The sequence below is a fragment of the Prinia subflava genome, unplaced genomic scaffold (genome assembly GCF_021018805.1).
Source record: "Prinia subflava isolate CZ2003 ecotype Zambia unplaced genomic scaffold, Cam_Psub_1.2 scaffold_47_NEW, whole genome shotgun sequence".
Lineage (NCBI taxonomy): Eukaryota > Metazoa > Chordata > Aves > Passeriformes > Cisticolidae > Prinia > Prinia subflava.
Window position 1 is genome coordinate 103629 of NW_026961001.1, and position 238423 is coordinate 342051.

Genomic DNA, 238423 nt, shown 5'->3' on the forward strand with positions numbered 1-238423 from the left:
CAGCTCCGAACTCTGTGTTTGCTCTGATTTCTCCAGGGGAAGCAGCTGCTCAGACCTGCATATTTGAGCTTCTGTTCTCCTCAGGTAAACCCACTTTGAGGGCAGTAATGGTTAAAAGAACAATTAAAAATACTTTCTGATTACAAGCACAAAGTGATTGCAGATAAAACAATCTCTTCAAAAGCTTTTTGAGGTGAGATTCCCAGGGCACAAGTGAACTGCCATGAAACTCAGGTTTGAAAAAAAAGTCTTAATCATGTGAATTTGTCATGGTTTACAGAAAGGAAACTGTAGAAGCCTTGCTTAAATGAGGGTTCATCTATAGCATGGTTTGAAGCATTCTCCTTTTCCTTTAAAGGAAATTTCTTTGTGGGCATGGTAAGTGATACATTTAATGAAATTACTTAATTGTATAGAATTAGCAATAAATGTTGGCATGACAGTTGATTACATTTCATTTCAATAATTCAGAAAGTCAGTAAATGTCAATTTGTTGCTACTCCCCACCCAATTCCCCTGTCATTCACAGCAAGCAGTGATAAGCATTCAACAGAAATTTGATGAGGTGATGTTTGATCTGGCAGCTGGAAGTGCAGTGATCTGTAATCCCAGTGCAGTTGGGTTGGCCCATCCATGTCAGATGAGGTTCTACAGGGATCAGAGCTCCCTGGGACTAGCCATGTTCCTTCAACATTCATTTCACTTTACAGTGTGTGGTGCAGCTTCTATCCACACACCAACATGTTTTCTAATGTCAGAGCTGGCTTGTCAGAGCTCCCTAACCTGTCTGTGTTAGTACAAATTCCCAGCTTCAGGGGAAGTTGAGGAATGTGCTGTTCCAGAAGGAATTGTCTTAAGTGGACATACCACACTTGTTGTTCTTTGCAAAGCAAAGATAAGGAGCCTGTCACATTTTGCTGTTTAGATTGTCTGATTCCATTTCCACTGTCTTGGAAACAGTTTAGTGATGCTTTGTGAGGGTTTTCTTTCTTGTGCACTTCAGTTCTATGTTTGAGGAACTATTTCATGTGTTTTCCTGTAGAAAGCAAGCATTCTTTATTTGACTAGATGTGTGGGGCATAACTCCACCAAACACACACTGATTATAGAAAATGCTTCTGTATATTTTATATACATATTCATTGATTTTGCTGGAATAAACATACATATGATAATAATTTCCCCCAAAATCATTAACATATTTTTTCTTCTTCTGTCCTGGGGGGTCTCTTTGGTGGTTGGCAACCCCAAAGTCATACCTTTACTAGTAAAAGTTGGCACAGCTGACCTGGTTGCTTTCCAGTTTTTCTTCCTCAAGAATAAGCATTGTGCAGTTTCATAGGCCTATGGTTTTTAAAAATCAGCATTGTATTAACCTGATTCCTTTTTGGGACTACCTAAAAACAGAGACCAGACAAAATTAAGAGAACAAAAAGCAGTTATATTTATTGAAGGACTTTCAGGTACATTTCAGGCAGATGAAGCCACCCCAGGGGCTACACCCATAAATGGATGGCGGATCATTTTTTTTCATACTTTTATAAGTTTGGTTCATTTGCATATTGGGGGTAAATCTTTCAATTACAGCTTCAGATAATGAAGTCACTTACCCTAAATTTGCTCCCCCTGCAACTCACTTTTGCCTACATTTCTCGGGGCCTGACACAATGAGGTGTCCTTGATTCCCAGGCTTAGAGAGGAATTGTTTTGTCTGACCAAAATGGGAAAGCAATAGTGAACACTCTATATGGAGTTTAGAGTTATAGACTAAAGAATTGCAGGTTCACAAATACATGAAAAATATAAAAGCTAAAATCTTAAGGCATCAAACCCACCATGATGCCTTGGGAATGCTGATCTGGAACAGAGACCAGACAGTGCTAGACAATAAAATAGATATGTATTAAAAGGTCTTAAAGGATTCACCTTGAGCAGTACAAGAGCCTGGCCAGGGCTACAATCAAGGTGGACCCAAAATGGATGACAAGTCACAGGGTCTCACACTTTTATAAGTTTTGGTCTATTTACATACTGGGGTTGAATTGCCCAATTACAGCTTCAGGTTATGAAGTCCAATCCTTCTTGTTTTCTCTCCTCAGCCCACTGTTGTTTATGCTTTTGTTTTATGCTTCACTCTGTGAAGGGAACTTAATAGCACTTCATATGAGGCTCAGAACTACATCCCTAGGCAGCACAGAATGTGAAAAACATGAAAGCTAAAACTTACGGCATCAACCAGGCGCTGATGATTCTTCATCTGGCAGCCATACTATGACCTTTTGGGTGTTACTGGGAACACTGGTGTGAAGTCCAAGGGTTTTGATAAGAACTTTCTCCTCAGCCTGAACTTGCTGCTGCTCTAGCTCCAGAATGACCCCAAGCTGCCTTGTTTAACAGAGCAGGAGATGCTTCCTGGGGAAGGCCGAGTGTCGCCTTGTCCCTGACACAAATCCTGGGCAGCAGGTGCTGGGACTTTGCTTTCTCTGACAGCTTGGGAAAGAGATTTCGTTGTGAATCCTGGGACAACACAGGTCTGTGGGTGAGCAGCCTGGGGCCACTGTGACACACCACGAGCCACCACAGCACTGAGCTGTTTAGAATGGGAGCCTTGCACAGTCTCACTTGCCAGCTGAGCTGTGGTCACCTACCATGGGCACAGGGCTCTGGGTGCTATCCTAAAGCTTTTGACAACAGTGAGGGAATAACTTGGGGACACATCTGGGAGCTTGTGTTGAGTTCTTCCTGCAGGGATCTTTTGTGTCCTGAAATCAATGGGTTTGCTCCTTTTTGAAGGCTGTCATGGAGGCACAGGAAAGAACTGTCCATCTGAATCTTTTAAAAAAGTTTTTTAAAAGTTTTAAGCATCCATCAGGCTGCTGCTCCTGCTCCTGAAGAAATGCTGCTACTCAGGCTGTAGTCCCAGGACTGCTCTTGGAACAGTGGAAGTCACCACTGCAGTACCACTGACACATCATTGACTGGGCACTTTGTCCCTTCCTTGGGACATTTGTGGGGATTTAGGTGACTCTGGCGACCTGCTTCAGGGCTAAGCCAGCTGAAAATTAAAGCTGAAAATTTCCTGTTAGTTTTGAGCCTCATGAAATGGACTGCAGGCACTTCAGCCCATCAGGGTGGGACTGGCAGAGCTGACTGAGAACAGCCTAAACCAGGGTGGGACTAGGAGCTTCAGGCAGAGAGCAGGAATTGGTCTGGGATTAGTGGAGTGGGGTGAATGTCACTTCTTGGTCTTGGTGTGCTGTGGAGATGAAGTTTTTTACATCTTCAGATGATAAATGCAATGCAGTGTCTAAACATCCAGATATCAACAGCTTTTTAGAACAAAGTATGGAACACATAGGCTGGAAATGCTGTCTCCAGCATTCCAAACTTTTGCCTCGTCAAGCTTTCTCATTTAAAGCTGCAGCCATTGAAAAGATCAAGATTTTCTAACAATGGCCAATACTGAATAGTGTAGGAGACTGGAGAAATGGTTAAATGGGTCAAAACTACTAAACTGTGTTTAGGGTGGGCAGAGCAAGTCCTTCGAAGGTGAGAGGATCTCTACTACACACCTGAGCCTCTGCTACACCCCAAAGTGGCTGCAGAGCCCCTGGCAGAAACCAAAATCCTCCCTACGGGGACGGACCAGAGCAGGTAAAAGATAGCATCTTTTTCCTATTTGAAAGAAGTGGAGGTCATTTGTCACAAATCTGGATGAATTCTTAAGTCATAAAAGAGGGATGGGAGAAAGGTGGGTTATTAATCACCCTGGAGAAACCTTTCCTGGAAACAATGGAAAACTAGGAAAAACCCAATAAATAAACACTGGTCAGGGGGAGCCATGAGGGGATTTGAACTCGGGGGGATCCGAACAGAGTTGAGGGGCCACTGCAGGCACCTCTTCAAACACCTCCAGGCCTGGGGTGTCTTGGTGTCTGTACCCCCCACCTCCCCCTACAGGGGGTATGAGAGTCTTGGGGTGTCTTCCTGCCCCATCCCTGTGCTCCAGGTAATCTCCGGGTGTTCTTCAGGTTGGGAATGGCCAAAGCAGCCACACGATTTGGGGCTTGGGCTCTGCAGGAAGTTTTGCGTCTCACAATTTGGTGTCGTGTCCAGGATTTCAGGTCCTTGGCACACGTGATTTCCCAGAGTCAGTGGTGGGAACAGCTGGGTTTAGGTGTTGCCTTGGGACAGTAAGTGAAACACTGGGAATTTCAGTGCTGACAGGGGTTCTGCAGCTTCCATAGAAATTCCCCTTCGCTCTGCCCTTGATGAATCTGAAAGAGCTAGAGTCAGTTCGACGCAAGCCTGAGACAGAAGAGAGATTGAAAAGATGTGGAGCGAGAAGGGGGGTGACCCTGGGAGCACTGGGAGCGAACTGGGAGCACTGAGGAGAGTCTGGGAGTGACACAGGGATGGCACTGGAAGCACTGGGGTGAGATAAGGGGTGAGACTGGGATGGCACTGCAGGAAGCAACACTGAGTCCACCAGGATTGAACTGAGAGTCAGCTGGGAGCACTGGTTGGAAGTGGGAGCAGGGAGAGGAACCAGGGAGTCCTATGGGAAGCTTTGAAGAGAACTGGGACCACTTAGGTGAGGCACTGGGAACACTGGGAGCAGCGGTGAGGCAAAAAGACAGAAAAGGCAGATGGCCCATGAGTCCATGGTATTTTTACAAATCCAGAATGGGATGCAGAGACCTGGGATGGAAACATTTGGAGTGCTAATGAATCAGATTCCTTTATTGGGGATGAATAAGAAAAAGAAAAGGAAAGTACCCATGAAGCTTCTGTCTTCAAGTGGAAGCTGGTGACTGGGGGGAAAGGACCAGCTGTCCGGACAGATGAATTAACTGATTATAGCTCTAAAGAAGTTAAAAATTTACTGGACAAATACAAGCAGAGGCCATGGGAGAAACCTCAGTAATGGCTAGTGTGTCTTATGAAGGAAGGTGCTCACATTTGTGTTACTAGATGATGCAGATGCTAAAAAGTTTATGGGACTTACCGCTAATAAGTATGTGCAGTCAGTGTTATGTGGTATTTGGGCAAATAGTGTTACTATGGTTACAGTTGTTGCAGAAGGCTTTTCAGGTCAGTATACCAGTGATGCTGTTGGGCCTTCTGTGGCCACAGAATGAACAACTTTAAGACAAGTTTGCAATCTGCTTAAAACAGAAAGAATGATAATTAGTGTCATGATCCGGCTTCCTGAATTTTATATGGCCCAGCCCTTAACCCCAGGATATGGAACACTCTCCTAGAGGGCTGCCGAAAGAGATGGAAAGCTTACCTTATCCCCTTAATCTTATCAGGGCAAGGGAACCTGATTGAACAGGTGATTGAGAAATTAAATCAGGGGATTTACCAGGATTAGAATCAGAGAAACCAGCCCGGGATCAGGGGAAAGCAGAAAAGCTGGAGAATCAAGGGAATAATAATAGGGAGAGCTGAATGAATGGATCCCCTTCTTTTGTTTACTCCTGGACCAAGAGTGGACAAAAAAGATACAGATGGACAACAATTACAAGCCTTATGTTGTATGGTATAGAATTCCCAGAACAAGAAAGTACAGAAGGTGGAGTACCTGGGGTTGGGGAAGATAGAAGATCATAATTTGATTTGTCTGCACTGGTTGTCATGGACAGACATGAAGGAAGCTGTAGCTGAGGAAAAGGGACAAGCAACGAAGGAATAGGGAATAGACCAAATCCTCATTCTGGACTGCCGTGTGTTGTGACAGGACCCTTGTCCCTTTACCCTATGTATTATTTGGTGGTCAAATACAAATAAACAAGGAGTCCATGTTTTCGTTGATATGGCGGCAGAGGTCACTATCATTCAAGGCAACCCAGAAAGAACACCAGGAACTACTGTTCCCGTGTGGGGATTAGGTGAGCAAACTGTAGTGGGGAGAGTTACTAAATTGGAATTGCTAATTGGAGATTGGGACCCTCATATATAATATGTTGTGGTTGCTTCAATTGGTCAATACATTTTAGGAATGGATATTTTGTGGGGTGCTACATTAGAAATTAATGGTACATATTGGGCTTTTGGCACCACGCAGTGCCTACATGCCAGGGTTATCACTGTGGGACTTGTATGACAAGAAACAGAAATCCCTAGAGCCACAGAAATTGTAGATATAAAGCACTATAAATTTCCACAAGGAGATGCTGAAATTTAAGCAACTGTTAATGATTTGCTACAAGCAGGTGGTTTTTTTTGTTACACACATTTTCCTTTTAATAGTCCTATTTGGCCTGTAAAAAAGCCAGATGGCAGCTGGCAAATGACTATAGATTACAGGGCAGTGAACAAGAAAACACTCCCCATAACTGCTGCTGTTCCTGAATGCTACACTGGTACACCGAATTCAGGCACATCCAGGAACATGGTATGCTGTACATGATGTATCTAAAGTGTTTTTCACGTTTCCTGTTCCCCGTATTGCTCAAGATCAGTTTGCATTTACTCGGCAAGGAAACAGATACACTTTTACATGTCTTCCCCCAGGGCTATAAAATACTCCTACTTTTTGTCACCAAGCAGTACACCACACTTTAGCACAACATACTGCAGCTGAAGTACAGACTGTAGAACACATTATTGATCTCATACAGGTACTGTTATGGAACAGGTGCAACAAGAACTGGATGCCATTATTGAATTACCATGGCACTGTGGATGGACAGTCAATTCTAAGAAAATTTAGGGTCCATATAAGGAAGTTAAATATTTAGGCATTAGCTGGACTTGGAGTGTTCAAAAAATTCCAGGAAAAGCTTTAGCCAGTATCGTGTTTCAAAAGTCTGCTGCTACCTTGCTTGATGTATTAACTGTTTACCGCTCTCCCACCTGCTGCATCCACAGTCTGATATTAGCAAGCTTAGTGTATCAACTACAACCTCTAGTAATAATTTTCAACAGGTTGCCTCATTTTGTAAAATAAAGCACTTTTAAACTTTTTTTTTAGAGGCAATTTAAAACTTTTTTTGAAGAGGCAGTGGGGAAAGATTCTTCTCTTTCCACTCATTCACTACAGAGCCATGGCTGGGAGCATTCCAGTTTAGATTCAGACTGCAGGAGTGCCCAACGGCCACAGTACCTAGAGCTGAGAAGTATATAGCACCAGTCTATTCTAGGACCGGTGGTGTCAGTTAAGTTGATCTTCCTTGCTTAGAGTCTAGTTGCACCTAGTGAACTGAGTCACACACACTGGAAATGTGTGCTTCCCCTCAAGCTCTAGGTACCAGCCGAATCTTTCACAGATCCTGAAAAGCTTAAAACATCCAGCAGCTGCTTCCTTGTAACAAGTCCCACAGCTAAAAGCCAGGCTTGGCCTTCACCTTCCCCTTGCACCCTACAAACTCTGACAGATATACAGGTGATTCTCACTTCTCAGCTACATGGAAGAGCACATCCTCTCAGTGTCACAGAGTCCTTAGTGAAACTGAACAGCAGCTCCGCACTCAATGTGCCAGGACAGAAAGCTTTTGCTGACCTGCCCGCTTGCCTTGTCCTTGCAGCTTTTCATTTTCAGAGCACACACTGAAGTTAGGCACTTTGTTTCTCAGCTGAGTGTAGTGTCATATTGCTGGAGTCCCATATGTCCATCTCTGTCACACAGACAAACTGCCTCTTTTGAAACATGCCAATGCTACGTGCTTTCCTGCTCAGCTATTCACACCATCATGTTCTGTGTCCTGCTTGCAGTCTGAATCCAAACAGAAAAGTTTCTGGCTACATCTTGCACACACAGATGTGCCAGGAGAAAAAGGTGGCTTGGACCTTGCCGCTTATGTTTGAAAACATCTGTTCACTCCACAAGTGACAGCTTTCCTTGCTTTACATCTGCAAACTTCACACACACACACACACACTGGAGCCATGCACTTTCCTTCTTTCTCAGCTGCACTCACCCATCGCCCACCTTGACTTCTCTACCACTTTTCTCTTGGCCTTGCCATGCATGGACTTTTCCACTTAAGACACCCATTGTGTTGCCTACTCCTCTCTTACATTGCCTTGCATTTCCTACCCAACCTTGCATTAACTTGTCATTGCTGACCATTAGTTTCTTTTTACTTCCTGAACCCATCCATGTCCTTCCCTTGCCTTTCCCACCAATCCAGTGTCTTACATTGACTTGCTCACCCATCATTTGTCCAGGTCAAACTTTAAATCTCCTTCTAGGACTCTCATTGCTTTGCCTGCCTCTCCTTTGTCTTGTCTTGCAAAACCACCGTTCTCTTGCCTTACCCCTGAACCTTTCCCTTGCCTTGCACTACCTTGCTCACCGCTCTCCCACCTGGAATTCAACACCTCTCTTTTTGTGGATTTCTTCAACTTGCTGTGCCCTGCCTGATCCCCCTGATTCTCAAGGTCTTCGCGTACCTCTAGTGTTTTGGGAGCACAAGAGAAAGCACAGAGGACATCATGTGCAAACACATCCAGCTGTCCCGGCAGCTTTGTTCTAGCACATATCCTTGCATGTCTTGAATTTTGGACATGAAATTCACTTTTCACCCTTGGGTTCTGGGACCAGAATGACAGTTCTTTTGCATACAAAGGAAAGCAGGTAGCCCAAGTGGTTTAGGTGCAGATTAGAGATGCCCCTGCAAGATCAAGACTGGATAGAGCAGTCTGTCCTAGCTACTTTTGGGTACCAGCAGTCCTTGAATGTACCTGACACTTGCCTTGCCTTAGCAACCCAACAGTTCCTATGCTTTACCTTGCCGACCCTCCCTAGCCTTGCATTCCCTGTCATGCCCATGCCCCACCCTTGACCTGCCTACTGCTTTCCTCCAAGGCCTAGCCTTGCCTGGCCCTTCCTGTTTCCGCCTGGCCTAGCTGTCACTGGGCTTACCTTCCTATGCCCAGCCTTTGCCTAGAACTTCTAGGCCTTCTCTCACCTAACACTCCATTTTCTTTCCCCTGTCTTCTCTGGCCTTACCTTCCTCTCCCCTGAGGTGGCTTGGTTTGCATTGCATTGCCAGCATGGAGGGCAAGGCAAAGAGTGGCGGGCAAGGCAAAGAGTGGCGGGCAAGGCAAAGCAAAGCAAGATGTTGTAGGTAGGGCCAGGCAAGGCAGGCATAGGAAAAGGCAAGTAAAGCAAGGGTAGGTCAGGAAAAACTAGGCAAGGTACTGAAGGCAAGGCCAAGTGACTTGGAGTGCCTTTCCTCAGGAAACAAAGGACATTGTGCGAGTGTTCATGGAGCAGATGCTAAGGTACTGTGGGGAGGTAAAGTCCAGAAAGACGTTTCTGTCCTGGCCCCTTCTGAGTAGAAGCAATTGTTGGATATTCAATACTTTCACTTGGAAAGATCCTGAAGAATGGCAATCCTTATCAAGAGAAAGAGAGCATGTAACAGCCTCAGTGTTGGAAGTGCAGATAAGAAGCTGCCTTTTTGGAGGTCAAGGGTGGCAGCAACTTTCTGTCGTGGCTTAGTATTTGGTTTTGAAGCACTGCCTCAATGTGTACAATTGTGGAGTCAGTATCCATCTTTGGAAGGTGGTGTCCTGAAAGATTCAATTTGGCAGGTGCTTTCCACTTCTCAGAGGTGGCCTTTTGAAATTCTGGCAGCACATATCTTTTGGAGAAGGCAAGCAGCTATGCTGAGTCTTGGTGTGCGGCACATCTAGTGCCCTGGACAGGTAACGCCCAGGAACAGTGCTCTGGCATCTTTGTATGGGAACAGTCTCTGGATGTTTTGTATTTTGGAGGAGGCGTGGCCATTTCTTTTGAGATGGGCTTCTAGTTCCTCTCTTTGGCAAAGAAGACAAGTTTCGATGCACACTTTGGGTGATCTTGGTGAGTTTAAAGGGTTTTCCCAATAGGCAGTTCTCTGGGTTAGAGCTGTTGAACTGTCAGTGGGAATGCACACCCCAAGCTGTTGAGCTTTTTGTCCTGATAGCTTTAGTGTGTGAGCAGTTGCTGGTGCCATTCTGTTTGGATCCTGACTCTGTGAAACTGAAGGCTTAGGATGTTACCCACAGCTGAGAAGGAAAGTGCCCATAGCAGGATGTGTGCTCGTAGTTTGATGGGTGCAGTTGAAGTTGTAGGCAGCAAGAGTTTTCTCAGATGGCACTTTTGTGAGCTCTCTGCAATTTATAGGCTGAAAAACAAAAGGCAATTGCAGCACGGCCTCTTTTTTTGGGGACTTTTTCTGTGCAATCAGCCACTCAACATGTAACTTGCACCTGCCAAACTGCGTTCTACTCCCTGGAGATAAGCACTTGCCCTCAAGCTCTATATGCCATCTATGTACCTCACTGTTGCAGAACCTACACAACTTCAAATGTCCAGCAGCTACTTGCAAAATAAAAGTTCATCAACAAAAAGCCAGCACTGCCCTTCATAGTCCCCCTGCAGTCTCAAAACTAGAAAAAACACACTAATGATTTGCACTTTCCTTCTCAACTATATAATATATAGCATCAGCACATTCTCCCAAGGTGGCAGAGTCCATGGCTAAAGGAAAGCATTTCCAACTGCAGTTCAGATTGAGTGATGTGCCAGGACAGAAGGCATTTCCTAACTTTCTCTCTTCCCTGGGAAACCTGATATACACAGCACAATCACATTCACACACCTTCAGTGTTGTCTAGTGCAAGCAGCTAGAGCTCACAGAGAAGGAAGTGTCAGCATAGAACACGTTCCTAAAGAAGCCATTTCTCCCAGCAGCATTTCAGCTGCGCACAACAAACTGCGGCTATGTCCCCTTCTTCTCACGTATATGTGTGGGATTGCATTTTATTGAAATGGTATGTTCTAGCTCACTCCTGGAAAATGTATGGTTTATCCCAAGCCTGTACCCTCCCTGCAGTATCGTGTATCTGTAACTCTGTTAGCTGTAGAATCTTACCGCGCCCACCTTGAACTTCTGTGTTAAGAATGCAAAGGCAGAAGGCTCGGCCTCTTTGCCCCTCTTCCCCCTAGAGGTCTCCGGAGGCTCCCCTTCCCTCTCCCCCCTTCCCCCTCTCCCCTTCCCTTCCCCCTCTCCCACAGTGACTATGCTCCCTTCCTGGAGTGAGACTCTGAATAAACGCTCATCTCATCAGCATCTCAGCAGCCGTCTGAAGTCTCTTTGCCTGCCAGCACGCGAACACCTGCGACCCTAGGACCTGGGGGTCTCCCGGGGGACCCTCCCCGAGATCCCCCCCAAAAATTTAAACTACAACATATATGGACCTCGTCTTTTTCATTCTTGTAGCTCTGTTGCAAACATCCAGAAGCTGCTACCGTCAAACAGGCTCCAGAAGAAAAAAGCCATTGCTGAGCTGCAGCTTCCCCTTGCTGCTAGTAAGCCACATCAAACTCACCAGTGCACTCTGTCCTTCCCTTCTCTGCCGCATCTACCATTGTATTCTCTGCATCTCAGCATCAAAAGCTAAGCTCTCCAGAGGGCTGGAAGAGGAATAGGTAGCAGCACAAGTAGCCTTTGAAATTCCCCCTTACGACTGCTAATGTGAACTTGACAGGCAAGCAAGTGGCACCCATGCTCCTCTGGCAGCCAGTATGCTGTGCACACCAGCACGGTGCTCTGTGGCTTTGTTTTCCACCTTTTGTAACCTGTCGCACTTTCATTCTCCTGGAGGTGAATCGTCATCTACTTCTCACACAGAACACTCTGCCAGCAGCGAAGTGCTCCAAAGCATTGCTTCTGCCCAAACCCACCTGGGCTGAGCACTTTCCTTCTAAGAGCTACGTGCCACCACATTTGCCTCTCTTGTAGTCTGAATCTAAATGGAAAGCTTCTCGGTTTCATCTCATAGGGAGAACTGTGCCAGGACAACAAGCTTGCATGGAGCTTGCCCCTGAAACTTGTGGAAACTTCTATTTGCACCACATTCAATGGACAGTGCTCTTTCCTTCACAATGTGCAAAGTGCCACCACATTGCCGTGCTCTTTGTGTGGTCCTTCTCAGCTCCAAGTATGACTGCGCACATAACAGTCTCACAAGGACTTAAAGATCCAGAGAGACATCTCACACAGCAAAAAGTGCCAAGACAAAAATATGTTCTTCATGTCCTCTTCTTGCCACCCAGATTGTGGTGCTGTGCCTTTATCCTTAACCAATATTCACCTGCCTCAGTTTTCCCAGTCATCCTGCCCCTCCCAGGCTCCAGCTCCCTCTTTTCCTTGACTTTGGAATCTCAATGGACACCCATTCCTACCTTTCCCATGTTGGAATTCCTTTCCTGCAGGCTCTTTCCAGCTCCAAGGCCAGGAGAAAGATACACAGGGAACACAGATGTTTAGTTTGGTCCTGGATTGTTTATTATTTCTTATCTAAGTTACAGTTTCACAAGATGTGAGCCCTGTCTAAGAAGGCAAGAACATGACCACTTTGAACTTTTTTCAGGGACTTTTAAACCATAAGCAAAACCAATTCAAACCTGACAGCTAAGTTATTTTTATTTATAATCCAATTAAAAATCATTCAATGTCTGCAATGTGGGCTTTCACTAACCAGCAACCCAAACCTGACAAGAAGGAGGGAGAAGAAAGTGAAGAAGGAAAAAGACAACACCCAAAATCCTCCATCTTAACTTATATGTATTACTATACACTAAAAACCCAAATCCTAAGTTTCCAGGACTCCAACATTCCCAGACCCCATTTTCTTCACACCAGGGACCCCCTGCACTACCCTTCCCAGCCATTCCAGGTGTCTCCACCCCGTGACCCTCCTTTTCCAGACACTGGGGACCCCTGGACTCTCCTTCCCACCTCTCTGAATCACTGCACCCCTTTTCCTTGACTCTGGGACCTTGCAGGTCTTTATCCTGGACCAATACCCACCTGCATCCCCTTTCCCTACTATCCCTACCCCTATTCTCCCTTTTCCTTGACTCTGAGACTCTTCAGACCCCTAAAAGCTCCCGAGTTTCCCACTCCTGTTTCCTGTTTGTGGCACTATCAGAGCCTGGCCCAGGGCTCCCCTACTTCATGGTTTTGGGGTATCTAGACAGGACTTTATTTGAGTAGGGCCAGAGTCAAGCCAGAACTTTGGGATTCCCACACCCAGATGGGATGAGTGCCCCCAGCAAAGCCACCCTGTGACCTGAAGACACTGCAGATCCAACACAACCAGAGCAGGGAGAGTGGGGGGAGCAGGGGGCTGGGGGCATCCATGGGAATGGGGGGACTTACAATTCAGTTTAAACCCAGAAGGGCAAAGATAATTAACTCTTACTGTATAAAACAGTGGAAATTTGAAGGTTCAAAATACATCCAAAAAATGTGAATAAAACCAAACCAGGTTAGATGTAGGGAAGGGAAGGGAAGGGAAGGGAAGGGAAGGGAAGGGAAGGGAAGGGAAGGGAAGGGAAGGGAAGGGAAGGGAAGGGAAGGGAAGGGAAGGGAAGGGAAGGGAAGGGAAGGGAAGGGAAGGGAAGGGAAGGGAAGGGAAGGGAAGGGAAGGGAAGGGAAGGGAAGGGAAGGGAAGGGAAGGGAAGGGAAGGGAAGGGAAGGGAAGGGAAGGGAAGGGAAGGGAAGGGAAGGGAAGGGAAGGGAAGGGAAGGGAAGGGAAGGGAAGGGAAGGGAAGGGAAGGGAAGGGAAGGGAAGGGAAGGGAAGGGAAGGGAAGGGAAGGGAAGGGAAGGGAAGGGAAGGGAAGGGAAGGGAAGGGAAGGGAAGGGAAGGGAAGGGAAGGGAAGGGAAGGGAAGGGAAGGGAAGGGAAGGGAAGGGAAGGGAAGGGAAGGGAAGGGAAGGGAAGGGAAGGGAAGGGAAGGGAAGGGAAGGGAAGGGAAGGGAAGGGAAGGGAAGGGAAGGGAAGGGAAGGGAAGGGAAGGGAAGGGAAGGGAAGGGAAGGGAAGGGAAGGGAAGGGAGACAGAAAGAAAGAAAGAAAGAAAGAAAGAAAGAAAGAAAGAAAGAAAGAAAGAAAGAAAGAAAGAAAGAAAGAAAGAAAGAAAGAAAGAAAGAAAGAAAGAAAGAAAGAAAGAAAGAAAGAAAGAAAGAAAGAAAGAAAGAAAGAAAGAAAGAAAGAAAGAAAGAAAGAAAGAAAGAAAGAAAGAAAGAAAGAAAGAAAGAAAGAAAGAAAGAAAGAAAGAAAGAAAGAAAGAAAGAAAGAAAGAAAGAAAGAGAGAGAAAGAGTGGGGGGGTTAGGGAGACAAGGGGAATGACAGGGATTAGATGGAAGCATATTAGCCATCTGAAGGTCCCAATGACGTCTCATTGCTCCCTTCCATCTGGTCTTCTCCGTGGTGAGGGTCTCCCAGTGCTGCCACCACACTGAACCACACCAAAGAGTATAGAATCCCGTGGATTAGTATACGCTTTGGGCAGGTGGGAATGCCCACATGCTTCCTGTGCAAGGGGCCACTTTGACACTGTCTCTTGCAGCACTGAGGGTCTGTTGCATCATGACACAGTGCTCTCGTGCAGGGTCTGGAGACCCCTTTGGGAGGGCTTTAATGGGCCATGACACCCCCTCTGCTGTCCTTCACCTGGATGTGACTTTTTTTCCTGGTGAAGAGGCCCCTCAGCTGGGCTCCTCTGAACAGTGGAGGATGGGGGTGCATGGGAGTGGGTCCCAGTGCACAGGAATGAGGATTCAGAGCAGTCCCAAGGTCAAGGAAATAGGGTGTACAGGGAGTGAGAGAGGTAGGATGGGAGGTTTGAGGGATCTCCAGTGTCGAGCACAGGTGAGTCATGGGTTAGGGAGAGCCAGGACTTCTGGGGAGGGGGGCTAAAGGGATCTCCAGTGTTAAGGAAAGGGGAAAGGCAGGAATGGGTGTGCAGGGGGTCCCAGGACAAAGGAAAAGGAGGATCTGGAGGATGGAGAGGCAGGGTGGCCAGGAAAGGGGGTTCGGGGTCATTCTGTGCCGGGAATGGTGGATCAGGCAGTGCCGGTACTCTTGAATTGCGGTTCAGGGTTCCCAGTGCTGGGAATTGCAGTGCAGGGGGTTCCTAGGGTAAGGAAAGGCGGGGATAAGGGTAGGGAGAGGTGAGATCTCTGGCAAGGAGATTTCAGGGCATCGCTGGTGTTGAGGAAGGGAGGATTCGGGGACTGGAAGAAGCAGAGATGGGTTTGGTTACTGGGAAAGGCAGGAATGGGCAGGAGGTGCCATGTTCAAGGGAAAGGGAGAGGCTGGGGGCTGGGAGAGGCGGCATGGCCGGGAAAGAGGATGGAGGGTTGTGCTAGGGCCAGGGAATGGGCTGCAGGGGGGTCTCAGCACACAGGAATGTGGGGTTTGGGGGGGGGGGGGTCATGGTTCCGGACAATGGCGGTTCCTAGGTTCCGGTTCCCGGGAATGGCAGTTCAGGAGTGTCCCAGTGGTCCTGCTCACCCCTTGCCGCCCCCAGCCCCAGCACCAGAGCCATTCACGGCTCTGGTCCGCTTTGGCCCCACACACAGAGGTGCTCTGGGCCCGCAATTGGTGCCACTCTCTTTTGCCAGCCAATGGCACCTGGGGATGTTCATGATGGACAGACCCTGGGTGGGGCCACGTGGAGCTCCTGGCCAGTGGTGAATGCCCCTCCTTTGGCCATGACCATGCCTGGGGCCATGGCTTGGGCAACGTCCCCAAGGCCACCCCCCGAGGCCATGGCTTGCGTAATGTCCCCACAGCCACTTCCGGGGCCATCACTTGGGTAATGTCCCCACAGACACCTCCAGGGCCATGGCTTGGGTAATGTCCCCACAGCCACCTCTGAGGCCATCGCTTGGGTAATGTCCCCATGGCCACCTCCGGAGCCATCGCTTGGGTAATGTCCTCATGGCCACCTCCGGAGCCATGGCTTGGGTAATGTCCCCACGGCCACCCTGAGGCCATGGCTTGGGTAATGTCCCGACAGCCACCTCCAGGGCCATGGCTTGGGTAATGTCCCCAGGGCCACCTCCGGGACCATGGCTTGGGTAATGTCCCCACGGCCACGTCCGGGGCCATGGCTTGGGTAATGTCCCCACGGCCACCTCCAGAGCCATCGCTTGGGTAATGTCCCCAGGGCCACCCCGAGGCCATGGCTTGGGTAATGTCCCGACAGCCACCTCCGGGGCCATGGCTTGGGTAATGTCCCCAGGGCCACCTCTGGGGCCATCGCTTGGGTAATGTCCCCAAGGCCACCCCGAGGCCATGGCTTGTGTAACGTCCCCACAGCCACATCAGTTGCGATCAGATGTACTGGATGTTGGCCAGTAGTGGTGATCTGATAACACCTCCTTGAGGAGGAAGGACTCATCACCCACCCACGAACGGCCATGGGGGTTGCAACACCCAAATCCCCCAAAACAGCAGGTTTGCACTCCACAGCCCCTCACTCTTCTCTGAAGGCATCTCCAGGATATCACTGCAGCTTGTCATGGCCGTCTACAAGGTGACAGTAGCAACAGGTGACATGGTGGAAGCTGGGACCAACAACTCCATCTCCATCACCTTGGTGGGCAGCTATGGCGAGAGCCGCAAGACCACCGTCTCCTTCTTGTTCCTGCCAGGGAAGGTGGGGATGGGGATAGGGGCACAAGGGTTGGTAGAGCTGTCCTGGGGACATGAGAGATGGCACAGGCTGCCCCAGGGATGTGAGGGGCTGCATGGACTGTCCTGGGGATACAAGAGGATGGTGGAAGGGATTTGAGAGAGATGGAGTAAAGGGGTACCAGGGTCTGGAGGAAAAAATTTGGGGAGGATGGTGGGTAGTGGTCCTGGAAGGATTGGAGGAATGGTGTTCTGGGGGGATGGATGAAAAGGACCTTGAGGGGACTGTGGATAATAAGGATCCTGGAGGCAATGGAAGTAAGTGGGGATGCTTTGAGCCCCTTATCTGTTGGTGTCCCCAGTGCCACTACAGGGCATCTGCCCATCCCCTTAGAAGCCATTTCCTCCTCTCCAGGAGAGGACCCTGTCTGTGCACTGCGGGCAGGACTTGGGCCCCATTGTCCTCATCCGCCTGCATAAGTGGCGGCTCTTCCTGGAGGACGCCTGGTTCTGCAAGGACGTCCGGGTGACAGCCCCCAATGGCACCCTGTATCGCTTCCCCTGCTACCAGTGGCTGGAGGGGGTCACCACGGTGGAGGTGCGGGAGGGCTCAGGTAGGACCCACCCTGACCCCATCCTCTTCTGGTGGACAGAGATCCTACTTTTGACACTCCCCTTCTTTCTAGGGAAGAAGCTGGTGGATGAGAAGCTGCAGATCCTCAAGGAACACCGTCGTCAGGAGCTGGCAGCACGGCAGGAGGCTTACCGGTGACAGCAGGGACATAGGGACAAGGCCTACCTTGGCTAAGTGGGCTGGTCAGCAGTGATGCTGATGTCTGCTCCCATTTTGCCCCCTGCTCAGGTGGAAGAACTTCGCCCAGGGTTGGCCTCGTTGCCTCAACGTGGACTCTATCTTTGAGCTGGACTCCAACATCCAGTTCTCCCGCATCAGGGCCAACAACTTCACTGGTTTCCTCATCTTCCAGTAAGCAGTGCCCTGAGACCATGGAGGACGTGGGTGATGGCAGGGAAAGGGGCCAGAGAAGGCAAGGGGCATGCTGAGGTCCCTCCTCTGCCCTGTAGAGGGGCCTCCCACTTTCTTTCAGGGTTCCTACTGAGACGCACCTCCTGGAACAGCCTGGATGAGATGCGCACCATCTTCTCCCGGACACAGGGCAGGGACATTGGTGAGTGCCTTGTGTGTTGTCCCCTGCCCTTCCCCCTGCATCACTCAGGGCTTCACATGATGTGCCTGGAGGGCAGGTATGTGGGTGCTGAATTCTGACCATCCCCTTAGTCCCCGAGTATGTGGCCAAGCACTGGCAAGAAGACGACTTCTTCGGTTATCAGTTCCTCAATGGCAACAACCCCATCATCATCCATCGCTGCACCACACTGCCACCCAAATTCCCAGTGACACCAGAGATGGTCGCTGGCTCATTGGGAGGTGGCACTGACCTGGGCAAGGAGCTGCAAGAAGGTCGGATTTTCATTGTGGACTACAAGGTGCTGGAGGACATCCCGACCGACACCATCTATGGACGCCAGCAGTACGCAGCAGCCCCACTCTGCCTGCTTCACCAGGGCACCGATGGGCTCCTGCGCCCCATTGCCATCCAGGTAGAGATGTCCCACCCCAAACCCTGCCTTCAGGAGGGTGGCAATGGTCCTAGACCACAGGGTGGTGTCCCACAGCTCAGCCAAACGCCAGGACCCTGCAGCCCCATCTTCCTGCCGAGTGATGACGAATGGGACTGGCTGTTGGCCAAGACCTGGGTGCGCAATGCCGACTTCTACAGCCACCAGCTCCTCACCCACCTGCTGAGGACCCACCTGTTTGGGGAGGTCTTCGCCATCGCCACCCTGCGCCACCTGCCCACCTGTCACCCCCTCTTCAAGGTAAGGTCCCCCTTCAGGGCCACCCACTGCTCCTCGCCCCTGGATCTGAGGGCAGCTATGCCCCACCTGACAAGCCCCTCAGCTCCATGAGGGGGCCCCTGGTCACCTGCCAGGTGTTTGTTCCCCTCTCAGCTCCTCATGCCCCATTTCCACTTCACACTGCACATCAACACCTTGGCTCGCAGTGTCCTCATCAACCCTGGTGGTCTCATTGACAAGGTAAGCCCTGGGGACAGAGCACTGGGCTCTGCTGGGGCACTGTTGAGAACACTGAGGAGGACTGAATGCTCTGGGGTATTGGGAGGCATGGGGGTGACTGGGGACACTGGGGTTTTACTGGAGTCCATTGAAACACTGGAGGGCACTGGAGTCTTGGCAGTGCTGGGGTCTACTAGGAGCACTGGATGTACTGCATTCTGCTGTGGTCACTGGGGTCTCCTGGGAGCCTTGGGGTCAACTGGAAAGACTTGGGGGTACTGGGGTGCTACTGGGACCAATGTGGTCCCAGTACTGGCATGTACTGGGAACACTGGGTATACTGGAATTGCTGGGGAGCACTGTAGTGTACTGGGGCACTAGGGGGCACTGGGAAGCATGAGAGACCTGGGAGATACTAGGGAACATGGGATAGAGGAGAGTGGAGAGCACTGGGGTATATAGGAGTACCGGGTGTGTACTTGGAGGACTCATACCCTGGGAGCAGTGCAGAGTACTGGGGTATACTGGGAGCACTGGGGGACACTGAAGTCTGGCACCTCCTGCCCTCCTCAACCATGGGTGGCCCTCCTCCCAGGGCTCCGGGGTGACCTATGAGGGGTTGCTGCTGGTGGTGCAGCGAGGCCTGGAGCAGGTGACCTACACATCCCTGTGCCTCCCCGATGACATCCGCCACCGTGGCATGTCCCATGTCCCCAACTACTACTACCGAGATGATGGGATGAGCCTCTGGAAGCCATTGAGAGGTGAGACTGGTTTTGGGGGGTGGAGGGTGGTCCTGGCATGCCCCAGGATCTCACAATCACCTCGTCCCTACGGCAGCTTTGTCACCGGCATTGTGACATTCTACTATGGTGGGGATGCAGCGGTGAGCGGGGACACCGAGCTGCAGGCCTGGGTGATGGACATCTTCACTAATGGCTTCCTGGGCAGGACATCCTCAGGTAGCACACCCGTGGCTGCTACAGGATGTCCCCAGGGGAGGCAGGGGACAGGCAGGTCCCTGAGGTTCTTGGCTGTTCCCATGCCCACCCAGGTGTTCCCTCCTCGCTGCAGACAGTGGCGGAGCTCATCAAGTTCCTCACCATGGTGATGTTCACCTGCTCAGCGCAGCACGCGGCCGTCAACAATGGGCAGGTAGGACATGGGCCAGTGACCCAGCTGTCCTTGAGCCATGCTGGGGACATGTCCCCCTCCCACTCCTCTGTGTGCAGGAAAGATGCCCCCATGCTGAACCAATGTCTATGTCACACCTCTCTACATGCCAGAAGGATGTCCCTATCCATCTTATCTCCATGTTGGAAAGATGTCCTCACCCTACATCCCCATCCAATGGGTCCCCATGCCAGAAGGATGTCCCCATCTCCATTCCCTCTTCATACTGGAGGAGGTGTCCCCATCCATCTCCCTTGCCATGCTGAGATGTTGCCATCTACCCCTCTCTGCCAAAGAATGTCCCCACCTGTGTCCTTGCTGTTTCAGGGGGGTGTCCCCACCCATCCCATCACTGTTTTGGGGGGGATGTTCTCTGCAGTGACCTATCCCCCTGCAGTATGATCTGGGGGCCTTTGTCCCCAACGCCCCGTCCTCCATGCGCCACCCACCACCCTGCGAGAAGGGCCGGGCCTTCCTCCAGCACTTCCTCGACACCATCCCTGAGGTGGCCACCACTGCCAACATCCTAGTGGCTCTCATTCTCCTCAGCTCCCAACTCAAGGACAGGGTGAGTCTGGCCCCACAGTCCCCATGTGCCTCCCCAAACAGCTCTGTGGGTCTGGGAAACTGCAAGAGGTGTCCACAAGGGTGGATGTCACCACCTTTGGTGTCACCAATCTTGGGGGACAGCCACCATTGCTCCACACCTACCAGGGTGTCAGAGAACCCCTGAATGGCACCAAGCATTGAAGCTGAAGGGTTCATGTCCCTGTCCCCCCCAGAGGCTCCTGGGACAATACCCGGAGGAGTGGTTCACGGAAGCGGAACCCCGGCGGCTCATCCGGGCCTTCCAAGGGCGGCTGGAGGAGATCCGGGACCGCATTGAGGAGAGGAACTACGGGGCTGAGCTGAGATATAACTACCTGAACCCGCTGGAGACGGAGAACAGTATCTCCATCTGAGCACAGGAGCTGCACCCACTCAGCACCCCCAGCACTCCCAGCACCCTGCATCTGGGCATCCCCAGCACCCAGCACACTCAGAACCCCACATATGGTCACCCTCAGCACCCAACAACCCCAGTATCTGGACACCCAGTGTACCCAGCACCTCCAAAACATCCAGCATCCTGCATCTGGGCATCCCCAACACACAACCACCAGCATCTGGTTATCCAGTACACCTAGCACTCCCAGCACCCCTTACATGGCCATCCCCAACACCCTTGTCAACCAGCACCCTGCACTTGGACAACCCCAGCAACCCCACACCTGGAGATCCTCAGCATCTGTGGAATTGCATTTTATGGAAATGGTATACTCTGGTTCACCCGTGGAAAATGTATTGTTTATCCCAAGTCTGTACCCTCCCTGCAGTATCATGTATCTGTAACTCTATTGGCTGTAGAATCTTACCCGCGCCTACTTTGAACCTCTGTGTTAAGGGTGCAATCGGGGAGGGCTCTCCCCTCTTTTGCCCTGGTGGTCTCCAGAGAGTGCTCTCTCCCCTTCCCTCTCCCCTTCTCCCTCTCCCCCCTTCCCTTCCCTTCCCTTCCCTTCCCTTCCCTTCCCTTCCCTTCCCTTCCCTTCCCTTCCCTTCCCTTCCTTCCCTTCCCTTCCCTTCCCTTCCCTTCCCTTCCCTTCCCTTCCCTTCCCTTCCCTTCCCTTCCCTTCCCTTCCCTTCCCTTCCCTTCCCTCCTTCCCTTCCCTTCCCTTCCCTTCCCTTCCCTTCCCTTCCCTTCCCTTCCCTTCCCTTCCCTTCCCTTCCCTTCCCTTCCCTTCCCTTCCCTTCCCTTCCCTTCCCTTCCCTTCCCTTCCCCTCTCCCTCAGTGAATAAACCCTCATCTCAGCACCTCAGCAGCTGTCTGAAGTCTCTTTGCCTGCCAGCACGCGAACACCTGCGACCCTAGAGCCCGGGGGCTCTCGGGGAACCCTCCCCGAGATCCCCCCCAAAATTTAAACTACAACAAGCATCTATCCCCCAGCACCCTCAGCACCCCCTGCTCCATTTTCCTCTCCCCAGTAAATGCCATCTGTCAATCAAATCCTTGCTGCTTGTAGGCGTACTCTAAAACCACTGGGATCCACACAGCCCCCACTCAAAGTGGGAGGCTGGACTGAGGCAACTGGGAGACATGACGGAGGTCCTAGTGCTCCCAGTGCTCACAGTGTTCATCACTGGTCCCCAGTGACCCCGGTGCCCCTCTGCAGTGCTCCCCTTGTTGCGGGCAGAGTGGGAGCTTCAAACAAAGTTTATTAGAGAAGTTCCTTTTGAGATACAAGATACAGAAAGGACTCCCAACACCCCCAAAACCTATCCATGACCCTCTGGCTTTCTGAACTTCTTCTCAGATGGGAATCTGGAACATCTGGATCTAATCCAAGTCCAGCTTCCTTGGCCTCCTCACAGGCAAGGTGTTCCAGCCCCACTTTGGAGGCCCTTCACTAAATCTGCTCAGGTTTCCAGACATCTTTCCTGTGCTGAGGAACCAAAACCAAGGCACAGTAAGCTGGATAATCCATATCCTTAATCTCCTGGTCACACAGCCCAGGGTGCTCCTGGCCTTCTGCTGCCAGGGCACATGGCTGCCTGCTGCTCAGCTCCCTGTCCACCAAGATCTTTCCCACAGAGCTAATCCAGATACAGGCAGCTCCAGCAGGTGCCACTGCAGGGGCCGACACAGGCATTTGTCCCTCTGGGATTTCATGAGTGTGTGAACTGAATATACACAGGTAACCAAAACAGCCAAAATCCACAGCTGAAATGTAAAGGGCAGATTTATTCTATTGCCATGCTAGCAAAATGGGGACACGTACAATTCTAAGCTTATTCCATTTTAACAGGGGCAAAAAGCACACACGCCAAGCCTGTTCCCCTCCCATAACATACCACAGGGCCTATTACAGGCAGATTTCTTCACAATGCTCTGCGTTGGCAATCTCCAAGCTTCTTATCTCTCTTCGCTCTCACCAAGAGACCTAGGCTTGTGAAAAATGCTGTTTAGGACATTTTTTCAACATCCTGTTATCTTCTGCAGAAATTCCATTTCTCAAAGCAGGCAGAAAACAACCCAAAGCAACCACAATATGTGAAATTTCCCCCACTGAATATTAGCATCTTTCAGCTGCAAGGTCATCTTTGAGTGAAAATATTACTTTTTCTTATTTTTTTTCTTCCTTGCCAAATCTTCTGCTTTTAACCCCTTCCTCCCCTCAGTGAGGTTCCTGCCAATACATGCTTTACTCCTCCTTGCACGCCTTCACCTGAATGCAGAGACCTGAGAGACCTTCCCAGTAAAGACTCAGGCAAAGAATTCCTCAACAGGGATTCCTCAGGCCATTGCATTCCTCAACATCAATATCAGTGCCTGCTGGTATTAAATCCACCTCCCTGTTCTGAAGCAGCCCTGCACAGCACAAATAATGCACAGAAATTCCCTGTCTGTTGCTGGCTTTGCTGTTACCTCCTGTCAGCGTCTTCATGGCTCCTGCTTGTAACCTGTCCTGTGACATCCCAGCCCTGCTCCCTTCACATGTCCCCACAGCCCCTGTGCAGGCCCAGGGCAGGACAAGAGCCCTGCGGGTGGGAACGGCCCCTGTGCCGGGGTGCCACAGCAGCCCTGGGGCTCTGTGCCCCACGGCCTCCCTGCTGGGCAGCCTCTGCCAGCTCCTGCACAGCCCGGGGCACCTGTGGGCCTGCACACACAGCCCTGCCCCGGGCTCTGCCGGGCTCTGGGCCAGCAGAGAGGCTGGGCAGGGCCGGCCATGGCCAGGAACAGGCCCTGAGCCCTGCAGGACGATGGAGCTGGGCCACAGCCAAAGTGCGCCACAAACCTGGGCTCAGCAGCCAGGGCTGCCAACGCCTGGGGACACAGGCTGGCCATGACAAATGTCCTGGGCCCCTCCCTGCTCTGTCCATGCCTCCAAGGGCACAGAGCAGCGTCCTCTCTCTGGAACTTTCAAATCTTTGATCCCTTCTATAAACCTTGGCTCTGCACCCCAAGCCCTGGGCTGAGTGCTGCCCCTGCACTCTCACACAGAGATGGACACTGATGGTTTCTCTGCCAGGCTCTCTCAGGCCAGCCCAGCTCCCTGCAAGCTCTGCCAGCTGCCCTGAGCTCTCAGCAGCATCAAGGGCCTCTTCCCAGCACAGCCCAGCCGGCTCTGGCCCCACAGCTCAGCTCAGGCCAGGCTGCTCTGGGCAGGGACCCCACAGCCTCAGCCCCTCGCAAGGGCACAGCAGCAGCTGCAGCTCAGACAGGACTCAGCCCCAGCCATGGGCACGGGGCTGGGCCAAGGCAAAAGGCGGCTTCTTGTGTGCCCTGCTCTCACCCTAGGAAGTATGCACACGACACTAAATTGGGAGGAGCTATCAACTCCTGCAAAGGCAGAGAGGCCTTGCAAAAAGCCTCAACAAATCAGACATGCAGGCAATCACCAACCGTGTGAAGTTTAACAAGGGCAAGTGCAGGATTCTGCACCTGAGACAAGATGCCCCTGGTTGTGGGTATGGACTGGGGAATGAGATGCTGGAGAGCAGCTGTGGGAAGCAACCTGGAGGTCCTGGTCAATGTCAAGTTGGATCTAAATCAGCAGTGCTCTGGCAGCCAGGACAGTCATCCATGTCCAGGGTCACGTCCATGTCCCTGGCCTGGCCAGGGAGGGGATTGTCCTCTGCTTTGCACTGCGGCAGCCTTCACCTCAAGTCCTGGGGGCAGTTTTGGGCACCAAAACATAGAAAAGACATTTAGCCATTGAAGAGCATCCAAAAGGAGACCACAAGGATGGGAAGGGCCTGGAGGGGAAGATTTATGAGGAGTGGCTGAGGTAATTTTATCTGTTCAGCTGGAGGAGACTGAGGGAAGACCGAGGGGAGACCTAATTGAGCTCTTCAGCATTCTCCCAAGGGGAAGCACAGAAGCAGGTACCAACCTCTTCACTCTTGTGACCAGCAGCAGGACTCGAGGAAACAGCGGGAACTGAGTCAGGGAGGTTTAGGTGAGATATCAGGAAAAGGTTTTTACCCCAGAGGTTGGTCAGGCACTGGAACAGGCTGCCAGGGAGTGGTCACAGCTCCAAACCTGTCTGAGCTCAAGGAGCATTTGGACAATGCTCTCAGCCCATGGTGGCATCGTTGGAGTATCCTGTACAAGGCCCAAAGTTGGACTTGATGATCCTGATGGGTCCCTTCCGACTCAGACCACTCTGTGATTCTATGAACTCTCTGCACTGTCCCAAGACTTGTGCTCGACCCCCCTGTCTCATTCACTGCAGGAGGACAGCTCTGCCCGCTGGAACAAAATCCACCAAAAGTCTGGTTTACACAAGAGGCTGCACCAGGTGAACTGGAAAAGGGGGCAGATCAGGCCCACTCACTCTTTTTTCTCTCTGTTTTCCCTGCCTGTTTATTCTGCCTCTCTCCTCTCTCTCTCTGTTTTTTCTCTGCCCAGCTCCAGCCCATCCACACAGCAGCACCAACACACAACTGAAGCACTGGAAATATTCTTTGTTTCCTTCCCTGGCTGTGCCTGGGTAAAGCACACCTCTCCTGTTCCATCCCATTCTCCACACGAACTGTGTGGTGGGGCTGGGGACATTGTGGAGCTGTGCTGAGCCTTGTAAGCCAGCGCCTTGGAGTTTGTGGTTGCAGCATAGAACTCATGGAAGTGTTGGGTACAGCAAAATGTAAGAGTTCCTCAGATGTGTCTGGGTCTTTGTTCATCTTGACAGGAATTTATAACAAATATCACTCCCCTACTGGTGGGTCATGACAGGGGTCCCGGGGCTCCCCACTTTCCATACTCCTCCCCCTTTCCAGGCTGCTGGGGGTTCCCCCCTCTATAGGCCTGCTGTTTCAGAATCCCAGGGCTCCCTGCTCTCTGGGCAGATGGGGATCCCAGGGGTTCCTCCTCTCCAAGGTTTCCCCTCTCTGAGCTGTTAGTGGTTCTGAGGGTCTCCTCGTGAGAGACTGGAATGTTCTGTGTTAATGGCTCAATCAATCAGCCATTTGTAAAAGCAGAGGGGACTTTGCTGATGATGTGCAAGAGAACAGTCCAGGTGCAGAGGGTGTGAGCCCCAGTGGATGATCATGACAAATCAACCTTTGCTTAGCAAAAAGTTGGACTTTGAGCCAGTTAAGGGAAGAGACCCATAAGCAGCTGATCCAGCCAGGTGGGACAGTGCTTTTGATCAGGGCAATTTCATCCTTTATACAACTGGCTCTGTTGCAAAAACAACCCCCTGCCTGAGTGTGAGAGTCGGGATCCGAGGGTCCCTGGTTTTACCTCACGATCTTTCGTCAAGGATCCCCCCCTCAAGGAAGGGACTGTGTACAAGGGGCTTGGGCCTAAGCCATGGTGCATGTTTGCCAAGCGTTAAACTGCAGGTGTGTCCACTGGATTGGAGCTGGCTCCCATGGGAACTTGCACAAAGACAATGGACAGCTGGACAGCCTGTGCTCACCAGCAGCCGGGCCCAGACCTGCCTGGCCCAAACCTGCCCTGAGCGGCTGCACCAGGTTCCCAGAGCCACGGGCCTCACCCCAATGACTCTCGGGTGCTCCCCCCATGTTGGCCGGGTGCCCCCCCACTTCTGAAATGACTATAAAAGCTACTCCTCTGTGACTCACACTTCCAGATCTCCCCAGGGGGAAGATGATGGTTCCATTGGCCAGACACCACGCCATGAGGACGTCGCTCTGCCATATGTAGCTATATCCCCCTGCCCCCCCTTTCCTCACTCTGTATCCTATTTTTCCTTTCTCATTCCCTCTATCGCAAGTGTTGTTGGCAACTCAAAGGAGTGATCTGCAGTGTGATTAAACCCATGTCCCCTCGAGAACTTTTTGTACTCTGAGATCACACGAACCTATCACGATTCCTGCTTGGATCATGACACTGAGGGACATACTGGGACATTCAGACAGAGGGCTGAAGGTTTTTGTCCCTTCTGGTGGGGCATAATTAGCCCAACTACTGTGACTGAGAGACAGATGTCATGTCTTAGCAGATGTCATAAACCATCAAGATCCTTGAAGGGGCCCAGACTAATTTCTGGGGCCTTCCGCCAGAGGATTGCATATGATCCACAGTGTTGCAATAAATCCACACTGTTGTAACCGACAGTGCAAACTCCCCCTTCCAGGGGAAGTACATGGATCTTCCTACATAAACCCAAGTGTATATTAACCCATTGAAGTTTGTGTTTCATGGGCTTCACCCACACCCAACAAATCAAGACTGTGACCATCACTTCAACCAACTGACATCAAAATTGCAACAATCAAGTCCCATGTCTGGATCTACAGATGGTTACACCTTTCAACTCTTATCCTTTCTTTCTCTTTCTTTTCCTTACATGTTTTCTAATGTGTTATTTTTATGTGTTTATATTGTTGCATTTCTATAGATAATAATAACCAAAATGGTTGCCTACCTCCTTTCCATTGCATCCAAATTGGGGGGTTGTAAAAAAACCCTGTATAAAGATAGGTAGGTAGGTAGGTAGGTAGGTAGGTAGGTAGGTAGATAGATAGATAGATAGATAGATAGATAGATAGATAGATAGATAGATAGATAGATAAATAGACAGATAAACACCAGTATAATCTTCAGAGGCTGGTCATAACCACCTCTCTCCAGGGTGCCCACTCTCTAGGGCCCTGGGGGTGCCCTGTCTTAAGCGTTCCCTTTTCAGCATCTCAGAGATCCAATGGCTCCCCACCTCTCCAGGCTCCTTCTTTCCCCGGGGTCCACTCTCAGGGCTACAAGGTGATCCCCCTTTCAGGCTCCTCCCTCCCCTCCAGACTTCCAGGGGTTTCCCCTCTCCAGCTTCCCTACTTCAGGGTCCCGGGTGGTCCCGAGACTACCCCCCTTTTCGAGATCCCTCCTCTCGAGGCCCCCTCCTCTCCATTCTTCCTCTGCCTCCAGGCTGCTATGGGTCCTCAAGTTTCCGTACAGCCCCTCTCCACTGTCCCCATTCTGAGGGTCCCAGAGCTCCTACACCCCATCTGGCTCTCCCGGGAGGGTCCCCAAAACCGGTGTCATACCTCCCCCCCATCCCTCCACAGGTAAGCGGCGACCGCCACGCAGTTCTGGCAGCGGAGCCGGGTGCCCGACGCGAGAAGACGCAGCCCCACCACGTGGATGATCCCCACCGCGCACTTCTGCCACTGGGACCATTCGCCCAAAGAAACATCTCCTGCGGCCCCCGCAATATCCCTCCCAGAGGGCATCTGCGGTTCAGCTTTGGAATCCTGCAAGGATGAAACATTCTCCTACTCCCGAAAAGAAAAACCAAAACAGAGACCCACCCCATGATATTGGGGGTGAACTTGAAATATCTCCTCCCTCCCCTCCCTCACCAAAGTCTCAGGAACACCTCCCTTCCCCCCCCCCCACCCCCCACCAAGATATTTGGGCCGAGCTCCCCATCCCCGGTCACCTGCGGGATGTAGGGGTGGAGGCGATGCTACCGAGGGAAGGGGCCAGTGGGGCTGCAGCTATACCGAGCTGTGGCTCAGTGAGCTTCTTTCTTTACCGCTTCCAGCTCCTCCTTCTACCCCCGCTTCTCCTCCTCCTTGTCCTCTGTAATCCCACCTCCTTGTCCTCTTCCCTCTATACCTTCTCTCGCTCCTTCTTCATTCTTCCTCCTTCATTCCTTCTTCTCCTCCTCCCACAACCAGCGCCCACCCTTCCCCCAAGAAACCCCTCTATCCCGCAGGAGGAGCAGGAATGGAGCCGGGGAAGGTCAGAATGGGCAGCGCTGGGCTCTTGGCTGAGCACACCCGCTGTGACGCAACACGGAAAGGGGAAAAGTAGAGGAGAAGAGAAAATTGGTGAATGCAGATAAAAGTTGGGGGGTTGTGGCCACCCTGGTCAGGGACTTCCACTCCTTTGGGCTTATCTCAGGAGCCTGGAGATCTTGGAGGAGGGAATGCAGAGATGAATGAGAGATCCCAAGGGATTTTAGAGGTAGGATGAGGGGCTGTGTGAGCCCCTTCCTGGGGCTCAGCAGAGTCTAGCTGGAAACCCCCAGGTGCTTCTGGGGCCCTGGGCTTAAGACTTGTCACCACCCTCTTCTTCAGGCAGTAGTTCTGGCAGGACCTTGACTCCTTCTGGCTTTTCCTGCAGCCAGAGAACTTGTAGAAACCTCCTCCAAATGAGTTCTAGAGATGTTCCAGGAACTTTGGGCTCACAGTGAAGCCCTTGCCATAGTTTTGGCATCCAGAAGGTCTCCTCAGTATGGATCAACTGGTGCTTGATGAGCTTCTTCCAAATCTTTTCCTGCAGTCCTGGACCATATAGGATCTGGTGGTGGGTTGGCCCTGGCTGGATGCTGGGTGCCACCAAAACCACTCTGTCCTTGCTCTCCACATCTGGACACATTCTGGAGAGAATATATAAGGAAAGGCCCAGGATTTGAGATAAAGACCAAAAGGGATACCTCACTGACCACAGTCACAGACTCAGCCTGGAACTAGGAACTGAATTTATTACTAACCAAATCAGAGCAAGATAATGAGAAATAAAATGAATCCTAAAAACACCTTCTCCCTATCCCACTCTCCTTCCTAGGCTCTACCTCCTCCCTCCAGCAGTGTACAGAGATGGGACTGAGAGTCATGGTCAGTTCATCACACTTTGTTCCTGCTGCTGTTTAGGGAAAGGTCAGAGTCCTTCCCCTGCCCCAGCATGCGTCCCCTATAGGACCTCAAGTCCTTCCAGCAAAACTGCCCCAGCATGGCCTCTTCTCTCTGCAGGTTTGCAGGTCCTTACAAGGTGTCTGCTCTAGCACGGTCTACCCAAATCATCACATCCTTTTTAAATATCCAGCTGCTCCAGTATGGACTTCCCACAGGTTCACAGCCCTCTGTTGGGCATCCCATCTCAAGGAAATCTCTGTTCCAGCACCCAGAGCACCTCCTGACCCTCCTTCTCCAATGACCTTGGTGTCTGCAGAGCTGTTCCTCTCACATACTTTCCTTCTGCTCTTCTCCACACCCAATTCCATCTGTACAAGAAGGTTTTTCCTTCTTAAATATATGAACACTACCATATCTGATGGGCTCAGCCTTGACCAGCAGCAGGTCCATCCTGGAGCTGGGTGGCATTAGCTCTACTGGACATGGGAGAAGATTCTGGCAGCTTCTCACATTAGCCACTCCTGTAGCCCCCCACCCCCACTACCAAAAGCTGGCCATGAAAACCCAATACAGTCTCCTTGTTTCCAGGAGGCCCTGCAGGGGCACCTGTGAAGTGAGGACTGGCCTGATGAATAGTTCCCAAAGAGAAAGCAAGAGGCTTCCAGAGTTCTTTCATTAGTGCCTGTGTCAGGTTTGTGTGGCCAGGTTTTGGTGGTGGAGGGGTGCCTCAGTTTGAAAGACAGGTGTCTGCAAGGGAAGCCAGGAGCTTCCCTTGGAATGGAAAATGTAAACCCCCTCCCTCCAAATTATTATAATTTTGGAATTAAGGGGCCCTCAGACAAAATATGAGAGTACGACTAACAGTTCTTTACTAGTATGTATAACAAGGCAAACAATAATAACTATGGCATTAACAACAAACAGAACTAGGAACCACGTTAGCGCCTTCTTGTCCAAGATGGAAAGGGATGGAGGAGAGGGTTTGCTTCACAAACCCTGGGACAGTCTGATCCTGGTGCCCCTGCAGGACTCTGAGGAGCACCAAGCTGGAACAGCAGGAATGAGCAGAAATCCCAGGCTGATGGACGAGATGTATCAGAAGCTCCATGGTGGTAGCCGGAACTGCAGGATGTCCTGGCAGGGCTGGGGGTGCAGAGCTACAGCACAGAAAGACCCAGAGCAGTGCCAAAGACGTGGCAGGGGCAGGACAGCAGCAGCCGGGCTCCTAGCTGGGAGAAGGGCAGGAGAAGGCAGCTCAGGATTCACAGGCACACAAGAGATGGTGATAGGGATAGGTCCCTAGTACTGGACTCCAGGAGTGACAGTGAATTTTCCCCACAGTAAGCAACAGCTTGACCATCCTCCTTCGATAAGCTGAAAGCAAGTGAGAACCCCCAACTGCCCCCATCCTTTACATGCCTCTCCTCCCGCAGTATCTCTGTCCCTCCCAGAGAAGCTCCCAAAACCCAGAGGAGTGCCGTCAGACAACCTCCTTCCCTGAGGCCTGGTGGTGGGGCTGTTTTCACCCCTGGGGCAGTCAGTTCCAGGTGTACTGCACACCCCTCCAGGTGAAAGCAAACTGAGGCCTGCATTCTGCAGCCAGAGGAATGGAGAAAAACACGTTAACAATATCAATTGTGGTGTACCACTTTGCTGCCTTGGACTCCAGCTCGTACTGGAGTTCCAGCATGTCTGGCACAGCAGCACTCAGTGGTGGAGTCACGTCATTCAAGCCACAATAGTCCACAGTCAGTCTCCATTCTCCGTCAGACTTGTGCACAGGCCAAATGAGGCTGTTGAAGGGTGAGTGGGTTCTGCTGACCCTTGGCTCTCCAGCTCTCAGATCATCTTGTGGATGGGGATCACAGCATCTCAATTCGTCTGATACTGCCGGCGATGCACCATCGAGGTGGCAACAGGTACCCATTGCTCTTCTACCTTCAGGAGTCCTACTGCAGATGGATTTTCTGATAGTCCAAGCAAGGTGTTCAATTGCTCAACGCCCTCTGCCTCCATGGCAGCTATTCCAAAAGCCCACCTGAGTCCCTTAGGGTCTTTGTAATAGCCATTCCTGAGAAAGTCTGTGCCCAGAATACACGGAGCCTTTGGGCCAGTCACAGTCGGATGTTTCTGCCACTCCTTCTTAAGCAGGGTTACCTCAGCTTCCAATAGAGTCAATTCTTGTGATCCCGCTGTTAGCCCATCAATGGAAACAGGTTCTGTCCCCACATGCCCTGATGGCATGAGGATACACTAAACACTAGTATCTACTAACGATTCATATTTCTGTGGCACTGATGTGCCAGGCCACGAGATGCACACCAAAAGACCCAGTTTTCCCGTGCCTCTTCCTGGCTAGAGGCAGAGCCCTTCTAGCCCTGGTTATCATTTTCTTCATGGGCACACATACTAGAGGTTCCTTTGAGGGGGTCATCCTCCCTTCTATAATACCCAGCAGCTCGGTCATGGGAGGCTGAGGCTACCTTCATTTTAGTAGAACTCCCTCGGTGAATGTTTCTCTCCTTGAGCTCACGCACCTGTGCTTCCAGGACAGTAGTGTGTTTCCCATGCCTCACTTTCCCATGTCTTTCCATGGTCACGCAGAAAAAAACACAGGTCAGCTCATGGGGTGTACCCTCTCTCACTAGCTGGGGGATTTTGGGCTCTGACTTTGGGGCCTGTGACTCACACTGGTGCCAATGGGAACTGTTCCTCCTCATCTCCTCCTTCATCTCCCTCATCTCCTCTTGGTAGCTCTAAATCACAGCAGAGACATGAGCCTGCATCGGGCCATTGATTGTAATGGCCATCACCATTACTCTTGTAATTTCTGAGCTTGTTGGCAACAGAACCCGCTGTCTCTCAGTTGTTATCGACATTAATGGTTGCAATGAATGTGGTGTACTGAGATGGTCCTAGAGTCGCCAGATTCCACAACATTTGCCCTGTGCACCTGACTTTTTCAGGGTCATTGTCATGCTGTCCACCCTTCCCAAAGAGTACCTCCAGTATTGCCACTTCTCTCAGCTGTTGGATCCCTTCCTCAAGAGTTTTCCAGCACATTCTATGGTGGCGTTCCTGCATTCTGTCTATGTGGACAAACTTCTCCCTTACACTCATCAAAAGCTACTCCCAAAGGGAAAGGGGCCCTTGCTCCCTTAGGAATACCTGATTCAAACCTGAGTCCTGAGTCAAGGATCCCAAATTCCTTGCCTCACCACCATCCAGTTGCACACCTGTATCCATAGGGTCCCAGACCCGAAGTAACCAGGCTGTATAAGGCTCACGTCCCCGTCGTGCAATATTTTTTGCAGATTACGGAGACTTTCATACAACAGGGACTCAGTGATGATCTCAACCTGAGGTTCCCCTGTGGGTTGTGAGGGCCCTGTGTTCTTATCCCTATCACCTGGGTGCTCTGATTTCATCTTATATTTCTTTGCTTCCACAGGGGCAACTGCTGCTGGCTGTGACTGCCCCTGTGGTTCAGCTGGAACCTGAATGGTTGTAACGTCTGTGGGTTCCACTTGTTGCACCTTCAGATTCACCCTCTGAGGCAGGGGGAGGGTTTCCACCAACTGGGGAAGTGTATTCCTTTAGCACCTGGCACATCTCCTCTATTACCCTCATCCAGTCCAGGTGGTTTATCTCTGAGGTGAGCTGTGGGGCAGGGTCAGGCTCTGGGGCAGGTATCAAGGTGGTGATCCAGGTCAATTTCCCCTTATCTCGGAATGCTAAATAAAACAGGCATATCAACACCAGCCACTGTATGATGTCATTAGCATTTAGAGAAGATTTCAACCCTTCAAAAACTGGTGGGGTAGACACAAAGAACTGGGTGAAAGGTTGGGAGAAAATTTCCCCTGGTGTCATTTCCTCACATTAGTTACCATTATTAAAGTAACCCCAAAAACACACAGTTAGTGTGTGATAGCTCTGAATCCATGTGCCTGCCTTTCAGAGGAAGTTAAAAATCCATTAATTCCTCATCTTATTAACCCATAAAGCAAACTGGATAACAGCCACAGTAGCCTTACTTAAAGGACCCATGTTTAGATAAGGGCCTGCAAATGGGAGGAATATAGCCACAACCACATGCCACCCAAACAGGGTAAGCTAGACCACATGGTGTCACTTAATGAGGTTTCTATATTCAGCACAAACACACAAAAAAATAGGTTACTCAAGAGCCATTATTCCTTTCTTTCACTCTTTTTTTCTCAATGCCCCAGGCCTCACACTTGGGCGCCAAAATCTGTCTTGAATTCTCCCCACAGTAAGCAACAGCTTGACCCTCCTCCTGATAAGCCGAGAGTGAGTGAGAGCCCCAGCTGCCCCAGCCCTCGTCCTTTACTTGCCTTTCCTCTCACGGTATCTCTGCCCTCCAAGAGAAACTCCCAAAAACCAGAGGAGTGCCATCAGACACCCTCCTTCCCTGAGGCCTGGCCACTCCCCACCCACCCCCCCACCTCAAGCACCCAGCCATCAGTGCTTCTTAGCAACTCAGTGGGAAAAAAATCCACAAGTAAAAAGGAAAGAACAAGGAAAGGAAACGATAGAAAAGAAAAGAAAATTCAGCCCCCAACAGGGGGCTACAGGGGTGGCTTCTGCCAGAAGCTTCCCCGTGTCCATCAGAGTCAACATCAGCTGGCTTCATGATGGACACAACACTGCCAAGGGTGGGTCAAACAGAAATGGTAGTGACACCTTAGGGATAATGGATTCAAGAAGGGAAAAGTTCTTGGGCAGATGGAATCGGGTCCAGAAAGGAGCAGGGTGAGAATATGTGAGAGGAACGGCTCTGCAGACACCCAGGGCAGTGCAGAAGGAGGGCCAGGAGCCGCTTCAGGTGCCAGGGCTGAGATTCCCCTGCAGCCCGTAGAGGAGCCCACTCTGGAGCAGGGGATGCCTGAAAAGAAGGATGTGAGCCCGTGGGAAGCCCATGCTGGGATCCCTATGGATCCCTGGAGAGGAGCCCACACTGGGAGCAGCTTTGCTGGAAGGACTTAAGGCCCTGTGGGGACGCACACTGAGGCAGAGGAAGGACTCCCTAAATTCTCTCCAAGCAGCAGCAGGAAAAAGGTGCGATGAACTGACCGTGACCCCCGTTCCTATCTCTCCGTGCCACTGGAAGGAGGAGGGAGAGCCTGGGAAGAAAGCAGGGGGTCAGGGTGTTTATGGAATCTATTTTACTTTTCAATATCCTGCTATTATTTTGATAATTAATTCAATTCCTATCCCCAGCAGTACGTTTGGTCTGTGAATGCCGTCCCTGGCCCCGCTGACGATGCTGGGCCTGATGCACCTGGCACACGGATGGCGCTCCTGGCTGCGAGGGCACTCCCGACTCAGATCCACATGGGCATCGATCAGGACACCCAGGGCACTTCCCGCAGCTGTTCTCCAGCCTCTCCTTTCCCAGTCTATATACACAGCCAGGGTGCCTAGAAGAGGAGGGAGAAGAGGAGAAGAAGGGATGAAAAAGGAGAAGCAGGGGGAGGACGGATGAAGGACGACAAGAAGGACTAAGGATTAAACAGAAAAAGAAGAAGCCACAGGTGGAGGAGGGGAAGATGAGAGAGAGGAGCAGAAGCAGGAGCAGGGGCAGGAAAAGGAGGAGCCACAAGTCCACAGCTCATTGTAACAGCAGCACCGCCGCCCTGGGAGCATCGGTCCTCTCCTCCGCATCCCGCAGGTGACGGGGGAGGGGGAGCTGGCCGCAAATATCATGGGGGGTTCCTAGTACAGCTTTTCTGGGAGTGGGATCTTTGGATCTTCCGGGACTCTAAAGCTGAGCCGGAAATGCCCCTTGCGAGCATACTGGAGGGTCTCCGGGAGGTGGGGTTTTTTGGAGGTGGTCCCGGTGGCGGCTGGCCGCAGAGCCCCGGCGGTGGGCGAGGGATGCCGGGCTCCCAGAGCCGCGGTCCGGGTTGGTCTTCCTGGTAAGGCCCCGCCGCCTCTATTGTTAGCGGGCCCTCGTGGCGATTGCCCGGTGCTGGCGGGGGGATGGGACGCCGGTTCGGAGAGGCCCTTCGGAAAAGCAGAGGCGGGGGGAGGGGAGACCGGAGAGAGGCGGTACCGGAGCTAGGGGATCCCCAGCAGCCTGGAGGGGGATAGAGCACGGAGAGGGAGAAGCCTGGAGAGGGGGCACCCTCGGGACCCAGAGAGGGGGAACCATCGGCAGCCAGGGGAAGGGATAGGTTGGAGAGGGCTCCCGCAAGGAACGCTAGAGTGGGAAACCCAGGTGGGACGGGGGCGGGTTGTGGGAACTCTGGAACGCCCAGCATCTTGAAGCAGAGTCAGGGGAGGAAAACACCCACAGGACTTCCTTCCAAAATCGTCGGTATCCCTAAGCAGGGGGTCCACGGAGGAGGCGGGGGACACGACCCACTGGACTCGCAGCAGCCCAGAGAAAAGTGACCACCAGAACCTCAAAGTGGGGAGACCTCTGGGATTCTCGGGACCCCTGCCATCCCAGAGAGGGAGGATACCCTATACAAAGAGGAACCCCAGCAGCCTGGACAAGGGGGGTCATTTGGGGAATAAACACCAAAATGGAGAGACCAGAGAAGGAAACTCCTGGGAGATTTTTCTTTGGCAGAATCTTGATCTTTTGATGTTTTGGGGGGTGAATTGGGGGGCGGGGGGGGTATTTTATTGGGTTTTGGGCTAAACCTTGGCCGTTTGCTTTTGGCCTCCAGTTTTTGGGGCTGAATTTCCTATTCTGGAGGGACTTTTGGGTGAATCTTGGGGTTTGGGGGGCATCTTGTATTAGTGCTGTGGAGGCTTTTATAGAGACAAGATGCCCAGTAATTTCTAGAGATGGACTTGGGCAGGAGGATTCTCCAATCCAGCACACATCTTGTTTTTTCCACCAAAACTAGGATTTCTCATTCCCAAACTTTGGTCAGATGGAGGAGGAGACCGCAAGGAAGAGGAAGATGCGCTGGGACACTCAGGCAGGTGAGGAGGAAATCACTGCCCCTTTCACCCTCTTTTCTGCCTCATCTCCCAGCCTAGCATTGCCCCCGGCTGCAGGACAATCCTGCTGCCAGCACCGTCCTGCTGGATGTGAATTTGGGGGGGATGTCCTTCCCCTTCCCTCTGGCGCAGAGTCAAATCTCCTTCCTCTCCTTGTTTCTTCCTCCTTCCTTCTCCCTTCTCTTTATTTCTCCCTGCCTTCTGCTTTTTCTTTCCTCCCCTTGTTCCTTCTTCTTCCTTCTCCTTGTTCCTTCTCTTTCCTGTCTCTCCTTCCTCCTTTTTCTTCAAGCTCCTTCCTCTTACTTCCTTTCATTCTTTCCTCTCCTTTCTCCTTCTTCCCCTTCTTCTTTCTTTGTTCCTTCTTCTCCTTCCTCCTCCTTTTTCGTTGCTCCCCTTCTTCTTCTGCCCTCCTCACTTCCTTCTTCTCCCTGTTCCTGCTCCTTCTTCCTTCCTCTCTCTCCTCAATCCCTCCTCTCCTTCCTTTAACTCACTCATTCCTTCTTCTTCTGTCTCCTTCTTTCTTCCTCTTCTTCTTCCTTCCTCTTTTCTCTTCATCTCCTTTATCCCTCCTCCCCCAGGGAATGAGCTGCACACAGAGACCAGGGAAGACAAATCCCCACATCAGAACCTCATGGAAGAGGCTGTTTTAAGCAGCTCCAAGGCACAGGAACTCAACAAAGAGGAAAAGCCCTGGAGATCCCCCATCAGGCACAGCTGCAAACCCAGCCCAGGGAGCTGTGAAGAGGAAAGACCCACCCTGTGCCAGGAAGACAGCCAGAGCTTCAGCCAGAGCTCTGACCTGGTCATCCATGAGCAGCTTCAAGACAGGGAGAAGCCCTACAAATGCTTGGAATGTGGGAAAAGCTTCAGCTGGAGCTCCCACCTGATCCGCCACCAGAAGATCCACACTGGGGAACGGCCCTACACATGTGGGGAATGTGGGAAGAGCTTCAGCCAGAGCTCCGATCTGGTCGTCCACCAGCGCCTTCACACAGGGGAACGCCCCTACAAGTGCTTGGAATGTGGAAAGACCTTCAGCAAGAGGTCCAGCCTCACATATCACCAGCGCTTCCACACTGGGGAACGGCCGCACATTTGCTTGGAATGTGGGAAGGGCTTTATCCAGAGCTCCCACCTCATCTGCCACCGCCGGCTGCACACAGGGGAACAGCCCTACAAGTGCTTGGAATGTGGGAAGAGCTTCAACCGCAGCTTCAGCCTTGTCATCCACCAGCGTGTCCACACTGGGGAACGGCCCTATGAGTGTCCCGAGTGTGGGAAGAGGTTCCAGACCAGCTCTGAGCTCCTCGTACATCAGCGGATGCACGTGGAGGAGAAGCCTTTCCACTGCACTGATTGTGGGAAGGGCTTCATCCGGAGCCCTGACCTAGTCAAGCATTGGCGTGTCCACACTGGGGAGAGGCCCTACAGGTGCTTTGAATGTGGGAAGAGCTTCACCCAGAGTTCTGCCTTGACCTCACACCAACGGACCCACTGGTAAGAAAAGCCCTACAAGTGCCTGAACTGCAGGAAGAGCATTGGAGGATCTGTGTTGGGCAGAGGCCTGGTGGCCCATTTTCCTGATGATCCACATTGGAAGACACCTGGCTTATCTCCACATCCTCCTGGTTCTCCATAGGCACTTCGATGAACACATGGCAGGAACATCCATTGGGACACAGACTGATGCTGGAAATTCATTGGGAAGAGCGGATTTGTTGACTTTAGACCCCAAAACATCTCACCTGCTCCATCCAATCATTTCTTCCTCTGGCATCAAGCAACACTGGATGATCTTTAGGGTCTTTTCCAGCCTAAATAATGTAACGATTCTAACTCTCTCTGGCCCACGGGTGTCTTGCACAGCCAAATGGTGATGGACTTGGGCAAAGACCAAAATTTTGAACACAATGGGGTGGAGACCCCTCTAAAAAAGGCTCTTCTACCCTCCCAAGCCAACCCCATGGACACTCACATAATACTGACATGTAAATCTTATTATTTTGGCCTTGATTTTCTTTTGATTCCTGTTTATCTCTTAAAAACACCTGAATTTGGGGTAAAGAAATGGAATAAAACCTCTAAACTTCCACCATTTTACTGGGATTTTGAGGTTCAGGGGGATATTTGGAGAAATGTGGGCGAGTTTTCTCTGTTGCTTTGCAGCCAAATCCAAGAGGGATTAATCTGTCACATCAAAATGACTCAATCCCACTGAAAATAGCTCAATGCCAACCTAAAATAGCTCAATCCTACCCCATAATTGTATGATTTCGCCTCAAAATGGCTCAATTGCACCCCAAAAATTACATGATCCCACAGCACCCTCAAAAGCCCCAGGAGGGGTGTGACGGGGTGTGATGCGGGTTGGGAAAGGTGGGATGTGAATTGGGAGGGTTGGAATGGGATTTGGAAGAGAGGAATGGGGTTTGAGAGGGGTGGAGTGAGATGGGATGGAGGAAATAGGGCTTGGAAAGGGGATCTTCATATCCAGGAGGGGTGAGATTGGGATTGGGAATGGTGGGATGCAGGTTAGGGGCTGGAATGAATTTTGGGAGGGATGGGAATGGATCTGGAATAAGCTAACAAAAGATAGGTGATGGGGAGGACCATGTCCCTGAGGGTGTTTCAGAGTATCCCCCAAATCTCTAGAGGTTTTGGGCTATCTGCCATTCCTGAAAGATTTTGGGATATTCCTCATTCCTGAGGGGATTTTTGGATGCGTCCCCATCCTGACTGAGTTTTTGGGGTACCCAGAATCCTGAGTGGGGGGGTAGTGGGAGAAGGGGGAGAAATGTGACTCTGGCACAGGGCAGGCTCCATAGGAAACAATACAGGGAGCCCATTTTGGGGAGTCCTCCGCTGATTTCTGCTGCTTTATAAACGGCTTTTGGGAATATACTGATCATTTTCAGAGGCTAAGGGGACTCTTGCCTGTTCTCGGGGGCTCCGGGGATGCCCCCTCATGGGAGGATGAGGTGACCTCATTTTGGAGAGGATCCTGCTACTTTCCGCCGATTTTCAGGGTTGTAAATAGCTTGTGGAGACCCCCTGCCCTCATTGGGGGGGTTGGGGTGACCCCATAGTTCCTTTGATGGTTGAGGGGTTATATCTGGCTCATGTGCCTCCCCACTGTGGGGCCCTGCAGCGGGGCATGTGCACGTCCTGGAGCCGCAGCCCCGAGGCAGCGCTCAGCCGAGCAGAGGGCACAGCGCCGATGGCTCACCAGCGTCCGGGCACATCCGCAGCGCCCAGCGCACCCCGCCAGGGGAATTTGGGGAGGGAGGAGGTGGGCAGCGCCCAGGCCGGGCACGGCTGATGCCGCCCGCCCACGCTTTGAACTGGTCCGGAGATGACAGGTGTGGTCTGGGAACCATAAACGGAGTGGGAGGGATATGGAATCCACAAAACTCAGTGAAAGGGGCAAATCAGACCCCCACGGTTAGTGGGAGGTGGGTGGCAGCCCCAAACCAAGTTCTGGGTAAACCTGGAGATTAGCGATATTATGGGGAGGGGGTGAGAAGGTGGAGAAGAGGGTCTTTTGACTTCCAAACTGAATGTGAAGGGGCTGAGTTCCCAATACCAAGCAGGAGGGGTTGAGAACACCCTGAAACTAAGCTGTAGGGGAAGGTGGAGATTGCAGGGATTATAGGAAATGAATGAGAGAATGAGGAAAAATGGGGGTGCGTAAGTGGGCAGGGACATCCCGCAGGAGTGCTGTACCCGGATGCTCTGACTGGAATGGGGTCAGATAACACGAACAATGCCCTGTTTGCAAACAAGCCAGCTGTAAATTAAGAAGGGGATTTTCACTGCTTTTGGCGTTGAATGACAGTGAGATAAGATACAGGAGATCTTTTTAAATACCAGGATAAAGGAACAACCAAGTGATTCTGCTGGTAATTGATACAATGCTGGCACAGCTGCCTGGGCACATCTGACTGACAGTGCAGGCCTTCAGACTATTGATGCCTTGGGAAGGCTGACTTGAAACAGAGACCAGAGAGAGCTAGACAATAAAGCAGATATTTATTGAAAGGCCTTTCTTGAGCAGCACAAGAGCCTGACTAGGGCTACTCCCAAGGTGGACTTAAAATGGTCACAAAATGGACAACTGGTCACGAGGTTTTACACTTTTATAAGTTTTATTCCATTTGCATATTGGGGGTTAATTATCCAATTACAGCTTCAGGTTATGAAGTCCCATTCTTGTTTTCTCTCCTCAGCCCACTGTTGTTTATGCTTTTGGGCCTGAAACTTGTACTCATTGTCCTTGGTCTTCAGCAGGAAAAGGATTTGTTTTGTCTACCTACTCTGTGAAGGGAACTTACTAACACTTAATGTGAGGCTCAGAATTACATCCCTAGGCAGCACAGAATGGGAAAAATATGAAAGCTAAAACTTACGGCATCACTATAACAGCCCCATCCCAAATTTTAGCTGCAGAGTCTCCTGACATCCATTCTTAGCGGGGGAGGGATGTGGATATTCTTTCCTGGAATGAGGATACTCTTCAAGAACTGGAACTCCCAGGGCTGTACAAGGCAGGGACAGAGGGACCCCCCCCCACAGCACAGCCCTGCTGCTTTTAGAGAGTCAGCACCTGTTTGGCACAGGGAATTTTGTGGGGGTGGGGCTGGGCAACAAGAAAAAGTCACTGAAAACAGGAACTAAACTCTTTAACTCTGTAATTTCACTATCAGAAAGCAGCTTTACTTTATTTTGGTGCTGGGTGTATGCAGGGTATGTGTCCTGGGGTAACAGGACATTTTCATGCTTTGTATCCCAAATCGTGTGTTTCTGTTCCCATGTTCTCAGTTTGTTTTGTCTATAGCTGAGCCCCTCCCCCGGCTGCTTGCTTTTGGCTTGCTTGCTGCTAGCTTTAGGCTGCTTTGCTGGCTTTGCTCTCTTGCTTGCTTTTTGCCATTCTTCTGCTTTTGTTTTTCCCCTTCTTTCCTTCTTCCCTTCCCTGAAGACATCGGACCTGCTTCAGGCCCTGATTTGGGAACGTCAAGGGAAAACCCCCCGGAGTCTGCACCTAAGAAGCTTTGGCACCCTCCCCAGCAGAGACTGCTCACCCTCTCTTGGACTGGTGAAAACATTTGTTGTCATCTCAGACTGTTTTTCTTGTGTTGGGGAGTGGTTTTTTTGTTGTTTCTTAATAAACAAGTTTTTTCTACTTTTCCTCTGAGGAAATTCCTCCCGAACCCAGTGGTGGGGGAGGGAGTTGTGGAGATTTGCCCCTAATTTTGTCCTAAACCAGGACAGTATGTCTCCCCCTATCACACATACTCAGCTCTCTCTCACATTTCTACATATTTATATAACTAATACATATTAATACATTTCCCAAACTCATACATATATGTTAAACATTCCCCTCAAATTCTTACATATTTCAATCACTTCTTGGAACTCATTTACATTAGAGTAGGGGTCATTTAAGGGTCTCTAGTGGTCACTTGGGGAACATCTCATTCCTCAAATTATCTCTGTTTATCACAGGCTTCAAAAAACCAGCTTCTTCTTGAATGCATCCCAGCTCTGCCTATGGATCACCAGGTCTCTGCACAATGTAGGTCACTGTGCGTCATCCAATGTGGGTCCTCCAATGAGTGAAGAAGTTGGAGCAATAAACAAACCTCTTCCCCCAGCTGGGGAACTCCCAGGGCTTCCTTTATTGATGAGTGCATCTGTGTGAGGTCAAGGCAGAGCTGCAGAAGCTCCTCCCACACTCCCAACACTGAAAGTTTCTCCCAAGTATACATGTCTTGGTGGGTGACGAGATTGGAGCTACAGCTGAAGCTCTTCCTACAGCTGGTATAGAGGAAGGGCCTCTACTCTGTCTGCGTCCCGATGCCTAATGGGATCTGAGCTATTCTGAAAACCTCTTCCCACACTCAGGACACTTGTAATGCTGCTCCCCAGTGTGGATCTTCTGGTGGCGGATCAGGTAGTAGCTGATGCTAAGGCTCTTCCCACATTCCTGACACTTGTAGGGCTATTCCCCAGTGTGCAGGCACTGGTGGGTGATGAGATTGGAGACATCAGTGAAACTCTTCCCACATTCCCCACACTGGTAGGGTGATTCTCCTGTGTGGATCATCTGATATCAAATCAAGCAGGAGCTCCATCTAAAGCTCTTCCTGCATTCCCCACAGCTGTGTAGGGCTGTTCCCAAGGGTGCAGATGCTGGTGGGTAATAAGACTGGAACTCCTCCAGCTGAAGCTCTTCCCACATTCCAAGCACTTGTATGGCTTCCCCCAGTGTGCAGGTGCTGGGCTCAGAGGTGGGTGAGTTGAAACTCTGATGGGCTCAGAGTTTCGACTCAAGCTCTTCCTGCAGTCATGGCACTTTTAGGGCTTCCCTTACTGGTGGGTCTGGTCAAGGCAAAGCTCTGGTTGAATCTCTTCCCACATTCAGGACACTCATATGGCCTCTCCCCGGTGTGTGTCCCTTGATGCCTGATGAGATGTGAGCTATTCCGAAATGTCTTGCCACAGTCAGGACACCCATAAGGTCTCTCCTCTGTGTGTCTGCTGTTGCTTGATGAGAATTGAGCTGCTCCAAAACCTCTTCCCATACTCAGGACACTCACACGGTTTCTTCCCGCTGTGGATGTGCCAGTGGATGACAAGGTCAGGCCGCGGGCAAAGCTCCTTCCGCAGTCAGGGCACTCAAAGGGCCATTCCCCAGTATGCAGGTGCTGGTGGAGGAGGGGGTTGGAGCTCTGCTGAAACTCTCCCCACATTGCCCACACTTGTAGGGACATTCCCCAGTGTGCAGCCACTGGTGGGCGGCGAAGGTGGAGACATCATTGAAGTTCTTCCCACATTCCCTACACATGTAGGGCCCTTCCCCAGTGTGAATGTTCTGGTGGCAGATGAGGTGGGAGCTCTGGCTGAAGTTCTTCCTACATTCCAAGCACTTGTAGGGCTTCTCTCTATCGTGAAGCCACTGCTGGACCACCAGGTCAGAGCTCTGGCTGAAGCTCCAGCTGGCTTCCTGACACAGGGAAGGTATTTCCTCCTCAGAGCACCCTGGGCTGGGTTTGCAGCCCCTCCTTGTGTGGGATCTCCAGGGCTTTTCCTTCCCATTGGATTCCTGAGCCATGAGTTTCTCCTGGGGGAATTTGTTCTCTTTGGACTCTGTCCACAGCTAATTGTCTGGGGAAGGAAGGAAGGAGGAGAAGAAAGGACAAAAAGAAGGAAGAAAGAGAGGATAGAATAAAAGAAAAAGAGAAAGAGAGAAAGAGAAAGAGAAAGAGAAAGAGAAAGAGAAAGAGAAAGAGAAAGAGAAAGAGAAAGAGAAAGAGAAAGAGAAAGAGAAAGAGAAAGAGAAAGAGAAAGAGAAAGAGAAAGAGAAAGAGAAAGAGAAAGAGAAAGAGAAAGAGAAAGAGAAAAAGAGAAAGAGAAAGAGAAAGAGAAAGAGAAAGAAAGAGAGAGAAAGAGAAAGGAGAAAAATGAGTAAGGAGAAGAAGGAAGGAGGAATGAGAGGAAGGAACATGTAAAAAAAGTAGTGAGAAGAGGAAGTAAAGGAAGAAGGGAAGGAAGAAAAAAGGAGAAGGGAGGAGGAGAAAAAGGAACAAAGAAAAGGAAGAAACAAAGGAACAGGAGGAAGAAGAGGAAGGAGAGGAAAAAGAAGAAGAAAACAAGAAGGAAAAAGCACAAGGAAGGGGAGGGAGGAACAAGGAGAAGAAAGGAGAGGAAAAGGATCAAGGAGAGGAAGAAAAGAAGGAGAACAAGGAGAGGATGGGATTTGATTCCATGCCAGAGGGAAGGTGATCCCCCAAATCCATCCCCAGCAGGACAGCATCGACTGCGGGGTTGTCCTGCAGCCAGGGGCCATGCTGGGCTGGGAGATGGAGCAGGAGAGAGGGGGAAAGGGGCAGAGACTTCCTCCTCACCTGCCTGAGTGTTCTGGGACATCTTCCCCTTCCTTGCAGCTTCCTCTTCCATCCAGCTAAGGGTAGGGAATGAGAAATCCTGTTTTGGGGGATAAACAAGATGTGGGGGGTTCCTTCTGCCCAAGTCCATCTCTAGAAGTCACCGGGCATCCTATGTTTGTAAAAATCTCTGAACCACCAAGATTCAACCCAAAAAAAACCAAACTGCAAAGATTAGGCCCCTAAAATCCCCAAGACAGCCCCCAAAAATCATGTTTCAACCAAGAAAACCCCTCCAAAATATAAAGATTCAGCCCTCAAAACCTGATCCACCAAGATTCAGCCCAAAAATGCTCTCTTAGGAGTTCCCTCTATCTAGGTTCCTGGGAGTCCTGCTTCTCTGTGCTGCTGGGGGTCCTGTGGGTCACCCTCTCCAGAGTGCCCCACTTATGAGTGTCTGGGGTTTGGAGAGTCCTAGGAGGTCTCTTCTCCCCCAGCTTTCTGTTACAGAGTGACAAAGTTCCCAGGGGTCGCCTTACCTCTAGGTTCCCTTCATCCTCCAAGCTCTCATGGGTCCCCCTTCTGTAGCCAGGTATCTACCTGGAATGGGGTCAAACAACTCCAGCAAGGCCCTGTTTGCCAAGTCCCCTGTGAGAAATGAAGGGGGGAGTGTCATGTTGATTTTGGGTGAATAATGCTGAAATCAGCCTGATTCTTCCATACCAAAGTTCAACATCCTGAGAGGGAGCTGAAGCTGTGGCAGAGCTGGAAATGTCCCCAGAGAAAGAAACAACCAAGGGACACCACTGAGAGCTTCTGCAGAGCTGCTGAGCTGGCACAGCCTGGGCATATCTGACTGACAGGGTAGCACTGCAGACTAGAAAAGTCCCATCCCAAATTTGAACAGCAGCGTCTCCTGACATTTCTCTTCTTGAAGGGGTGTGGAGGTTCCTCCCTGGAGTAGGGATGCCCTTCAAGACACATGTGAAGACTGAGAGAAATTTGCCTCTAGTTGTTGGTATGGGGGAGCAACATCAATCTCTACTTAGTGACTGGTTTTGCTTTAATACAATTGCTTCAGTATTGCACTAAGAATAGTGCACTGCATTATAACAGTTGTTACAGCTCCTGTGATGTGTAGTAAATAATTCTGATTAAGATCTTTTGTCTAATGGTTATCATAATAATGTATCTGGTCTGCTATCCTTAATCTTGCAGCACAAAGTTATATAAAGGTTCAGCTACACATATGTAATTCTTTACATATAAACCATTGACAAAGTCTGGTGCTGAGATTGATTTTAGTGACTCCTATGCTCCTCTCTGTGAGAAAGGCTTTAAAAAGCATGGGGAAGGGGCTTGTGAGTTTATGTGGGGTGTTGGAGGTACTTTCTGCACCTAGTTACTCAAAGGGAGCTTCTCTAATGAACTCTGAATGAAGCTGCCTCTCTGCCCATGACACTCTCTCCGGGCCCTCCATTTCAGCCTCCAAGGCCTCCCTCTCAATGCTTCCTGTCCTCTCCAAGCGGGAAGTCCCCAGCTCCTGTATCAACCCTCTTCACCCCCCCACTTCGGGGGTCCCAGAGCTCCCCCCCCTTGCTCTCTCCTGTACCTAGTCAAGAATCCCAAACCCCATCCCATGATGGGGGGAACCTGCATCCTTCCCCCCACCACCAGACACTAATTTTGAAGTGAGACACTAATTTTGAAGATTTCAGAAAATAGATATTGCAAATTTAGCTGAAATGAATAGACAAGCTTTGCTGAAATCAGTTAAAAGTTAGAGGATGGTTAAAAGAAACCGGATTTAAGATAAGCTACCCTGGATCTAATAACTCATTGTTTGTCAACTTTATGAAAAACAGAGAAACTAATCAATACAACACAAGACCTCCTGTTTCCAGAACCCCACTGAAATAGTCCTGGAAAACAGGAAACAGGGAGTTCTATTATCCATTAATCACATCTGCATTGACAAGGCTGAAAGTTAAGAATGAGGAAGACTTGTTTTACTTCCTCCTTTTGGTGACCACTCCTCACAAAAGGACCACCGACCCATTTCAGGGAACAAACTCCACATGCTTAATAGCCTTTTTGTCAATTAGCACACAAAGCGGAGAACAGGAAATGACAGGGGAATGAATATGCATTTGTATTTTGTGTATTCAACATTTTTGTAAATAAAAGGCTTTGTAATTACTTGTGATCTTTGTAGTGCACATTAGGGAGCTATCCCACGAGCTGCCCTGCGTCGCAATAAACATACACTTTCTAACTTTAACTGTTAAAGAGTTTTTGTCCGTCACAGTTGGATATTGATATTAGATCGATATTCATATTTTAATAAATCAAGGGCTCTTTGGGCAGCCGCCACAGGGGACCCTGCCCCAAAAACCTCACTTCCCAGGAACCTCCCAGTGCCCTCCAAGAGGCATTTGCGACTCAGCTTTGGATCGAGCATCCCCTGCAAGAAAACCCCAAACAACAGACCCCTCAAGATATCTGCTCCCCTTCTCCCGCCACCTGCAGGATGGGGGCTGAGGGGCGATACTCCCGCGGGCTAAGGGGCTGTGGATACAGGAAGAGATGGACCAGAGTGCTTCTTCCTCTGTCTCCCTTTCCTGTTCCTCCTCCTGCTTCATCCCTCCTGTTCCTCCCGCTTCTTCTCCTCCTCCTGCTGTGTCCCTCGTCTTCCCTCTCATCTTCTTCCTCTTCTCCCTCTCCTGTTTATCCTCCTCCTCCTGCTCTTCCTGCATCTCTTATTTCCCTTTGTCCTCCATTGCTCTTCCTCTTCCCTAATCCCATCCCTGTTCCCTTCTGCTTCCAGCCCTTCTCCTACTCCTTCCTCATCCCTTCTCTGCCTGTACCCCTTCTCTTCCTCCACCCAGGACCAGTGCCCACCTTTTTTCAGCCTTCCTTCCAAACTCATCACCAGGTCTCTGCTCAACAGGGTGAGTCTCCAGGTCTCTATCCATGTTGATCACCAGAAATATGTTTCTAGGTCTCTATGTGTCTGTCTGATTTAACCCCAGCCAGCCCACAAGTCCTTCACTGCTGATCACTCACTCTCCCACCAACGAGAATGAGAAGCGGACTGAAGGGACAAAAGCTGGAAAACTGATGGGTTGAGATAAAGACAGTTAAATAGGCATAGCTATGCACAAAAGCAATGTTAACAAGGTGCTCAGCACCTCCAGGAGAGCAGTGCCCCAATCCTGCGGAACAGTGACTTGGGAAGACAAACGGCACCACTGCAAAAGTCCCCCCTTTCCTCTCTCTTCCCTCCACTTTCTATACTGAGCATGATGCCATAAGGTCTGGAATATCCCTGGAGTCAGTCGGGGTCACCTGTCCCAGCCGTGTGCCCTGCCAGCCTCCCTGGCACCCCAGCCCATCCACAGCGTGGATGCACAGGGGCAGGAAAGTCCTCGGCTGTGGCCCAGCTCAGCAACAAAATACCCATGCCTGTGTTCTCAGCCCCATGCTCAGCACAACCCCAAACACGGCCCCAGAGCCGACCCTGCACAGACAATGAACTCCAGCCCTGCCAGAACCAGCACAGTCACAGGACTTCTCCCCCATGTGGGTCTTGCAGTGGGAGATCAAATCCATGCTCTGGCCAAAGCTCTTCCCACAGGAGATTAGTCTCTTGCCATGATGAATCCTCGGGTGGGAGCTGAGGTTGGAGCTGTCACTGAAGCTCCTCCACAACTCAGGGCAGGTGTGAGGTCACTCGTGGGTGAGTAACGGATCAGACTGTGTAAGAACTCCAGGAGCAGAGTTGCGCATCTCAGACATTGTCAAGGCCACAGAAGGACTTTGCCATCAGATAAGCACAGAAGGGAGTAACGCAAAGGTGCTGACTCCAGGCCTGGCAGAGGTGAGATCTGGGTGGCACATGCTGGGAAATGCATGCCCACAAAAATTCCCACTGTGGCAAAGTGTGTAAAGAAGCAACTGCTCATATGCACATCACCGGTCAAACAAAGCTCACCCCAAGTTGTGGGCACACTGGCAGCTGCCACCACCAATGACCACTGAATCCTCCCTCCCCTGCTGCCCTCCCCCTCCTCTGATATTGCGATATTCCTCAGTGGACACCTGGCACTCAGACTGTACATAAGATCAGGGTGGGACAATTGTCCAGGTGTTATCTCAGGCCTGGGGAAGGTTACCAAAGCTTGGGGAGGAGAATGGATTGCTGAGAAAGAACACAAAGCATGCAGGATTTGTGGGCCACAAGGAAAGGCAACCCAGCAACTGTGTGATATCAGCTCTGACTGGGTCAAAGGGAATTCTGGCAGGGGCAGACAAGGACCACTGACTCATGGCCACCGACCCCAGAAGCCACACACTCCAAAGAAACAAAACTCTGAGCATGCACACTAACAAAGGCACTCTTGCTAATGAATTTCTGTTCTACCAGTTGATGGGGTCAGCACAAAAGACTCTACTTTAAGAAATAAGAATACTGTAATTTTCTATAGTTCAAAAGAGCAAAGAATTAAAAAAGGATAAGTAATGCACCAAATCATTACTACAAAAGATTGCCTAGAGTGATTAATAAAGATCTTGAAGGACTGAAGCTGTGGAAAGGTGACTCACATTGCAGCAGTTTGGGGAGGACTGTCGCCCCTGGGATGGACTCATGTTGCAGCGCTCTGCAGACAGCTGCTGCCCATGGGATGGACTCACTGTGGAGAAGTTTGTGGAGAACTGTTTCCTGTGGTAGGGACCCCACAGAGCAGCAGAGGAACAATTCCTCTTCCTGAGCAGTGGGAGAAACCACAGATGATGACCTGACCATAATTCCATTCCCTGTCTCCTTATGCTGCTGAGATAGCGCTGGGAAGGAGGGAGGGTTGAGGGGAGGTGGTTTTAAGGGCTCATTTTATTTACTATCCTGCTCTGATTTTGTTAGTTCATTTCATAGCTCAAAGCTGAGCCTCTTTAGCCTGTGATGGTGTTTGGTGAGGGATGTCTCTCCCAGTCCTTATCTCAACCCATGAACCCTTTTTGACGTATTTTCTCTCCCCTGCCCAGCTGTGGAGGGGAGTGAGTAAGTGGCTTTTGCAGGTGTGTGGCATCCAGCCAGCATGAACCCACAACATTTGCGTTCTACCCAAAGCCTGGTCAGGGCTCAAGAAGGAACTAAGGGAGCTGGCTTTGACAATGTACCTCCAAACAAGGCCAGATATCTGATTTCATTGCCTTGGCCGTCCCTTAAACACTGAAAAGAAATAAATTTGTATCACATTACATATTTCACTCATGATCATTGATAGTTCACTAATCAGCAGATACAACTATCATATAATGTTTGGTTGGAAGGTTCATCTAGAGATCAACTTTGGTGCAGGGCCTGTTGTTCAGGCCTCAGTACTTCAATTTCCAACGTCAGTCTGCCTTCTGGTAGATGTTCTTTCCCCTGCCTTTATCCAAGTGCCTCCAGGAACCAGGAGGAGGTGAATACCACCAGCCAGGTGTCTTGCCAATGCGGATCGTGAGGAACATAGGTCACCGGGTCTTCACCCAACGTGGATCACCAGCAATGTGGATCACCATGTTTTTGCACAATATGGGTCACTGCAGATAATGCAACACGGGTCCTCTAGTGGGCGATGAAGTTGGAGCAGGAAACAAAACTCTTCCTGAAGTCAGGGCACTTGTAGGGCTTCTCCTACTCATGGGTCTGTTGGTGTGAAATGAAGTTAGAGCTGCAGGAGAAGCTCTTCCCACACTCCAAGCATTTGTAGGGCTTCTCCCTGGTGTGGACTCGCTGATGGCTGACGAGGTGGGAGTTGCGTTTGAAGCCCTTCCCGCAGTCGCGGCAGCGGAAGGGCCTCTCCTCCCTGTGAATCCGCTGATGCAGGAGGAGATGGGAGCTGGTCCGAAACCTCTTTGCACACTCGAGGCACTCATAGGGCCGTTCTCCGCTGTGGATCTTCTGGTGCTGGATCAGGTCAGAGATGATGCTGAAGCTCTTTCCACACTCCTCACAGTGGTAGGGCCGTTCCCTGGAGTGCAGGCGCTGGTGGGTGAGGAGGTTGGAGCGGTCACTGAAGCTTTTCCCACATTCCTTGCAGTTGTAGGGCCGTTCCCCTGTGTGAATTACCTGATGGCGGATCAGACAGGAACTCCTGCTGAAGCTCTTCCCACACTCCCCACACTCAAAGGGACGTTCCCCTGTGTGGATCATCTGGTGCCGGAGGAGGTGGAAGCTCCGGCTGAAGCTCTTCCCACATTCCAAGCACTTGTGGGGCTTCTCCCCAGTGTGAGGCTTCTCCTCTAGCTCTGAGCTCCAGCTGGATCCCAAGCTGCCTTCCCAGGACAGGGAGGGTCTTTCCTCCTTGCAGCTCTCTGGGCTGGGTTTGCAGCCCCTCCTTGTGCAGGATCTTGGGGGCTTTTCCTCCCCATTGGATTCCTGCACTGTGGAGCTGCCCAAAATGGCCTCTTCCACAATGTTCTGCCAGGGGGACTTGTCCCCCATCATCTCTGTCTTCAGCTCATTGCCTGGGGGAGGAAGCACAAGGAGAGGATGGGATTTGCCTCCATGCCAGGGAGAAGGGGAAGTAGATGCCCCCAGCCCATCCCTGCCAGGACGGTGTCGGCTGCGGGGTTGTTCCACAGCGGGGGACGATGCTGGGCTGGGAGATGGAGCAGAGGAGAGGGAGAAAGGGGCAGTGACTTCCTCCTCACCTGCCTCAGTGTCCTGGGACATCCTCTTCCTCGCAGCTTCCTCCTCCATTCAGCCAAGGTTTAGGAATGACAAATCCTGGTTTTGGGGGAAAACAACAAGTGAGCATGCTGGGTTGGAGGTTTCTCCTGCCCAAGTCCATTTCTAGAAGTCACTAGGCATCTTGTGTCCATGAAAACCTCCAAAACACCACGATGACAAGAAAAAACCCCTCCAAAATATTAAGATTCAGCTAAAGAGCTCTCCAAGATTCCCCTCTCTCTGGTCTCTCCTTTTTCTGGTCCTGGATGTCTTTCATCTCCTGGGTCCCGCTGAGGGAAACTGGAAGTTTTAGAAGTCCTAGGAGTCCCTTCTCTACTGAGTCTCTGTTTCGGCTGCTGGGGGTCCACGGGTTCTGCCTCTTCAGGCTCGTCCCTCTCCGCTGAGCATGTCCCGCCTCCGAGCCCCCCGTTTCAGGGTCGAGGGGATCCCGCCCTCCCCGTTAACTCTGTGCTTCCCTCTTTCCAGTCCGCCGGGGCTATTTCAAACCCGTACCGCCCCTCTCCGGTCTCCCACGCCAGGGGTAGCCAAAGCCGGTTTCCCCTGTCCCCGCCGGGCGATCTCCACGTGGCCTCCGGGACCCCGCGTCCTCCTCGCCGTAGCCTGAACTCTGTCAACAGGCACGGCCGGGACTCCCCGACAAAAACACCTCCCGCGGACGCCCAAGATATCTGGGACAAGTTCCTCCTTCCCAGTCACCTGTGGGATGCGGCGCGGCAGATGCTCCACGGGCCGGGAGGGCTGCGCACACAGGCCGCGGTGGACCCGCGGATTTTCTCTTCTTCCTCCTTCTTCTTCCTCTCCTCCTCTGTGGAAGATCAGACAGCTGCAGAAGCTGAGCTGGGTAGCCCCGCAGACCTCCTGGCTCTGGTGCAGTGGAAGCCCTGCGAGAGATAAACGCAAGGCAAGGACAAAAATAAAGACTCCACTTCCTCTTCCTCTTCGTGCTTCTCCTCCTTTTCCGGATACCGCTCCTCCTCTTCCTCTGCCCTTCTGCTGCCTCCCGCTCTCCCCTGCCGCCGCTCCGTTCGTCCGGCTGTGGGCAAGGGGCTGCGCCGTGAGACGGGAGAGGACACGATGTGAGCGGGGGGAGACCGGAGAGAACGGGGGGAGAGCCTCAAACAGAGCGGTATCCGGAAAAGGAGGAGAAGCACGAAGAGGAAGAGGAAGTGGAGTCACCGCGGCCTGTGTGCGCAGCCCTCCCGGCCCGTGGAGCATCTGCCGCGCCGCATCCCACAGGTGACTGGGAAGGAGGAACTTGCCCCAGATATCTTGGGCGTCCGCGGGAGGTGTTTTTGTCGGGGAGTCCCGGCCGTGCCTGTTGACAGAGTTCAGGCTACGGCGAGGAGGACGCGGGGGTCCCGGAGGCCACGTGGAGATCGCCCGGCGGGGACAGGGGAAACCGGCTTTGGCTACCCCTGGCGTGGGAGACCGGAGAGGGGCGGTACGGGTTTGAAATAGCCCCGGCGGACTGGAAAGAGGGAAGCACAGAGTTAACGGGGAGGGCGGGATCCCCTCGACCCTGAAACGGGGGGCTCGGAGGCGGGACATGCTCAGCGGAGAGGGACGAGCCTGAAGAGGCAGAACCCGTGGACCCCCAGCAGCCGAAACAGAGACTCAGTAGAGAAGGGACTCCTAGGACTTCTAAAACTTCCAGTTTCCCTCAGCGGGACCCAGGAGATGAAAGACATCCAGGACCAGAAAAAGGAGAGACCAGAGAGAGGGGAATCTTGGAGAGCTCTTTAGCTGAATCTTAATATTTTGGAGGGGTTTTTTCTTGTCATCGTGGTGTTTTGGAGGTTTTCATGGACACAAGATGCCTAGTGACTTCTAGAAATGGACTTGGGCAGGAGAAACCTCCAACCCAGCATGCTCACTTGTTGTTTTCCCCCAAAACCAGGATTTGTCATTCCTAAACCTTGGCTGAATGGAGGAGGAAGCTGCGAGGAAGAGGATGTCCCAGGACACTGAGGCAGGTGAGGAGGAAGTCACTGCCCCTTTCTCCCTCTCCTCTGCTCCATCTCCCAGCCCAGCATCGTCCCCCGCTGTGGAACAACCCCGCAGCCGACACCGTCCTGGCAGGGATGGGCTGGGGGCATCTACTTCCCCTTCTCCCTGGCATGGAGGCAAATCCCATCCTCTCCTTGTGCTTCCTCCCCCAGGCAATGAGCTGAAGACAGAGATGATGGGGGACAAGTCCCCCTGGCAGAACATTGTGGAAGAGGCCATTTTGGGCAGCTCCACAGTGCAGGAATCCAATGGGGAGGAAAAGCCCCCAAGATCCTGCACAAGGAGGGGCTGCAAACCCAGCCCAGAGAGCTGCAAGGAGGAAAGACCCTCCCTGTCCTGGGAAGGCAGCTTGGGATCCAGCTGGAGCTCAGAGCTAGAGGAGAAGCCTCACACTGGGGAGAAGCCCCACAAGTGCTTGGAATGTGGGAAGAGCTTCAGCCGGAGCTTCCACCTCCTCCGGCACCAGATGATCCACACAGGGGAACGTCCCTTTGAGTGTGGGGAGTGTGGGAAGAGCTTCAGCAGGAGTTCCTGTCTGATCCGCCATCAGGTAATTCACACAGGGGAACGGCCCTACAACTGCAAGGAATGTGGGAAAAGCTTCAGTGACCGCTCCAACCTCCTCACCCACCAGCGCCTGCACTCCAGGGAATGGCCCTACCACTGTGAGGAGTGTGGAAAGAGCTTCAGCATCATCTCTGACCTGATCCAGCACCAGAAGATCCACAGCGGAGAACGGCCCTATGAGTGCCTCGAGTGTGCAAAGAGGTTTCGGACCAGCTCCCATCTCCTCCTGCATCAGCGGATTCACAGGGAGGAGAGGCCCTTCCGCTGCCGCGACTGCGGGAAGGGCTTCAAACGCAACTCCCACCTCGTCAGCCATCAGCGAGTCCACACCAGGGAGAAGCCCTACAAATGCTTGGAGTGTGGGAAGAGCTTCTCCTGCAGCTCTAACTTCATTTCACACCAACAGACCCATGAGTAGGAGAAGCCCTACAAGTGCCCTGACTTCAGGAAGAGTTTTGTTTCCTGCTCCAACTTCATCGCCCACTAGAGGACCCGTGTTGCATTATCTGCAGTGACCCATATTGTGCAAAAACATGGTGATCCACATTGCTGGTGATCCACGTTGGGTGAAGACCCGGTGACCTATGTTCCTCACGATCCGCATTGGCAAGACACCTGGCTGGTGGTATTCACCTCCTCCTGGTTCCTGGAGGCACTTGGATAAAGGCAGGGGAAAGAACATCTACCAGAAGGCAGACTGACGTTGGAAATTGAAGTACTGAGGCCTGAACAACAGGCCCTGCACCAAAGTTGATCTCTAGATGAACCTTCCAACCAAACATTATATGATAGTTGTATCTGCTGATTAGTGAACTATCAATGATCATGAGTGAAATATGTAATGTGATACAAATTTATTTCTTTTCAGTGTTTAAGGGACGGCCAAGGCAATGAAATCAGATATCTGGCCTTGTTTGGAGGTACATTGTCAAAGCCAGCTCCCTTAGTTCCTTCTTGAGCCCTGACCAGGCTTTGGGTAGAACGCAAATGTTGTGGGTTCATGCTGGCTGGATGCCACACACCTGCAAAAGCCACTTACTCACTCCCCTCCACAGCTGGGCAGGGGAGAGAAAATACGTCAAAAAGGGTTCATGGGTTGAGATAAGGACTGGGAGAGACATCCCTCACCAAACACCATCACAGGCTAAAGAGGCTCAGCTTTGAGCTATGAAATGAACTAACAAAATCAGAGCAGGATAGTAAATAAAATGAGCCCTTAAAACCACCTCCCCTCAACCCTCCCTCCTTCCCAGCGCTATCTCAGCAGCATAAGGAGACAGGGAATGGAATTATGGTCAGGTCATCATCTGTGGTTTCTCCCACTGCTCAGGAAGAGGAATTGTTCCTCTGCTGCTCTGTGGGGTCCCTACCACAGGAAACAGTTCTCCACAAACTTCTCCACAGTGAGTCCATCCCATGGGCAGCAGCTGTCTGCAGAGCGCTGCAACATGAGTCCATCCCAGGGGCGACAGTCCTCCCCAAACTGCTGCAATGTGAGTCACCTTTCCACAGCTTCAGTCCTTCAAGATCTTTATTAATCACTCTAGGCAATCTTTTGTAGTAATGATTTGGTGCATTACTTATCCTTTTTTAATTCTTTGCTCTTTTGAACTATAGAAAATTACAGTATTCTTATTTCTTAAAGTAGAGTCTTTTGTGCTGACCCCATCAACTGGTAGAACAGAAATTCATTAGCAAGAGTGCCTTTGTTAGTGTGCATGCTCAGAGTTTTGTTTCTTTGGAGTGTGTGGCTTCTGGGGTCGGTGGCCATGAGTCAGTGGTCCTTGTCTGCCCCTGCCAGAATTCCCTTTGACCCAGTCAGAGCTGATATCACACAGTTGCTGGGTTGCCTTTCCTTGTGGCCCACAAATCCTGCATGCTTTGTGTTCTTTCTCAGCAATCCATTCTCCTCCCCAAGCTTTGGTAACCTTCCCCAGGCCTGAGATAGCACCTGGACAATTGTCCCACCCTGATCTTATGTACAGTCTGAGTGCCAGGTGTCCACTGAGGAATATCGCAATATCAGAGGAGGGGGAGGGCAGCAGGGGAGGGAGGATTCAGTGGTCATTGGTGGTGGCAGCTGCCAGTGTGCCCACAACTTGGGGTGAGCTTTGTTTGACCGGTGATGTGCATATGAGCAGTTGCTTCTTTACACACTTTGCCACAGTGGGAATTTTTGTGGGCATGCATTTCCCAGCATGTGCCACCCAGATCTCACCTCTGCCAGGCCTGGAGTCAGCACCTTTGCGTTACTCCCTTCTGTGCTTATCTGATGGCAAAGTCCTTCTGTGGCCTTGACAATGTCTGAGATGCGCAACTCTGCTCCTGGAGTTCTTACACAGTCTGATCCGTTACTCACCCACGAGTGACCTCACACCTGCCCTGAGTTGTGGAGGAGCTTCAGTGACAGCTCCAACCTCAGCTCCCACCCGAGGATTCATCATGGCAAGAGACTGATCTCCTGTGGGAAGAGCTTTGGCCAGAGCATGGATTTGATCTCCCACTGCAGGACCCACGTGGGGGAGAAGTCCTGGCCAAGCTTTGCCCAGCCGCCTCATTCAAAAAAGGCATTTTTAAAGTGGAATTAAACCATTCTGGGTTTGTATCAAGACATTTTTGGGGTTGGGACTGCCTTTTGAGATAATTGGTCAATACTGCTTGGCTTTTGCTGTGCAATGATGGAGAAGACTCCCCGACATCCCCACGGAATACCAAAATCCTCCGGAATTACCCCCTGAACTCCAGATTCTCCCCCAAATAGCAGTAAAATGGGAATGTTTCACATGTGTTTTTTCAACTTTTTTCAACTTCTACCCCATGTGAGAGTTGGGGTCCGAGGGTCCCTGGTTTTACCTCACAACCCTTCGTCAAGGCCCCCCGTCAAGGAAGGGACTGTGTGCAAGGGTCTCGGGCCTAAGCCACGGTGCATGTTTGCCAAGCACTGAACTGCAGGTGTGTCCACTGGACTGGCGCTGGCTCCCATGGGAACTTGCTCAAAGACAGTGGACAGCTGGACAGCCTGTGCTCACCAGCAACCAGGCCCAGACCTGCCTGGCCCAAACCTGCCTGCTCTGAGCAGCTGCACCAGGTTCCCAGAGCAATGGACCTCACCACAGTGACTCTCAGGTGCTCCCCCCATGTTGGCCGGGTGCCCCCCGCTTCTGAAATGACTATAAAAGGTACTCTACTGTGACTCACACTTTGAGATCTCCACAGGGGGAAGACGACGGTTCCATTGACCAGACGCCACGCCACGAGGACGTCGCTCTGCCGTATGTAGCTATATCCCCCTGCCCCCCCTTTTCTCGCTCTGTATCCTATTTTTCATTTCTTATTCCCTCTGTTGCAAGTGTTGTTGGCAGTCAATAAAGGTGCATTTGTTGTGTGATTGAACTATTGTCCCCTCGAGTACTTTTTGCACTCTGAGATCACACGAACCTATCACAACTCCTGCTTGGGTAGTGACACCCCACTTCCAGGTGTTTTAAGGGGATGAAGGGGAATCAAAAGAAAATGAAGGCATGTTGGTGTTGTGTGACTATCCATGGGTTGGGTTGGGTGCATGGAAGGGACTTCTTTCAAGGAGTTTCCACCCCATTGTCTCTGCAATCTTGGATTTTGCTCCAATCCATCACTGCGGAAGACACCCATGGGCCATGGAGAAGTAGAATTGTATTATTGAGTTGTAGCTAATTGAAATAGGCAGAAAAGGAGAAGGGATTAGGCAGGAGGAGTAAGGGGAGCAGGAATAGCAGGAAGCTCATGAATCCACTGCTCCCTGTATCTGCAGCCCTCCCCAGCCTGGAAGCATCATCCCCCCTTGCCAAGGTCATCTCTACAGGTTAATAGACCTTAAAAGTCCAAGAACATTTTAAAGTCTTATGCAAAGTTGTTTATTACATAAAAGCATATATCTGAAGGTGAAAGAGTCCTAAATGAGCGAGCTTACAATGGGTTGCGAGCATAAAGTCTTAAGAAAAAATACCAGAATAAACAACAGTTTTGACACAGAATTTAACACAGCATCCCAGCCTCAGGGTAAAACAACCTCCAACTCCTGACCCCAAGCAGGGTTCCTGGCCACAGGGTTGCAATGACAGGAAGGGGGTCCCAAGATCACGAATCCCAAGCAGAGTTCCCAGCTGCGGGGTCGCAGAGGCAGGCAGATGTAGCAGCATGACATGTTACGGAATGAAGTTTGAGCTATCCCAAACTAGGACTAGCATTTGGGCCTGCTGGGCCTCAGTCTTGGGCCTGTGTGAAAGTAGATAAGCTTGTGGCACAGTTAGAATTTAAGTTAAGGTGTGTGCATGGATTAGATAGGATAGTTAGAGCAGAAGTATGGTAGCTACCTTAAACTAAGATTGTTTACATTTTTGTTCACACTGAATGCCAATTAGAATGCACCTGCAATTGTAAATTATTTAACACTGTATATAACCAGGCATTTCAGGAATAAAGAGGAGAATGTATCATCTGACCATATTGGTTGTACTCTGTGTTGCTCGGTCCAGCCTCCATTAATAGAACCCTGGCAATAAGAAGGGGTCCCAGGATCACTAATCCCAAACAGGGTTCCCCGGCTGCGGGGTCGCAATGACAGGAAGGGATCCCGGGGTCCTGAACCCACACAGAGTCCCCAGCAGCCCCGAACAGAGTTCCAGCGGCAAGTGCCGCAAGGGGGAAAGGTAAGGGGACCCCAGGGCCCTGATCCGAGCGACAAAGACTACAGTAGATGGTACCTTTAGAATCCCATTTCGACTCCCTGGCAGGGCTCCTTCCTCAGGCTGCAGAAGGTGGAGGTTGGATCGATAGATTGGTGTTGGGGGTTAGATTTGGGGGTTTTTTTCACTTACAGAATTTTTTTCCCATAAGTTTCCAAGAAGCCTTAATGACTACTTAATCAGAACAAAAAGGAGTACTTGAAGGACATGGCAACACAAGGCTACACCTATTGTTTTTAAGTCCCTGGGAGTGTGTCTCAGAGGGGAGAGATGACAAGCTTTGGGAAAGGCAAAAAGACAGAGCTGGGGGAGGGGAATTCACTCTTGCTCTCAGCATCAAGGACAGTCAAGCTGCCCCTCGCTGAAGGAAGAGCTCACGGCCATCACTCTGCCTCATCCTGGGAAATCTACCGTCATCTGCTCATGTACCCAGGAATCCTGAGCTCACTTTCTCCAGCCTTCCCCCCACCGCCTCTGCTTCTTCAGAGCTTTGAGGCTCTCCTGCTACTCTGTAGCCCTGCACTGCCCAGCCCTGCCGGGACACCCCTGCTGCTCCAGCTACCAGCACAGAGCTCCTCATCTCATCCACCAGCCTGGGACATTCCACTGTTTCAGCTCAGCCTCTCGGAGTCCTGCAGGGGCACCGAGATCAAACTGCACCAGGTTTGGGTTTTTTTGTTTTGTTTTGTGAAAAAAAAAACCCTCAAGGTTCTTGGTTGTGTTTATTATTAATGCTGTACTTGTTGTTTGTTTGTTGTTTTGTCATATATACCAGTAAAGAACTGTTATTCCTATCCCCATACCTCTGTCTGAAAGCTCCTTTATTTTTTTTAAATTAGAATAATTTGGAGGGAGGGGATTTGAATTCTCTGTCTCTAGGGAGCTCCTGCCCCCTTCCTAGCAGATATGTGTCTTTCAAACCAAAACAATTGGGTTGATCGATTGATACCTCCACTTCCAACCCAGAGGCTTTTTATCTATATGTTACAAATGCATATTCATGCCATTATCTACACACTACACAATCTAGGTTCAATTCTCCAAGTTCGTAAAACTACAAAAAACTGTGAAAAGCAGTATCAAAAGCCTATGCATATAGCATATCTATTAGTGCAAAAACTCTATCTTGCTAGCGTAAAAATTCTATCTTGTTATGCATAAAAACTCTTAGTATACGTGAAAAACTTTATCTTATTCGTGTAAAATTTATACCAAAAATTATAAACAGTACTCTGTTTTTGTTATGTCTAAACTATATCACTAAGTCTGAAACTCTGAACTTTTATGCTAACAATTAGGCACTTAGCGCATGTTTTCTTAAAGCTAAAGCTTAAATCTCTGGTTTATGTGTGTGTGGCTTTATATATTCTAATTTTTCTAAAGGTTTTAATTCGACCCCTGCACTTCTCACTCTCTGCGGAAGATCCATGGAAACATGGACTCCAACATCTCCCCCTCCTTGTTAACCTATGTAGACTTTCTCAACAGCCTGATTAATCATCTGTATTGTTTTAGGTTTGGCTGCTAAATCTCTGCTACTAAATGCAAGCAAAGCAAAAGGCAAAAGGATAACATGCAGTTGTTCCCCACATCTACAAACAGAAATTCTACATTACTACAGATTCCCACATTAAAATCCCCAAAGTCCAAAGTCTTTTGTGACTGAAGCACACGATAGCAGGTGCAAATTTTAATCTCTGCGCAGTTCACGTCTGCATGCTTGTTCCTCTGTTCTTAGAGTGGTCAGCGTGTTTCTGTGCTCGATGTCTCCTTCACATTCTTTGTTAGAATTCACCTGGGTTCCAAATCTACAGAAACACAAACAAGCACTTCGCCCCAGGTTAATAGAGAAAGTGTACCTTCAGTTTGTCCTGTTTCTGGATTTCTAAACTAAAAAAAACCTTTTCCCTGTGTGTACCGGTGTGAAATTGCACTTAAAAATATATCCACTGACAGATGGATATTTTATACTTTTCAATTCTCATGAGTTGACTGCCCCAGTAGATACAGGGGGTTGCACCAGCTGGTAGACTGGGCAATATTTATGATTGATGCAAATATTACATAAGTGCACAGGTACTCTGAACAAATACATAACTCTGTTAAGAACTGACAGAAATCAGGAAAATTCCGGTACAACAATTAAGAATATTTCAGATGATGGGCATAATTGATGACTTATCAATGATGTGTGTGAAATCAAATTGTTATTAATTACTAAAATATTGTGCCATCATCTCAGAGTCTGCAAACTGTATTTGGAACCTTTTTTCAGTGAGAACTCAGACCTTCTTTCCCAGGCAAGGTGCTCAGATGCACTCCGAAAACTGGTTCAGCTGTCATTTTATAGAGTCAAATTGTCAAATCAAAATTACTTGAATTTTTTTTTTTTGTAGCAGAAACCATCTGAGCTTCTGGCAGAACATCCATCCATATAGAGTCAGGGCTTGGCCAGGGCTCAGGCTCTAAACTGTAGTGAGGACCCTTAGTACATTTCTAAAACAAAGATCTTAACAGTAGCAGTTATGACATACTTAAACAAATAAAAAATAAAGGAAAGGTCTTGAAATGATGTGTGTCTTTGGATAATTAAAAGAAGGATATGAAAGCACATTAAAAATCAACTGCAAATAAGGAAAATTAACAAATTCACATTAAATAATTAATATATCAACATTAATCATCTTAGAAAGTTGAAATAACACCTTCCTAAACTACCATATACTTATGAATTACAAAAAACCCAGAAAAAACCCACATGCAATAAAACCTTAAATTAATAGATATAGACTTAATATTATCTAAATTTTATAGAACTTGAACTTACCAAAACTTAAAAGTAACTTAAACTTAACAGAGCCCAAACTCAACCGAACTTAACATAATTTAACTGAGCAATACTTAACCTATACTTAAACTAAGCCACACAAAATTTAATCCTAATATTGACAGATTACTAAAATATAACTTAACTCAGACATATATATAATAAATTACTCTAATTAAAAATCCATTTCTATTTTTACTGCCCATTGTGATAGTGCTCCATATTGTAATGTGCTTCTGTATGGATCAGACTGCAAGTTAGGTGTTGTTCTCTTTGGTGCTGACTGCTTTCCCTGCAGCTGGACTGAAGAAGCCCAGAAGAGATGCTGGACAGAGGTTTTGCATTTACATCTAGCTTGGAACGACACTGATTTACATAATGTCTCCCCTTTTTACATCTTGGGCAGTGATAAGGTGGTTGAAATGTGCTGGCTCTGCGCAATACTTTGATATGTGTCCAGGCTTCCCATATCGGAAGCACAGTCTTTTGTCATTCTTGTTGCCCTGTGATGTCTTGTTTTGCTGAAATGCTGAGCTGAGGACTTCAAAGGTTTTTACAAATGTATCATCTCTTGCTTCTGCTTGAAGTGTGACCTTAAAAGAAGCAATAGTTTTTGTAATATACTGTGAAATTTCTTTTTCTCTGCAAGCCTTAATCATTTGATGTATAGAAAACTGTGGATCAAGCAAAGCTCTAATTATCAGTTTACATTTTTCGTTGGCAATTAACAAAGGCAAGATACTCAAGCAGATAGAGATGTGCCAGGTCATCCTTACATTGTCCCTATGGCATCTATCAGGTGATCTACAAATGTAAGAAATTACTCTGATGTTGCTTGCTTTATTTCTGTGTAAGTCTCTTCAGGAGTTTCTATTGACTGAGTCAACACTAGAGCTTTACAAGCAGCATTTTTAGTGTCCCCACTGTAATAAAATGCCAATCACTCACTTTGTGATTTTTCAAAATTTAATAAAAATAAAAATGGTTACATAAAAAATTAGTAATACACATACAATAATAAACGTTAAACAATTTAGAGTAGGACAATTTATGAGACAATAAGAGCAAAGAAGGTAGCCCGGGACTACCGTCCCCCCTCCCTTCCAGACAAAGGCTAGGAAGGAGAAGGGCCCAGAACAAAGAGAAGTCTTCCTTTTTAAGCCTTCGGTTTATGACTATTCATATCTTACGTAAAACAAGTAATTTTCAGCCGTTTCTTGTCACAAAAGCTTTCTGTTAATTAAAAAAAACGCATGAGAGTATACGTCCTTGAGAAAGTTAGGTTCTGTGGATAAGAGGCCATAAATTCTTCTTCACTAGAAGGTTTAGGGGCCCCTGTGAATGTTATCTCTGTGCTGAGGAATTTTTCTTCTTGAGCAAAAAATAATCACACACATATACAGCTTCTATTGTACTACAACTTATTGTTAATTACAAAACTACATTCACTATATTATTCAAATGTTAATACAGCATAACTTTTCTACCTAGCATATTATATATAGTAAATATCTGCGTAGAGCCACACAATATGACTTTTTCACACCCATGATTTCGTGGTTCCAGTGAGTTGACACCCTCCCTGCCATCCCTGACTGGCAAAGCTAAAAGCGCTCTTCAGGCAAGTTAAAGTCCTTGTACCTAATTGTTTGGCATCTGACTGCTGCCCAATCTGTCAGGGGTTCATGCTGAATTCCTCTTGGAGGACGCCTTGATTCAGGCAGAGATGAGGGGTGTTCCGTGTCACAAGTGGATAAGTCTCCTTCCCGGTCTGAGTCTGCTGCGTCTGATATTGATGAAACTGAGTCATTGTCTGAGGAAATATCATTTGTGTCTCTGTTTTGATGCATTATAGTCTTGTGGTGTCTCCCACTGATCTCCTGTGGAGTTGCTTCGCTTTGGTGCCTGCCCACCCTGTTCCCCCCTCTTGTTGAAGCGTTGGTATTGTCCGAGTCCTGTGTAGGATCGGGGTTTTGGAGAGTGGTGTTAGCAGGCACCGGCACAGGCGCAGGAGGCAGGACACTGTGGGCTGGCGCGGGCATGGCATCATTCCACAGCGCGGGTTCTTTTCCGCGGGTAATACAAACCGCGTGGTCATGCAATAGCGGCACAGGTGCTGGCAGAGGCTTTGTCGGTCGCACTCCAGGGTGGCAGTCCCCGATAGGTAGTTGCAGGTTAGGTGCAGAGTCTCTCGCGTTGTGGTTTGCGGGCGGCAGCAGCGGTGGCTCCGGTAAAATGGGAACCACGGCTGCCACCAGACTGTGCAGTGTTTGCTGCATGTATTCACTGGTTCGCCCTGAGAGCTGTAAATTTTCGCATAGCAGCAGAGTCGGCTCCGCTGTGTTTGGCTGAGGCAGCGGTGCAAAAGGCGGCAGGAATTCCGCTTGTGAGCGAGCCACGATCTGTGCAGTGCTGGGCTGCGGTGGGACCCCCGCCGAGTCCTGATTCTCCAGCAATGGATTCCTCTGTGCCGGCAGAGGTTCCTCCGCAGCCCCGGTCCGCGGCTGGAGCTGGCAGGGAGGGTCTGGCCATGCTGCGGTTTGTGTTTCGGGTCCCGAGCTGGCGGCTGTGTGTGGTGGAGCCGCAGAAGCTGCGGGCTGCCGCGGAAGCGGTGACGGTGCTGTACTGTCCGCCGTCCCACGGCTCCCGGGCTGCGGCATGGCTTCGTCAGCTGGGAGAACAAACCCCTGTGCCTGACTGGCAGATACAGATTCATCTTTGCCCCCCACTGCCCCCAAAAATGAATCGTGATTTCCCCGACGGTTTGCGACACAGCGGTACCAAATAAAGTAAGTTCTGAATTTACCGTTCTTATTGGTGATTTGTTAAAAACTTCTACGATTAGTCTCCAAGTTGGTAATATCAGTGGTGCTATTTTGTCCCTCTAGTAACTTCATCAAACAATTTAATTCTCACTTCGTACCAAAGTGATTTAGTTAGTACAAATACTGGTTCTGTTTCTGGAAAATATTTTTGGACATATATTAAAAGATCTTTTAAGTCTTTTCCTGAAACGTCATAGCCATTATTCAAAAGTAGCAATTTTAGACTGTCATAAATACGTTTTTGTTCTTTGGACAAATTATTTCCCATAATTAGGATTACTCCAGACCCTTTTTTCGCTAGTAGGTGCTGCACTTTGTTCTAGATGACTGGCGTCCTGGAAAAAGCTTTTTTGAATGCTGCCCATATCCTTCCTTTCAGGATTTGATTCTTTTTGTTCCCGGGAATGCTGTTTTCATCCTAACAGCCAAATCAAGCAGTCGTCTGGAGAGGCGACTTATGATTATGCAGAGCAACGTAAGCCGCTTTTAAAACGAGGGGCACCATTTGCCAAGGCCGTCTCTACAGGTTAATAGATCTTAAAGGTCCAAGAACATTTTAAAATCATATACAAAGTTGTTTATTACATAAAAGCATATATCTGAAGGTGAAAGAGTCCTAAATGAGCGATCTTACAATGGGTTGTGAGCAAAATACCAGAATAAACAGTAGCCTTAACATGGAATTTAACATAACATTAGGAAAACAACCTCCAACTCCTGACCCCAAGCAGAGTTCCCGGCCACAGGGTCGCAATGAAAGGAAGGGGGTCTCGAGGTCACGAATCCCAAGCAGGGTTCCCAGCCGCAGGTTCACAGCGGCAGGAAGGGGTCCCAGGGTCCTGAACCCACGCAGAGTCCCCAGCAGCCCCGAACAGAGTTCCGGGGCAAGCACTGCAAGGGGGAAAGGGAAGGGGACCTCAGGGCTCTGATCACGAGCAACAAAGACTACAATAGATGGTACCTTTAGAATCCCATTCGGCTCTGTGAAATACAAAGTTATGTTTCGTGTCAGGGAAATGAAGAAAATCTGTGTAATTGTAGTTGTGGAACATGGCCATGGGACAGTTATAAAGATGAGTTCTAATAAACAACTGAAGAAAGCATGAAAGGAAATTTTTGAATAAATCTTTTGCTTGCAATTACCTATTATAAGTCTCAAGCTATTCTGTAATAAGTGTCTTTTAATTATAACCTTAGAAGCTTGCTTTGTATTAAATAATTTTTAACTGTAGTTTTAGATTGTAAAAAGGCTTTGAGATAAAAGAAGGAAGTAAGAAGGGGGCCCAGGCCTTTCACAGAAGGTGGGAAAACATCCTGGACACGCAAAAGATTTCAGCTGACTGATTTATGGCTTCTGAAGAGGGAAACTGGACATCACTATCAAAGATTGATGGACCTGGAAAATAGAAATGAGACCCCCACATCTGGAAGCCGGACCCCACCATCTGGAAAAGCATATCCTGGATGTACATCCTGGAATATTGAAATATCGAAATAGATCACAATAGCCTATAGAATTATACAGGACAAACTATAGATTTATGGCTGTTAAGTATTGAATTGTGACGTTAAAAATAGAAATGGAAACTGCTGAGAAAGCTTATGAATATGTATGAATATAGCAAATAAAATACCAGCAAATGCAGCAATCAGTGTGCAGTTGAAAGGGAAAACCCCTACCACTGTACCCAGCACTGCCTTTGCTCACACTTTACCATGCTAATTAATTAATTATTAAATTGAATTGCTGCTTGATATATTGGCCGTGTCAAGCATCTCATTTCTAACAGCTCCCTGGCAGGGCTCCTTCCTCAGGCTGCAGAAGGTGGAGGTTGGATCGATAGATTGGGTTGATCGATTGATATCTCCACTTCCAACCCAGAGGCTTTTTATCTATATGTTACAAATGCATATTCATGCCATTATCTACACACTACCCAATCTAGGTTCAATTCTCTAAGTTTGTAAAACTGCAAAAAGCAGCATCAAAAGCCTATGCATATAGCATATCTATTAGTGCAAAAACTCTATCTTGCTAGCGTAAAAATTCTATCTTGTTATGCATAAAAACTCTTAGTATACGTGAAAAACTTTATCTTATTCGTGTAAAATTTATACCAAAAAATTATAAACAGTACTCTATTCTATTTTTGTTATGCCTAAGCTCTATCACTAGGCCTGAAGCTCTGTATTTCTACACTAACAATTAGGCACTTAGGGTATGTGAAGCTTAAAGCTGAAGTTTAAATCTCTACTTTATGTGTGTGTGGCTTTATATATTCTAATTTTTCTAAAGGTTTTAATTCAATCCCTGCACTTCTCACTCTCTGTGGAGGATCCATGGAAACATGGACTCCAACAGATTCCCAGGACTCCCAGCAGTCTTGAAAGTGAGGAATCCTGGAGATATGGAATCCCCAATACACCTGAGACCCAAAACAGGCCAGAGAGGGGGAAACCAAAGTGGAGACACCAGAGAGGAGCATGTAGGCAGGTGAGGAGAAAGTCACTGTCCCTTTGTCCCTTTCATCTGCTCCATCTCTCAGCCCAGCATCATCCTCGGCTGCAGGACAACCCTGATGCCGTCCTGCCAGGGATGGATTTACGGGATGTCCTTCCCCTTCTCTTTGGCATGGAGGCAAATCCCATCCCGTCCTCCTCCCTTCCCCCCTCCTCTTCTCCTTCCTTCCTTCCTTCCTTCCTTCCTTCCTTCCTTCCTTCCTTCCTTCCTTCCTTCCTTCCTTCCCTCCCTCCCTCCCTCCTTCCTCTCCTTCCCCAGGCACTGACAGAGACTAGGGATGTTCTGCATCAGAACCTCGTGAAAGAGGCTGTTTTGAGTGACTCTATGGCACAGGAATCCAATGGAGAGGAAAAGCCTCAGAGATATCCCTCGAGGTAGGGTTCCAAATGCAGCCCAGGGAGCTCCAAGGAGGAAAAGAAAACCCAACCCTTTGTCAGGATGGTGGCCAAAGCCTCATCTGGAGCTCTGCCCTAGTGCTCCTTGAGTGGTTTCACACTGGGGAGATGTGCTACAGGTGCTTGGAATGTGGGAAGAGCTTCAGATGGAGCTGCTGCCTGATCCAGCACCAGAAGATCCACACAGGGGAACAGCCTAGAAGTGCTTGAATGTGGAAAGAGCTTCAGCCAGAGCTCCTATCTGACCTGGTATCAGATAATTCACATGGGAGAATGGCCCTACAGGTGTAGAGAATGTGTGAAGAGCTTCAGTGACCACTCTAACCTCCTCAGTCACCTGCACTCTAGGAAATGGCCCTACCAGTGTGGGGAGTGCCATAAGAACTTCAGCCAGAGCTCCCACCTGATTCACCACCAGAATATTCACACTTGGAAACGGCCCTAGGAGTGTCCTGACTGTGGGAAAATCTTCATCCAGCGCTCTGCCTTGACCTTACACCAACAGATTCATCAGGAGGGGAACCCCTGTGAGTGCCCCGAGGATGGGAAAAGCTTCATCCTCTGCTCCAACTCCATTAACCATTGCAGGACCACCGTTGGATCATCCACAGTGAGCCCTGTAAGGCAGAGAGCTGGTGACCCATGATTCTGGTGATCCATGAGGAGCAGTGTATTGGGTTTGTGTGGCCAGGTTTTGGAAACGAGGATGCTCCAGGGGTGGCTTCTGTGAGCAGCTTCCAGAAGCTTACCCCATGTCCAACTCCTGTTCTGATTCACTCCTGAAGGCAAGGGTAACCCAGGTCTGGTTTATGCATCCCCTGGGACAGATTATATTGAAACAACAAACAGTGATTGATCTGTGTCTATAAACATATGTCCATAGGATTTATTTTAGAACCATTTGTTTGCCTTGTAGAGCAGGTTTGGAACCCTTTTGGTTACCATCTCTAGCACTATAGAAGCATTAAAATAACAGTTATGAAAACTTATAAGGGAAGAGAAAGAAAGTATAAGAGTAGAAAGATTCACAGTCACCAGCCCTGGATCTGGCAACAAAACTTTGGGGTTTGATTGTTTGATTTCCAATCCTGTCCTTGGTCTAAGTGATGGTCCCAGGCTGGATCCTTCAGGGGTGGGGGACGCCCTGGAAACTCCAAGTTCAGTGGGTCAATACAGGTTCAGGTTTGGGTGGGCGCCCAAGTAGCTCCCCTGGGCAGAGTTTTACACTTTCTGATGTCACACTATGGGTACCTCCCCTGGGTGGAGTTTTATACTTTCTGATGTCACACTATAGATCCCGGGGCACTTTGGGGGACTCTGATGGTTTATGGCCCCTTGTAAGAGATGGCCCTGCCTCTCCCAGTGTAGTTGAGCTAGGTATGGCCCATGCAAAGGGATGAAAACCTCCAGCCCTCTGTGTGAGTGTCCTGGGCCTTCCCCAGGAGAGTTTCCAAAGCTGAGCCAGTTGTGTAAGGGAGGGCATTGCCCTGGTCCAGTGCCCTTTCCCTCCTGGCAGCATCTGCTTCTGATCGGCCTCTTCCGTTCCCTGGCTCCCTGCCCAGCTCATGCCCTCCAGGGCTGGGTATTCACCCCCTGAGTCCCTGGGCAGTTCCTGTGCCCATGGCCAGCAAAGCCCTCACTGGTTTTGCCAATGGTTTGAGCCATTTCAGTCCCTCACAGCTCTGCACCCCAAAAGCCAAGAGGGATTGATGGTGCCTCTAAACAACACCACCCATTGAACATGGCTCAATTTGACCTTGAAACAACTCAATCCCTCCTCAAAATTTTGGGGTACCCCCTGTGCCCAAATTGCTCCTAGTTGTGGATGGTCCTGTCCATGAACTTCATACAGTTGTTGCCATCTAGGAAGTGACAATAGGCTTTTCCCAAAAAATGGAACACACTCGTGTGGGAAAGGAGACAGGTGAGGGGGTGCTCCCACTCACCCCTTAAGAGCCCCCAGCACCCAACAGCAGCACCCAATAGCAGGTGGGGGCTCAATGGACCACTTTGGGTCCCCCATTCCCACTGAGCCCATTGGCCACCACTGCAGTGGCTGTTGAAAGGTGGCATCCCCACTGTGAGCCGTCCAAGGAGGAACCTCCAGCAAGGTTTTGCCTATCGCCCCCCGGGAGCCACAGGGAACAGCTCACGAGATTGAGTGGTGGAGACATGAAGGGACTCTCGGGGGAACCCCTTTGCCTCTGTCCCCCTTCCCTTCTCTCAAACACCTTTCCCATCTTCCCTGCACCTCTACCCCTCTCACCCAAAAGCTCCTCACTGGCAGCCAGGGGGCTCCCAGCACCCAGAGCAGGGTGACACGGGGGGGACACAGGGGTCCCCCCATTCCCGATCCCTCCCAGGGTCGGTTCTACCCCCTCCCATCATGGTATCCCCGCAGGGTCCCCCCTAATCTCTCCCCACTGCCCCCCAATAAATGGCACCGGGGAGAACTGGGAAGCTTTATTGGGACACTGTGAGCAGCTGGGCAGGGGCAGAGTGACAGTGGGGCTGGGGGGACACACGAGCCCCCAAAATCAGCATGGGGACAGAGCGAGGGGTCCCGGGGCCAGGCCTGAGGCCACAGGGAGGGCTGCAGCCGCCAGCAGCTCAGGAGCTCTGTGGGCAGAGAAAAGGGAGTGACACCGGGCTGGGGGCCCCGAGGGGATCACACACATTCCAAGAGAGGAGGGACAGGACCCCCGGGACCTCCCCTCACCTTCTTGCTCAGGTAGAAGCTGAGCCCCAGCGCCAGGAAGACGAAGCCCAACACGAAGCCACCGATCCCTGTCAGCATCTTGCTGCGGGCAGTGTCCAGCGGCATCTCTGGGGAGTCCGCAGAGGTCAGGACCCCCCAAAACCTCTCACAGACACCCCAAGGCCCTCCAAGCTCCCTTGCACCCCTCCAGCCCACCCAAGACCCCATGAGACCTCTTTCCTATCCCCATCCAACCTCCCTATTACCACCCAAGTTCCCTCCCTGTCCCTCCAATACCCCAAACCCCCTCCCAGTTGACACCCATCTCTCAATGATCCCCCAAAAGTTTTCCGAGTCTTACCAGGCCTTACCAACAACACTGCCAGTAGATTGAAGCACACTCAACTTCCCTCCCACTGCTGCTTTTACATCCCCAACCTACTTCCAGCTCCTCCAGCTCCATCAGACTCCCTTCCAGTTACACCCAGCACCCTCAGTTCCTTCCCAGTAGCTACCAGGAAACCACTAACTGCATCCCAGGGTCCTCCAAACTTCTCTGCCCTCCCAGGCCGACCAAACCCTTCTCACAGTTACACCCTGGCTCCCTCAGACTCCCTCCCAATCAATCCTAGCTACTACCAACTCCTCTCCCAGTCCCCCCAGTCCCACCCCCTTGTCCCCCAGCGCTGTGGGGCTGGGCTGTACCCCAGTGCTGGCTCAGAGGCTGCTCCAGGCTGACGTGCTCCACCTGGCAGGTATATCTGACTCCATGCCGCAGGGGGGTTTCCAGCAGCACCAGGAGCTGGTAGGTCCAGTCCCCGTTGGGGACCACAGTGGTGGCCACCACGTGCCCTGAGAGCTCCTGCTGGCCCTGGAACCACCTCACCTGGATCTGGGCAGGGTAGAAATCCATCACGGAGCAGAGCAGGCGGCCAGGGCCAGGTTGGGAGCTCGAGGGCACCATCGAGATGCAAACGCTGGGGGCCACTGGGAGAGGGCAGGGAGATGCTGGGATGAGATGTGGGTAAAATGGGAGGGCTCGGGTACCATTGAGAAGGACTGGGGAGGGACTGGGAGGGCACTGAACGAGATGGGACTGGATTGGGGACCACTGGAAGAGCACTGGGAGAGAGGTCTGGGAGTGGACTGAGAAGGACTGGGAATGGAATGGGAATGAACTGAGAGAGCCTGGGAATGGAGAGGGGCGCTCTGATTGGCTGATGGGCTTCGCCTCCACTCACGAGCGTCACTGGGAGAGACTGGGATGGACTGGGAGAGCCACGGGAGCCACTGGAAGGTGGAAAGAGGCCACAGGCATGGGCACAAGGAGAGCTGAGAGGTCTGCGGTGATTCCCAGGGAGGTTTTGAGGGGCTCCAGGGTCATTGCCAGGGCAGGGCCCGTGGGGACACGCTCTGCCTCACTGCTCACCTCTGCGCTCCACGAGGAACGGGCTCGACAGCTCGTAGTTGTGCCGGCAGTGCCTGTCCACCGCATCCCGTCTATACTCCATCCATTCTGGGTCGCTGTTCCAGTACCTGGCAACCTTCTCCCCATATGGGGTGTCCCCCATGTACAGCCCTACGTCGCTGTCGAAGTGCATGTACTGCTCCCGGTTGTAGATAAACCTCTTCACAAACTTCACCCGGTCGGTGCTATTAATAAATTGACACTCGGACTTAACCATTTCCTGGAACACACCTGTGTGTGCATAAGACAGGTCAAGGGGTGCCCCACCAGCAGCCCCCAGCACTCCACAGCAAGCCAAGAGCTCAGAGGGCCACCCCAGATCCCCACACTGCACCCCTTGTGTCCCACAAGCCAACCCTTGTAGGACCCTTCTTCCCGCGGTCCCACTTCCTCTTTTCCACCTTTCTCCATACTTTCCTCCCCCTTTCCCATAACTCTTCAGTCGCCAGCACCATCTCCACATCAATTTGAGGGTCCCACTTCCCCCTTTTCCCTCCACGCCCCACTGTTCCCACCCTTCCCTTCCCTCCCCTCCCCTCCTGCTCGCCCGAGAGCTCCGCGTCCGCAGCCAAGGAGGCTCCCAGCACCCCCAGTGCCACCAGTAGGGCCCCAGCTGCCGCCCCTCGCCCCATGGCCAGCGGCAGGGAGGCTCTGACACCTCCCCCCTCCCCAAATTCCCCTGGCAGGGGCGCTGGGGGCGGGGCCGGGCTCAGTTGGAGTCCAGGTGGGAGCGTGGGACTCTGCGGGTCCGCCTGGCAACAGGGGCTACCGCGGGCTCTGATTGGCTCAATCGGTATTGTTTGTACCTCTCTGATTGGCTGAGGAGAGGCCCAGGTGGAAAGAAGGATCGGGACAGGCCCCGCCCTGAGCACCGGCACGGGCGCAACAGACCCAACCTGAGCACAGGGAGTGAATGTATTACTGACCAAAGCACAGCAGCACAAGGAAAAGGGAGAGAAATCTCTCCAACACCTTCCCCACACCCAACGGGGATCGCCAGGACCACGGATTAGCAGGGCTCTGCCCAGCGGGGTCACTGGGGATCATCCAACGCCGATCCCTCCCATGGGGGATGGAGCTGGAGCAGCGCATGGAGCTCTTCTCGCACTCGGGGCACTCGCAGGGCTTCCCTTACCTGTGATTCTGTTGGATCAAGGAGAGGTCTGGGTGTATCTCTTCCCACACTTGGGACATTCATAGGGCCTCTCCTCAGTGTAGGCGCACTGGTGGGTTATGAGCTGGGAGCTCTGGGTGAAGCTCTTCCCACACTCTCCACACTCGTAGGGCCTCTATCTGGTGTGGATCTTGTGGTCCTTGATGAGGCAGGAGTTCTTGCTGAACCTCTGCCTGAATTCCAAGAACTTGTAGGTCTGTTCCCCGGGCTGGATCCTACAATGGGTGACTAGGTCAGACTTCCATATGAAGCTCTTTCCACATTCCAAGTACCAGCAGCAATGTTCCTTAGTTTGGATCTCCCGGTGCCTGGATCAGGTGAGAGCTCTGGCCGGAGTTCATTCCGAATTCCAAACTCTCAGTTTGAGAGATGATTTAAAGAAAACACTCTGGAGTGAGTGTCATCTCTACAGGGTTCCAATAATCCCTTTCCACCAATAGGTAATGAATGTTAATAGATGAAGCTGAAAAAAACTGCAACAGTTTATGAACAAACAGAATGTCCACAAGGCAAGAAAGAAAAAAGTAAATAACTAGGAGATATTAAATTGTCAGACCTTACCCCCCACACACACCCTGGGACAAAAGACCCAAAATGCCAGAGAAAATCCCCGCTCATGACCCATGGCACAGGCGGTGCCAGCTTCTCTCCCAGGGGAAAAACCAACCAGGGGCTATCCCAAAGGAGATGAAAGCCCGGGGCTCACCGGGCGTTGAACTCCTCCCCAGTTACCTGTGCACTTATGTAATATTTGCATCAATCATAAATATTGCCCAGTCTACCAGCTGGTGCAACCCCCTGTATCTACAGGGGCAGTCAACTCATGAGAATTGAAAAGTATAAAATATCCATCTGTCAGTGGATATATTTTTAAGTGCAATTTCACACCGGTACACACAGGGAAAAGGTTTTTTTTAGTTTAGAAATCCAGAAACAGGACAAACTGAAGGTACACTTTCTCTATTAACCTGGGGCGAAGTGCTTGTTTGTGTTTCTGTAGATTTGGAACCCAGGTGAATTCTAACAAAGAATGTGAAGGAGACATCGAGCACAGAAACACGCTGACCACTCTAAGAACAGAGGAACAAGCACGCAGACGTGAACTGCGCAGAGATTAAAATTTGCACCTGCTATCGTGTGCTTCAGTCACAAAAGACTTTGGACTTTGGGGATTTTAATGTGGGAATCTGTAGTAATGTAGAATTTCTGTTTGTAGATGTGGGGAACAACTGCATGTTATCCTTTTGCTTTTTGCTTTGCTTGCATTTAGTAGCAGAGATTTAGCAGTTAGCCAAACCTACAACAATACAGATGATTAATCAGGCTGTTGAGAAAGTCTACATAGGTCAACAAGGAGGGGGAGATGTTGGAGTCCATGTTTCCATGGATCTTCCACAGAGAGTGAGAAGTGCAGGGGTCGAATTAAAACCTTTAGAAAAATTAGAATATATAAAGCCACACACACATAAACCAGAGATTTAAGCTTTAGCTTTAAGAAAACATGCCCTAAGTGCCTAATTGTTAGCATAAAAGTTCAGAGTTTCAGACTTAGTGATATAGTTTAGACATAACAAAAACAGAGTACTGTTTATAATTTTTGGTATAAATTTTACACGAATAAGATAAAGTTTTTCACGTATACTAAGAGTTTTTATGCATAACAAGATAGAATTTTTACGCTAGCAAGATAGAGTTTTTGCACTAATAGATATGCTATATGCATAGGCTTTTGATACTGCTTTTCATAGTTTTTTGTAGTTTTACAAACTTAGAGAATTGAACCTAGATTGGGTAGTGTGTAGATAATGGCATGAATATGCATTTGTAACATATAGATAAAAAGCCTCTGGGTTGGAAGTGGAGATATCAATCGATCAACCCAATCTATCGATCCAACTTCCACCTTCTGCAGCCTGAGGAAGGAGCCCTGCCAGGGAGCTGAAATGGGATTTTAAAGGTACCATCTATTGTAGTCTTTGTCTCTCGGATCAGGGCCCCAGGGTCCTGTCCCTTCCCTTTCCCCCTTGCAGCGCTTGCCCCAGAACTCTGTTCGGAACTGCCGGGGACTCTGCGCGGGTTCAGGACCCCGGAACCCCTTCCTGCCTCTGTGACCCTGCGGCTGGGAACCCTGTTTGGGATTTGTGATCCCGGGACCCCTTCCTGCCTCTGTGACCCTGCGGCCGGGAACCCTGTTTGGGATTTGTGATCCCGGGACCCCTTCCTGCCACTGTGACCCTGCAGCCAGGAACCCTGTTTGGGATTAGTGATCTTGGGACCCCTTCCTGTTATTGCAACCCTGTGGCCGGGAACCCTGCTTGGGGTCAGGAGTTGGAGGTTGTTTTACGCTGAAGCTGGGATGCTGTGTTAAATTCTGTGTCAAAACTGTTGTTTATTCGGGTATTTTATTTCTTAAGACTTTATGCTCACAACCAATTGTAAGACCGCTCATTTAGGACTCTTTCACCTTCAGATATATGCTTTTATGTAATAAACAACTTTGCATAAAACTTTAAAATGTTCTTGGACCTTTAAGATCTATTAACCTGTAGAGACGGCCTTGGCAATACTGTATGTGATTGAGCAAACAGGGAACATCCAGGGAACATGGAACATCCAAGAAACATGGAATGTCCAGGGAACATGGAATGTCTGAGGAACAGGAAGCATCCAAAGAACACAGAGCAACACTCCCATGACTGTAAAAGCTTTAATGGATTTTCTATCCTGTAACATTCTCAGGAAGCAGCACCAGCTCTGCTCCCCCAGCCCGGGGGATCGGAGCAGGGGAGCGGCTGGCAGCATCTTCTGAGCACAGCCAAGGGCTGGGGGGTTCCTCCCCCATTTCATTTTCTCTCCCTAATTCAAATCATCCCCTCCCATTCAAATCCCCTCCATTCACATTTTCTCCCCACAAATAAAGTTTCCTCACCCCAATTAAAATTTTCTCCCCAATTAAGCCCTGAGGCCCCTCCCTGGCCCCAGCTCCTCCCACCAGTACCCTGCTGCAATCTTTTCAAAACAGCAGAAGAAAGGGTTAAAAAAAAATAATCATTTCCATTGATTTCCTTGGTTTATGGAGGATTTTCCTGTGGCTTCCCTGCAGAAAGCTCTTCCTTTTGTGGTGATGGCTGAGGGGTCCACCTCAGGTTGCATCCCCTTCCAGTCCCTTTTTCCAGCTCTTTTCTTCAGCTGACCCAAACCTGCGGATTTCAGGGGGCGGGAGGGGTCGCTCTGCTTGGGGATCTCGGTGGTGCTGCCAGGGAGGTCCCAAGGCCCCAGCACAGTTCCCTCCGTCCCCTTAGAGCATTTGGAATCTCCAGCTCTCAGCCATCGCTGTCGGTGGGATTCAATCCTCCCTTCAGGGTTTTCCCCCAGACCATGTTTATTTCCAGAGGGTTTTGTGGTTTCCCTTTCCTAGGCCCTGACGGCACCAGTGCCGCTCCTTGCAAACCTCTGGGAGGCAGATAAGGGCTGGAGAGGAAATAGAGAATAAACACAGGGTCATAGAAGAAGAAAAAATCGTGTAGTATATATCTGAAATCTGAACTGAACTAAAATAAAACAAAACAAACTAAACTAAAAAAAAAAACCAAAAAAAAAAAAAAAAACAAAAACCAAAACTATGGGGGAGAGAATGTAACAGCAGAGCTTTTTCTGCTGGGACTTTGGGTTTCTTGTCCCAGTTCTGAGCTGGGTCTGAGCCAGAAACCAGTGTCTAGGAGAGACATGGCTGCCAAAGGGCTTCATAATGCCAAAACTAAAGTATCCAGTATCAAGTAACAACACCTTGAGGTTACAGAAGTCCCAGCGCCCACATTGGATTCCCCCATTTGAAGCTGAAAGCGGAGCTCCATTTGCGACTCTGCTTCATAATGATGAATGTAAAAATCCAACAAAATTCCCGGCTCCCTCCCTTCTCTGCCCACCTGTGGGGAAGAAGGAATGGGAGTTACGGTCAGTTTGTGCTGCTGCTTCCCCCTCAGGAGCAGGAATTCTTGCCCTGATCTGGCATGGGATCTGTGCATGGGGTCAGACCCCGCCCTGTCCAGTGGGGTCCTTCCCTGTCACAGACAGGTAGAGAAATTACAAAAGCAAGTCCTTACAAAATCAGGCTGCTCTGTTAAATTAATAGCTAGCCTGTCACTTCTAACTTGCAAGTTCAATGTGAAAACAATCTTAGAACAAAAAGTTAGTTAACACAATAACCTATTCTTACTGAGATAAACAACTAGCACCTGCATAAACATTAGATCTATTTCATGAGAATCAGTAGGACAGGCACATAAACTAACTAAAAATAAAGAAGTTTGACAGATATGCAAAATACCATGTACCGACCAATGAACTACGTGTGAGTATATTGTTAACCAGTTAGATCTGATACAATGCCCTCTGATAATCCTATAAAACATGTCCTGTAAAATAAAGATTTGGCTTTTCCCGCATGAAGAAAATAGAGTCTCAGCTGCATTATTACATCTCCCCAGCCATGCGGTCACTACTCGGCCCGGCCCTGAGGCGCGGGGCAGTCCCGTGGCAGCGGCACCGCCGGTTCGTGCCGGGCAGCAGCAGCAGAAGGAGCCGGGCAGCGGCAGGGGCTCAGTCCCGTCCGGAGGAAGAAGAGGAAGAGGAAGGGCTCGGGGCCATCTGCGGTGTCCGATCCCCGGGGGGCAGCGGGGAGGCCTTGTTGGAACGGCGGCGGGCGGAGCCCTGTTGGAGCCGCCCCGAGGGGTTCGTGCCGCCCCGGGTTCTTGTCGGAGCCGCTCTGCGGGATGGTCGAGGTGGGAACGACAGAAAACACAGAGAAGATAATAAAATACAAGAGCCGCAGAAAGGGCGTCTCTCCTACTCGCACTGAAGGAGGTGCACCGAGGGACGGACTGGGGATGAATAGAATAAAATACAGGTAAGAGAGTAAAATACACAAAGAAACTGCACCGGGGCCCGGCCCCGTGAGTCTGCCTGCCGCTGCCTCGGCTCCATGGAGCCCAGAAACCCGGGAAAATCTCTCCCATGCACCAAAAATCTCTATAAAGATTTCTAATAAAAGATTTACACCGTGACACTCCTAGCGTGCGGTGGCAACTCCAGCGCCACCAGCCCAGCTGGGATTGCAGCAGCGAGGCAACAGCTGGCTGCAAATCTGGGGCGGAACAGAGGGTTTGGAGTCTCTCGGGGCAGATCAGAGCAGGGCAGAGAAGTGCGACCAAAGATCGCCATCCAGCACTGCCTACGGATCCTGTCAGTTGTTATGGGCCAGGTCCTAAGATGAGGAGAATCAGCATTTACAGCTCTCTAACTACAGGAGGGCACAGTCTCCATTTGACCTGCCCAGGGCACTCAGACTTTTCTGAGTCACTGACTCCATGAAGTTCAGTGTCTTCCCATTCCCCCAGAGGGTCACTCTGGCTTTCCTTCTGGACAAAAACCTCCCAACAGTTGTGGGTCACAGCAGAAAACCCCACAGCAGCTCTGGACCACACTGGTCGCAACAGTTGAGGAATCCCGTCTGTGATGCTGATTTCCAGTTATAGCCCCAGCTCTGAGGTGGTGACTGAGGGTCTTGTGATTGATGCCTTGGGAAGGATTCGAGTGAAAGCCGTGCCTGGTCCCCTGGGGGGAATGGCACTGGCGAAACCCTCTGACTTCGTCAGCACTTCTATTCTGGTTTTGAGGGTTCGGTTTGCTCGCTCCACTATGGCCTGACCTGTGGAGTTATATGGAATGCCCTGCACTAAAGTGATGCCCCACTTTGAGGCGAATTCTTGCACCGGTTTGGAGATGAAGTTTGAGCCATTGTCAGTTTTAATTTGCTTGGGGATGCCAAGCCATGCCATGGCTGTCAGCCAGTGCTGAATTGTGGCCTTAGAGTTAGTTTTGGGGTGCTGTGTGGCCACAATCACTCCACTGTAAGTGTCCACTGTCACTGCCAGCCATGCTCTGGGCTTCAGCAGTTGACATAAAGTGAAGTCTGACTGCCAGATTTCTGAGGCTTTGAGACCTCTTGGGTTGATCCCACTGGTCCACAGGGGTGACTTCTGACAATGGGGGCAGGTGGCCACTACATGTTTCGCGTCTGCTGTCGAGATTCTGCATCTCTTTGCCAGCGCTTTGGCTCCGATGTGGAGTGACTCGTGCAGTTGATGAGCTTCCTGCAGTGTCCACACTCCCTTTTCCGCGGCATCTGCTTTGTCGTTGCCGGTCTGAAAGAAGCCCTTGACTGGGTTGTGGCTGTTGACATGAATGACAGACACGGTGCCCTGTCGCAAGGAGAGTGCTTCTTCAAGCATTGTGGCTGATGCAGATGTTGACACACCTGGCCCTGACATGGCCAGGCAGAGCCTTGCCACAAATATAGAGTCCGTTACAATGTTGAGATGTTCCTCTTGGAAGAGACCACAGCTGCTGCTTCCAGTTGTTGCACTGACAGTGTGGGGTCGCATGCTTTGACACAATGCCATTGTTCTCCCGCCTGCCACACGGCCGCCGCGGTGGAAGTCGTGGAGGAGGCGTCTGTGAAGACCATTGGTCCTGGCAGTGGTCAGTCCATGACCTTTGGCAGCATGTCTATGTCGACGATGGTCAGTAGCTGAGTCCAAGGTGGTCTGGAGGCGTAGCAGATTTCTCCTCCAAAGCCAGTGAGGACAAGGGCCAGGTGCTCCGACATTGCGATTGACTCCATGGTCAGCTGCTTGCGGAAGGGAAGGTGGATTCTTTTCAGCTCGGTTCCCAGGTGTTTCAAGGCGAGTTTCCTGCCTTTCATGATGAGGTTGGCGATGCATTCAACTCCCCGGGAAAATGCACGAGCTGGTCTTCCGAGGACCACCCATTGGATCGGCTGGGACTTCTCAGAAGGTCCTTGGGCCAGTGCTCCCACTCCTCCCTTTGGTGTAAAGTGGACATACAGATCGAGGGACACGCGTGGGTTCCACCTGGCAAGTGTGCCAGTAGACATCTGATGTTCGATGAAATCGAGGGAGCTCGCTGCTTGTGGCGTCAGCTCCTTGGGTTCCCAGGGGTGCTTTCCTTTCAGGAGGCCATATAAGGGGTCCATGACCTCGGGAGGGATCAGGATGATGTTGTGGAGCCACTGCAGAGATCCTACAAGTCGCTGCATGTCATGGAGCGTCTTGATGTCTCGGCGGACCTTCACCTTGGGTGGGGTCACTAGGAGTTTGTGATCCCCACTCCCAGGAAGGTCACACAGGGTCCTCTCTTGATCTTCGCGCTCGCAATCTCAAGGCCGTTGGCCTGGAGAGTTTCTGTGATTGTGGACACTAACTGATCCACTTGGCTTGCTGATGGTGCAGCGATGAGGACGTCGTCCATGTATTGAATGATGGTTGCAGCAGGGTAGGAGTGTCAGACTGGCATCAGAGCTCTGTCCACGGTGATTTGGCATACTGTAGGGCTGTCCACAAAACCCTGTGGTAGCATGCGCCATTGGAAACGGAGGCTGGGTCGCTCGCCATTTGGGAACACGACAGAAAAGGCGAACCGCTCCTTGTCCTCTGGGTGCAGAGGTATTGAAAAGAAACAGTCTTTGATGTCCAGCACTGCGCATGGCTGCCCTTCAGGGATGGCTGAGTTCATGGGCAGCAGTGTCTGAACGGGACCCATAGCTTGAATTGTCTTGTTTACTTCCCTGAGGTTGTGGACGAGGCGAAAGCCTTCTCCAGACCTCTTGGGGATTACAAACACGGGGGTGTTCCACGGGCTGGTGGAGGGTTCTATGTGACCCTTTTGCAGCTCACGGTCGACCAGTTCCAGCAAGGCTGCCATTCGAGGCTTTGACAGGGGCTACTGCTCAACCCATACAGGGTCTGATGATTTCCAAGTCAGCTTGATCGGCAGCAGTGGGTGCACAGCAGTAGCCCTCAGGATAAATTTGTGATCCTGACTCCTAACATAGAAGGACATCCCTTCCTATCAAGGGTGGGGAATTTTGTAAAATGTAGGGGTAAATTGCCACTGTCTGTTCTGGTCCTTTTTCCGTGTGAAGTATTATAGCTACTAACTGGGTGCTTCTCCACACCCGGGTCTGCCCTCCCACTCCGTTCACTGGGGGTATTTCTTTAAATTGCCAGTGCCAGGGCCAATATGCTTGTGGGACGATCGAACAATCAGATCCTGTGTCCCCCCAAAACTGAAGCCCTATGACGTGGGGGTCCCGGCTGCCATAAAGGTGGCATGTTCCCCAAATCATCAGGGGCTCCTTCCCTATTTTCATGGCCAGGGCCACCAAGGGGTCCTGCTCTGGGGTGACTCCTGCTGGCCCTGTGGTGCAGGCGCGGCTTGCGGCGGTGGTGGCTATGAAGGCGCCACTTGCGGTGTTGTAAAATTCTGTAAATGTGTCACTGTTGGGGGTGCAAAACCGGCTGTCCCTGGGGGCATGGGGTATGATGGTTCCCTGCCCCACTGGGGGTTGGCATAGATAGGCCGCCTTGCATTCGCAGCGGGAGGAGGCTGGGTGCGGCCCGCACGCCCCCTCCCTTTCCCGTTTCCCTGAGGCCGGGACCTGCAGTCTTTGACGAGGTGCCCCTTCTTCCCACAGCCCCTGCAGGGCCCTCTCGCATGCGCTTGGAGCAGGGGCACCACGGGGGATGGCTGTGCTGGCTAGGGACAACTCACTGCGATGTGGCCTGCCTGGCCACATTTGAAGCATGCTATTGCACTGGTTAGAGTGCGAACGGCTGCTTGGATGGGTGTCAGGTGTTCCTCTTTTACAACATGTTTAATCATGTTGACCAGACTGGCTCTGGCCGGCAAAGAACGCAAAATGTCCTTGGTAACAGAATTTAACTGCTGCCGTAGGCAATCAGCTACCACAGTGCCCCTTGCCTCTGGGGGCAGAGTAGATGAATCCACTGCTGCCTGCGGGCGATCCACAAACTGCATGAAGCTTTCACTCTCTGCCTGCTTTATGGTGGACCATGGAGAGGGCCTGGCCACCATGCGAGACGCAGCTCGAATGGCCTCCTGGGCAGCCTGGGTGGTGGCCCTAACTTCCTCAGCTCGCATGTTCGCGGCTTGTTGCTGAGGGGTAGTCATGTCAGCATGTTTTCCCATCAACCTGGATAAGCTGGAGCCGTGCAGGGGCTGCCCTGCTCCAGAAGCCTGGGCCAGTAAGTTTGTGCAATTATCCTTCCATTCCTGTTTGAATGCAATCATTCCCGCTCCATCAAATATCATGCGGCCAAAAAGGCCATCCACGAGAGTGGAAACCATGGCTGAATTCATGCCTTTCTCTGAGATCGCTTTTACAATTGTCTGTACATCTTTGGGGTTTACCGGCGTATATGTTCTTTGCTGGTTACCCTCCGGTCCAGTAACCCTTACCGGGAAGGCTTTCACTGCGGCCGCCGGTGCCCATTTGGCGCAAGCTATTTTTATCTTTCCCCAGTCAGTGAACTGGGCCGGCTTGCATTGTAAACCCCTTTCGGAGTGGCTTAGGGTTTTATTAGGTTTCGCTCTAAACCGTGTTAGCTCCGCTCTTTCTGTTTCTGAGTCCCAATCAGTGTCCGACAGCTCTCCCGAACTGCTGTCACTGGTGGTGTCCGACTGAGAGTCAGAAGTGGACTGCCAGCGCACTTCCGGGCTGCGGTGCCGTTTTGTGCGGCTGTGGCCCCGCCCCTCCCTTCGGGGGTGGCGCCGCTCCCGCCCCCTGGGCTTGCCCTGCCTCCCAGGGGGGGAGGTCTCTCCCTTAAATGGAAGCAGCACTGAGCGTGGCTCCCGACTGGGCATGCGCTCTCTGCTGCCCTCCCGCGCACGCGCCTTTGCGAAAGCCCGCCGCTCCGAACTGAGCATGTGTTCTCTGCCGCTCTCCCGCGCGCACGCGCCTGCAAGGAGCCACAGCTCCAGCCCGAGCACGCACTCCCCACCACTCTCCGGCGCATACGCGCCTGCGGGAAGACGCGGCTCTAGACAGAGCACGTGTCCCCCGCCACTCTCCTGTGCGCACGTGCCTGCAGGAAGCCGCGGCTCCTGTCTGAGCATGCGCTCTTCTCCCTCTTCCCCGTCTTTCTCCCGCGCATGCGCATCAGCAAACACCCGCCACTCCGGGCTCTCCCCGCCAAGGGTATCCAGGCCCCACCCCTCCCTTCGGCCAGCGCCATTTTCAAACGCGTATGGCGGGGGTGCTACCCGCGTGTCCTCCTGCGCCGCGTTTTCGGCGTCTCTGGCTTCATCTGCCAGTTCCTCCCAAAAAACCCGCGCGCGCTGCTGCGCCTCGGGCACTGAAACGCTGGCTGGCGGCGAAGAGACAGATGGGGAACCTGCGGATTTTCGGGACGGTTCCGTGGGCGAGGGGGGACCCAACGAGTTCAGCGGGGGGGCCTGGGGGTTTTCTGAGGGCACCAGGGGATTTGGGCTCGGGCTCAGGGAGCGGGGAAACGCGCCTGGCTCCCGCGGATCCCCACCCTCGGACAAATCGCGTTCAGATGCTGTTTGCATTGTGGCTCCTATCCCCAGCTTGGGGGTAGCCAGCAGACACACGCGTGCGGCACTCCAGAACTCCTGTTCCTCAAGCGCCTTGCGTAAGGCTCGCTCGACCTTTCCCCACGCTTTGAGGCTTTTGCCGCCGCCCGAAGATTTTGTATCTTCGGCTAGTCTGGCTGTGCATCTCCCCCACACCTCCGAATGGAGGATTTCAACTGGGTGCTCAATCACCCCACGCTCTAATAATCTTGCGACAGCAAGTTGAAAATCCCTGAGCTTGCATTTAATTCCCCACTGTTTATAAATCATACTCACGACCTTCGCCATGGCTTCCATTGGCTGGTCCAACGGCGTCCCGTCCGCTAGGGTCAGGTTTCCTTTCCTGCCCTAGCCACTGCTTCTGTCCAGGCGAAAACCCCAATTCCCAAGGGTTTTTTCCTCCCGGGTTTCGGCACCAAAATGTTGCCTTTAGATAGAAGGCAAGGCGACCTGGGTTCCAAAAAGCAGCACGATAACCCAGCCCCTCCCGGGTTATTCGGTCCACAGACACACTGGCATCAATATGATGGATGGTCCAAAATGGCGTTTATTCTCACACCTCATGGTGTTAAATAGTCAAAGGGGGCTTTACTACGTCAGAGGGGGCGGAGGGTCCTTTCCGTGACATCCGAGATCTTCCGGGCGCCTGTCCCTATCTACCACACACAGGGGGCAACCCCTTGCAGAGGACAGGGTGCTCCTGGTCCCTGGTCCCTGCATGACACGCACTGGCTTTGGGCTCCCAAGGAGCAGAGAACCATAGAAGCAAGCTGGTAAGTGCAATCACAGTAGCAAAAGAAAAGAAACAAAAAGGAACAGGTAAAATCCATAAGGCAACTGCATCTCTGGTCAGAGACACCACGCTGTGTGGCCATTGAGCCGACTGCCCCACCGGGAAAGAGACAACCCTCACTTCTCCCAACTCTCACAGGAAATACCAGGCTGGCTCTCACCCATCACAATGGTCCCAGAGCCAGGGGAGATGAGGGGGGACCAGCGACTACCACAGAACCAAAAAAAAAAAAAAAAAACAAAACCAAAAACCACCCAAAACAAAACCAAAAACCAAAAAACGAAAAAGAAAAAACAACAACAAAACAAAACAAAAACAAAAAAAAACCAGTATGGGATAAAAAAAAACATCCCCAAGACAATGCCCATGGGGCCGGAGAGAATTGGAATCATGGAATTACTTAGCTAGGAAAAGATGTCCAAGACCAACCCAAAGGTGAGATTTTATAGGGCTGAGTCAAAAAATTCACTCTCCCCAATGAGTTGCTGAAGTCAATCTGCATCCCAGTGCATGTTGCTGCCCCTGCATTCATCCAGGTGCCTATGAGGAGCTGAGAAGATGTGGAACCCACCAGTCAGGTGTCTCTCCAACATTGCTTACCAGGACCATAAATCACCAGGGCTCTGCCCAATCAGGGTCACTGGGATCATCCAACACAGATCCTCCCATGGAGGACAGAGTTGGAGCAGCTCTTCCCACACTCGGGGCACTCACAGGGCTTTCCCTACCAATGGCTCTGTTGATGTTGGGTCAAGTGAGAGCTCCTGGAGACACTCTTCCCACACGTGGAACACTCCTAGGGCCTCTCCCCAGTGTGGATGTGCCAGTGGCTGGAGAGGGTGGAGTTGTGATTGAAGCGCTTCCCACACTCATGGCAGCGAAAGGGCCTCTCCTCTGTGTGTATTGGCTGATGTTTGAGGAGATGAGAGCTGCTCTGAAACCTCTTCCTACACTCAGAACACTCACAGGGTCTCTCCCCAGTGTGGATGTGCTGGTAGATGATGAGCTGGGAGCTCCAGCAGAAGCTCTTCCCACATTGCAAGCACTCTCAAGGCTGTTCCCGTTCCCTGGTGTGGCTCTTACAGTACTTGATGAAGGTGGAGCTCCGCATGAAGCTCTTCTCACATTCCAAGCACTTGTGGGGCGATTTCCCAGTGTAGATCTTGCGGTGCTTGATGAGATCGGAGCTTGGAATGAAGCTCTTCCCACAGTTCAAGCACTGTAGGGCAATTCCCCAGTGTGGGTCATCTGGTGCTTGATGAGGTTGGAGTTTCGGATAAAGCTCTTCCCACACCCCAAGCACTTGTGGGGCAATTCCCTAGTGTGGATCTTGCAGTGCTTAGTGAGATTGGAGCTCCGGCTGAAGCTCTTCCCACATTCCAAGCATTTGTAGGGCCGTTCCCCAGAGTGGATCTTCTCGTGGCTGTGCAGGTGGAAGCTCCAGCTTACGCTCTTCCCACATTCCCCACACTCATATGGACATTCCCCAGTGTGGAACATCTAGTGCTGCATCAGGTTGGAACTCTGGCCAAAACCCTTCCCACATTCCAAGTACTTGTAGGGCTTCTCTACAGCGTAAAGTTTCTCCCCCAGCTCTGAGCTCTAGCTGGATCTCTGGTCACCTTCCCAGCACACAGGGGTCTTTCTTCCTTGCAGCTCCCTGGGCTGAGTTTGCAGCCCCTCCTCGTGACTTTTCCTCTTCCTCCATTTGGCCACGGCTTGGGAATGACAAATCCTGGTTTGGGGAAAAAAAGAAGGAGTGGGCACCTTGGGGTGTGGTCCTCCTGACCAAGTACATCTGAGGAACTCACTGAATGTTTTGTGTCTGTCAAAAACTCTGAAACATCAAGATTCAGCCCAAAAAAAACCTCATAGGAGTTCTGCCTCTCTCATCTCTCCACTATGGGGTTTGGAGGGTTTCCTTTTCCTGGGCTGATGGGGGTCCCATGGCTCCTGCAGTGCCCCCATTCTGGGGATTTGTTTACAGATGATCCAGGGGGTTTTGAGGCTCCAGTGATCCCTTCTCCCCTGACTCTCTGCTCCAGAGTTCCACAGATCTCAGGGTTCCCCTGCCTCAAGGCCCTTCTGCTCAACCCTTCAGGCTGCTAGGGGTCTTCCAGCTCTGGGTGAGCTCCCCACTCTTTCCACTCCAGGCATCTTGGGGTTCCCTCTTCCAATCACTGCTGTGCTGGGGCATCCCAAAGACCAATGTCCTCCCCCCATCAGTACCTAGTATTGTCACACAAACCCCCAAATATCCCCCAAAGGGGGAACTGCAACTCAGCTTTAGAGTCCTGCAAGATCCAAAATCCCCTCCCCAAAAACCATGCCCTCCCAGTGACCAACAAAGTTATTTGGGGCTCAAGTTTGGAATCTGCAAACTCCAAACATTCTCCACAAAAAAAAAAAAAAATCTCTTGAGGACTCCCTGATATATCTGGGGCAATCTCTCCCTCCCTGGTCACCTGCAGGACAAAACTTCCTGCTCCTCCTTCTCCTATCTCCCTTCTCTTTCTCCCCTCCTCTGTGCCCACCAGGCACCTGCTTTCCCATCCTACTCTGCTCCACATCTGCGACAGCACTGGCTGCTGGGTAGAGGGGAACAACCCCCAAAAATACCCCAGGGATGGACAAGAGGGTTGGAGACCCTCCCAGTGCAGATCCATCCCCTCCCAGAGCCCTGGAGAATCACTCCAGGAAAGAAGAGATGGGGACACAAAGAAACCCCTACCCAATTCCTTTCCCCACTGTACCCTCTCCCCTAATCCCCCCCTCGTAGCCCTTTCCATCACCCCTCAAAATCCCAGCTCCCCCCAGCTCAGTTTGGGGTTGACTGACCCCCATCTTTCACTCAGTCTAGGTGTCCTAAATGTCCTTTTATGGCTTCTCTCCTCATTTCCAATTGTATTGAAAGGAATAAATGTGTTTTTACAAACAGATGGTATGAATCTGCTTGGAGATAGGACCAGGGACTTATAGATAAGGAACTGGCAGGAGAAGCCATCCCTTCCAGAAAAAGGGTGTTAATGCACACAGACCGCTGCTCAGCCAAAGTCCTGCTAAATTCCTGAACTTCAAGAAGAACAAAGATTCAATAGAGCCATGAATATCATATTTATACAAAATGAGAGAAAATTCAGGTAGTTTGCACACTCTAACATGAGGTAATTAAGAACATGAACACTCAGGGGCAATAAGGAAGTCGAGAAAGCGGTGCCAACAGGGGACAGATGGTGTTGGTGTGCTGGGAAAGCACTGGTTGAAGAAGAGTGTGCAGGAATATGGTCAAAGCAAGAAGCAGCAGAAAGAATCTATGCAGCAAGAAAAAGAATGATGGAAAAGAGGAAGAAGGAAAAAATACTGAGGATTGGGATTTTTTTACATCATATTCCCCATTTTGTTCTTATACTCAAAATTTGCCAGCTGATCTAGATCCTTTTCTACCCCAGTTTCCAGGGCAGGAAAATAACGAGGTCAGGATTCCAGGGGGTTTCTCTGTGCTGGCAGCGGCAGGAGCGGGAGCAGAGGGGTGGCACCGGCAGCACGGGCTGGGGGCCTGTGGGGAGCTGCGGGGCCGGGCCGGGGCTGTGGGGCAGCCGGGGCTCAGCGCCGGGCGCTGCCTGAGCCCAGCACCCCCTGGGCAGGGCCAGCAGTGGCCCCCGGCCCCCAGGAGGCTGCGGGACGCCCCGGCCGCTGCCCGGCCCCGGGGAGCTGCCGGCCCTGCCCGCCGGGGGAGCCGCCTTGGGACACTGCGGCAGGACAGGCACCGCCTCTGGGATACGGGCTGGGCAGGGCAGGGACCAGCAGGAGGGAACATTTGAGAAATGGCGATTTTACATCAAAGAATCAAGATTTTGTTTTAAGGATTTGAAAAAAACAGGGCATATGCCTTTAATAAAGTGATCAGCTCATTATTACAGTCATCAGCAGGATTGCAGAGTCCAGTCAGAGTTTTCCACGCTGCTGCAGCCATCTGAAGGAGCAGGTGCTGTCCCAGGTCATCATTCCACTGCAAACAGTAGACGCCAAGTCCTTGTTCCCATAGGAACAGCTAGAAGCTCTCTCTGGTCAACCATCAGAAGGCAGAGCAGTGAGGAGTCTGCCACTGGAGTGCAGAGTCAGTTCTTTACCCTCAGGGAAAAACCTTGAGAATTTCCCATGTTCTGTATCTGTTGCTTAAGCTGGTCAGTTCCCATTCCATTCAGACTCCTCAGAGGTTATGGTGAATCTTCAAACCAGGCCAGGGGGTGCTTCCACTCCTTCCTTGGCCAGGGCACCCTCTAATTCTCCTCTGATACATCTAGTTTTTAATCTTGGGATGCAGTTCCTCAAAAAAAAAAAAAAAAAAACCCTCCCAGGATTCACCAGGTCAGTTTTATTTGCATATACATATGCATATGCATTTGTCCTGGTCACAGCATACGATGTCCCTGCTGAAAAAGGTAGTTGCAGCGAACAATGACCGGGCAATCTAGGCAGGAGCCACTCCTTTTCACATTTTAATGAGGTAGGAGAATGTCATGGGGCAGCTTCCCTTCGTCCTCCAACTTCCTGGGGTGTGTGGGTGGTACCTCTAGCCTAGCTGGGAGGGGGTCAGCGGCTTTTGAGGGACAGCAGCCTCGAAATGGGTTTCTCTGCAAAAGAGAAAAACCCCCATTTTTCTAAAAGGCAGGATGACGGCACAAATTGGGAGGAGAGGGGGTTACATTCTGAGTGCTCAGAGCTCTTTTAATATGCTAATTGGTGCTCTGCATTTTCCTCTAGGGGGATGGTGCTGCTGTCTCAGCTGTCTCGCTCTGGGGTTAGGACAGGGATAACCCAGCCCCCTCCCAACCGGGAAACGCTGGGGGTTCCAGTGCTCCCCCCCCCCATCCACTCTGCCCAGAGTCCGACCATGGCTCCTGCCAGCAGCAGCTGCACCCGTCAGGGCTGCACGGCGCGGCTGTGGCTGCCCAGCAGCTGGTGCTCCAGAGACACAGTCCTGCCCCCCTCCCACAGCCACTGCAGCAAACATGGGCAGCTTTTTTTGAGCCCTCATACCCACTGGGAATTCATTCATAACAGATTTTGTTTGCGACAATGGAAAAGTGGATGATTTTGCAGAAAGCTCAGCAGCTGTCATACGATGAGCACCCACAGGCACTCGGGGGGGCTGCAGCAGTGGCACAAGAAGCCCCTGGAGCAGTTGCTCACAAAGGCACAGCAGGGGAATGCAAGAATGGAGGAGGAAAAGGCCAAGCTGAAGGCAAAGGCCATGGCACAGTTTCTACAGCCCCCCAGGTGAAAAGAACAGGGCATATGCCTTTATTAATATTCAGCTCTTTATTAAAGTGATCAGCTCATTATTACAGTCATCAGCAGGATTGCAGAGTCCAATCGGAGTTTTCCACACAGCTGCAGCCATCCGAAGAAGCAGCTGCTGTCCCAGTTCATCTTCCACTGCAAACAGTAGATGCTGCAGTCCTTGTTCCCATAGGAACAGCTAGGAGCTCTCTCTGGTCAACCATCAGAAGTTATAGCAGTGGGGGAGGGGGGGGGGGGGGGGCATCTGCTAGTCAAGTGCAAACTCAGCTCTTTATGCTCTGGGAAAACCTTCAAGAGTTCCCCATTGTCTTAGCTGAGTCAGTTCAGCTGGCCAGTTCCCATTCCATTTAGGCTCCTCGTAGGTCATGGTGAATCTTCAAACCAGGTCAGGGGGTGCATCCTCTTCATGCTTGCCTAGGGCACTGTCTAATTCTCCTCTGACGCATCTAGCTTCTTGTCTTGGGGTGCAGTTTCCCTAAAAAGCCCTCCCAGGATCCACCGGGGCAGTTTTATTTGCATATACAAATGCATATGCATTTGTCCTGGTCACAGCAGAGGTATTAATGCTGAATGAGGTAGTTACAAAGAACAATGATTGGGCTATCTAGGCTTGGGCAGCTTCTTTTTGCATTTTAATCAGGTAGGAAAAAGTTGCCAGGCAACTCTTCTTCAGGGCAGTTTCCCTCCCGACTCAAACTGGTTGGGGTGTGGGGGTTACCTCTAGCCAGGAGTGGGTCAGTTGCTTTTGAGGGACAGCAGCCTCACCCGAGTTATGGGGGTTCTCTGCAAGACAGAAAAACCCCCATTTTTCTCAAAGGCTGGATGATGGCACAAATTGGGAGGAGGGCGGTGGCATTCTCAGAGCTCTTTTAATATGCTAATGCGTGCTCTGTGTTTTCCTCTGGGGGGAGGGGGCTGGGCTATAGGGATAGCCCAGCCCCCTGCAGGACTGGGAAATTTGTTCATAACACAGGGATGAACCCCAGGGCCCAGGGGGGCCCCAGCACCCAGGGGACAGGCTTGGCCACAAGCACCTGGCACAGGCATTGCCCTCCTCGGCAGGGGAGAGCCCACCCAAACAGCCCCTGGCAAGGAAGCAGCTTCCATCTGCAGGCCACAAGGACACTGCAAGCACACACAGCAGCACCCTCAGCACCAGCAAGGCCAGCCCTGCATGCACAGGCATTGGCAGGGCTGGCACAGCTCCCATCACACCAGGGACCCACCACACTGCAGCCCTGCAGAACATCCGGGGGGCTCTGGATCCACAGGAGGCCTTTCCTCACAGACACAGGGGCCTCTCCAGCCACTCTGGATCTTAGACCTAAGGGGGGAAATTGTCAAGAAGTTCTTTGAACATTCAGGGCGTAAGTGGGAAAAAATGAGCAGATTTGTTTTCTTCAACCATTATTAGTAGATGTGGGAGATAGATTTGAAATGCATGGGTTTCTGCTTCCTCCTAATTGTGATTATAATTTACTGGGGTCTGATAAATAAATTTGGAATGCAAATTAATATTGTAGAAGGTGATACTGAGGCTAATGATGTTCTAACTTCACGTCAAATATCTGGGAATGCCTATGCTGAAGTGAACCCAGAAGTGAGAGCAGCTCCAGGAAAATATGGAAAATTAGATATGGAGCTTTTCCAAATTACTTTGAAGCAACCTGGACAAGTGATGTCTAAAAGCAACACCCAATTCAAAGGGAGGGAAGGAAGGGCTTACCCTTGAGTCCCTGTTAAAGACAAGGCTTTTGGAGCCAGGGATCTCTCCCTACAACACTCCTCTCCTGCTAGTCAAGACTAGTCAAGAAACTGGATGAATGGAGACCAAAAGGAAAGCAGAATTTTCAAGTGTTAAAAAGCAGATTAACTGAGGCTCCTGGCCTGCCCATCCAATGTGGCGGTATGTGAAATTTAGTTTATTAAGTTTGTTATATGTTCTTTTGTTCCCTCTCATCCATGTGTACCCCTGCAGCAAGTTACATAACTGTCAGTTTTCTGTCACTCACGAAGCCCGCGAGTTTTGTATTTCTCCCTCTCCCCTGGTTGGCAAAAATTGAATATCGCACCTGTGTAACGGTCCCTAGAATTCCCTCTATTGGTTGTTTTGCCTTTACCCCTCCCTGACACCATCTATATAAAAGTACGCAGAACCGCCCCTCGGGGCAGTTGCGAGAGCAGACGCAGGCACGAGATATCGCGCTTGCCCGCACAATAAACGCTGCTACCTCACTGCCTCCCATCCTGCCTCTGCTTCATCACTCTAAGACCGCTGCCAAGCATCTCTCGAAACAAAGAACCCACAGGAATCAGTATCGTCGCACGGCGCACGAACTGATCCTTGTCCCGTGTCACGGTGTCCAGGCTGGCCGTGCGTGGAGACGCTGAGGTCTAGAAACACAGCACCGTGACAATCCAGAAATGGAAAAAGAATTTGAATTGTGTGTGGATGTTAAACAGGGCCAAAGGAATTCTTGGGTTAAATGTTTACCCTGTGGCCAGAGAGTGGCCTCATTGTTTGCAGAATTGAGCAGGCACAGCTCTAATGGGAACTGAGGCCTGAAAACTGACAACCACAGAATCTCTTATCGTTCAAGTCTGGCATCAAGTTAAAGTTTTGATAACCACAAAAGCCTCTAAATGGATGAGCACTGCTCGACTGCTACGGTATAAAACTTGTTCAATGGCACAGGAGGATTTAAAATTGAGGACAGGGGAAGGCTTTAACCCAGCCTCCTGTTTGAACGGCCCTGGAGAGGGGGACTGGGAAGAAATCCATGATTGCATTAAAGTGGCAGAGCTCCAGACTCAGACTAGGAGAGATTTATGAGACATCCCCTGCCCTGAGAGAGAAAATGTGTTCATGGATGAGTCTTTAAGGGCAGTAGAAGGAAAATGAATCACAGGAAATGCTGCTGTGAAGTAAAGGGAATTAGAGGAACTGGGGAGGTTACTGGGTCTGCTCAGACAGAAGAACTGTGTGTACTTGTGGGAGCCTGGGAATTATTTCAGGAAAATAGTAAACAATTTTACTGATTCTAAGTATAAACATGGGAGTGGTCCATGGGTTTGGAAAACTGTGGGGGGTAAGAGCTTGGTTAAGCTGCAGGGGAAAAACATCAATTCATGAGAGCTTAATTACTCACCTATTGGAGGTGGTAAATTTACCACAAGGGCTGGCAATAATCCACAGTAGGGGACACCAGGCAGGGTGCTCATGGGAAGAAATAGGTCATGGAGTGGCAGAGGAAGAGGCTCCAAAAGTAGCACTTTTGCCAGAAGGCTCCGAGATCCTCCTTTTGCTCCCAGTGGCTCAGCGGCTCACAGAGGAACTGTCTTTTCCCCCAGATGAGTTGGAGATAATTAAAAAGAGTGGGGCAGAGGAAAGAGGGGATAATTCTTTTACAAAGGATGGCAAACAATGGATACCAAAAGCTTTGGCCCTAGAAATACTAAAACAAGTCCATGAGGGGAGTCATTGAGGCTCTTGAGGATCGGCAGAAGCCTTCCTCAAGATGTCTCTTGGGTCTTTGTGTTCTGGCAAAATGAGCTGTTGAAGGTTGCTTGATTTGTGCCAAAGCCAATAACCAGCTTAGAAAGAAATTTGCCAGGGAAGGGAGGCCTTGTGCTGTACATCCTTTCCAACAATGCTAGATGTATTTTACTGAAATGACCCAGAGTGAGAAGGCTTAAATATCGTCTGGTATTAACAGAAGCATTTCCAACTGCTTCAGTAACTGCTAGATCAATTATTAAGGTATTTTTGCAACAAATAATTCTGAGATATGAGATTGTGGAAGCCACAGACTCAGATAGTAGAACTAATTTTTCAGGAAAAATCCTTCAAGGGGTTATGGCTGCTTTAGGAGTACAATGAGACCCTCAAACTCTCTGGCACTCTCAGAATTTGGGTTGAGTAGAAAGAATGAATGGGGAAATAAAGAAATACCTTTGGAAGCTGGTGAAAGAAACCAAGACACCAGGGGTACAGCTTTTGCCATTGGCTTTGGCAAGAATAAGTGCCAGATCCAGGGCAGATACTCAATTATTTCCCCTGGAATTCATGTTTGGAATTCTTTACCCTGGTAATTCTCAACCTAGTGGGGAGTGGAGATAAATGATGTGTATTTAAAGCAGTCTGTGGCCACAGTCCTGTCTGTTCTAAAATCCCTTTGACATGAAACTGAGCTGGCACAGACCCTGCCTTGGGACTTCGCTGTTCACAAGATCCAAGCAGGACATCGGGTCCTGCCTCAGGAGGGGGAAGAAGCCCCACTGGTGGCCAAGTGCCGTGGCCCATCCCAAGTGTCCCTGAGCACAGAAACAGTCCCAGTACAGCTGAACATGGGGGGACCCCTCACCCTGGGCTCCAGGGCTCTGAAGCCCTGGAGATTTGGACTGCCCAGCTGCACCAGGAGGATGGGAGGCCACGACTGAGCCCGCACTGAAGGCAAGGGAGCAGCAGCCAGGGCTCCACAGTGGGGGAAGCCCCTGGGCCTGCCCACACATCCTCTGCTGGAATGCTTTGCCTGGGCACCCTCCTTGAGCAGCTCCTGCCACTGGGGACAATCCTTGCTGCCACTGCTGCAGCTTCAGTGCTTGCTGTGCCTGCACTGCCACAGGGCTGGGGAAGACAACGGGACAATTCCACTCTGGGGCTCAATCAGACTCACACACTGGGCTGGCCAGGATTAGATTACAGCATTAGAGCCCTCACTGGCTGCTCCAGGCTGAATGGGCAAACTGGGAGCGCTGGGAAGGTGCCCTGGCTCGGGGCGCAGCCCCCGGGGCAGCCCCAGGGCCCCCAGGGCAGCTGCAGGGCTCCGCCAGCCGGGATGGAACATGGAAGGGGGAGCAGGGCAAGGGACGGGGCTGCTGGAGCCAAGGGAACACGAGGGACACCGGGGGCACTTCACAAGCATTTAATGCAAAAGATAAAATCATGTGGGAGACAAAAGCAATAGCAGCTGTGGCTCCATAGCACAGGGCCACACAAGGACTTGTCCCACTATAGTGGGGTGATGCTGGCCTGAGGCCAGGCACCCACCAAAGCCTCTCTGTCACTGCTCTCCACAGCCACCCCTTAGATTTACTAACATTGGGCAGGGGTTATGCTCATGTCTCCACAGGTCACCATGTGAAATGAGTTCCTTTGTGGTGTGTGTGGCCATTAATTGTGACATCCTGAATGGCAAAGGTGCTGTGAATACCATGTACAGAGTGTTCATGTCACAGGCATGTGTTGCTGGTTTTTTGAAAGTTGTTACTGGGTTAATCCCCCTCTTCCTTAGTCATATTAAGATCTTTTCAGGTTTTTCTTAGTGGGGTGGTTTTCTCTTTCTGGATTAAATGAAAAAAGGGGGAGATGTGGGAAATAAGAATCTTTTTAACCTTTGTTAAATTTGTTAAAATTGTTAAATTCTGTTCACTCAAAGGCACTCTGGGAAGAGTTCAGCTGTGGGTTGGATGGTCAGTTGAGGGTCAATTGAGAGTCAATAGTGAGGTAGTGATTGGCTGAAGAGAATGCGGGGGTAACGACACCACAGCTGCAGCAGCCAATGACTGCTTTTCTCAGTTAGGTTTCAGTTAAGTTCTGTTGAATTCAAAGTATAAAAAGACTTGCTTTGTTACAATAAAACCACTGTCTTCAGAGGTATAAGGAGGTTCCGTGTGTCTTTTTTCCCCATGCTACACAGAACCATGCAAGGGGCACATTGGTTTGCAGGGGTGGAAGGGCCGGGGATCTTCCACTGCCTTGTTTGACTTGGTTTAGGATTAAATTTTTTTGGCGTTCTGAGAGAGGAAAAAGGCATGTTTTTTCTCCAACACAGGGTGGGTTTTTCCTTTGTATGGAGCACTTTGGGCCTTCCCCAGGCCCCTTCTGCCCTCTTGCAGAACCAGTGGCATTTTCCACAACACACAGTTTGTAACCAAGAGTCAGGAGCAGCCAAGAAGGCTCCAAGAGCCTCCTTCTAGGCTGACTCTGCAGATGCCAAGGCTGATCTGGGCTCTGCCAGGGCTCTGCTGGGACTCAGCTCTGGGCAAGGCTGGGCCTGCTTTCCCCTTGGATTGCTTCGGGCAACTGAGTCACAGGGGGAGAAGGAATGGGGATATCAAGAGAGCTGAGGTTTGAGAGGTTTTTATTCAAAAAATTCCCATAACAAACAGGGTATCCTAACAACCATAATAAACAGGGTTGTCCTAACTACTGTAACTAACTAGCAGTGCTAACTACCATAACTAACTAGCTGTCCTAACTATTGTAACAAAAGGCTGTCCTCAAGTGCTTCATCTGCTCTTCTGCTCCCTCAGTTGCTTTGCTGCAGTGATCAGGGGGGTCAGGCTGGAGAGAGACTTGGCTGATGATAAAAATGGGTGCTGCCCAAAGGATCAAAAAGAAAGAAATGAACCATTACTTTCCAGAGTCAAGTTCCTCACAGGCTCTATTGCAACAGGACAAAGGGGAATGGTTTGAAATTCAAGAGAGGGAAGCGGGCTCAGATTACATCTAAGGAAGAGGTTTTTTACCAAGAGAGTGGGGGAACACTGACAGAAGGCGCCCAGAGATGTGGGAGGTGCCTCCTCCCTGGAAACATCCAAGCTCAGGTCAGGCAGGGCTCTGAGCCACCTGATCTGCTTAAAGATGTTCCTGCTCGTTTAGGGCACCAGGTCCAGATGACCTCGAAAGGACCCTGCCAGCCCAAACCAGGCAAGGATTCTGCTTGCTTTGCATGTGAAAAGCAGCAAGACTGGAGATTACTGCAGGTGGGCCCCACAAGAAATCCCTCCCTCGCGCTGCTGCTTCCCCTGCAGCCGCTTCGCATTCACCTGCAGCAGCTCCTGGGCAGACCAGCGCCGCTCCTCATCCAGCTCCAGGCTGCACTCGAGGAAGTCCCGCAGCAGAGCCGACAGGCGCCTGGGCTCCTGCAGCTGCGGGGTCCCGTTCTGCCGGATCAGACAGCGAGCCTGCAGGAACAGCGAACACAGCACACTGCCAGCTTCCTTCACACCCACAGGTGCTCACATCGAGCCCGGGTTCTCAGCCTCAGCTCCAGGGGCAGTTTCCTCCCTGGCACAGATGCTGCTCACAGCTCATTTTTCTTTAGCAACCAAAAAAATTAAACCCTGGTGCAGCCACAGCCATTGCAACATCTAAATTATCTCGCCTTGAGAGCCAATATATTTGGCTGACTTTGTTAGTAGGAACCTGCATCAGAAATAGAACATTTTGTTTCCACAAATACAGACACCAACTTTACAGGCCATTTTCAAGAGTCACTTTGGTCTGACTGTGTTTTTTCAAAGGCTTCTTACATCAAATGCGTCTCTGTGGGGCCACTGACACTCAAGTAAATGCATTCCTGATGCCCCATCCCAGAAACCGCCAGCCAAGAAACAGGAGGTTTGTGCTGCTGAAAGCTCAGGCTTGGTGACACGGAGAAAGTAGCTTGGGGATAGGAGAGAAATATGTTAGACTATGGGGATGTTAAATAATCATCTTCATGTTTTAGACAAGTTTCCCAGTGAGAAGAATTGGGGGGGGGGGGGTTCATCTTGCAAAACCTCTTTTAGAAACTCCTTCAGAAAACTTGTTGGGTTTGGGTGTGCATTTTGGGGTTGGTTTGGGGGTTTTTTTGCAAGACAAAATTAGAGTTGATATACTGGCTTCACATTTTCAGGTCATCCTCACAGACAGAAGAGATGCAACAACTTTAAGCCCAAAGCAAATTGTTGCTGGAGACAGCAGAATATTCATCTGTGTTCAGGCTCAAGTCCTCTGGGAATTCCCTTCCTGATGTGCAGAAACCTCCAGCTGCTCCTCCAATGCAGGGTCACTCTGTGCTCACAGGCCTCTGCAAACACTGGAGAATTTGTCTCTTACCATGGCCGCCGTTTGCTTGAAGTAAGGAGGTTCTCCTTCCACCATCTCGATGGTCACAATGCCAAAGGACCAGATGTCCACCTTAGGGCCGTAAGGAGAGCTGGTCACAACTTCTGGCGCCATCCAGTGAGCAGTGCCCACCATGGAGCTGCACAGGTCCTGTTCATGGCTGAGCTGAGCGCAGAGGCCAAAATCAGCTGAGGACAGAAACAGACACTGTCAAAAGCAGCTGGAATGAAGGATCCAAGCACAAAGATTTCCCCCTCTCAGTCTGAGAAGGCAGTACTGAATCCAGCTGGAAAAGTCCTCAGGGCGGTAGCCAAGGAAAGATGGAACTGGACCCTTAAAGAAACCCTCAGCTTTCATGCAGTGGCTTTTACTGATTCCCTTGAAGCTTGAGATTCCAACTCCCACCCCCCTGGAGGGACCATACCCAGAGCAAAGCCACTCCTGACACCCTGCTCCTCTCCTGAGCTCTCTGCAGTGGCAGCAGAGGCTGGGCAGTGCCACCAGCAGCACCTGTGGGGCTCTGGCTGTCACTGGGGAGCAGCCCCACACCCGCAGCCCAGGAGTGCTGTGCCTGGCAGGAACACCCACCCAGCTTGACAGAGCCATCCATTCCCAGAAGGATGTTGGAGCTCTTCAGATCTCTGTGGATCACCCAGTTCGAATGGAGGAAATCCAGGCCCTGCAGACACTGAGAGAGAAAAAGAAACACAAGGGTAAAAATCAATGGCTGGAATATATCACACAAGAAAGGCCAGTTTAGAGTTCTGCCAGCAGAAACTTTGCTGTGACAGGCCAGGAGTGCAGTGCAGACAGGCTCCAGGCAAATGGTTCAAGGCAAAGCTGGGAACAGCAAATCAAATCAAAAAGAGACAGAGTACCACAACAGCAGGAAAGACAAGAACAGAGTAGAAGTGCAGTGATGCTGGCAAGCCATTCACTTCAGAGGCTCTTTCTTCTCCAGCTCATAAAAACAACACAAAAACAAAGCCCTGAGCATGGAGCCACTGCTGTTCTCCTGCCCCATTTGGAAGGACCATCGTGTCCAAGCCATGGGAGGTACAAGCAGGATCCCTCACCTCCCGACTGACAGCTGCCATCTCTCCTTCAGCCATGCGTGTCTGTCTGACAACGTCCTGCAAAGTTCCTCCATCCATGTATTCCATCACCAACCAGAGATCTCCATCAACAAGGAAGCTGGAAGAGGAAAACAATGGCATGGAGATGAATTCCCCCATGGAAAAGCCTCGAGTGAAGTTTTCATTCCAGGTCAATTGTCAGTAAAGACAAAATCAGATGGAGAGACATTCCTGCCAGGATGCACAGTCCTTGGAATCTGCACAGTCTAAAGGAGGAGACACCTTTGAGAAGGAGAGGCCTTAGATGGAAAGCAAGGGGAAAATGCAGTTTAGCAACAGCCCAGATCAATGTGGAACCACAACACTTGCACCCAGCTGGTTCAGCATCTGAACTCATCAGTTCCACCATTCCTTCCAGAGCAAGGCGACACAACTTTTCAGAGTTATCCAGAGGAGGAGGCAGTGCAGCACTTGGGACAAAAGCAATCAACTGTTTGGAAAACCTTGAAGAAAGTCTCTTTAGAAGCAGGCAAGGTCACTGAAAAATGGGCAAGCAAGGTGTTTCTGGAAATAAGAGCCTGGTCTTCCTGGCATCCGCAGCAATGGAAAAGAGCTGGGAAGAAGCCAAGGGAAGTAATTTGTACCATGGATTATCAGCACTTGTTGTAAGACACTGAAAATGATGTCAACTTGGGGGGGGAAAAAAAGGCAACAAAAGCACATGAAGGGAGTGAACTGCCAGGCTGTTCTTTTGGGAAGATATGGCTGGGTCGGGCTTTTTCAAAACAGACTACCAACTATGGATGCCAGGAAAGATTAACACAGGGCACGTGCATGGGATGAGACCTGAGGCACTCACCTGTCCAAGGAGTTGACAATGTTGGAGTTCTTCTTGTCTTTCAGGACCAGGATCTCATTCACAGCTCGTTCCCTGTTCTGCTCTCTGAGACTCATTTTCTTTATGGCCACCTGAAGGGACACTGCAGACCTTTAACTGGAGGAGGCTGTGGCAGGAGGCCACAGCAAACACGGAGCGAGTCTTTTTGGAGCGACGGAGCCGGGCTGTGCCAAACTGCCTTGACATGGGACATCAGAGCTCAGCAAGTGCCATTCCCACTGCCCATTGCTCTGCTCGCTGGGGCTGCTTACAGGACACATGGCCAGAGACATTTGGCCTTGTAAGCTCTGCAGAAATGGTCCCTCCGCTCTCAACCTCAAAGCTCTAACAACATCCTCTGCACCCACGGTCTTCTCAAATGGCCCTAGTTTACCACCACTCTTATAATGATGATGATGATCATTATTATTCAAACACATTTTGCAAGCAAGAGGTAATTCTGGTTCTATGAAAACAGACCAAAATAGCCAGGAACCCTTAGCAATTCTGTGGAATTTGGTCATGATTTCAAATGCAATTGCTCTGTTTGGGACTGCACAACAAAGCAAACACACACATCCCTTGCTCAGATGATCTCTGTCACAGGCTGTCACTGACACCAGATCCAAACACAACTGCAGGGTTTAGGAGAGAGCTTTGCTCTGGACATTCATCTCCTCATTGCTCTCCCTCTCTCTCTGTGAACAGCTGCAGTAGGACTAAAACCCCAAACTGATCCCAAGCAGGCTCTCTCCCTAATTAGGCTTTGAGACATCCTTTGAAGATGAAACTCAGCATGGCAAAACTGCTAAAGAGTGTTCCTGTGTGAGGCTGGGATGAAGATAAATCGGGTCTCAGTCTCCACCACCTGATGCATTCACTGTTTTAGATATGAGGACCAAGGCAGCGTGTCCTGCTCTGACAGACACCACTGCCCTCCTTGCACTCCTTTGGGCACTCCAGAAGGACCAGGCCTGTCCCAGCTGTGCTCTGCAGGCTGACACTGCTCTGCCTCCAGAGGAGCAGCCTGTGCAGGGCAGCTCTGCTGGGCCCCCAAAGCTCCGGCCACAGCTCCCAGCAGAGGGGAGAGCCCTGCAGAGCTGCCAGAGGTGCTGGGCGTGCTGGCACTGACCTCTCCTGCAGTGGCCCTGTCGAGTCCTCTATAAACGGTCCCGAAAGCCCTGGAGACAAAAGAGCAGAGAGGAAAGAGGCAGCGCTTTAGGCCCTGGGAGTGAAAGTCAGCCCAGACAGGAGATCTCTGCTGCCTGCAGTGTTCACAAAACACCTGGGAGCATCGACCCTTCAGACAACAACACAGCAGCCACCAGCCCCTTGCCCTGCAAGGTGTGCCAGAGAAAACAGAGACCCAACACAAAGGGAAAAGGGCTGGAGCAAATCCCAAATGCCCATGCTGAATTCCTTTAGTTCAAAACCTAGGGTGGGGGATGGGTGTCTCTAAAGAACTGGAAAAGACTGTATTTAATCTTTTTGTATTTCCTGCCCAAGACGTGCAGAATCCAAAAGGGTCCTGACATCAGGCAGGTGATGCATTTTCCCCTTAAGTGCAGCAGCTCTTTCTCTGTTACTGAATGTATGGGGTCTACTTCCTGTGCTAGAATAGAGCACTTATTAGTTAACCTCTGGCTTTTGTTTCTAAACCATTATGCTGATAATCCTGATCGATGGATATTTTTTTAAAGCAAAATATTTGAAAGAAATCTTCTTGAGATCTGTTTTCTGACAGTCATCAGATAATGAGTTGCTCTTTTAGGCAATCCAGTTCCAGCAACAGAAAATCTTCCAGGTCCTGCTCCTTGGTGCAGGCAGGACACTGTCAGCCTCAGGGGCCTTTAGGGGTGCCTTCTGACCACTGTTATCAATTCTGATCAGGACTGAGAGACAGCAGGATCGTACCCAGGTGTCTGAAGGTGTTTGGAGCTCTCCTGAGTCCTCATTTGATCCTGCACCTGCAAAATACCTGGGCCCTGCTTGTGCAGAAGTAACTGCCTTGCACTTACCCTTGGCCAATCTGCTCCAATTCCAGGTATTTCTCCATAGGCTCTCCCACGCTCACAGTGTTCCCTGAAAGAAACGACATGGAAGACTCTTGCTCCCAGATGGAGACCCCATCTTGCAGCAGAGCCAGAACACAGCCCCACTCCCTGGGACCCCTTGGTCTCATCTGGGGAAGGACAATCAATGACTCTGTGCCATTCAGCTGCAGAGGAACACTGGGTGCAGCTGATGCTGAGACACATGCAACACCCTGCTCTGGCACACAGGAACAGAGCAGACATACTCAGCTGCATGAGGCACCACTCCCATCTGCCCTCTGGCTGCAGGGCTGTGCTGCCGTCAGAATTTTCAGCCCAGGATCCCTCAGCAGAGGGAAGTTCAGTGTCCTCATCCCAAACAGAGGGAGGTTCTTCATCCTCTTCCCAAAGCACCGCAGGTTCCCTGTCCTCTTCCCAAAATGCTGCAGGTTCACCATCATCTTTCCAAGTCACAGGACGTTCACCATCTACTTCCCATGCTGGGAGATGTTCACCCTCCTCTTCCCAAGCCACAGAATGTCCTCTCTCCTCATCCCACACCGGGAGATGTCCGTCATCCTTGTCCCACACCATGGGAGCTTGGCCATTCTCGTCCCACTCTGAGCGATGTCCACCGTCCTCATCCCATGCCGGGAGATCTCTGTCATCCTCATCCCACACCATGGGAGTTTGGCCATTCTCATCCCATGCTGAGCAACCTCCACCATCCTCATCTCGTTCCAGGAGATGTCCACTGTCCTTGTCCCACACTGCGGGAGCCTCACCATTGGACTCCCAAACCGCGGGATGTTCGCCCTCGTCTCCCAGAACAGCGGGAAGTTCACTGTCATCTCCCGGCACAGAGGGAAGTTCACCATCATCCTCCAGAGAGGCAGGAAGTTCACTGCTGTCTTCCTCCTCTTTGGCCTCCTCTTTGGAAGCAGAGGGAGCCAGAGGAGGTGCTGATGCTGCTTTTGTGCCCTGTGGACAGATGATAGCATGAGGGATGGGAAGTTCTATCTCAGTTATCACCTTATTTATCCTCAGCTACACATCCAGCTCCACTAAGCAGAAATAGGGTTCAGAACTGTCCAAACTAACAATGGGCTAAAGTCAAAATTGCCACTTATTGTTGGGAATTTGATATTCCACCATGGCTAAAGCCAGCAAGCAATCTTCTGCCTGCAAAACCAGACTGGCAGCTCTTCTAAAGCTCTTCAGTAGAAAAGGAGAAAACTGCCAGGGATTCTTTTGCTGCTGCAGAGACACTGACAGGAACTTTCCTTCAGCCTCCCAGGCTGGCATTCGACTGCCACACACTGAGCTCACAACTTGCTGCACAATTCCCAATACCAAAGGTTGCTTTCCCACTCACCAAAGGAGGAGCTGCTCGGGATCCATATAGCAGGTGCCCTGTAAAGGGAGAGAGAACATGAACCAGATGCTGTTAGGAAAAAGACTGCCTGTGGTGGGAAATGCCACGGAGCAAGGCAACCCCAAGAAAGCATCCCTCTTGCTTTCACAGCATCCCTCCAGGAGCCACAGTCCCTTCACACAGCAGGCAAGAGAACAGCACAAAATACTGGGCTGTGTCAGTTCTTGGCTGGACCAGCAAACAGAGGGAGTTTCAGGCTCTGCTGCCACAGACTCTCCTCTTGAAGGATCAGAACCCTTCCTAGGCCTCATTGCAAATGCTGTGCACACCCCACTGGCTGCAGACACCCCCTTTTTCAGCTGCAGCTGCTGGCAGGAGCTCTCCCAAACCAATGGTGTCTTCATGGCAATTCGGTTACAAAGTCAGCGCAGTTCCAGTGGAAGAACAGAAAGCACACAGCAAGCCCAAAGCCACAGATACTGCACCAAGGCAAAACCTCGACTTACGTGTCAAGTGGGTTAAAAAATACCCTGCATAAGCCACAGAGTACAGAGTGCAAACGGCAGCAACCACACGCTGGATCATTTTGGCTGTGCTGCACACTTCTGCAGACTGTACCCCGGCAAGCACAGAAGGACACCCGTCACGGGTGGGCTGACTGCTGGGAATGCCTCAGGCAGCAGGATTCTCCAGCAATGAGTAGGTGCCCAGAGCCGCTCCAGACACTGAGGCCTCAGTGTCCCACAGCAACAGGAACACCATGGGGAAGTTGCAATATTCCTGACATCACAGTAGCAGCCCACCAAAAACCGCCTGGAATGTTCTCCTGTGTCACAAAGGAGCACAAAGAATCCTCCCAAGGCACAGCCGATTGCCCAAGGGGTCCAAGAGGAACTCCGAAAATGCAGCAAACAAGGACACCCCACAGCCCAGCCTGAACACTGAGGAGGAACAAGGATGGGACAAAACCAAAGGAAACGTGACCTTCAGTCACTGATGCTTCTGACTAAAACCAGCAAGGCTCGTTCCATCTGGGATCGTTATTCTAGTTCTATAAACAAGCAAAGTTCTCCACTCTAAAAATACAGAAGGCAGGAACTGGGGAGGAAGTGGGATTGGGAAGGATGAGGAGAAGGAGAGGGATGAGGGAGAGAGGAAAAGGAGGAGCAGGAAGATGAGGAGAAGGAACAGGAATAGAAGAAGAAACAGGAGTTTCCAGTGCTCCCTGTGTCTGCAGCACCCCCAGGGGATTGTCCAGGGGACAATCACCCCCACCATATGAGCAGGGAGGAGAAGCTCACCCCAAAGCTATTGGGACCCCCAAGCAGCGTTTTTTCCTTTATGAAGCTCACAGATTCTGGAATCGAGCCCCAAATATCAGTAAGTAAACCTGGGAGGGTTTAATTTTGGAGGGGGGGGAATGTTTGGATCTTGTGGGATGCCAAAGTTGAGCGCAAATGCCCCTTTAGGGGATATTTTGCAGGCTCCACAAGGCAATGGCCTGGTGCTGGGGTGCAAGGGGGACATCGGCCTTGGGGCCCCCCCAGGAGAGTGGAGGGGAACGCCAGGAGCAGCAGGGATGGGGTGAGGGGAAAGGGGTGATCCTGGACCTGGGGAATCCCCAGCTGCCTGGAGGTGGTGGGCGCCCTGGGATCCCTGGAATTTCAAAGTAGAGCATCAACAGAGAAGGGACCCCCAAAGGCCCCTGGATGACCCCTAAGTGGGACACCAAAGAATAGGGATGCCCTGGAGCCATGGGACCCACATCAGCATTTCTCAGATCACACTGCAGCCTGGAAAGGAGGAGGGGGGAATGAAGCTCAACACTGGTGTCTCAGGCATGTTCGTGGCATGGCATCATGCTGGCCTGATGCTAGCAACCACCAAAGCCACTCTGTCCCTGCCTCCTGCAGCTGCACAGAGGAGAGACAATTTACCACGTGTTCCTGGGTTGGGATAAAAGTGGGAGAAATCCCAGCATGGGCACTACAGACCCAACCTTGCCGGAGGAGGAGGAGGAGGAGGAGGAGGTGGAGGAGGAGGAGGAGGAGAAGAGGATCATCCAATGCCGATCCTCCCATGGGGGATGGAGCTGAAGCAGCACACGGAGCTCTTCCCGCTCTCAGGGCACTCTTAGGGCCTCTCCCTGGTGTTGATATGCTGATGCCTGATAAGGTGGGAGTTGTGCTTAAAGCCCTTCCCACTTTCCAAGCACCTGTAGGGCCGTTCCCTGGTGTGGATTGTTTGGTGGCGGATGAGGTTGGAACTCTGCCTGAAGCTCTTCCCACATTCCCCACATTCATAGGGTGGCTCTCCAGTGTGGATCCTCTTGTGCTTAGTGAGGTCAGAGTTATTGCTGAAGCTCTTCCCACATTCCAAGCACTCATAGGGCTCCACAAATTCCCCCGGTGCCTTTTGGGGTTCGCTGGGTGCCATGTTGGGGTTCAGGTGCCTCTCAAAGCCGCCCCCCAAAGCAAGGACACATGGGGGACAGGAGTCCCCATTCCTGATCCATCCCAGGGCCTCTTCTGTTCCCTTCAATCTCGGCTCTCCTGAGGAGTCCCCCCAAGTTCCTCCCCACCCTATAAATGAGACCAGTATAAATTGGGAAGCTTTATTGGGAACACTGGGAGCAGCTGGGTGGGGACAGAGACAGTGGGGTTGGGGGACACACAACCCCCCAAAATCATCATAGGGACCAAGCTGGGGGTCCCGGCTGGGCCCGAGGCCACGGGGAGGGGCTGTGGCTGCTGCCGGCTCAGGAGCTCTGTGGGCAGAGAAAAGGGGGTGACACCGGGCTGGGGGGCCCTGAGGGGAGCACATACACTCCAGGGGAGTCAAACTCTGTTCATGCCCCCGCCGAGAGATTTCTCCCCTGCACGAGTGCCCCAGGACCCCTTCCTGCTGTCAGGACTGTCCCCGTGTCCCCGTGGCCACACTCACACCAGTGCCACCACAGTCACTCTGAACCAGAGATTGCTGGTCCAGCCTGCACCGAGTACTACACGGTGGCACTGAGGACAGCCCGGAGCTGCAGGGGACAGAGGTGACAGGAGATCACCCAGCACCGCACCCAACGAGGCAGAACTCTGTAGATTTGGGCTGTTTTGTCCCCCAAAATAGCTAAGTGTCCAGCAGCCCCCCAGGTTCAAAAGTTGGAGGGATTTTTCCCAGCAGAGGTACTCTGTGGCAGGAATTAAACTCTTTAATTAGTTTGGATGTTTCAGATATTTTCTAACCTAAACAGTTCTGATTCTTCTGCTGGTTTTTCTCCATAGGGTAACTGAAACTGGAGTCAGCAGGAAAAAGCACGAGGCACAAGTGCAGCAGAAAGAAACAAATCAGGAACCCCCAGAGTCGCAGGGAAAGTGGACCAGGGGCATCAAGGCTTGCATCAGGATATCTAACAGCACTGGCAGCCCTTCAGCATCCCAGGTCTCCTTTGAGCAGTGCAGATTTGGAGCTTTCACTCCCAGCACAGACCTTTTGGAAGAACCAGCTCCTTGAAATCATCTTTGGTGTGGAGTTCAGTTTTCACAGTTCAGGCCTGGCACACAGGGATGACTCTGAACATGCCAAGCTGGGGGATGTCAGGGGTTAAAAGTCACCCTTCGAAGCCAAGATTTGATCCTGGCAGGGCTGAGCCGAAGTGGCCACACGGGAAGGGAGAGGCAGGAGGTGGAGAAGCAGCCGGTGTTTAACCCTGCAGCAGGGAGTGTGAACGATCCCAGCGGGAGGAATCCCAGGGGAGGAATTCTGAGGGAGCCATGTCCTGGGCAGGAATCCCAGGGTATGAATTAACTGAGTAATTAATCCCGTTTAATTGAGTGGCGGAACGAAGCGTTGCCCGGTGCATCCAAGAAATTTAAACCCCAATTCTCCACCAGGATCCCAAACCACAGCCAGGTTCTTATCCCATCCCACAGTCACTTCCCCTACCTGCACCACCCAGAGCTTTGCACCACCACAGCCCCTGCAAAGGCCCCAAACCCAGCCCGAACTCCCAGCCCGGTTCAGGGCTCAGCCGATTCCCACAGCGCTCCCTGGGACCGAGATCCCGGAGGGCACGAACGATCTCCGTGCCCGCGCTGGGATCGCGGGAGGTCCGGCTGGCCCCGACCCCGCGGGCCGGACCCTCGGAGCCGGGGCGGGGGTCGCTGGCCCGGCCCAGCCCGGCCCAGGCCAGGGGAGCTGCGCGGAGCCGCCCCCAGGTCCCGCGGGGCCAGACGGGCAAACCAGAAACCTGCCCCAGCCTCTGCCCAAGGAAGGCAGGGAAAAGCTGCTCCCCTCGAGGAATGGTGTGAACGCATGGCTGGGAAAGCAGGGACATGCACAATCCTGCTTTTAGCCTAAAGGATGAGTAGACCTGAAATGTCCTTGAACTGTTCTTTAGATGGGATAAGGATGAAGTAATGTTTGGAGCAATAGAACATGATGGTAGACAGGATGTGTTGACCATAAGTTGGGGAAGACTCACAGCATCCAGCCGTGTGGACAGAGCTTCTAAGCCAATTATGTGTACTGCAAGGACGTGTGAACACTATGGTTTAACCAATGATGTTCAGAGTTAGGTGCATGATATGCTCAGCACAGTATAAATGTATGCCAAATAGCTGAATAAACGAACAAGATTTTTAACACATATTGAGTGCTGTTTTGACTCTGGCTGATCTCCGGCAACATTTCTGGTGCCCGAAAGCTCAGATGGGGAAATGGATACTCTCAAATCTGCGGATAACTGAAAGAGGCAGACAGAGAGCGGGGATCAGAGCGGGAAGGTGTCTCAACAAGGGAGATAGCAGGATTTCTGACTACGAGCTCAAGTCAGACCCACACAGAGGTAAGACCACTAACCCTGAACGATGGAGTGGGAGGCGGCCCTCAGTCTATTGAAATGTATCCTCGCTAAGCAAGGGATTAACACCAAGGAGAAACACCGCAAAGAGCTTCTGAAATGGGCTAAAGAATATGGATATATAAAAGATGTATCACTAATTTTTAGTCCTGAAGAATATATTTATATATACACCATATAGTTTATAGAAATAATGGTGTGATGAATGTATTGTACTGTAGGCCTTAGCAAAACATAAAATGTTAAAATTCCTCTATGTAATTGAGACAACTGTATAAAGCAATTATGTTGTTTCCCACACCTGCTGACTGACTCTCCAAGTGGTAAGATAACCATGACACAAACCAGAGCATCAGAGGAAAATGAAAGAACTTGTTAACTCCTCGTTATCAGGGAAGTGTGAAACAACAAAATGAAGCTACAAGAAGGAATAAAATATATTAACGTGATCTGCAGGATTTCATGTAGATAAGTCCGAGTGAAAAACTAAAACAAAAGAAAGTTTCTACAACATCAAAATCTCCCAAGAATGTTTGAATAATGCATGAAACTTACGAATATGTATGTACCTCAATAAAGTAGCAGTATATCCATAACATTGCCTTAATGTATCTTGGCTGGTAGCCAGGAACACCCCAGTGCTGGACATTGTCCTTTTTTATTCCCTTATTAAACTTTTGAAAATATTCTAATGCCGAGGTTGTGGTATGGGTATAGAGACTCTATAAGGTCTTACAACATTTTAGTATCTAAGCAAAGTGGTTTATTATATAAAGGCATGTATCTGAAGGTGGAAGAGTCTTAAGAGCAGTCTTACAATACAATCAGTTATAAACATAAACAAGCAAAGTCCAAATAAAACAATAACCTAAGGATAGAAATCTTAACACACAAAGTTCTAATGAAACAGCAAGCAAAGCATAGAATTCCTAACAAGCAAAGCTCTAGTAAGACTATAAGCAAGCATAAATCTGACATTACAGCCTCTACGTAAATCAGCCTCCCATCTCCTGACCCCAAGCAGGATTTTCCAACCGTGGGGTCACAATAACAGAAAGGAAACACAAGATCACAGATCCCAGACAGGGGTCCCGACCACGGGGATCACAACAACAGAAAGGGGCCCTGAGATTCTGAACCCACGCAGAGCCCTCGTTCGTGGAATCGCGATGGTGATGGGGAATCCCGAACTGCACAGAGTTCCCGTCCGGGGGGTCGCAGGGACAAGGAGGGGTCCCAGGGTCCCAAACCCACACAGTTCCCGGTTGCAGAGACAGGAAGGAGGTCCCGGGGTCCTGAACCCTCGCAGACTCCCTGGAACTCTGTTCGGGGGCAAATGCCGGAGGGGGAAAGGGAAGGGACGGGATTGCAGGGGCAAGGAGGGGTCCCGGGGTCCCGAACCCTCGCAGGGGGAAGGGACGGGACCCCAGGGCCCAGATCCCAGACTACAATGGATGGTACCTTTAGAATCCCATTCGGCTCCCTGGCAGGGCTCCTTCCTCAGGCTGCAGAAAGTGAAGGTTGGATCAATAGATCGGATTGATCAATCAATTGACCGACCGACTGACCGACCGACCGACACCTTCACTTCCGACCCAAAGGCTTTTTTATGCCAAATTACAAAATGCATATTCATATATTTTATCTACACACTAACCAATCTAGGTACAATTCTAAAGTTCGTAAAACTACGAAAAACAGAGTCAAAACCTACGCACTTAGCATATCTATTAACGTAAAACTCTATCTTACTAGCATAAAGTTCTATCTTGTTATGTAGAAAACCTCTATCTTAGCATATATGAAAGACTCTGTCTTCCCTACACAGAGTTCATACAAAATTACAAGCAGCACTTTACCCTATTTTTGTTATGTCTATACTCTATCACTAGGCTAAAGCTCTGTCCTTGTACACTAACAACTAGGACTTAGGGCATATGAAGTTTAAACTGAGGGTTAGATTTCTACTTTATGCACATAAAGCTTTATATATTCTAATTTTTCTAAAGGTTTTAATTCTATCTCTGTACTTCTCACTCTCTGCGGAGGATCCATGGAAACATGGACTACAACAGTCTAAGAATGGACTTTCGTTTTTCACACTTGGCTCTGGCTGCCGCCACCTCTCGGCCCCAGCGGAGTCACCGCTCGTCACGCAGCTCGAGGGGCTCGATCCAGGCCGTGCCCCACCCGCCACTCGCTGCAACTCCTCCTAGGACATGGGGCGGCCCAGACCCCTTGGTGCTGCCCCGACGAGCCCTCGGTTCTGCTCTTTTAGTGTCGAGAAGCGGCCACTGCCGGTGTGGGGGGGGGTTGTTATTTTTTATTCTATTTCTTCTATTTTATTCCTTTCACACCTCCAACCCCACCCCATTCCGGTGTGGCTCTTTCACCACTGCCGCTTCTCACCGGTCTCGGTGCAGCTCTTCAGTGACACGGGTGGGGCGGAACCCTCAGTGCGGCTCTTGTATTTTATTCTATTCTCTATGTTTAATTCTATTCACACCTCCCACCCCTCGGCACTGCCCTTCTGCCCATACCCGCCAGCGCCCATCCCGTGGTGCGGTTCTTCAGCGACACCGAGGACCTCCCGGTGCAGTTCTTTATTCTATTTTAATCTATTATCTGTATTTTATTCTATTCACCTCCCGCCCGTCCCTCAGTGCAGTTCCTTCAGACACAGGGGAGACGTCCATGATTTGGCTCTTCGATCTCATTTTAGTCTCTTCTCTGCCTCTTCTTTCGTTCTCACTCGCCCGTCCCATGGAGCGTCTACTCCAGGGACCCGGGGCGGCAAAAACCCGTCAGGGCATCCTCCTCCTCGTCCTCCTCCCCCCATCCCCACAGGAGCTGGAGATTCCAAATGCTCAAAAGGGCTGGTGTCGAAGCCTGCCTCGAGCAGAGCGACCCCTCCCCCCCCCTTCCAAAAATCTGCAGGTTTGAGTCAGCTGAGGAAAAGAGCTGGAAAAAGCGACTGGAAAGCAGATGGAGCCCGAGTGGACCCCTCAGCCATCGCCTGGAAAGGAAGAGCTTTCTGCAAGAAAGCCACAGGAAAATCCTCTGGAAACCAAGAAAATGATGACATTTTTAACTCTTTCTGCTCCTGTTTGCCGGTCTTGGCCAGGTCCTGCTGGGGGGAACCGGGGGTGGTGGGGAGCTCAGAGCCTAGTTGGGGAGAAAAGTTTATTTGGGGCAAGGAAACTCTAATTGTGGGAAGAAAATGTGAATGGAGGGGATTTGAATGGGAGGGGATGACTTGAACTGGGGAGAGAAAATGAAGTGGAGGAGGAGCCCCCCAGCCCTCGGCTGTGCCCCAAAGGCGCTGCCAGAGGTTCCCCTGCTCCAGTGCCCCGGGCTGGGGCCACAGAGCTGGTACTGCTCCCTGGGATAGAAACTCCATTCAAGCTTTTATGTTCCCAGTCACTCCCAATAAGGTCCCAGTTGGCCCCAACATGGTCCCAGTTCCTCCCAGTCATGCCCTGTATGGTTCCTTTCGATCTCAGTCCCTCCCGGTAGGAGTACAGTATGGCCCTAGTCACTCCCAGTATGAACCCAGTCACTCCCAGTATGAACCCAGTCACTCCCAGTCACTCCCTCTAGGATGCTATTTGCCCCCAGCGTGGTCCCAGTTATTTCAAGCATGATCCCAATATGAGTTCAGTCCCCAGTGTGATCCCAGTAACTTCCAGACACTCCCAGTATGAGTCTGGTTTGATCCCTGTCACTCCCAGAATGATCCCAGTCATGCCCAGATACTCCCAGTATTATTCCAGACACTCCAACTGTGATTTTGTCAGTCCCACTATGATCCCAGCATGGGCCCAGCAGCTCCCAGTATGATCTCAACTGCCCCCTGCATGTTTCCAATTGCAACCTTTCATCACTACTACAGTTCCAGTCACTCCCAGTATGATTCCAGTTAGTCCCAGTATGGTCCAAATCATTCCCAGTATATGCCAACAGCACCCAGTTGCCTTCAGCCTGTTCCCAGTAGTCCTCAGTGTGATCCCAATAAATCCCATTATGATCCCTTGTGCCCCACCTCTGTTTCCACTGGGCCCCAGTCCAGGTATATCCTGGTGTTCCAGTCTGTCCCAGTCCATCCCAGTCTGTCCCAGTCCATCCCAGTCCCTTCCCAGCAGTCGTTACTGTTTCTCGGATTCTGTGCCCCCCTGCCCCCGAAAACTGGCCCCACACCCCTCCAAGATGCTGACGGGGATCGGGGGCTCCATGTTGGGCTTCGTCTTCCTGGCACTGGTGCTCGGCTTCTGCCTGCACAAGAAGGTGAGGGGGGATCCCAGGGGTCGTGTCCCCCCTCACTTGAAATGTGTGTGCTCCCCCCGGGGCCCCCAGCCTGGTATCACCCTCTCTTCTCTGCCTGTTGGGAAGGATGAAGTAGAAAGACCTTGCAAATATGGTGGTTTAGATTCTGGGAGTCTGAGTTCAGCAAGCGAGATAGAAATGAAAGCATGCTTTGAGATTTAGGGTGTAAGGTACAGAGCCATCAGCTTGTGAACAACGATGTGCTAAGCTGAGGGCCAGCTCCCTTGATTAAACAATCCCCTTCTGCTTGCCTTAGATAATGGGACATTTCTATTGGCTGTATATAAATGTTGTTATCTTGTATTAGATTGGTTGGTCCAACTCATACTATTCAACTTGGAAAGATATTTATTGTACAGTATTCAGAACCTCCTTCTCTTATCCCCTCTTCCCTTTTCCCTGCTCTTATCCCCTCTCTTCCCTCTTCTCTTTCTCTCTCACTTCACTCTCTGTTCCTGCTCTCTTGGCCTGCTTTAGCTGTGCCTAGCAGCTACAAGCAAGGCCCTCACAATAAACCACGTGCTACCCCTGCTACTTTGCTTATAGAGGTACTTTGTCGCCGACTCTACTGTCTCGGAGATACCCCTTCATCTGCCCACAGAGCTCCTGAGCCGGCAGCAGCCGCAGCCCCTCCCCGCAGCCTTGGGCCCAGCCGGGACCCCTCGCTTGGTCCCCATGCTGATTTTGGGGGGTCGCGTGTCCCGCCAGCCCCGCTGTCACTCTGTCCCCACCTGGCTGCTCCCAGTGTTCCCAATAAAGCTTCCCAGTTCACCCCGGTCTCGTTTATGGGGGGCAGTGGGGAGGGACTTGGGGGGACCCCCCGGGAGAGCCAAGACTGAAGGGGACAGAAGCGGCCCCGCGATGGATCAGGAATGGGGACCCCCTGTGTGTCCCCCGTATCACCTCGCTTTGGGGGGGCCTTGGGAGGCACCTGAACCCCAACACAGCACCCAGTGGACCCAAAAAGGTGCTGGGTCCCCCCGAAGCCTCTGGGGCAATTTGGGGAGGGGGCGCCTGAGGGGCGCCCAGGCCGGGCCGAGAGCCCAGCGCTGCCCCAGCCTAACCTGCCCCGGCTCTTCCCACAGGATGCGACGGCGTTGGGAAAAGGGAGACAAAGGGTGGGCACTGGGCCCAGGGGGAGGGGGAGAAGGGATGAAGGAGGAGGGATGAGGAAGCAGCGGGAGAAGGGATTGGAGGCAGAGGGATGAGGAAAGAGCGGGAGAAGGGCCGGAGAAAAGGAGGCGGGATTAGGAAGGAGGAGGAGCTGCAGGAGCGATGGAGGAGGAGCCGGGCAAAGAGCAGGAGGAAGAGGCGGGAGAGGGGAAGAGGAGGAGCAGGAAACGGAATAGGAAGAGGAGGAAATACTCGGTTCCAGGGTCCTCGGTCTGCAGCACCTTCGGCCCCAGGAGCATCTCCCCGCCTCCCCCCCGCATGCCGCAGGTGAGTGGGGAGGGGAAGCTCTCCCCAAATATACCGGGGGGTTCCTGCGGTATTTCTGGGGTTGTGGATATTTAGACCTTGGAGGACCGCAAGGCTGAACCGCAAATGCACCTCGGTGGATTGTGGGGGTCCACGATGTCCGGGGGTTTCTCTTGGGCACTGGCGGTGGGGGGGGGGTGTGCAGGGGTTGCTGCAGGATGTGGGATCGCCGGATTGTCCCTAAGCGAGATCCTAGAGAGGGGGGACAGCAGGATCCACGGGACCCCCATGGGCCCAGGGAAGGGGGACCCACGAAACGCCAAAGTATGGAGATCAGAGAGGGGGAACTCCTGGGGAGTTTTTTTTTGCGCTGCATCTTGGTCGTTTGAAGAGTTTGACGGACACAGGGTGCCCAGTGACTTCCTGAGATGGACTTGGGCAGTAGAAACCCCCATTCCAAGGTGCTGACCCCTTGTTTTTTCCCCAAACCAGGACTTGTCATTCCCAAGCCATGGCCAGATGGAGGAGGAGGAAAAGCCCCAGAGATCCCGCACAAGGAGGGGCTGCAAACCCAGTGCAGGGAGCTGCGAGGAAAAGAGACCCTCCCTTTTTCCGGGGAGGTGGCCGGAGATCCAGGTGGAGCTCAGAGCTGGGAGAGAAGCCTCAGGCTGGGGAGAAGCCCTACAAGTGCTTGGAATGTGGGAAGATGTTGTGGTGTGGATTTTCTGCTTTAAGCTTTCAAGCTAGCTTTATATTTCATTTGTGTGTTATGATTTAAATTATGCATACCGTTAAGTGTCATTTCTCTGCCTGTGTCCCTGCCTCTGTTGCTAGAACCTTCCTTGCCAATCTTCCCTCACTCGATATATCATTTGCTGTTTTATATCATTACACTGCGCAGCGAAGACCCGGCGGCAGCGCGACCCCAGCCCGGTAACATTGGCGCGGGGCAGCTCCGGCACAGGGCAGCTCTGGCACAGCGCGGCTCCAGCGCGGGGCGGCAGCGGCGCGGCTCCGGCGGCGGCGCGGGGCAGCCCCAGCCCGGCGCGAGCCGCGGCATCCGGAGAACACCCCGCCTGATGGCAGCAGCGGCGAGGAGAGCCCCGCGAAAGAGGGGCTCCCTACCTCTTCGCAGCCCGCGAAGAAGAAAGGAGTGAAGAACACCAGCGACACGGGACTTCTGACTCCAGAGAGGAACCAAAGCAGGAGCGGTTCCAGGACTCTCTCGCGCCCGCTCGCAGGGGGAGCGTGTACCCGGGGCCGAAAGAGAAAGCTCGCCAAAAGACGTGGAACCCTTGGAGGGAAGGTGCAAGGGGACACCGCAACGGATCGCGAAAGGGGCGAGTCGAGAAGAGAGAAGGAGTCCTCGGCAAGTCTTCAATTCATCGACACCTGCTACCCAACCAGCTGTGGGAGTCGTGGTAAGCCGAAGAGCGCTAGATTCAGCGCCAGGGTGGTCCACCTGGGGGAACTAGCGTCAGCTGGACCTGCGAGAAGCCGAGGTGCTTTGAGGACCAAGCACCGGGAATGGGTAAGGCTTTGGGGTTGCGCCCCTATCTACGCAGGCATTTAGGTTCCCTATCAGCCAGGCTGGTAGGGATTCCCTTTTCCAAAAGAAAGGAGGGTAGTCGGTAGCTTGCTGTTCAGACCCTACGGGAGTTCCGTGGCAGATCAGCGGCAGCTTGAGTGACATTTAGGTCCTCACTGCCCCTGCTCGGCCCCAGTGGGGGAACTGCAGTAAGCCACGTGAGAGAAAGCTTTTGTAGGGGGAGGGTAGGCTCACCATTCCTTTCACTCTCACCCCCTGTAACCAGGAGTGAGTCGAAGGTCACATCTCTGGGGGGAGGAGGGAGGGTGGAAGGAACAAATAAGATGGCACAGAGACTGTTAAGCAGACAGCGAGACGTTTATGTTAGATTTAAATTAATTTTAGTTACTTGTGGGAGAGAATTTAAGAAAAAGGATCTTAAAAAGATGATAATTTTGGTTTTTGGGGTTTTCCCAGGGAACCCAATTGTGAATTTCTTTTAGACTGAGTTTTGGAATTTGATTTGGAAAGTTTGTTTGTGTTATAAGCAAAGAGACCCTTCAACACCACGCATCTCGTCGAAATTTGAGCGTCGGGTCCCTCTCCCATGAATTTTCCGTTTCTTCTTCCGAGCTTCTTCTTCTTCCGATGCTGCCTTGTGCGTCCTCGGAAATGCACACCGCAACAGGAAGAACTTCAGCCAGAGCTTCAACCTGATCCGACACCAGCTGATCCACAGTGGGGAACGGCCCTATGAGTGTGGGGAGTGTGGGAACAGCTTCAGCCAGAGCTCACACCTGTCTCAGCACCAGAGGATCCACACTGGGGAAAAGCCCTATGGGTGCCTGGAATGTGGGAAGAGTTTTAGACGGAAGTCTGACTTCGACAACCACCACAAGATTCACACTGGGGAATGGCCCTATGAGTGTGAGGAATGTGGGAAAAGCTTCCACCGGAGCTCCAGCCTCATCTGGCACCAGACAATCCACACTGGGGAACGGCCCTACGAGTGCCGGGAATGTGGGCAGCATTTTAATCGCAACTCCCACCTTGTCAGGCACCGACGCATCCACACTGGGGAACGGCCCTACAAGTGCTTGGAATGTGGGAAGACATTTAGACGGAGCTCCAGCCTCAACATCCACCAGCGCAGCCACAGCAGGGAGAGGCCCTACAAGTGTCCTGAGTGTGGGAAGCAGTTTCAGACCAGCACAAAACTCCTCCAACATCAACCAACACATGGAGAGGAGAGGCCCTTCCGCTGCCCCGACTGCAGGAAGGGCTTCACCCCCAAGTCCCACCTCGTCAGCCATCAGCGCATCCACACCCGGGAACGGCCCTACAAGTGCTTGGAGTGTGGGAAGAGCTTCAGCACCAGCTCCGACCTGATCCAGCACCAGAACATTCACACTGGGGAATGGCCCTATAAGTGTGGGGAATGTGGGAAGAGGTTCCACCGGAACTCCAACCTCAGAAAGCACCTCAAGATCCAGACTGGGGAACGGCCCTACAAGTGTGGGGAATGTGGGGACAGCTTCAGACAGAGGTCCCACCTCATCAGCCACCAGAATATCCACAACAGCAAACGGGAACAGCCCTACAGGTGTGGGGAATGTGGGAAGAACTTCAGCCAGAGGTCCCACCTCATCAGCCACCAGAATATCCACAATGGTAAACAGGAATGGCCCTATGAGTGCTTGGAATGTGGGAAGAGCTTCAGCAATAACTCTGACCTCACTAAGCACAAGAGGATCCACACTGAAGAGCGACCCTATGAATGTGGGGAATGTGGGAAGAGCTTCAGGCAGAGTTCCAACCTCGTCCGCCACCAAACAATCCACACCAGGGAACGGCCCTACAGGTGCTTGGAATGTGGGAAGGGCTTTAAGCACAACTCCCACCTTATCAGGCACCGGCATATCAACACCAGGGAGAGGCCCTAAGAGTGTCCTGAGTGTGGGAAGAGCTCCTCTGGGAGCTCTCTGACCCAACACCAACAGAGGCACCACTAAGGGAAACCCTGCAAATGACTGCAGTGTGGGAAGATCTTCATGTGCTGCCCCACCTCCATCCCCCATGAGAGCATCTGTGTTGGATTATCCCCAGTGACCCCTGGTGGGCAGTGTCCTGGTGATCCGTGGTTGTGGTCATCCTGTTGTGTGGGGGGAAAGTGTTGGAGAGATTTCTTTCCCTTCTGCTTCTCCTGCTGCGATTCCCTTTGTAATAAACTCCCTCCCTGTGGCCAGGCTGGGTCTGTTGTACCCATGCCATTGCTTGGTGAGGGATCTCTCCCCATCTTATTCCAAACCAGGAACTCTTTGTTAAATTGTCTCTCCTCTGTGCACCTGCAGGGGGCAGGGACAGAGTGGCTTTGGTGGGTGCCTGTTATCAGGCCAGTGTCACCCCACACCATGGGCACCCCTGAGATCCCAGTGTGGTGGTGCATTCCCCCTTCCTCCTTTCCAGGCTGCAGTGTGATCTGAGAAATGCTTGTTTGGTCTTATTTTTGAAAATAGCACCTGTGGTCAGCTTTTTCCAAGCTTATCAGAAATACTGTCTGCTCCCAGGAATTGATAAAAGGCTCCTGTTTTCCTTATGAGCAGCCTTGGAAAATATTCCTCTTTTCTGAATGGCACAACATTCCTGTTCTCACACTTTTAGAGAAAGTGCTGACCCAAACTGTGGCCAGATTGAAACATGGTTATGACCGAAGCCCTCTCTCTTGTGACCCCATCAGTAGTGGTCCAAAAGGAAACCCTTTGAGCTTTCCTGGGCCACTGTGGGCTGTGACCAGCAATGTCCCTCTGAGGGGGCCTCTCAGAGCCAGCAAACACTTGGGTTTGCTGTGCCTGGAGGGTCTCTGAAACACGATGTGTCTTGGGCCAATACCCTCACTCCTCAGGGCCCGATCCTTCCCTCGGCAGGAGATGCAAAAACACCTGAAGTGAGGATTTCACTGACCTCTGAGGGGAATTTTTCACAGGTACCTTGCTTGCACTGATTGTTTCTGTCTGTGTGTGTGCCCCTGCACATATGCTATAGCAAATCTGGGAGAAATACTGCTTCCTTAGATGTGGAAGTACCTTTGTGTTACAGGTTGACACAGTTTAGTTTTTAGTTAAAGTAGAAATAATTCCCTGTCAGGACCTGGTGATTGTTTTCAAGACAGAGACCTATCAGAGTCCATTTTTAAATATTGACGTGTTGTTAGACCATTGGGGAAGCTGGATACGACTTTGAGGAATACCCATATAAAATTCGAGGGAGGGCAAGTCGGCCTTTTTCCTCCCGACCACTTGAACAGGTAACACTGAGCCGGGCTGTTCTTTTAGGATGGCCTAGCCTGGCCCAGCCCATCCCTGCTGCTCCCTTCCCCTTGGGGGCTGTCAGCTCAGGCCTGGCCGTGCCTCTGGGCCCCGGGCAGGCGCTGGCCCCTGATAACACCTCTGGGCACAGCTGGGCCAAGCCCACCTGGATCGCCACCGTGGGATGGGCAAGGACCCCCCTCCCCCTTCCCCCTCCTCTGGTGACCCCTGGGCTGAGAGGGAAAGTGGGGGGAGAGAAAAAAGCCCAGCCTCTTCAGAGTGACTGCTCACATTGACCACAGCAGACCTGGCCAGATTTAACCCTTCCTTGGCAAGATGGAGCTTTCAGAACTCCAACCCTTTCCCTGAGAGAGAGAGAAGAAAGACAGAGTGATTTAACACTAGAGAGACAGCATGATATGACATCAGCGAAACAACTGATAAAGATTATTGGAAGGAGGGATTGAGGAAGTAGACATTTCTGACTGGACTTCTCTAGATATAAACCATAGAAACTGGACTAACATATCTCTTCAAATCATGGGAAGATATGCATTTAGAGAGATGTTGTGTGTAAATTTTGAACAAAGGTATGTGTGATGGATGAAGTGATATTGATCTTATGAGATGCTTGAAGAGATAAAGATAAGTTCATTGTGCTGATGAAGAAGTGAGAAGAGGTCTCTGTTCCCTCAGCACTGCCTCACTCAGGGACACCCGGGGGCACCGAGCGCAGCCTAGGTGCCTTTGCAGGGCACAGGGAGCTGAGTGGGGCAGGGGCACCACGGAAACACCGAGTGCCTGCCCAGGCACAGCCGGGGGAAATCTGCGCCGGAAAGCCAGGAGAAGCTGCTCACAGCTGGCCTGGGGACTTGGGCACCTGCGGAACAGAGCCCGGCTCTGAGATGACACTGAGCCCAACACCTGAGAAATGACAGCACGTTGTTCTAGACACATTTCCTTATTCTGTAGTTTCAACCTGTTTTTATGAGGGAACATTTTCAATGCTCAATTATTTTTTTACCCCTTAGAAAGAATCCTGTTGTGTTTTGTTATGTGTGAGAGGGATGGGCTGGGAAAGGTGGTGGGTAATGGAATTTTTTATTCAATATATTTCCAAATCTGAGATGTGACAAGTCCAGACTTTGACTCTAATAGCAGTGTCTGGTTCCAGACTGCTCTGCTCTTCACAGTGAGATCCCAGTTTCTTCAAATCTGGCAGTCAAAGCCCTTGAAACACAGAAAAGCTGGGAATCAGGTTAAAGCCTGTGGAGATTTGCTCTGTCTGTACATTCCACATCTCCCCTGGTGTCTGTTCAGCCTCCCCACTCCTGTCCTACGTGCACATTGCTGTATGCAGAGTTCAGTACATGCTTTTAGAGATAGATAGATAGATAGATAGATAGATAGATAGATAGATAGATAGATAGATAGATAGAAGTGATTATTGTACATACAATTCTCTTGGAGTGAGTTATTGTGATGGTACATTCCATGATCCTCTGCTTTGTTGCCAAAGAATGGTTATTGCATCTTTAACCACGGCAGCCCGGGACAGGACCTGTGTGGGGCCGGAGAGCCAGAGGCTCCTTGTTTGCTGCGTGGGTGTTTTGAAGCCTCCCTGCTCGGGTTTTCCGTGGCTTTCTCTGTGCACCCACAGTTTTTTGTTTGGCTGAAAAGCGTTTTTGGCCCAGGCAAACAAAGGATTTTTCCCCTTTCCTTGGTTTGGAGAGGCTGCAGTGGTGAGCCTTGGAGTGCCTGGAGGCAAACTGAGCAGCGGCTCTGTCGGAGCGCGGGGGCTCCGCGCTGGCAGGAGGGGAGCAGTGCCGCTGCAGCCCAAAGCTGCTGCGAGCTGGGCCGAGCTGGGAGAGAAAACACCCCGAGGCTTCAGCCCCGCTGCTCCACCTGCCAGGACCCTGCCCGCGGAACCCAGCTGGGGAGGAGTTCAACGCCGGGTGAACCCCGGGCTTTAATCTCCTTTGGGATAGTCCCTGGTTGGTTTTTCCCCTGGGAGAGAAGCTGGCACCGCCTGTGCCGTGGGTCATGAGCGGGGATTTTCTCTGGCATTTTGGGTCTTTTGTCCCAGGGTGTGGGGGGGGGGGGTAAAGTCTGACAATTTAATATCTCCTAGTTATTTACTTTTTTCTTTCTTGCCTTGTGGGCATTTTGTTTGTTAACAAACCGTTTGAGGGGTTTTTCACTTTCATCTATTAACATTCATTTCCTAGTGGTGGAAAGGGATTATTGGAACCCTGTAGAGAAGATGACGCTCACTCCAGAGTGTCCTCTTTAAATTGTCTCTCAAACTGAAATACTCTACAAGTGCTTGGAATGTGGATCGAGCTCCAGCCACAGCTCCCGCCTGATCTGGCACCAGGAGATCCAAACTAAGGAACGTCGCTGCTGATGCTTGGAATGTGGGAAGAGCTTCAGCAAGAACTCCCAGGGCATCAAGAACCACGGGATCTACACCAGGGACAGGCCCTACGAGTGTGGGCAGTGTGGATGCTGAAAACCTGATCAGAGAGAGAAATTAGGCAGCAGCAGCAGCAGAGTCTGTGTGAAATTAAGTCACATAGCATTCTCACACTGGCCTGGGAAAGTGAGGAGAATCAAAAACAATCCTTGAAAAACTATTAGCAAGTGGTGTTTTTCTAACTAGTTATTTACTTGGATAAAACAGTCAAGGAGTGTTGTTCTGAATGTTCAATCATCTCTCTTTCTCAAAATTGTCTGTAAAAGAACAGAGAAACAATAAAGATTGGCTCTCTTTGCCTTCTGAGAATGGAGAGTCCGTGTCGTTGTTTTCTGCCATCCCTAATCAGACAACAACAGGGCAGTGTGGGAAGGGCTTCTCACAGAGCTCTCACTTGACCCAACACCAACGGAGGCACTGTTGAGGGAAGCGGGAAGAGCTCCGTGCGCTGCTCCAGCTTCATCCCCCATGGGAGGATTGATGTTGAATGCTCCACAATGACCCCGTTGGGCAGAGCCTTGGTGATCCATGGTCCTGGCGATTCCTGTTGGGTGTGGGGAAGGTGTTGGAGAGATTTCTCTCCCTTTTCCTTGTGCTGCTGTGATTTGGTTGTTAATAAATTCCCTCCCTGTGCCCTGGCTGGGTCTTTTTCGCTCATGCCGATGCTTGGAGCTGGATCTCTCCCGATCCGTCTCTCAACTCCCAGGCCTCTCCTCAGCCAATCAGAGAAGGCACTAAAATAATGGAATTTGGGGAAGGGGGAGGTGTCAGACCCTGCCCGGCGCTGGCCATGGGGTGAGGGGAGGCAGCTGGGCCTAACTGGGGCCACTGGGAGCCCCCCCTGGCTGGGGGCACGGAGCTCTCGGATGAGCAGGAACGGAGGGAAGGGAAGTGGTGGCACAGTGGGAACGGTGGGGAGAGAAAGGGAAATGGGGAGCTGGGACCCCCAAACAGATGTTGGGGGGGCACTGGCGACTGTGGAGTTCTGGGAAAGGGGGAGGAAAATCCAGAGAAGGGTGGAGTAGAGAAACCGGGACCGCAGGAAGAAGGGTCCCATGGCGGCTGTGGGGCATTGGGGCTGTGCAGTCGGGGTTGCCCTGGCGCTCTTGGCTACTGTGGGGTGCTGGGGGCATCCCCGGACCTGTGTCCTGCACATACAGCTCTGTTCCAGGAGATGATGAAGTCTGAGTCTCACTTCATTAATGGCACTGCCAGGGTGTGAATCATGATTTTAAAGAGTTAAGATTTTAGCCAAGGGTTAGAAGCAATTTGTATTGATTAGGATACAAGTTAGGAAAACAGAAGATAAAATAATGATTATTAGATGCTTAAGCTAGAGCTAGACGATGCATTTTTTGCTATTATGTGCTTGTTTTAATTGTGTTTATAGAAAGAAATGAAATAGATGGACCATCAAGATAACAAAAGGAAACCAGTGGAACCACGACCTGCACCTGGACTAATACAAATTGATCATGAAACAGGAGGGATCGGATCATGCGAAAAGGTCATGAAGGCCTGCCAGCAGTAAGAATGTAGAAAGGTTATTGCAATGAAGACTTTCCTGACATCATTCTTCAAGATCCCTGACGCAATTTGAGACCACAGACCCAATTCGAGAAATGCGCATGCATGACGGACTTTTAACCTCATTTTAATACAAAGCGGGGAGTGGGAGGTGCTGGGATTATGCATGTGTATAAGCATTTTGAATATGTAAGACTTTGGAAAATAAACAGAGGGCTAAGAGCCTTGTAATTTGCAGACATGACTCTAGGAGGTTAGTCCTGTGCCTGCCTGATGTTGCAATAAAACATACCACTTTCTAGCTTTAACTAGGCAGAGTGTCTTTGTCTGTGATTCTATCTATTTTACTCCTTTCAGGTGAGGTTTGTGGAGAGGAACATCCACACCCGGGAGCAGCTCCTGCGCTCGGGCAGCGATGTGGGGCTGGACAGGGGGGACACCTCCTTTGGGGAGAAGTTGCCGGGTCCTGGAACAGTGACCCAGAATGGAGGGAGCACAGACGGGCTGCGGTGGACAGGCACTGCCGGCACAACTCTGAGCTGTGCAGCCCGTTCCTCGGGGAGCGCAGAGGTGAGCGAGGGGCAGAGCGAGTCCCTTCGGGCCCTGCCCTGGCAATGACCCTGGAGCCCCTCAAAACCTCCTTGGGAATCACCCCAGAGCCCTCAGCCCTCCCTGTGCCGTTCCCCGGGGCCTCCTGCCCCCCTCACCCCAAGTGACTCCGGTGGCTTTCCAAGTCCATCCCAGTCTCTCTCCCAGTGCTCTCCGCGTGTGTCCATCTCGGCCCTCTCAGTGCTGCTCCAGTGTCACCGGAGTCCCTTCCAATTCCTCTCAGCCCCCAGTCATTCCATTCCCAGTCCACTCCCAGTCCTCCTAACTCCACTCCCAGACCTCCACCCTCTCTCCCATTGCCCCAATCCACTCCATTTTCTCTCAGTGTTCCCCCACTCTCTCTAATTTCATTCCCAGTCCCTCTCAATGCCACGTAAGCCCTCTCCTGTCTCTCCCAGTTCCCCCCAGCTGATTCCAGTGTGTCCTCATTCTCTCCCATTGCCCCCCCAGCATTTCCATCTCGCTGGTGCCCTCAAGTTCCCAGCCTGCCCTGCTCCATGATGGATTTCTGCCCTGCCCAGATGCAGCTGAGGTGGTTCCTGGGCCAGCAGGAGCTCTCAGGGCACGTGGTGGCCACCACCGTGGTCCCCAGCGGGGACTGGACCCACCACCTCCTGGTGCTGCTGGAAAGCCCCCAGGAACGGGGTCACCTCCATCTGCTCGGCGGAGCACGTCAACCTGGAGCAGCGCCTGGGCCGGCTCTGGGGCACGGCATGGCCCCCACAGCGCTGGCAGCAGTGGGGAGACAGTGGGGGAAGCTGGGAGGGGAATTGGGGTATGCTAGGATTAACTGGGAGGGAGTTTGAGATAGCCTGGTTTAAAACGGGAGAGAGGCTCAGGGGTCTAGAATAGCTGAGAAAGAGTTTGAAGGATGTAGGAGGGGGTGGGATGGGGTTCTGGGGCTCCTGGTGGACACTGGGAGGGAGTTTGGGAGTGCTGGGTGTTACTGGGACGGATTTGAGTAAGCCTGGACAGGCTGGAAGGAGAAATGGGGGCTGGAAAGCAGGGTTGCAATGAGGTTGGTTGTGCTGGGAAGACACTGGGAGGAGCCTTGGTGAGTGCTGGTGGGACTAGGAAGAGACTGGGAGGGGTCTTGGTGAGTCCTGGTAGAGCTGGAAAGGGACTTGGAGACGGTTTGGGGGTCCTGGGGTGGTGGGGGGCAACTGGGAGGGGGTTGTGGGATCCTGAGAAGGACAGGAGGGGCTTTGGTCAATCCTGGGGAGGCAGGGAAAGGATTGGGAGCAGGTTTCAGGGGGTCCTGGGTGGGCTAGTAGAGACTGGGAGGGTGCTTGGAGGGGCTTGGGATGTCTGTGAGAGGTTTTGGGGAGTCCTGAGCCCTGTGGACCTCCAGAGATGCTGCTGGACACCACCCACAGCAAGATGTTGACAGGATCAGGGGCTTTGTGTTGGGCTTCATCTTCCTGGTGCTGGGGCTCAGCTTCTACCTGTGCAAGAAGGTGGGGGGGGGCTTGGTGGTCGTGTCCCCACCCCCCACAGCACATGTTTCCCCCAGGATCCCCCAGCCCAGTGTCACCCTCTCTTCTCTGCCCAGAGCTCCTGAGCCGCCGGCAGCCACAGCCCCTCCCCATGGCCTCCGGCTCGGCCAGGACCCCTCGCTCCATTCCAGCGCTGATTTTGGGGGGTCGTGTGTTCCCTCCAGCCCCAATGTCATTCTGGCCCCGCCCAGCTGCTCCCAATGTTCCCAATAAAGCTTCCCAATTAGATACAGTCCTGCTTACTGGGGTGCAGTGGGGAGGGACTTGGGGAGACCCTGCAGAAGGGTCGAGATTGGGCAAGGAGGCTAGGGTCCAGGAGGGGAACACTGGGGCTTTCCGAAAACTGGTGAATCATCAGATCTGCTCTCTCTGATTGTCTGAATCTTGTTCATTGCCTTCTCGGACTGGGTGAGGTGGGGGGGCTGAGAGCAGGAACGAGAGCGATCCCGCCCCGAGTTTCAGTATGGGCAAAACAGACCCAGCCTGAACAGAGGGAGTGAATTTATTACCAACCAAATCAAGGCAGCATAAGGACAAAGGAAAGAAACCTCTCCAACACTTTCCCCTCACCCAACAGGAATCACTCAAAACAGGGGTCACCAGGGCTCTGCCCAACGGGGGTCACTGGGGATCATCCAATGTGGATGCTCCTCCCATGGGGAATGGAGTTGGAGTAGCGCACGAAGCTCTTCCTGCTCTCAGGGCACTCACAGGGCTTTGTTTAGTGGTGCCTCTGTTGGTGTTGGGTCAAGTGAGAGCTCTGTGAGAATCTCTTCCCACACTCAGGACACTCGTAGGGCCTCTCCCCGGTGTGGATGCGTCGATGGACAGTGAGGCTGGAGTTGCGGTTGAAGCCCTTCCCGCAATCAGGACAGCGGAAGGGCCTCTCATCTGTGTGAATCCGCTGATGTAGGAGGAGATTGAAGCTGATCTGAAACCTCTTCCCACACTCAGGGCACTCGTAGGGCCTCTCCCCCGTGTGGATGAGCTGGTGTTTTCTCAGGGCAGAGCTCCACCCAAAGCTCTTCCCACATTCCAAGCACATGTAGGGCCGTTCCCCTGTGTGGATTACCTGGTGATGGAGCAGGTGGGCAATCTTGCTGAAGGTCTTCCCACACTCCCCACAATCATATGGCTTTTCCCCACTGTGGATCCTCTGGTGTTCCTTCAGCAGGGAGCTTTGACTGAAGCTCTTCCCACATTCCCCACACTCGAAGGGCTTTTCCCCAGTGTGGATCCTCTGGTGTTCCCTCAGGTAGCTCTTCCGGCGGAAGCTCTTCCCACATTCCCCACACTCATAGGGACGTTCCCCGGTGTGGACCATCTGGTGCTGGACCAGGCTTGAGCTCTGGCTGAAGCTCTTCCCACACTCCACACACTCATAGGGCCGTTCCCCAGTGTGGATCCTCTGGTGCCGAATCAGGTTTGAGCTGTGGCTGAAGCTTTTCCCACACTCCCCACACTCGTAGGGCTTCTCCCCAGTGTGGATCACCTGGTGCTGGAGAAGGCTGGAGCTTTGGCTGAAACCCTTCCCACATTCCAAGCACTTGTAGGGCTTCTGCCCTCCATGAGGCTTCTCCCCCAGCGCTGAGGTCCAGCTGGAGCTCCGACCACCCTCCTGCCACAGGACAGGTGTTTCCTCCTTGCAGCTCCCTGTGCTGGGTTTGCAGCTGCCCCTCATGGTGCATATCTGGGGCTTTTCCTCCTCCTCCTCCATCCATCCACTCCTTGGGAATGAAAAATCCTTGTTTGGGAAAAAAACAAAAGGAGAGCACCTTGGGCTGGGAGTTCCTCCTTGCCTGAGTTCATCCCAGAAAGACATTCGGCATCTTGTTACTGTAAGAACCACCAAAACACCAAGATTCAGTCCAAAAATTCTCCAAACATCAATCCCCCTCCAAAATATAAAGATTCAGCCCCTGCAAAAAACCAAAGCATCAAAATTTAGCCCAATAAATCTCAGAAACACCAAGATTCACTCCTGTGAAAATCGTGGATCCCCCTCCCTGGTCACCTGCTGCATGTGGGGGGGGCAATGCTCCTGGGGCTGGGAAGGAGGCTGCAGATCCAAGGAGGGGTGGAACCTTGTGATGCCTCCTCTTCCTGCTCCTTCTCCTTCTCCTCCTGTGTCTCTACTCTTCCTCATATTCCTCTTCCTCCTACAATTCCTCCTTCTCCTGCACAAACCCACCTTATCCTTCCATGGGCATCATTCGACCACTTTGTTCTTCAGCCCTGCTTCTCCTTCCCTTCTCCTCCTGCCCTCAGGCCCAGCACCCACTGCCGCCTCCCTCTTCCCCCCAAACCCACAGCATCCCACCGCAGGGGCAGCCATGGAGCTGGGGCAGCTCGGGCTGGGGCAGCGCTGGGCTCTCGGCCGCTCCCGCCCGCACTCGCTCCCCACTGCAGCCGCTCCCGCCACCACAGCGCGGGGGGGCCCGGCCTTGGCGCTCCCCCCTCCCACCTCCCCAAATTCCCCTCAAGGGGGGCGCTGGGGCCCGGGGGGGTGGAGCGCAAGTGGTGGGCAGTGAGTGGAGCTGAAGGGGCCTCACCCACTTTGGGGGATCGGCTCCCTTGGGTGGCGGCGGCACCGGGGATTGATTGGGGATCCGAGAGTGTCCAGGAGACAGACGAGGGACACATCAGGGGGCTGGGAAGAGTCCCCACGGAGAGAGCACTGAAAATCTCATCAGTGAGGACACTGGCATCTTCAGGGAAGAAACAGGGCAGGGCACCCATGCAGGGTGCAAAAGGGAAAGCCAGGAAGGGATCACGGTAAAAGGGATGATGATCCCAAAGTATCTCTGATGGGTCCCTTGGGAGAATGTTGAGGTAGTTTGCACATTCTTCCGGAGGTCATTAAGGACATGGACACCTCGGGGAGCAAAAGGGGAAGTCAAGAAGAAATTTATAAAACAGGATCGATCCTGTTGGTGTGCTGGGAAGGGACTGGGTAAAGGGAAGTGTGCAGGAAATAGTTAAGGCAAGAACCAGAAGGAGGAATCTATGAGCAAAGAAAAAGGATGGTGGAAAAGAAGAAGGAGAGAAAAATATTGAGGGTTGGGATGCTTTTCAGCAGTCTTATCCTCAAAATTTTCCATCAGATGCAGATCCTTTGTATCCCCGGTTTTCACGGCAGGAAAAGAAGGAGGTCAGGATTCCAGGGGTTTCTCTGTGCTGGCAGCGGCAGGAGCGGGTGCAGAGGGGCGGCACCGGCAGCACGGGCTGGGGGCCTGTGGGGAGCTGCAGGGCCGGGCCGGGCCGGGGCTGTGGGGCAGCCGGGGCTCAGCGCCGGGCGCTGCCTGAGCCCAGCACCCCCCGGGCAGGGCCGGCAGTGGCCCCCGGCCCCCAGGAGGCTGCGGGACGCCCCGGCCGCTGCCCGGCCCCGGGGAGCTGCCGGCCCTGCCCGCCGGGGGAGCCGCCTTGGGACACTGCGGCAGGACAGGCACCGCCTCTGGGATACGGGCTGGGCACGGCAGGGGGAGCACAGGGACCAGCAGGAAGGAACAGCTGGGAAATGGGCATTATACATTGAAGAATCAAGATTTTGATTTAAGGATTTTGTTTGCGACAATGGAAAAACGGATGATTTTGCAGAAAGCTCAGCAGCTGTCACACGATGAGCACCCACAGGCACTCAGGGGGGCTGCAGGAGGGGTACAAGAAGACCCTGGAGCAGTTGGGCACAAAGGCACAGCAGGGGAAGGCAAGAAGAGAGGAGGAAAAGGCCAAGCTGAAGGCAAAGGCCATGGCACAGTTTCTACAGCCCCCCAGGGATGAACCCCAGGGCCCAAGGGGGCCCCAGCACCCAGGGGACGGGCTCGGCCACAAGCACCTGGCACAGGCATTGCCCTCCTCAGCAGGGGAGAGCCCACCCAAACAGCCCCTGGCAAGGAAGCAGCTTCCATCTGCAGGCCACAAGGACACTGCAAGCACACACAGCAGCACCCTCAGCACCAGCAAGGCCAGCCCTGCATGCACAGGCATTGGGAGGGCTGGCACAGCTCCCATCACACCAGGGACCCACCACACTGCAGCCCTGCAGAACATCCCGGGGGACTCCGGATCCACAGGAGGCCTTTCCTCCCAGACACAGGGGCCTCTCCAGCCACTCTCAATCTTAGACCTAAGGGGGAAAATGCCAAAAATGTCTTTGATTATTCAGGGAATAAGTGGGAAAGATGAGTGGCTGTGTTTTACTCAGCCATTATTGGCAGATCTGGACGATGGGTTTGAAACATAAGAATTTTTATCTGCTCCTAATTGTGATTGTAATTTACTGGGAAGGGATTGGATGGCTAAATTGGGAATGCAAATTCATATTGTAAAAGGTAAAACAGAGGATCGTTCTGTAGTACTTTTGTGTCAAATGTCTGGCAAGGCCTAGGCTGAAGTGAACCCAGAACTGTGGGCAGCCCCAGGGAAAGAGGGAAAATGAGATACCCAGCCTCTCTGAATTACTCTGAAGCAACCAGGACAAGTGGGGTGTAAAAGCAATTCCCTATTCCAGGGGAGGGAAGAAAGGGCTTACAGCCTGTTCTTGAGCCCCTCTTAAAGGCAGGGCTTTTGCTGCCAGGGATCTCTCCCTACAGCGCTCCTGTGCTGCCAATCAAGGAATCAGATGAATTCCATAGAATTGTGCAGGACCTAAGAAGAAGAAATTAGATTATTAAACCCAGGCACCCCACAGTCTCAGATCCTTCCACCACCTGGAACCAAGTTCCCTCCTCACACTGCTACCATTCAGCCCTTGATGGAAAAGATGCTTTCTGGGGATGCCCACTCACACAGGATGGTGAACAGGATTTGGCCTTGGAGTGGGAACAAGAGGGAGAAGGGAAAATCGGAAAGCCATGGATGGGCCTTCTGCAGGGATGCACGGAAGCACCAGCCTTATTAGGGCAAGCCTTGCAGAAAATACCTAAAGAATTTACCTCAGGCCCAGGGACTGAGGGGTGATGATGATTTGAATGTGGTGTGGATGATTTGCTTCAGTCAGGAGGACAAGAAGTGGTAGAAGAACCCTCTGTGAAATGGCTCCATTGTTAGACTAAAAAGCATCTTGGAGTATTTAAAAAAAACTGTGCAAATGGTGGAGGAAAAGGTGAAATATTTGGGACATATTTTGAGTGAAGGTTTGTGGTGTATTGACCCAGAGAGGGTCCAGGGAATCTCAGAAGTAACATTACCCAGGACTAAAAAGGAGCTGTGACAATTCTGAGGATTAACAGGCAATTGCAGGACCTGGTCTGAGGATTGTCTGTTCTAGCCAGAACATTGTATGACTTTGTAACCCCAGACAGCCTCAGTTTTATAGTATGGACATGAGAAAGAGAACAAAACTTGAGAAATTGAAAAAACAAAATAATTGACGCCCCAGCCTTGGCTCTTCCAGACTCAGAAAAGTAATCTGAATTGTATGTGAATGTTAAACAGGGCCATGCCAAAGGAATTCTTGTACTAAAATATTTAACCCAGTGGCCAGAGTGGCCCCATTGTCTGCACAACTGTGCAGCCACAGCTTTAACGGGACCTGAGGCCTCAAAACTGACAGCACAAGGATCTCCTGTTGTTCAAGTCTGGCATCAAGTTCAAGCTTTGATAACCAAAAGAGCAGTGCTCGGTTATTACAGTATGAAACAAGTTCAATGGCACAGGAGCATTGAGAATTGAGGACAGGGGAAGGGTTTAACCCAGCCTCCTGTTTGAACAGCCTGCATAGGGGCTGGGAAGAAAGCCATGACTGCATTCAGGTGACACAGCTCCACACCCAGGCTAGGAGAGATTTAGGAGACATTCCCTGGCCTGAGGGAAAAAAATCGGTTTATGGATGGGTCTTCAAGGGCAGAAAAAGGGCAAAGAGTTACAAGACACGCTGTTCTTGAGGAAAGGGAATCAGACAAAGCACAGGTTACCGCCCGCAGGGTCAGCTCAGCTGGCAGAGCTGTGTGTGCTTGTGAGAGCCCGGGACTGAAATGCCCTGAGCAGGAAGGTTTCAATATCCTCTGCTAACAGCACGGCAGCTAACAGGGGAGCAAAAGCAGTTCTGACTGCTTCAGCAGCCACTGGATCACTTACTAAGTTATTTCTAAAAGAAATAATTCCAACAGAAGGAACAGTGGAAGCAATACACATTTTAAAGGAAAGATCCTTTAAGGGGTTATGGCAGCTTTGAGAATACAGTGGGAACCCAGATCTCCTGGCACTCCCAGAGCTCCAGTCAGGTAGAAAGAATGAATGTGGAAATTAAGAAATACCTTTGGAAGCTGGTGAAAGAAACCAAGATGCCATGGGTACAGCTTTTGCCATTGGCTTTGGCAAGAATAAGTGCCAGACCCAGGGCAGATACTCAATTATCTCCCCTGGAATTGATCTTTGGAATCCCTTACTCTGGTAATTCTCCATCTAGTGCAGGCTGGAGATAAATGATGTGTATTTAAAGCAGTCTGTGGCCAGAATCCTGTCTCCTTTGAAATCTCTCCCACAGGAAGCTCGGCTGGCACAGCCCCTGCCTTGGGACTTTGCTGTTCACAAGATCCAAGCAGGACATCGGGTCCTGCCTCAGGAGGGGGAAGAAGCCCCACTGGTGGCCAAGTGCCGTGGCCCATCCCAAGTGTCCCTGAGCACAGAAACAGCCCCAGCACAGCTGAACACGGGGGGACCCCTCACCCTGGGCTCCAGGGCTCTGCAGCCCCGGAGATTTGGACTGCCCGGCTGCACCAGGAGGATGGGAGGCCACGACTGAGCCCGCACTGAAGGCAAGGGAGCAGCAGCCAGGGCTCCACAGCGGGGGAAGCCCCTGGGCCTGCCCACACATCCTCTGCTGGAATGCTCTGCCTGGGCACCCTCCTTGGCCACCTCCTGCCACTGGGGACAATCCTTGCTGCCACTGCTGCAGCTTCAGTGCTTGCTGTGCCTGCACTGCCACAGGGCTGGGGAAGACAACGGGACAATTCCACTCTGGGGCTCAGCCACACTCACACACTGGGCTGGATGGGATTAGATCACACCATTAGAGTGTTTTTTCTTAATAATCCTACTTTTATATTATCAATTAGGCTTGGACCAGGGGGGCGAGAATCAATTATAAGTCTTAGGGGAAGAAGCAGCAAAATTTTTTTTACTTTGGATTCTTTTTGTGCATATATTTGTGTGGCTGTTCGCCATTAGAGATGGCAAAATTTTGGTATGGGTTTTATGGGGTTTTATAGGTTGCAATTGCAAAACTAGAAGAGCTTTAAAGGTGGCCCTATAACTCATAAACAGTTAATAGAATACTGTTGAAAAACCAAACCAAACCAACAGCAGACCCACCAAAAACCCCACACAAACAAAATAAAACCCTGTTTTTTGGGAAGGGTCAAATGTCAGTCATTTGATGGCTGTTCTGGAAGAGAAGCTTCAGTCCAGGTAGCTATGACAGGAGCTTTAGAAATGCAAATTAACACTGATGGGGAAAAGTGTGCACAATGCATCAGACTCTCCTTGCCTGCAGGAGGAATTGGGCTCATTCCCTCTGCCCCTCACCCCAAGCTCTGCCTGCTGGCACTGATGCAATTGGCACAGCCAGAGGCATTTGGTAAAGTTCCATAGGAAAATAGTAAATGGAGAATGTTGGGAAAACTTCACTCCAATAACTGGGGGGAATCATCCCTCTCCCCACTTCAACATGTGCTGGCACTATGTTATATAGGGTGTAATAGGCCTCTGGAGTTTTTTTGCTACCACAGATTCAGAGAAATCACTTGGGAATCCAAGGATATGATGACTTATCAGAGAAAAGCTGAATTAGAGAAAAGAGATCAACTGATGCACCCCTGGCTGGAGGGAGCACCGAAAGATGGGGAAAAGATGAACGGCCACCACAACAAATCCTACAACACCATGGAGCAGCCCCTGGGAACCCCAACAAATTCGTATCAGGAGCCAGAGAACCCATTTCTCATTTCAATGGCATCATTAGATTACAAGATGGCCTCGAAATAAGAACCAACCACACAGATCCAGCTCCTGACCTTCCTGCCAATTAATCCACTCAGATGAAGAACGCAACATTTCACCATGGGATGGGATCAGATTATTTATTAGCATAAGAAGGAAGTGTTTGTGGAAAATTAAATGACACAAGATCATGACAACGGAAAAGTGGTGAAACAGATAACAAAGGAAATAAGAAAGCAGCTCACATTCCGGTCCAAACGTGGAAAGGATGGCAATGGGACACGGTTTTGGGGTTCCCTGGCACACCAGGGCTTCAACGAAGGCTCTTTCTCCTCTCCTGTGCTGCAGCAACTCTCATCTTCTGACCATGCACCACACCTTGCTGAGTGCAGCTCATTCAGCAGCTGAGCAAGGGGATGCAGGTGGCAGCCAGGCCTCCTGAGCCACCAACGCCTACAAAAGGACACGGAATGAGGGCACCGAGAACAATCCCAAAATCAAGGAAGATCCAAGAAAAGAGATTGAGTCAATGGCAATGAAAAGTTTGTAAAGATAATTATTGAGAAAATAAGAAGAGAAGGGATTGAAAGCAGCGAGATATTTATCATAGTGAGGTTGCATATTAAGGGAGACATACTTAATAGGTGGATTAAGTTGTGGATCAGGAAGTCTGAACCTTTCAAGTATGGAAGGCTCAGGAAGTAGGTGGATAAGGAAGTCTGAACCTTCCAAGTATCTCAGCTAGGGGGCAAAGGGATAGGGACATGCAGAGGTGAAAATTAGGACAGAAAAAAAGGCTCTGTTCTACAGACCCCAGGGCAAATGCCGCATGGCCTCTCCCTTTGTTCAGCAATAAAGTCACTTTGACAGGACTCCTCCGTCTCCTTTGGCCACACAAACCTCTGGCGACGGGAATTTTCCCGCCCACTCCCGGCCACACGGCAGCCACCTCCGTCCTACCCACACGAACCGGGACGAGGCAGCGCCGCTCCGGGCCCGGCTCCTGCCCAGGCCCCGGCGGGAAGGAGAGCGCGGGAAGCCGCTCCCGCAGCGCCCTCAGGCCACGGCCAACACAGCGCCCACACGGCACAAGGAAGCCGCCACAGCCCCCTGCCGCCCCCTCCGCCCGCAGCCATGGCCCAGCCCCGCCAGAAGCCAGCGCGGCTCCCACCTGCGCTGGGGCCGCCTCCGAGCTCCGCCGCCGCCTCACCGGGCTCCGGCCGCTGCCGCCGCTCCCGGGCCCGCACACGCGCTCCGCCAATGGCGCCTCTCGGGGGGCGGGCCCGGCCCCGCGCTTCTCCCCGCTCTGCCCAATCAGCGCCGCACAACCACGACTGACGCCACCGTCAGCCAATCGCACACAGCCAGCCGCGGGCTCTGCACACGGCCCAGCCTCGGCCCGCGCTCTCCGCGCCCCCCGGGCTGTGTGAGGGGAAAGGCGGAGATGAGGAACAGCCCTGGCACGGGCCCGGGCCCGAGGCGGCATCGAGCTGCAAACACCAACAAAGTTCTCCGCACCTCCCGGCCCGCCTTTCCCAGCGCTGCGTGTTCGCTGCCACCGGCTCCGAGCAAAGCCGTCAGTTCTCCTAGCCCTAATTCGGAGCATCCGTGCATGGCTTTGATTTCCCCCAAGAAGGGAAAACTGCCCCAAATCCCTTTGGCTGAGTGCTGGAGGGGAGGGATTTGTGGCAGAAAACTCCCAAAGTCGTTTTTCCCCGGAGTTGGGAAGAACAAACCAAACCCAAGTGAGATGGGTCCCCAGCAGCGCCTCTCTGCCGTCCCGGCTGAAGCCCTCGCTGGCTGCTCCCGGCTGGATGGGCAGACTGGGAGCGCTGGGAAGGGGCCCCGGCTCGGGGCGCAGCCCCCGGGGCAGCCCCAGGGCCCCCAGGGCAGCTGCAGGGCTCCGCCAGCCGGGATGGAACGGGGGAGGACGAGCAGGGCAAGGGACGGGGCTGCCGGAGCCAAGGGAACACGAGGGACACCGGGGGCACTTCACAAGCATTTAATGCAAAAGATAAAATCATGTGGGAACAAAGGCAACAACAACTGTGGCACCACAGAACAGGGCCACACAAGGACTTGTCCCACTATAGTGGGGTGATGCTGGCCCGATGCCAGGTGTTATGAACGAATTCTCAGTGAGTGTGGATGCTCCAAATGCTGCCCCTGTGTAGCTGCCGTAGCCAGAGATGTGGCGGGGTTATGTCTCCAGAACTCCTGAGATGGCTGCTGCTGCCCCCAGCCCTGACGGATCCGCTGCCCGACCCCCGCCGCTGTAGGCGGGCGTGGGGACAGGGCCAGCTGGAGGGACAGAGACAGGGAGCGAGAAACTCTCGAGGTTATTCCCTGAGGGTAAAGAGGTGACTTCTGCTGCTTTGCACTTCAGCAACCAGACCTACACCGCTCTGCATTGTCGTGGTTGACCAGAGAGAGGCTCTAGCTGTTCCCATGGGAACAAGGACTCGGCACCTACTGTTTGCAGCTGAGAAATGAACTGGGACTTTTCCTACTTCTCTGAATTGCTACAGCAGTGTGGAAACTCTGTTGGGCTCTACCACCCAGCTGATCACTTTAATCAAGAGCTGATCGCTTTAATAAAGAGCTGAATATTAATAAAGGCATAAGCCCGGCTCATTTCACCAGGCACCCACCAAAACTGCTTTGTCATCAAAGAACTTGCTTTTCAAGGCCTGGAATGGTGTTACAGGCCATAGCATGAGGCACAGGGTAGGTCTCCAGCCTGTGATGGCTTCTACATGGCAGACCTTCACAGATAGTTTCTCTACCCTGGTAGTGATCTCTTTCCACTCTTCAGCAGCACAAATTGATTTTCCTCTATGCTGCCAATCTAAGTTTATCTTTCACACCTCTATCTTTGCAGCCTGATCTACCTGCTTGTTGTTTCATTGCTCCTTGTTTGCTCTACTTCTGGGGACATGGTCATCTCTACCCTGATGACCTGAGGCATCATGAGTCCACTGAGCTAGGGACAACTCTCCGTTGTGTTGCCAGCCTCACAGGGGAGAGAAAATTTAACCAAGGGCTCATGAGTTAAGACTGGGAGAATTTCCTCATCAAACACCATCACAGTCAAAACAGCCTCGAAACTGGAGATAATTGAATTTATTGCTAACAAAATCAAAGTAGGATAATGTTATAAATGCCAATATGATATTCCAATTAAAATAATAATTTGGTTTATTAACAAAGATCGAATCACAGAATTTCGATAAACCCACCAACAGCGGAGAAACTTGACAGAGTTTTCCCGGGAAAATGCCAAGGGTGAACCGTGAGATACAGAGCCTGGCAGTCTGCTATCTCCCCCAACAGTTCACAAATTTGCCCGGTTCGGGGCTTGGTTTTTATACACTTTATTCTGCCCTCGGCAATATTTCCCCATATTTCCCATTGTTTCCCGACTAGCTATTCAAATTCAGGAGTTTCCCCGACCAGGCAGAAAAGAGTTCTTTTCTCAGTTCATATGTTAATGTCCAATTTCTATAGATCCTTATGGTTGATGAATGATCAAGATATGGATAATGTTGCTTGATGGTCTGTGAAGGTGGCAACCAAGGTGTGAGTTGCTGTACCACCTTATCTCGATAGGTCTCCTCCCGGTACTTGAGAAGGCTGCAGGCTTTCCCGGAAAGTCCTTTGTTCCTTTCTGAATGGAGGCGCCTGCTGTTTCAGGGTTGTTAGTTTCACCATCTGCTGCAAGGTCTCCTAAAACATAGACTTTTACCCAATACAATTTTATACAATTTTATAGTTTTCCAATTTACCATAAGAATATGAATTAATCATTTCACATTTTTCACAGATAATGAGAAGCAAAAGCACCTTCCTCCCACTGCTCCCTCCTTCCAGATGCACCTCCTACCCCGGCATTTCAGGGAGACCAGGAATGGGGGCAATGGTCAGTTCATCCCCTGTGGCTTCTCCCTCTGCTCAGGGACAGGAGTTGTTCCCCTGCTGCACCCTGGAGTCTCTCTGACCAGGAAATTCTCCAGGAACTTCTCCGACCTGAGTCCATCCCACAGGCACCAGCCCCCCTCAAACTGCTGCAGTGTGGGTCACTCTGCCACAGGGTCAATCTTTCAAGGGGAACCTGTTCCAGTATGGATGCTGAAAACCTGATCAGAGAGAGAAATCAGGCAGCAGCAGAATTTGCGAGAAATCGAGGCACAGAACTTTCTCACACTGGCTTGAGAGATTGTGAGGAGGAATCAAAAAAATCCTTGGAAGGTGAAAAACTGTTAAGGTGGAAAACAGTTAGCAGGTGGTGTCTTTCTAACTGGTTATTTACTTGGAAAAAACGGTCAAGGAGTGTTGTTTTGAGTGTCCAATAGTGTTTCTTTCTCGGAACTGTGTATAAAAGAATTGTGAAAAAATAAAGATTGTTGTCTTTGCCTTCTGGGAATGGAGAGTCTGTGTTGCTGTTCTACTGCCGTCTCAAATCCTACGACGACACTCCAGCTGAGGCCCCTCTCTCTACAGGTCGTAGCCTCCCCTCAGGAATTCCCCCCGCTCTGGTGAGGGCTTCTCCAGGGGCTGTGGGTGGATGCCCATGAATCTCCAGGGGCAGTCAGTCTGCAATTCCACCATCAATCTGTGTCCTGATGGATGTTCCTGCCCCTGTGTTCATCCAGGTGCCCATGGGGATTCAGGAAGATGTGGAGAACCCCCAGCCAGGTGTTATCCCAACAGGGATCACCAGAACCACGGATCACCAGGGCTCTGCACAACAGGGGTCACTGGTGATCACCCAAAACAATCATCTCGTGGGGGATGGAGATGGAGCAGTGCATGAAACTCTTCCTCCACTCGGGGCACTCGCAGGGCTTCCCTTACTGGTGCCTTCATTTGTGTTGCGTCAACTTAGAGCTCTGTGAGAAGCTCTTCCCACACTCAGGACACTCATAGGGCCTGTCCCCAGTGTGGATGTGCTGGTGGGTGACGAGGTGGGCATTTTGCTTGAAGCCCTTCCCACCATCAAGGAAGTGGAAGGGTCTCTCCTCAGTGTGAATCTGCTGATGTTCGATGAGACATGAACTCCTTGGAAACCTCTTCCCACACTCAGGACACTTGTACGGCCTCTACCCGTTGTGGATGCACTGGTGACGAATCAGGTTGGACATCTCTCTGAAGCTGTTCCCACATTCCCCACACTCGGAGAGGCATTTTCCTGTGTGGATGATCCAGTGCTGGATCAGGTGGGAGCTGTGGCTGAAGCTCTTCCCACATTTCAAGCACTGATTGGGCTTTTCGCCTGTATGGATCCTATGGTGGTTGATCAGGACAGTTGTATTCCTGAACCTCTTCCCACACTCCCACACTCAAAGGGCTTCTCCCCAGTGTGAATCTTGTAGTGATTGTTGAGGTAAGAATTCCGCCCAAAGCTCTTCCCACATTCCCCACACTCGTAGGGCCATTTACCAGTGTGGATGCTCTGGTGCTCCCTCAGCTTGAAGCTCTGGCTGAAGTCCTTCTCACATTCCAAGCACTTGTGGGGCTTCTCCCCACCATGAGACTTCTCCCCCAGCTCTGAGCTCTGGCTGGATCTCTGGCTGCCCTCCTGGCACAGGGAGGATCTTTCCTCCTCGCAGCTTCCTGGGTTGGATTTGCAGCCTCTCCTTGTGTGGGATCTTGAGGGCTTTTCTTACTCCCTATTGGATTCCTGTGCCCTGGAGCCACTCAAAATGACCTCTTCTACAAGGTTCATCCTCTTCCTTGAAGCCTCATCCATCCAGCCAAGGCTTGGGGTTGACAAATCCTGGTTTGGGGGGAAAACAAGGGGTGAGCGCATTGGCTTGGGGGTTCCTTCTGCCAAACTCCAGCTCCAGAAGTCATCAGGTATCTTGTGTCCATGAAAACCTCCAAAATAATTAGGATCCAGCCAAACCTCCACCCTCAGTTACCAAGACACAGCTCCAAAAGACCCAAAACTTCAATACTGAGACAAAGACTCCTCCAAAATATTAAGATATGCCTCCCTGCAAAAACCAAACCACCAACATTTAGCGCAATAAACTTGAGAAAGTACAAGATTCACCTCTTCCCCCCACCCTCCTCACCCCCAAACAAAGGTTCAGCCTAGTAGATGCACATTCAAGGCAAAAGCTCCAAGATTCAGGCAAAAATACCCTCCAAGGAGTTCCCTCTCTCTGTTTTTTTCCACTTTGGGCTCTGGGTCGTTCCTCATCTCTGGGCTTCTGGGAGTTCTGCATGGTTTAGAGTCCCACTATCCATGGTTCTTGCCTTCTTTGGGCTACCAGGGGTCCCGAGAATCCCAGGGGTCCCCTTTTCCAGGCTCCCCACTTCAGTGTCCAAGGAATTCCTGGTTCCCCCACTCTCCATCCTCCCCTACTTTCAGGCTGGGAGGGGCCCTCAGCTCTGAGCCCCTTTAGGCTTTCCCCACTCCGTGGCTCCTGTGCTTCCCCCAAACCCAGCTCTCCCGGGCCGTCTCCAAAACCAGTGTCCCCATCATCCCCTGCCAGAACCGGGTGATCACCACGTGGACGCTGAGCCTGACCCAGGGAGACCAGCCCACAGGGAGGGGGAGACTTCCCATCCCCCCGCCCACGGCCGGGGTTCTGCCAGGAGCTGCCAGTGGGAACCCCCCTAGAAAACCCTCCCAGGAACCACCCAAGATATTTGGGGCAACCTTTCCCTCCCCAGTCACCTGCGGAATGCGGGTCGCGATGCTCCTGGACCGGGGGTGGGGCTGTAGATACAGGGAGCGATGGACGCACGTGGTGCCTCCTCTTCCTGCTCCTGTTCCGTACCTCCTCTATCCCCCCTCTTCCTCCCGCTTCTTCTCCACTTTCTCCTTCTCCTTTATCCCTCCTCCTCTATCCCAGCTCCTCCTCTCCCTCCAGCACCTGCCCTTGGCCCCGTCCCACCAAACCTGTGGCATCCCACGGGATAAGCAGGGATGGAAGCAGGGTCAGTCAGGATGGGCAGCACTAGGCTCCTGACTGCTCCCACCCACTGTGGGGAAACCGGGAAAGGGAAAAGGGAAAAGTGATGTGTGGAGATAAAAATTTAAGAGTTGTGGTCACCATGGGTGGGAGCTTACAATACTTTGGTCTGGAGATTTTGGAGGAGGGAATGCAGATATGGATGGGAGATCCCCAGAGATTTTGGGGGCAGGATAAGGGGTTGAGTGAGCCCTTTGCTGGAGGGGGGAAGGTCTGGCTGGAGCCCCCCTGGTGCTACTGGGGCCCCGGACTGGAGAGTTGGCACAGGCTCAAAATGGCTTGATCCCACCTCAAAATACTTAATCCCACCCCAAAATACATGATCCCACAGAACCCCTCAAAATCTCCAGGAGAGGTGGGATGGAGATTGAGAATCGTGGGATCAGGGAGAGATTCTGCTTCTCAGAACAGAGGAGTATGAATAGCAACAGGCAGAATTGAGGGGGTTTCCCCCACTGACATTCTCCAGCCCTTGGCATTCCCAGCTTCCAGGTCCCTTCAGCGAATCCAGGCCCTACTCACCATCCTCCCCACACCCTCCATTGGCTTTTTCTCTGGAGAAAGTCTCGGATCTACCGACCTCTTGCTCTCCCTTCTGCACATGCAGACACTTCTCCATTGATTAAATATCGTCACTCCCCAGGTACTCTGTGAGCCTGGAAATAATGGACAAGTCTTGGCCCCCTCAGGACTGGAGTTTTTGGGTTTGTGTTGTTGCGACTTTTTAAATATTGGTGTCTCTTCTCCATTTCCTCTCCAGGTTGGGAGGATGTAAACATAGCTGCAATCTTTCAGTGTCTGGGGAGTAAAATTTAGCACCAGAGACTGTGTCAGGCATGGAGCCACAGGGACATTGGAGGGACATTTCCCTGCCCATCACAGCCTCAGCTGGGCAAGTACAGCCCGTGCTGAAAACAGCCACTGGCAGAGATGATTTCTCAATCTTGTCTTCCTCCCAGGAACTGGTTTGAGAAGAAAAATATCTTGATTTGCTGAGGCAAAGAAAAAGAAAGGTACTGTTTAATAAAATAAAAAGCAAGGCCTCTTGGAACAGCGGTTGTCTTTAAAAAGTCAGAGCCAACAATGTTCTGTGTGCTGGGGCAGACAATGATAGGAAACAAAAAGCTGCCTTTTGATTTCCCTGTTTTTCATCTCTGCAAAGTTGTAGTGCTGTCTTTTGGTTTTGGTTTTGTTTTTTAAGCAGAGTTGCTGAAATACTTCTAGGTAAGGAAAATAAATAGGAAATTTTCCCCTTCCCTCAATCAAATCCTGTAGTTTGTCAACAGAAGGATTGAGACTGTATGTCCAGCAAGCCTGTGGCATTCCAAAGTGCTTTCCTTTGAAAGGACAGCTGTCTGTTCCTTTGTGGATAGGAACAAATCAAAGCTATCCTGGAAACTGAAACTGTCCCTCCTTTCTTCCCTTCTTACAGGAATACAAACCTGTTTCGTTCTAGTGAATGCTTTCCATGTTAAAGGCATGGAAACGCCATCTCCAGCCCAAACTCGTCTCTTGCACGGAAGTCTCTCCCACAGACACAGAGCTTGGGCTGACAAAGAATAGGACTTCACAAGAGAAACAAAGTCTTCTAAAGGGAACAGAATCATTCAGGTTGGAAAAGACCTCTGAGCTGGAGTCCAACTGTCAACCTAGCACTGCCAAGGCCACCACAACCATGTCCCCAAGTGCCACATCTACACATGCATCCACAGATGTGACTCACCCTCTGCCCTGCCAGCCTGTTCCAATGCTTGTCCACCCTCTCAGGGAAGAAATTGCTTCTTTGTCCAACCTAAACCTTCTCTGACACAACTTTTGGCCATTTCCTCTTGTCCCATCGCTTGTTCTGTGGAGGAGACCAATTCCCACCTAGCTCCCAGCCCCTTTCAGGGAGTTGTGCCCTGCTGGCTTCTGCTCAGCTGCTCTCCCCTAGCACCCCCAGGGCCTTTCCCAGCGGGCCCTTTCCAGCCCCTCTGCCCCAGGCCTGGAGTTCTGCAGGGGCTGTTGTGACCCCAGGGCAGGATCCAGCACTTGGCCCTAGGGAATCTCCTCCACTTGGCCTCGGCCCATCACTCCAGGCTGTTCAGATCCTTCTGCAAAGCCTTCCTGCCCTCCAGCACAGCAACACCACGCACTGAAGCCAAGACTCCAATTGCACCATACATTGTTTTTTCCCATTCAATTTCTTGATTAGACCAACAAGCACGCACAAACCTCCCTGGCTGCTCAGGGCCCAGCTGTGCTGCCCTGACCCAACCTTTAGAGAAAGAAAGGATTAGGTTCCAGCCCTGTTCTCAGCACAGTTTTACTCCCAGAGAGGTGACAGCAGGAAGGTTTTTGGTTTTGTTGCCTTTTATGTGGGAATTGTAGATCTCAGCTGCTGTTCCCTCTCTTCTGGCTGCCACCTGAATTTTATCAGTACAACTGCAATTGCCTCTTTCAATCAGTGCTACCCACGGTGCTTTTGTGATGGGGAACTCAGTATTTTAGTGACAAGCATCATGATCAGCACATCTTGAAATACTCACAATTCCTGAGCACTAAGTTGAGAGAATTAAAGCCACACAGGCCATTTTCACAGTGCTCAAACAGGGCCCTGTTGCTGGTGCTGTTGAAGTAGAATCAGCTTACAGAGGCCATCACAGAAATTGCCTCTCGAGTGTCAAATTAAATGAAAAAATCCACCAGGAGAAGGGAAAAAACAGAACTGCTTCACCAACTTCATTGCTGCTTCTGAGCAGCAGGAGATGGAGATGACACCAAGCTGGGTGTGAGTGTGGATTTGCTGGAGGGTAGGAGGGCTCTGCAGAGGGACATGGACAGGCTGGATCCAAGGGATGAATCTAACCATGTGAGGATTAACAAGTCCAAGTGCTGGGTCCTGCACTTTGCCCACAACAACCCCTGCAGTGCCACAGGCTGGGCACAGAGTGGCTGGACAGTGGGCAGGGCAGAAAGGGACCTGGGTGTGCTGACTGACAGCAGACTGGACATGAGGCAGCAGTGTGCCCAGGTGGCCAAGAAGGCCAAGGGCACCTGGCCTGGGTCAGCAGGGTGGCCAGCAGAACCAGGGCAGTGATTCTTCCCCTGCACTGGTCACTGGTGAGGCCACACCTCAAATGCTGTGTGCAGTTCTGGACCCCCAATTTAGGAAGGATCCTGAGATGCTTGAACATGTCCAGAGAAGGGCAGCAAGGCTGGTGAAGGGGCTGGAGCACAAGTCCTGTGAGGAGCAGCTGAGGGAGCTGGGGCTGTTTCTCCCGGAGGAGGCTCAGGGGAGACCTGACAAGGTCTCTACAGGTCCCTGACAGGAGGGTGCAGCCGGGTGGGGCTGAGCTCTGCTCCCAGGGAACAGCGACAGGACAAGAGGACACCACCTGCAGGGGAGGTTTGAGCTGGACATTCGGATAAAGTTCTTCCCAGAGAGAGTGATCGGGAATTGGGATGGGCTGCCCAGGGAGGCAGTGGAGTCACCATCCCTGGAGCTGTTTAAGAGTGCCATGCTCAGGGTGACAGGGTGGTGTTGGGTCATAGGCTGGGCTTGATGATCTCAGATGTCTTTTCCAACCTGTTAATTCTGTGATTCTGTGATCATGGCCTGTGTGGTCCCAGTTTTGGAGAAAACTCCCCTTCAACTCCTTCAAACACCCCCAAATCCTTCCAAGCCCTAAATTTCTCCCCCAAATATCAGTAAAATTATTTGGTTTAGAGGTCTTTGTTCAATTTCTTTATTTTTATGACAATTTAATGTGTTTGTAACAGATAAAATGGATCAAAAAAATCAAGCTCAAAATAAAAGGAATTACTTGTCAGTATCATGAGAGTGTCCAGGGAGTTGGGTTCAGTGCATGGAAGAGCCTTTGCTGGAGAGGTCTCCACTCCTAAATCTTGGTCTTTGTCCCAACTCATCACCATTTAGCTGTGGAAGACACCCATGGGCCACAGAAAATCAAAATCATGGAACCACTGACTTCCAAGAAAAGGAGGAATCACTGAAAAGACCTCCAAGACCATCTAACGTTGATGCCACAGGAAGAAAGGATTGGACAGAACAGCTGAGACTTTTAGGGTTGAAAGTCAACAAATCCACTCTTCCCAATGAATTCTCAATGCCATTCTGAGTCCTGATGGAGGTTCCTATCCCTGCCTTCATCTAGGTGCCTATGGGGAACCAAGAGGACATGGAGACCACCAGCCAGGTGTCTCCTCAACACAGATCACCTGTGAGGATCTCTAAGGGGGGAACAGGGGTCACCAGGTCTCTGCCCAACCAGGGTCACTGGGGTTGATTCAATGCAGATCTTCTCATTGGGGATGGAGCTGGAGAGGTGCACAAAGCTCTTCCTGCACTCAGGACACTTACAGGGCTTCCCTTACAGGTGGGTCCATTTGTGTGAAGTCAAGGCAGAACTTTGATGGAAGCTCTTCCCACACTCGGGACACTCTTAGGGCCTCTCCCCGGTGTGGATGTGCCGGTGGACGGTGAGGGTGAATTTACGTTTGAAGCCCTTCCCACAGTTGGGGCAGCGGAAGGGCCTCTCCTCCGTGTGTGTTTTCTGATGCTTGAGGAGATTTGACTTGGTCCGAAACCCCTTCCCACACTCGGGACACTCATAGGGCCGTTCCTCACTGTGGCTCTTCTGGTGCTGGATCAGGGTGCAGCTCAGGCTGAAGCTCTTCCCACATTTCCCACACTCATAGGGCTGTTCCCCTGTGTGCTGGTGCATGTGGGGGATGAGATGGGAGGTGCAGTTGAAGCTCTTCCCACATTCCAAGCACTTGTAGGGCCATTTCCCCGTGTGTACCTGGTGGTGGATAAAGAGGTGGGAGGTGTGGCTGAAGCTCTTCCCACATTTCAAGCACCTGTAGGGCTTCTCCCCGGCATGAATCTGCTCATGGACCACCAGGTTGGGTCTCTGGGTGAAGCAAAGGGGGGGTCTTTTCTCCTCAGAGCGCCCTGGGTTGGGTTTGGAGCCCCTCCCTGTGGGGGATCCCTTTGGCATTTCCTCCCTCCTGGACTCCTGTACTGTGGAGCCACTCGGAACCGCCTCTTCCAGGAGGTTCTGCTGTGGGAGTTTGTCCACCCCAATCTCTGTTTGCAACTCAGTTCCTGGAGGAGGAAGGACACGGGGAGGAAGAAACAAGGAAGGAAGAAGGAAAAAACAAAGAGAGGAAGGAGGTTAGAGATGGGAGAAGGAGAGGAGGGGACAAGAAAAAAAGGGAGGTAGAGGGAGGGAGAAAGAAGAAGGAAAAGGAGAAGGAAAGAACAAGAAAATTGAATGAGAGAAAGTAATAAGAAAAATTAACACGGAAGAGGGAGGGAAGGACGGAGGGAGGAAGGAAGGCAGGAAGGCAAGAAGGCAGGTAGGCAGGAAGGAAAAGGAAAAAGAAAGATAAAGGAACAAGGGGAGGATAAGATTTGCCTCCATGCCAGAGGGGAAAGAGATACCCCCAATCCATCCCTGGCAGGATGGTATTGGCAGTAGGCTTGTCCTGCAGTCAGGGGCAATGCAGGGCTTGAGAATGGAGCAGAGGAGAGGGGGAAAGGGGCAGTGACTTCTTCCTCACCTGTCTGGGTGTCCCAGAGCATCTTCCCCACTGCCTCCTCCTCTTCCATTTGTCCAAGGCTTGGGAATGAGAAGTCCTGTTTTGGGGGGAAAAACAAGGGGTGAGAGCCCAGGGTTGGGGGTTCCTCCTGCCCAAGTCCATCTCTAGAAGTCACCAGGTATCTTGGGTCCATGAAAACCTCCAAAACATTCAGACACAGAGGAAAAAAATCCCTCTCCTGTGTTTCCCCTCTCTGATGTCTCCACTATGGGGTTCTGGGTGTCTCCCTTCTCCTGGATGCTGTGGGTCCTGCATATATTGGATGTCCCTTCTCTGCAGGTCTCTGCCTGCCCCAGACTTCCAGGGAATCCCAGGGGTCCCTCATCTTTGAAATTCTGAGAGTCCCCCTTCTCTGGACTGCTGAGGGTCCCATGGGTCCCCTTCTCAGGGGTTGCACTAAGGGACGCCGAGGGTTTTGGGGTCCCAGGAGTCCCCCCTCTCTGGGGTCCCCGGGGTTCCTCCTCTCCAGGCTCATTCCATGTCTGAGCTGCCCCTTCTCGAGGCTCCCCTCACTCCGGGCTCTCAGGGTGCCCCCTCTCCAGGTGCCCATTTTAGGGTCCGGGGCTCCCCCCTTTTCGCTTTCCCCGTCTCAAGGCTGCTCCTCTCCCCCCTGCCGGTACCGGGCGATCGCCACGTGGCTCCGGAGAGCCCCACCCACAGCCGGGGCTCTGCCGGCCGCGCCACCGGGACATCCCCAAAAAATCACCTCGCGGGGACACCGCAGTGTCCGCCCAAAGGGGATTTCGGGTCAGCTTTGGAGTCCTGCAAGATCCAAACATCGCTCTGCCTGCCCCGTTCCAAAAAAAAAAAAAAAAGAAACAGGGAGCCCCAAAGATACTTCGGGTGAGCTCCAAATGTATCTCCCTCCTTCCAGAAATCCCCTGCCAGGACCGCCCGAGACATTCGGGGCGAGGTCCCCCTTCCCGGTCACCTGTGGGATGCGGCGGGGCCGATGCTGGCGGCGCGAAGGGACTGCGGATGCAGAGAGCGATGGACGCACGTGGTGCCTCCTCTGGCTGCTCCTCCTCCTGTTCCTGCTGCTCCTCTGCCCCTCCTCCTCCTCCCGCTCCTCCTCCTCCTCCTCCTCCTCCTCCATCAGCTGGCTGCGGAGCAGGAGCTCTCGGGTGAGCGGGACGGGACCCGATGGGAAAAGGGTGGGTCACCTCCAAACCGAGCTGAGGGGAAGTTGGGGTTTGAGGGAACGATGAGAAAGGGGTGGTTTAAAGGGAGATGGGGCAGCGGGAAGAGAGTTCCCGATGAGGATCTCTAAGTAAACCCCAGAACCCCCAAATCCCCTCGCTGTCCTCCCAACCCGTCCCGGCGCTGCTGGGGCCGTGCCGTGCCCCAGAGCCGGCCCAGGCGCTGCTCCAGGTTGACGTGCTCCGCCGAGCAGATGGAGGTGACCCCGTTCCTGGGGGCTTTCCAACAGCACCAGGAGCTGCTGGGTCCAGTCCCCGCTGGGGACCACGGCGGTGGCCACTACGTGCCCTGAGAGCTCCTGCTGGCCCTGGAACTGCCTCAGCTGGATCTGGGCAGGGGAGAAATCCATCATGGAGCAGGGCAGGCGGCCGGGGCCGGGCTGGGAGCTCGACGGCACCAGCCAGAGAAAGACTCTGGGATGGGCAGTGGGCTTGGGGACCCCCCCCACCCCAAGCAGGGAATTCCTCCAGGAATCGAGTGCCAAAAGACAGGGAAACACGTTTCTTCCACCCGAACCCCACCTTTCCCTCACCTCTACCGTCCTTTGTCATTGTTCCATAAATCTACAGACCCCTCCCAAATCAATTTGGGTTTCCCAGCCCTTTCCTCAATTCTTTGGGGTTCCCAGCCTCCTGTTTTTCCACTCTTTTGCCCTTTCCCAATCGTCCCCTCAATCCCTAACCCCCTCATCTGTGCTTGGGTTTGGGGGTTCCAGACCCCTCCTGCTCACTCTGGGGGTCCCATCCACCATTTCCCTCAATTCAGGCAGCTCCAGGCAGGCTTTTTCCTGGGAGGGATCCCTGAGTTTTGGGGTGCAGTTTTGAAAGGGAATGGCTGTGTCTGGCTTTCCCCTCCCTGTTGTGGCCTCTCAGCTGCTCCCAACACCCTGGGGCTGCTGGGATTTCCCTCCTGGGGACAAGGACGTTCATTCCCTTCCAGGAGCCCAATGCCCAGAGGGGGGTCCAGCTCAGGGGCTCCTTGAGCAGCTGCCCCACAACCTCCGCCAGGGTCTCCCAGCGCAGCCGGAGCCGCTGGGCCTGGGGTCCCCAAAGCCCTCAGCAAGGCCCAAGTCCCTGCCAGGAACCCTCAACTCCCTCAAACCCAGCATCCCCCACAGCCCCTGCAAGTTCCCCCCAGGGCTGTCTCCCCACCTCGTTTCCATCCGTGTCATTGTCCCCCATGTCTCCATCCATGCCTGTGTCCCCCCCTCATGTCCCATGGTAAAAAGATGAGAGCTGCTGTAATACATAAGAGGAGAAACAGCATTTGTTTAACCCATGGTGTGCCAGGGAACCATGAAAACATGTCGCATTCCAGTCCTTTCTAACATTTGGACTGGTACACGAGCTGCTTTATTTCCTTTGTTATCTGTTATACCAGTTTTCTGTTGTCATCTATTTGCAAACAGCAGTTTGAGTAATTTATTTTTCCACAAACTGCTCCTCTTTCTGTTAATACATAATCTGATCCCATTCCATGGTGTAATGTCACATTCCTCATCTGAGTGGATTGGTCAACAAGAATGTCAGGAGCTGGATCTGTGTGGTTGGTTCTTATTTCGAGGCCATCTTGTAATCTAATGATGCCATTGAAATGAGAAATGGGTTCTCTGGCTCCTGATGTGAATTTGTTGGGGTTCCCAGGGGCTGCTCCATGGTGTTGTAGGATTTGTTGTGGTGGTCGTTCATCTTTTCCCCATTTTTGGGTGCTCCCTCCAGCCAGGGCTGCAGCAATTGACCACTTTTTTCTGATTAAATCCTCACATACTTGGATTCCCAAGTGGTATCGCTCAAATTGTGGTAGTAAAACCATCCGAGTGGGCTAATACAGTCTATATAACATGGACAGTGACAGCACATGTTGAAGTGGGAGGAGGGATTCATCCCAACTTTTTTTAGTGAAGTTTTCCCAACATTCTCCATTTGCAGTTTCCCTTTGCAGCTGCCCCAGTTTCTGTTGCAGGGTCAGATCTCCTCAGTGTGGGCTGTGCCTTTGGCCGTGCCAATTGCATCAGTGCCAGCAGGCAGAGCTTGGGGTGAGGGGCAGAGGGAATGAGCCCAAATCCTCCCGCAGGCAAGGAGAGCCTGGTGCATTGTGCACACTTTTCCCCATCAGTGTTAATCTGCATTTCTAAAGCTGCTGTCCTGGCTGCCTGGAGCTAAGCTTCTCTTCCAGGGCAGCCATCACTCACAAGTTTCCTCTCCTTCCTCTCCCACTACTTTTTTTTTACCTTTTTTTTTTCTTTTTTTTTAAACAATATTCTAATAAATGTTTACGAGTTAAAGGGTCACCTTTAAAGCTTTTCTAGTTGTGCAAAATGCAGCCTAAATGTAAAACATAAAAAAACCGTACCAAAATTTTGCAATCTCTTAAGAGCCACGCACACACATAAAGGAATAAAACCCGAAGTAATAAAGATTTTTGCTACTTCTCCTAGGACTCAAAATTGATTATCACACTCCTGATCTGTTATAAATGCCAGGAAAATTTATTACCAAATTCAATAATTTGGTTTATTAAAAATTCAAATCACAAAATTTGGAATCAAATTACAGAATTTTAAGCAATAAGAAAAACAAAACCCCACAATCAGCGACACTTACTTGACAGAATTTCTCCCGGGAAAAATGAGCCAAGGGTGACCCAGAGACATGGACTCTGGCAGTCTGAGTCTCTAGCTGGGTTCACGCCTTGCCCACCTAGAGGCTTAACTTAAATACCCTTAATTCCACCCTCGGCAGCCCTTCTCCCATTGTTTCCACTAAGCACCGGCCATTAAGTTTGTTTATTCTGAAAGAATCCCTTGGCCCATTCAAATGCTAATGTCCAGAGTTAGTCCTTGCTTTGAGTAATTTAACCGTCATAGAAGTGTGTGATGATTCCTCTGCACGTAGCACTCGATCAGTGTCCCTGCTTTGAGCCGTAGAAGTGTGTGATGACTCTTCTGCACCTAGCATTCGACTGGTGTAAGTCCTGGTAATTTTCGCTGCACGTATGCAAGGGGAGGTTGATCGGTACTCATTGTCTCATCAGTGCCTCGTGTTCTCACCTTCTATTTTTGGACCAGGGAGATCAGGAGAGGTGCTTTACAGAAGTCCGTGAAACGTGCGGGTTGAGCAGACACACATACCTTTATACAATATATTACAGTTTCCAGTATATAATTATTTATAGAACATGAATTAAATAACCCTATTTTCCACATGATCCAACCCCAACAGACAATATAAATGTAGGATTATTAAAAAAAGAAAATTCTAACTGTGTAATATTGTCACCGAAACTGCGGGAAGAACCAAAACTCTTCATCAATGTTTCTAGTGCCAGAATGTGCAACAGAAATAATTTCATTCACACATAGTCCGGTGTGCAGAAAAAATCATTCCATGACACATGAATTTCACTAGATTTATCCTTAAATTTTTACAGTCCAAAACCCATAGAAATCCATTGATTTGATGCCCATTGCTTCCAAGTTGTGAAGTTCTCAGTATTTGGTTTCCTATTGGAGCCGGATTTCTTTGCCTCTGATGTTAATTAGGTCGGCACTCCTGGATTTCCTTCTCAGCCTTTTCCAGCCCAGGTGTCTGCAGCTATTCCCGGGGCAGTGTCTGGGGTGGATGTTGGTTGGTGTTTGCTGATGGTGGTTGATGTTTTGTTGATGGTCGTTATCTCTGTGGGTATCTTTGGGGCTCTTCCCAGTCTGTTGAGATGTTAAACTGGTGAGTGGTGTAACATCCCTTAAAAAAAGTCCTTTAAATTTCTTTTTTCCAAGGCCAAAGCAAACCAAGCCTGAGATGAGAAATAAAACAAAAAATAATGTTAAAGTTGGTATATTTTCCAACAATCTAATCCCCCCCAGTGTGTGAATCTGACTGAGCCCCAGAATGGAATTCTCCTGTTCTCTTCCCCAGCCCTGTGGCAGTGCAGGCACAGCAAGCACTGAAGCTGCAGCAGTGGCAGCAAGGATTGTCCCCAGTGGCAGGAGGTGCCCAAGGAGGGTGCCCAGGCAGAGCATTCCAGCAGAGGATGTGTGGGCAGGTCCAGGGGCTTCCCCCGCTGTGGAGCCCTGGCTGCTGCTCCCTTGCCTTCAGTGCGGGCTCAGTCGTGGCCTCCCATCCTCCTGGTGCAGCCGGGCAGTCCAAATCTCCGGGGCTGCAGAGCCCTGGAGCCCAGGGGGAGGGGTCCCCCCGTGTTCAGCTGTGCTGGGGCTGTTTCTGTGCTCAGGGACACTTGGGATGGGCCACGGCACTTGGCCACCAGTGGGGCTTCTTCCCCCTCCTGAGGCAGGACCCGATGTCCTGCTTGGATCTTGTGAACAGCAAAGTCCCAAGGTGGGTGTGTCCCATGAATAGATCACAGCCCTGGTCTGAATCTCTCTCTTGAATACAGTCATGGGTCTCTTCCTAGCCCCTGTGCAGGCTGTTGAAACAGGAGGCTGGGTTAAACCCTTCCCCTGTCCTCAGTTCTGAATCCTCCTGATCCATTGAACAAGTTTTGCAGTGTAATAACCGAGAACTGCTCATCCATTTAGAGGCTCTTGTGGTTACCAAAGCTTTGACTTGGTGCCAGACTTTGAGAGATCCTCCAGTCATCAGCTGTCAGGCCTCAGTTCCCATTAAAGCAGTGGCTGCACAATTCTGCAGACAATGAGGCACCTCTCTGGCCCCTGGGTTAAACATTTTAGCCCAAGAATGCCTTTGGCATGGCCCTGTTTAACATCCACATAATTCAAATTCTTTTTCCATTTCTCGATGGGCAGGGCAGGAGCCTCAGTTAATCTGTTTTATAAGACCTGAAAATTCTGCTTTCCTTCTGGTCTGCATCCATCCAGTTTCTTGACTGGCAGGAGAGGAGTGTTGTAGGGAGAGATCCCTGGCTCCCAAAGCCCTGCCTTTAAGAGGGGCTCAAGAACAGGCTGTAAGCCCTTCCTTCCCTCCCCTGGAATAGGGAATTGCTTTTAGACCCCACTTGTCCTGGTTGCTTCAGAGTACTTTGGAGAGGCTGGGTATCTCATTTTCCCTCTTTCCCTGGGGCTGCCCACACTTGTGGGTTGCCTTCAGCCTAGGCCTTGCCAGACATTTGTCACAGAGTTACAACAGCATTAGCCTCTGTTTTACCTTTTAGAATTTGTATTTCCACATTAGCCATCGAATCCCTTCCCAGTAAATGACAATCACAATTAAGAGGAAGCAGAAACCCATGCACTTCAAATCTGTCTCCCACATCTACTAATAATGGTTGAAAAAAACACACCTGCTCATTTTTCCCCCTTCCCCCCTGAATGTTCAAAGAACCTCTTGACAATTTCCTTCCCTTATATCTGAGATTGAGAGTGGCTGGAGAGGCGCCTGTGTGTGTGAGGAAAGGCCTCCTGTGGATCCAGAGCCCCCCTGGATGTTCTGCAGGGCTGCAGTGTGGTGGGTCCCTGGTGTGATGGGAGCTGTGCCAGCCCTGCCAATGCCTGTGCATGCAGGGCTGGCCTTGCTGGTGCTGAGGGTGCTGCTGTGTGTGCTTGCAGTGTCCTTGTGGCCTGCAGATGGAAGCTGCTTCCTTGCCAGGGGCTGTTTGGGTGGGCTCTCCCCTGCCGAGGAGGGCAATGCCTGTGCCAGGTGCTTGTGGCCGAGCCCGTCCCCTGGGTGCTGGGGCCCCCCTGGGCCCTGGGGTTGATCCCTGGGGGGCTGTAGAAACTGTGCCATGGCCTTTGCCTTCAGCTTGGCCTTTTCCTCCTCCCTTCTTGCCTTCCCCTGCTGTGCCTTTGTGAGCAAGTGCTGCAGGGGCTTCTTGTGCCCCTCCTGCAGCCCCCCTGAGTGCCTGTGGGTGCTCATCGTGTGACAGCTGCTGAGCTTTCTGCAAAATCATCCGTTTTTCCATTGTTGCAAACAAAATCCTTAAAACAAAATCTTGATTCTTCAATGTATAAAGCCCATTTCCCAGCTGTTCCTTCCTGCTGGTCCCTGTGGTCCCCCTGCCCTGCCCAGCCCGTATCCCAGAGGCGGTGCCTGTCCTGCCGCAGTGTCCCAAGGCGGCTCCCCCGGCGGGCAGGGCCGGCAGCTCCCCGGGGCCGGGCAGCGGCCGGGGCGTCCCGCAGCCTCCTGGGGGCCGGGGGCCACTGCCGGCCCTGCCCGGGGGGTGCTGGGCTCAGGCAGCGCCCGGCGCTGAGCCCCGGCTGCCCCACAGCCCCGGCCCGGCCCCGCAGCTCCCCACAGGCCCCCAGCCCGTGCTGCCGGTGCCGCCCCTCTGCACCCGCTCCTGCCGCTGCCAGCACAGAGAAACCCCCTGGAATCCTGACCTCCTTCTTTTTTCTGTCCTTGAAACTGGAATGGGAATGATCTGGAAAATTTTGCGCTCAGATGGGGGAATGTGCTGTAAAAAATCAGTGCTCAGTATTTTTTTCTTCTTCCTCTTTTCCATCATTCTTTTTCTTAGCACACAGATTACTCCTGCTGCTTCTTGCCTTAACCGTATTCCTGCACACTCCCTTCACCCTAACCCTTCCCAGCACACCAACACCATCCATCTCCTGTTGTCCAAATCCCTTCTCCGCTTCCCTTATTGGAAGTGGAGAAGGGATTTAGGGACACACTTCCCCTGTGTCCATGTGCTTAATTACCTCTGGGAGAATATGCAAACTACCTCAACATTATTCCCTTTTGTATCAAATACAATATTCATGGCTCTGTTAAGTCTTGGTTCTTCTTCTCCAGGTTCAGGAATTTAGCAGGACCTTGGTGAGCAGAAGTTCCAGTCAATTAATAACATTTTCTGAAATGGATGGTTTCTCCTGTCACTTCCTTATGTACAAGTCCCTGGCTCTATCTCCAAGCAGATTCACAGCATCTGTTTTTAGACACTCATCTCATTCCTTTCACGGATGGGGAAGGTGGGAAGAAGCCATAAAAGGGCATTTATCACACCCAAACTGAGTGAGAGAGGGGGATGGGTCACCCCCAAACGTAGGGGAGCCGGGATTTGGGGAGATGATGATTAAGGGCTGAAGGAGGGGGATAAGGGAAGGGGGGACAGCAGGAAAGGGGTTCCCATGGGGTCCCTTCTTGTCCCCATCACTCGATCCCTGAAGCAATTCCCCTGGGCACTGGGAGGGTATGGATCCATACCGGGGTAGGGGGTGTCCCCAGACCACCTGTCCATCCTTGAAGGACTCCTGAGATGGTTCCCCCACTCAGCAGCTGGTGCAGCAGCAGCCATGTGGCAGAGGGGGGTGGGAAAGGGGCATCAGGGTGGGCACAGAGGAGGGAGGGAGGAGAAGGAGGAGCAGGAAGAGGGGCAAAAGTAGAAGCACAAGGTTCCATCCCACAGGTGCCCAGGAAATGGGAGCTTGCCCCAGATATATCAGGGAGTTGAGAACAGGGGTTGTTCTGGGGGGAGTGTTAGGAGTTTGCAGATTGCAGAATTGAGACACAAATATCTTCGTGGGTCGCTGGGAGGGCTTGGTTTTTAGGAGGATGTTTGGATCTTGCAGGACCCCAAAGCTCAGTTGCAGATCCCCCTTTGGGGGGACATTTGGGGGTCTAGGTCAAGATCAAGTACTGGCGGGGGATGACATCAGTTTTTGGGACCCCCCAGGAGAGTGGTGGAGGGGAACCCCAAGACCCTGGAATGGGAAAAGTGGAGAGGGGCGATTCCAGAGCTGGGTGAGGCTTAGCAGCCTTAAGCGGGGAGGGGAAGGGCCTGGAGTGTGGGGACTGCTGGGATCCATGGAACCCTGCAGCAAAGAGTCAGGGGAAAAGGCACCACTGCGGTCCTCAAAACACCCTGGATCATCTGTAAGCAAGACCCCAGAATGGGGGCACTCCAGGAACCATGAGACCCCCATTAGCCCAGGGAAGGGAAACCACCAAACCCCAGAGTGGAGAGACAAGAGAGGCAGATCTCCTGTGAGGATCTGGGGGGGGGGGGGGGGGGGGGGGGGGGCGGTGCTGAATCTCGGTGCTTTACAGATATTTTTGGACACAGAACCCCCAGCCAAAGGCACTCAGCCCTTGTTTTTCGCCCCACATCAGGATTTGTCATTCTCAAGCCTTGGGTGGATGGAGGAGAAAAAGTGCCAGAGATCCCACATGAGAAGGGACTGCAAACCCAGCCCAGGAAGCTGTGAGGAGGAAAGACCCGGCTGGACATCCAGCCAGAGCTCAGAGCTGGTGGAGAAGCCTCAGGCCAGGGAGAAGCCCCACAAGTGCTTGGAATGTGGGAAGGGCTTCAGGTACAGCTCCCATCTGAGGGAGCACCAGGTGACCCACACTGGGGAACAGCCCTACACCTGCTGGGAATGTGGGAAGAGCTTCATGCGGAGCTGCAGTCTACGGGAACACCAGATGATCCACACTGGGGAGAGGCCCTTTGAGTGTCCTCAGTGTGGGAAGCGGTTTTGGAAGTCCTCTCGTCTCCTCACACATCAGCGGATTCACAGGGAGGAGAGGCCCTTCTGCTGCCCTGACTGCGGGACGGGCTTCAAGCACAACTCCACCCTCCTCCTGAACTGGTGCCTCCACACTGGGGAGAGGCCCTATGAGTGTCCTGAGTGCAGGAAGAGCTTTGTGCGCTGCTCCAACTCCATCCCCAAGGGGATGGGATCCCATGGGGGATCCACACTGGATGATCCCCAGTGACCCCTGTTGGGCAGAGCCCTGGTGACCCTCTGTTCTGGGTGATCCCCATTGGGTAGGGGGAAGGTGTTGGAGAGATTTCTTTCCCTTGTCTTTTCCCTGCCATGATTTGCTTGGTAATAAATTCCCTCCCAAGATGGGTCTGTTTTGCCCATGCCAGTGCTCAGGGTGGAATCTCTCCTGGTCCATCTCAGTTCCTGGGCCTTTCCTTGTATTTGCTGTCCCTGTGCAGTTGCAGAGGGCAGGGACAGGGCAGTTTTGGTGCCTCTCAGTATCCAGGCAGGGCCAGCCCAGCCCTGGGGTTCCGTGAGGCTGGTAAGGGTCCCCTGTTTGTGGGACATCCCCGCTGGAGGAGGGTGTCCCCCCTTGCTGCAGCCCCAGCCCTCAGGCAGTGCTCAGCCAAGCAGAGACCACCCTCAGCGTGGGCCTAAGTTTTGGGCACACCTGAGCCTGTGGACATCTCCATCCTCATTTTGGGGTGCACCTGGATATCTAGGACCCTATTTTTTGGGATGTATTGGGTTTGCACACAGCCTTGTTTTGGTAGTGGGGTGGCTTCTGAGAGAAGCTGCTGGAAGCATCCTCCATGTCTGGCAGAGCTAATCCATGGTGGCTCTGAAGACAGAGGTGCCACGTGCAGAGATCCATGGGGATGCAGAGATCCCCCTGCAGCCCCTGGAGCAGCCCCCACCGGAGCAGGGGGATGGCTGAGAGGGGCTTTGGTGGGTCCTGGGGAGGCTAAGGGATTGGGAGGAGGTTTCAGGGGGTCCTGGGTGGGCTGGGGGCAACTGGGAGGGTGCCTGGACAGGCTTGGGGTGTCTGTGAGAGGTTTTGGGGGTCCTGGCCCCTGCAGATTCCCCAGAGATGCCGCTGGACACTGTGCAGAGCAAGATACTGATGGGGATCGGGGGCTTCGTGTTGGGCTTCATCTTCCTGGCACTGGGGCTCGGCTTCTCCCTGTGCAAGAAGGTGAGGGGGGGTCCCAGGGATCCTCTCCCCCCTCCCCCAGAGTGTGTGTGCTCCCCCCAAGGCCCCCAGCCTGGTGTCACCCCCTTTTCTCTGCCCACAGAGCTCCTGAGCCACTGGTGGCCACAGCCCCTCCTCATGGCCTCAGGCCTGGCCGGCACCCCTCGCTCTGTCCCCGTACTGATTTTGGGGGCGGGTTATGTGTCCCCCCAGCCCCATTCTCACTCTGTCCCAACCCAGCTGCTCCAAGTGTTCCCAATAAAGCTTCCCAGTTTGCCCTGGTCCCGTTTATGGGGGGCGTTGGGGAGGAACTTGGGGGGACCCTGTGAGAGAACTGTGACTGGGGGGAGGGACAGAACAGGCCCTGGGATGAATCAGGAATGGGGACCCCCATGTGTCCCCCCCTTTGTCACCCGGCTCTGGGGAGTCCTTGGGAGGCACCTGATCCTCAACACGGCACCCAGTGAACCCCAAAAGGCACCAGGACCCCTCTAAGCCACCAGGGAAATTTGAGGAGGGGGCGCACGGGGGGCACCCGGGATAGGCCAAGAGTCCAGCGCTGCCCAAGCCTGACCTGCCCCGGTGTGCTGGATTAGCACAGAGTGGTTTTTACTAAGCAAATTACAGCAAAATGTTGACAGCTTGATTGACCAGTTAGATACGCCTCTGGCTACACAGGTTACAAATCACAGGAATTCCAGGAATCTGTCTCTCACCGGCTGTGCAGCAGCCTCTGCCGTGCTGGCGGGGGAAGGGGAGCAGCAGCTGTGAACACCCAGCCCATCTAAGGCCTGGACGCCCTAAAGCCGCCCAGGCCCAGCCCAGGGAGATGTCCCCTGGCCCCAGGAGCAGCTCCCAGCCCGGGCCAGGCTCACCCCGATGAGACCAGGGCTGGGGGGAGGCATCCATCAGCCTGCCTGGCTACTGAGATCCTGGCCACCCTTCCTGAGCCACCTCCACCTGCTCAGCTTTGAAATCCAACACTGAGCAGCAGCCCAAGAGGGAGAGACCCAGGCGAGATGTTAACTTTTTCACTACACAAAATGAGACCTGAGGACATGAACCCTTTCCCCAAGTGAGAGGAAAAGAGTCAGAGTGAGACAGAGAGACACAGCATGAAACTGAAGCTGGAGAAGAGAAAGATCCTGAGAGAAGATGGAGAAGATGCCTTGGCTTTTGGGCTGTAAGTCTTTTGCGAGCCATGGTAACACTGTAATATGTCAGAATATCCCTTTAAACCATGGAAAAATGCATTGGGGAGATGATAAGATTGTTCAGATTGTGGACTGGAGCAAAGGTATTTTTGATGGATTAAGTAAATACTGAAGTAGCTGTGATCCTATGAGAAGCTATAGTCCTATGAGAAGCCTGAACACAGAAAGAGATATTAATCTCTCTGCTCCAGGGAAAAAAGAGAAAAGACATCTCTGTTCCATAAGATGAAGAAAAGCCTTTGCTTTTGGAACTGTTTATCTTTCAAAAATGATACCCCAGGAGCATCCATGACCCATACACAGCTGACAGGAATACTCTCAGATAGGAGGGACTTCACAAAAACAGGTTCCCAGGCAGATGGTTTTTGTGAGAATTAAAACCTGCAAGAAGTGTCCTATGTTGTCAGTGGGGAAATTCCATGGCAGACTAGAAGAGACCTCTCTTTAAATGAACTGATGAAAGACTATTTTTATGGGAGGTAATCTGACCAAGAGTTCCAGGTTTTGTCTCTTTCTGTTGTTAGTGGGAAAGTGAATAGTTGTGGGAAGAGAAGCGTTTGGAAGGTTTCATTTTGATTCTCTTCTTTTAGTGTTTGTTATTAAACCTATCTTTATACCTCCAGTGTTTGAGCCTGCTTTGCTTTTCTCGTAATCCTATCTCACAGCAAGAAAGAGTAAATAATTCTAGGAGACACTCAAACCACTGTACTGAATTTGGAAAACACAAAAATGCAAACGAGAAACCACGACATGAACTGGTGTTTCTGCCCTGTTTCGAACTAAAACGACCACACCCAGATCCATCCTGGGGATTAGAAAGGAAGAGGAGTGGGACCCCTCCCAATGCAACTTGGGTGTCTCAACTGTCTCCTGCACTCTTTCAGGTCTGAGACCCCTCTTTTCCCCTGCTCTTCCACCCCTCCCCCACTGACCCCCAATCCACCACTGCCATCCTCCATGCTTGGTTTTGGGGGTTCCAGGCCCCACCTGCTCAGTCTGGCAGTAACTATGCCCCCTTTCTTTTAATTCAGGCAGCTCATGGCAGGCTTTTTCCTGGGAGGAATCCCTGAGTTTGGGGATTTTTGGGGGTGCAGTTTTGGAGAGGGAGATAGCTCTGTCATTCCAATCCCTGTTGTGGTCTCTCAGCTGCCCCCAACACACTGGGCCTGCTGGGATTTCCCTCCTGAGGACAAGGACCTTCATACCCTTCCAGGACCCCAATGCCCAGAGGGGGGTCCAGCTCAGGGGCTCCTTGAGCAGCTGCCCCACAACCTCCGCCAGGGTCTCCCAGCGCAGCCAGAGCCGCTGGGCCTGGGGTCCCCAAAGCCCTCAGCAAGGCCCAAGTCCCTCCCAGGAACCCTCAACTCCCTCAAACCCAGCATCGCCCACAGGCCCTGCAAGTTCCCCCCATGGCACCGGCCAGGGCCATGTCTCCACATGTCACTGGCCATGTCCCACCATGTCCTCACCCATGGCTGTGTCCCCACCACATTTCCATCCCTGTCATTGTCCCCCACATCTCCCATCTTTGCCCATGTCCCCTCATGTCCCCATGAATGGCCACGTCCCCTCCATGTCCATGTGTCCTCACGTCACTCTCCATGTCCATGTCCCCCCATGTTCCCACCCATATCTTAGTTCAGTGTCTTTATTTTTACCCCACTGCTGGATATTTTGAAGGCATAAAGAGAAATGAAAAGCAAATCAAGGCCGAAAGAAAAGGATTTCTGTGTCCATGCCAGCTGAGGATCCATGTGCTTGGGTGGGAGGGAAGAACCCTTTTTGGAGGGGTTTCCACCCCACTGTCTCCAAAATCTTGGTCTTTGCCCCAGTCCATCACCATTTAGCTACAGAAGAAACCCTGGAGCAACAGGAAATCAAATCGTGGAATCCTGAGGTTGGAAAAGACCTCCAAGACCATCCAGTATTCCTTGATATCCCCAGAAGATAGGATAGAACACTAAAGATTTTCTGGGGTTGAAAGTCAACAAATCCGCTCTTCACAAGGAATTCCCAATGTCGGTCTGGGTCCCCATGGATGTTCCTGCCCCTGCAATTATCCAGGTGCCCAAGGGGAGAAAGGAAGATGTGGAGCATCCCAGCCAGGTGTCTTCCCAACAGGGATCACCAGGACCACGGATCACCAGGGCTCTGCCCAATGGGGGTCACTGGGGATCATCCAACGCCGATCCTGCCATGGGGGATGGAGCTGGAGCAGCGCACGGAGCTCTTCCCGCTCTTGGGGCACTCCCAGGGCTTCCCTTAGTGGTGCCTGTGTTGGTGTTGGGTCAGGTTAGAGCTCTGTGAGAATCTCTTCCCACACTGAGGACACTCGTAGGGCCTCTCCCCAGTGTGGATGCGCTGGTGTCTGATGAGGTGTGAGTTGTTTTTGAAGCCCTTCCTGCAGTCGGGGCAGCGAAATGGCCTCTCCTCCGTGTGAATCCGCTGATGTACAAGGAGATCAGAGCTGGTCTTAAATCTCTTCCCACATTCAGTACATTGGTAGGGCCTCTCCCCACTGTGGCTGCGCTGGTGTTTTCTCAGGTCAGAGCTCCATCCAAAGTTCTTCCCACATTCCAAACACGTGTAGAGCCCTTCCCCAGTATGAATCACCTGGTGGGGGATCAGGGCCGAGCTTTCTCTGAAGCTCTTCCCACATACCCCACACTTATAGGGTTTTTCCCCAGTGTGGAACCTCTGGTGTTTCCTCAAGCTTGATCTGTGGCAAAAGCTCATGCCACATTCCCCACACTCATACAGCCGTTCCCCTGTGTGAATCACCTGGTGTTGCATCAGACTGCCCTTCTGGCTGAAGCTCTTCCCACATTCTCCACACTTGTAGGGCTTTTCCCCAGTGTGGATCCTCTGGTGCCGAATCAGGCTGGAGCTGTAGCTGAAGCTCTTCCCACACTCCCCACACTCATAGTGCCGTTTTCCAGTGTGGATCACCTGGTGCTCTATCAGGTCAGAGCAGAGCTCCAGCTGAAGGCCTTCCCACCTTCCAAGCACTTGTGGGGCTTCTCCCCTCCATCAGGCTTCTCCCCCAGCTCTGAGCTCCGCCTGCATCTCCGGCCGCCCTCCTGGCACAGGGGGGGTCTTTCCTCCTCGCAGCTCCCTGCGCTGGGTTTGCAGCCCCTCCTCAGGCCGGATCTCCTGGGCTTTTCCTCCATCTACCCACTCTCTGGGAATGGTAAATCTTCTTTTAGGGGAAAAAGAACAGAAGAGTGCATTAGATTGGGGTTCCTCCTTGCCCAAGTTCATTTCAGGAAGTCATTGGCACCTTGTGCCCATAAGAACCTCCAAAGTACCAAGATTCAGCTCAAAAGTCCTCCAAACATGAAGACACAGACCAAAAACTCACCAAATAGCAAGATTCAGCCAAAACCTCTTTCAAAATACAAAGATTCAGCCCCCTCAAAATACCAAAGCACCAACACTTAGCCCAATAAAGCTTACTGTTCCTCACATTCCTCTTCCTGGTACTACTCCTTCTGCACAAATCCCACCTTCTCCTCCCATGTGCATCCTTTGACCACTTTGTTCTTCAGCCCTGCTTCTCCCTCCCTTCTCCTCCTGCCCCCAGGCCCAGCACCCACTGCCACCTCCCTCTTCCCCCCAAACCCACAGCATCCCCCCGCAGGGGCAGCCATGGAGCTGGGGCAGCTCGGGCTGGGGCAGCGCTGGGCTCTCGGCCGCTCCCGCCCGCACTCGCTCCCCACTGCAGCCGCTCCCGCCACCACAGCGCGGGGGGGCCCGGCCTTGGCGCTCCCCCCTCCCACCTCCCCAAATTCCCCTCAAGGGGCGCGATGGGGCCCGGGGGGGTGGAGCGCAAGTGGTGGGCAGTGAGTGGAGCTGAAGGGGCCTCGCCCACTTTGGGGGATCGGCTCCCTTGGGTGGCGGCGGCACCGGGGATTGATTGGGGACCCGAGAGTGTCCAGGAGACAGACGAGGGACACATCAGGGGGGCTGGGAAGAGTCCCCACGGAGAGAGCACTGAAAATCTCATCAGTGAGGACACTGGCATCTTCAGGGAAGAAACAGGGCAGGGCACCCATGCAGGGTGCAAAAGGGAAAGCCAGGAAGGGGTCCTGGCCAAAGGGATGATGATCCCAAAAGATCTCTGATGGGGCACTTGGGAGAATGCTGAGGCAGTTTGCACATTCTGCCAGAGGTCATAAAGGACATGGACACCCGGGGGGTCATTAAGGGAAGTGGTAAAGGGATTTAGACAACAGGGGATGGATGGTGTTGGTGTGCTGGGGAGGGTTAGAGTGAAGGGAAGTGTACAGGAATACAGCCAAGGCAACGAGCAGCAGTTGGAATCTGTGTAGTAAGAAAAAGGATGATGGAAAAGAGGAGGAAGAGAAAAATAGTGAGAAGTGCAACATTTTAAAGCAGGGTGCAATGCTCAAAATTTGCCAGCTGATGCAGATCCTTTGTATCCCTGGTTTGCATAGCAGGAAAAGAAGGAGGTCAGGATTCCAGGGGTTTCTCTGTGCTGGCAGCGGCAGGAGCGGGTGCAGAGGGGCGGCAGCGGCAGCACGGGCTGGGGGCCTGTGGGGAGCTGCAGGGCCGGGCCGGGGCTGTGGGGCAGCCGGGGCTCAGCGCCGGGCGCTGCCTGAGCCCAGCACCCCCCGGGCAGGGCCGGCAGTGGCCCCCGGCCCCCAGGAGGCTGCGGGACGCCCCGGCCGCTGCCCGGCCCCGGGGAGCTGCCGGCCCTGCCCGCCGGGGGAGCCGCCTTGGGACACTGCGGCGGGACAGGCACCACCTCTGGGATACGGGCTGGGCACGGCAGGGGGAGCACAGGGACCAGCAGGAAGGAACAGCTGGGAAATGGGCATTATACATTGAAGAATCAAGATTTTGTTTTAAGGATTTTGTTTGCGACAATGGAAAAACGGATGATTTTGCAGAAAGCTCAGCAGCTGTCACAGGATGAGCACCCACAGGCACTCAGGGGGGCTGCAGGAAGGACACAAGAAGCCCCTGTAGCAGTTGCTCACAAAGGCACAGCAGGGGAATGAATGCAAGAAGGGAGGAGGAAAAGGCCAAGCTGAAGGCAAAGGCCATGGCACAGTTTCTACAGCCCCCCAGGGATGAACCCCAGGGCCCAAGGGGGCCCCAGCACCCAGGGGACGGGCTCGGCCACAAGCACCTGGCACAGGCATTGCCCTCCTCGGCAGGGGAGAGCCCACCCAAACAGCCCCTGGCAAGGAAGCAGCTTCCATCTGCAGGCCACAAGGACACTGCAAGCACACACAGCAGCACCCTCAGCACCAGCAAGGCCAGCCCTGCATGCACAGGCATTGGCAGGGCTGGCACAGCTCCCATCACACCAGGGACCCACCACACTGCAGCCCTGGAGAACATCCAGGGGGGCTCTGGATCCACAGGAGCCTTTCCTCACAGACACAGGGGCCTCTCCAGCCACTCTGATCTTAGACCTAAGGGGGAAGATGCCAAAAATGTCTTTGATTATTTGGGAGCTAAGTGGGAAAGTTGAGTGGCTGTGTTTTATTCAACCATTAGTAGCAGATGTGGGGGATGAGTTTGAAATGCATGAATTTTTATTTGCTCCTAATTGGGATTGTAATTTACTGGAAAGGGATTGGATGGCTAAATTGGAAATGCAAATTCATACTGTAAAAGGTGATACAGAGAATCGTTCTGTGAGACCTTTGTGTCAAATGTCTGGCAAGGCCTAGGCTGAAGGCAACCCACAAGTGTGGGCAGCCCCAGGGTGAGAGGGAAAATGAGATACCCAGCCTCTCCAAAGCACTCTCAGGCAACCAGGACAAGTGGGGTCTAAAAGCAATTCCCTATTCCAGGGGAGGGAAGGAAGGGTTTACAGCCTGTTCTTGAGCCAAGCTGTGTGCTTGATGAGGGGCCAGCTCCATGAAAACACGGCTTAGCCTAAGGCCATCCCTGCCAGAGACAAACTAAAAGCCCAAGCTCCGTACACTCAGGAAATATTAAACTGTCCCTTTAAGAGCACTCAGGGCCACGGGAATCGAGGTAATCAGGTAATCGAGGTAATCAGGTAATCTAGGTAAACCTAGAAAACAAACAGGTGCTGTTTAGGGATCGCTGGTCAGATTTGTTCCCCCTCCCCGGGAGAAGCTATTTCCAAGGGAAGATATACAGAGGGAGAGGGTATTCGGGAATGAATAATGAAAAGGGAGGGATCCAATTTTAAGTTTATCTGGGAGACCTAGGATAAGAAAACTGTTGGGAGACCTAGGATAAGAAAACTGTTGGGATTAATGGGAACATGAAGTGTTAAAATAAAAAGGGGGAGGGATTGTGATAAATATAGTGGGTTAATTCGTGTTTTTAGGAATTATAACATGTTAAAATCATGGTTTGGCAAAACGTAATATAAAGCCTAACCTTAATTCCAGCCAGCCACGGAATTAAGAAATTCCTAGGCAGGCACCACCCAGTAACCACCATTCAGGACACTTCGAACTGGAGATGATGAGATCGGCATCACAAAGGAAGACACATTAAGACAAGAAATCAGTTCTCCTCCCGTGGGCACCAGAGCCATCAGAGCATCATCATCACCCTGATCTCCGGAGGAGAACCTCGGTTTCCATTCGCCCACTCATCGGAGGACTAAATTTGGCACCTCTCCCTCCCAGAGGAGACTCCTTTCAGCTGACCAAGGACAACGATGAATTCGAATAACTAGTCGCGGGAAACAAAGAAACTGTAGGGAAATCTTATGCCAGGGGCAAAATAATGTGTATAAAACCTGAGCCCTAAACGGGGCCAATATGTGAACTTTGGGGGGGACTGCAGTGTGCTACAGGCTGCGTCCCTCTTCACCCATTGATGATCCCGGGTTTATCGTCACCATAACTCCGCTGGGGGTTTCTACCGAAATTCTGTACTTTGACTTTTCTATAAACCAAATCATATTTTCATTTGGAATAATGGATTGGCATTTATAACATAGGAGAAGAAGCAGAAAAAATTGATTGCTTTGGAATGTTTGTCCATGTCATCCTGTGGCTCTTAATGATAGCAGAATTTTGGGTTTTCCAAAGTTCACCTTTTGGCTGCATTTTGCAAAACTGGAAGAGCTTCAAAAGTGGCCCTTTAACACATAAACAGTTAATAAAATATTGTAAACAAAAACCCTCAAAACAAAAACAAGCAGATTGTTGTGGAACCACATACGAGTCATTCAATGGCTGCTCTGGAAGAGAAGCTTCCTTCCAGGCCGCCAGGAGGGGAGCTTTAGAAATGCAAATTAACACTGCTGGGGAAAAGGGTGCACAATGCACCAGGCTCTCCTTGCCTGCGGGAGGATTTGGGCTCATTCCCTCTGCCCCTCACCCCAAGCTCTGCCTGCTGGCACTGATGCAATTGGCACAGCCAAAGGCACAGCCCGCACTGAGGAGATCTGAGCCTGCAACAGAAATTGGTGCAGCTGCAAAGGGAAACTGCAAATGGAGAATGTTGGGAAAACTCCACTCCAAGAACTGCGGGGAATCATCCCTCTCCCCACTCCAACATGTGCTGCCACTGTCTGTGGCACACAGGGAGCTTTGCACCACCGGGCTGTTGGTGCTACCACAAGCTCAGAGAAATCACTTGGGAATCCAAGGATGTGATGATAGAATTAGAGAAAAGAGATCAATTGATGCAGCCCTGGCTGGAGAGAGCACCCAAAAATGGGGAAAAGATGAACGGCCACCACAACAAATCCTACAACACCATGGAGCAGCCCCTGGGAACCCCAACAAATTCATATCAGGAGCCAGAAAACCCATTTCTCATTTCAGTGGCATCATTAGATTACAAGATGGCCTCGAAATAAGAACCAACCACACAGATCCAGCTCCTGAGGCTGGCCAAACAATCCACTCAAACGAAGAACACAACATTTCACCATGGGATGGGATCAGATTATTAGCAGAAGGAGGAGAGTGTGGAAAATTCAATGACTCAAGATCCTGTTGGCAGAGATGACAACTGATAAGTGGTGAAACAGATCACAAAGGAAATAAGAAAGCAGCTCACGTTCCAGTCCAAACATGCAAAGGATGGCAATGGGACACAGTTTCAGGGTCCCCTAGCACTCCATGGCTTAAACGAAGGCTCTTTCTCCTCTCCTGTGCTGCAGCAACTCTCATCTTCTGACCATGCACCACACCTTGCTGAGTGCAGCTCATTCAGCAGCTGAGCAAGGGGATGCAGGTGGCAGCCAGGCCTCCTGAGCCACAAACGCCTACAAAAGGACACGGAATGAGGGCACCGAGAACAATCCCAAAAACAAAGAGCACCCAGGAAGGAAAAACAATCAGTGAGGGAATCTGCTTGGAGATAGGGCCAGGGACTTGGAGATAAGGAAGGAACGGGAGAAAGCATCAGTTTCAGAAAATGTTACTAATTGACACGAACTGCCGCTTAGACAAGGTCCTCCTAAATTCCTGAACATGGAGAAGAAGAACAGAGACTGAACAGAGCCATGAATATGTTGATGTTAGACAAAAGGGGGGGTGCAGATTAACGAGGACATGCAGGAGGAGGAAGATCGGGAAGTCTGAACTTTCCAAGGACCTTCGCCACTGGGCAAAGGGAGAGGGAGATGCAGAAGGGAAAATTCGGATCAATTGCAGAGACCCCATGGCAAATGCCGCATGGCCTCTCCCTTTGTTCAGCAATAAAGTCACTTTGACAGGACTCCTCCGTCTCCTTTGGCCACACAAACCTCTGGCGACGGGAATTTTCCCGCCCACTCCCGGCCACAGGGCAGCCACCTCCGTCCTACCCACACGGACCGGGACGAGCCAGCGCCGCTCCGGGCCCGGCTCCTGCCCAGGCCCCGGCGGGAAGGAGAGCGCGGGCAGCCGCTCCCGCAGCGCCCTCAGGCCACGGCCAACACGGCGCCCACACGGCACAAGGAACCCGCCACAGCCCCCTGCCGTCCCCTCCGCCCGCAGCCATGGCCCAGCCCCGCCAGAAGCCAGCGCGGCTCCCACCTGCGCTGGGGCCGCCTCCGAGCTCCGCCGCCGCCTCACCGGGCTCCGGCCGCTGCCGCCGCTCCCGGGCCCGCACACGCGCTCCGCCAATGGCGCCTCTGCTGCCACACGGCCCACCGGGGGGCGGGCCCGGCCCCGGCCTGCTCCCCGCTCTGCCCAATCAGCGCCGCACAACCACGACTGACGCCACCATCAGCCAATCGCACACAGCCAGCCCCGGGCTCTGCACACGGCCCAGCCTCGGCCCGCGCTCTCAGCGCCCCCCGGGCTGTGTGAGGGGAAAGGCGGAGATGAGGAACAGCCCTGGCACGGGCCCGGGCCCGAGGTGGGATCGAGCTGCAAACACCAACAAAGTTCTCCGCACCTCCCGGCCCGCCTTTCCCAGCGCTGCGTGTTCAGAAGCCACCGGCTCCGAGCAAAGCCGTCAGTTCTCTTAGCCCTAATTCGGAGCATCAGTGCATGGCTTTGATTTCCCCCAAAAAGGGAAAAGCCCCAACCCTCTTCGGCTGAGTGGGGGAGTGGGGAGATTCCTGGCAGTAAACTCCCCAAGTCGTTTTTCCACAGAGCTGGGAAGAACAAACCAAACCCAAGTGCGGTTGGGCCCCCGGCAGCGCCTCTTTCCCGTCCCGGGTGAAGCCCTCGCTGCTGCTCCAGGCTGGATGGGCAGACTGGGAGGGCTGGGAAGGGGCCCCGGCTCGGGGCGCAGCCCCCGGGGCAGCCATCAACAAAACATCAACCACCATCCGCAAACACCAACCAACATCCACCCCAGACACTGCCCCGGGAATAGCTGCTGACACCTGGTCTGGAAAAGGCTGAGAAGGAAATCCAGGTGTGCCCCCCTAATTAACAGCAGAGGCAAAAAAATGAGGCTTCAAAAGGAAACTAAATACTAACAACTCAGCAACTTGAAAGCAATGAACATCAAACCAATGGATTTCTGTCGGTTCAGACTGTATAAAGTTTATGAAAATTCCAGTAAAACTCACGTGTCATGGAATGATTTTCTCTGCACTGGTCCTCCCCCATTCACTGCCCTTCCCCTTCACCGACCCCCCCCAAAGCGCTGGGACCCCTTCCATTCCAAGAGCCCACCCGTGTGCGCTAGGACCCCCCACTCACCGCTCCTCCCCCACCCACGGGACCTCCCCACTCACCACGCCCCCCTCTCGGCACCCCCGGCCCCGCCCATTGATTGAACCCCTCCCCCGCACGTCCCCAGCCCCTCCCGAGCCCACGGGCCGCGTTGGGCCCCGCCGGGGCCGGGCTGGCTCCACCCCCCCGGGCCGCCGCTGACCGGAGTCTGTCAATCAACGCCGGTCGCTCTGGTAGACACGCCCCAGGGGGCGGGGCCGCGCTGCGCGGCCAATGGATCTCGGCGAGGCGGAGCGGGGGCGGGGATTGGGAAGGGGGCGGGGAATGGGGGAAGGGCCCCGGGAGCGGCGCGCAATGGGGGGATGGGGAGGAGCGGCCGGGGTGTGGCGGGAACGGGAGCGCGCGGATGGGCGGGGAAGGGATTGGGGGCGGGGCATGGGGCGGGGCCTGAAAGGAAACGAAACTGGGCGGGGCCTGGAGGGCCATGAATGAGGCGTGGGATGTCCCCGCAGTGTCCCCAGCAGGACATCGAGGGGCACTTGGGCCTTGCTGGGGACATGGGGGGGATGTCGAGGCCTCTTGGGGACAGTCAGGGTGACATTGGGGTTACTCAGCGGGATATTGGGAACCTCGCGGTGTACCAGCGGGCGGAGGGGCGGGGCCGGGACGGCGACGTCACCTTTCCCTGTTTCCGGCGTGCCGCGCCGCATTCCCGCCTGTCCGCGACTGTCACCGGGTCCTGTTCGCCCTCCGGAGTGTCCCCAAGGCGTCCCCACCGTGTCCCCAACAGCCATGGACATCCGCGAGGTGCGACAATCCCGGCGTGGGAGGTGCGGGAGGGGACAGAGGGTACACGAACGGTGGCAGACGGGACAGGGGGGACACAGGGGGTGGCTGATGGGACAGAGGGTCGTAAAGGGGACAGGAAGGCGTTGGAGGAAGTGAGGAGGTGACAGAGGGGTGGGGGAAGCCGAGGGTGGTGGGCGGGGGGGACAGCGGTGGTTGCATGGGGGTGGCAGAGGTAAGGAGGTGATGTCAAAGTGACAGGGGACACCTGAGCCCTCCAGGGTGGGGCAAAGGGGACCCCGGGAGAGCACAGGGGCCATCCCAGGAGGCCACAAGTGCCATGAGATCCCTACCACCTCCGCTGTCCCCACCCCAGCTGCTGAAGGCGCAGGTAGATGCGGTGGCCACCCTGGGTGAGCTGGCAGCCACAGTGACCGTGCCACCCAGGCGCGCGTGGCCGCTCCTGTACCAAAGGTCCCTGTGTGAAGACCTGAGGAGATTCACCTGGAACCTCTATGACACCCTGGACCACAGCGATGTTGCCTCCCTGGGCGAGCCCGTGACCACCCTCAGGGCCACCCTGTGGGACACCCAGGCCGATGTGAGACCTGCGCTCGGTGCCTGGCGGGGGTTGGTGGATGCACTCGAGGACAGCTGGTTCTGGCTGGTTGAGGAGGCCGCCGATCTCCTTGACAACTGGGAGGACGCGGCCAAGGACACTGCCAAGGCCACCGCGGAGACCACTGTCAAGGCCACCACCGAGGCCACTGCCAAGGCCACCATCCCTGCTCAGGCTGGGGACCTGCAGGACAAGACCGCTAGCCAGGGGACAGCTGGAGATGACCTGGTGGCCACGGCCCAGCAGCTGCCACTGTCCCGGGCCGAAAAAAAGGCAGCTTTGTTGGTGGCCGCACACGAGGCCCGGGTGGCGGCAGCCACCAAGGCCATGGAAGAGGCCACCAACAGGCTCAGTGACACAGGGGCAGCCACCAGGAGGGGACAGCGGGCGAAGGTGGCCCGAGGTCTGCTGGGGCGCTTGGTGGTCATGTGTGACAGAGCCTCCCTGCTCCCCTTGGAGCTCCAGGATCGGCTTGAGGACATCGAGGCCACCTTGGAGGGGACAAGAGAGGTGACCTCCCACGTCCTCAAGGTCTTGGAGGCCGTGGTGGCTGAGATCGAGCAGCTGTGGGAGGCCAGCGCCCGCCTGACCACGCGTCACCTGCTGGGGACACTTCAGGACATCCATGACCTCCTTTGGAATCCCGATGTTGGGTCCGGTGGCCCCCGTGACCCCCGTGGCCGTGCGGTGGCTGAGCGGTGCCAAAATGCCATCGAGGACATCCCGAGGCTGCTGCGGGGACACTGATGTCACTGCTGTGACATCATCGGGGCAATGATGCCATTGGGGACATCACTGGTGTCATTTGTCCCCTCCCCCCTCCCTGCACAGTATGTGAGACAGGTTTGGGGAATTTTCTGAGAATTTTCATTGAAATTGTCCCAAATCCTGATGGGAATTCCTGAGCTGATGTCACTGGGGACACTCTGAGGATACTCAGGCAAACCTGGGGACACTCAGGGACACGGGGACAGGAAGTGAATGAACACCCTCAGTGCCTTGCAAGAGAGGCAACAGAGCCGGGTTATAAATAGAAATAACAATATTGACAATACAATATTGGCTTTTGTATTCATGTATCGGCTTTTGCACATTGTTATTGATCACAATGATTTTGATATGGTACAATTTATAATTCCTTGCAGGTGTTTTTTGGTATAACAATCTATCAGTTTGTGTGTGCACCATATAGCCGACAGAAAAGGCAGTGTAATAAATTGATATTATATTGTAGGCCTTAGCAAAATCTTAAGAGACTGCAGAATGCTAAAATGCTTTTATATTATAACCATTATAACTTTTATATTATAACTAACTTTTATATCATAACTAAGAGAATGGTCTTGTCCTTGTTTGAAAGACGGGTGTCTGCCAGGGAAAGCTGGAGCCTCCCTTGGAATGAAGACTGCAAACTCCCTCCCTCCCAGTATTATAATTTTGAAAATGAAGGGGCTCTCAGGCAGAGGTATGGGAATAGGAATAGCAGTTCTGTACTGGTGTGTATAACCGGGCAAACAAACAATCCCAAGCCCAGCATCAATAACAACCAGAAGCAGAAGCCAGGAACACTTCCCTGAGCGCGGCCCTTTCCCCTTTGGTGCAGTTCCGGGCACGGCCGGCAGGGGCGCTGGTGGCTCCCGGTGGGCGGGGCAGGGGCGATGATCCCCCCGCGGCTGCAGGGGGCGCTGTGGGGCGGGCTCGGGGAGCAGGCGGGGATGGCGGCTTTGTCCGAGAGGGGAAGGGATGGAAGGGATGGATCAGGAACTGCGGAGCTGTGGGGGAAGGGATGGAAGGGATGGATCAGGAACTGCGGAGCTGTGGGGGAAGGGATGGAAGGGATGGATCAGGAACTGCGGAGCTGTGAGGTGTTATAAATGCCAATACGATATTCTAATTAAAATAATAATTTGGTTTATTAACAAAGATCGAATTAGAGAATTTCGGTAAACCCACCAACAGCGGAGATACTTGACAGTCTTTTTCCCGGGAAAATGCCAAGGGTGAACCGTAAGACACAGAACATGGCCGTCTGCTGCCTCCCCTTCGGTTCACAAATTTGCCCGGTTCGAGGCTAAGGTTTTATACACTTTATTCTGCCCTCAGCAATATTTCCCCATATTTCCTTTGTTTCCTGGCTAGCTATTCAAATTCAAGGGTGTCTCCGACCAGGCTGGAAAGAGTTCTTTCTCTCAGTTCATATGTTAATGTCCAATTTCTATAGATCCTTATGGCTGATGAATGGTCGAGATATGGATGATGATGCTTGATGATCAGAGAGGGAGTAGTCAGGAACCGTTGATGGTTCTGCCGCCTTATCTTGATGGGTCTCCTCCCGGTGCTCCAGGAGACTGCCGGTTTCCGGTAAACCTTTTGTCTATTTCTGAATGTGAGTTTCTGGGGTGGCGCCTGCTTTTTCATAATTTTGGTTTAACAAAATGTTACAGGGTGTCCTGAAACTTACATTTTCATAGAACACACATATATATACAGTTTTATAGTTTTCAATAATATTTCATTAACTATAAGAACATGAATTAATCATTTCGCATTTTTCACATGGGGGAAGGGGTGGAAGGGATGGATCAGAAAGGGACTGTGATTGCTGGGGGGCAGGGCAGAATAGGCCCCAGAGTGGATCAGGAATGCGGACCCCCGTGTGTCCCCGCCATGTCATCCCACAATGGGGACTCCTTGGGAGGCACCTGAAACCAGACACGGCAATCAGCAAACCCCAAAAGGCACTGGGACCCTTCTAGGCAGCCAAGGAAATTTGAGGAGGGGGCTCATGGGACATGCCAAGGTTGGGCCAAGAGTCCAGTGCTGCTCCAGCCCAAACCGCCTTGGCTCCATCCCGGGGATTAGAAAGAAGGAGTGGGACCCGTTCCAATGACATCTGGGGGTCCCATCCCCTCTTTTACTTCATTCAGCCACCTCCTGGCAGGTATTTTCTGGGAGGAATCCCTGAGTTTGGGGAATTTTTGGGGTGCAGTTCTGTAGGGGGACAGCTCTGTCTGGCTTTTCCCTCCCTGTTGTGGCCTCTCAGCTGCCCCCAACACCCTGGGGCTGCTGGGATTTCCCTCCTGGAGACAAGGACCTTCCTTCCCTTCCAGGACCGCAATGCCCAGAGGGAGGTCCAGGTCAGGAGGTCCTTGAGCAGCTGCCCCACAACCTCCGCCAGGGTCTCCCAGCGCAGCCGGAGCCGCTGGGCCTGGGGTCCCCAAAGCCCTCAGCAAGGCCCAAGTCCCTCCCAGGAACCCTCAACTCCCTCAAACTCAGTATCCCCCACAACCCCTGCAAGTTCCCCCCATGGCACCGGCCATGGCCATGTCTCCACATGTCACTGGCCATGTCCCACCATGTCCTCACCCAGGGCTGTCTCCTCACCACGTTTCCATCCCTGTCATTGTCCCCCATCTGTGCTCGTGTCCCCCCATATCCCCATAAATGGCCACATCCCCTCAATGTCCATGTGTCCCCATGTCACTCTCCATGTTTGTCTCACCATGTCCATGTCCCCCCCCATGTCTTCACCCATGTCTTAGTTCAATGTCTTTATTTTGACCCCAAACATCAGGTGTTTTCAGATGAAGAGAAAATAAAAAGCAAATCAAGGTCAAGAGAAAAGGATTTCTGTGTCTGGCCTGGCTGAGGGTTTCATGATCTGGGGGTTAGATTTGTTTCTTTTTTACTCATACGGTTTTTTTCCATAAGTTGCTAGGAAATTAACTACTGGGTATCACACAGAATCACACAGAATTAGTTGGTTGGAAGAGACCTTCCTGATCGTCGAGTCCAACCCGTGCTGTAACACCTCAACTAAACCATGGCACCGAGTGCCACATCCATTCTTTTTTTAAATACATCCAGGGATGGCGACTCCACCACCTCCCCAGGCAGGCTATTCCAGTACTTTATTACTCTCTCTGTGAAAAACTTCTTCCTAATATCCAACTTATATTTTCCTTGACGCAGCTTGAGACTGTCCCCTCTCATTCTGTCAGGTGTTGTCCGAAGAGACCGACCCCCACCTGACTACAACCACCTTTCAGGAAGCTGTAGAGCATAATAACGTCACCTCTGAGTCTCCTCCAGGCCAAACAACCCCAGTTCTCTCAGCTGTTTCTCATAGGGCTTGTGTTCCAAGCCCCTCACCAGCTTCATTGCCTCCTCTGGACGTTGCCTCCTCCTCAAGCGTCCCAACGTCCTTCCTAAACTGAAGGGCCAGAACTGGACACAGCACTCGAGGTGTGGCTGAACCAGTGCCCAGTACAGGGGAAGAATGACCTCCCTGCTCCTGCTGGCCACACCATTCCTGATCCAGGCCAGGTGCCATTGGCCTTCTTGGCCACCAGGGCACACTGCTGGCTCCTGTTCAGTTGCTGCCACCAGCACCCCCAGGTCCCTTTCTGCCTGAGCACTGTCCAGCCACACCATGCCCAGCCTATAATGTTGCAGGGGATGATTGTAGCCAAAATGCAGGACTCAGCACTTGAACTTATTAAACTCATCTTATTGGATTCCACCCATCCATCCAACCACTCCAGGTCTCTCTGCACAGCCCTCTTCCCTTCCAACAGGTCAACACACGCTCCCAGCTTAGTGTTGTCTGCAAACTTACTAATGAAAGATTCAATACCCTTGTCCATGTCATCAATAAAAATATTAAACAGAACTGGCGCCAGCACAGACCCCTGAGGAACACCACTGCTGACTGGCCACCAGCTGCATGCAGCACCATCACCACCACTCTCTGGGCCCGGTCATGCAGCCAGTTCCTAACCCAGCACAGAGTGCTCTTGTCCAAGTCATGGGCTGCCAGCTGTTCCAGGAGTATGTTGCGGGAGACAGTGTCAGAGGCCTTGCTGAAATTCAAATAGACAACATCCGCAGCCTTTCCTGCGTCCACCAGCTGGGTCACTTGGTCATAAAAGGAGCCCAGGTTGGTCAAACATGACCTACCCCTCCTAAACCCATGCTGGCTGGGTCTGATACCCTGGCCATCCTGTAAGTGCTGCATGATAATACTCAATATAAACTGCTCCATATAGTACTTATGGGTACTTAAGCAAAAAGTAAAGGAAGTTGCCACAGGAGAGGACTGTAGCACCTGGCTACACTTCTTTTGTCTCTGGGAGTTTTCTCTCACAGGGGGAAGAAACTGCAGGTTTTGGGGGCAGGTAAAGGACAGGGCTGGGGGCAGCAGCTCTCTCTTGCTCTTGGCATCAGAAGGAGGAGAATCAAGTTGATGCTTATTGTGGGGAGAATTCCCTGTCACCACTGGAGTCCAGTCCTAGGAAATCAACCACCATCTGCTCCTGTGTCCAGGAATCCTGAGCCTGCCTTCTCCTGCCCCTGCTGGAGCCCCCACCGCTTCTTGTGCACTGCTCTCGGTGTTCTGCTACGCTGTAGCCCCACACCCCCTGTCCTGCCTGGATGTCCCACAGTTCCAGCCACAGTTCCAGATACCACTGCAGAGTTTTTGATACATCTCATCCACCAGCCTGGAATTTCTGCTTGTTCCTGCTGTTCCAACTTGGTGCCCCTGGGAGTCCTGCAGAGACACCAGGATACTCCTGCCCCTGTGTTTATCCAGGAGCCCAAGGGAGACAGGAAGATGTGGAGCCCCCACACCCAGGTGTCTTCCCAACAGGGATCACCAGGACCACGGATCACCAAGGCTCTGCCCAACGGGGATCATGGGGATCATCCAACACCGATCCTCCCATGGGGGATAGAGCTGGAGCAGCGCACGGAGCTCTTCCTGCTCTCGGGGCACTCACCACCCTTAGTGGTGTCTCTGTTGGTGTTTGGTCAAGTCAGAGCTACTGGAGAAGCTCTTCCCACACTCAGGACACTCCTAGGGCCTCTCCCCGGTGTGGATGCTCTGGTGTTTTCTCAGGTTGCAGCTCCACCCAAAGCTCCTCCCATATTACAAGCAGGTGTAGGGCCTTTCCCCACTGTGGATCACCTGGTGCCAGATCAGGTCGGACCTGTATCTGAAGCCCTTCCCACATTCCAGGCACTTGTGGGGCTTCTCCCCCCCATCAGGCTTCTCCCCCAGCTCTGAGCTCTGCCTGCATCTCCAGCCGCCCTCCTGGCACAGGGGGGGTCTTTCCTCCTCACAGCTCCCTGCGCTGGGTTTGCAGCCCCTCCTCGGGCGGGATCTCTGGGGCTTTTCCTCCTCCTCCATTCGACACTCCTTGGGAATGAAAAATCCTGGTTTGGGGAGAAAACAAGAAGAGAGTGCCTTAGGTTGGGGGTTCCTCTGTGCCCCATCTCACATCAGGAAGTCATTGGCACCTTGTATCTGTAAGAACCTCCAAAACACCAAGATTCTGCTCAAAAATCCTCCATACATCAAGACACAGATCAAAAACTCCCCAAACATCAAGACTCGGCCAAAACCTCTTATAAAACATAAAGATTCAGCCCCTGCAAAAAACCCAAACCACCAACATTTAACCTCATAAAGCTCAGAAACACAACGACTCACCCTTGTGAAAATCGTGGATACCCCTCCCCGGTCCCCTGCTGCATATGGGGGGGCAACGCTCCTGGGGCTGGGGGTATGCTGCAGATACAGGGAGGGGTGGAACCTTGTGGTGTCTCCTCTTCCTCCTTCTTCTGTGTCCCTACTCTTCCTTACACCATTCATCTTTCTCCTGCACAATCCCACCTTCTCCTCCCACATGCACTGTTTGACCACTTTGTTCTTCAGCACTGCTCCTCCTTCCCTTCTCCTCCTGCCCCCAGGCCCAGCACCCACTGCCGCCTCCCTCTTCCCCCCAAACCCACAGCATCCCCCCGCAGGGGCAGCCATGGAGCTGGGGCAGCTCGGGCTGGGGCAGCGCTGGGCTCTCGGCCGCTCCCGCCCGCACTCGCTCCCCACTTCCTTCCCAGGAAAGGAAGAAGAGGAAAGTTTCTTTACAAACAGAGGCTGTCAGTCTGCTTGGAGATAGGAACAGGCACTTGTACATAAGGAAGGGACAGAAGAAGCCATCAGTGCCACAAAATGTTATTAACTGACCACACAGACTGCTGCTCAGCCAAGGTCCTGCTGAATTCATGAACTTCGACAAGAACAACAAAGACTGAACAGAGCTCTGAATATCATTACCTATACAGAAGAGGGGTGCATATTAAGGGAGGTAAGTAGTAGGGGGATTGGGAAGTCTGTACCTCTCAAGTACTTCAGCCTATGGGGAAAGGGAAAAGGGAGATGGAGCCAGGAAAATTAGGATGAAAAGAAGGCTGCATCCTACAACAATTGGAGAGACCCCACAGGAAATGTCCCATGGCCTCTCCCTTTTTTTTAGGAATGAAATGACTTTTACAGGACTCCTCTGTCTTCTTTGTGGACACAATCCTCTGGTGATGTGAATTTTCCCATGCACCTTGGGGCTTATCCAGAATTCCTTTCACCCCCCGGGGCAGCGGGCAGGGAGTGGAGCTGAAGGTGCCTCACCCACTTTGGGGGATCGGCTCCCTTGGGTGGCGGCGGCACCGGGGATTGATTGAGGACCCGAGAGTGTCCAGGAGACAGACGAGGGACACATCAGGGGGGCTGGGAAGAGTCCCCACGGAGAGAGCACTGAAAATCTCATCAGTGAGGACACTGGCATCTTCAGGGAGGAAACAGGGCAGGGCACCCATGCAGAGTGCAAAAGGGAAAGCCAGGAAGGGCTCCTGGCCAAAGGGATGAAGATCCCAAACTATCTCTGACAAGTCCCTAGGGAGAATACTGAGGTAATTTGCACAAAGTTTTAGCCTTCATCTTTTTCAGATTCTGTGCTGCCAAGGGTTCTAGTTCTGATCCTCACATTAAGTGTTAGTAAGCCCTCTTTACAGAGCAGGTAGACAAAACAAATCCTTTTGCTGCTGAAGACCAAGGACAATGAGTACAATTTTCAGGCACAAAAGCATAAACAACAGTGGACTGAAGAGAGAAACAAGAAGCATGATACATCCCGACCTAATATGCAAATGAACAAAAACGTATTCAAGTGTAGGACTTTGGGACTGGTCATCCATGTTGTGACCATTCTAAGTCCACCTTGAATGTAGCCCTGGTCAGGCTCTTGTCCTGGCCAAGGTGTACACTTAAGGCCTTTCAATAAACAACCTACTTTAGTCTCTAGCTCTGTCCAGTCTCTGTTTCAGGTCAGCCTTCACAAGGAATCGTTCTTCCAGAGGTCATTAAGGACATGGACACCCAGGGGGCAATAAGAGAAGTGGAGAAGGGATTTAGACAACAGGGGATGGATGGTGTTGGTGTGCTGGGAAGGGTTAGGCTAAAGGGGAGTGTGCAGGAATATGGTCAAGGCAAGAAGCAGCAGGAGGAATGTGCGTTGTAAGAAAAAGAATGACGGAAAAGAGGAAGAAGAGAAAAATATTGAGGACTGGGATGTTTTTCAGCAGGGTGTAATGCTCAAAATTTTCCAGGTGATTCAGATCCTTTGTATCTCCAGTTTCCATAACAGGCACCACCTCTGGAATACGGGCTGGGCAGGGCAGGGGGAGCACAGGGACCAGCAGGAGGAACGAACATCTGGGAAATGTGAATTATACAGGGAAGGATAAAGATAATATTTTAAGGATTTGATTTGCCTCACTGGAGAAAGGAATGGTTTTGCAGAAAGCTCAGCAGCTGTCACACGATGAGCACCCACAGGCACTCAGGGGGGCTGCAGGAAGGACACAAGAAGCCCCTGGAGCAGTGGCTCACAAAGGCACAGCAGGGGAATGAATGCAAGAAGGGAGGAGGAAAAGGCCAAGCTGAAGGCAAAGGCCATGGCACAGTTTCTACAGACCCCCAGGGATCAACCCCAGGGCCCAAGGGGGCCCCAGCACCCAGGGGATGGGCTCGGCCACAAGCACCTGGCACAGGCATTGCCCTCCTCGGCAGGGGAGAGCCCACCCAAACAGCCCCTGGCAAGGAAGCAGCTTCCATCTGCAGGCCACAAGGACACTGCAAGCACACACAGCAGCACCCTCAGCACCAGCAAGGCCAGCCCTGCATGCACAGGCATTGGGAGGGCTGGCACAGCTCCCATCACACCAGGGACCCACCACACTGCAGCCCTGGAGAACATCCAGGGGGGCTCTGGATCCACAGGAGCCTTTCCTCACAGACACAGGGGCCTCTCCAGCCACTCTGGATCTCAGAGCTAACGGGGAAAATGCCAAAAATGTCTTTGATCATTCAGGGGATAAGTGGGAAAGATGAGTGGTTGTGTTCTATTCAACCACTATTAGAAGATGTGGGGGATGGGTTTGAAATACATGAATTTTTATTTCATCCTAATTGTGATTGTAATTTACTGGGAGGGGATTGGATGGCTAAATTAGGAATGAAAATTCATATTGTAAAAGGTAAAACAGAGGATCGTTCTGTGAGACCTTTGTGTCAAATGTCTGGCAAGGCCTAGGCTGAAGTGAACCCAGAAGTGTGGGCAGCCCCAGGGAAAAAGAGAAAACTAATGAAGATATCTGACTGTTCAACAGAAATTGGTGCAGCTGCAAAGGGAAACTGCAAATGGAGAATGTTGGGAAAACTTCACTCCAATAACTGGGGGGAATCATCCCTCTCCCCACTCCAACATGTGCTGCCACTGTCTGTGGCATACAGGGAGCATTGCACCACTGGGCTGTTTGTGCTACCACAAGCTCAGAGAAATCACTTGGGAACCCAAGGATGTGATGACGGAATTAGAGAAAAGAGATCAATTGATGCAGCCGTGGCTGGAGGGAGTGCCCAAAAATGGGGAAAAGATGAACGGCCATCACAACAAATCCTACAACACCATGGAGCAGCCCCTGGGAACCCAAACAAATTCACATCACGAGCCAGAGAACCCATTTCTCATTTCAATGGCATCATTAGATTACAAGATGGCCTCGAAATAAGAACCAACCACACAGATCCAGCTCCTGAGGCTGGCCAAACAATCCACTCAAACGAAGAACACAACATTTCACCATGGGATGGGATCAGATTATCTATAAGCAGAAGGACGAAGACAGTGTGGAAAATTAAATGACTCAGGATCCGGTTGGCAAGGAGATGACAACCAAAAAGTGGTGAAACAGATAACAAAGGAAATAAGAAAGCAGCTCATGTTCCAGTCCAAACGTGCAAAGGATGGCAATGGGACACGGTTTCGTGGTTCCCTGGCACACCAGGGCTTCAACGAAGGCTCTTTCTCCTCTCCTGTGCTGCAGCAACTCTCATCTTCTGACCATGCACCACACCTTGCTGAGTGCAGCTCATTCAGCAGCTGAGCAAGGGGATGCAGGTGGCAGCCAGGCCTCCTGAGCCACCAACGCCTACAAAAGGACACGGAATGAGGGCACCGAGAACAATCCCAAAACCAAAGAGGGCCCAGGAAGGAAAAACAGAGTCAGTGAGGGAATCTGCTTGGAGATAGGGCCAGGGACTTGGAGATAAGGAAGGAACGGGAGAAATCATCAGTTTCAGAAAATGTTACTAATTGACACGGACTGCTGCTCAGACAAGGTCCTGCGAAATTCCTGAACATCGAGAAGAAAAACAAAGACTGAACAGAGCCATGAATATCAGATGTTAGATAAAAGGGGGGTTCAGATTAACGAGCACATGCAGGAGGAGGATCGGGAAGTCTGAACTTTCCAAGGACCTTCGCCACTGGGCAAAGGGAGAGAGATGTAGAAGGGAAAATTTGGATAAAAAGGAGGCTGCGTACTCAAACAATTGCAGACACCCCATGGAAAATGCCGCATGGCCTCTCCCTTTGGTCATCAATGAAGTCACTTTTACAGGACTCCTCCGTCTCCTTTGGCCACACAAACCTCTGGCGACGGCGATTTTCCCGCCCGCTCCCGGCCACACGGCAGCCACCTCCGTCCTACCCACACGAACCGGGACGAGCCAGCGCTGCTCAGGCCCCGGCTCCTGCCCAGGCCCCGGCGGGAAGGAGAGCGCGGGCAGCCGCTCCCGCAGCGCCCTCAGGCCACGGCCAACACGGCGCCCACACGGCACAAGGAAGCCGCCACAGCCCCCTGCCGCCCCCTCCGCCCGCAGCCATGGCCCAGCCCCGCCAGAAGCCAGCGCGGCTCCCACCTGCGCTGGGGCCGCCTCCGAGCTCCGCCGCCGCCTCACCGGGCTCCGGCCGCTGCCGCCGCTCCCGGGCCCGCACACGCGCTCCGCCAATGGCGCCTCTGCTGCCACACGGCCCACCGGGGGGCGGGCCCGGCCCCGGCCTGCTCCCCGCTCTGCCCAATCAGCGCCGCACAACCACGACTGACGCCACAATCAGCCAATCGCACACAGCCAGCCCCGGGCTCTGCACACGGCCCAGCCTCGGCCCGCGCTCTCAGCGCCCCCCGGGCTGTGTGAGGGGAAAGGCGGAGATGAGGAACAGCCCTGGCACGGGCCCGGGCCCGAGGCGGCATCGAGCTGCAAACACCAACAAAGTTCTCCGCACCTCCCGGCCCGCCTTTCCCAGCGCTGCGTGTTCGCTGCCACCGAGTCCGAGCAAAGCCGTCAGTTCTCCTAGCCCGAATTTGGAGCATCAGTGCTTTGATTTCCCCGAAGAAGGAAAAACCGCCCCAAAATTCTTTGGCTGAGTGCTGGAGGGGAGAGATTTCTGGCAGAAAACTCCTAAAGTCGTTTTTCCCTAGAGTTGGGAAGAACGAACCAAACCCAAGTGAGGTGGGGGCCCCCACCCATCCCGGGGGTTCGGCCCTCCCCTTTCACCCCCCGGGAACAGCGCCGGGAGTGGAGGGGCTAGAGCGGGACTGTGGGGGCACAGGGGGTCCCCAGCACCGGGTGTTCCCTCGGGGCTCGGTCCTGTCCTTCCCCTGTTATCAGCTGGGACGCCCCCAATTTAGCGAGGACCCCCAAAGCGCTGGGTCCCCCCCGATCCATTATCCCCCCTCAGTGCGCCCAGGACCGTCCACTCACCGAGCTGGCTCGCCCCTCTGCGGCCACCGCTGCGGGGAGCCTGTCAATCAACGCCGGTCGGTCTTGTAGCCACACCAATCAAGGGCGTGGGCTGCGTTGGACGGCCAATGGGAAGCGGCGGGGCGGGGAGAGGCCGGGGTTCTTAGGGGCACCGTGAAAGAGGCGTTGGAAAATGAAGCGGGGGCCTGTGGGCGGCAGCTAATGGCAGAGGAGGGGGCGTGGCCTGGTTATGGCCGGCAGGGGAAGGAACTGGGGCGTGGGAAACGGGCGGGGCCTGAGATGGACTAGAAGTGGGCGGGGCCTGTAACTAATGGGGCGGGGCCTGGAAGGAAACCGAAGTGGGCGGTGCCTGGGGTGCCGGAAAGGGGCGGGGGAGGGAATCAAACCGACTCTTTGGGGACATCCGGGGATTCTCGGGTCCCAAATTATCCCAAATCCTGCTGGATCCCAAGGAAGGATCCCAAATGATCTCAAATCCCAAATCCTGGATCACAAATGAGCCAAAATCCTTCTGGATCCCAAGGAAGGATCCCAAATGACCTCAAATCCCAAATCCTGGACCTCGAAAAACCCCAGATGCCAGATCCTTCTGGATCCTCCAAATCCAGTCCTCAAAGATCTCCAATCCTGGATCTCCAAACAATCCCAAATCCCAGACCCCAAATGCTGCTGCATCCCCAAAAGGAATCCCAAAAAAAAAATTCCAAATCAGCGTCCTGGCATGGTAAATCAGAGCCCTGGTTTGGGTGAAAGGGCCCTGAGGGGGTCAGTGAGCTCCTGGCAGGGGAAATGGAGCCCTGCAGGATAAATCTGGGCCCTGAAAGGGTCCCTGAGGTCCTGGCAGAGCCAATTGTGCCTATTGAGTGTAAATCAGGGTTGTGCGGCAATAAACATGGTCCTGAAAGGGGTGAGTGGGGTCCTGGAAGGACAAATGGGGTCCTGAGAGGTTAAAAGGGGTACTGAAAGGTGGAATGGGGGTAAATCAGGGCCCTGGCAGGGTAAATCAGGACCCTGAGGGGGTCAGTGGCATCCTGGCAGGGGAAATGGAGCCCTGGGGGATCAATCTGGGCCCCAAGGGGTTAAACCCGGCCCCGAAAGGGTCACTGAGATCCTTGCAGGGTGAATTCTGCCCCTTGGGGGAGGGTCAGGGCGTGGGGCCCTCCCTCCTCCGAGCCTCGATGCCCTCGGTGCTCAGAGCTCCATGATGGGGACGGTGACAGAGCCTAAGGTGGGAGCCCCAAAACCCCCAGGGCCACCCCCAGTGGGCAACTGAGGGGATTTTTGGGAGGATTTGGGGGGAATTTGGGGGTTTGGGGAGATTTGGGGGAGTTTTGTTGAAGGTTGGGAACCCACAGGGCTTTGGGTGCAGCCGGGAGGGAAAAGGGAAGTGGAAAGTTCCGGAGTCTGTGGAGTTCAGAGGGGTGGGGAGGGGGAAAAGGTGGTGTGGGAGACTCCAGATTCCTGGGGAGATTCAGACTGAACGCCCCAGAATCTCTCCTGGGTACCGGGGAACACCAAAACCTCCCTGGGGCCTCACCTGGGACACCTGGGCACCTCCCAACCTCACCTGGGCACCCCCCTCAAATTCCACAGGAGCCTCACCTGGGCCTCCCCTGGCCCCGTGTCCACCCTATCCCCCCTGGGCTGTCTCCCCTCGATTTCCCCTGCTCATCTGGGAGCCCCATAACCTCACCTGGGCCCCCCCAAATGTCACCAGGGACCCCCAAAACCTCACACTGGGACCTCCTCAAACCTCACCTGAATTTTCAAACCCCAGCTGAGACTTCCCAAAACCCTTCCAGGACCCCCCTGAAATGCTCCCAGGGCCCCCAAAAGACCCCTCAGGATCTCCAAAACTTAACCTGAGAAGCCCGGAAGACCCCTCATGACCCTCCAAAACCCCCCAAAACGGCGCCAAAACCCACCTGGGACCCCAGAAACCCTTCCAGAACCCCCCAAACCCCACCTGGGAGCCTCCCAAGCCCCCCCAGAATCCTCTAAACCCCACCCAGAACCTCCAAAAGCCCTTGGTACCCTCCAAACCCTACCCCACCCAGCCTGACCCCCCTTTCCTATCCCCAGGTGTCCCACCCTGCCCTCCCTGCTGAGGTGGCCCCAGCAGTGGCCACAAGACGCAGGGCCCTGGAGGCCCTGGTGGCCCTGGCCGAGGCCTTGGGGACACCGGACAGCGTTCCTGCAGCTCTGGCCCAGGCTGAGGATGCTTTGGGTCAGGCCCAGGTGGCCTTGAGGGAGCTGGAGGTGGCCCTGGAGGACATGGTGGCCCCGGCAGTGGCCCTGGGGACCCTTGGGGATGAGGACCCGGAGCAGCTGCGGCAGGTGGCCGCTGTGGCTGAGGCGGCGGCAGCAGCGCTGGAGCGCGAGGAGCGACGGGCGCGGTGGTGCCAGCTCTGGCTGCGGGCTGGGCACGGGCTGGCCGTGGGGCTGATGGTGCTGTGTGCTGCCGTGCGTGAGTAAAAACCAGTAAGGACCAGTATAGACCAGTATGGAGCAGTATAGACCAGTACAGACCAGTTTAGATGAGTTGGGCTCCAGACCGGGCATGGGCTGGCCGTGGGACTGATGGTGCTGTGTGCGGCTGTGCATGAGTAAAAACTAGTATGGACCAGTACAGACCAGTATAGAGCGATATAAATCAGTATGGGCCAGTATGGAGCAGTTTGGACCAGTATGAGTTTGTACAGATCACCAGAGACTTCCCCTTGCCCAGACTAGTATAAACCATTTCTGACCAGCATGGACCAGTATGAACCAGTTCAGACCAGTATCGACCAGTTCAGACCTTCCCCTGCCCCAGGGGGGACACTGGGAGCAGACTAGGGACACTGGGCTGATGCCATGAGTGTCACTGGGGACACTGGGGTGACCCTGGGATGAAGACTTTGCTCTGGGGACAATGGGGCAGTGGCACAGGCCAGGGGTGGTGACAGTGGGACAGAACTGAGGACACTGGGGTGGAACTGGGGGCACTGAGACACAACAGGGAACACTGGTATAGGGACATTGGGACAGGACTGGAGACAGTGGGATGGGACTGGGCTGGGGACACCGGGCTGGTGACACTCGTTTGGTGACAGTGGGACAGAAGTGGTGGCACTGGGTTGGTGACACTGGGACAGGACTTGTGACACTGGGCTGGAACGGGGCAGGTGGTACTGGGCTGGAACTGGTGGCACTGCCCTGTCCCTGGTGCCACCTGTGTGGTGTCTCCGTGTCCCCACAGTGTCCCTGGACTCGGCTCGTGCTGCCCTGGGGGTGGCCGAGGATGGTCACCTGCTGCTGGCCCTGGCCGCAGTGGCCCTGTCCTGCGAAGTGGCCCGGCGGGGCTTGGGGACATCGCGGCATCACTTGGCCACCACCGCGGGCCACCAGCGGGACATGGCCCGGCGCCTCCGTGACCGCGCCCGGCGGGTGGTGGCCGCCAGGGCCAGCGCCGAGGCCGCGGCGGCCACCAACGAGGGCACCGCGGCTGTGCTGGGGCGGCTGGAAGAGGTGACGCTGGCACTGGAGACCTTGGTGGCCGCTGTCACCCGAGACAGGGAGGTGACGCCGTGGGGGACGCGGGGACAGGGGTTCCCCAACGCCACCCGGGTACTCGGGGACATCGCGGCGACCTTGGGGACATCGGGGGAGGGGCACGAGGAGGTGGTGCGGAGGCTGGAGGTGGCCCAGGGGGCGCTGGCGGGGCAGGGGTAGGGACAGGGCGGGGACACGGGGGAGGCACTGTCACCGCCGGGGCACGGGGACACCCCGGAGGACCTTGGGGACTCCCCTGTGTCCTTCCCTCGGGGACACCGGGACCACCCTGACGTCCTCTGTCGCGTTTTGGGTCACCACGATGTCCCCGATGTTCCCACAGTGTCCCCAACAGGACTCCAGTGTGTCCCCAGTGTCCCTAACAGGACATCGGGGAGACCCTGGGAGCTTGCTGGGGACAAGGGGGGTCCCGTTGGGGGTTGGGGACACTCAGGGGGCCATTGGGGACCTCACGATGGCCCCGCGGGCGTGGGCGGGGAGTGGCCGGGGAGGTGACGTCACCTCTTCCTGCTCCCCCCCCACGGCCACGCCGCATTCCCGCGTGTTCCCCGAGTGTCCCCAGAGTGTCTCCCTCCCGCCAGCATCCCCCCGGAGTGTCCCCGGAGTGTCCCCAGCGGCCATGGAGCCCCGCGAGGTGCGACAATCCCGGCACGGAGGGGCGGGAGGGGACGGGGGGACACGGGAGGTGGCGGCAGGGGACAGGGGAGTGGCAGAAGGGACACGGAGGGTGACAGAGGGGACAGGGCGGAGACAAAGGGGAAGGGGGCGTGACAGAGGGGGACCAGGGGTTGAAGGGCCAAGGGTGTGGCAGAGGGGACAGAGGGTCAGAAAGGGAACAGGAGGGCGTGGGGAGAAGGGGGGGAGGTGACAGAGGGGTGGAGGGGACTGAGGGTGGCAGGGGGATACAGCAGGGGATGGGCAGAGAGGACGAGGGGGTGACAAAGGGACAGAGAGGACAGCTGAGCCCTCCAGGAAGGGACAGAGGGGACCCTGGGAGGGCACAGGGGCCACCCCAGGAGGCCACTGGTGCCACGTGGTCCCTGCCACCTCCCCTGTCCCCTTCCCAGGTGCTGGAGCGGCTGGTGGCCGTGGTGGCCACCCTGGGTGAGCTGGCCGCCACTGTGGCCGGGCCGGATGGGGATGTGCTGCTGGCCGTGTCCCCAGGGTCCCTGCATGCGGCCCTGGGGACATTCATTTGTCACCTTCGAGACACCCTGCACCACCGCGGTGTCACCTACCTGGGCCAGGCCCTGGCCACCCTCGGGGCCACCCCAGGGGCCACCTGGGCCCATGTGACAGCCGAGGCCAGCACCTGGCGGGACTCAGTGGCCGCGCTTGGTGACAGCTGGGCCCAGCTGACTGAGGAGGCCACCAAGCTCTGTGATGCCTGTGGGGACAGGACCACCACCGAGGCCACTGCCAAGGCCACTGCCACCAGACTGGCTGGGGACTTGCAGGACAAGGACACCCGCTGGTGGATAGCTGAGGACAACCTGGTGGCCACGGCCTGGCAGCTGCCAGTGGCCCTGACTGAGGACAAGGTGGACTCGGTGCTGGCCAAGCACGAGGCAAGGATGGCAGCAGCTGCCGACGAGGTGATGGCAGCTGCCAAGGCCAGGGAAGAGGCCGTGGTGGCCTCCAGCCAGGCAGGGGCAGCCAACAGGAGGGGACAGCGGGCGGAGGTGGCCCTGGGGCCACTGAAGAGCTTGGTGGCCAAGTGTGACAGAGCCAGGGCGTTCCCCAAGGAGCTGCAGCGCCGGCTGGGGGACATCGAGGCCGCACTGGAGGGGACAAGGGAGGCATCCGCTGATGTCCCCGAGGCCTTGAAGGCCGCGGTGGCCGAGACCGAGCGGCTGTGGGATGCCAGTGCCCGCCTGGCCACGTGTCACCTGCTGGGGACACTTGGGGACATCCGCAGGCTCCTTTCGAGTTGCCCTGGTGGCCCCTGTGGCCCCCGTGGCCGTGTGGTGGCTGAGCGGTGCCAAAAAGCCATCGAGGACATCCCGAGGCTGCTGAGGGGACAGTGATGTCACTGCCGTGACGCCATGAAGAGCGGTGAAGCCACCAGGGGACACCATTGGTGTCACTTGCCCCCTCTCCCCTCCTCAGACGAGATTAGAGACAAATTTGGGAAATTTTCATTAAAATTGTCGCAAATCCTGACAGGAATTCTTAGGGTGACATCACTGGGACAGGGAAATGCCCCTCAGGGTTCTCATTTACCCTACCAGGAGCCCCACTCACCCTGCCAAGGGGTCGTTTTGCCCTTCCAGGACCCCATTTATCTCCGCCCAGACACGACCCCCCCCCCCCCCTCAGGACCCGCCCCGGGATATGTGGTCGGCTTGGAGAAAGGGGCGTGGCCAATGCGGGGCGGGCTGTGTTATTAGAAACCGAACGGGGGAGCAGGGGAGGGGGTGGGACCCCCGAAAATCCCGGGAACTCCATGGGAAACCCCCAAAATTCCGGAATTCCATGGAAATCCCCAAAATCGGGACCCGAGACCCGCCGAAATCCCTCAGATTGTGATAAAAATTTGATTTTTCAGGAAATCCCCAGGTTTTAATGCTTCAAATTCAGATAAGAATTTGATTTTTCAGCAAATTCAGTGCTTTTAATGCCTCAGATTTAGGAAAAAAAAAAAAAAAAAAGGTTTCCCAGCGAATTCCTGAATTTTATTGCTTCAAATTGGGATAAAAGTAGGTTTTCCAGACAAATCCCAGTTTTACAGCATAAGTCCCAGGAATTTCCTGGAAAATAAATTTTTAATCCCATTTTGGGGCATAAAAATGGGAATTTCCTGGAAAACCAACTTTTTAAAATCCCAAATTGGGGCATTAAAAACTGGGAATTCTGTGAAAAATCAACTTTTAATCCAAATTTGCCGTGGGGGCACCTGGAGATATTGGTGACATTGGGGACTGGGGTTGGGGACGCCAAGAGACACCAAGACCAGGACTGGAAACACCTGGGGACAGATTTTGGGGACACCTGGGGACATCAAAACTGGCTCTGAGGAGATTAGGGACATTGGGGACAGGGTTGGGGACACCTGAGGACATCAGGGACAGAGCTCAGAACACCGGACCAGGATTTGGGGACACCAGAGGACACAAGGACAGGGGTTGGGGATACCTGGGGACATCAAGGACAAGGTTGGGGACATCTGGACCAGGCTTGGGGACATCTGGGGATGTTTGGAATCCAGTTGAGGACGCCTGGGGACATCGGGGACAGGGTTGGTGACAGCTGGGGACACCAAAACCAGCACTGGGGACACTGGGGTCATTTGGGACAGGTTTGGGGACACCAGGACAGGGTTTGGGGACACTGAGGTACACTGGGGACAGGGTTAGGGACACCAGGACAGGGGTTGGGGACACCTGGGGACACCAGGATCAGGGACACTGGGGACATCGGGGACAGATCTGGGGACACCTGGACGGGGTTGGGAACACGTGGGGACACCAGGAATGGCTTTGGTGACACCGGAGGAGGGTTGAAGACACCAAGGAGGGGGCAGTGACGTGGCCCCGATGTCACCCCGTGTCCCCAAGATCCCCCCAATGTCCCCAAATGTCCCGAGCCGTTGGGGGAGGGGAAGGAGACGGAGGGGGGCGTGTTTTGGCCAGTGACGTCACGCCGGATGAGGCGGTGCATTCCGGTGTGACGTCACCGCTCGGAGCCGCGGCGGGGCTGCGGGTGAGTGGCCCGGGGCGGGTTGGGGGGTCCCAGAGGGTCCTGGGTGGGGTTAGGGGGGTCCTGAGGGGTCCCGGAAGGTCTCGGGGAGGTTTTGGCGGGACGCAGAGGGTCTCAAGGGCTCCTGGGTGGGGTTTGAGGGGTCCCGAGGGGTCCTGGAGGGTTCTGAGGGATATTTTGGGGGGTCCCGGGAAGGTTTTCGGGGTCCCGAACGGTTCTGGGTGGGGCTTGAGGTGTCCCAAGAGGTCCTGGAAGGTTCTAGGAGGGGTTTTGGGGGATCCCGGGGAGGATTTGGGGGGGTCTAGGGGCTCTTGGAGGGTTCCAGGGGGAATTTGGAGGGGGGAGTCCGGTGTGGACTTGGGCGTCTGAAGGGATCCTGGGGGATTTCCAGAGGGTCCTGAGCGGGATTTGGGGGGGTCCCGGATGGTCCTGGGGGGTCCGGGGTGGATTTGGGGGGAAAACTGAGGGATCCCAAAGGGAATTGAGGGGTCCTGGGTGGGGTTTGGGGGGGTCGCGGGGGGTTTGGTGTGGATTTGGGGGGTCCTAGAGGATTCTACGGGGAATTTTGGGGGAATTACAGGGGTCCTGAGAGGGATTTGTGGTGTCCTGGGAGGTCCAAGGAGGGATTTGGGGTTCCCAGGGGACCCTGGGTGGGATTCTGGGGGTGCTGGGTAGGATTTGGGGGGTCCCAAAGGGTCCTGAGGGGGATTTGGGGAGTCGCAGGAGGGATCTGGGGGGGTTTGAGAGGGAGTTCAGGGTGGGGTTTGAGGGTCCCAGGTGGTGTTTTGGGGGTCTTGGGTGGGATTTAGAGAGGCCCTGGGGGGTTTCAGGTAGTCCATGATGAGTCCTGAGGGGGGGGTCACAAAGGGTTGTGGGGGGTTGGGAGGTTCTGGGGGAATTTGGGGGGGTCTTGGGGGGTTTTTGGGGGTCCCAGGGGAGGATGTTAGGGGTGGGGGGGATCAGGGATGCGGGAAGTCCTCTGGGCCAGTAGAGGGCACCCTATGGGCAAGGGAGGGGTCAGTGGGGTACCCAAGGGTCAGCTGGGCACCCAGGAGGTCAAGTGGCCAACCCAAAGGGTCAAGCCAAGGGTCAGGTGGCCAACACAAGGATTAACTGGATCCCCAAGGTGGATCTTGGCAACTGGGCACCCAAGAGTCAAAAGGGTTAGGGTTAGAAGAATCTAAGGGCCAGTAGAACATTCATTGGGCAAGAGGTCAGTCCGTGGGTCAACTAGTCAGTCCAAGGGTCAAGTGGTCAAACCAAGGAGTCAGTGGGGTACCCAGGGGGTCAACAGAGCACCCCAAGGGTCAACTGGGCACCCACGGACCAAGAGGTCAACACAAGGGTCACCTGGGAGCTCCAATGGGCAACTGGTCAATCCAAGAGTCAACTGGCCATCCCAGGGGTCAACTAGGCATCCCTCAACTGGGCACCCAAAAGGGCAATTGGGCACCCAATAGGGTCAACTTAGGACCCAGTGACCAGGTCAACTCCAGGGGTCAGCTGGTTCCCCCTGTCCAGCAGCCTGGCCCAGGTGGCCCGCCACGTCCCCGCAGGGTGATGGCACCAGGCCGGGTGCGGATCTCATTCCCGCGGCATGCACCGGCACTGCTGGACTCGCTGAACCGCCTGCGGCTGCAGGGCAAGTTCTGCGACGTCGCTGTCCATGCCGGCGGCCGCGTCTTCGCCGCCCATGGCAGCGTGCTGGCGGCTGCCTCGCCCTTCTTCCATGACAAGCTGCTGCTGCACGCCGGGCCACGCCTGGCGCTGCCTCCCGCTGTCGACGCTGGTGCCTTTGAGGGGCTGCTGGAGCTCATCTACTGCGGCCGGCTGACCGTGGCCGCAGAGGCGCTGCCTGGCCACCTGCTGGTGGCCAGTGCACTGCAGATGTGGCACGTGGTGGAGCGGTGCTCGCAGATCCTGAGGGAGCTGGAGGGGGCCAGGGCTGGCCATGGTTGTGGTGGGGCATTGGCATCAGCAGGGAACGTCAGTGGTCATGATGGGTCGTCAGCATCAACATCGGCAAGGAACATCCATGGTCATGATGGGTCATCAGCGTCAACATCAGCAAGGAATGTCTGTGGTCATGATGAGGCTTCAGCATCATCATTGAATGTTCGCGGTCCTGATGGGTCATCATCATCATCATCATCAAGGAATGTCCGCGGTCATGATGAGGCATCAGCATTGTCATTGAATGTCCGTGGTCCAGATGGGTCATTGTCATCATCATCATCATCATCATCATCATCAAGGAATGTCCGTGGTCATGATGGGTCATCATCGTTGTGGAACATCTGTGATGGTCACGAGTCCATCCGTGGGCTTGATGGGTCTTCAAGGGCTGTCCATGGCCATGAGGGATCTTCGTCTTCATTGTGGGTCAGCCACGGCCAGGAAGGATCTCAGTCGTCATCTTTATCAAGGGCCATCCATGGTCGTGAAGAGTCTTTGTCATCATGGAACATCCATGATGGAGATGAGTCCATCTGTGGTCTTGATGGGTCCATCCATGATCATGATGGGTCTTTAAGGGCCATCCATGGGCTTGATGGGTCTTTGCCATCATCATCATCATCGTTACGGACCATCCGTGGTCATGAAGGGTCTTCATTATCATTGTCAAGGACTGTTCGTGTTCGTGACGGGCCATCATCATTGTGGAATGTCCATGATGAAGATGAGTCCATCCGTGGTCTTGATGGGCATTCACCGTCATCATCATCATCAAAGGCCGTCCATGGCTATGGTGGGTCTTTGCCTTCATCGTCGTCATCATTGCAGACCAACCACAGCCAAGAAAGAGCTTCATTGTCATCAAAGGCCAGCCATGGTCATGAAGGGTCTCCATTGTCATCGTCACGCACCATCCGTGGTCCCAGTGGGTCATCACGTGCCAACCGCAGTGGAGAAAGATCTTCATCATCCTCTCCCTCCTTGTGGACCCTCCATGGTGGCCCCACGGCCCCACGGCTCAACCGTGGCGGAAAAGGACCTTCATCATCATCATCGTGGGGTTCCCATGATGCTGAGGGGACAATCCATGGTGACATCAGGGCGATCCATGGTGGTGATGGGACCATCCATGGTGACATTGTGACAATCCATGATGACAGTGGGACAATCCACGGTGACATTGTGACAGTCCACGGTGACAATGACCCTTCCTCCTCCTGGGCCACCTGTGCCACCACTGAGGAGCTCCTCCAGCTCCACGTGGCCACTACCACATCCCCGTCCCTGCCATCCCAGGAGATCCTCAAGATCCGTGTGGGGGGTGACGATGACAATGACGATGACAAAGACCACAAGCGTCTCCCGCCAGACACTGCCACCGCCGCCGCTCTGCCCATGCCACCGGACCCACCCGCCATCTTCTACATCAAACCTGAGCCGGCTGCCGCCACAGCCACCACGCCGGACATCCCACCGCCCACCGAGCCACCGGTGCTGCCCGGCTGGACGCCAGTGGACCTGCATGGTAACGAGCTGCCGCGGCGCGGCGGGCAGCCGGCACACGCGCCGGTGAAGCTGGGCACCGCGCCGGCCGACGGGAAGCGCTTTGGCTGCGCCTGCGGGAAGCGATTTGCAGCACGGCCCAAGCGCGACCGACACATCCTGCTGACCCTGAGCCTGCGGCCCTTCGCCTGCGCCCGCTGCCCAAAGCGCTTCAAGCTCAAGCACCACCTGGGCGAGCACATGAAAACTCACCGCGCCGACCGCGGGCGAGGCCACGGGGGCCGGGGTGCGGCCGGAGACCAGTACGGGCCAGTACGGACTGGTACGGACCAGTATGGAGCAGTGCTGGGCGTGTGAATGACCAGTATGGACCAGTACAGACCACTATAGACCAGTGTTGGGTGTGTGAGTGATCAGTACAGACCAGTATGGACCTGTATAGACCAATATGGACCAGTATAGACCAATATGGACCAGTATAGACCAGTGCCGGGCGTGTGACAGACTGGGATGGATCAGGACTGATATGGACCAGTATGGACCAGAGCCGGGTGTGTGAGTGACCAGTATGGACCAGTACAGACCAGTATGGGCCAGTGTTAGGCCAGCTAGTGACCAGTACAGACCAGTATGAACCCATGGTCCATACTGTGCTGGGCCTTTGAGTGACCAGTATGGACCAGTACAGACTAGTATGGGCCAGTGGTGAGCATCTGAGTGACCACTGCAGCTCCCAGACCAGTTAAAGGCTCTGGTCCCAGTTCAGGCCCTGGAGTGCTTTTGGGGGCGCTGCCAGTTCACGCTCTACTGGTCTGGGCCTAGTTTCGCTTTTAGTCCCGCCCCCTCGATCCCCAGCCAATCAGCGCTCCTGTTCTGGCATAGCAGCCAATGGGAGTGCGGAAGGGGCGGGATTTAGTTATCATGGGAACCGGGCTGCCGGGTCGATATGGCAACAAGCGAGGGCGCTTCTGGGTTCATTCCCGCCCTCTCTGCTCTCGACCAATCAGCGCTCGCGGAGCCCAGCGGAACAGCCAATGGCGATGGGGGGCCGGGAGCGGCGTTGCCACGGCAATGGGGGCAGCCGGGCCTGGAGCCGCAATGGCGGGAAAAGGGAGAAGGAATAAAGGGAATGAAGGGAGTGAATAACGGGAATAAAAGGAATAAATAAAGGGAATGAAAGCAATAAAGCGGTTTTGGTGTGGGGTGGAAGCAACTGGGGTGGGGGCGGCAGCTCTGCGGGGCGGTTGGGGATAGCAGGGACGCCCCTGGGGACACTGGAACCCCTCTGGTATGGTACTGGGACCTTTGAGGACCCTGGTTTACCCTGCCAGGACCCAGTGACCCCCAGCAGTGTCCCCGTATCCGTCCCAGATGCTGTTGGTGGCACTGGGGGCACCTTGGGGACACTTCGGGTACACTTTGGGGGGTGTTGGGGAGAGTTTAGGGGATGCTGGGAGAGGTTGGGGGCACTTTGGGGAGTTGGGGACATTTCTGGGATACATGGGGACACCTTGGGGACACTTATGGGGGGTGTTGGGGACAGTTTGGTGGCTCAGGGGGACACTGGAAAGGGTTGGGGGCACCTTGGGGACATCGGGGACACTTTTGGAGTGGGTTGGGGACAGTTTGGTGGCTCTTGGAGACTCTGGGAGGGGTTGGGGACACCTTTGGGGAGTTGGGGACATTTCTGGGACAAGTGGGGATACTTTGGGAACACCCTGAGGGCATGGTGGGGGGGGACGCTGGGGACACTACGGAACTTCCTTGGGGATCTTGGGGCTGCTCGTGGTGGCTTTGGGGACATCGGGGGCTGGGCAGAGACAAAGTGACGCCGAGACAGGGCTGGGGCAGAGCCATGACATCATCGCTGTCATTGTGACATCATCAACATCACCGCGACATCACCGCCACCCCAGTGACATCATCTCTGTCACCGTAGTGTCACCCTTGACATCACTGTTCCCTGGTGACATCACTGATATCCCTGATGATGTCACTGTTTCTTGGTGATGTCACCACTGTCCTCGCAGGGGCGGTGGCACCACTGGGTCCCCAATGTCTCCGAGGATGGCGGCACCGAGCGCCTGCAGCTGCGTCACCCACGGGGCCAGGGACACTGAGGGGACAGTGCAGGGACCTTTGGAGACAGTGGGGGACATTTGGGGACACTGGGGACAGATCTGGGGACACACTGAGAGACACTTGGGGACATCTGGTGACACTGAAGGGACACTGGAGACATTGGTGACACATTTGGGGACATTGGGGACACATTGAAGGGCATTGAAGGGATCTTTGGGGACACTTTCGGACACTTGGGGACACTCAGGGACACATTTGGGAACACTGGGGCCATGTTTGAGGACATTTAGGTACATTTGGGAACATTGAGGACACACTTGGGTACACACCCACCTCTGCCTGGAAGTGGCTGGGTCCTGTCCCTGCCCTTGGGGGGACACAGGGGTGGCACCTTGGGGACAGAGCCACCCCCAGTGTCCCCGCTGTCACCTCGGTGCCACCCCTTCAGCTGTGCTGTTGTCACCTCCGGTGTCACCTCTGGGGCTACCGTGCTGGGGACACAGAGGGGACAGGGAGGGGACAAAGCCACCATGTCACTGCCGGGCTCAGCACTGTCCCCAGGGCCATCCCCTAATGTCCCCAGTGCCACCCCCCAGTGTCACTCACCCCGCCAGCCCCTGCTGTCCCCAGTGCCACCCCTGATGTCCCCATTGCCAACCCCTGATGTTCCCAGGGCCACCCCAACATCCCCAGTGTCCCCAATGTCCCCACTGCCACCCTGGTGTCACTCACCCACTGTCCCCTGCTGTCCCCTCCAGCTGCCGCTGCCTCTGGAGCCGGCCCGAGGCCACCAGTGCTGGGGACAGAGGGGACACTGAGACAGGGACAGAGCCACAGCCACTGCGGTGTCCCCAGTGTCCCCAAAGTGTCCCCAAGGTGTCCCAGGAATGTCCCCATCCCCCCAAAGTGTCTCAACCCCTCTCAAGGTGTCCCCAATGTCCCCAAAGGTTCCCAACCCCCCTCAGGTGTCCCCAGTCGTCCCCCGGCACCTCCAAATTGCCCCCAAAGTGTCCCCAGTCCTTCCCCAATGCCCCTGAACTGTCTTCAGGTGTCCCCAACCCCCCCAAGTTGTCCCTGAACTGTCTCTAGGTGTCCCCAAATTACCCTGATGTCCCCAAGATGTCCCCAAACTGTCCCCAACCTCCCCAAACTGCTCCCAGGTGTCTCTGCAGTGTCCCCGCTCTCCCCAGGTGTCTCTGGTGTCACTGTCCCCGCAGTGTCCCTGCAGTGTCTCCGCTGTCCCCAGCTGTCCCCTCTGTCACTGACCCCACAGTCGGTGCCGGGCCCGTCCCAGGCGCTCACTGAGGGTCTCCAGGGCCCCGACAGCCGCGGTGACATTGGCCAGGGCCATGCCCAGTGTCCCCAACAGCCTGGGGACAGATATGGGGTCATTGAGGGGGACAGGGACAGGAATGGGGACAGGATTGGGGATGGCAATGGAGACAGGAATGGGGAGAGCAATGGGGACAGGACTGGGGATGGCAATGGGGACAGGAATGGGGACAGGAACAGAGACATCGATGGGGACAGCCATGGGGACAGCCCAGTCCCCCCAGTACCGCCGCAGGGCCTGTCCCAGTTTCCCCAGTTCCTCCTCGGCTGCCTCCGCCCGGAGCCGCTCCTGGGACAGGGCCTGGACAGAATGTCACCAAATGTCACCAAATTGTCCCCAGATGGCCCCCAATTATCCCCAAATGGCCCCAAGTTACCCCCTTACCTGTCTCAGATGTCCCCAATTTCCCCAAGTGTGTCCCAAGTGTGTCCCCAATGTCCCTCACCTGTCCCAGGTGTGTCCCCGATGTCCCCCATGTTCCCAGGTGTGTCCCCAATGTCCCCAGCGTCCCCAGGTGTGTCCCCAGTGTCCCCAGTGTCCCTCACCTGTCTCTCCCCCCGCAGCTCCTCCTCCCCCCGGTGCAGCCGCAGCTCCAGCAGTGACACCTGGCGGGACCCGGTGGCCACAGCAGCACCCAGGGAGCGCACCTGGGACAGGTGGGACAGGTGGGACATCACAGGGGTGACATTATCACAGGTGTGATGTCACAGTGTGACATCACAGATATGGCATCACAGGCGTGACAGATATGACGTCAGGTGTGTGATATCACAGGTGAGACAGGTGAGACAAGTGTGACATCACAGGTGTGACACAGATCACAGAGAGGTGACACAGGTGTGACATCCCTGTGGCCACCGCAGTGCCCAGGGAGCACACCTGGGACAGGTGACACACAGGGGGGACACAGGTGACAGTTCTGAGGGACACAGGTGACTCCCAGATGACCCTCAAGGGGACACAGGTGTCCCCAGAGGGTCCCCCCAGGAGTGGGTTTGGTCCCACCTGTGTGTTCTCACCTGTCCCAGTGTCTCACCTGTGTAACCTGCCCTAGGTGTGAGGTGTCCCCTCACCTGTCTCAGTGCCCACACTTGTCCCAGGTGTCCCCAATGTCCCCATGTCCCTCACCTGTCCCTGCAGCCGCAGCTCCTGGCCCTGGTGCAGCCTCACCTGCAGCAGCAGCTGGAAAACCTTCTGGCGCCAGCGGGACAGCAGCACCTGGGGAAACACACCTGAGAGACACACCCAAATACACCTGGGAGACCCCAAATGCACCTGAGAGATCCCAAAAACTCACACAAGAGCCCAAAAACTCACCTGGGACACCCCAGAAGTCACAGCTGAACACCCCCAAATGGATGTGAGACAGCCCCAAACACGACTGGGCCACCCAGGTGTGTCCCCAACATTGCTAGGTGTGTCCTCAACATCCCCAGATGAGCCCAGATGTCCCCAGGTGTCTCCCCCATGTCTCCACGTGTCCCCAATGTCCCCCATGTGTCCGTGGTCCCTCCCAGGGTTGCTCCAGGCCCGAGGCAGACACAGAAAACCTGGGACAGGTGAGACTGGTAGTTACTGGGAGTTACTGGGACTTCCTGGGAGCTACTGGGAGTTACTGGGAGCACTCACCTGCTCTGGGCTTGGCTCCGCCCCCTCTGGGTTATGGCCCCGCCCCCTCAGGGCCTTGAGCTCCATCTCCAGGATTTGGCTCTGCGCCCTTTCCGCCTCAAGCTCCTCCTCCAGTCTCTGGCCACGCCCCCTCAGGACCTCAAGCTCCCCCTCCAGCACTTGGTGCTGCTTCCTTTCTGCTTCAAGCTCCGCCTCCAGGCTTTGGCTCCGCCCCTTTTCTGCTTCAAGCTCCGCCTCCAGGCTTTGGCTCCGCCCCTTTTCTGCTTCAAGCTCTGCCTCCAGGCTTCGGCTCCGCCCCTTTTCTGCTTCAAGCTCTGTCTCCAGGCTTTGGCCACGCCCCTTTTCTGCTTCAAGCTCTGCCTCCAGGCTTTGGCTCCGCCCCTTTTCTGCTTCAAGCTCCGCCTCCAGGCTTTGGCTCCGCCCCTTTTCTGCTTCAAGCTCTGCCTTCAGCGCTTGGCTCTGCCCCCTCAGTGATTTAAGCTCCACCTCCAACTCATGGCCACGCCCCCTTTCCACAGCAAGCTCCGCCCCCAGGGACCTGTGAGGGGGACTGGGGTTACTGGGAGGGTAATGGGAGCACTGGGAGGTTACTGGGAGTTACTGCAAGTTACTGGGGGTTACTGGGAGCCTCACCTGGGACGCAGCACGAAGTGGGATGGGGGGATGAGCGCCCCCAGACTGGGAGGGGGGAACTGGGAGCACTGGGGGGCACTGGGAGCACCGAGAGGGGGGAACTGGGAGCATTGGGTGGCACTGGGAGGGCCCGGACGACGCTCGGCCATCGGCGACCTGTGGGGGGAACACTTCCCAGTAAAACCCAGTAAGGATCAGTATGAATCAATACAGCCTATCCCCAGTCCCAGTAACCTCCCAGTCCCTCCCCGTTGCTGCCAATTCCGCCTCCCCCCACGGTCCCAGTGGCTCCCAGTCCCTCTCAGTTTCCCCCAGTACCTTCCAGTTCCCCTCCCAGTCTCTCCCGATTCCCCCGCGCGGTGCACGCCGGGAAGACACCCCCGCAGCCGCTTTCCCGCTCTCCCGCCTCAGCCAATCAGAGGAGGAGCTTCCCGGGTCCCGCCTCCGCTGACGACCAATGGGAGGCCGCGCCTGGGAGAGGGTGCTCGGCTAAGAGGGGATGCCGCCCCTTCGGAGAATGGACCAATCAGAGTTTGGGGCGGGGTTAAATGGAGATCGGGTCCTGGAAGTGTAATTGACTTCCTAGGACCGTAAATGCAGCCCGGAGGGGTCCTGGAAGGGTAAATTAATCTGTGAAAGGGTAAATCACAGTCCTTAGGCGGGAATGGGGTCCTGGCAGGATAAATCAAAGTTCCCAAAGCCTCAGCACCATCCTGGAGTGGTTTCAGTGTCCCCAAGCGGGTCCCTGCTGTCCCCAGCCCCCTCCAGAGTGCACCCCCACCACAGTCACTCCCAGTTTCTCCCACCCCACACCAAATCCGCTTTATTTCCTTCATTCTCTTTATCCCCTTTATTTATTCCCGTAATTCACTTTATTCTCTTTTCCCGCCGTTCCCCGCCCAAGCCCGGCGCCCCGATTGCCATGGCGACTGCACGGGCCCGTCCCCATGGCAGCGCCGCTCCCGCTCCCCCACATTACCATTGGCTGTTCCGCCGCGTTTCGCGAGCGCTGATTGGCCAAGAGCGGCAGAGGGCGGGAATGAGAACCCGGAAACGCCCTCGCCCGTTACCATGAAGACCCAGCAGGCCGGTTCCCATGGTAACAAAGATCCCGCCCCTCCCGCGCCTCCATTGGCTGTCGTGCTCCAGAACGAGAGCACTGATTGGCTACGGATCGAAGGAGGGGCTGAAGGCGGAGCTGTTCCCAAGGGGTTCCCAAAAGGGCCCCGACGTTCCCAAGGGGTCCCCGATGTCCCCAAGGAATTTCCTTGATGTCCGCAAGGCCACCTCTACTATCCTAGAGGGTCCCCAAAAGGGTCCCTGGTGTCCCCAAAGTGTCCCCAACCCCCCCCAAGGCCACCCCGGGGCTGTCCCCGGGGAGTCCCTCGTGTCCTCAAACCCCCCCCTCGCCAGGTCCCTTCTCCCCAAATTTGGGATGTTTTCCCCAAAGATCCCCCTATCCTGCTGCCCAAACTCGCTTTATTGGGATTTTGGGGGGTCCCGGGGGGGTCCCCGGCGGCTCCGGGTCCGGGGGAGGCTCGGGGGGGGCTCGGAGACCCCAAATTTGGGGTGGGGATCCTCGGGGAGACCCCGGGGCCGATTTTGGGTGGAATTTGGGGCATTTTGGGGCCCTTTGGGGGCTTTGGTGGGCAGATTTGGAGTTTTTGGGGCCATCCCTGAATTTTGGGGGGGTCTCCGCCCACTCCGGGTCCGGGGGGGCTCGGGGGGGGCGTCTGGGAGAGGACTTGGGACCCCAAAATTGGGGTTGAGGCCCCCCGGGGGATCCCGGGGCTGTTTGGGGGCATTTCGGGGCAGATTTGGTTTTTTGGGGGGTGGATTTGGGGTTTTTTGGGGCCGCTTTGGGGTTTTTTGGGGCATTCCTGAATTTGGAGGGTCTAGAGGGGGATTTTGGGGGGGTCGCCAACGGCTCCGGGTCCTGGGGGGCTCCTGGGGGGGGTCTGAGACCCCAAAATTGGGGTCGGGACCCTCTGAGTGACCTCGGGGTCGTTTTGGGGTTTTTTGGTGCGGATTTGGGGATTTGGGGGGGTTCCCTGAATTTGAGGGGTTTTGGGGGGGATTTTGGGGGTGTCTCCACCCACTCCGGGTCCTGGGGGGGCTCGGAGGGGGAGTGTGAGGTGAGGCTGGGGTATTTTGGGCAGGACTTGGGTTTTTCTGGGGGGGGGGTTGGTGGTTTTGAGCAGTATTTGGGGGATTTGGGGTGGGATTTTGGGATTTTCGAGGAGGATTTGGGGGTTTTCGGGCAGGATCTGGCTTTTTTTTGGGTGGATTTTGGGTTTTTTGGGTGGAACTTTGGGGTTTTTGGGTGGGATTTTGGGGTTTTGGGGGGGGATTTGGGGTTTTTAGGGGGGGGTCTGGGGGATTTAGGGGCGTGAGCAGGAACTGGGCGATGTCGAGGCGCTGCCGCAGGACCCCTGTGAGCAGCAACTCCGCCGAGAGCAGCGGCAGCCCTGCGGTCACAGCCGGGGCCCAGAGAGCGTGGTCCTGGGGGCACGAGATCACCAGCACCTGGGGCTGGGGAAAATAACCCAAAATAAACCCAAAACAGCCCCAAAACCCCTGTGAGAAACCCCAAAAATCCCCAACCCCCTGGTCCTGCGGGCACGAGATCACAGGGACTTGGGGCTGGGGGAAATAACCCCAAAACCCAGTGAGGAACCCCAAAAACTTCAGTGAGAAACCCCAGATACCCGAAGACACCAGTGAGAAATTCCCAAACCACAATGGCAACCTGCTGACCCCAATGGGATCCCCTAAACCCCAATGGGATCTCCCCACAGAGCCCGGCCTGGGATCCCCAAATCCCACCCCCAACGCCCCCAAATACTCCCAAACCCTATGAGGGATCCCCAAAACCCCAAATACCCAAAAGCCCCTGTGAGGAACCCCTCAAAACTGAATGAGAAACTCCAAATACCCCAAAACCCTGAAATACCCCAAAAAACCCATCCTCCAATGCTCCTGAGTGTCCCCAATGTCCCTGTGTCCTCAATGTCCCCAATCCCTGCAATGTCCCCAATGTCCCCAATGCTCCCTAATATGCCCAAAACCCTTCTGTCCCAATGTCCGCCACTGTTCCCTCTGTCCCCAAGCCTCCGCTGTCCCCTTTGTCCCCATGCCCCCTCACCGTGTGCTCCCGAGGCAGCTGTGGCAGGTAGGTGCCACCACAGCAGGTGACAATGTCCCGCATGTCCTCGGGGCACGGCTGCACACTGGGGGTGACATGGACCCGGTAACCCTGGGGACAGTGGGGACAGAGGGGACATCAGGGGACAGTGGGGACAGCGGGACATCAGAGGGACATTGGGGATTGGGGACATAGGGGGTGACAGGGGGACACTGGGGACATTGGGAACACTGGGGGATTGGGGGGAAATTGGGGACACTGCAGGCAGTGGGGACATCAGGGTGATGGGGACAGTGGGGACAGCAGGGAGACGTTGGGGGACACTGGGGCATGGGGGGACATCAGGGACAGTGGGGTATTGAGGACATTGGGGGATTGGGGACATTGGAGGACATGAATGTCACTGTCACCTGCAACAGGGGCCGTGCCTGTGCCCAGGGCTGGCTCAGGGATGGGTTTAGGGGACAGGTGGAAACATTTGGGGACATTGTCACCTGCAGCAGGGGCCGTGCCCGTGCCTGGGCCAGCGCCGGGCGCAGCCGGAAGCCAAAGCGCCGCTCACAGGAGGGGTCCCGGGGCAGGAAGGGACCCGGGGGCAGCGGGCGGCCACCGTGGGAGCTCTGGGGACAGTGGGGACATTGGGGTCACACAGGGCCACCGTGGGAACTCTGGGGACAATGGGGTCACACACAGCCACCAGAGGCATCCTGCTGTCCCCAAACATCCCTCCCATTGGCCACCCCCATTGTCCCCAAGGTCCCCCAAGGTCCTTGAGCCCCACCCTTTGCCCCCAGAGTCCCTTTTATTGTCCCCACAGCCACCCTCTCTTGTCACTCAAAGCCCCTCTGTCCCCAAGGCCACCCCCAGTCCCCATGGTTCCAAAGTCCCCAAGGCCACTCCCACTGTCCCCAAGATCACCCCACTCATCTCTGAAGTCCCCAAGATCCCCAAGGTCCCCACTGTCCCCAAGGCTACCCAATGTCTCCCAACCCCCTCCCCCCCCCAAGTCCCCAGTGTCATCCCCTGTCCCCAATGTCCCCAAGGCCCTCTCAATGTCCTCAAGGCCACCCCTGTGTCCCCAAACCCCCTCTCCTCCTTGTCCCCAACCCCCCCCTCATTGCCACCATGTTCCCCTGATTATCCCCAAGTCCCCAATGTCCCCAACCCCTCGATGTCTCCAATCCCCAATCAATGTCCCCAATCCCCCTGGCTGTCCCCAACCCCCCTGGTTGTCCCCAGTGTCCCCAATCCCCCTAATTCTCAAACCCTCCCAATGTCCCAAACCCCTCCAATGTCCTCGATGTCCCCAGTTCCTCTAATTGTCCCCAACCTCCCCAATGTCCTTGCTGTCCCCAATCCCCGATGTCCCCAACCCTCCGGATGTCTTGGATATCCCCAAACCCAATGTTCCTGATGTTCCCAACCCCCTCAATGTCCCCAACCCCCTGGATGTCCCTGATGTCCCCAGTCCCCCTTGACTGCTCCCAATGTCCCCAACCCCCCAATGTCCCCAGTGGCACCTGCAGAAGCCACGAGGGGGTGACAAGGGGGACAGCACTGGCGATGGCACACAGGAACTTCAGTTTCCCCAATGTCCCCAATCCCCAACACCCCCAATTCCTCTGATTGTCCCCAGTGTCCCCAATCCCCAACACCCCCAATTCCTCTGATTGTCCCCAATGTCCCTGATGGCCCCAATGTCCCCAACCCTCCCAATGTCCCCAATCCCCTCAACGCCCCTGGATGTCCCCAGCCCCCCTGGATGTCCCCAACCCCTGATGTCCCCACTGTCACCTGCAGCAGCCACTGGGGGGTGACAATGGGGACACCCCTGCCCAGGGCACACAGGAACTTCAGGGTCCGGCGGATGCCATCGGTCACCAGGTGAGTGCAGTCGGTCGCTGAGGTGGCCTCGGTGCCACCCAGCGTCCCCAGGGCCACCAGCAGTGCAGGGGAGGCCACCAGGCCTGTGAACAGGACCTGGGGACACAGTGGGGACATCCCTGAGTGCTACCAGGCCTGGGGACAGCAGCTGAGGGGACACTGGGGACACTGGGACAGGTTGGGGATGCACTGGGGACATCCCCAGGCACCACCAGCCCGGGACTGCGGTTGGGGACATGGGGGGGGATTGGGGGCACTGGAATCAACTGGTCTCAACTGGGCTGTACTGGAATGTCCTAGTCTGTAGTGGTCTGAACTGGTTTATACTGGTCTGTTCCAATCCACATGGGTCCATACTGGTCTCTACTGGTCAAAATGGTCCATACAGGCTTATACTGGTCTGTACTGCTCCATACAGGTTCACAGTGGTCTGTACTGGTTTATATTGGTCTGTACTGGTCCTTACCCGGATTTGGGCTGGGCCTGGTGCTGTCCGGGGGCGGAGGCTGCGCTTGGTGTCCGCTGCTGGCTCCTCCTCCTGTGGGGGCGGGGCTGAGGCTGAGCCACGCCCATCTCCTTTTATGGGAGTGGAGGGCGTGGCCTGCTCAAGCCCTGCCCCTGCTGGCTCCCGCCTGCTCTGAGGGCGTGGCTTGGGCGAGGGGCACGGCTTGGGTTCTTGGTAATGATCCTTCTGTGTGGGGGTGGAGCCAGCAGAGGCTCCACCCCCTCTGCTCTTGGCCAATCGATGACTGCGCCGCACCTAGGGGGATGGGCTGCCATGGAGATCCCAAAACCCAACGGGAGCCCCCAAAAATTCACCTGGGACCCCCAAAACCCACTGACACCTGGGACCCTCCAAAAATTCACCTGGCAACCCCCCAAAACCCCAAATTCACCCCAAAATTCACCTGGGACCCCTAACCCCCGCCCCCAATTCACCCCCAAATCGTCTGGGACCCCCCAAATCCATCTGGGACCCCCCAAAACTTCCTGGGACCTCCAAAATCCCCCAAATTCACCCCCAAAAGTCATTTGGAACCCTCCAAAATCCCCCAAATTCACCCCATAATCCACCTCCGACCCACCAAAATCCCCTGAGACTCCTCCAAAATTCACATGAGACCCCCCCAAACCACCCTGTGATTCTCAAAATGTACCGGGACCTCAAAAAATCCACCTGGGATCCCCCAAAATCCCCTCAGGACCCTCCAAACGTCACCTGCAGGGTGGGTGGAGCTTCTGCGTCCTCCTGGGCAGGGCCTGGGGCACCCCCAACATCCGGATTTGGAGGTCCTCCCTCCACATCTGGAATCTGGGACTTGTTCAGAGCTCGTTTGGGGCTTTCCAGGTGCTCCACGTCTGGATCAAGGGGCAGGAGTGGCTGGGTGGCCACATCTGGATCTGGACAGGGCACCCCTGGCCCCTCCACAGCCAGATCTGGGGTCTCTGCCTCCGCATCTGGAATTTGGGGGAGTTTGGGGGGAGTTTTGGGTGTTGGGGGGGACCCAAGATCTGGATCCAATGGTCCCTCCTCTTCCACATCTGGATTGGAGGACAAAAACATCTGAGTGGCCACATCTGAATTTGGGCAGAGTGCCTCCGGCCGTTCCACATCTGGATTTGGAGTCTCTGCCTCCACACCTGGACATTTTAGGGGAGTTTGGGGTGTTTTTAGGGACTTCACATCTGGATCTGAGGGGCTCTCCCCTTCCACGTCTGGATTGGGGGGCAGGAACAGCTGAGTGGCCACATCAAAGTCTTCCTCTACATCTGGATCTGGGGTCCCCACCCTTACATCTGGAATTCTGGGCTCATTTGGGGCAATTTTGGGTTGTTTTGGGCCCAGAACATCTGGATTTGGGTGGGCTTCCACATCTGGACCAGGGGGCAGGAACAGCTGTGTGGCCACATCTGGATCCAGGGAGGGCAGCTCCTCCACATCTGGAAGTTTGGGGTCCTTTGGGGGAGTTTTGGAGCTTTCAGGGCCTTCAACACCTGGAGAGGGGAGGAACAGCTGTGTGGCCACATCTGGACCTGACTCCTCATCATCATCTGGATCTGGAGTCTCCTCCTCCACATCTGCAATTTTGGGTGGCTTCTGGGTAGTTTTGAGTAGTTTTGGGCTCCCAACATCTGGATCCACCTTGGCCTCCCCTGCATCTGGATTTGAGGGCAGGAACAGCTGGGTGGCCATATCTGGATCCCATCCCTCCTCTTCCACCTCCACATCTGGAATTTTGGATGAGTTTCGGGTCCCTTGGAGCTGCTCAACATCTCGATTTGGGGGTCTTGGCCCCACATATGGAGGTTCAGGCACATTTTGGATAATTTTCATTCTTTTTGTGGATTGAACATCTGGACTCATCTCATCCTCTTCCACATCCGTCTTACTGCCCACCAGCAGCGTCCCACACTCAACTCTGGTGTCTGAAACATCTGTACTTGGCATTTTCAGCCTCATATCGGGAGTTTCGGGCATGTTTGTGGCTGTTTCTGGTCTTTTTAGGGATCCAACATCTGGATTCATCTCCTCCTCCACATCTGTGTCACTGTCTTCCAGCAGCGCCCTGCGACCCCTCTGTGGCCCCTCCACAGCGGGATATGGGCGTTGCCTGGGCACATCTGGACTTTCGAGCACATTTTGGGTCACTTTCCGTCTTTTTGCAGGCTGAACATCTGGAGTTGTCTCATCTTCTTCCACATCTGTGTCACTGTCCCCCAGCAGTGTCTGACACCCATTTTTGATCCTTCCAACATCGGGATTTGGGGTCTTCAGCCCCACATCTGGACTTCCAGGCACATTTGGGGTCATTTTGCGCTTTCTTAGGGGCTCAACATCCGGATTCACCTCTGCCTCCTCCACATCTGTGTCGCTGTCCACCAGGAACGTCCGGCACCTGATTTTGGGGCCAGAAACATCTGGACCTGGGGTCTCTGCAGCCACATCTGGAGTTTCCAGGATGTTCTGGGTCACTCTGAGCTGTTTTGGGTGCTCCACATCTGGATCTTCCTCCACATCTGTGTCGCTGTCCACCAGCAGCATCTGACTCCTGATTTTGGGGCCAGATACATCTGGATTTGGTGTCCCAAATTGCACATCTGGAGTTCCAGACACATTCTGGGTCCTTTTAAGCCTTTTTGGGGGTTCCACATCTGTATCACTGTCCACCACCAGTGTCTGATGCCTGGGTTTGGGCTTTTCCACATCTGGATTTGGGGTCTTCACCTCTACATCTGGAATTCTGGGCACACTTTGGGTCTGCACACCTGGATTCACTTCATTTTCCACATCTGTGTCACTGTCATCCACCATCAGCATCTGGTGATGGAGTTTTGGGCCTGAAACATCTGGATTTGGGGCCTTTACTGCCCCATCTGGAGTTTTGGACACGTTTTGGGTCATTCTGAGCCATTTTGGGGACTGCACATCTGGATTCTCCTCCTCCTCCTCCTCCGTGTCGCTCTCCACCAGCAGCACCCAATGACCCATTCTGGGTGCCTCCACAGCTGGATTTGGGGTCTCCACCTCCACATCTGGAATTCCAGGCACATTTTGGGTCACTTTGAGCCTTTCTTGGGGCTGCATATCTGGATCCTCTTCCACATCTGTGTCGCTGTCCACCAGTGCCACCCCACGCCACATCTTTGGGCCTGGAACATCTGGATTTGGAGTATTTTCTGCCACATCTGGAGTTTCTGGAATGTTTTGGGTAACTTTCGGTTGTTTTGGGAACTCCACATCTGGATCAGCCTTCTCTTCCTCCACATCTGTGTCGCTCTCCTCCACCAGCATCCTACACCCATTTTGAAGCCATGGAGCATCTGGATTTGAGGTTGCAAGCCCCATGTCTGGAGTTTCAGGCACATTTTGGGCAATTTTAAGCAGATTTTGGGGACAAACACCTGGATTTGGCCCCTCCTCCTCCACATCCGTGTCACTGTCCACCAACAGCGTCCGATGCCCATTTCTGGCCCACAGAACATCTGGATTTGGGGTTTCTGCTGCCACATCTGAAGCCTCCAAGGTGTTTTGGGCTGCTTTAGGTGTTTTTGGGTCCCCAACATCTGGATTTGGCTCCTGCTGAACCATATCTAGGGCCTTTCGGGGACAGGGAAGGTGTTTTTGGGGTTCCCCAACATCTGGGGGTACAGCTGGATGCTCCAGGGCTCTGGATAGAGGGGGTTGGGGGTTCCAGAGTTTAGGACCCCCAAAACTCTCCAAAAATGCCCCAAGGACCCCACCCTACCACAGGAACCCCAAAAACGCCCCCAAATTGCCCCAAGGATGCCAAGCTCCCCCCAGGAATCCCCAAAATGCCCCAAAACAGCCCCAAACTGTTCCAGGGACTCCCCAGAACTCCCACTCTACCCACAAATCCCCCTAAACTGCCCCAGCACCCTCCCAAACACCCTCAAATTCTCCAAGGACCCCCCCCCAATCACCCAGAGACCCCCCAAACTGCCCCCAAAAGACAACACCAACCCAGGGACCCCCAAAATGCCCCAGGGACACCCCAAAACTGCACAAGCTACACCCAAATGATACCAAATCCCACAAGAATCCCCCAAAATTCCACCCAAAATACTCGAAATCCCCCTCAGGATCCTCAAATTCCCTCACAGAACCCCCACCACCCCTCAGGGAGCACAAATTCCCTCAAGGAGCCCCCAACTCCCCTCACGGAACCCAAAAACGCCCCAATCCCCCTTCAGGAACCCCAAATTTCCTCATAGAACTGGTAATCCCCAGTTAAAGAAAGATCCCAAATTTCCCTCAGAGACCCCAAACTCCCCTCAGGAATCCCCAAACCCCGTCAGGGATGCCCCAAACTTCCCTCAGGAACCTTCAACCCACTCAGAGAGACCAAACGTCCCTCAGGGACTCACAAATCCCCTCCGGTAGCCCCAACCCCCCTCATTAGCCCCCAAATTTCTCTCCAGAACTCCAAATTCTCAAACCAAGCCCCCAAACTTCCTTAAGAGACCCCAAACTTTTCTCAGGAACCTCCAAGCCGCCTCAGAGACCCGCTCGCAATCTCCCTCAGGAACTCCCAGAATTGCCCCCCGAGGCCCCAACCCACTATCAAGGCCCGCTCTAAGCCCCCTTATAACCCCCAAATCCCTCCAGGACCCCAGAACCCCCCCGGACCCCAAATCCCCCCAAATTTGCACAAAATTTCCTCAGGGACCACCAAAAGCGGCACCGGCCCCCCCCGCTCACCCCTCCCGCGCCATCGCCGTTGGGCCCCGCCCCCGCGCTCCCATTGGCCACTTCTCAGCGCTTCAGCTCCCATCAGCGCCTTCCATTGGTTAACCTACGTGTCAACCATCGGCAGACCACGGAGACCGGGGAGGCGGTCCTCCGACGGCGCCTGAAAGCCGGTGGGAGGGGCTTATGGGCTTTGCTGAATAGGAGACAAGAGAGTTGGATTGACAGTACAATTACCCAATAGTTGGGCGGCAAGAGGGCCGTGCCGACCAATGGGAGCAGCGGCTTTGTCCTATATGAGAGCGCGCGGGGCCGCGGCAGCCGCCATTTTCGCTGCTGTCGCGTTCGCGCCTTTGCTCCGCTTTTAAAGGGGCCGCGCCGCCTCTTTCCGGTTTTTCTATTCCGTTTTCCGAGCGCCTCTGCGCCGTCCGGGTGGGCCCGAGCCCTCCCGCCAGACTCCGCCGCCGCCATGAGGGAGATCGTCCACATCCAGGCGGGCCAATGCGGCAACCAGATCGGCGCCAAGGTGAGCGGGGCGGGCCCCACCTCCATTCCCCGCCAGGGCGGCGTTGCCGCTTTAAGAGCCCCCCCAGCCCTCGCGCGCCAAGACAAAGGGTGATCCAAACCAGGGCGATTTTACCCCCAGATCGGCATTTTCCCGCCGATAAAGCGCCTCTGAGGGAAGGAGGCGGTGCTGAATTTGGCGGGGTTGGGGTTAAAACGGGGAGGTTTTCTCGCTCTATGAGGATTTTCCGTGGCCGAGCGCCCCCCCCCTCCCCACGCGGCCGCAAAATGGCGGCTCAGGGCGGCGGCTCCGAATCGCGGCGGTTTCGCCCCCAAAATCGCCTCTTTTGGAGTCTTGTAATGAAATGTAACGATTTTATCCTAATTAAAAGGAATAATTAAAAGACTTGGCCGCAAATGGCGCTTTTTGTCTCAAGTCGGGGCAGTCTAGCAGAGGATGGGTGGGGAAGGCGCCAAAATGGCGGCGAAGGGCCCAGAATTTAAAGGATTTAATTCCAAAGCTATTTTTTCTACAATAATGTATTCCTAATAAAGCCTGAAACCTAGTTTGCTTGTGTTTTTTAAATATCGTACATTGAATGCGGTTTTTCAGACCCCAAATTGGTTGTCTTCACCCCCAAACAGGATATTTTCGCCTCCAAAATGGATGATATGCACGGCAAACCGACCCAATTTTATCCCAAAAATGCGGATTTTGTGCCTCAAACTGAAGGTTTTTTACCCCCGAACGGGGCGTGACGCCTGAAGGGGTCAGACCCGAAAATGGGAGGATTTAGTCTCCCCACAAAAGCGGTTTAATAGCCACAATAAAGGTTTTTAGCCCATAAATAAGAGGCGTGTTTACATTTTTTTAATATTAAATCGGATTTTTTTGTTTTGAAGCAGTATTTTTTTGCCAGCAAAATAAAGATTGATAAGCTTCTTTTAAACCATAGGTTATTAGGACAAAAAACAGCTCATTGTTTATTCCTTAAACGTGGACTTTAGGTCTTTAAATTGGGATATTCATCCCCCCAAAATTAGGTTTTTGTTCCCTGAAATCACTTTGTTGCCTGAAGTACGTGTTTTACGCTTAAAAAGGAATTATTTTTCTCCCCCAAAAACTATTTTTATTCTTTAAATGTTAATGTTTTGTAGTTAAAATACTTTTTTTTCGTTAATGAGGGTTTTTTGCTGCTAAAATGCAGGTTTTTGCTCTCAAACCCTTTTTTTTTCTAGCCCCAAAATGGAGATTCGGAGCTCCAGCTCAGCATCTTTGTTGCACAAAACAACATTTTCCATCCAAAATCCAAGATTACTATCCCCAAAACGTGGAGTTTTGAGAAGAAAAAGTGATGGGTTAATTTCCTAAAAGCAGAATTTTGGGTTAAAATCGGGTTTTTTTGCAGCTCAGAGGGAGTTCCCAGCCCCAAAATGGAGGTTTCCAGCCCCAAAATGGAGGTTCAGGGGAAGAATCGCAGCTTTGTCCTTCCAAATCCGCTTCTTTTAACCTCAGCATCACCTCTTCTGCTTCCAGATTAACGTTTTTTGTTTCAAATTAATTTTTTTAACACAAACTGGTGATTTTTGCAAAAAAAAAAAAGTGTTGGTTTACGCCTCGGAATTTGCAATTCTTATAGCAGAACGTCATTTTTGTTGCTTCAAAAATCCCTTTTTTTCCCCTGAATATTCACTTCATCCCCAGAACGGTCTCTTTGAACCCCATGCTGCATTTTTTTCTTCTTTAAATGTCACCTTTTGTCCAAAAATCGCCATTTTCAGCCCCAAATCCATCTCTTTGTGTCTTCAGACCACATTTCCTGCTCCCTAAATTAACATTTTCTGCCCCAAACGGAAATCTTTGTTCTCCAAAACGCCTCAAATTGGAGGTTTTAACTCCAAAATGGCTTTTTTTTTTTAGTTCTGAGAAGAAGGTTTTGAACCCAACTTGTGATTTTGAGGCCCAAAAAAGGTTTTTTATTCTACAAGAAATATTGGTATTAAATAGGTCCAATTTGCTCTCTAAAATAGTACATTTGCCCCAAACCTGCATTTTTTCACCTCAGTGCTTGCAGTTTTTACCCTTAATACCCTCTTTTCTCTGTAATCTATGTTTTTGTCACTAAATTCCTAATTTCTGCCCCAAACCCACATTTTTACCCCAATACCATAATTTTTAACGTGCTGCGTTCCAAGGGTCTGAAATGCAGAAATTTTTTTATATGTTTTTAAACCAATATTTCTCTTCATTTGCCCAAAATCTCAATTTTTAATTTTTTTTTGAGCCATTTCGTTCCTGCATTTTCCATTTTTAGCCCATTTCTCCCATCAGCCCCAAAATCTCTATTTTTAACCCAACTTTGCCCACAACTCCCTAAAATACCGTATTTTAACTAATTCATTTCCTCAGCTCCAAAATCAGTGTTTTAATGCTCTTTTTTTCTTTTTTTTTTCTTACATGTAATTCCTGGGGTTTAATCGCCTTTTTTCTTTCAGCTCCAAAATTGATATTTTTAATACTGGTTTTTTTCTTAGACCCGAAGTTGTGGCTTATTAAATACATTTTCACTCATAATCCCCAAACCACCCTTGTAATCCCGAATTGCCATTTTTGCCTTTTTTTTTTTAATTTGTCAATCCCAAAATTAGCAGCTTTTAACTCAAATTATTGTTTTAACTCCATTCCTCCCTTCACAGCCCCAAAATGCCCATTTTTTGCCTAATTTCTTCTCTTTAGCGCCAAAATCGCCTTTTTTCACCTCATTTTCCCCTCAGGCCACTCTCCCTCCTCCCCCTACCCAGGCCAATTCTAACCCCAAATCCCCCACATTGGGGGGATCTCACCTTCAGGTACAAAATTTGCATCCCCCCGAGTTGATTTGGGGTGTAAAAATCCTGATTTTGGGTCAAAAAAGCACCGATTTGGGGCAGAACAAGCTGATTTTGGAGGGATTTGTTTGAATTTTAACATTTGCCGCCATTTTCCCGCGTTCCCGCCCTTTTGAGGCCGCGGGGCCGCGCCGCCCTGGCCAGGCCCCCTCCCTCAAAGCCCCGCCCCGAAACCACCGGAAAAATCCTTGAAATTGCCTTTTGTGCCCTAAAAAGGAGGTGGTGGAGTGGCTGTGGGTTGTAGGCCCACCCGTTTAGGACATGATCATGCTGTAAATTTATCTTAAATGCCTAAAATCTCTATTTTTCAACCCAAATCTTGTCCAGACTGTGGGTGAGGTCCTGTGAACACTTGGCCGTGCCCCTGAATTCCTTTCAATCCCCCAAATCCTTCATTTTTTCTCCCAAAACACAGCCTAGGGGAGGTGGGCAAAGCCAGGCTCACACCCCTTTTTTACTTTCAGGTTCCAAAATCCCCTTTTTTTTGTCCCCAAAATGAATCCCAGGTGTAGCAAAGTTAGTGTGGCCGGCCTGCCCTGCATCTCATTAAGCCCTGCCCCCTGTAGCCTGTGGCCATGCTTCCAACCTCCCCTTAACCCCTTCCAATCCCCATTTCCCACCTTGAAATCCCTGAATTTTTTTCCCCAAAAAAGGGGGTCTGGGGTGGGCATGGTCCAGCTGACCCCACCCCCTGCTTATGCCCCCACTGCTTTGAACCCCAGACCATGCCCCCAAATCCTAGTTTCTCCCCCTAAAATCGTCATTCTTTTTTGTCAGATTGTTGTTTCCCCCCCCCCCCCCCCAAAATGGGGTCTGGGGTGGGTGTGGCCCACCTGATCCCACTCTTTAACCAGCCCCCATTTTACTTCAGACCATGCCCCCAAACCCCCATTTCTCCCCCTAAAAATCCCCATTTTCTGCTCTCAAAGTCCCTTTTTTTCCCCAAATCATGTCCTGTTTGTAGCAAAGTGGGCGTGGCCACACCCCCTTCTACAAACACCCCCAACCCCCCACATTTTCCTCCCAAATCCCTGGGGGGTTTTTTGCCACAGACTCTCTCCCAAGCTGTCCCCGGTTGTCCCCAAATTGTCCCCCTGTCCCCACAGTTCTGGGAGGTGATCAGCGACGAGCATGGCATCGACCCCACGGGCACCTACCATGGGGACAGCGACCTGCAGCTGGACCGCATCAGTGTCTACTACAACGAGGCCACAGGTGGGGACACTTGGGGACAGCTGTCACCCCCCTCGGGGCTCCTCTGCCTTTCCCCCCTCCGTCCCATTCTGTCACTGCAGTGGCGGCTGTGAGGTGCCTGGGTGGCACTTGGTGGCTTTTGTATCACCTTCAGTTTGTCATCTCTCGTGTTGTCACTTTGTCACTTCCAGTCTCGCCTTGTCCCCCCAACAGTGCTGCTCCCTGCTTTGTCCCCACCATGATACCTTCCTGTCCGTGTTCACATTGTCACCCCCATGTCACTGTGTCCCCAGTTGTTCCCCTCAGTGTCATCGTGCCCTGTGTCCCTGGGTTGGCACTACTCCTTTGTCAGCCCCCCCGCTGTCACCTCCTGGTGTCATCCCCAGTACTGTCACCTCCCAGCATCACCTCTACCCTGTGACCCTCCTGCTATCACAGTCTTGCCACTTCCCAGTGTCACCTGTCCATTATCACCCCCAACTGTGCGATCCTCCTGTTGTCACCCTGTCCTGTCATTCCCCCTGTGTCACCCTGTCTTCGTCACCCCTGCAGTGTCATCTTTCCACTGTCAGCCTCAATCCTGTGACCCTCCTGGTGTCACCCCCCAATGTCACCTGTTCATTGTCATCCCAAATCCTGTGATCTCTCTGGTGTCACCTCTCCATTGTCACTTCCTGAGTAATCCTGTCCCCTGTCAACCCCCCCAGTGTCACTTGGCCATTGTCACCCCAACTCTGACCTTTCAATGCCAACTCTCTATTGTCTGTTTGTCCCCCCCTCTCTCCCTGTGTCCCGTTCTGGGCAGCTTTGGAGCAATTTGAAGATTTTGGGGGTCATTTGAGGTGATTTGGGGGGTTTGAGGTGCGCTGGGGTGTTTTTGGGTTAGTTTGGGATGAATTTAGGGATTTTGGCATGGTGTTTGGGAGGTTTGGGGAAGATTTGGGATATTTTACATTATTTGGGCTGGTTTGGGATAATTTTTGGCATTTTGGGGTGATGTAGGGTTGGATTTTGGGGGATCTGGGGTTTTAGGTCATTTTGGGGTGATCTTGAGTATTTTTGGGGTTATTTGGGTGGGTTTGGGGTTGGCTGGGCAGATTTGGGAGGTTTTGGGAAGAAGTTGGGCATTTTTGGGTGTGTTTTGGGGTGTTTTGGGCTTGCTTTTTGGTGGGTTTGGACTGATTTTATTTTTTTTTTTTTTTGTATTTGTGGGGTGTTTGAGGGTGAATTTGGGTCGATTTAGGGTGTTTTGGGGTTGATTCAGAGTGGTTTGGAGTTGATTTGGGAATGGTTTGGGGGTAAATATAGGTGGATTTGGGATGCTTTTGGTATGGTTCCACATATTTTTGGGGTGATTTTGTGTATTACGGGGTAATTTCGGGTGGTCTAGGACTGATTTTGCCTCTTTTTGGATCAATTTTTGGTGTCATCCCAGGTGTTTAGGAGCATTTTTGTTATTTTGGGGGTAATTCTGGGTGGTTTGGGACATTTTGGGGATGATTTTGGCTTTTTCTGGGGTGATTTTAGGTATTTCTGGGTTAACTTTAAACGTTTTCGAGGCAATTCCAGATGATTAGAAGTGATTTAGAGTGATTTCAGGTGTTTTCAGGCAATTTTGGGTGGTTTGCGGGTAATTTTGGAGGGTAATTTGAGGTGGTTTAGGAATACTTCAGGGGTGATTTTCAGTGATTTTGAGGTAATTCTTGGTGGTTTGGGGTATTTTTGGGACAATTCCAGGTGTTTTCAGGTGATTCTGGGTGGTTTTGGGTAATTTCTGGGTTGTTTTGGGGTATTTTGTCAGTTTTGGGGCATTTCAAGGTGTTTAGGGGTAATTCCAGGTGGTTTTGGTAATATTCATAGTGTTTTTAGGGTAAATCACGTGTTTTGTAGAATAATTTGGGTTGGGGGGGTTGGACTAATTCTGGGTGGTTTTGGGGTGACTTTTCCTAGGTTTTGGGGTAAATTTTTCCATTTTTTGATCCCTCGCAGAGGCTAAGTACGTGCCCAGGGCCATCCTGGTGGTTTTGGGGTGACTCTGGGTGATTTTGGGGTGATTTTTGGTGGTTTTGGTCCATGCCAGGGAGTAAGTACATGCCCAGGGCCATCCTGGTGGTTTTGTGGTGAATTTTGGTGGTTTTGGGGTGACTCCTCCCTGGTTTTGGTGACATTTTCTCTGTCCCCAGGGGGTAAGTACGTGCCCAGAGCCATCCTGGTGGATCTGGAGCCCGGCACGATGGACTCTGTGCGCTCTGGCCCCTTCGGGCAGATCTTCCGGCCAGACAACTTTGTCTTTGGTGAGTGACACCGGGGCATCTGGGGGGCCTGGGGACATCCGGGACACTGTCATTACTGTTTTAAGGATCGCATGATGTAACGACACGGAATTTTAGCTTACAGCAAGCAAGAGCAATCCTTCAACGCTCTTTTTATACAGTACTTTGGTACAATGAGCATGAATGGTTATTTAGAGGCTACACCTCTTTGTAAACATCTTTGCTAGTGAACAGGTTAGAAAAACACCACCTGCTAATGGTTCTTCACGTTCCAAGGACTGTTTGGATTCCTCCTTAGGATTTTCCCAGGCCAGAATGAGAGTGGCTCGCTTGTCTTGCAGCCAGTGCCTGAAGCCTAAAATCTGACCATTGTCAGTTCCTACAGGACACACCTGGGGACATACCTGGGATACACTTAGGGACATCTGAGTGCATTGGGACACACTTGAGGACACACCTGGGACATCTGGGAGTTCTTGAGGGCTCCTGGGGACATCAGGACACACTTGGGGTTTCTTGAGGGACATCAGGGACACCTGGGGGCATTTGGGCACACATGGGGACACCCATGCGGGTGGTGGTCTCAAGGGGTGGCAGGGTCCCCAGTTGTCCCACCAAGGGGGGTTTGAAGGCCCTCAGGTATCCCCAAGTGTCCCCAAAGATAAGGATTAAAGGTTCCCAAAGCGGGGTAAGGTCCCCAAGTGTCCTCAAAGGTGAAGTGCCCAAGGAGGTGTTTGAAGGTCCCAGATGTCTGCAAGGGTGGCAGGAAGGTCCCCAAGGTGGGTCAGTATTGCCCAAGCTCTTCTGAAATGCTTTGAAGGTCCCCAAAGATTGCCTGAGGGTCCCCAAAGTCTTCAGCGTTAACCTGAAGATCCCCAACAATGACCAAAGGTTCTTCGAAGTCCCCAGAAGTGTTCTGAGGGTCTCCAGAAGTGGTTTGGGGGTCCCCAAACATGCTGTGAGGGTCTCCAGAAGTGTTTGGAGAGTCCCCAGGATCCTCAGGGCTGGTTCAAAGGTCTCCAAAGGTGCTTTTGAGAGTCCTCAAAGGTGCTTTGAAGACCCCAACCCTTCCACCCCTTTTCCAGGACAAAGCGGCGCCGGCAACAACTGGGCCAAGGGTCACTACACGGAGGGCGCCGAGCTGGTGGACTCGGTGCTGGACGTAGTGCGCAAGGAGGCCGAGAGCTGCGACTGCCTGCAGGGCTTCCAGCTGACCCATTCCCTGGGTGGCGGCACCGGCTCGGGCATGGGCACGCTGCTCATCTCCAAGATCCGCGAGGAGTACCCCGACCGCATCATGAACACCTTCAGCGTGGTGCCGTCGCCCAAGGTGTCAGACACGGTGGTGGAGCCTTACAACGCCACGTTGTCGGTGCACCAGCTGGTGGAGAACACGGACGAGACGTACTGCATTGACAACGAGGCGCTCTACGACATCTGCTTCCGCACCCTCAAGCTGACCACGCCCACCTACGGTGACCTCAACCACCTGGTGTCGGCCACCATGAGCGGCGTCACCACCTGCCTGCGCTTCCCGGGCCAGCTCAACGCCGATCTGCGCAAGCTGGCCGTCAACATGGTGCCCTTCCCGCGGCTGCACTTCTTCATGCCGGGCTTCGCCCCACTCACCTCGCGCGGCAGCCAGCAGTATCGCGCCCTCACCGTGCCCGAGCTCACCCAGCAGGTGTTCGACGCCAAGAACATGATGGCGGCGTGCGACCCGCGGCACGGCCGCTACCTCACCGTGGCCGCCGTCTTCCGTGGCCGCATGTCCATGAAGGAGGTGGACGAGCAGATGCTGAATGTGCAGAACAAGAACAGCTCCTACTTCGTGGAGTGGATCCCCAACAACGTGAAGACGGCCGTGTGCGACATCCCGCCCCGCGGCCTCAAGATGGCCGTCACCTTCATCGGCAACAGCACGGCCATCCAGGAGCTCTTCAAGCGCATCTCGGAGCAGTTCACGGCCATGTTCCGGCGCAAGGCCTTCCTGCACTGGTACACGGGCGAGGGCATGGACGAGATGGAGTTCACCGAGGCCGAGAGCAACATGAACGACCTCGTGTCCGAGTACCAGCAGTACCAGGATGCCACGGCCGAGGAAGAGGAGGATTTTGGCGAGGAGGCCGAAGAGGAGGCCTGAGGGGCTTGTCCAGAGTCCCTCCCCTTCCCGGTGTGTTGTCCCAGAGAGGCGTCAACTGGTGGGCGGCGCCTTCGGTGTCATTGTCCTTCATCATCATTGTCATTGTCAGCGTTGGCCTTGGTCATTGGCAGCAGAGTCCCCACCCAGCCTTCAGCGTTTTCTTCTACCTTGATCATCGTCATTCTGGAAGAGTCCCAGCCTTCAGCGTTGTACTCATGGTCCCCAGTTTTCATTGTCTTCGAAGAGTTTCCATACTTTGTCATCATCACCGGCGTTTATCATCCTTCAAGAGTCTCCAATCTTGATCATGGTCAGAGTTCCCAGATTCCATCATCTTTGTCCTCAAAGACCTCCTGACCTTCATCAGTATTGAAAAGTCCCCAGCCTTCATCATTGAAGAGTCTCCAATCTTGATCATGGTCAGAGCTTCCAACTTCTGTCATTGTTGAAGAATCCCCAAGGTTTGTCATTGTCAAGGGGTCTCCAACCTTCATCATCCTCGAAGAGTCCCCAGAGATCATCATCATCACAATGCAAGGGTCCTTGGCCTTCATCTTCTTCGTCACAGAGTGTCCAGGAGCTCCCAGCCTTCATTGTGGTCCTTGAAGAGTCTTTGATCCTTGGCATCATCCTCAGCTTTTGGTCTTCATCGGGGCTGGGCAGTTGGCCTTGACCTTCATCATCATCATCATCATGACGGAAGAGCTTCAAAGAGTCCTTGGTCTTCATCATGGTCCGTGAAAAACCCATGACCTTCATCATCATCATGGAGGAGCCTTCAAGAGTTTCTGACCTTCACCCTCATCCTGGAAGAGTTGCTGACCTTCATCATCATCATGGAAGAGCTCTCGGCTTTCGTCGTGGTTGGGCCTTGACCATCATCATCGTGGAAGAGCCCTCGACCTTCATCAGGGTTGGTCACTTGGCCTTGACCTTCATCATCCTCCTCATGGAAGAGCCTCCAAGAGTTGTTGACCTTCGGCCTCATCCTGAAAGAGCCCCAACCTCCATCATCGTCATTGTCACCTTCACCCCTTCCCTGCTGCCACCTTGGCCTCCTGTCCCCTCCTCTGCCCCTCTCTGCCTGCATTTCCCCATTTTGGATCATTTTTCCTTTTTTTTTTCCATTTTTCCCAATTTTTGTTCATGTCCCCCCCATTTTTGTCCATTCTCCCCAGATTTTTATCACTTTCTCCTTATTTTTTGTTCCTTTTCCCCAATTTTGGTTCATTTTTCCCCATTTTTGGTTCATGTTCCTCCTTTTTTACCCCCTCTTTAGGTCTCTCCTCATTCTCAATCATTTTTCCTCATTTTTGTTCAGTTTTCCCCACTTTTGGTCAATTTTGCTGGGTTTTCTCCCATTTTTGGTCGCTCTCAGCCCAACTCTGTTTTTTTCCCACAACTTTTAGTTGACTTTTCCCAATTTTTGGTTCATTTTTCTCTAATTCTGCAAGCTCATTTTTTACCCATTTTTCCTCATTTTGGGTTCATATTTCTCAATTTTGTCCATTTTTTCCAATTTTTGTCCTGTTTTCCCCAATTTTTGTCCGTTTTTCCCGATTTCCCTGTGTTTCTCCCTGATTTCCATTGCCGTCTCCGGTCGCTCTTTCCGTTTTTGGATGTTTTTGTTGTTTTTGGTTTTTTTCCCGTTTCTTTCGTTTTTCATATTGAAAAGTCGCCCCCGGGTCCGGAATAAACTCGGGATGGAAAAGCCACTGCGGCTGTCACCTCCTGTGTCACCACCTGCATTACCTGAGGGTCCCAAAGGTCACTGTGGGGTCACCTGAGAGGTTCCAGGGTCACGTGGAGGGTCCCCAATGTCACCTGGGGTTCCCCATGTCCCTCCTGAAGGTCCCCAGTGTCACCTGGGGGTGTCTTGGTGTCTCTTCAGGGTCCCCTGGGTGTCACCCAGGAGGTCCCCCTGTCCCCACCTGAGCATCCCCATTGCCACCTCTGTCACTTGGAGGGTGCCAGGGTCACTTTGGAGTTCCCAGTGTCACCTTGGGGTCCCTGTTGTCCCCATAGTCCCTCTTCAGGGTCCCCGTTGTCACCTGGGGGTCCCATGTTCCTTCCCCCCCCTCCCCAATGTCCCCAGAGTGTCCCTTTGGGGTCCCCAACCCCCCTTGGCTCTGGTGGTGGTGGTGTGGGAACTGCACAGGCTGGGGACACTGGGGTGGCACCGTGGGGGATGAGGTGGCATTTAAAGGGCATGGGGACACTGGCAGGTGGCAGCACTTTAGGGACACAGTGGCACCAGGGTGGTGGCACCTTGGGGACACAGTGACACTGGGGGAAGTGACACTTACGGGCAGGGTGACATTCAAGGGTGGTGCAGTTAGAACATGACCAAGGGGAAGATGGTGGCACTTTGGGGACACTTCAGGGACACAGTGACACCTAGGGGACACTGCAGGGGTGGTGGCACTTAAAGGACACAGGGACGCTGCTGTGCTGGCACCTTGGGGACACTTTATTGACAGGGTGACACTGGGGGTGGTGGCATTTGGGGTCACTTTGGAGACAGCACAGTGGTGGCACTTTAGGGACACTTCATTGACACGATGGCACTGCAGTTGGTGGCACCTTGGGAACACTTCGGGGACAGGGTGACACTGCAGTGGTGGCAGTTTGGGGACACTCTGGGGACATGGCGGTTGTGGTGGCACCTTGGGGACATGTTGAGGACATAGTGACATTCAGGAGTGGCACTCTGGGGATGCTGCAGGGGGTGGTGGCATCTTGGGGACAGTGACACCACAGGGACACTTTAGGGACATGACATTTGGGGGCAGCACTTTGGGGACACGCTGGCACTGCAGCGCTGGCACTTTGAGGACCAAGGGACCTTGGGGCCCGTGGCACCTTTGGTCACCTCAGCTAGCGCCTTGGGGACGCAGTGGCATTGGGGCGTGGTGGCACTTGGGTGGCACTTTGGGGACACAGCGAGGCGCTGGGTGGCTCCAGGGGGGTGGTGGCACTTGGAGACACTTCAGTGTCACTGGAAGGGGGTGCTCGGGGACACTTTAGGGACATTTGGAGACACTTTGGGGACATTTGGGGATGTTTCGGTGGTGCCACCCTCTGGCTCCGTCGAGGTCACCTGAGGGGACATGGGGGGGTGTCAGGGGGGATCTGGAGGTGTCACCTCCCCCCAGGGGACACCCCATGTCCCCAGAATTGCCCAAGTTCACCCCAAAATCCACCTGGGAACCCCAAAACCCCCTCAGGGACCCCAAAATCCACCTGGGAACACCAAAATTCACCCCACAATTCACCTGGGATGCCCAAAATCCCCCAAATTCACCCCAAACTTCACTCGGGCCTCCAAAAGTCACCCTAGATTCCACCTGGGACCCCCAAAATCACCCACATTAACACCAAAATCCATCTGAGTGACACCAAACCTCATCTGGGGCCCCCAAAATCCCTTAAAATGAACCCCAAAATCCTACCTGGGACCCCAAAATCCCTCCAGGATTCCCCCCAGACTCACCTGGGACCCCCAGACCCCACCCAAGACAACCAAAATCCCTCAAATTTACCCCCAAATCTACCTGGGATGCCCTAAGTCCCCCAAATTAACACCAAAATCCATCTGAGTGCTTCCAAACCTCACGTGGGACCCTCAAAACCCATAGATTCACTCCAAAATCCTCCTGGAACCTCCCAAAATTCTTTCAGGGACTCCCACAATCTCCCAAATTCAGCCATAAATCAACCTGTAACTCCCCGAATCTCCCCTGGGATCCCCTGAAATTCACCTAAACACCCCAAAACTCAGCTGGGACCCCCCAAAATCCCCCAAATTCACCCAAAAATCTCCCAATTTCACCCTAAAATCCATCTGAGTGCCCCCAAACGTCACCTGAAACCCCTCAAATCTCAGGGACCCCCAAATTCCCTCCCAGATCCCCCAGGCCTCACCTGGGAGCCCCAAAACCCCACCCAAGATCCCCCAAACTCCCCTGAGTTCCCCCAGACTCACCTGGGACACCCCAAATCCCCCAGTCCCCCTCCAAATTCTGCAGACTCACCTGGGAGCCCCTGGCCAGGGCCCCCACGGCCCCCGGCAGCCGTGTCACCAAATCCAGGATTTCCGCAGGGATTTTAGCCACCCCGACATCCCCGGAGCCGCCCACGAGCGTCACCCGGCGCGTCCCCAGCAGCGGCTGCGCCACCGCCTCAGCCACCTGCACCCCCGGGACCCTGAGTCACGGCCAAGTCCCAAATTCCAGCCCAGATTCCCAAACTGCAGCCCAAATTCCCCAATTCCAGGCCCAAACTCCCAAATTCCAGGTGTCCCCAGAAGTCCCCAAGTGGGCCCAAAGTGCCACCACGCTCCCCACATCCCTAGAGTGCCACCACTGCTGTGCCACTGTCCCCAGAAGTGTCCCCAGAAATGCCACCCCAAATGTCCCACGGTGTTCCCATGTCCCCAAAATACCCCCAAGTGTCACCACCACACCTTCCAGTATTCCCAAGGTGCACCACCATCCCCAAGTCCACAAAATGTCCCCAGAGTGCCACCACTGTCTCTGAAGTGCCACTTCAAATGTCCCCAAAACATCCCCAAATGTCTCCAAGTACCCCAAAGTGTCCCCAGGTGTCTCCAAAACATCCCCAAAGTGTCCTCGTGTCCCCACCTGGGGCAGTCTCTGCAGCACCATCTCCACCACGGCCGCGTCCTGGAACTGCCCGAAGGCCTCAGCCTTGGCTGCCGCCGCCGCCGCCTCCGCCCGGGCCCGCGAGGCCACGGCATCGGCACGGGCAGCGCCCGTCACCTGCCGGGACACCATGGTGGGGTGGGACCCCAGAAACGGGATTGGGGATCCCAAAAAAGGGATTGGGACCCCAGAAATGGGATTGGGACCACCAAAAATGGGATTGAGACCCCAAAAGTGGGATTGGGACCCCAGAAACGGATTGGGGACCCCAAAAATGGGATTGGGACCCCAAAAGTGGGATTGGGACCACCAAAAACAGGATTGGGACCCCAGAAATGGGATTGGGGACCCCAAAAGTGGGATTGGGACCCCAAAAATGGGGGGAGAACACCCCAGAATGGGATCCCCAAAAATGGGGTCAGGACCTAAAAACCAGGATTGGGACCCCCAAAATTGGATCAGGACTCCCAAAAATGAGAGCGGGAACATCAAAAATGGGATCAGGACCCCCAGAAATGAGATCAGGACACCAAAAACTGGACTGGGGACATCGGATTGGCAACACTGGAAATGGGATTGGCAACATTGAAAATGCGAAGAATGATGAGGAACCCCAAAACCCCAGGGAACCCAAAATGTCACAACTGGGACCCCAAAGTTCCCATCTGGTACAGCCCAAAAGTGGGATTGAGACCCCCAAACATGGGATTGGTGACACGGGAAATGGATTGGGGACCCCAAAACTGGGATTGGGACCGCCCGAAATGCAAAGAGTGCCAAAAATCCCCTGGGGAACCCAAAAAATTTCCAGATATCAGCCTACAGTTTCCACCTGGGACCCCCCAAACCCCCCGGGACTCCCAGACTCACCTTGAGGGCCTCCGCCTCCGCCTCCGCCTGCAGCAGCACCTGCGTCCTGTAGGGGGCGCCAAGTCAGGGGGGCGGGGCTTCTCTTAAAGTGGCAGTGCCATTCTTAAAGGGGCAGTGGTGTATTATGAGTGGGCCCACAAAGGTGGGGATATAGCTTATTTGAGGTGGGCGTGGCTTCTCTTGTAAGGGAAAAATGGGTCATAAAAGGGCAATGACAGCACCCAAAGGGGAAAACACATCTCTAAAAGGGTAATGGCTACAGACAGACTGCTGGGGCCACCAAGGTGGGATGGTGGCTGACTGGGAGGAGGCATGGCTTCTAAGGGGCGTGGCTTCCCTTAAAAGGGCCACAGCTTTACCCAAGGTGGTGGGACCCACTAGGGCTAGAGTGCAGCTCACCTTAAGGGGCGCAGCTTCTCTTAAAGGGGCAATGGTTTCATGTAGGCTGGTGAGACCCACCACAGTGGGGTGCAGCTTCTCCTTAAAGGGGCAACACCTCTCTTAAAAGGGAAATGGGTGGGACGCCTCCAAAACTGCCACTGGGCCTGACTGGAGGAGGGCATGGCTCCTCAAAGGGGCAATGGCTTCACCTTTAATGGTGGGGCCCACCAGGTGTGTGACTTACTGTAAGAGGTGGGGCGTCTCTTAAAGGAGCAATGGCTCCACCCAAACTAGTGGGACCCACCTTAAAAGGGCAACACTTCTCTTAAAAGGGCAATGGGTGGGGTGCCCCAAACCACCCCACACCCGAGCAGAGGTGGGCATGGCTCCATCCCAGAGGGGCATGGCCGCCCCTGAAGGGGCCGCGCCTGACCTTTGTGCCTCGGCCAGCCGCTCCAGCCGGTAGCGCTCGGCCTCGGCCGGTTTGCGCACAGTGGCCTCGAGCTCCTGGCAGCGCCGCCCGACCTCCTGCTCCTGCAGCTGCGCCTGCTGCGCCCGCTCCACCAGTGCAACCTCACCCCGCTGCGCTGCGATGGCCTGTTGAGAGCGTGCTGCCTGCCGGGGACACAGGACAGGTGACACAGGGACACTGGGTCAAAGGACACCGGGGACAGGTGACAAATCCATCGAGGAGGGACACAGGGACAGGTGACATTGGGGACAGGTGACAAATCCATCAAGGGAGGGACAGGTGATACCAGGGACAGAGGGACAGGTGACACTGTGGACATGGGGACAGGTGACACCAGGCAGGGGCCCAGGTGTCTCTGGGGGGAGCATAGGTGACCCAATTTTGGGGGGAACTCCAGGATTTGGAGGTTCCAGGTGTTCTGGAGGAGTCCCAGGTGCTCCAGGTGAGCTCCCACCCCCCTTTCCAACCCCCCAGGTGTGTTCATTACCTGTCCCAGGTGTGTCTGTTACCTGTCCCAGGTCTTTCTCACCTGTAACTGGAAGGCCAGCTCTGCTGTGGCCCTGCGGGCGCTCACGGCTCTGTCACACTCTGCCTGGGCCACCTGGAAGTCGCGCTGGGCCCGTGCTGTGGCCTCCTCGCTGAGCAGCTGCGCCGACACCTGCTCCTGCCGCGCCCGCGCCTCCTGCAAGGACACCGAGGGACTGGGATGGACTGGGAGGGAACTGGGATGGGGAACTAGAAGAGCACTGGAAAGGCTGGGAGTACTGGGAGGGCATTGGGAGCACCGGGAATAACTGGGAGAGAACTGGGGGATGGAGCACTGGGAGCACTGGGAGATGAGGCACGGGGAGGGACTGGGAGCACTGGTGGAGCCGTGGCCTCCTCACTGTGCCAACACCTGCTCCTGGTGCACTCACCACTTCTGTGGGGACTGCGGTTATTGGGAGGGACTGAGAGTACTGGGGGATGGGGTACTGGGGGTACTGGGGGTGCTGAGAGAGTTTGGAGAATGGGGGTACTGAGGGCACTGGGAGGGACTAGGAGAGTACTGGGATGAGCTGGGAGGCACTGGGAGAGGCTGGGGAATAGGGTCCTGGGGGCTACTGGGAGCACTTGGGAGTGTTGGGGGAGTTTGGGGAATGGGGGAACTGGGAGGGACTGGGAGTACTAGGGAGGCACTGGTACAGGACAGGAAGGCACTGGGAGGGACTGGGGAATGGGGTACTGGGAGAGATTGGGACAAGCTGCAAAAGGACTGAGATGGACTGGAGAACGGGTAACTGGTGGTACTGGGAGAGTACTGGGAGCACTTGGGTGCTGAGGGAGTTCGGGGAGTGGGGGTACTGGAGGCACTGGGATGGACTAGGAGAGACTGGGAGGGACTGGGATGGGACTAGAAGGGCACTGGGAGGGCAGTGGGAGCACTGGGAGGCTCTGGGAAGGACTGGGAGCCACAGGGAGACCACTGGAGGGCACTGGGAATAGTGGGGGTGACTGACAGGAAAGTGTCCCCAGCTGTCCCCAGGTGTCCCTGGGTGTATCCAGGTGTCCCCGGTGTCACTCACGCGGATCCCAGCATCGCGTTTGGCCTCGGCCTCTCCCACGCGGGCGTCGCGCTGCACCTGCGCCGTGCGGCCCTTCCCGAGGGAGCGCAGGTAATCCTGCACAGGGACACCTGTGTCACCTGTCACTCCTGTGTCACACCTGTGCCACTCCTGTGTCACACCTGTACCATACTTGTATCACTTGTATCACATCCCTGTCCCCCATGTCACACCCATGTCACACCTATGTCACTCCTGTGTCACCCCATCTCCCCCAGATGTAGCCCAAGTGTGTCCTGAGTGTGTCTCGGTTGTGTCCCAGGTGTCCCCAGATGCTCTCAGGTGTTTCCCAGCTGTCCCCAGGTGTGTCCAAGTGTACCCAGGAACAGCTCAGGTATCTCCCAGGTGTCTCCCCAGCTGCCTCCAGCTGTGCCCACATGTGTCCTAAGCATCTCCAGGTGTCTCCCAGGTGTATCCCAGGTGTTCCCAGGTGCTCCCAGGTGTAATCCAGCTTCCCCCAGCTGTGCCCAGGTGTACCCCAGGTGTGTCCCAGCTGTCCCCAGGTTTCCCCAGGCGCCCCCAGGTGTCCTCAGGTGTCCCCAGGTGCCCTCAGGTGTGCCCAGGTGTTGTGCCCAGGTGTGCCACCTGCTCGTCGTGCACGTCCTTGAGCGTGTAGCTGACCACAGAGATGCCCATGTTCACCAGGTCGGATGAGGCCACGCGGAACACCTGGTCCGAGAACTTCTGCCGGTCCTTGTAGATCTCCTGGGCAGAGCCAGGGGTGGGGCTTAGCAGGGCAGGGCCCAAGGGTGGGTTTTAAATTGGGAGGGGGTTCAAAGGGGTGGGGCTCAAAGGGGCAGGGCTTAGCAGGGTGGGGACAAAGTTGGGAGGGGCTTATCACGTTGAGGCTCAAAAGGGGCAGTGTTAATGGGAAGGGGCCCAAGGGGTGGGGTTCAAATTGGGCGGGGCTTACCAGAGTGGGGCCTCAGGGTGGGGTTTAAATTGGGTGGGACTTGGCACTGTGTGGCCCAGAGGGGTGGGGTTGAGCAGGGTGGGGCTCAAATATGGCAGGGCTTGGTGGGGCAGGGGTGGGGCTTAGCAGGGGTTAGCAGGGTGGGGCCTGGGTGGGATTTAAATTGGGCAGGGCTTAGTGGGCTGGGGCTTAAAGGTGCGGGGCCAAAATAAGGTAGGGCTTAGCAGAGAAAGGGCACGGTGCTGGTGGGTGTCGCTTAGCCAGGGGGCGTGGCTTGAGGCAATGGGTGGTGCCAGGTGGGTGCAACTTGGTCCTGGGGTGTGGCCTGAGCCAAGTGGGCGTGGCTTTGGAAAGTGGGTGGGGGCACGTGGGTGGGGCTTTGTTTGGGGGTATGGCTTATAGCAAGGTGTGGCACCAGGTGGGCATGGTTTGATCAAAATGGGTGTGGGTTGGGAGTGGGTGTGGCCAAGTGGGCATGGCCCGATCAAGGGGGCATGGTTTGAACAGAGGGTGGAGCCAGGTGGGCGTGGTTTGGCTGTGTGGGTGTGGCTTGCAGCAGGCACTGTGCTTAGGGGGCTTTGCACGAGCAAAAGGGGTGTGGCTAGAGCAAAGGGGTGTGGGCAGATGGGCGTGGCTTCACCGCAGGGTGGAATCAGAAGAGTGGGTCATGTTAGGGGGTACGGCTTGACCCAAAATGGGGCGTGTCTTGAAGCATGGGATGGAGTTAGGTGGGTGCGGCTTTGAGCCAGGAGTGGGGCATATACTGGTGTGGGATCAAGGGAGGCAGGGCTTATGGCAGGGGTGGGGCAGGGGTGGGCATGGCTTTAGAGGGGCTGGGGCCAGGGAAGGAGGATCTTGTGCTGTGGGTGGGGCTTTGGCAGAAAGGTGGCACCTTAGGGGAGAGTGGCTTCACCAGTGGGCATGGCCTCATCCAGGGGTGGGGAATTTCAAGGGGTGGAGCTTATGGGTCAAATGGGGGCAGGGTCTCTTAAAGGGCCACATCCCATCCCAAGGTGGGGTGGTGACCAGTCTTCAAGACAAGTCTTCACCACCCCCACCCACACCACTTCAAGATGGTGTGTCCATCCAAGTGGGTGTGGCAACCTCAGGGGCATGGCTTCTGGGCCAACGGGTCTTCCAAGCAGATCTGATATTTCTTAAAGGGGCCACACCCCATCTTAAGTGGGGGGGGATTTGGTTGGATCCCAAGTGGGTGTGACTGTCTTGGGAGGGGCATGGTATTCCCCAAAGTGGACATGGCTCCCCCAGCCCCACCTCTACGGTCATGTGGGCCATGATGGCGCGCTGGTGGCCCTCCAGTGTCTCCAGGGCGATCTGGCCGATCTCACTCTCCGACTTGCCCAGGAACATCTGACAGGCGGCCGCCAGCATCTCCTTGTTCTGCCCCTGGATCTTCACCTGCGGGGGTCGGGGGGGGGAGTTGGGATCACCTGGGGACCCCTCAGCCACCCCTGGGACCCCCCAAAAGGGGGGAGGGGGGCTTTAAAGGGGTAGGTGAAGTGTTGCCCTTTTAAGAGGTTGATTGTTTGACAGGGCATTGCCTTTTTAAGGGGTCTCATCCTCTTGGAGGAGGCTTGGGGGTCCCCACCACTCCCAGCCCATTTTTGGGGAGGGTCTTATCCCTCACAAAGGGATTCTCTCCACCAAAAACCCCTTTTCAGGGGGGATCTTGACCCCTTTAAGCATGGTTTTGCAGGGGCCCCCAACAAACCTTTCTGTTTTTAAAATGTTTTCAAAGGGATTTTAAGGGTTTATACAGGATTTTTTACAGGTCTTTTTTTAAAGTTTTTTAAAGGTTTTTTAAAAGAGGTTTTAAAACTACTTTTAAAGGAGTTTAGAAGGGTTTTTATAGGGTTTTTAAAGGGCTTTTAAAAGATTTTTAAAGGGGCTTTAACAGGTTCTTTAAGCATTTTTAAAGGGTTTTAAAAGGGCTTTTAAAGGCTTTTTAAAAAGTTTTCAAAGGGTCCTTGCAGGGGTTGTTAAGGGTTTTAAAAGGGTTTAAAAGTGTTTTTAAGGGTTTTAAAAGAGGTTTTTATGGGTTTTAAAAGGGTTTTGCCCCCCTTGATTTTTTTGGGGTCCGCCCTCCAAGCCCTTTTTAAGGGGGATTTCCCCTCCCATCACAGGGGTTTCAGAATCCCCAAAACTTCGAGCTCTTTTTCAGGGATTTCCTACGCCTAAATACCGTTTCTAAGAGGGTTTTAAAGCCTTTAAATGGTTTCAAACCCCTTTAAAGACCTCCTTCCCTCCCCCGCTTTGTCTGCTTCCCGCCATCATTGCCGCTTTAAGAACGCCGTTAGGTAAGGCCCACCATCACATCCCTTAAAAGGGTAACACCACCCTAGTCTGTTCGGGCAGGGGAGCCCTGGGAGGGGGATTGGGGGGTCCAAAGGGGATTTTGGGATATTAGGGAGTGTGGGATATTAGAGGTCTCTGGGGGGGACTTGGGGGGTCCCAGGTGAATTTTGGGGGTTCTCAGTTAATCTTTGGGGTCCTGGGGGGATGTCTGGGGGGTCCCAGTGGGGTTTTGGGGTCGGAGGGAGTTGGGAGTCTGGGGTGGGGGAGGGATTTGGGGATCTCAAAACGTTTTGTGGGGGTTCCAGAGCTATTTTGGGGGTCCAGAATTTGTTTCTGGGAGTCCCAATGGGGTTTTGTGGTACCCATGTGGGAGTTTTGGGGGTCCCAAGGGCAATTTTGGGAGTAATGAGGGGGATTTTTGGGGTTCCCAACGAGATTTTGGGGCTTCTTGAGGGGATTTGGGGGAGTTCTGATGGGAATTTTGGGGATCTCAGGGGGGATTTGGGGGTGTCCTGAGTGAATTTTTTGGGACCCCAAGTGGGTATTAAGGGAGGATTTTTGGGCTTCTGATGAGGGATTTTTGGGGTCCAGGAGGGGATTTTTGGGTGTTTTTAGGGGATTTGGGGGGGCATTTTGGGAGGGATTTTTAGGAGATTTTTGGCAGTTCCAGTGGGGGATTTTGGGGAGTTCTGATGGGAGATTTTGGAAGGATTTTGGGGGGATTTTTAGGGGATTTTTGGGGGTTCTGATGTGTGATTTTGAGGTGATTTTGGGGTGTTTCGGGGTTACCTGGGCAATGCCGGTGACAGAGATGGGCACCCCGTGGCGCGTATAAACCTTCTCACTGCGCACTGGCAGCGTCAGCGTGTTCAGCGAGATCCTGGGGGGGCGGCCCAGGGACGTCACCCCAAGTCTCGGGTGACCCCCCCCCTCCAACCCCACAAAACCCCCCCGGGCCCCTCCTCACCGTTGGATCTGCTGCAGGCACGGGATCACCAACACCCGGCCGCCTGCCACCATCACTGGGGGGCTGCGGCAGAAACCTGGGGGGCACCGAGAGCTTGGGGGGACGCCAAAAACCCGGGGGGACACAGGGGGTCCCAGGAGGGGTTTGGGAGGGCCTGGCTGGGTCAGGGGGGACCCCCAAGAGTTTTGGGGAGGGGAATTTGGGAGTCTGGGGGGGGAAGGGGAATGGATGGGGGGACCCTCGGGGAGGGATTTGAGGGGGGCCCAGTAGGGGCTGGGGGGGTTGGGAGGGATCCAAGGAGTCCCAGGGTGGGTTTGGGCGTCCCAGGATTGTTTTGGGGGGGATTTGGGGGCCTCCCAGGAGATTTTAGGATTCTGGGGGTTCTCGAAAGGTTTTGGAGGGAATTCTGATGGTTCCCAGGAGTTCTGGGAGGGATTTTAGGGGTTCCCAGGAGTTTTTATGGGGAGCATTCTGGGAGTTCCCAGAAGAGTTTTTTGGGGGATTTGGGGGTTCCCGGGATTTTCTGGGGGGTCCCCAGGAGCCCCCGGGCCCCCGAACTCACCCGATACCACCATGGCCTCGTTGGGGCCGCAGGTGAAGAACATGGCGGCGGGGGAGACCCGGGGGGCGATCGGGATCGATCGGGGCCGATCGGGATCAATCGGTGTCGATCGGGATCATTCGGAGCCGATCGGGATCGATCGCCACTTCCGCGACCGCCGCCCCGATCCCGGTAGCCCCCGCGCTCGCCACTTGCGCAGGGCGGTGACGTCACGACCACGCGATTTCCCATTGGCTGCTGGGCCGGGAGGGAGGAGGGGTCTGTTCTTCCTGGCAACTGGTGACGTCAATAATTTCCCGGCCCTCTATTGGATTTCTGTGTTATCCATGGAAAAGGAACCATTTCAGTAAGGGATGAACCTGGAGGTGAAGGGAGTGATGGGGTTTGGGGAGCTCCATACCACGCTCGGGTCGTGGTCAGCTCGTGGTCATCTCATGGTTATCCCAGAGTCAGCTCATGGTCAGCTCATGGTCATCCCAGGGTCAACTGATGGCCACAATCATATCATGGTCATCTCACAGCCATGGTTGTGTCATGGTCAGAGTCATCTCATGCTCACGGTCATGTCATGGTCATGGTCATCTCCTGATCACCATCATTTCATGCTCATGGTCATCTCATGGTCAGGATCATGTTATGGTCATGGTCATGTCGTGGTCATCTCTTGGTCTCAATATCTCATGCACATGGTCATCTCACAGTCATAGTCATGTCATCATCACAGTCATGGTCATTTCCTGATGATATCTCACTGTAATGGTCATCTCACAGTCACCTCATGATCATGATCACACATCGCCATGGTGTGTTGTGGTGATCTTGGGGTCATCTCATGGTCATCTCTTGGTCACAGTCATCACATACTCACAGTAATCTCACATTCATGGTCATCTCATTGTAATGGTCATCTACAGGGGCTGGCAGAGGCACTGGGATGTGCTGGGAGGAACTGGGAGGGAGGTGGAGAGAGCCTGGTTTGAACTGGGAAAGGGCCTCAGGGGTGTGGAAGGGCTGAGAAGGAGTTTGGAGGATGCTGGGGAGGGTGGGATGGGGTTCCAGGGGTACTGGTGGGCACTGGGAGGGATTGGCATGAGCCTGGAGGGCCAGGAAGGAGATTGGGGATTGGAAAGCAGGGTTAGGATGAGGTTGGTTGTGCTGGAAAGAGACTGGGAGCGATCTTGGTGAGACCTGGTGGGGCAGGGACTGGGAGAGGGTTTGGGGTCCTGGGGCGATGTGAGGCAACTGGGAGGGGGTTGTGGGATCCTGAGAGGACAGGAGGGGGTTTGGTGGATCCTGGGGAGGCCAGGAAGGGATTGGGAGGAGGTTTCAGGGGGTCCTGGGTGGGCTGGGGGAGACTGAGAGGGTGCTTGGAGGGGCTTGGGGTGTCTGTGAGAGGTTCTGGGGGTCCTGACCCCTGAAGACCCCCCAGAGATGTCGCTGGATGCTGCCCACAGCAAGATGCTGACGGGGATCGGGGGCTTCATGTTGGGCTTCGTCTTCCTGGTGCTGGGGCTCAGCTTCTACCTGTGCAAGAAGGTGGGGGGGGTCCCGGGGGTTGTGTCCCCCCTCCCCCAGAGTGTGTGCACTCCCGCTGGGGCCCCCAGCCCGGTGTCACCCCCTTTTCTCTACACACAGAGCTCCTGAGCCAGCAGCAGCTGCAGCCCCTCCCCACGGCCTCGGGCCTTGCCGGGACCCCCCACTCCATCCCAGCTCTGATTTTGGGGGGTCATGTATCCCCCCAGCCCCGCTGTCACTGTCCCCACCTAGCTGTTCCCAGTGTTCCCAATAAAGCTTGCCAGTCAGACCCACTCCCATTTATGGAGGCCAGTGGGGAGGGACTTGGGGGGACTCTGCTGGGGGACCGTGATTGGGGGTGGGGCAGAACAGGCCCGAGTATGGATCAGGAATGGGGACCCCCATGTGTCCCCCCCTTTGTCACCTGGCTCTGGGGAGTCCTTGGGAGGTACCTGAACCCCAACACCTCAACATGGCACCCAGTGAACCCCAAAAGGCACCAGGACCCCTCTAAGCCACCAGGGAAATTTTAGGAGTGGGCGCATGGGGGGTGCCCAGGCTGGGCCAAGAGCCCAGCGCTGCCCAGCCTGACCTGCCCCAGTGTGCTGGGTTAGCACAGAGTGATTTTTTTCTAAGGAAGTTATAGCAAAATGTTGACAGCTTGATTGACCAATTAGAGTTAAAAACACCTCTGGCTACACAGGTTACAAATCAGAGGCGTTCCAGGAATCTCTCTCTCACCGGCTGTGCAGTGAGGGGCTGCTTGACTCCTCTTTGGAGTAGTTTGGGATTCCCTGCTGCTGGAGACATGGCAGGATGCTTGAGAATGCTGAGTTGATCTGTGAGTTTGAAAAAAATGAAATTTTAGACTTTTATAACCTTAACAGCCCCTCATATTTTCCCATCCTATACCCTCAGTTTATACTGAGTAGAAAAGCCATGGGAAAACAAGAGGGAGTCATAGGGCAACAAACTAAAGAGAGGTAACAGTAAAACCAGCTAAAGAGGGGTAACAGTGCAAAACAGTGTGCAAATTAAATTCAACAGATTCTTATAATCATCTGAAGGAATGGAAGGTAATCTTCTTTTGTGACAAACACCTGCTTTTACACTCCTTTTCCTTCTCCTCCTCCCTGCCACCTGAGCTTGATCTCTTTGCTGTCTCTGAGGTTCAGGAGAACTGTCTCTGGAAGCTGCATTTAGGGGTTCAGTGTACAGCTTGACATTCCTGCCTGGAATCCAGCTTAGGCCAGATTCTGTAGATACGCAAGCATAGTCTCTCTCCCAAGTGATTAATTGAAGTGGATCCATTATTTGCTTGGATTTGGGTCTTTGATCAGCACAGGGGGGTTCTTTGTGAGAGTTGAGCTTTGCTTGTGTTGGAGAAGTGCCTGAGAATGGGGGGGGTTTGGCTCCATGAATGAATTATTAAGAAAATTGATGACATAAAGAGCCATATATGATCTTTCTACATTTGGTAGCGTTTCAACACCTCCAGTGCTGATCAAGGACTCTCTTAAGAGTGTGGTGAGCCCTTTCTACAGTGGGTTGCCCCATTGGGGAGTGGGGTATACACACAGTGTTGTGTTTCACCCCCCACTGACTTAGGAACTGTTGGAAAAGGACCATTATCTGTTTTGATGGCTCGGGGAATGCCCAGGGTGGAAAATGCTAGGAGAAGATGTTGGATAATGTCTTTTGTCTTTTCTCCTGAGTGGGATTATGCAAATATAGCCCCAGAGAACATATCTATGGACACATTAATGTATTTTTGTCTCCCAAAGGGTGCACAGAGTGAGATATCTGTCTGCCACAATTGTAAACTTTTGAGGCCTTGGGGTTAACCCCAGCCCCCATGGAGGCTAGAGCAAAATCCTGGCAACCGGGGCAGGAGCCCACAATTGCTCTTGACTGTTCCCTTGTGATTTTAAATATATGGACAAGGCCTGGCACATTCTGATGGGAGTTACAGGTTAGTACAGGACTTTTGGGAGGTTTACAAGAGAACTCAGACCGGGTACCCGGTGGTACCTAATCCTTGTACTCTTCTAAGTGAGGTCCCACCCCAGCATCAGTCGTGTAGTGTAGTGGATCTTAAGGATGCCTTTTGGGCTTGCCCCTTAGCTGAGGAAAGGCGGAATATTTTTGCTTTTGAATGGGAGGATCCAAGTCCTGGGAGAAAGCAGCAGCTAAGATGGACCAAATTACCACAGGGGTTCACTGAATCTCCAAACCTATTTGGGCAAGCTTTGGAAACAGTATTGCAAAATTTCCCCACCCCTCCCAGAATACAAATTATCCAATATGTGAATGACCTTTTATTATCAGTGGAAGCTGAAATTCAAGTTAGAGAGGCTACTATAAAACTTCTAAATTTTCTCAGGGAGAAAGGGTTAAGAGTATCTAGAGGGAAATCGCAATTTTTAGAATCAGAAGTAAAATATCTTGGGCATTTAATAAGCAAAGGTAGCTGAAAATTAAATCCTGAAAGGATTGCAGGAATTTTATCTCTTCCCCCTCCCCTTCGAAGAGAAGTTAGAAAATTACTCAGATTATTAGGATATTGTAGATTATGGATTGAAGGATATACACAGGCAGTTAAGTTTTTGCATGGAAAATTGACAGACGGAGGTGATATAAAGTGGACCAAGGAAGATGATGTTAAATGAGAAGAATTGAAGCTAAAACTAGCCTCAGTACCAGCTTTAAGTTTACCCTCATTAGAAAAACCCTTTCATCTACATGTAAATGTGGAAAGTGGAGTCGCTCATGGAGTTTTAGTTCAGGTGAGGAGAGGAGTGAAGAGACCAATAGCTTATTTGTCAAAGATGCTAGATCCAGTTAGTCAAAGCTGGCCAGTATGTATACTAGCTATAGCTGCTATTGCAATCCTGGTAGGAGAAAGCCATAAGCTTACTTTTGGAAGTAAACTAATGGTGTGTACCCCTCATGCAGTCTGAAATGTGTTAAACAAAAAAGCTGAGAAATGGTTAACAGACTCCAGGATGCTAAAGTATGAAGCAATCCTAATAGACGCTGATGACTTGACACTAGAGGTAAACAAAAGTTTAAATCCAGCTTCCTATATGGAGAACCAGAAAGTAACCTTACACATAATTGTTTAGAAATTATCCAATACCAAACTAAAGTGTGGGAAGATCTTGAAGAACAAGCCCTCCCAGAAGGGGAAACAATATATGTAGATGGTTCTTCCAGGTGTTTACAAGGAAAAAGAATGTTGGGATATCCTTTGGTGGATGGGGAAAATTTGCAAACCCTGGAAAAAAGAAAATTACCTCCAAACTAGTCAACTCAAACTTGTGAATTATATGCTCTAAAAAGAGCATTGGAATATTTAGCACATAAGGAAGAAACCATAGCTACTGATTCAAAGCGTGCATTTGGAGTAGTACATACCTTTGGAAAAATTTGGAAAGAAAGGGGATTACTTAATTCAAAGGGAAAGGCATTGATACATGAAGGACTCATTTTAGAGGTTTTTTTAGAGGCATTAAAATTACCTGAAGAAATAGCTGCTGTGCATATTAAGGGACACCAAAAAGGAATGACCCCAGAAATAAGAGGAAATAATTTGACAGATCAAGAAGCTAAAGATGCAGCTGAGAATGGGATCCAAAAAGTTATGTTAATTTTGACCTCAAACAAGGAAGAATTGGAAATTCCAAAGTTTAGCAAAGCAGAAGAAAAAGAATTAAGTAAGATCGAGGAGAGCCAGATGAATCTGGGAAATAGAAACGTCCTGATGGGAGACAGTTACTTAATGAGCCACTCACTAGGAAAGTATTAGAAAACGTGCATCAAAAAACTCATTGGGGTACCCAAGCGTTGTACAATAATTTCCTAAGGAATTATGGGTGTATTGGAGTTTTTGGGTTGGCAAAACAAGTAACTGAAAGATGTATAATTTGTCAAAAAGTAAACAAAAAGGTAATGAGAAAAACAACCTTAGGAGGTCGGGAATTAGCTCTTTGACCATTTCAAAGTATCCAAGTAGACTTCACTGAACTGCCCCAAGTACAGAGGTGGAAATTTCAATTAGTAATAATGGACCATCTAACTCATTGGATGGAAGCAGTTCCCACTGTCAGAGCTGCAGCCAACATGATATGTAAAACCCTTTTAGAACAAATTATTCCCGGGTATGGAATGGTTAATGAAATAGACAGAGGAATACACTTCACCTCAGAAGTTTTACAACAAATAACCCAAGCTTTGGGAATAAAGTGGGAATTACGTACCCCATGGCATCCACAAAGTCCAGGCCGGGTAGAGAGGATGAAGCAAACTTTAAAAAGAACTCTAACAAAATTAATGATTGAAACCCAAATGTCATGGGTAAGATGTCTACCTTTGGCTCTATTAAGGGTCCGAACACAACCCAAGTCAGATCTGGGAGTGTCACCCTATGAGATGATGTTTGGGTTACTCTTTCTAACCACCCAACACAAAACTGCTACCTATGAAGTAGGAGAAATGAGTATTAAAGGATATGTTAAAACAATTGCAAAGACTCTTGAAAATTTGTGGGTAAAAGGGATAATCCCTCAAACCACCCCTTTAGACTTTAAAATCCATAATATCCATCCAGGGGAGTGGGTATTAGTAAAAACATGGAAAGAACAATCTTTAGCTCCACAATGGGAAGGTCCTTTTCAGGTATTGCTGACGACTGAGGCTGCGATCCGGACCAGGGAATGAGGGTGGATCCACGCCAGCAGGATCAAAGAACCCGTAGAAGAACCAAAGGAGTGGACTAAAACATCTAAACAGGGTGATACCAAATTGACTCTTAAGCGGGGACTGTGTGGTAATGAACTGGGAGAACCCAAATGATCCAAGAAATACACAGAGAATCACACCTAATTAGGAAATGAGACCAAGCTTGTATTAGTGGTTTCAGGTACTGTCTGGACAAATTCTGAGATGCCTCTGATTACCCCCCTTGGAGAAGAATACTACCACTTCAAACAGGAGGATCAGGACTGTTTCAGTCAGAAAGTTCCCATATTCTGGTTTTAATCTCTGACTTATACAAAGAAGAGGAAATACAACTTCCATCAGGGCCATATCATATACCCTGCCTGATTCATCCTAATACTGGACATGCTAGCTGGGTTAAATGTAAATGTTTAAATTGTAAAAAATTGGTATTGCAGTTCACTAAAACAACTCTTACTGCATGAAGTGTCGAGTGTCAAATCTATTCCCAGTTGAGGGAGAACTAGGAACAGCTGAAATAGTAACTCTGCTTTGTGGATGGGACTTATTAGTGCCTGTTGAGTGGAAAATACCTGAGGAACAGTGGGAAACTACAGTAAGAAGTGTCAAAGACAATTTGCCTGGAAATTAACAAAAAAGAAGTGACAAGGAAATAGAGGGCAAGACCGTGTTGGCCGCTGTAGCTGCCACCAAGAAGAGCATATACACCTGCTATGGGCAGCAACCCTATAGGCAGGGAAGGTGGGGATATAAGCCATACCGAACCTCTGTTATTCCTTTTACTGTCACTCATTTTTTGTCTTTTCCCTCCTGGGATACCAGCAAAATCATGTCACTGGTATTACTGAAAGCTGTACATGGAAAGACACCGAGGTTCCTTTTTTATCGCACACACTCGTGTCAACAGCCACTGTTATAACCCATCCAAACTAAGTAATTGTGTGCATAATGGGAAAAAATATTAGATTGTAAAAAACTTAAGAGCAAGTGGTAACAGGCTGGGGAGTGAGTACCCAAAAGGAGGGAGATGGATTTGTTCCACATATGCTGTTGGGAATAAAGCCCAAGATTTAGTAAAAGAACAACTGGTAAACAAAAAGGCAAAACTAGCACAGCAACCTAATTTTGTGCCAATCTCATTTGGAGATTTGTATACAAAACGAGAACAGCAACTAGAAAAAGAGATAGATATCTCAAGACTGGGAAAAATCTGTTTGTGGAATTGAATTATAAGACTCCAGGCTGTTGTAGAAATAATAACAAACAAAACTAGTCAGGCATCGGAATTAATATCAAGCCAACAATGCCAAACAAGGGCCACAATATATCAAAATAGGTTAGCTTTAGACTATTTGTGAGCTGAAAAAGGAGATGTTTGTGGGAAATTTAATACATCAGATTGTTGTTTAAAAATAGATGACAATGGGGATGCTGTTCTGGATATAGTCAATGATATCAGAAAAATAGCCCATGTCCCGGTTCAAAATGGGAATCAATGCTAAAGGCCAGCTGGTGGGATAATCTATTGGGAACAGAATGGTGGAAGGAGTTAGGCTTCTTCCTTTTGTGAGCTACAGCTAGTCTGATATTTCTTGCATGTTTGATCCCATTTTTTTCGGCTAATCACCAGTGTTGTCCAAAGTATGCAAGTACTAACAATGGCCATAGACACAAAACTGGTTACATCTAGAACAGCACAAAAGATCACGGTGTTAAAAAAACAGAATAATATAGAAGACCCTTTTGAAGAAGCAAGAATGATTTGTGAAAAAAATGAAAGAATGAGAGGCAAGAAAACAAAGAATATTGCTCAAGCCAAATGATTTATAAAAGACAAAGAGAGAGGATTATCATAAATGCATATTATATAATTGGCTTTTCGCACATATTAAAATGAACATCCCATGTGTTATGTTGGGAAGTTATGCTGTATTCATATAGTTTCTTTTAGTAATATGGTAAATGTAGTTTTTAGATTATAGAATAATAGTAAAATAGAAACTATGTTAAGTAAAGATGCTTTTGTAATTAGCTCGAGAAATAGAGAAGATAACCAAAGAATTTTTTCACAGTATCCTAGCTTGATAAGAGATAGCAGCAATGACTCTAAAAAGGCTCTGAGAGAAGATTTATGGCCTAGCACTGCGACTTAATGGAGCCATGTGAAGACCAGATTTATGCATGGGAGGGAGAAGGGGTGGGGGGAGGTGTTGAGATTCAGCAGGAACACCTAAGATTTGAAAGGAATGTTTGAATCATGTATGTAGTGTATGAATATTCAACACACAGGTGTTTTTAAAGGATGAGTCTTTTGTTAAGAGGTGTCCCCGCATGGTGACTCTCATGTGAAGGTACCCAGGCACCTGTAAAAGAATACTATTGTTCTTATTGTCTCCTGATTGTCTATTTGTATTTTTTTAAATTAAACTTTTAAATTTTACTAAGTGAACCTCATTTTTCACAGCAGGGAGCCACCTGCAGCCCCGGCAGGAGCCCCGGCAGGAGCAGGGGATGCCTGAGAGAGGCCCCGGGCCGTGGGAAGCCCCTGCAGAGCCGTGGAAGCGGCTCCTGGCGGTGCTGGGGAGCCCGAGGGGATCCCCGCTGGAGCAGCCTGTTCCTGAGGGACTGTGTCCCGGGAGAGGGGCCCCGGGCTGGGGCAGGACAAGGATTCCTGTCTGCAGGGGAAGCAGTGACAGGACCTGACCGTGACCCCCATCCATCCCCTGTGCCTCTGGGTGGGGAGGGGAGGGAATGGAGGATAAAGTTAAGCCCGGGAAGGAGGGAGAGGTGAGGGGAAGATGTTTTCGTAGGAATTATTTTCCTTCTCATTTTCTTGATCTGATTTGTTTGATAAAAAATTCAATTCATTTCCCCAAGTCAAGTGTGTTGTGCCTGTGAGCAGTGACTGAACTCTCCCAACCTCATCCAGACCCTCGAGCCTTTCCTTATGTGTTCTGTTCCCTGCCCATGGCAAGGAGGGAAGTGAGAGAGGTTTTGGCCCCTTTCCAGCATCCCCGTCCCAATCCCGGCCTCAGCCGCAGCTCCCCGCGCCCTCAGCTCCAGGTCCCGCCGAGCTCCCGGCGGTTCAGGGCAGCAGCGGCTCCTTGGCCTCCTGCCCGGGCCGGGCCCAGCGCCGAGGCCGCTCCTCAGCCGAGGTTTCCGAGAAATGCCGGAGTGCAGGGAAAGGGAGGCGGGGCCCGGCCCTGGGCACAGCCCAGATAAAGCGCTGCCTCTTTCTTCTCTGCTCTTTTGTCTCCAGGGCTTTCCGAGCTGTTTATAGAGGACTCGACAGGGCCACTGCAGGAGAGGTCAGTGCCAGCACGCCCAGCACCTCTGGCAGCTCTGCAGGGCTCTCCCCTCTGCTGGGAGCTGTGGCCGGAGCTTTGGGGGCCCAGCAGAGCTGCCCTGCACAGGCTGCTCCTCTGGAGGCAGAGCAGTGTCAGCCTGCAGAGCACAGCTGGGACAGGCTTGGTCCTTCTGGAGTGCCCAAAGGAGTGCAAGGAGGGCGGTGGTGTCTGTCAGAGCAGGACACGCTGCCTTGGTCTTCATATCTAAAACCATGAATCAGCTGGTGGAGACTGAGGCCCAATATATCTTCATCCCAGCCTTGGACAGGAAGACTGTTCAGCAGTTTTTCCATGCTGAGTTTCATCTTCAAAGTGTACCTCAAGGCCTAATTAGGGAGAAATCCTGCTTGGGCTCAGTTTGGTGTTTTAGTCCTACTGCAGCTGCTCACAGAGAGAGAGGGAGAGCAATGAGGAGATGAATGTCCAGAGCAAAGCTCTCTCCTAAACCCTGCAGGTGTGTTTGGGTCTAGTGTCAGTGACAGCCTGCGACAGGGATTATTTGAGCAAGGGATGTGTGTGTTTGCTTTGTTGTGCAATCCCTAACAGAGCAATTGCATTTGAAATTATGACCAAATCCCATAGAATTGCTAAAGGGTTCCTGGCTATTTTGCTCTGTTTTCACAGGACCAGAATTACCTCCTGCTTGCAAAATGTGTTTGAGTTATAATAGGAGTCTTGAGGCCATTTGAGAAGACTGTGGGTGCAGAGGATGTTGTCAGAGCTTTGAGGCTGACAGCTGAGGGACCATTTCTGCAGAGCTTACACAGCCAAAATGTCTCTGGCCATGTGTCCTGTAAGCAGCCCCAGCGAGCAGAGCAATGGGCAGTGGGAATGGAAGTTGCTGAGCTCTGGATCTGAACCTTCAGATGGTGAAGCTGCAGCTGCTGCTTGGGGAGATGAACTCCCTGCTGCTGCAGAAGTCCAGCCCTGTCCTGTTCCTTCTGCTGTGGGG

General features: G+C 52.8%; 15 protein-coding genes, 1 long non-coding RNA gene and 1 pseudogene across 29 annotated transcripts; 8 read left to right on the top strand and 9 right to left on the bottom strand.

Moving 5' to 3' along the window:
- Positions 1-16178: 16178 nt before the first annotated feature.
- LOC134565418 (hydroperoxide isomerase ALOXE3-like) lies at positions 16179-21243 on the top strand. The gene is made up of 12 exons (XM_063424986.1): positions 16179-16452; positions 16843-17041; positions 17114-17195; positions 17290-17412; positions 17511-17614; positions 17725-18047; positions 18123-18326; positions 18459-18545; positions 19120-19486; positions 19579-19679; positions 20095-20265; positions 20480-21243. Exons 1-12 carry the CDS (start codon positions 16315-16317, stop codon positions 20657-20659), a joined length of 2079 nt encoding a protein of 692 aa, XP_063281056.1. The 5' UTR covers positions 16179-16314; the 3' UTR covers positions 20660-21243.
- A 14346-nt stretch (positions 21244-35589) lies between these two features.
- Positions 35590-56912, top strand: LOC134565412 (zinc finger protein 883-like). Its single transcript, XM_063424984.1, is given in 3 exon segments — positions 35590-36302; positions 36899-37817; positions 53319-56912. Coding segments are annotated over 3 exon segments (1659 nt in total). The 5' UTR covers positions 35590-36250; the 3' UTR covers positions 54007-56912.
- Positions 46342-52180, bottom strand: LOC134565401 (zinc finger protein 436-like). Its single transcript, XM_063424976.1, has 3 exons — positions 51642-52180; positions 50906-50981; positions 46342-50719 (listed from the first exon to the last, which is right to left on the bottom strand). The coding sequence occupies exons 2-3, from the start codon at positions 50952-50954 to the stop codon at positions 49887-49889; spliced, it is 882 nt and encodes a 293-aa protein (XP_063281046.1). The 5' UTR covers positions 50955-50981; positions 51642-52180; the 3' UTR covers positions 46342-49886.
- Positions 56913-69240: 12328 nt separating the features above from the next.
- Positions 69241-71729, bottom strand: LOC134565384 (class II histocompatibility antigen, B-L beta chain-like). 2 transcript variants are annotated; one of them, XM_063424947.1, is made up of 5 exons: positions 71525-71729; positions 70939-71208; positions 70215-70496; positions 69531-69637; positions 69242-69430 (listed from the first exon to the last, which is right to left on the bottom strand). In XM_063424947.1, exons 1-5 carry the CDS (start codon positions 71607-71609, stop codon positions 69422-69424), a joined length of 753 nt encoding a protein of 250 aa, XP_063281017.1. In that variant the 5' UTR covers positions 71610-71729; the 3' UTR covers positions 69242-69421. The 2 variants fall into 2 exon arrangements, with proteins under 2 accessions (XP_063281018.1, XP_063281017.1); XM_063424948.1 differs by lacking the exon at positions 71525-71729 and having other exon boundaries at positions 69241-69430; positions 70939-71485.
- Positions 71730-94839: 23110 nt separating this feature from the next.
- Positions 94840-102116, bottom strand: LOC134565381 (serine/threonine-protein kinase PAK 3-like). The gene is made up of 10 exons (XM_063424940.1): positions 101980-102116; positions 100871-101585; positions 100590-100653; positions 99704-99752; positions 98554-98663; positions 97695-97812; positions 97207-97306; positions 96610-96806; positions 95556-95693; positions 94840-95105 (listed from the first exon to the last, which is right to left on the bottom strand). Exons 2-10 carry the CDS (start codon positions 101286-101288, stop codon positions 95016-95018), a joined length of 1284 nt encoding a protein of 427 aa, XP_063281010.1. The 5' UTR covers positions 101289-101585; positions 101980-102116; the 3' UTR covers positions 94840-95015.
- An 8170-nt stretch (positions 102117-110286) lies between these two features.
- Positions 110287-120442, top strand: LOC134565354 (zinc finger protein 883-like). The gene is made up of 4 exons (XM_063424870.1): positions 110287-110346; positions 111041-111118; positions 113712-113997; positions 114717-120442. Exons 1-4 carry the CDS (start codon positions 110287-110289, stop codon positions 116045-116047), a joined length of 1755 nt encoding a protein of 584 aa, XP_063280940.1. The 3' UTR covers positions 116048-120442.
- Positions 120443-124001: 3559 nt separating this feature from the next.
- Positions 124002-133115, bottom strand: LOC134565364 (zinc finger protein 883-like). The gene is made up of 2 exons (XM_063424893.1): positions 132630-133115; positions 124002-125261 (listed from the first exon to the last, which is right to left on the bottom strand). The coding sequence occupies exons 1-2, from the start codon at positions 133062-133064 to the stop codon at positions 124239-124241; spliced, it is 1458 nt and encodes a 485-aa protein (XP_063280963.1). The 5' UTR covers positions 133065-133115; the 3' UTR covers positions 124002-124238.
- A 9040-nt stretch (positions 133116-142155) lies between these two features.
- Positions 142156-165187, bottom strand: LOC134565376 (zinc finger protein 418-like; annotated as a pseudogene).
- A 1416-nt stretch (positions 165188-166603) lies between these two features.
- LOC134565387 (uncharacterized) lies at positions 166604-168877 on the top strand. The gene is made up of 2 exons (XM_063424953.1): positions 166604-166950; positions 167306-168877. Exons 1-2 carry the CDS (start codon positions 166936-166938, stop codon positions 168293-168295), a joined length of 1005 nt encoding a protein of 334 aa, XP_063281023.1. The 5' UTR covers positions 166604-166935; the 3' UTR covers positions 168296-168877.
- Positions 168878-169436: 559 nt separating this feature from the next.
- LOC134565414 (uncharacterized) lies at positions 169437-179698 on the bottom strand. The gene is made up of 2 exons (XR_010083901.1): positions 179490-179698; positions 169437-173764 (listed from the first exon to the last, which is right to left on the bottom strand). It is a non-coding gene; the product is annotated as an uncharacterized LOC134565414 (long non-coding RNA).
- A 949-nt stretch (positions 179699-180647) lies between these two features.
- On the top strand, positions 180648-183214 carry LOC134565400 (uncharacterized). 2 transcript variants are annotated; one of them, XM_063424974.1, is made up of 3 exons: positions 180648-180717; positions 181572-181956; positions 182731-183214. In XM_063424974.1, exons 1-3 carry the CDS (start codon positions 180691-180693, stop codon positions 183201-183203), a joined length of 885 nt encoding a protein of 294 aa, XP_063281044.1. In that variant the 5' UTR covers positions 180648-180690; the 3' UTR covers positions 183204-183214. The 2 variants fall into 2 exon arrangements, with proteins under 2 accessions (XP_063281044.1, XP_063281045.1); XM_063424975.1 differs by having other exon boundaries at positions 180651-180717; positions 181722-181956.
- A 131-nt stretch (positions 183215-183345) lies between these two features.
- On the top strand, positions 183346-185207 carry LOC134565380 (uncharacterized). The gene is made up of 2 exons (XM_063424939.1): positions 183346-183678; positions 184112-185207. Exons 1-2 carry the CDS (start codon positions 183346-183348, stop codon positions 185069-185071), a joined length of 1293 nt encoding a protein of 430 aa, XP_063281009.1. The 3' UTR covers positions 185072-185207.
- Positions 185208-185345: 138 nt separating this feature from the next.
- On the top strand, positions 185346-191389 carry LOC134565358 (hornerin-like). Of its 2 annotated transcripts, none has more exons than XM_063424876.1 (2): positions 185346-186746; positions 188265-191389. In XM_063424876.1, the coding sequence occupies exons 1-2, from the start codon at positions 186621-186623 to the stop codon at positions 190557-190559; spliced, it is 2421 nt and encodes an 806-aa protein (XP_063280946.1). In that variant the 5' UTR covers positions 185346-186620; the 3' UTR covers positions 190560-191389. The 2 variants fall into 2 exon arrangements, with proteins under 2 accessions (XP_063280946.1, XP_063280947.1); XM_063424877.1 differs by having other exon boundaries at positions 188268-191389.
- A 656-nt stretch (positions 191390-192045) lies between these two features.
- On the bottom strand, positions 192046-196331 carry LOC134565374 (myosin-14-like). Of its 8 annotated transcripts, none has more exons than XM_063424924.1 (10): positions 196198-196330; positions 195880-196035; positions 195247-195784; positions 194746-194835; positions 194163-194264; positions 193844-193917; positions 193551-193654; positions 193017-193080; positions 192618-192775; positions 192046-192339 (listed from the first exon to the last, which is right to left on the bottom strand). In XM_063424924.1, the coding sequence occupies exons 2-10, from the start codon at positions 196026-196028 to the stop codon at positions 192215-192217; spliced, it is 1404 nt and encodes a 467-aa protein (XP_063280994.1). In that variant the 5' UTR covers positions 196029-196035; positions 196198-196330; the 3' UTR covers positions 192046-192214. The 8 variants fall into 8 exon arrangements, with proteins under 8 accessions (XP_063280994.1, XP_063280995.1, XP_063280993.1 ...); XM_063424925.1 differs by having other exon boundaries at positions 192046-192318; positions 195247-195796; XM_063424923.1 differs by having other exon boundaries at positions 195247-195796.
- Positions 196332-197351: 1020 nt separating this feature from the next.
- Positions 197352-206186, bottom strand: MDC1 (mediator of DNA damage checkpoint 1). Of its 2 annotated transcripts, XM_063424873.1 has the most exons (7): positions 206130-206185; positions 202128-205077; positions 201375-201668; positions 200819-201004; positions 199519-199644; positions 199025-199135; positions 197352-198411 (listed from the first exon to the last, which is right to left on the bottom strand). In XM_063424873.1, the coding sequence occupies exons 1-7, from the start codon at positions 206171-206173 to the stop codon at positions 197359-197361; spliced, it is 4764 nt and encodes a 1587-aa protein (XP_063280943.1). In that variant the 5' UTR covers positions 206174-206185; the 3' UTR covers positions 197352-197358. The 2 variants fall into 2 exon arrangements, with proteins under 2 accessions (XP_063280943.1, XP_063280944.1); XM_063424874.1 differs by lacking the exons at positions 199025-199135; positions 199519-199644 and having other exon boundaries at positions 206130-206186.
- Positions 206187-206426: 240 nt separating this feature from the next.
- LOC134565393 (tubulin beta chain) lies at positions 206427-216835 on the top strand. The gene is made up of 4 exons (XM_063424962.1): positions 206427-206643; positions 210617-210725; positions 212888-212998; positions 214063-216835. The coding sequence occupies exons 1-4, from the start codon at positions 206587-206589 to the stop codon at positions 215118-215120; spliced, it is 1335 nt and encodes a 444-aa protein (XP_063281032.1). The 5' UTR covers positions 206427-206586; the 3' UTR covers positions 215121-216835.
- On the bottom strand, positions 216274-228115 carry FLOT1 (flotillin 1). 3 transcript variants are annotated; one of them, XM_063424933.1, is made up of 12 exons: positions 227870-228052; positions 227308-227383; positions 227130-227220; positions 225300-225443; positions 223697-223816; positions 223073-223168; positions 222037-222189; positions 221469-221650; positions 220655-220700; positions 219764-219901; positions 219155-219310; positions 216274-218220 (listed from the first exon to the last, which is right to left on the bottom strand). In XM_063424933.1, exons 1-12 carry the CDS (start codon positions 227910-227912, stop codon positions 218116-218118), a joined length of 1350 nt encoding a protein of 449 aa, XP_063281003.1. In that variant the 5' UTR covers positions 227913-228052; the 3' UTR covers positions 216274-218115. The 3 variants fall into 3 exon arrangements, with proteins under 3 accessions (XP_063281003.1, XP_063281001.1, XP_063281004.1); XM_063424931.1 differs by lacking the exons at positions 227130-227220; positions 227308-227383 and having other exon boundaries at positions 227870-228115; XM_063424934.1 differs by lacking the exons at positions 219155-219310; positions 227130-227220; positions 227308-227383 and having other exon boundaries at positions 227870-228115.
- Between the last annotated feature and the right edge of the window lie 10308 nt (positions 228116-238423).

Coding starts and splice junctions, on each gene's coding strand:
- FLOT1 (XM_063424931.1), bottom strand. CDS start 228,100: ATGGGAAATCGCGTGGTCGTGACGTCACCGCCCTGCGCAAGTGGCGAG. Junction 225,444..227,869: donor CGAGGCCATGGTGGTATCGG/GTGAGTTCGGGG, acceptor CGACCCCCGCAG/GTGAAGATCCAGGGGCAGAA. Junction 223,817..225,299: donor TGGCCCACATGACCGTAGAG/GTGGGGCTGGGG, acceptor GGCTCTGCCCAG/GAGATCTACAAGGACCGGCA.
- LOC134565400 (XM_063424974.1), top strand. CDS start 180,691: ATGATGGGGACGGTGACAGAGCCTAAG. Junction 180,718..181,571: donor GGACGGTGACAGAGCCTAAG/GTGGGAGCCCCA, acceptor TCCTATCCCCAG/GTGTCCCACCCTGCCCTCCC. Junction 181,957..182,730: donor GGTGCTGTGTGCTGCCGTGC/GTGAGTAAAAAC, acceptor GTGTCCCCACAG/TGTCCCTGGACTCGGCTCGT.
- MDC1 (XM_063424873.1), bottom strand. CDS start 206,173: ATGGGAGCGCGGGGGCGGGGCCCAACGGCGATGGCGCGGGAGGG. Junction 199,645..200,818: donor CCCCCCAGTGGCTGCTGCAG/GTGACAGTGGGG, acceptor CACTGTCCCCAG/AGCTCCCACGGTGGCCGCCC. Junction 198,412..199,024: donor AGCTGCCTCGGGAGCACACG/GTGAGGGGGCAT, acceptor TATTTTCCCCAG/CCCCAGGTGCTGGTGATCTC.
- LOC134565418 (XM_063424986.1), top strand. CDS start 16,315: ATGGCCGTCTACAAGGTGACAGTAGCAACAGGTGACATGGTGGAAGCT. Junction 16,453..16,842: donor TCTTGTTCCTGCCAGGGAAG/GTGGGGATGGGG, acceptor CCTCCTCTCCAG/GAGAGGACCCTGTCTGTGCA. Junction 18,048..18,122: donor TGCGCCCCATTGCCATCCAG/GTAGAGATGTCC, acceptor GGTGTCCCACAG/CTCAGCCAAACGCCAGGACC.
- LOC134565381 (XM_063424940.1), bottom strand. CDS start 101,288: ATGGTGTGGGATGAGGATGACAGAGATCTCCCGGCATGGGATGAGGAC. Junction 96,807..97,206: donor GGATGGCTCTGTCAAGCTGG/GTGGGTGTTCCT, acceptor TTCTGTCCTCAG/CTGATTTTGGCCTCTGCGCT. Junction 95,694..96,609: donor TCAAGCAAACGGCGGCCATG/GTAAGAGACAAA, acceptor CTGTTCCTGCAG/GCTCGCTGTCTGATCCGGCA.
- LOC134565354 (XM_063424870.1), top strand. CDS start 110,287: ATGGTCCCAGTTCCTCCCAGTCATGCCCTGTATGGTTCCTTTCGATCT. Junction 111,119..113,711: donor GCTTCTGCCTGCACAAGAAG/GTGAGGGGGGAT, acceptor ACCTCTTCGCAG/CCCGCGAAGAAGAAAGGAGT. Junction 113,998..114,716: donor AACCAGCTGTGGGAGTCGTG/GTAAGCCGAAGA, acceptor CTCTCCCATGAA/TTTTCCGTTTCTTCTTCCGA.
- LOC134565374 (XM_063424923.1), bottom strand. CDS start 196,028: ATGGCCGAGCGTCGTCCGGGCCCTCCCAGTGCCACCCAATGCTCCCAG. Junction 195,797..195,879: donor CACTTCGTGCTGCGTCCCAG/GTGAGGCTCCCA, acceptor CAGTAACCCCAG/TCCCCCTCACAGGTCCCTGG. Junction 194,265..194,745: donor AGCTGCGGCTGCAGGGACAG/GTGAGGGACATG, acceptor CACCTGTCCCAG/GTGCGCTCCCTGGGTGCTGC.
- LOC134565384 (XM_063424948.1), bottom strand. CDS start 71,440: ATGTGGAGATGGTGCTGGCGACTGAAGAGTTATGGGAAAGGGGGAGGA. Junction 70,497..70,938: donor GTTCCTCGTGGAGCGCAGAG/GTGAGCAGTGAG, acceptor GCCCTCTCCCAG/TGGCCCCCAGCGTTTGCATC. Junction 69,638..70,214: donor GCCTCTGAGCCAGCACTGGG/GTACAGCCCAGC, acceptor CGGACTCCCCAG/AGATGCCGCTGGACACTGCC.
- LOC134565364 (XM_063424893.1), bottom strand. CDS start 133,064: ATGCTCCGAATTAGGGCTAGGAGAACTGACGGCTTTGCTCGGAGCCGG. Junction 125,262..132,629: donor CGGAGGCGGCCCCAGCGCAG/GTGGGAGCCGCG, acceptor TTCCCAAACAAG/GATTTTTCATTCCCAAGGAG.
- LOC134565393 (XM_063424962.1), top strand. CDS start 206,587: ATGAGGGAGATCGTCCACATCCAGGCGGGCCAATGCGGCAACCAGATC. Junction 206,644..210,616: donor GCAACCAGATCGGCGCCAAG/GTGAGCGGGGCG, acceptor CTGTCCCCACAG/TTCTGGGAGGTGATCAGCGA. Junction 210,726..212,887: donor CTACTACAACGAGGCCACAG/GTGGGGACACTT, acceptor CTCTGTCCCCAG/GGGGTAAGTACGTGCCCAGA.
- LOC134565358 (XM_063424876.1), top strand. CDS start 186,621: ATGTCCCGAGCCGTTGGGGGAGGGGAAGGAGACGGAGGGGGGCGTGTT. Junction 186,747..188,264: donor GAGCCGCGGCGGGGCTGCGG/GTGAGTGGCCCG, acceptor CCCCCTGTCCAG/CAGCCTGGCCCAGGTGGCCC.
- LOC134565380 (XM_063424939.1), top strand. CDS start 183,346: ATGTCCCCGATGTTCCCACAGTGTCCCCAACAGGACTCCAGTGTGTCC. Junction 183,679..184,111: donor CGGCCATGGAGCCCCGCGAG/GTGCGACAATCC, acceptor TCCCCTTCCCAG/GTGCTGGAGCGGCTGGTGGC.
- LOC134565401 (XM_063424976.1), bottom strand. CDS start 50,954: ATGGAGGAGGAAGCTGCGAGGAAGAGGATGTCCCAGGACACTGAGGCA. Junction 50,720..50,905: donor GTCCCAGGACACTGAGGCAG/GTGAGGAGGAAG, acceptor TTCCTCCCCCAG/GCAATGAGCTGAAGACAGAG.